At 42.0% G+C, this 239066-nt stretch overlaps 20 protein-coding genes across 27 annotated transcripts; 14 read left to right on the top strand and 6 right to left on the bottom strand.

Annotated features, from left to right (window-relative positions):
• Window positions 1-1604: 1604 nt before the first annotated feature.
• cap2 (cyclase associated actin cytoskeleton regulatory protein 2) lies at window positions 1605-16609 on the top strand. Its single transcript, XM_084031552.1, has 13 exons — window positions 1605-1768; window positions 4263-4384; window positions 4501-4601; window positions 6073-6150; window positions 10464-10607; window positions 10942-11027; window positions 11450-11555; window positions 14799-14970; window positions 15199-15362; window positions 15478-15601; window positions 15684-15766; window positions 15911-16051; window positions 16154-16609. The coding sequence occupies exons 2-13, from the start codon at window positions 4273-4275 to the stop codon at window positions 16235-16237; spliced, it is 1395 nt and encodes a 464-aa protein (XP_083887678.1). The 5' UTR covers window positions 1605-1768; window positions 4263-4272; the 3' UTR covers window positions 16238-16609.
• A 106-nt stretch (window positions 16610-16715) lies between these two features.
• Window positions 16716-19354, bottom strand: aunip (aurora kinase A and ninein interacting protein). Its single transcript, XM_084031555.1, has 4 exons — window positions 19242-19354; window positions 18734-18847; window positions 18462-18618; window positions 16716-18286 (listed from the first exon to the last, which is right to left on the bottom strand). Exons 2-4 carry the CDS (start codon window positions 18824-18826, stop codon window positions 17271-17273), a joined length of 1266 nt encoding a protein of 421 aa, XP_083887681.1. The 5' UTR covers window positions 18827-18847; window positions 19242-19354; the 3' UTR covers window positions 16716-17270.
• Window positions 19355-19597: 243 nt separating this feature from the next.
• vps28 (VPS28 subunit of ESCRT-I) lies at window positions 19598-23608 on the top strand. Its single transcript, XM_084032301.1, has 10 exons — window positions 19598-19621; window positions 20673-20737; window positions 20856-20884; window positions 21055-21092; window positions 21196-21285; window positions 21389-21494; window positions 21629-21730; window positions 22063-22116; window positions 22197-22288; window positions 22504-23608. Exons 2-10 carry the CDS (start codon window positions 20698-20700, stop codon window positions 22622-22624), a joined length of 672 nt encoding a protein of 223 aa, XP_083888427.1. The 5' UTR covers window positions 19598-19621; window positions 20673-20697; the 3' UTR covers window positions 22625-23608.
• Window positions 23609-24666: 1058 nt separating this feature from the next.
• mapk15 (mitogen-activated protein kinase 15) lies at window positions 24667-32938 on the top strand. Its single transcript, XM_084032152.1, has 14 exons — window positions 24667-25184; window positions 26370-26468; window positions 26863-26892; window positions 27726-27816; window positions 28292-28422; window positions 28978-29141; window positions 29331-29470; window positions 29558-29615; window positions 30286-30423; window positions 30666-30771; window positions 30887-31205; window positions 31627-31757; window positions 31933-32085; window positions 32237-32938. Exons 1-14 carry the CDS (start codon window positions 25068-25070, stop codon window positions 32429-32431), a joined length of 1872 nt encoding a protein of 623 aa, XP_083888278.1. The 5' UTR covers window positions 24667-25067; the 3' UTR covers window positions 32432-32938.
• A 748-nt stretch (window positions 32939-33686) lies between these two features.
• On the top strand, window positions 33687-43594 carry grinaa (glutamate receptor, ionotropic, N-methyl D-aspartate-associated protein 1a (glutamate binding)). The gene is made up of 7 exons (XM_084032926.1): window positions 33687-33818; window positions 39297-39636; window positions 40136-40251; window positions 40355-40555; window positions 40955-41083; window positions 41476-41619; window positions 41707-43594. The coding sequence occupies exons 2-7, from the start codon at window positions 39333-39335 to the stop codon at window positions 41854-41856; spliced, it is 1044 nt and encodes a 347-aa protein (XP_083889052.1). The 5' UTR covers window positions 33687-33818; window positions 39297-39332; the 3' UTR covers window positions 41857-43594.
• A 528-nt stretch (window positions 43595-44122) lies between these two features.
• LOC311027426 (synaptonemal complex central element protein 1) lies at window positions 44123-47953 on the top strand (the record flags this gene model as incomplete). The annotated part of the gene is made up of 10 exons (XM_084031453.1): window positions 44123-44138; window positions 44458-44502; window positions 44589-44651; window positions 45763-45837; window positions 45994-46041; window positions 46119-46173; window positions 47026-47115; window positions 47211-47271; window positions 47385-47451; window positions 47560-47953. The coding sequence occupies 10 exons, from the start codon at window positions 44123-44125 to the stop codon at window positions 47661-47663; spliced, it is 624 nt and encodes a 207-aa protein (XP_083887579.1). The 3' UTR covers window positions 47664-47953.
• A 148-nt stretch (window positions 47954-48101) lies between these two features.
• Window positions 48102-62581, bottom strand: fam83hb (family with sequence similarity 83 member Hb). Of its 2 annotated transcripts, XM_084032797.1 has the most exons (8): window positions 62307-62581; window positions 57210-57402; window positions 56786-57118; window positions 55259-55423; window positions 54987-55111; window positions 54318-54860; window positions 51912-54183; window positions 48102-49686 (listed from the first exon to the last, which is right to left on the bottom strand). In XM_084032797.1, the coding sequence occupies exons 2-8, from the start codon at window positions 57330-57332 to the stop codon at window positions 49666-49668; spliced, it is 3582 nt and encodes a 1193-aa protein (XP_083888923.1). In that variant the 5' UTR covers window positions 57333-57402; window positions 62307-62581; the 3' UTR covers window positions 48102-49665. The 2 variants fall into 2 exon arrangements, with proteins under 2 accessions (XP_083888923.1, XP_083888922.1); XM_084032796.1 differs by lacking the exon at window positions 48102-49686 and having other exon boundaries at window positions 51557-54183.
• Window positions 62582-67005: 4424 nt separating this feature from the next.
• Window positions 67006-75251, top strand: LOC311027425 (uncharacterized protein). Its single transcript, XM_084031452.1, has 5 exons — window positions 67006-67160; window positions 67333-67504; window positions 68076-68401; window positions 73730-73901; window positions 74476-75251. The coding sequence occupies exons 1-5, from the start codon at window positions 67145-67147 to the stop codon at window positions 74807-74809; spliced, it is 1020 nt and encodes a 339-aa protein (XP_083887578.1). The 5' UTR covers window positions 67006-67144; the 3' UTR covers window positions 74810-75251.
• A 679-nt stretch (window positions 75252-75930) lies between these two features.
• On the top strand, window positions 75931-93641 carry LOC311028114 (ankyrin repeat and IBR domain-containing protein 1-like). Its single transcript, XM_084032403.1, has 21 exons — window positions 75931-76115; window positions 79074-79411; window positions 82391-82562; window positions 83023-83154; window positions 83823-84014; window positions 84516-84633; window positions 84773-84993; window positions 85743-85831; window positions 85939-86083; window positions 86281-86441; window positions 86684-86772; window positions 87037-87167; window positions 87335-87469; window positions 87725-87811; window positions 87938-88004; window positions 88104-88249; window positions 88389-88567; window positions 88718-88769; window positions 88938-88994; window positions 89164-89287; window positions 89470-93641. The coding sequence occupies exons 2-21, from the start codon at window positions 79224-79226 to the stop codon at window positions 90948-90950; spliced, it is 3966 nt and encodes a 1321-aa protein (XP_083888529.1). The 5' UTR covers window positions 75931-76115; window positions 79074-79223; the 3' UTR covers window positions 90951-93641.
• A 1075-nt stretch (window positions 93642-94716) lies between these two features.
• snrpd1 (small nuclear ribonucleoprotein D1 polypeptide) lies at window positions 94717-97933 on the top strand. Its single transcript, XM_084032023.1, has 4 exons — window positions 94717-94852; window positions 95426-95502; window positions 95686-95877; window positions 97534-97933. The coding sequence occupies exons 1-4, from the start codon at window positions 94839-94841 to the stop codon at window positions 97608-97610; spliced, it is 360 nt and encodes a 119-aa protein (XP_083888149.1). The 5' UTR covers window positions 94717-94838; the 3' UTR covers window positions 97611-97933.
• A 1347-nt stretch (window positions 97934-99280) lies between these two features.
• ggcta (gamma-glutamylcyclotransferase a) lies at window positions 99281-101866 on the top strand. Its single transcript, XM_084031711.1, has 4 exons — window positions 99281-99581; window positions 100775-100920; window positions 101004-101136; window positions 101273-101866. The coding sequence occupies exons 1-4, from the start codon at window positions 99468-99470 to the stop codon at window positions 101396-101398; spliced, it is 519 nt and encodes a 172-aa protein (XP_083887837.1). The 5' UTR covers window positions 99281-99467; the 3' UTR covers window positions 101399-101866.
• A 151-nt stretch (window positions 101867-102017) lies between these two features.
• Window positions 102018-108447, bottom strand: adnp2b (ADNP homeobox 2b). The gene is made up of 4 exons (XM_084031710.1): window positions 108059-108447; window positions 107171-107292; window positions 106028-106132; window positions 102018-105812 (listed from the first exon to the last, which is right to left on the bottom strand). Exons 2-4 carry the CDS (start codon window positions 107276-107278, stop codon window positions 103101-103103), a joined length of 2925 nt encoding a protein of 974 aa, XP_083887836.1. The 5' UTR covers window positions 107279-107292; window positions 108059-108447; the 3' UTR covers window positions 102018-103100.
• A 2437-nt stretch (window positions 108448-110884) lies between these two features.
• azin1b (antizyme inhibitor 1b) lies at window positions 110885-118130 on the bottom strand. Its single transcript, XM_084032250.1, has 11 exons — window positions 117934-118130; window positions 116912-117055; window positions 116323-116521; window positions 115976-116149; window positions 115572-115744; window positions 114397-114610; window positions 114168-114242; window positions 113858-114023; window positions 113594-113703; window positions 112547-112764; window positions 110885-112442 (listed from the first exon to the last, which is right to left on the bottom strand). The coding sequence occupies exons 3-11, from the start codon at window positions 116422-116424 to the stop codon at window positions 112367-112369; spliced, it is 1308 nt and encodes a 435-aa protein (XP_083888376.1). The 5' UTR covers window positions 116425-116521; window positions 116912-117055; window positions 117934-118130; the 3' UTR covers window positions 110885-112366.
• A 2976-nt stretch (window positions 118131-121106) lies between these two features.
• atp6v1c1b (ATPase H+ transporting V1 subunit C1b) lies at window positions 121107-127678 on the top strand. Its single transcript, XM_084032813.1, has 13 exons — window positions 121107-121250; window positions 121952-122132; window positions 122241-122308; window positions 122385-122470; window positions 122610-122704; window positions 123087-123178; window positions 123391-123489; window positions 123784-123852; window positions 125262-125354; window positions 125581-125674; window positions 125904-126001; window positions 126125-126248; window positions 126795-127678. Exons 2-13 carry the CDS (start codon window positions 122001-122003, stop codon window positions 126891-126893), a joined length of 1149 nt encoding a protein of 382 aa, XP_083888939.1. The 5' UTR covers window positions 121107-121250; window positions 121952-122000; the 3' UTR covers window positions 126894-127678.
• An 845-nt stretch (window positions 127679-128523) lies between these two features.
• LOC311028395 (uncharacterized protein) lies at window positions 128524-130612 on the top strand. Its single transcript, XM_084032931.1, has 3 exons — window positions 128524-128838; window positions 129082-129206; window positions 130115-130612. Exons 1-3 carry the CDS (start codon window positions 128700-128702, stop codon window positions 130238-130240), a joined length of 390 nt encoding a protein of 129 aa, XP_083889057.1. The 5' UTR covers window positions 128524-128699; the 3' UTR covers window positions 130241-130612.
• Window positions 130613-133026: 2414 nt separating this feature from the next.
• Window positions 133027-160347, top strand: spire1a (spire-type actin nucleation factor 1a). Of its 3 annotated transcripts, XM_084032506.1 has the most exons (19): window positions 133027-133535; window positions 136643-136674; window positions 146522-146791; window positions 148368-148493; window positions 150598-150672; window positions 150799-150963; window positions 151163-151249; window positions 151734-151863; window positions 153941-153988; window positions 154306-154463; window positions 154634-154715; window positions 154824-154966; window positions 155863-155886; window positions 156611-156640; window positions 157365-157502; window positions 157588-157658; window positions 158084-158111; window positions 158246-158409; window positions 158499-160347. In XM_084032506.1, the coding sequence occupies exons 1-19, from the start codon at window positions 133190-133192 to the stop codon at window positions 158767-158769; spliced, it is 2388 nt and encodes a 795-aa protein (XP_083888632.1). In that variant the 5' UTR covers window positions 133027-133189; the 3' UTR covers window positions 158770-160347. The 3 variants fall into 3 exon arrangements, with proteins under 3 accessions (XP_083888632.1, XP_083888634.1, XP_083888633.1); XM_084032507.1 differs by lacking the exon at window positions 155863-155886 and having other exon boundaries at window positions 133029-133535; XM_084032508.1 differs by lacking the exons at window positions 155863-155886; window positions 156611-156640 and having other exon boundaries at window positions 133028-133535.
• Window positions 160348-162239: 1892 nt separating this feature from the next.
• On the bottom strand, window positions 162240-167456 carry klhl38a (kelch-like family member 38a). 5 transcript variants are annotated; one of them, XM_084031728.1, is made up of 4 exons: window positions 166103-166813; window positions 164514-165864; window positions 164259-164364; window positions 162240-163922 (listed from the first exon to the last, which is right to left on the bottom strand). In XM_084031728.1, exons 2-4 carry the CDS (start codon window positions 165861-165863, stop codon window positions 163633-163635), a joined length of 1746 nt encoding a protein of 581 aa, XP_083887854.1. In that variant the 5' UTR covers window position 165864; window positions 166103-166813; the 3' UTR covers window positions 162240-163632. The 5 variants fall into 5 exon arrangements, with proteins under 5 accessions (XP_083887854.1, XP_083887853.1, XP_083887855.1 ...); XM_084031727.1 differs by lacking the exon at window positions 166103-166813 and adding an exon at window positions 166943-167456 and having other exon boundaries at window positions 162241-163922; XM_084031729.1 differs by lacking the exon at window positions 166103-166813 and adding an exon at window positions 166943-167456 and having other exon boundaries at window positions 162241-163922; window positions 164514-165832.
• A 1732-nt stretch (window positions 167457-169188) lies between these two features.
• Window positions 169189-191769, top strand: fam91a1 (family with sequence similarity 91 member A1). Its single transcript, XM_084032894.1, has 24 exons — window positions 169189-169460; window positions 170435-170519; window positions 171370-171521; window positions 173140-173197; window positions 174962-175029; window positions 175375-175488; window positions 175995-176085; window positions 177525-177587; window positions 177886-177992; window positions 178151-178189; window positions 179661-179773; window positions 181072-181178; window positions 181610-181722; window positions 181833-181919; window positions 182043-182172; window positions 183826-183974; window positions 184903-185037; window positions 185827-185940; window positions 186320-186392; window positions 186898-187044; window positions 187446-187547; window positions 188012-188135; window positions 188221-188290; window positions 189330-191769. The coding sequence occupies exons 1-24, from the start codon at window positions 169389-169391 to the stop codon at window positions 189519-189521; spliced, it is 2505 nt and encodes an 834-aa protein (XP_083889020.1). The 5' UTR covers window positions 169189-169388; the 3' UTR covers window positions 189522-191769.
• Window positions 191770-194410: 2641 nt separating this feature from the next.
• Window positions 194411-196273, top strand: lratd2a (LRAT domain containing 2a). The gene has a single exon (XM_084031866.1). The coding sequence runs from the start codon at window positions 194908-194910 to the stop codon at window positions 195706-195708; it is 801 nt and encodes a 266-aa protein (XP_083887992.1). The 5' UTR covers window positions 194411-194907; the 3' UTR covers window positions 195709-196273.
• An 18125-nt stretch (window positions 196274-214398) lies between these two features.
• On the bottom strand, window positions 214399-221525 carry trib1 (tribbles pseudokinase 1). The gene is made up of 3 exons (XM_084032509.1): window positions 220787-221525; window positions 219713-220005; window positions 214399-216959 (listed from the first exon to the last, which is right to left on the bottom strand). The coding sequence occupies exons 1-3, from the start codon at window positions 221507-221509 to the stop codon at window positions 216485-216487; spliced, it is 1491 nt and encodes a 496-aa protein (XP_083888635.1). The 5' UTR covers window positions 221510-221525; the 3' UTR covers window positions 214399-216484.
• Between the last annotated feature and the right edge of the window lie 17541 nt (window positions 221526-239066).

Genomic DNA, 239066 nt, shown 5'->3' with positions numbered 1-239066 from the left:
GCCCAAATCATAGCATTGCCAGAAACCTTTTAACCCATAAAAACCATTATACAAGCAATAGAAAACACTTCATGAACATCTGTATAATAACCAATAAATACATGTCAATCAAATATTTCTCAAATCAAATTAATCAATAGATTACTGAGTGGACATGACAAAGTTTACTCAATTCTGTATCTGTGTTTTTTGAGCATAAATTACACAATATTTTCAAAACCCTGCAAAATATTGTAGCCCAACTTTCATCTACTAGCCCAACTTAATCAAAAGTAGCCGAATGGGCAGAAACCAGCACAATCTGGTAACACAAATAAAACCAGAGGTAAGTCTGTGTATTGTGTGTGTGTGTGTGTGTGTGTGTGTTTGTGTTACTTCAGGCAACAAACACACATCACACACGCCAGATGCTGCAGCGCTCTTCCACATGATTGGAAACCATCTCTCACATTACACCCACAGTTTACACCGATACATCTGAGATCTGACACATAATCAAGTCTCTCGGGACTCAGTTACTTCAATTATTCATCTGCTCATCAATAAGTCATGTCATGAAGAGTGTGTCGCTCTGTCTCTGCTGCATTACTCAGCTCTAAGGAGTATTTTGGTCCCTGGTCAAGCTTGAAACTTTAGAACATGACACAGCATGGAGGCAGCAAGGCCTTGTGAGTGAAATCAGCCGCTATTATAACAGCTGACCAGAACTCTATTACAGATTGATTAGTTAATAGAGTTTAAAGGGGCACATAAGATCAGTTTATTTGTCACGTAGGCTACTTCTCTTTCAAAGTAAGGCTTAGGTGTAGCCTATAATGTTCTGGCTCAGTACTACTTTCAAATATGGTATTATTCAGAAACATTTTATAAATAACTAGTAGTTTTTGATTACGCACAGTTAATAATCTACTAAAAGTATTACAAATCAGTTTTAAACCAATAAAAACTGCTACTTTTATATGTCTGCAAAGTTTCTAGTGAAGGCAGATGCATATCAACAAACCCCCAATTTAAAAGAAGCTACAGTTAGTTTGAGACTATTTTCATGCGTTAAAGAAAATAATTTAGGGCTACCTGCAGCTGTGGAGTAAATGCACAAAATCACCAAGCAATCCTTTATAAAAAAGCTAATGTTCTCCTCTGTCTACATTTCGTGGATGCAGCATGACAAAAGATGCAATCATGTTGCATTATGGGTAGGCCACAACACCTAAAATCCTATCTCACTTTGCAGGATCTTATGAAAGTGCAATAAGCTAAGTTCATTGACTCAGCATTTGGATGTAGCCTTCTTTGGACCAATAGCTGATTACATCAAATTGCAGTTCAGGTGTTGGGTGGGGGGGCAAGTAAGGGGGTCAAACCTTGTCCTGAGTTCACTCCATGACCATCCCCTGCTCAGGCCCATTCTCCAGACCCGCGCAGACTTCGCCATAGCGTCAACAAGCCGTCTATTTTTAGCGGGGCTGTCTGAAACGGCCACGCTGCCTGAGAGGTAAACGCTTGTCCGCCCCAGACGAGATACTGCAGCACCGAGTCACGGTCCTGCTCTCGGCACGCCGCGTGGCTCTCGGGTTTACCGCGTTGCTTAATTAGGACATCGCGGAAGGGTCGCGCTGCTGTGCGCAGCTGAGTGACGGGCGGGGGAGGCGGGAGGGGTGCGCGCGCGCACGCACGGCCGCAGCACACGGCGACGAATCCGCCTCACTGGGAAACCGACAGTCCCAACAAACACCAGCAGCCGTTTACCGCGGACCATAAGAGGGAGGTAAGTTGCTTCTATACTGGCGAGTTTCTGACTGGGTGTCAAGTGTGGTTGATTTTCGGGGAGGGACGGAGGAGATAATGTGCTGTCCGACTGCGCAGACGTGTCCAAACACACGCATCTTCAACCTGCTCCCTGCGCCATGCTTCTTTAGTACGTAGTGTAAGAACACGCTGTGGTTTTTGTACTATTTGTTTTTTTGGTTTTTTTTTTATCTCGAGGGAAAGTGATGCTGTGGCGTGACGCATCAGATTTAAGGGGCGGTGACAGTCCTGTCAGCTTGCCAGCAGTGTGCCGTGTCATGTTTTATTATGAAGCGTCATCTTTGGCCTTTGACGTTGCCTGCGTGATGGGCATCAGCCCGTTAATGTCGCCGATTATGCATTAGATGTATTTAGTTTCAAAGTTAGTTTTCGACCAGTTGGTTAAACAATCTCTCATCAAGGTCCATTTAGTAGCTGTTGGAGCTTTTGATCACACTTCTTTCAATTTGAATTAAAAGGTTTAAATGTTGTTAAACTCAACCATTAAGTCAAATTATAAGAAGAAAGAAACCTTTGACTTTTTAACTCAGCTTTTTGTCAACGTGAACAGAAAATAAATTAGAGTGAGCATATAAATATGAAAGGAAATAAAAATGAACCCATCTGTTGATGAAGGCCATGAGGTATGATTGAAATGTCCAGAACATCTCTTGACATAATGTTTTGTCATGTATCTCAATTACAAGGCCCATATGATTTAATACAGTTTATATGACCCATAGATTATAGTTGCTGTGTAACTAAAACTCTACAAAGTCATGATGCTACTTTCAGCTACATTCAACAGTCAGGAAAAAAGGTGCCACAGTGGTTTTGAAATGGATACAAACATCAAGACCTTCACAGCTCTGGCTGTATTGTAACACAATACAATTAAAACAATTATTTGCTGAATTTCCTAAAGTTTCCTTGTACAGTGCAGGAGCTTGAGGCCTACATTAGAAGACCTTACAGTAGACCCATTAGCAGCAGGCTGTGGCCTAATATAGCCCCAAAGATCAGATACCGGGCTAGAGGGTTCAGGAGACACACGCAGGTCAGGGTGAAGTCAATAATATCTCCCCACTGCAGGAACATGTGTGCTTTCTCAGCTGTTGGTTGGGGTCTTTATGTGGCAGACACTGTTGCCCACCGGTCTGCAGGAACAGAGGGAGGAATGCATGTTTACTGGCGTCTAATATCTGCTTAATTCAACAGCTGAAAATGATAGATAGTCTGAATAATTTTGTTGTTTGTCTGGTGTTGTACAATCTTTATACCATGAATGATTTGTACCCACTTCCTGTTTCCTAATCAGTTTTCTATGAGGGGCTGAATGTTTGGAGTGTAGGCTATATGAAAAGTTAAAACAGCATCATTGGCCATGTCTTTTTCATTAAATAAAGTCTGATGCTTTAGTGTTGATTTTGTATGTCTCATTGACTACAAGACTAATTATTGTAAAGAGGACCTCAAGGAAACTGGTATCAAAAGTGTGACTACTTATACATTGATAAAAAATCCCTTTATCCCTTCTCAAACTAGCTATCTAAACATGATCGATCCAAGAAAAAGACTTTGTTTGACGTTGTTTCTTCATATCCGACTTGTTGCACATGATCGGCCATCGCCGTGGTGACCCAGAGGGCAGAAATAGCAGCTGAGTCTTGCAGCAGTCATCTGGCACGGCTGAGAGGTTTCTCCACAGAGATGACTCGATGACTCAATGGCGCCCATCAGGACGTGTTCGCTTCGCATAGCGCATAATTACAAGACATAATTTACAAAGATTACAGACAGGGAAAACAATCCAGTATAGCTGCAATATCAATGCGATGCATGGAGCCTCCTGGCGTTATTATAGGTAATTTGTGAAGCAAATAAAATAGGTTATAACTCACGCCTTTGGATTGTGTGTTGGATATGAAGGTAGCAACTGTCAGCTTAGGAAGTGCATGTTACCTAGCAGGTGTTTGGGTAAACACGCAGTGGGTTGCTGGATTGAATTCCACTCCGTTGACTAATTGCTTGCAATCCGTCATGGTGACGCACCTTTCAATTTATCTATATAATGCCTATTTTCATCAGAAAGTCTTTGTCCGTCAGTCAAGATAAACAGGATAAAATTGTTTAGTTAATTGAATAAGAACTGGAATTAAATTACTCGCAATTAATTAACTCTGTTTTAAATGTTTATTGGATTATTCAACACCAGAAAACATGCACTGTATATTTCCATCAGGTAATTTTCCTCCACGTTTTCAAGTCACAGAGGTTAGCTCAAACAGAGACAGTGTTCATAGAAGCCTAGAATTGGCTGCGTTGAGTTTATCTCTGTAATGACGTGTCTTTTTGAAAACCGCGAGCAGCAGTGTGGAAGGGTTGATTACGTATTCAATAGGGTTCCTGGTCTTGATCTCTTACCTCGCCGTTGAGAGGGGGAACAGTTTAAGAATCGGTTGTTTTATCTGCAGGTTTGTCAACATGGACGGTTTAATGGAGAGGCTGGAGCGAGCTGTGACCCGCCTGGAGAAGATCACCATGCAGGCGTCCAACGGCATAGCTAACGGAGACTGTGTCAATGGCATCGACGGAGGCAAGTCTGAGCTTTTAATAACACTCGCCTCCGTTTGGGAGACAGAGAGACACATTAAACAGAGAACTGGGTACATTGAAGTTAAAGCTCAACCTAAGAGCAGTGATTTCTTCCAGGTTGGTCTCAGAGTGTGGAGGCCTTTGACGTCCTGCTGAGCGGTCCGGTGTCGGAGTACCTGAACTACAGCCGAGCCATAGGAAGTGAGGTGGAGAAGCACGTAAGTGAGAGACATGCTGCATCCTCATGGCTAAAATAGATTGAAACCAAAGAATATATATATTATCATCCTCACCATCTCATTATAAACCCATTCTGAAACCAAACCCACACCGTTGATACAGTATTAAGTCTCATGGTTCCACACATATGTTGGGTGACGATGATGAATCAGACAGACACCTGCCCAGCACACACTCATGCATGTTCTGCAGCAGCTGTGGAAGACAAATGTTACCACAGCTGCTGTCCTACCAATCAGTACAGGTTTGTCAGTTTACTGGTGGAAAAAGCAACTGTTATTCATCTTTTAAAGTGGCACTCCACCAGTTCTACATACAAAGTTCAGTTTATTCTTTATTATGAGAACTACTGCATCAATCAAATCACAGCAAATATCTAACAGTCCAACTAAATGGAAGACCAATACTAATTGCAGGAGTACCTATTTAACCCCAGATGTAACTCCAGATGGTGCTCTCATTTGGTCCTCAGTGTGATATTAAATCACTCCTATTGCCATTCTGTTGTAGATGTTTTGCATTTCATTATGGAGGTGGATTGCTCAAAGGAATGAGCGGAGCTCCTCCCTAAAGCAGCACAGATGGATTCCAGAGGAGCAACTAATGCAGTCTGTCTATGCCAACTTCTTTCAGATTTATAAACAAACGTGGGTTGTCCTGCTTCAGATCCCACTTAAATATGTGGAGCACTGGAAAGCTGAAGGATAGCGGTGTTTGTGTTTGTAAGGGCCATAGTTCAAGGTTTCCTGTCCTCTACAATGCCATGGATGGGAGTATTTTTTAACTTTAACGCCACTTTCATTAATCAAACTGCTAGGGGAGCACCTTTTCATATTTGGGAATGGACCCGCACTCCCAATAGGACTGTATGTGTCTGTTTGTGGTAAGCCAGTTGGCAGGAATAGCTGTGTTATGTCTTTTGAACATATCCAGAACTGAAGAGAGGCAGAGGGGGGGAAAAAAAAGAATGCTTGTATTTCTTCCTCTGTACCTTGAAAGAAGATCTCCATCTCCGTGTCCCATCACTGAACTGGGTGAGGAGGAGGGGGAGTATGTGGGAGCCAGAAGTAGTTTCTTTAAGTTTGCAGAGCTCCTTTTATGGACAAAGTCTCCTTGGTGGTTCCCTTGGCCCGCGACTGGAGGTCTCAAACACACAGGACACAGCTGGCTGGGACTAACCCAACTGTGTGTGTGTGTGTGTGTGTGTGTGTGTGTGTGTGTGTGTGTGTGTGTGTGTGTGTGTGTGTGTGTGTGTGTGTGTGTGTGTGTGTGTGTGTGTGTGTGCGTGAGAGAGTGTGTGTGAGTGACTAAACTTTCTTTTTATGTCTTTTATGTAAACTTTTCTTTTTCATTGCACTACAGTTACGTGTTGCTGGTTATATTGCATGTATTGTAATCCTAACCTGAATCTGGCTTTGGTTACTTATGATTATTATTTATGATGGACAGGCGGACATGGTGAACAACTCCCTGCAGACTCAGAGAACTTTCCTCAAGATGGCCGCCACGCACCAGGAGCCCGCACAGGTTTGTTGAAACCTAATGATGGAGTGACAGCCATGTGTGGTCACTGGTATTAAAGGGAGCTGTGATTCCAGTGAGTTCTAGTGCACTTGTATTTATCCTTTGGTGTCCAGCAACAAGCCCACAGAGGTATTGTGGACGTGCACTCACCTACTCTTTCTTACTTATTCTGTCAGGTTTATATTAGATAATTAAATCATAATAAACAAAATTATTTAAACTATTACTCTACAAAATATGCCAATGTGCCAGTTATTCCTGTGATTTTGTGCCAGTTATTCCTGTGATTTTTCAATTTAACTCCCTTTTTCAAACAACTTTTACTGCATTGCAAAAAGCAGTTTAAAAGTTATTCATTATTAGCAACAGATAGTATGTGTGCCAATCATCATCTCATTAACAGTTACTGTAGCAGCACATATTTGTCCCACGGCCATTATTGCTGTTACAGTATGCTCTTTGTCTGTTTTATGAGAACCCAACTGAAAGTAGTAGCATTCCAGCAGGTGATGCATGTTGCAACTCTCATGACATTCAGTGAAAAATTGCATTAAAACATTTCACATTGAACATAGAAATGAACCGCATGTCAGTGTGGTGGTTCGGTCTGTGTCCTCCCCTCTTGTGTTCCCCAGTAGGCCGGACCGTTCACAGAGGGATTACGCTGCTCTTTGACTAAGAAAACGCCAATACAACACATTCCCAGCATGTTCACGTATAGAGGAGGGGGGGTGGGAGAGAAAGCTGTCTGTGTGTGTGTGTGTGTGAGAGAGAGAGAGAATGAGAGAGAGAGAGCTGATATGATATCATCCCATTGGCCTTCTCTTTGTGTGTGTGTGTGTGTGTGTGTGTGTGTGTGTGTGTGTCTCTGTGTGTGTTGCAGGTCCAGTAGAGCCCACCAGGAAGTGATTACTCCCCGTCTGTCAGGTCATTGGTTAAGAGGCGGTGAAAACAGTGTTCAATGATTATCAGAAATGCAAACAAGAAAAGAGTGAGAGTTTTACAGAGAGAGAGAGAGAGAGAGAGAGAGAGAGAGAGAGAGAGAGAGAGAGAGAGATGTATGGGAAGGGGAGATGAAATTCTGCATCACTGTCCGAATAAACCCAAAATAAGACACAGAAAAACGTGTAGAATCACTGCTGATTTTAAAAATAATTTAAAGCAGCTCTGGTATCTGGACCATAATTTACTGAATGAACATCATGCTGCATTGATGAAGACTTAAAACTAGTGATTAAGACCATGAACCTGTGTTAACAATGTTTACTGAGATAACAAATCAAGTGAGAAGTAGGGTTATTTTCTCACAGATGTCCAAGCAATCAGACTTCTTTTTACAACCAGAGGAGTCGCCCCCTGATGGCCAGTAGGGCAAATGCAAGTTTAAGCCCTTTGTGCTTTGGCTTCACTTCTAAGAACTGGAGGTTGCCGCCTGCTCAGGATATGGAAGTCATGTATCAGATTTTCAACAAAAAAAAGCCAGAAACTCCCTATGAGAAAACTCATTGCCAAGCTGAGGCACACTTCTCTCTTCACAGACAACATGACCCACAAACCCTTTAACACGCACACACGCTGGATACCTTCACAAACAAACACAAACATCCGTGGACGACCTCACTCATTCATGTCTATATCTGTAGTCCACTATACAGATAAGGCACAGAAGGAAAAGTGTGTGTGACTCTGACCAGTGCATCACACACACACACACACACACACACACACACACACACACACACACACACACACACACACACACACAGATTACAAACCTCTGGCCTTTCTCTGCAGCGCAGCCCCTGTTGTGCTCTCTGACTTTTTATGGGCATGTTCTATATTTGAGTCTCTTGTCAGTGTGAGTGTGTGAGAGAGTTAGAGAGTTAGAGTGAAAGAAAGTAAGCTTCTCTCATGTGACCTCAAGTTGATCTGTTAGCTTTGTGTGTGCGAGTCTGTGTCTGGCAGCCCAGACACACTGTAGACTTTCACAGTTACAGTTGTTCTCCCATTGTCGCCCTCCACTCTCCACCTTTGATCCGCTGCTTGTATAGGAAGTCAAGGCTTGGACGCTGTGCTATTGTAACACGCTGCCCATAAAATAATGTGAGCCGACGTTTTTGAACCTTTTGTCGCCTCATTCTCTTCCTGTCTGTATCCGCTTGAGTCTCCGCCTCAGTTGACTTCTTATCCATGTAGTCATATGAAGGCATGCATTTGCATTTGGGGGGCTTGAAACATAAAATATGATTCAAGCCATCATGTTGAGTTTAGTTCAGAGGTTATCATTAGGCTAGTTCCAACACACATCAGTGAGCATAACACTATGACATTAAGGAGCTGCTTTAGTTCGGCCCTTTATGCTAATAAAGTGCTCCAGTCTTTGTGCTAAGCTAACTGTGTGCTAGCACTAGCTTCACGAAGCTAGCTCTGCCCAAAGGTTAGCAATTTTGTTTGTTTTTTGTACGGACATGAAATGTAATTTGTTTGTTTAGCAAACTACTGTCTCCTTGTTTCCAGTATTCATGCTAAACTGTCTGCTTGCGTCATATTTAGCTAGTGTACAAACATGTTTGAGGCTATAGCCATGTGATTAGCTTAGCTTAGCATAAAGGCTGGAAGCGGGGGGAAGCAGCTAGCCTGGCTCTGTCCGAATGTTATCTACCAACCAGCACATGGACCTTCTGAGATGAATAATAAAAGTATTTGTGCTAAGGAATGTAGCTGTTTTTGTTCCCACAAAAGGCGTGGTAGAAGATTACTAGAAATCATTGCGTGTCCCGAGCTGGCAAATTGCTGAAGGGACTTACATGGAAAAATTACTCCTATTCTGACTTGATGCCAGCATATCAATTTGCCAGAACATTTTCATGTTACGGTTCACTTGGGAGTACGGCAAAAATATGTCTCTCTTCTCATTGTGCAGCATGATCGAGCAAAGGGAAGTCCTCAAAGAATACAAGTCATAGTTTCAGTGGCCTTGATGATTGTGTGACTAGAAGAGAAAATAGAAGAACATAAACAGAAGAGCTGAAACAATCAGTTGATTTCTTTGTTGTGTATGATAGTAAACTGAATATTTTAGGGTTGTTGTTTGGACATTTGAAGTGAACATTTTACAGACAAAATATTGAATCGATTAATCGAAGAAAGAATTAATCGGTAAGGTAAATACTCATCAGAAATTACTGAAACCTGAAAGAATACATTGAGTAATTGGAGAGAAAGGTGATGGGACAATGCCCAAAAATAGTTTTTGTGGTTTTACACTCATTACTTCAAATTATTCCTGCTCACCAATCATGGTACATCTGTATGGTATCCGTTTTGACCAAGGGATTTATTTTGCTTCAAAGTTGCTCGCACACAGACAAACTTGTTCTTGTGAAATCCTTACTGCACTGATAGTGACATACTGTTGCACTTTCTTCCAACAAATGTAGTTGCCAAGTTGGATAAAAGGGTCTGTGGGGGGAAAAAAAGTGAATGAAAGCAGCCGGGGAGGCAGAGAAAGGAGCATCTATCTCAGCTTATGGAGATCATGTGCATCTCATTCGGGGAGGAATTAGTTGGGGGGGGGGGGACATGTCTACTTCTGTTTTTATTGCTCGTAAGCATGTGAGCTGTATTTTCATACACAGCATCACCTACGTATATATAATGTGTAATAAACTACACACCATTAAGCTAGGAACGGTCAGCTACATCAATAACAGAACAGTATTATGTAAAGAAACACTTTCGTCACAGCCCCTCAGCAGTAAATGTTTTCACATAGCAGCCAGTTCATTGCAGAACAGAACAAGAAAGCTGATGAAACATTGTGTTCCTGAATCTTTGTGTGCGGGTGCATGTGTGATAGGTAAACTGTAAACACTGGAGGAGATGGTATGCCTTAAAAGGCCAGAGGGATCTCCCCATGAACAGAGGAATGCTCGCAGGAACAAAGTGATGGGGAGGGGAGCCGAGGGCTGGGAGACGAGCTATACCATAGCTGAGATCTGGAAGATCCAATGGAAAAAAAGCTCTGGCTAATTAGATTAGTGACTGTCATGTAGCCTAGTTTAGGAATGAGTGACTTGCACAGAGAGCATGCTGGGTATGGGGGGGATGTACGCTGGGGTTGTAAAAACAAAACTATCTGAAATATTTTTGAAGAAGAAAGAAACTTTTTATGATAGAAGTTATCCTCTGTTGTAGTCATAATAGTCTAGTTGTAACATGTTGTTTACAAATCCAAATATCCCACCACGCTCCCTCGCTCTTCATTTTCTCCTGCATCCTTCTGCTGTCCTAATTCCTCTCTTCATCTTCTGCAGACAGAGTTGCACGACCTGCTGAAGCCAATTTCGGATCACATCCAGGAGATCCAGAGTTTCCGCGAACGGAACCGCGGCAGCAGTCTATTCAACCACCTGTCAGCTGTCAGCGAGAGCATCCCCGCTCTAGGCTGGGTGGCCGTGGTAAGCAAGAGTACAAATACACACTCTCATGCACACAAATGTAAACTGGGCAATACATGTAAGAAGATGCATATATGCCTTTACAAACATTAAAAAGCATGCAAATGTGCTTCCTTTTTTTTGATAAAGTAGAATTAAGCTTGTCCACTTGTGTAGTGTCAGTGTTCTTATCCAACATCCCTCTATGTCACTATGAGCTATTCTGCCTTTTACTCTCAAATGAAGACAGATGTTGCTGATAGTCAGATACATTCTAAGATAACATACGACAGTTTGGCCTCACACACACTGACTGTGAGATAAGGGTTTTCTAATAAACTTCCGTGACTCTCAGTGTCAGAAGCCAGGTCCGTATGTGAAGGAGATGAACGATGCTGCCACCTTCTACACCAACAGAGTGCTGAAGGACTACAAGGAAGGGTAAATACTATACAACACGTCTGCAATTTCTTCCACTAATTAATCTAATTCTGTCAAAACCATAACAGTGATTTAGCTCATTTACGACAGATCATAAATACTGACTTTCCGTTGTTTGCTTTCATATCTGTTTCCTTGTGTGATGTTTTGTTTACCAGCACAATATGCAACATTCCAGAAATATGCATGGGAAAAGATTTTACAACTACAATTGTTAAAAATACAAGAGACAGCAAGTTTATCTGTGAAATGCTCATCATTTCTTTCTTGACATCGTCCACGATTTTCTCCAAATTATCCTTGCATCCCCTTATTTTGCATCCGCTTCCTCCCTTTGCTCCTTCCCACCAACTGCTTACCCATCCTCCTCTCTGTTGTCCTCTGACCTTCATATCTCTGACAAATCTCCCCTTTTCTCCCAGTGACAAGCGTCATGTAGACTGGGTGCGTTCTTACCTGTCAATCTGGACTGAGATGCAGTCCTTCATCAAACAACACCACACTACCGGACTGGTGTGGAGCAAGACTGTGAGTTCAGCGACGTCAATGGTTACACAATACACTCGTCTGAAAACAGCAAATCACTCCTGGAACAACTTGTTTGTTATCTTAACTGGGTTTCCATTTGGTTTCCATTCACAGGCCATGATGTTTTTATATCAGCGCTCAAATTAACTCCCGCTTGATGTGTACACTTCCATTTTTAGGTATGGAGCAGCCGGTTACATAAACCACTGCAGAGAGCATGAATGAATGAATGAGCTTCCCTCCAGTAGCTGCACCCTGCGGTGCTCCATAGAGCTCTCAAACCCTCTGTCACTCCCACACACATTTCTGTTTATGGATGTCTGCTCTGGGACTCCTCTTCACTCACACTCACTAGATCCCAGAGATTGTGATGGTCCGAAACCAAATCCTTCGACACACACTTGACCTTTTTTTTTTCTTGTTAGCTAGAAGGGATTCTCATCTTTATTCACCCAGGGAAAGCTGTGGTTGAATTTCCCTCTTAAAGGAACAGTTAATTTGCTATGTGGGAAATAAGAAGCTATAATCAGGAGACAGTTACTTTGACTTAGCCTAGCATGAAGACTAGAAACAGGGGGAAACAGCTAGCATAGCTGTGTCTAAATGTTACAACACATTGTAGCTCATTTATTTAATAAACACAAAAGCTTTTTATACCTGGACCCTATTTTCACATGTTTTTGGGTCTAAGTAACTAATGGGGACATCAATTTTTGAAACTATTGAAGGAGTAGACTACAGACGGCAGCTGCTTATCGGGCTGCAATTTATGGACATCCAATAAAAGATCTTGTTTATACCACTGACAGGCTCAAATTGTTATAATAAATGTCTCCATTGTGGAAATACCCCTGCAGAGAAATGAAACTGTTTTCTTACCCTTCACTTTCTGTTGTGTTTGTTCTGTTCAAGCACAGAAAGCATTAGTGTCATTTCGACAATACATGTATGCGATGCAAGATTTTTGAACAATACTTTAAAAAACGATTATCCCCATGACTCCCTTAGACACAAAAACATGGGAAACAGGGTTCATGTTGAAAAATACCAAACTTTCCAAAAAGTTGAGGCTTTATGAGGGATTATGTGCGGGACTATTTCATGGCCTGCAGCGGTGACCTCCTGAAACACAAGCAGGCGTATTTCAGCTGTTTCCCTCTGTTTCCATTCTTTATGCTAAGCTAAATTATGCTAATTGGCTGCGAGCTGTAGCTTCATATTTACCACACTGGAGAGTGATAGCAGTCTACTCATCTCGGCAGGAAATAAAATAAGAACAATAAGCGTATTTCTTAAAATGTTAAACCGCTCCTTTAACATGAAATGATGAGGTTAAAACCTTAGGTGAAGCTAATGCTCAACAGCTGTGCGAGCATGCGTGTGTGTTTTCTACATGCAGAAACTTGAGAGCCTTCAGTGGCTGTGTGTGTTTCAGCTGTTGTCCCTGCTGTCAGACAACAGAGCTAAAGTGTGTGTGAGGGACACAGTGTGCGTATGCGTACAACGGCGGGAGTGTGTGGTAATAACAGGTGGTCCTCAGGTTTTACTTGAATGGAGGTTTTCTTCACAGAAGAACCCCGACAAAGAGTCTGTGTACACACACAGCCTGCGCCGTAACCTAAACTGCAGGGCTGGTCCCCCTTTAACGCAGCCGTCATCTGCTTCTCAGATAGAGGTTTAGTGACATGCTGGTACTCTGACATGCACAGGTTGACATATGGAGGTGACTTTATATACAAGAACACCCACACATCACACATCACACATCACACATCACATTACTTTCTAGGCTTCAGACCAGGCTAATGGCAAAAAGGATGTTAACATTTCATAAAAACAAGTCAGAAATCAGCATTATTATATATTATTGTTCCACCGAGTTGTTGTTGCTGTCCTCTCTGTGCTCCTGTAGGCGATTTGGGGGTGTCTTTTGATCAAAAAGTAATTAACACAGTCTAACAAATAATTTTACCAAGGTCACTGTGATTAATCTGACAGTTAATTTCTCAATTGATCGATACATGGAATGTCTGAAAACAATGAACATGGCTATCACAACTAGAGAACAAATTCCAATGTTAATTCTTCAGATTGCATGTTTTGTCCAACACTCCAAAACCCAAAAATATTCAGTTAACTGTCAAATTACCCCTAAAAAAGCAGCAAATTCAGAAGCTGTAACCAGTGAATGTTTGGCATTTTTGCTTGAAAAAAAAATTTACATTTCACTTTCTGTCGATTGAATAATTGTGACCAAACACTCCTCAAAATCGTGTTTTCCTCCGCTTCAGACACACGTGTTTGTGTAAACCCATACAACCACAAACACACAAGCAGGAATGAACACAAAGAAGCAGTCAGACTGTTTTATAGCCATGCATTAGCACACACCACACACACACACACACACACACACACACACACACACACACACACACACATACGCTGGTTCTAATCCAGTGGTATGCGCTGAGCTGTTTAGTGTAACAGGTCAGCATTGTTCACCAGTGATATTCACAGCACATGTGCCTCGTGTCAAAGGTCAAGCAGTCTCAGCTGTACTCAGAAGCGCGTAAAGTGACAGTTGAACTGCAATAAGTGTCTATATGTCTGTTTCTGGTAGCTGTGCCAGGTCTTCAGAGTGTGTGTGTGTGTGTGTGTGTGTGTGTGTGTGTGTGTGTGTGTGTGTGTGTGTGTGTGTGTGTGTGTGTGTGTGTGTGTGTGTGTGTCTACTCTTCCTTACTGTAGTTGTCGATACATGGCTGTACACTTTTATATACAATTTTTTGTATACAATAATGCACAGGATGTCAAGAATATTTCCATTTGTTGAATTGGTGCAGACGTATTTTTGTGGGTTTCAATATTTCACCCAGTGTAAATATCATATAGCTTCAATAAAGCGTCAATAACAAGCTGCTACAGAATATGTATGTTTTAGTAACAGTAACAGCCTTAAAGCTGCTAAAAGGTTCCGAAAGTTGCTTCTCCGTCATCAAAGTATCTCCTGGTACTAAAGATGAAACACGTTTTTTCATCTACATGCACTCAGAGCACGATCACCTACACCATGATCTACTGGTGAAAAGACATGAGACATTTCTTGTGTAATACTCCCCCTGCCAGAGAGATATATTACTACAGCTGTTAGCTACAGAACACCTGGCACCGCTGTGTTTTGTCTCATTAAAAGACCACAAAACCAATGCTGCTATCTAACATATGCCTTTCTCCACCCACCAGGGCCCCATCGCTCCTCCTTCCCTGTTTGACCCCCCCAGTGCTCCCTCTTGTCCTCCTCCACCTCCTCCCCCTGGCCCTCCTCCTGTCTTCACTGATGATGACTCCAAGCCTCAGGCGGCCCAACACTCAGCACTGTTTGCCCAGCTCAACCAGGGCATGGACATCACTAAAGGTGGGTTGGAGAAAGGTCATACACTGTGCACAAGGACATGTTGGGTTTTTAAGTAGCTTTTTAACAAGATTTTATAAAGTTAAAGTTTGGTTGGTGGTAAGTCTAAATGTAATCAGGTAGTGTGGAAGGAATTAAGCATGTCTAAAATCCCATCCCTACATTTTTAATGTAATTTCTATTTTATATATATTTTTTAAAATAATTAATTCTCATATTTCACATCTGTAGGTCTGAAGCATGTATCAGATGACAAGAAGACCCATAAGAACCCTAATATGCGTTCGCAAGGAACACCGACCAAAACAAAGTCCCCAGGGACTGTGAACTCGGCCAGGGCAGCTGTCCAGAAAAGACCCCCTCTGCTGGAGCTGGAGGGGAAAAAATGGAGGGTGGTATGTGAGATGTTTGCTTTCTCTTTTTATGGGATTGTACCCAAAGGAAGATGTCATATTTTTATACGGTGGCAAGTCACGTACTATTGACCGAATCTGTCTTGTGGGGTTGCAGGAGAACTTTGAGCAGAAGCACGACCTGATGATCGAGGAGACGGAGCTAAAACAAGTGGCCTACGTCTTCGGCTGTAACAACTCCACCCTGCAGATTAAGGGAAAAATTAACTCCATCATCATAGGTGAGCGGTCTAGAAACAGACTGAAAGTTATAATTAAATTGATGATTTACGATTATGACTATCTTTATACTTCTCTCTCCAGACAACTGCAAGAAGCTGGGTTTGGTTTTTGAGAATGTAGTCGGGATTGTGGAAGTCATCAACTCCAAGTCAGTTAAGTTACAGGTGAGAAAAACAGTTCTTCAGTTGTACATATTTTACTACTGGTGTTTTCACAATGTAGGATTTACCAACTTTCTGACTTGTTGTTTTGTGTGTATCAGTTCAAATTGTGCCAGCCATCAGTAATTGCTAGATGCATTTCTATAGGTGTTGGGAACAGTTCCCACCATTTCCATCAACACGACGGAGGGCTGCCAGGTCTACCTGAGTGAAACCTCCCTCAACTGTGACATCATCAGTGCCAAGAGCTCTGAGATGAACATCCTGATACCACAAGATGATGATTATGTGAGTGTTGGATCCTTAATCCAGTGTGTTCCTGAATCTTTCACGTGTGCGGTTGTTGTTTGTCTCGCCTCTGCACTTAACAGGGATCTTCTTGTTCTACAGAGGGAGTTTCCACTACCGGAGCAGTACAAGACTGTTTGGGACGGCTCCAAACTGGTGACAGAGCCCACTGAGATCGCAGGCTGATTGTTGGTTCAGCATCATCACCACCAGCACAGCAATCATCATCAGCATTGATTTTTTTTTTTTTTCATCAGTCTGAGATATAAAAGGGATTAGAGATTCAGTTTTGGTCCACCTGTTGCTGTATTTGTGACTTGATGTCTCTTTAGCACTTTGAACCTGTTGATTATGATGAACCAGTGAGCAGGTTGATTGTCTCTCTCTACAAAACACATCCCCACAGAATGCATGGACATCTCAGGTTTAAGTCCTAAAACAAACTAATGTATTTACCCTTCCTTACATTTCCGTGCCATAACAATAGGGCACACTTGTTGTAATGTAATCAACATTATTATGACGACTGTACTATATCTACATTCATTGTATAAGGTTTAGACCACAGCAATAATACAATTATTTTACAGATTGGACTCAAGATGACCTAACATGCACATATGACATTCAGTGGCCAAGCAGACAAAAATAACTAAGTTAAGTGTAGGACTTTGGTATGTTCTCTATCTATTGAAGTGTATCTTAGATCTTTAAATGTGTATAGTGCATGGAAGTCCTGTTGCACTTAGTGAGTGAAAGTTATGCAACACTGCTCACAATATTTTGCATTAACGGCAGATGTCAATCTTGTAAGTGCTGCACTTGTACAACTTTAAAACTGACAGTGGTATTTACTTTAAACCTTGAGCACTCCCTAGTCTCTGTATTACTTTGTAATGAGATGTAGCACATGGCACCAGCATAAGATAGAAAAAACAGTGTACTCTACTCATGCTTTTCAAAACTTTTAATTCACATGAAAACAATTATGTAATTGTGTATCATTTTTCAAATAAAATTGAAACCCTCAGTTCTTGCGTGTTAGTGTTTTTACAAAAGAGAGCTAAACCTTGCAAGAAATCAACATCGGAGCAACAATAAAAGATAAATAGAATAGAATATCAGTCCAGTAATTGCGGAAAGCTCTTGCAGCATGAAGACATTTTTTTTCAAAATTATTTAAAATGTAGAGATTAATTATCCACAACCAGATGAGACGTCAGTGTTTGATCACCACATTTCCCTGAGAGTCCTGAGTAAAGAGCATCTCGTCTTCCTCATCGTCCTCCGCAAAATATTTGTAAGTGCTCGTTCTCACCATCCCAGAGCTTATGTTGCTCTGTTCTTTGAGTGGACTCCTAACTTGCGGTCCTCTGTGGGCTATCACCCTGAAGCCTTCAGAGTCCTGGGTGAACAACATGGCCAGACTGTCCTCATCAACCACTCTGCAGGACAACTGTGGTGCTATTTGTTTTAAAGGAGAGCTGGTTGGTTTTGTCCATTTGAACTGGGACTCTAGGCTGTCCTCTTGATCAGCCCCTTTCTGCAGGCACACTGGACTATGTTTTCGAGGTGATGCACTTTTTGGTCCTGTCTGTTTTTGATTTGAAAGTGCTGAGTGCATCCTTGGGGACTTAAAAGACAAAGATCTGCTGTTTTCTTTCTCATCATCCATCTGAAGAGAATTTGAGTGTTTAAAGGATTTTTGGATCGAGGTTCTACCTTCCACATCGATCTGAATACCAACGGTGTCCTCCCTTTGAGACTTTGGCTCAGAGTTGCTTGAGTTGTTTGCTGCTGTGTTTTTCTGGTTGATTGGGTCAAATTCCTCTTCAAAATATTGGCTACAGGTTAGCAGTGGGTCCTGACTCCACGCCTGTTGAAGAAGTTGACTGTCATCTGGTGATGAGAAGGCTGCAATGAGCCTCCTCTTACTCTGCGGTGAATTCATCTCCTCAAACTGCTCTTCTTCAAATTCAGTATACATGTTCTGAGAAGGTGTATGGCTTGCCGCCTGCTCCTGCCACCCTGCTGCTTCAGGCTCAGTCACATTTCTCCACTCATGATCCACAACAAGCTCGGTGTCAAACATGTCAAGATCTATTTCACGTCTTCGCTTTGTCCCAAATTCTGCAGGTGTCGATGTGGTTACGACATGTTGGGACAAGGTAGATGATGAAGAAGGCTGCACTGGATCCATGTTTTGCACTTCAGAAGTAGACATCTTCTTCAGAACTTTGGGTAGAAGTTATATATATAGATACAAAAAGAAACATCATGTTAAATGGTTGTTTCAATGTTTGCATTCAACCAAACAAATGTTCTACTGCAGCTTTACCAGCTTCTGACTGATTTAGCAAAATCATAGTAATCCTAATGTCTTGACAACCTGATGGTTTTTGAAACTTACCTCTCCTCTGAGGTGCAAAGAAGGTTGATATGTTGCTTTGTTTGGTCTGTGGCATCACCATTTTGGTCTGAGTGAAGTTGAGTGCCACAGCCATACTGTATCCTCCGCCTCCCACGAAGGGATTCAGCAGTTTAGAAATGGGACGGGCCAGTCGTTGCTGAAACATAGGACGTGCAGAAGAAAAGGTGATCCGACTGAGACACTGATGTCACTCGTAGTGACATAATGTATGTGGTATTCAGTGAGAATTTAAAGCTAATTTCCACAATTACCCGTTTAGCTTTTCCTTTCAGTTGCACAGTATCCAGCCAAACACCACATTCCTCCTGAGCAGAGCTCTGTGGTGTTGATTTGGAGGTCTTCATGGTGGAGAGTGAAGGACAGATCTGTAGTACATAAAAAAAAATATATATATATATTTGTGCGTAGGATAATATAATATAATTAATATAATAATAATAAAGCTGACCATTGTAAAAATGGAGAAGCTAACGTTAATCCAAGACTGAACAGTTGAATGAATAAATGTGTCCCAACGCCGTATCAACGTTTGTTTGAATATGCAACTTGCTATTAGTGCAATATACTCTCGACTTTCCTCGTCATTAGCTTACACACAGCATTATGTTAACCATAATTGTACATTAATAGACTGGTGTTGACTACCAGTTACTAACTAGTAGTTAGCCCGCTTCGCTAGCAGCTAGGTGGTATTTAACAATCAAAGCCTAACTTAGGTACCTCCATATAACGCAATGGTCGTATGATATTTGAACTGACCTCATAAAGTTGCACAATAATGTGTTCAGCTTTGCTATGCGCTTCCTTTATCTTAGTTAATTGACGTTAGATTTTTTTCTATTCAGAAACTCTTCCGGTTAGTGTTTCTTTTGAGTCTGGCGCCTCCACGACGAGCTGCCGCTGACGTTTGACTGAATAAAAATCATGCGGTCAACCTTGGAATCGGCTCTTTACTACAACATCTCCTTTTAAATGTAAGCCAAAAAAACCCCCAAGATAAAGTAATGTAACCTGCGATTGATAGAATAGATTTAATCTTAAAAATATTATTTTTATTTAGGCACAACGGACACCTAATCTTTTGACGGTCCTCACGGGAAGGTGTGTTTACGTTGACGTCATACCAGCTTGCCGAGAGCGTAAGTAAAGTGTCTTTTAATTTCGTTGAATAAAACCTGATATCTCAACAGACCGCTGGTGTCCTACCCGTTGTCACAATACATGTCACCAATACACACTGTAGTGTTGACAAACAATTAGCTGTATGGCTCAGTTATAATAAATCACGAAGGAAATGCTCGCGAGCTAGCCTCGACAGCTAACTTTGGGCTAGCTTGTTCGGCAAAAACAACATATTGAAGGGTGATTATCAGTGAATCGGCAACTTCTTCGAGCGAAGCAACGTTTTTAAATTAAACGCGGCAGCATTGTTAGTCTTTTTTTATGTATTTAACCTGCTGTAGACAACCTGTACTTATCGGCCCGATGTTATGGACAGCGAACGAAGTCTACCTTTTCAAAGATATGACACAACAATACAATTCATAATACCGATCAGCAGCATCCCGGCCCTAAAGCTGAACCTACAGTAATTTAAAATGAAGTTATTCTTGACGTGTAACTGTTGATCCAAGTGCATTTTATTATGTAGCAGCACACCATTTGTTTTGGTTTTGTATTACACTTGCCTGGGTTTTCATCAGGAAATTGTTTAGCCGAGGTGACAAACCACCTGACTCTTCATGTGTCTTTTATGGCCTAAACAATACCCATACTTATTCTATATTTGGCACTCACTTTGTAAAATTGTGCATATGCTATTCTTTCTTAAATGTTGATGTTTTTCTTTGTGAAGGTGTTGAATGATGCTAGAGAAGTGTATCAGAAAGAAACCATAATACCAAAAAGTAGAGTGGTACCCCATCTTTAACTTGGCAGATAGAAGTTGTTTTATCAGTGAGTGTTTCCATCTGAGTGTGCTCTCTTAAGATCTCATTAATATTAAATTCTAAAAGTGATTATTAAGAAATGTTAATAAGTTAAATGCATAAGCACTGTTTCTGTTGTTACCCTTCACCTAAATGGTGGGAAAATGTTTTGCCATTTGCAGTACAGTTAGATTTGAGCAGGTGTGTTTGGTCACAATTATCAGTCAGTTATTACACACATCATAACTTTAATCTTTTTCAGATCAAGTTTTGGATACATCAGCGTCATGTTCCACGGGATACCAGTTACAGGAGGTGTGGGAGGAGGTAAGCCATTCAAATAAATTTAATGTATAAGGTCAATTTACAAATTGTTCATTTTTCCTCCATTCAGCAGTAAATTACAGTTAATATCATTGACAAGTAATTATTTTTCTTTCCTCAGTTTCGGCCAATAAGCCTGAGTTATATGAGGTAAACAACTTTTTATGCTTGAATTAAGTCTTAGAAACTGGATTTGTAATCTGTATAAACCTTAAAGAACCACAATCAGGGATGGAATTACAATTATCTGTTTATTTCATTCCAATATGTGTGATATTCCACTTTTGTAAAGGTATTCACCACAAATCATGTCTTTTCAGGAGGTGAAATTATACAAGAATGCAAGAGAACGAGAGAAGTAAGTATTATATATATCTGACCAGTTACTAGCCTAATATGAACGCAGAATAATCCAGGAATTCATAATTGTAACCCCCTTATTATTAACCCTGTTTCTGAAGGTATGACAACATGGCAGAGTTGTTTGCCGTTGTCAAGACCCTTCAGGCCCTAGAGAAGGCTTACATCAAGGACTGTGTCACGCCCAATGAGTGAGTTACACTTGAGTTTAGATTTTGTCTTTAAAAAAAAAATGTCACCTGTGACTTTGATTGTATGTTTTTTTTATGAATTTGCATGGGTTGTCTGTTTCAGGTACACGGCTTCCTGTTCTAGGCTGTTGGTTCAGTATAAGGCTGCTTTCAAACAGGTACAGGGCTCTGATGTAGGCTCCATCGACGATTTCTGCAGGAAATACAGAGTGAGTTCTCATTTAGAATGCAGATGATTTTATGACATTTGATTCTGTTTTTAAACATTTTCACAAATGCGCCATAAAGCTGTTCAACCATTGAGAGGTTTTCTTACTGTCGCTCTTATTGTTTTGTTTCCTAGCTCGACTGCCCTCTTGCCATGGAAAGGATTAAGGAGGATCGGCCGATTACCATCAAGGATGACAAGGGGAACCTGAACCGCTGCATTGCAGATATAGTTTCAGTACGTTCTCTCTCCTCTCCATCATATTAAACAGTCAGAGCAAATGGGAGGCTTATTTTGGACGTTTGCCAGAATAAAAATAGTTGCCATCGTATTTTTTATAAAATGATTTAGTGTGTTCTGTTCAAGCACTAAGTGGTTGAGGTGTAATTAGGTTCATCCTGGGGCTTTTGCCAGCTGTATTCACTGCCAACTTTTATCTCAACTCACAACAGACTGTGCCCTGTTTGTGTTGCCTGCAGTAGAAGGAAAAAAAACAAAAACATTTTGTTAATGATTGTGGAAATTGGAAGGTATGTTGAGCATCGTCTCATTGTCACTGTTTCTTTCAGCTCTTCATCACTGTGATGGATAAGCTGAGACTGGAGATCAGGGCCATGGATGAGGTACATTAAAAAAAGTGAGAAACTTGAATAATAGACAGACTTAAAACAACTGCTTAACTGATTATTTTGTGTTGGTCCAGATCCAGCCAGACCTGAGGGAACTGATGGAAACCATGAACAGAATGAGCAACATGCCTCCAGACTCTGAGGCTAAGGACAAAGTCAGTCTCTGGTAAGTTCCACTGGGCCACACAGTTGTTACTGTTCAGCCTCATCCCAGTTTACTTCACAATGCCAAGTGCTTCTTTCGTCAAAGTGACACACGTGTACTTGCTTGAAGATTGGAGTAGTGCACCAGTAGTGCTTAACGTATGCCAGTCTGTGATAAATCTTAGGTTTGCCATAACTGTCTTCTCCCTTTTTTTATTTAAATTTTTTTCTCACCAGGTTGACCACCCTCAGCAGCATGTCAGCCTCAGACGAGTTGGATGATAACCAGGTGCGCCAGATGCTGTTTGATCTGGAGTCCGCCTACAATGCCTTCAACCGCTTTCTCCATTCCTCCTAAAGCATCGGTCCATCATTGATCCATCTGTCTGAAATTCTGACTCTTATATCTATTAAGTTAAAAAAAAAAATCTCCTTTTGGTTATTGTTAAGGAGTGGGTTTATATCTGTACATGTTTTTCTCTGGTGTCTCATATCGACCCAATTCTTTCTTGTCATTTGTTTCCCATGTCCTTTTATTCACGTTCTGTTCTATTCAATTTCACCGCCTTGAATACTCCACTGTGTCTGGTACATCAGGCTGCCCCTGTGCTGTGAGATGCTCCATTGGCCTGTTTTCTAGCCAAACAAATCCTTTGACATTGGCTGTTTATACTATCCTTGACAAAACAGTTTACTTCTAACTTTGTACTGTAATATCAAAAAGGTCTAATTTTATACTTTAGTTTTGCAGTACACAAGGAGAAGCGTGACACAATGATGATACAATATATTGGATAAAATCTGCACACGAAGAAAAAGTTGCAACAGCCAAAGCCTTTGTATTATTGGAATGTTCTTTTTTTTCTTTTCTTTTTGTACCCAAATTGTATCAGCTACCTGCAATTTGGGGTCAGATTAGCATTTTCTGTTCTGTATACAATTAAGTTTTTCTATCTATAGAGTGAAATAAACTGATATAGTCAGTTAATGGAAAAAAAGCAGCTGAAATAATTGTTTGAACTTTAAAATTAAAATGCATTTCTAATTAATGATGTTAAAACTATGGTGGAAGGAATTAGTTGTGCACTTTTTCTTGTCCTGTTTTCTGTTAACAGAACTGATCCCTATTTCCTTTCCAAGTGAGGGTTTCACTACATGAAGTGGGTAACGGTGAGGTGAAACAACCCCTCCTTATTTTGCTTGCTAAATATGTTTCAACCCTCAACAAAAACTTTAGGGGGAACATATGTATTAGGATTTATCATTGTAAATAATAGTTTTGATTTTTAAATAAGAGCATGTAACACCTTTTTAGAAATAAAGATTCAAAATCTACCTCCAACCTCATTTATGTTGTGTGTTTTGTTCAAAGTTGTGTCTTTGTTTAGGACAATACAATTATACTTCTGATGACATGTTTAGAAATATAAGGGGAGCAAGTGACAGGATGATGTTTTTCACAGAGTTATGATTATTATTCCTAATTAATTCATTTTAGTCATAATCATATTGTTTTGATTAACTTCTGTATGCATTTGTGTTATAGTAGTGTTTTTCCAGCTGAATTGTCAGCTTGCTACAGCAGCAGCAGTATCGATTCATGTTCAGATGAACATTTAAGGTCAACTCCCTCTGTGTGTTGTGTGTGTACTCTGGTATCTCCAAATTGAATGAAACTGAATGTTTAATACTAAATGGCTACAGGCTTTGTGCTGTAATTGGCATAGCCATCATTTTCCCTATAGGTAAATTACTTTTGCTGATGTTCATCCTGAATGAAATGAGGAAAAAGGGAGCATTTTTGCATTCTTTGGTTTCCTTGTTTGTGTCCTGCAGTCTGCAGAGTGCCTGTATTCTGCTGGTTGATCATGCTGTATATTGGGTCAGTTAAAGCTCCTCATCTCTCATGTTTGCCTACTTCTCTCGGTAGGTTTGCTTTATTTTTTCACATATTTCATGAGCTTAAATGAGGTGAGGGGTAAATAGACTAACAAATGTTTTTTTTTGTCATGATAACCCAGTGTAACACCAGATATTGTGTTGGAATTGGTAGTAGCCTATTTAATCTATTACAGCGGAACCATTTGCATGTAACAGGGCACATACTACACGATAAAGATTATCAAAAGCTTAGCATGTTTTTAAAAGGTCACTGAGACCATTGACGTGAAACATTTTGATGGCGGCCATGATGAAAATGTGTACAATTATAATAGAGGTTTTTTTTTTAAATAATCCCAGCCCCTCGCCCATCATCTAATCTCATTAGCACCAGATGTCCATCTAATGACGTGCAGCAGGAAGTGGTCGTGCGGCGGCTCCTTTAAGAACCAGGCAGGTTACCAGGACAACAAATAATGGCAAAACTCCACGGCTCTTCTGTTTGCAAGCTGTGTGGGAGTATCCAAACTCGCGGTGGGAAGTCAACTCGCACCTTGACAAGTTACAGTAGGTTATCTACAATGCAGGTTAAACAGTGTATTTTTTTCAGTCACTAAATTGAGTCAAAAACGAACCTGCTGCTTCTGGATCGACATTGGTTGTACAGGTACTACGCGACGTTAGTTAACGCTTTACACAGGGCCGCGTGTGTGTTGCCAGATAAGATACCAAACAGAACGACTTTTGCTGCCAGGATGCGTTTTACTACACTTGTACGTACATGTAATTATCATTAAATTTGAGGCTGTAGCTCTGGCAGAAGTGGCTGTCATTTCTGCCAACAATTTTAACTGTTTCTCGGACATTGAAGACCACTAACCTCCCCAGCAATTATCAAAGAGTATGGTGGTGCTTTGTGCATGAGCAGACGAACGGATTTTTTTTTAGCAAAAATGAGTAAAAAGTCCACAAACCTGCCTGAGGTGGAGGAGCACATTTCTCTGAAGTATGAAATCAAGAAGAGACTTGGAAAAGGGGTGAGTGACTTTTGTGTCTATTAACACACCTTTTGAAATGACGTTTGGTGTGTTATCAAACACCCCTCTTCATATCATATCCTCTGTACATGTACATTGATGTTGACCACATCTTTAAACCTCCTCTGTACTTCAGCCTGAGGAGAAATTCCTGAAATTGTCCAGACTTAAGGTCCTGATTACCAGTGTTATAAGCAAGGGGTTTATTTGCTTTGGCAGGACAAACTCTTTTCTTTCTTCTGCAGATCAGCTAATGTGTGAGGGCACTTGTTCCCTTCAGAGTCTAAACCATTTTGTTTTCCCCTCCACTGGTACCGTTGTGCCACAGGACTAAAAACAGCATGGTTTCTTTCCATGCACTGTCCACAGAGACTCACAATTTGCTGCTCTTGTTTGCAGTGGCCAGGTGGTAACTGCCACGTAGACACGTCATACTGGTTAACTAGACATACCTGAGGGCTGCATGTGACTCGGCCGTTTAACCTGTTTACAGTGGACTGGTGTGATAATGACATGCTGTGGTGCTCCAGGAGGCCAAACTATGGTGAACAGCACTAATTGGCTGACTGTTAATTGGAATTAGAGGGTCACAAAGTGGTTTTAAAGCAGGAAACTGCTCTAAATTCTCTTCTTCTTTGGTGCGAGGGTTCAGATGCAAAAGCCACCAGAATCACACCAGGGCTGTGTGAATCTGATCCTCTGCCTTCAATGACAGTGGTGCTCCTTGTGTCCCCGCAATGACAGTGTGCTCTGATGCCCTGCCTCACTGCTGTGTCTGTTATGCTTGACTTCACCGCCTTCATCAGCACCCTGACTCTGCCTTCACTATGGTTGTGCTGTAACTGCCATTGAGGACACAGAGGTCATGTCCTCACCTGTGATCAGTGATAAGAAGTGCAGTTTGCATTTTCTATTTATTTTTTTGTAATTAAAAAAGTATCACAGTGCATTTTTAAAAGGCACATAGTATGTTGAGAACTTCAGACATTTTAATGCAAAGAATCATGTAGAGAAAGCTTTATTGTAGCAGTTGCTTGGACATAATGACCTCACTCTTTCAAAATTTCTGCTATGGCCCAACAGTGTGTCCCCAATTTAGATTTACCTGGTTGACATCTTGCAGTTATATCAAAGCTTGAAGAGGAAGTGACATGATGTTGTGTTAGCATGTTGTATCTTTTTCAGGCTTATGGCATTGTATGGAAAGCAGTCGACAGACAGACAGGCGAGATTGTGGCCGTGAAGAAGATCTTTGACGCCTTCAGGAACAGGACAGATGCCCAGGTGTGTGCTTGATGTGTCCGCTCTAATTGACAATGAAGGATAGTCGTTATTCTAACTTTAATCATATCATCTTTGTAGTCTAATGGTTCACAACCCTTTTGGCATGTTATCCCTTGTATTTAAGAGGGCCAATTATCCTGCAATTGAAAAGCGGCAATTATGTGAATTATGAAAATGACATAAGTAATTATAGATTAATTATTTTGTGTAGCAAATTACTTTTATTCTTTCCTATTCTGATCATTTAATTAATTTTGGCTCCCTAACTTGTTTCAATAGAAGGACAGCTTTGGCTAATGATTAAGTAGGACAGGAGGCTTTTATGTGCCTGGTTTATGGCTGCATGTTGCTGGTAGAGTTCATGTCCTAACTGTAATGTTCTTTCCTTTTGCAGCGGACATTCAGGGAGATTATGTTCCTCCAGGTAACAATAAACATTGTTTTTTTTTAAATAAGGGTCAACCAACCGTCATGCTATAATTTTCTTCAGTTTAAGACCCAAAGATTGAAAGATTAATAATCTCGCCCCTCTTTTCTACATTTTGCATCCATCATTTCTGTCTTTGTCCAGTTTCTTTGAAAATGTGTTAAATGTACAAAATATGGGGGACATTATATACAGTGATATTTTGAGTCTGAGAATACTGCCCCTTACTCTTTATTCAGCGAGTGAGATCTACACTCATTTTGTACACACATGCCTGCGCAACAACAAAAGAATTCCTCTTATACTCCTTTTGTCAGCACTTGCAGGTAAGCAAGTCTGCTCCGCTGATACTAGTTGGACCATGCCCTACCTACTCTGGCACAGCACTGTTTATTTTTCCATGACTGTTTCGGCATAGTTCATCGCTTTATAGGCCGATTTATAAACCGATTTTGCAGCTGTTCAGTTTACTGTGTGAAAACCACTGAGCAATGCCTTGCACGATTAAAAAATTGAGCATTAGCAGTTTGGCAATGAAAGCCAACGATGTAGTCATCTCACGTTGCTTCATATCAACATATTCCTGTTTCATTCTTTTATCTGCCTGACCTAAATTCATGTCACCTTAAGCTGCGCCTCTGGCCCCTAATCGTCTTCCAGTGAAATTCCAGTGTTATGGGGTTTATAGTGACCATTATGTCACCTCTGTTGAAAACCATGTTTACACAACTTATACACATTACCTGACAGTTATTATGGGTCAAACAGTCGCCAGAGTGCCAGCTTTCTGTGTGGTTTCTGTCACTAACTAATCTCTGTTCTGTGAACAGGAGTTTGGTGATCATTCCAACATCGTCCAACTCCTAAATGTCATCAGAGCTCAGAATGATAAAGACATTTACCTCATCTTTGAATATATGGGTGAGTTTTCATACGCAAACACAGCTTGAACAAATAAGTTATGACACATCAGGATGGGTGAGTACAGACTTGCTGGTTCTCACTTGGCGTGTGTGTGTGTGTGTGTGTGTGTGTGTGTGTGTGTGTGTGTGTGTGTGTGTGTGTGTGTGTGTGTGTGTGTGTGTGTGTGTGTGTGTGTGTGTGTGTGTGTGTGTGTGTGTGTGTGTGTGTGTGTGTCTTATTGCTGAGTCCACAAAGTGACCTCCCCCTCTCTGCAGTTTAATCCGTGACTGTACACTGGCATCCAGCACAGATCTCCATTGTTTCTCTCTGGCATTTCTTAGTTAAAATCATTGTGTACGTGATTATGGAGCAGCATGTGTTTAACATCTCTATGCCAACATCACAAACAACTGATGATTTACAATCCAATCAGTTTTAGATGTTATTGTAACTGTCATATTATCCTAAGTTTTTGCTTTCTACTTTGTACCAGACACCGACCTGCATGCAGTGATAAAAAAAGGCACCCTACTGAAGGACATCCACAAACGTTATGTGATGTACCAGCTCCTCAAAGCCATCAAATACCTGCATTCAGGAAACGTGATCCACAGGGACCAAAAGGTACGCCAGGTGGACAGTATTAAGCATTAGTTGTGATTCCATTTATTAGTATTTCAAGTGTATATATTTTAATTTATTATAAAATGTATCCCAGTAACAAAATGTGCTCTCATTTTGTCTAAGCCCAAGTTGAGGTCTTCAAATTGTTTGTTTTGTTGGACCAACTGTCCAAAACCCAAAGATATTCAAACAATGCTGATATGAAATACAGAAAAGCAAATGCTCACAATGAAGAAAATTTGACTTTAAGGTTAAACATATTATTAAGATAGTTGAAATCTCAGCAATAACGTCCAAAAAACAGTGTTTATGTAATTTCATTCAATAACGCTTGCACAAAACTGCAGGAAATGTACTGACATGGCTACACTAATGGCCTCTGACCCTTGAGACTAGAACTTCATCCCTCCTTTTCTCCTATTTGTCTGCTATTCCACCTCTTCCCACTATTTGGGCATTCTGTTTCCATACTTTGGTCGAGCTGCTCTATTTCACCCCTTTGTACACGATAGATATCGTGAATACTAAACTATCATTGTCCCTGTGACAACACAGCCATCCAATGTGCTGCTGGACACCGACTGTGTAGTCAAGCTGTGTGATTTCGGCTTGGCCAGATCACTCAATCACATCCAGGAGGACAGTGGGAATCCAGCACTGACAGAGTATGTGGCGACGCGGTGGTACCGAGCTCCTGAGATCCTACTGGGATCTACGAGGTATTAACTGTGAGGAAGTTCTGTTTGTCAGTATCTGTACCACATCATCTTCGTCTTGTGCATGTTCTTCACAGCAGTTTATTTAACAGTGATGAAGGAGGTAGCATTTGAATACCACGGACAGTATTCTCCTGTGGAAAATGAGTCATGAGTGTACTAGAGTGTAAGAGGACTACTTCTTGTCCACAGGTACACTAAAGGTGTGGACATGTGGAGCCTCGGCTGTATTCTGGGAGAGATGCTGCTGGGAAAAGCCCTGTTCCCCGGGACATCCACCATCAACCAAATAGAGAAGATCATGAGTGCCATACCACACCCCAGCCCAGAAGGTGATTAAGAACTCCAGATGAAATGTACTTTTAGTAATGGGCAGCATTCATCACCATGAATTAATTAAATGCAATTCAATTTTCCAGATATTCTCGCAATCAAGTCTGAATATGGATCCTCTGTCATTCAGAGAATGTTACTGAAGTAAGAAAATCTTTTGTATTGTTTATGTTGTGAAAACTCTACATGTTGGGGGCTTTGTACATGTAGCTTACATGTAAAGATAAATAACCAACAATGCATATGTTGAATTCCACTCAGTCAGATTAGACTGACTTAGATTTGAGGGTGACAATAACAAATTCCCTTCCACTGGGAAGGGAGGAAGCCTTCAGAGCCTTCAAGTGGAGGTGGGGCTGATTTATAGCACATGCTCAGAGAAAATAGTAGAGATGTAGTGATGCAGCAATGACGAAGCAAAAAAATCACAAACCATAATGAGAGCTTTGATAGATGGCCTTTATTGAAAAGGGTGTTGCAGCGAATAATGAGATATTTGAGTGAGGAAGAAGTAGAATTATCTGCTTGATCTTCCTCCAAAGCTTTGCTTTATTTCTGATGTTTGTTACAAAAAACATGTCCCATTAAATTCAGTTTACAGATATTGGGGGAGTGCAACTGCATATGTGAAACAAGGTTGCATAATGAGTAATGTAAGCACTAGGTTTTGACAAGCAAGACAAGTGCACAGTAAAGACGATATCTCTCTGCTATATTGATTTGTATCCTTTTTTAAAAACCTAACTCGTTAAAGCATTGCAATGCTTAATCTCTGGAGTTCTCTTTAAAACATCTCTCTCCTCTCCTCTACCAGACCACAGGTGCCTTTGGAGGATCTTCTCCAGCCGTCTGTGCCTCCTGATGCTCTGGACCTGCTGAGAGGTTTGCTTGTTTTCAACCCAGACAAGCGGTTGACTTCTGAGCAAGCCCTCCAACACCCATATGTAGCCAGGTATTAAGGATTAAGCATTCAATTTAATTCATAGATTAGCAACTGTGTTTTCCCTCTCCGAAAAATGATTGGATAAATATATTTTCCTCTCTTTTGTGTGCTTAGAACAGGTAGAATCAACCATTTCTTCTTTATGCTTTGCTACCTATCATGTTTATAGAGATTGATATGTGATAAATGACAGCACTTAAATACCATTAAGTGCTTCCATTCATTCTGAACTGTGTTTTCCGTCTCTGGAGGTTTCATAATCCAGCCAAGGAGCCTTCTCTTAACTATGATGTAGTGCTGGCGGTGGATGATGGTGTACAGTTATCTGTGGTTCAATACCGCAACAAACTGTATGAGGTAAAACACTTATCATAAATGTTCTGAAGGCGACATTGGGTTTAATCTTTACACAGTAATCCATATTACATATCTGATTACACAGATTAAACCTAATTGTCCTCTTTACCTGCAGATGATGCTGGAGAGCAGAACTACTCCGGGGAGGCTACGACTGACACAGCCAAAGGATGGATGCTGTGTCAGTAGCACTGAGAAGCCCAATGTGAAGGATAAAGTAGGGACGGGCCCAGTGGCAGCAAACAGGGATGATAACCATGAGGGGGAACCACAGAATGAAAAGACTGAAGAGATAAACCACAGGCCTTTACATCCAGGCGTCACTCAACCTGGGCCTGTGAATGTGTCAACCCCGCCTGCTGTGGAGAAGACAAGTCCTTTATCGAGCCCTTGCTTGGGAAAACTCACATATAACCCCATCACACATGCCCCAAGTATGTCTGAAGTTTATCTTTTACAACAAACCTCATCACTTGGGAGGGAATTTAAAAAATGCTATCGTTTTTACCTTTTTTTAATTGGATGTTTTGTCCCCCTTTTTTAAGCCAATGATACACAGACAAAATAGGGTAGTAAGGAGGTGGAGTGAGTCTGTAATCATGTTTCAAAGGCTCTGGATTGCTTACACGATATTAGCATTTGTGAATTGTTTTTATTTTGTCAGTATTTGATTTTTAAGATTCGCAGTCATTATTAATATTGGTATCAGTACGGAAACTATTGTATCAGCCCTGATTTCCATGCCCTCGCAAAGAAATTTAAACAATACAGCTACATTTATTGTACATACATCTCTCAAACACAGTCTTTATAGACCTCATGTAGAAAACGCACACTCTTCTTTTCTCCATTCAGATGGTTTTGTTCGGAGTCCAGCTGGTCCTCCTCACTACTACCCCTCCCCTGCAGCCAGCAGGAAACCAGTGGGACAGACCAGTATTGGAAGTGCAACAACATCACCAACAGAGGGCACCATTACTACTGTAGTAAGCAACGCACCTCAGTCCAATTCATGTTTAGTTTTGCTTTCTCTTGCTGTGATGTAATCTTGTTTCGTATTGATATCGATGCTATTTTTGGTGTCTTGCATTCTCTCTGACTCATGATCGTTCTCGGGCTCTGTCTGTATGTTGACTGGTCTCTTATCCCTACCCTCACTAGTCCATGGACCAGATTCTCCAGCGTGGTCGCTCAGCCCCTGTAAGCCATAACCACTCCTTTTCCTTAACCATAAACCAACCCCAGAACAACCAGTTGGTTCGCAAGGATGAGCCATCTATGTCGTCTGGGCTATACGTTACATCTGCACGCCTGGTCAGTCTACCACATATAAAATGTTACTCAATGTCAATAAGCAATTTCAGGCTAAACATGGAAGCAGGGAAATATATGGACATTTTAAGGCTTGGTGGCTTTACTTAGATATAGATGGAATGGCACAACTAACTTTGTCTTCCCATTACAGAACCAGCGCTCCAACTCTCAGGTTCGTCAGGCTCGGCCACAAATACGGTTCAGCAAGAAAGTATTCCAGAGTAACTGTAATGTGGCAGCTGCAGGTGACCCCCGAGCCAAACTGGGAAGCTATTCCCAGGCCTATGGTACCATCAACAAGACTGACCTGGACAGTCTGCTTCGAAGTCGCCCTTCCAACCAGTGACTGCTCTCATTACAAAGCAGCTGGGTGCTGCCTGTGTTTGAACACACAAACCCACACGCACACACACGAAAGGCAAACTGAAAGAGAACTTGTCAAAAGAAACTGTGAACTGTGACTATTACACCTCTTGAATACTAATAGATTGTATTCATGGAGACACATATGTCGCTGTCTGTGACATTGAATTCGTATTTGCAAAAATCCAGTGTGACTTTGTTTTACATTTATGAAATTTTACCAGCAATTAATTATATACGAGCAATTATATAGCAAATGTATATACCGTATGTATATATATATATGTATATATATGTATATATGTGTGTATATATATATGTGTGTATGTATGTATGTATGTATGCATGTATGCATGTATGTATGCATGTATGTATGTATGTTCTTCCTGTTCTTCCTTTTAATGTGTACAGAAAAAAAAGATTGGTGTTTTAATTTTTAACGGACATGGATGACAAAGTTTAATAATAAACATTGCATATTTTTGCCTTGTTTGGGCCTCAAACAAGTATTTAAATTCTATTGATAATAATTAGATGTCTATCAAAATTACTCTTCTGTGGAACTGCTAACAACTCATCAACATCTGAACCGCAAGTAGAAACTGTTTTTTGTTTTTTGAGGTCACAAGTCCTCTGTGTGTGTTTATAAGTTTTATAGGCACAATTTTAATAGAAAGTATCTTTCCTACAGATGTCAGATGTACAAAAAGTCATCTTCATAAAGTGAAGTGATACAGACGTGGAAATACTCAGAATGAACCATTTCAGAAAAAAATATATTGTTATTGTTTGGATTATAATTATTGATGTATTCATGTGTAACCATCACTTTTGCAGTTGTAAAAGGTGGGTCTATTTTAACAAATGTACATATACTGCAAAGCTGCTTAATCTATAATTATATATCACAATTCACTTTTGCAAAGTAACCACAGCAGTCAAATAAACGCGGTGGAACAAAACTCCACTACTTCTAACTCCGTCAGAATAGTAGTGGAGTTGAATATATTAACATTAAATGGGTGTACTCAATAAATTACAAGTACCTTTAAAAAATAAATACAGTACTATTGTCATGCACAATGCAGAAACCTCCTCTTATCTAGATATTTTGATCGCAGTATTTTATTTGTAAAGCCAGTCCAGACTTTGTCCCCCTCCGGTCATATGACCCTAGCGAAAAACAGTGCGTCATTATGGTGGGAGCAGAGACGCTTGTTGTAATACGCGGAGGTTCCCACACACCACGTGACGGCGTCGTCCGGCGTCGTCAGTAGCTCTCGACCCAGTTGTTCCCACAGCCCGAGTACACAGAGACGAGGGGAGGAAGAGTTTATGTCGGCAGCTACTCTGAAATAATCACAGTAAAGGTACGTGTTAGAGTTTGCTGATACCACACATCAACGTGTGTTGTATCCTATTATTTTTCTTAAATATGCCGGTTGTAAGGGGGTTAGCGTGCACGGCTGAGGTTAGCAACGGGCAGCGTTATGCCTGTCGCAAACCGTTAGCTGATAGAAAGCGGTGAATCAACAAAACAGATGTTGCTAGCACAACGTTTCGTATCTAGTTAACAATTAGATACCGTGAGTCGGAAATAACGAGTATTTAAACGGAGTAGGAAGGTTAACGTGTGGGGAGGGGGGCGGCGTCTGATATTCATTCTAAAAACATAAAAGCTTAACCGTTATTCAACGAGTTATCTATAACCTCATCAGTCCCCGTTGATCAATGTGTTACTACAATGGCGGCGTTGATAGCTTGGAGCCGTTATTTGTGATTTTGACTAGACCAATAGTCGCGGTGTCGCAGTGTTTGTCTGCGCTGGTTGGGCCTAACGGGAGATGGAGGTGGGCCCGCTGCAGGTGCACCATGAATATCAGGCTCACCGTTTATGATGGATTCATTGCCTTACTCTGGTTTAGCCCCTAAACCGTGCTCTTATCCTTTTATGTTGCAGATTGGTATTTTTACTGTAGTCTCCCTTGCAGTGTTGGTGTTTTCATATATATTAATATACATTCACACAGTTGTGATTACACAACATTCAGTTGTTTCAGCTGAAGTGTGAGGATGTACTGCTCTTCTCTCTTTTATTTAATTGTAAACTTGAATATCTTCTTCAATGTGAGGTATTGCAGCTTTTCTCTGATTTATATTATTTTAGCTGAATATGTTTTGCACTGTTGTGTAGTACACCACAAGACATGTAAAGATGCCACCTTATGAGGGACGTTTTTATAGACCAAATTGGATTAATCGGTTATGAAAATGATCATTAATTGCAAGCTTAAATTTGACAGAAAGTCAACTGAGAAACTATTTGATTAAATAATCTGACCTGTCAGTCGTGGGGCTAAACAAGGAAGTGTAATTCCTGACAAATCAAGGTACTTCAAGTCAAGTAAGATGCAAAATTGCAATAACAATATTAATGCCACTGTAATTCGGATACATCCTGATTATGTGTCGTTGCTATCTCAGCATCCGGCCTCTCCTTGAGTAATCAGAATGTTTATCAGCTCAGACAGAAACAGCCTCTCTGTTCTTTCCTGACCACTTGTTATCAGGACATGCGTGATTCCATGCGGGGAAAATTAGTTTGCTCTCCTTGTGATACAGTTTAACAGTGGAGGTTTTTGAATGAATGGGTTTTTTTCATGGTGTCAGGGGTTATTTAATGTCAGAACAAGATGAGGAGAGGTCTAGTGAGCGGTCTCTCTGATGTAGGTTCACCATCGGGCTGTCAAACCGACTTAAACTAAGTCCTGAATTTATATTGTAGCCACTGATATAATGGCAATTGTAAGCACAAATATTTTTATTGTGTTTCAGATATTTTACTTCCTTTTTAGTGAAAGAATCAATATTAAATAAGATGATTGACCACAAATTATAATATCTCCCTGGATAAATAAGGGATATGTATTTTGGTTTCTTGAATTTTTAAAATCAGTCTCTATTTTTCACTTGTCTAACATGATAGCAAGCTTAACAGCTTTTTCAAGTCGCTTGTGATGACGATTTACGATTATCCTGGCAATAAATCGCAATCAATGTCTATAGTTGCCTGCGACCAGAAAAATGGACTAATAATGAAAATGTTATCCTTATAATAATTATGATATTTTGTTGTGAGAAACTATGAACGTTCATGTTGTTATGAATACATAATTTTGTAACCAAAGTATGCTAACATGCGGTCACAAGGCAAAGTGCGTGCGAGTTTGAGATGGCAAGAGCCACAGACACAGCACGTTACAATGGCAAAATATTGCCAGACTGCTGAATTGGCTGTCAGATAGGCAGACTGCAACTCAATGGGGGATTTATCTACCAGGTGGGCCAAGTGGAAATTTCATAACAGCACTCATCAAATGCCATTATCATTTTGGAGTGCTTTTGAAGAGTAAAATTAAACTGGTTCTGTGGTTGATGCAGTGTGCGAAACAAGCGCATGAGACATTTTATTGCAGAATTAGAAACACATCATATGATTGTGTGACTGGTATTACATTTTATTCAAGTCTTCCTCATTTTTAACCTTCTGTTGCACCACGTATTTTGACACACCAACCTCTGTGTAGGCCCCAATGCCTCTTCCTGTTTTGTTACTGTTTTCCTGGTGCTGCTCAGGCATGCACATACTATGTTGTATATGGGTTTGTCGATGTATTGTGTTAGCCTAATTGTGTTAACGTTGCTCTCTGGCTAGCCCACTGAATCCCCCCAACCCCCCTTCTTTAACCTAATTCCCCTAGCGATAGCTATCAGCAGAAGCCAGGGATAGTGGCACTGTCCATCTAGCATCGGGGCGTCTCTCCTAAGAGGATTTGAAATCAACCACGTAATGCTTGTAAAGCTGTACACAACAGTGCCTCAAACTGACTCACCCCTCTCCAAAAACTGTGACTGTGACTTGACTGTATGCACTTTCACCACAGACATGGAAATGAAACTATTGCGGTTATTGAATGAATATTGTGCACTTGAGTTGAGTAGCTGCAGTGTGGGCACTGGCTTTTAAAGTAATTTACTAAAGAGCCTTAGCCTTTTATTCTTCTAAAAAGGGTTCTTATTCTATGAGAAAGACCAGGGTTGTTTGATTATTTACTTATTTTTGCATTTTTACATCAATAAATCAAGTACTTTTTAAGGGATTACAGCTATCAGTGTCTTATGACACATGTATTGTTGTCAAAATATCTGAGCAGGCCATCACTGCTGAACTAGCTCACCCAGCTCATGCTCGTTTCTGACGTTCTCTTGACTGTGTGGTGTGATACTTTGAAGGTAATCTGTCATACACAGATAAAAGGCTCAAAACGGACCAGTATGGATAATTCAGTGAAAACCTCCACTATAATTTGGAATTGTGGATAAGGACTGGGGGATGATTTGATTATTGTTGATTGAATTTCTACAAAATAATAATTTGATGACATAATCAAAGTTTTTGTTTGTCTGGTATTTAAGTAACATGACAAATATTCCCTTGTGACAGCTTCTCAGTTGCGATGTTTACCAGCAATTATTATTTACTTTGTTGTTCAGCCATGACATTGATGACAGATCATTCCAAGTCCTGAGTTACACACTTAAATGCTTTACACAGACATTCGATAGGGAGGGGATCACATGTTGACTGTGTGTGTCTCTTGTGACGCAAGCAAACCAAACCATGGATGTTTTACAGAATATTAACTATTTGTCATTTTGAGTCAAGAGAATGATACTTTAAGATAAACCAATATTGACTACAGTGCAAACATTTCACTGACAGATTAATGGATTTTTAGGCAAATTGTACTCATTGTAGTATTTGCCCCTCTTACACAACCATCGCTGTCTGGAAAGCCAGGAGGCTATTGTAATCTCTTATGGTCTTAATGGAGACTGTCTCTTTGAAGCACAGCCAGCACTCGCCATGCTTGTCGGCAGCCTCTCACTGTCCCGTTGATGGAAAGACAGGGATCATGAGGATGCACACTGGAGTCTGGTCGCCTTTGCCAGGGCGAAATAGAGCTGTGTTGCATAACGCTTACTTTGCGGCCTGGAAAGAGGGGAGGAGAAAATGGAGGGAGTATGAGAAACAGTGCACATGATGTTTAGCTTTCTAAGCTGCCACTTAAAAGATGTTTTCATACTCATTTTTTAATATAAATGTGCTGGTGTGTGTGAGTAAAATATAACAGGAGGACTGTGAAGAAGAATGTGTTTGCTTGTGTTAATATATGCATTATATACACAACTGTAATGTACAGTAGCTGTAGTTTACAGAGCATAGGCCTATGCACTGCTTTACAGTCTGTCCACTGCAGATTCAAGCTTTTCTTTTAAAGTCAGCAATTAAGGGAATGGCTTTTGGCTCCCATCCGACTTGGCAGACGTTTTCCCGCAGGCCTTTTATATGCAACCTGCACACAGCACACTTGAAAGCAACCATCAACCTTGGAAGTCTGACCTCACTTTGCAGACAGCTTGGTGTTCTCACGTGTACAGCTCTGTGTCATGCATGTAGATGCAGCGTTTTAATGTAGTTTGCGATGTAAGAAACCTGTTGACTGGGTTGTGCAGGTACCTGGTGGAGGGAGGGATACTGCAGTAATGGCCAATATGTCAGGCCTCTTCCTGAAGCAAAGCCAATTAATAATACATTTGGTTACTAAGGCGCCACCTGCGTCCATGGTAACAATGTCTGCACAAACTAACTCCGTCATCTTACTATGTTATGCCTCGTTACAGCTTTTCCACTGTGTGGATGTGCAGCTTTTCTTTATTTTATGTCTAAAATAAGCTGAATGAATTTGTCTTGATCGGACCAAAACAATTTGATTATGTCACTGACAGATTCTGGATAAGTGTTTAGGGTCTATTTACTTTTACTATTTGCTGACAATTAACCAGCTAATTGAAATTAGGGAAAATAACGAGCAGACTAATTGAAACGAACGAAAATGATTAGCAGTTGTAGCCCTAAATACCACAATAGGTGACAAATTGGTAACGCTAATATTAAATACACCCAAGATGAATCATTAGATAGTAGGATCACCCAAGTGCAGCTTGAGCCAGGATGCCATGATGGAGCCAGTTCTCCGTAAAGATGTGCAGGCTGGGCAGTGTTGTAGCCTTGGGTCCTCCTAGCTGGATTAGCATAGCTTGCACCTTCTTTCCCTCCGTTTCAGTGGCGTTTGGTTGGCAGGTCTGGCTGGGTGTTCTGGTTCTAGGTCCATTTAATCAAGTGTCCACCCCTGACTGTAAACCCAGTATGAGGAATATTGGTATCAGAAATCTAATGAATATGTCACACTGTTTTTCTCTTCCTTTTGATTCTTCTCTTTGATGCTCTGGTTGCAGGTCTTTCCTGATCCATTTCAAGGCCTTGATTAACTGCATTTCATCCCCTGTAGCCCTGGTCTTTGATTGAACAATCACTTTGAATGTATCTGATATAGCAGGAACAAAGTGCACATTTAGCACGACCTAAACAATCCAAAAAGGAGGGTAAAAAAAATCATACAGAGATTATGTAGCTTTTATTTTGGGATTCAGAAAGTGCCTCACTACCTCTGTCCGCTCTTCCTGCAACATTGTTTGATTGCAAGTCACAATTTTAATTAAAGATATGCAGTGCTTGTGTCTTTGCCAGTTTGGCCTAGATACTGTAGCGTCATTACTTTTTGTCTGCTTACTTCTGGGACTTTTGAGATGTAATAAAGATGTTGAAAATGTATGAATATCCATACTGTGAGCATTTAGATTTACAGTTTAATGTGTTTGTGCTAGATGCAGATGTTTTTTTTTAAAGCAAACTAATCCTAATTCTTCTAATCCTCTTCTCATAGATTGTTCTAGCTGCAGATTGAGTCTTCCCCCACACCATGTCCCAGGACAAGAGTGGATTCCCTGTTATGGGTGAGAACAACCCACTTCATAACAGTGTCTATGGACCCCCTCAGCCAGGGTTTGGCGTGCCCCCTCCCAACTACAGCCAAGCCCCAGGGGGACCATACCCACCAGCCGCTGGCTACGGACAGCCAGGCTTCGCCCAGGCAGGCCCAGGTTTTGCCCCGGGTGCCTACCCTCAGATGCCTTACCCTCAGATGCCCTACCCACAGGGACCCTACCCTCAGGGGCCTTATCAGCAAGGACATGCACAGCCAGGCTTTCCCGAAGATCCCATGGGTGAGTGGTTTAACCAAAGATGTGAGGCATTTACGAACAGACTTCCCTTTCTAGACCAGCTTTTTAATACCTGAATGTGTCTTTGGGACGATAAACCATGAGATAGCCAAATATTGTGTCTATGAAAGTGAGCGCATCATGTCATTTGACTCTGCTTATTGTCCATCCACAAAAACCAATGCGCTCAGATAGAGTTGTGTTGCTTTATCACATTTTGAAGACCTTTCCTCAGTTCTCCTTTTGAAAGTTAACAGTTTGGATGTTTTCTCTGTAAATGGACACTAAAGTCCCGTGGCTGTTAGAAGAACTGTGTACATGATCCAGGTCAACAAAATAACACACTGCTTGCTCCATGCAATGCAATCATTGAGTAAATCAATACTGCAATCAGTGCACTAACACCACAGACACATGTCCATTTTTTTTGCTTAGCTTTTTCCCCCCAGATGTTTAAAAAAAACCACAAACAAACTGTTATCCTGTTATTGTTGTTCAGCAGCACCTGCCGGCAGCCCTGGTTACCATGGTGATGGGCCCCCATCTTACTACGACAATGAGGAGTTCACCAACTCTGGCTTTGAGGACAAGACGATCCGACAAGCCTTCATCAGAAAAGTGGGTTCTTTGACTTGTGAAATAGATGAAATGGCTCCCATGAGAAATTAAATATAGCATGTAATACTACTACATTAATATCCTCAATCCTCTTTCCCACCAGGTCTTCATGGTTCTCACAGTGCAGCTGCTGGTCACGTTCTCCTTCGTTGCCATCTTCACCTTTGTCGACGAGGCCAAGTACTTTGTGCGACGCAATCCGTGGACGTACTATGTGTCCTATGCAGTTTTCTTTGTGTCTCTAATTGTCCTCAGCTGTTGTGGAGACTTCCGCCGCAAGCACCCCTGGAACTTGGTTGCTCTGGTAAGACCCGGCCTTAATACCAAAACGTAAAAAAAGAATGGAATAGCCATTGTAAAGCATGTTTATAAGACAAATAATCCATGCACAGTGTTAGCACAGATTTAGAACAAGTCCACAACACAAATCTGAGAAGGCAGGAAAAACTAATAGGTCTGGAATAAAATTATTGGTTGGTCGATTTAATGTTTACTTCTGCTGTTTAAGCAATTTACATATATATATGTAAATCAATTCACTTATGTGTTAAGTCAAATAAATTAGTTTCAAATCAGTGTTTTTTTTGTTATATTCTAAACATCTATAATAAAGGCCGTATAATTTGTTGACTTTTTGACTTATCACTGATCATCTCGTCATCACGTGGATTTAATTTGACTTTGTGTTTCCTCTGTCTTACAGTCCATCCTGACCCTCAGCCTCTCCTACATGGTGGGCATGATCGCCAGCTTCTATGACACAGAGACGGTCATTATTGCCGTAGGCATAACCGCAGTGGTCTGCTTCACCGTCGTGCTCTTCTCACTACAGGTCGGCACACACAACAGCCGTTTGAATAAATGTATTTAAAATGTCTACAGATGACCATCATCCTCTGGTTCAAAAGCTGTAAATTATTTTTCTAAATTACTAATTTCCTTTAGTGATTAACAATGACAAGAGTTATACATGTTTATCTGCACATGTGTCATTTTCTTCATGTTTTTTTGGGTTCCTGTAAAAAATAAAGAAGCCAGACTGATAAGTTTGTGCCGATAAAAAGGATCCCATGCATTTGAAGTTGAAAGAGTTTAAAATGTGTTTAAAAAGAGAGAAAGGAACAAAATCAATTTAGACTCAAGAGGTTAAATTCATGAACTGTTCAAACAACTAAGTCTTATCCAATATCTTGTCTTTTGCTTTACCCTCCTTCTTCTCCACAGAGCAAGTATGACTTCACTTCCTGTCGGGGCGTACTGTTTGTCTGCCTGATCGTGCTGTTCCTCTTCTCCCTCCTCTGCATCTTCATCCGCCACAAGATCCTGCACATTGTCTATGCATCACTGGGGGCCCTGCTCTTCACCTGCGTAAGTTTTCTGATAAAATTGTATGTTGGATCCAAACTGTAGAAACCTCTTGAAATGTCTAATTCCAACCTTTTTTCTTCCCTGCAGTTTTTGGCTGTCGACACTCAGCTTCTTCTGGGCAATAAGAAGCTAGCTCTGAGCCCGGAGGAGTACATTTTTGCTGCCCTCAACCTCTACACTGACATCATCAACATTTTCCTCTACATCCTGGCTATTGTGGGCCGCTCCCGTGAATGAGGCTGCACCGTAAAGAGAACAGCAGGGATACACGGAATGCCTCCCTTTATTGTGAAATGTTGCTAACTTGCTTTTTAACTCCGATAACTTTTTCGTAACTTTTTTTCCCCCATGATCCTCTTCCTTTCCTCTCCTATCACACATATACTTTTTTTTAAACAGGCAGTTATGATGTCGAGCAGATGCAGCCTGCCATGAAATCCTGCTGAGAGGGGCACCGTTTATTTAATAAAAATGGTGCCATTAATTAAAAAAAAATATCTGTATTTCCCTCAATTTGCCCACTCTGCTTGCTGTAACTGTCGTCTGCTTCTACACACACAGATGGCTACATTACCTATCCCCCAACTAGTTTGGCTATGTTCATACAGTGTAAAATATGTTATCCTGTGAATGCTTGGCACTCAGCTTGCCTTGCTAGATTAAACATAGATTAAACATAGATTAAACTGAAAAAGAGCGGGGAAGGTATCCATAGAGCCTGATGTTTATGCAAACCAGCTTTGCCTGAAGAGAAGTTAGTGCTACAAATACCCTTCACTTTGAATCTGTCTGTTTTCCCAAACCCGTCTCTTCTTTTGAGCCCGCTGGTATGAAATAACTCTGCATGACCACATTGGCAACACTGCTGAAAATGTGTTATGGTTCTTTAGAGCTACCAGAGGAATACCTCAAGCTTGCTTGACACAGCTGTAAATAGTTAGGTGTATAACTGTATATGCCCCCCCCCTCCCCCCCACTTACCCAGTATAATAACTAAAATCTTTTAATGGCAAAAGAATGATGATGTGACAATTATGAACATAAATTAGTATTTAAAAACGATATATTCTTAACGAATATCTTTTCATGTTTTGGAATGATTGTTTATAGAGGATTCCAAACCTGAGATATCTCCTTCTTGTTTTTTTTATCTTTTTTCTTTACTATCCTCTTCTGCTATCATTTGGTCATTAACGTGAAGTGAAAATTTAGTGCTGTATTTATTTATTCTCATTACAACCAATGTGAACTAAAGTTGAAGTATTGGAATTTCTGATATACCAAGCTGTTGAAGGTTCAGAGCTTCCGACGTTTAGCTATTAGGAAGAAGATGGACGATGGACTTATAATTTATCTATTTATTGAGGTTGATGTAGATAAACGGGTTGCTTTGAGGTTACTATTAAGATGGTGGTACACCAGCATATGTGGTTTGGATATTTACAGACGTATTTACTTAAGATGATTGTGAAACCATAATTTTACTGGTTATGCTCACAAGCTTATGGAAGCCAAATTCCTCACTGCACATAAACACAAAACTTGAATGATATATTTAACATGAACATTTTTTTTATTCTGTAACTTCTGTTTAGATTTTTCTCCTCTTGCATGGCCATCTCCGCTCGTTTGCATGTGCTAATTAATGCACACTGTACAGGTGTTCCTGTTTTGGAGAGACAGTGTTGTTTGGTGGCCCTGTTAGACTTTCTTTTTTTTTAACTCTTGTGTTTGTATCTAACTGATGTGTAGGTGTACATAGAACTCCTTTGTGGTTTGATGTGTATAGATAAAGTAATTTTGGGGCTTTGTAGGTCTGTTTGCATTGTATATTTGCATTAAATCAAAGTGGAACCACTTTCCTCTACACTGCTGTTTGCTTTTCATTAAAAACGGATGCAATGTAAAGGTGTCTAATTTTGTGTGTTCATTTGCCTCCCAAAGGCATTTTCTGATTAAAGGAAAACTGACTGTGTTCTTGATTTTAAGTACTGTGTGACCTATAAATCAGCCTGGCAAATATTATGAACCAATTGAAGCAGATCACTGATATAATATCCCTGTATAAAGTAAGTGAGCCATTTTTCTTAAATACTGAAAGTATACATTTATGAACATTGCTGCTATTACATAATGCATTGCATAAGTTGTCGGCAACAGAGCTTAATATTTCAGTTATAATATGTGCATATTTTAGTATTTCTTTGAGTTTTTGTTATGCCTTCAAAAGTAAATATGACACCATAATTATTATTTTTTCAGATGAGCTTTACTCTGTTGGAGTCCATAGGAAGCCTCGTTTTTCTTTCAAGTCCATGAAACGTAACTTTTCAAACATAACTGTTATCTGTAATTGTATTATGAAATATATATGCGTACAGTCTGCTTCTGTGCACGCGCACTTTTGGCGCCAAACGTGGCGTTCCATCCTTGTGCGCAGGTCCCTTCAGGTATACGTCCGCTATCTGGGTCGTTAAGGAAATTAATCCACGGCTTAATGAACATGGGTGAACCGGCAGGTTAGACGACGAAACTTAAATTTGAGCTAAACGTTAGCATAGTGGCCAATGTATTTCTACATCAAATGATCTAATTGATGATTATATCATAAATTATAGCATCTGTTATCCAGTTATTGTTGGCTCCAGTTGTTGTTAACTGTTAGCTAAAAACTAAGCTAACAGGTAAGGCTATCTCAGTCAGCCAAAACCTGAAAATAGCTGTATTGTTTTTGTAGAAGGCTTGCAAGTTTACTTGAACCCACCTTACTTTTAGATGTGGTGACGCCCATAGGCACAACTTTTCTCTAATTTAATGTTCACATTTATTGCTTAACAGGACTCAACTTTGAGGATTTCATTAAAGCTATACAACTGGAAGAAGGTAATGTTTTACAAAGACCCAATGAAGCTAATCTTGAAAATCCCCAAACAAGGCTGACAATGTATATTTTCATGCCCTGCTGTCAGGTGGAGAAATGCAGGAGCCCAAAGTTGAACAGCTGATCGGCAAATTAAGGAGGCTGCAACAAGGTAGCTGTTCTATAGCTATGGTTTTAACCCAATAGCGACATCTTTCGGATGAGATGAGTTAGGTTTTCTTCTACGTTTGTTTAGAAGTGACACACTTCCACGTCATTTGTAAGTAGGAACTGTTTTCCATAAGATATCGAATTTAATTGGTACAACAAAACAAGGGTCTAACTGCCTCACGTTTTCTTTCTACTGCAAAGCATTTTTCTTTCGGGCAAAAGAATATAAAGTGATGCGAGAGGAGTCACTGTCGCGTTTTTCCGTCTTCGTGTTGAATTGCGCTCATGTCGGCACTTTGACATTATTTAGCTGTCGTATTAAGATATTTTTAATTTGGACAGTATGAGTTCATAATCACAATTATGTTTTTCCTATTCTTTCTAATACCGCATACAGTTCAACTCGAAACCTAGCGAGAGCCATATGTAGCGTGATATCCTGTGCTATTTTTGTTAGAAGCTCCACTTCCGCTTCCGGTGGTAAGTTTACGATATGTTTTTTCTATAATCACATCAAAACCATCAGTTAAAATGAGCGCTAGACCGCGTGTAGCGTGTCATCTGGGGGTAAACTGATCGTACAATGTGAAAAACTCTCAACACGGATCACTGTGCTTGATAAAAAAAGCTTTGTGAATGGGCACCAATGAGAAGGCTGGTTGCGCTCTCCGTATGCTAATGAAGAATCGTTTCCTTTTACGTCTAACGAGAAGAAAAGCATATAAAACAAACATTTTCCAGATGAACATAGAAGAGGGTCAAAGTTTAGGCAACCATATGTAACTACATGTAAAAAGTAAAAGTCGAACGCTACCATTATTTAAAACCATGAGTGAAACAGCTCTACGTAACGGACATAGTCTTTCTGACAACATTAGTTCAGTATCTTCAGTAAGGTACATCCTTACCTGTTACTCCTAAAAGGAGTATCAGATCATGATGAGTGGAGAACCATGAGATATGATTAATATCTCCATCTTGTAGGGAACAGCAACACCCTACAAGACCCATTCTGATCATACTTGTTAATATCAATTATAATTAACCAATTGTTACTTCAAAAAGGGATTATCTCCCTTTTTTTTTTTATCTAATTCACTGTGTTGTTCCAGATAAAAGGGTCCAGGAGGAAGAAATTAAGGAGCTCATATCGGTCAGGGACTCTGTTAAGGGAGAGCTGGCAACTTGTAAGACAAAACCCTAATTAATTATTGTGTTTGATACAAATAGTTATTGTTCCTGTACCTAAAATAAGAAGTTAGTTATCCTCTTGGTAATCATGTATGTCTTATGTACCATGTATTCATGCTACTCTATTACTAGGCTTTTTGTTGTTTTTACAGTACACACTGAAGCTAACCAACTGGAAGCAACCCATAAAGAAAAAGAAGGTACACACAAACAATTGTACATGTTTTTTGTTGACTGTCTGTAAACATATTTGTCATCTGTTGATGTTTTTCTCCAGAGTTGTGCAGGATGCTGCAGCTCCAGTGTGAGGAGTCTGAGCAGGCTTCTGTCAGGTGAGCTCTGCACTAACCAGCTAAAAAAAAAGAATGATTTAATGTCTTCAGCTGCAAAGAGTGGCCATCAACATTTCTGTTCCTCCATATTGAGACTTCAATTGTGTGTTTGTGATTCGTAACACTAGATGGCAGCAGATTAGTAGGATGCAGAATATTTTTTTCCTTTGAGCAATTGTCTGGTGTCAAAGCTTACCTGTATTTTAGATTTTCTGTGACATTGGTTTTCTTCAGGCCTTCTATTTTTTTACGATATTTTTCAATGTCTTGTCTAATGGCTTATTCATTTTTAAATATTTAGAAACTTAAATATTAAGTAAAAATAATCAGTGTTATTCGTCACATGTGTAGCACATACAAAGTGATATATCACTAAGTGAAATAATGTGTTAGTGAAATAATTTGTATTCAGTGGCATGTACAGTATAACCACCAAGATGGATTTTAGAAATCAAAATATTATTTGTGTTAACAATGTGTTAGTGTGTAAGTGTAAGTGTGCTAGTCTCACGTATGCAGTGATAATAGACAACATTAAAATACGGTGTGATTGATTGTACAGCATCCTTAGGTAATCATTGCTGTAACACATTATTGTGTGGCATCACAGGATTGTGTGGTGATATCCAGTTTTACGTACAGCAGGTTTGCATTGTAATAGGCTACATTACCCGTATATTTACTTTATTTTTATGTGGGATCAACTATTTGTATACAAGGAATATGATGCGATGTAATCACTGAACGTGTCAAAGCGATGATTAACATTTTTCAAAGCTTGTGAAATGATGGCATGAATTTTTAGATTTATATTTAATCATTGTACAGAGTGACAAATGGTGTGCTTTGCAGGGAGGTAATGCAGAACAAGAAAAGTGAGGAACTGCTGGAACAGTACCGATGTGAAATCCAAGAATTCAAGCTTAAACACCGGAAGCAGCGGTACCTAATAAAAGCCCTGTGATATACATGTATAACAAAAAACGTAATGTCATTTTGAATACATATTTTTGATATAGTTATCCTTGTTTTTACAGGATGAAGTTTGAAAACCAACTTCATCAACTGATAGAGCTGCATAAGAATCTACATGCCTTTGTAAGTTTGTCCATTTTATATAAAAATGAGTTGGACATTGACAACATAATGATGAAAATATGACGCATTGTTGATAATGTTGATGACTGTTAACCTTCAAATTGTTACTTAAGACTCCAGAAAGGCTTCCATACGAAATAGAGGGTGCTGAGAATACAAAAAGTCAACTGTTATCAGCTGGTAAGTACCCTCACAAAATGTATAGCCATTCTTCTGCAAGCGCAGAAGATATAGTTTCTGATCCATTCCCAACCCTTTTGACCTGATCTTGTTCTACGATTCTTACAGAACAAATTAAGATGGCTCAGCTGCGCCGCCTCGATGAGGAGCTCAAAGAGATGGAGAGGCAGAAACAGCCAGCGACAACAGCTGCTGAGACTCAGGAGGAGTAAAACTGCATGCTTTATGTGGTTTTAAAGAATCAGAGGTAACTGTCCATCGTTTTCTTACCAGTTACATGCATTTGATCATTCTTTTGTCAGCTGAAAACCTGAAATCTCACACGTCAGCCCGAGGTTTGTTGGATCCTGCCGAACCCTGTTCTTGTTTTGATGCGTTTGTGAAATCTGAAATATTTAAAATTCCGTGCGTGGTGAATGGTGTTCAGTTGCCAGTACTAGTATCCTGTATGGTACTATTTTCATCTTATTAAATATTGTGTATTCATATAATATAAAGGTGTTCCTATATTTAAAAATAGAACGTTTTAAACATTGTTGTGACATTGTTGTCAAATGAGATGAGTTTATTTTTGTGCCTAGAATTGAAAACAGTAGAACCATTCACTACATTTTACACGATTACTGTATATATATGTTCACACAGCCATGTTCAGCTTTAAAGAGATTTAATAAAATGTTTTTTGCAGTATTTCCATTACAAAGTAATACTATCTGAGGTTTAAAAAACCAACAACACATAGACCCTGTGCAACTGATTTCCCCTATGTAATGCCAATTCGTTTTTACAGCCAAGACCACATACTTGGATATTAATTAAAAATAAACACTAGGCACTGTGATCGTACAGTGAGGATGATCATTATCTACTTTTTAGATTATCAACAAGCCCTTTTGTATATAAATATGTACAATATAATCCTGTGCATAAAACATTGTAACCCCAAAAGTGAAGTGTCCATACAGCAATCGATCCTCCAATCTTTTTATGTACTGTCAAAAAACAACACATTCATTGGCTTGATGTCCTGTGGAACTCCCAAGCATCCTGGGAATCGTACCATATAACTTATCTTTGGTTTACTGGTGTTTACAGATCAACAAAGGAGTTAATAGTCCTGCATAGGGCGTAGGTCTCAGCAAGTTAAGTGACTTATGTAAGGAGGCTCGGCCCTGCTATACTAGAGGACTGCAAAATGCAGCTATACTTTTTTCTTCCTTTCCTTTAAAGGTATACTCATTTCAAACAAAGCAGCAAAAGAACAAACCAACAGGGGTACATTTTTGAGTCAAGTCTATGTTTTAGTGTTCAGGGAAACTGCAAGTGCTTTACAATTTTATTTACATTACACAAGACAAAAACTAGCACACTTAAGGTGTTTTTTTTTAACACCACTCCTAAAGTCCGAAGGCCCCTCTCTGAATGGTTATTTGACATCTTCAACCCTGAGAAGGAGGTCCACAACTCCACACCTTGATGGAATACCGGTCTTTTGAAAAGTTAAAAGTTCACAACAGGCAACACTTTCTAGCCAAACTCTGCTTCAACATTAGAATTAGACATTTCTGCTTTGGTTTCCCTTACCATTCTCTAAAACTCTCTTTGCTTTCTGGCCTAGGTTAATAATAACCCTTCTAGCATTGTAAATGCCCTTGTTGGGCCATTGGCACATAATGGATCCACAAGGACGCTTTGTCTCATTTAGTTTCAAAGTCTCTGCGACAGTACACAGACACCTGCAGAAACACTGGTACTGTACACATGCAGCCATATACCCCCATGTTTTGTAACTGCCATGGATTTTCTGTCCCTCTGGTGCAAAACGTACCATCTTTCTTTTACCCTTTCCCTCCCTCAGTCACGTTCATACAAGTTCAGTTATAGGTAAATTACCCTACCTTTTTCTGTTAGTGAAACATTAGCCCATGCAGCCAGTATGCATGTCGTCACTTCTTTCGCTCGGTCGCCATATACGGTCAAAGAAGTACCAGGTCTTGGCACACAGGCACATTCCAAACCCAGTGACTTTAGTTTGTTTTCAGCATTTTTATAGATTGTCTTTTCAAGTTTTATTACTTTGTGCGAAAATCCAGGAGAGGCTGCAGTGTTGAGCCACAGAGGTACTTTGAAAGTGGTGTTGGCACATATGGGCAAAGAGTCTTTTTGATCGTCTTGCATAAATAGTTCCATATAAAACGTGTGTCTCCTCCATCTTTATCCCAGGGTATTCCCCATCTGTTAACAGAACAACAGGGATAACAGTGAATGGAACAGTGAATGAACTCCCACCCATTTTGGTCTGAACATTAGCTCGTCCACCAAAATGTATTTTCACAGCTTAAAAGCAAACACTATGTCAAACATAATCTATCATTGTTTTGGAATAAAAGCTACTTTCAATCATTCAAACAACAAAATTATTTTTATATAACCCTAACACATGTCTGTAAAGTTCAAGGTCATGGTAATCCTTGACTGTTTTGCCTACGACTAAGCTTTCAAGAACCCAAACACATGATTCAGACCTGCAAACTCCTCAGAGGAAAAAAGGTGACAGTGTCACGGGGGGATTTTTTTTTTGATGGTACTATGCAAATGACACTAGTCTGAGCGTGACTTAACAAAACTCAGCATACTTTCTCAAAAATCATTGTCATTGAGGGATTTGCGCGGTAGCCAGGAAACCGTCTCATCCAATGGCGAGCTCAGTTGGCGCTGTGTGCTTCAAGATTCCGATTGGCTCAGAGAAATGTCAATTATAAGAAAGATTCTGAAGCAAGTGCTGAGATTCCGATTGGCCCAGAGAAATGTCAATTATTATTGTTCAATAACGAAAAACCATGCAAAAGTGCATTCAACCTTTCTCCGTGAACAAAAACTACAGCTCCCATGATGCCCCGCGGCAAACCAGGAAGTGCAGCCCCCACGTCAAGTGCCGGTCCCTGTGATTCACTTATCAAAACTAAACAAACAAGTAGCCTATGGATAAACACGGATGGAACAACAACGTTATAAATCCAAATATTATCTTTATGTGCCACAGCTTCACCATTTCATTAACTTTTAACTTCTATTGTCAGTAACTTAACTGCTTGGATCTACCGGAGCATAGCGTTATCGCGTTTGCTTTAACGTACAATACATGGGAGCGGACAAAACACAGAGCGACGATACAGCATAGCGTTAGCAGACAACATGAAGCGTACAACATGAAAGCACACAAGAAAACAAGAACTTAATGCGGCGTTCACACCGGACGCGATAGACGCGAATACAATCGCGTGAGACGCGTGTATCGCGCCGCTTGATCATTTTGGACTATTCGCGTCATTCGCTTCATTCGCGTCTTTCGCGTCATTCGCTTCATTCGCGCATGACGCTCATTTTTTAGGGGAGCCGGCGGGTCACGTCGGCGGACCCTCCTCCTCCGCCTCGGGGTACCCGATGCCAGAGTCCGTGAGCCTCCTCCGGGAGCCACGTCCCTCGCACCTCTCCCCAGAGTCGGGGCCACATTCGACCTCAGATCAGACGAGACAACCCGCTGAATTTAAGCATATTACTAAGCGGAGGAAAAGAAACTAACCAGGATTCCCTCAGTAGCGGCGAGCGAAGAGGGAAGAGCCCAGCGCCGTATCCCCGTCCGACGGGCGGACGGACGTGGGAAATGTGGCGTACGGAAGACCGATTGTCCGGTGTCGCGCGGGGGCCTGAGTCCTTCTGATTGAGGCTCAGCCCGTGGACGGTGTGAGGCCGGTACGGCCCCCGTCGCGCCGGGGTCCGGTCTTCCCGAGTCGGGTTTGTAGAGGAACTACACCATTGGGCTGCTGAACCTCGAACGGTTCTCAATGAATATTACTTGCGGGATTTTAGCTCTGGATTAACATACACAAAAATAAAAAATAAACTACACAAATGACATAACTGCACAGAAAACACAACAATAAGAATGATCCAATAATTGTTCGCAATTCTGGACCCCCCCCCCCCCCCCCCCCCCAAAAAGAAAACTCTCCGGTTCTACACGATCCACGTGAATGACCAAATTGACCAAGAAAACGGCGATTGTCGCCGAAAAGCGACAAGTTTGCAGCTCTGATGATTGTTTATGTACATTTCTATCTTACGATGATTGAAACTTTTGTAATGAGTTTAAATATATGTGATCATTTTTATTGCTCTGAAAGCTGCAGAGATTGTTCTTTTACAGTCCAAGGTTTGCAGGAACCTGCCAAACCCTGTTCTGTGAGGCATGGGCTTGTTTTGATGTGTTCATAAAAACTGAGATATTTGACAATATGTGTGTGATGAATGGCAGTAATAGTAATGTTTAATCTAAACCTCTTATTCCAATAATACATGTATTTGCTACTTTAATTGTTTACACCTAAGGCTACTTCTGCTTTTAGTCATATCTCTTTCCCATCCACATTACAAACATCATCCTTGCAGTGATAGACTACCTCAAAGCGGCTGTAGACCTTCTTCTCCTTCCTCATACTCTCTATCCTTTTCAGTAATCCTTCCCGCTCCTGGATATTGCCCTGTGGATGCAGAAATCGACTCTTTTTTACGGAGTTGTGTTGTTCCAGCCCTGTCGCCACAGCGTCACTATCTTTGCCCCCTGCTGTTTCTTCTCGCTCCAGTCGGTTCTTCTGGCTGTTGGCCGAGATCTGCTCTAGAATGACCTTGGTGTCATCTCGTAGGTTGCTACTGTACAGAGCAGAGCTGCCTGGTGGCTGGTACCGAGATGTGATGGTTGATGTCTTGTGATTGACTGTAGTTTGGTCGGTAGTGGTAGATCCTTTATCCTTAGCTGACGAACTTTTGCTTGAATCTCCAGTAACCTCTCTGACCGTACTCATGCCCTTATCATCTCCTGATGATTTCTTTTCTTTATCCTTGGGCCCCAGGAATCCCTTTAGCCTCTGAGTCTGCTTCTTCAAGAATTCAAGTGTCTTACCATCACCCTTTGTCTCACCAACTGTGTTGATGGATGTGTTGGATCCCAGACCTCTTTGCAGTCCTTCCCTGGAGTCATCACGTGGCAGAGTTGAAGAACTATGAGAGCGACTCTTTTTCATTTCGCTCTTCTCGGCATCTGTAGCGTCTGTGGTCAGACCCTCTTCACCACAGGAGATGCGACGAGGATTCAGTACTTTGAGCTTTAACGGATCTCTCCTGAAGATCTTAGGTGAAGGAAGGGGCTTTAAAGACTTGAATATATCCTTCTTTTGACCGTCTGACACATTTTCCTCTTTGTGAGGTTGAGTCTCAGAAGGTTTCAGTTGGCTCGCGGAAGGCCTGGCAGCGATTATGGGTGGTTTTGAGGAACTAAATGAAGTTCTGCGAGTGAGCTCTGCTAGTTTTGCAGAGATATCTGGCTTCTTTGGTTCAGGTTCTGCTGAGCTAACCGAGACAGTTGGGATCTTTGGAGTCACTGTAGGTTTCAGGGGAGGTTTATCAGAAAGGTCTGGCTTTTTTTCAGCAGGCTCCGGGGCGTTTAGTGATACATCTGTCCCCATTTTTGAGGCTTTTCTCTTGGCAGCCAAGTCTTTGAAATACTGCAGTCTATTGGCCGGGTCATTCATGTTCATAGACAATGATGTTGTGACTTCAGATTTCTTGCCAGTTTCTTCGTATGTTTTCTGAGGTTCCTCTTTTGCTTTAATCTCATCTCTGAATCTAATCTCCTTTGCCTCTTGCTGCTGCTCTTTCTCCTTAACTTTTTCCTTTTCGTCCTTTTCCTTCTCTTCTCTTTCTTTCTCCTTGTCTTTTTCCTCAGCCTTCTTTCTCCATTCAGAAGGTTCACGGGACCACGACCTCCTCTTCTCTAGGATCTGGGTCACAATCGAGGAAGTGCGCAGTGAGTCTAATTCCTCGTCTTCCTCTGTGGCTGGTTTTAGGCCCAGGCCACTACTGTGCATCTCTGCCTTGGAAGAGGAGAATATAAGCGAGGAACGCAGGCGAGAGCTACGTTGAAGGAGTGGGTTAACACGTGTACGGAATGATTCGTGTTTAGACAGGAAGAGATCTGGATTCTCTTTCATCTCCACATCCACACCCACCTCCCTTGCTGCACCTCTCTCGAGCTCTCTCTCCCTTTCCTTCTCGGACCTGACTGACGGAAGCAGATCCTTGGTTGTCATTGGGGCAGAGTCTTTACCCTCAGATAAGATGGGCTTTCCATACCGTGGTCTCGCAATATTTGGTGGCTCCTTTGATCCAAAACGGAGAGCTGAATTTTCAGTGGATGGTGGAGGATCTTCAAATGCATCAGGCCCCAAAGGTTGAGTCAGACCTTCTTCGCCACTGTCCTCATAAGTGCTAAGATAAGAGTGAATTCTCCAACTCCTCATTCCTTGCTTAGCATCTGCATCTTCATCCTGCTCTTGATCAGATTGTTTGGCAAACGATTTCTTCTCTGGTGGATGGAGCTGCGTGGGTGAGCTCTGGCAGGCATACGCCTGGCCTATGGTTGGCCTCTTATTGCCGGAATCTCCTCCATACCTACCAGCCAATGGCGGTGCATGGTACCCTTCAGGTCTTTTCAGGTCTTCAGATGAAAGGTAGCCTCGGTTTCCTAGTGGAGGCTCTAGATCTGAGCGATAGCTTGAATCTGAATGCTGGTCAATGGAGAGATGTGGAGGGTGACCTCGAAGTCTGTCGTACTGGTCGTGACCAGAACCCGGCCCAGGTCCTTCACTGTAGTAATGGCTACTTCGGGTCTGCTCCCTGAAAGAGAAATGTGGTGGTTCTTAATTATTTGATGATACATTTATTGTTATGTGTGAAGACGTACTCACATAAGATGCTGATACATGTGACTATTCTAAATAATTCAGTTGTAGTTTTAAAGGGTTTACTACCTCTGGAAATCTGTCTCATCTAGATTATTCATGACTCTGCGCTGCATGTATTGCCTCGAAGACGAGTAGTTTTCCTGGGTTCCCTCTGCATAGCTGTGCCTCTGGAAGGCACTGCTACTCATCTCCATCTGTCTGGAAACGATGGACCTGCCCTGGTCCAGGAATGACTGCTGCATGCGAAACTGTTGCTGGGAATACTTTCCAATTGTAATTCCTGCCCCAGGATCAAGGCTGTGACGATAGGGATCGGTCCTTCGGAAAGGAAGTGCAAGGTTACGCTCAGAGTCTCCGTATAAGGGATTCTCATGCTGCCTGCGGAAACCAATGGTGTTACGCAAAGACTGCGTCCTCTTCAAACCGAACTGGCTGCCTAAGTAACCGCTGGAGGTGTCAGAGAGAGCAAGCTCTCCAATGGATGGGTCAATGACTAGAGGCTCTGACTGAGCAAACAGAATGCGAAACTCTTCATCAAAGGTGGCAACCAGCTCCCCGAGGAAGAGGTGGGCGATGCAGCGGTGGATCTTCTCATAGGACCACATGAAACTGTAAGAAAACAAGAAAGAACAGTGGAGGCCATTAAAGTGCTTACATCTACATAATGAGTGAATGAATGGCAAGAGTCTTTAGGATTTTTAATGAAATCTTGATGAATATAACTCAATGGCTCACCTGTAGTTGCCACTGAGTACAGCTCTGCAGTCAGCCAGTAGGAAACGATCTTTCACCTGCCCCTTAAAGGATTTCCCTGTACGGGAGTAGTAGGTTATTCCTGCCACAGTCCTGACACGCACCAACTGTGAAACCAAATGGCAATCATGTTATGGACACAAGCTTTATTCTGTGTTATAAATACATAAAAAAAAAAAATAACTCTAGACGCCAAAGGATAGTAAATTGTTAGCGCAGTCTTTTGGAAAAATGTAATGAAAATTCTCACTCACAGGATGTAGGTCCAAGTTGACTTTGCAGTTGAGGACCATGGAGACAAAGTGATGGGCTTCCTGCTCATCCAGTAGAATGTAAACAGGAACGTGGCGCGCTGCTGCGTCCAAGAGGTCCGCAAAAAGATCAACATCTGTGAACGTGTCCATCACCACAGCAATCACCTGAGGCAGAAGAGCAAACACGAGAAAACAAATTAGGATTTTGTCAGTCTAATATGGTCTTTATAGTCTAGTTTTATAATATTTTAAGACACCTGAAAATTTACACAATTTGAAGGAACGTCGGCGGAGACAGTTGTTTATTGCGTTCATCAGCAAGGATGATAATATGTTATAATATGGCTGATAGTATGGCTGTAAATAATATGTTCATGGGACTAGTGATGGGATTATGTAAATGCATCTCCTGATAATGTGATAATTAAGTAGGCTGTTAAGATTTATGATGTACTAACGCAATTTAAACTGCTCCATATAAACTATGAAAAATGTATACTGAATTTAAATATTGTGCGCACCTCAGCAAAGTTTGAGAGTTGAAGCTGTCCGTCTTCTAAGTGCGTGTTAAACAATAGCATGTCTGAACACAGGAGAGCCAGGATTTTGTCACAGTAAAAGTGAGACATGGAGAACAGATAATGTCCTAGCCCATGTGGAAGAAATCTCTTCAGGTCCAATTCTGTAGCTGGTTCAAATGAGGTTTAATCACTGACAGTGGAGAAAAGAAATTCACAGTGTGTCTATGAAGATCCAGTCTGTCGAATGGCTTGGCCGAGTTGGATTTATACAGAACATGCCAGAGAACAAAAGGGAAGCCGTCATGAGTGGATTTGCATTGAATCAACACATGTCTCTCTGCAGAGGAAGAGACATCTGTTGATATCTACAAGGTGTGACTGTTCTCGAAAGAGCTAAACGATGTCACTACAGGGGTCACTCATCGGGCCTTGATCAATGTATTTGAGACAGAGACCATTCAGGAAGAGGGAAAGATCAAAGAGTCTTTTCATCAAGACGGCAAGGGTTAACACAATGGAAAACAGCTCAGTAGGACATCTGATGTTTAGACCACAACAACACCACAACAACATGGTTTGACTTGCTTGCAACATTTGGCAACGTTAACTTTATGTAAATTATATTTTAAATTTAGCTGATGACCAGCAGTTAAATGCTCATCTCCCAGAAAGGGAGTGGTCGGAAAGTTGGCAGTGGCAGATAAAAACTAGGAGATAAGGTTTCATTTGTACGGCACATACTGATAAGATGGAGAAAGAGCATATCAGTAGTAAGTAATGGTTTGTTAGTAACTATTACATCATGGTTTCCCACCCATCCACTTTTAGTTTAGCTATGTAGGGTATGTGCACAAAAACAAAAGCATATGTAGCATATTTTTTGTTGTACACTTGAATAAGTTGGCATTTATGACTGGAATGCTCTGATCTCAGATTCAGATACCGAACGAAAAGCAAACCGGATATACAAGTTTAACTTTCCCTGTTTGCCCTCCCTTTTACTTACTTGGCGTGCATTCTTGATGAGTCTCCTGGCCTGCTCCTTGATGCTTGGCATGTCTGGGTCGGAGGGGTTGACTAGAGTGGTGACCTCCGTGGGCCCTATGAAGCCTTGCTGTGGCATTGGCCAGCCCAGGTCCAGCCCCGGGGCAGCCAGGTCCGACTGCATCGGCCAGTAGGTGTCAGAAGACCCATCATCCTCCTGACCTCCCTCGTGGTATGTCAGCTCTGGGACACCGGAGGGCTGGTTGGGGGTCTGGATTGTCGACTTGATAAATTCAATTTCTGACTGTGCCAGAAAACCAACCACCTCTGCGCTCTGGAGGAACTCATAGTAACCCTGTAGTGATGGATACATAACCACACCTTAAAACCAATATGTCTTTTGAAATAAATATTAATTTGAAACAAGTTTAAAAGTGCAGCGTTACCTGTATGTCTTTCTCTATCAGAGCATCAATCGCAAGGCGGTACTCCTCACGGTAATGCGGTGGCAGGTAGTTTGGGTCGAGGGGGTTATCACCAACCGATGAACTCTGAGATCGGTGCGCCATGACTGGAGAGAAGGGTGGGGTCAAAGGTCAGGGCTTGTGTGAGGAGCGGTAAGAGAAGAGGAATTTGAACCTGTGCAGAAAAGACAAAGAAAGAAAGAAAAATTCAGTGAGAGAGAAGTTATATTGGTAAATTCAAAGATGTGACGCACCTATGTTCAGATAGGTAAACTTCTAAGAATCTCAGAGCAGGTACACAAATGTATGAATGTATGCGTTCAGTCATATTGCTTTTGTAGTTGCGACTAGAAAACACACCACTCCTGCATCCGTGATATACAATACTCATAATTCACCGAAATATTCCTCGGGGTGGTGAGAGGAAGAACGCTTCAGAATACACAAGAAGACAGATTACCTATACCTTGTACACAAAGAGTCTATTGTTGCCGAGTGAAAAGCTTGCAGTGTAAGTTCAACGGGAACACCTTTCACATTAACACACCTTAACCGGCACACAAAACCACGTGGTTGAAGTCCGGCAAACGTAACCAGTTGTGACAGATCTCGCCCAACTGAAGGCTAACCTTTCTAAGTTTACATGGCACATGAATACAGCTGAGAGGCAGCTGCAGATTCTTCTATGAATCATTAGTCATTATGTTGAGGTTAATGGTTTGTTTTTATTATTGATATTAATACTATACAAATACAAAATGGCCGTGGCACTTTCACTAAAGTGTTCAAAACTTATGTAACATATTATTTGACTAGATTAACTTGGACATATAGAATAGATAAAACAACAAGCAAAACAAAGACATAGTCCACGACTTCTCCAGACAAAAAACTCCAAAACTCCAACAGTTAAAATAACTTACTTCTCATTTATGGCATCACACACTCTGCTTAATTGTCCGTTAAATGTCACGTTTGAGTCGTATTTACCAACGACAAAAAATCCTGCTTGTCAAAGCAGCAATGATAAACTGAAATTCTATCTAACTTAGGAGAAAACTGTATATAGCGAAGAACAACAACAGGAGAAAGAAGAAAGTCTGGTGAGCGAAAGGGAGGAGTAAGGGAGAGGTGGGAAAGGCATTTAGAGGTGCTTAGACAGGTTCTCACATATCTCTGCTCAGTAAATCTCCATTCAGGTGCGTCACAGTTCAAGTTGCTACTCGGACCTCATCCTGAAAAATCTCCCTCAGTCACAGCACACAAATTAACTTTAGCAAGCATGACGAGTATTCTGTGAGCAATGCAATGACTTCTAATGATTTAATTTGAGGTAGTGAAAGGAACATTGTCAATAACAATTTGTGAATGTGCGATTGCTTCTATTGGAAAGAGAGGTGGAGAGGTTCAGGCTTCACTTCGCAGATGAAATGAAAAGTTCCTTTTTAACCCTTTTAGATTACATATCCAGTCATATTGTGCACCTATTTAATAACATGCTCAAAAAATGTAAAAAAAATAAAATAATTTCTTCGTATTTTTAACTTAATCTCAATCTTTTTTTTTTCTTCCTGGAAAACAAAATATGACACATGCTTACATCAGCTATTACCAGCCAATAATATGATGACATCCATCCATCAATCAATCGGCTCTGCACAGGGCTGGAGAAGCTTGTAATCTGTTCATCAATCAAATCAAATTACATCCCAACATTATGTCTGGCATGTCGATCCTGTTTCACTCAGAAATACATCACGGTATGGAAGATGGATACTTTTGAAATGCAATGACTTTCATTCAGTTATTCATCAGATACAAATTCTCTCTCTCCAAACCCAAAAGCAGCATTTTACTTGGCAAGCGGGCAATCCTTATTGTTGAGCCCTGGATAAATATCATAGATATTTAACGTGATCCTGACAGCTGCACCATCTGATGGTGGAGATCCGGGTTAACAACCACTAAACAGTTTCAGTATTTAGAGTAAACTGTTTAAAAACTTAATCTAAATTTAATCCCAACAATATGCATGTGCTCCTTCTTCCCTTCTTGTGGCATGTGGTCAAAACAGGAAGTGTTTGTGCTTATATCTCCATGGAAACATACAGCCTTAGTAACTATGGTTGATTGACAGCCTGGGTACATGCTCAGTTGTGTAACCTGCGGTCTGAGCAGGAGTAGATGTGTTGTAAGGTTGCACCTGCTTTAGACGTGTGTGTTACGTGTTCTCTGTAAACTTCTACTCTCGCTTCAGAGATCGGTGGTGATAGCAAAGGACCCCGTGTCCTAACCTGCAATCACTGGGTGAATTTGGTTTTCTCAGAAGGCTGATGAGTCACCGGGTAGCCTGGCCCGGCCTCGCCTGGGGAGAACTTGCAACACGCTGCTCTGTGGTGATTCATTTCTGCTGGCAAAATGGCTGACATCCTGTTTCCTTACTCAGTCCGAGCCATGCAAGTTGGGCCTTTGCGGTGGGCTGTTCCCATTTAAAAGTTCCATAGTGGGCAGGGAGGCACGTTAGACACACATACTGCTTTGCATGGAATTATTTTACTCCTGCCAAGTTTCTAACATTGAAGAATCATCACTCCTTGAATGTGTTTTGTTTTGTATTCTAAAGAAATCTAGCAGCCTGGATCTTGATCTGTATACAAGTGAATAGTGCTGAGGCAGCAATAATAACAGCAATAAACGAGGAGATGTGTTCCTGCCCATGCACATCATTAAGAGATAGTTTGTAATGCTGTTATTGCCTTTCAGTTACAAAAACAGCTTAATTGCTTAATTATGTAATTGTTTCCTTAGAAAAAACGGCAACCAAAAAAAAGAGAAAAGACTGCAGCTAAAGCCCCAGAGATGCGCAGTTCATCATCACATAAGACACAACTGAGGAGCTGAACGTTAGCAATGTTCAGCATTTTTACTTGAAATATTGCTGATGATTAATACACTCCACCTGAAGAAAATAGCAACCTGGTGAAAATCGACCCTGAGGTGAATATGACCTGTGGATGACTCAGAGCCCAACAGCACTAAAGAGAACCCAGAGGTTTGTTATTCACCCACGTGAACTCCTGGGTCACTGCAGAATGAAGCAATAGAAGATTAACACCTCACCTGGCTGAGGAAATTCAAACAAATAATGCTGCGTTGTTTGTTGTTATAGCAACTGCACTTGGCATCAAACCATAGATAGTGACGATGATAGGGATCTTTCTCTCTGTTTCTCTCTGTTCCTCCGTTAGCTAAAGCTTTCAGTTAGCCACACAAGGACGAGCCTGCCCTAAATGCACCATTATCAAAGCCTGTATGAAACACTACACTGCCACAGGGTCGGCAGGCAGCAACCGCTTGCAGCTCTTCAAGGCTGATGAACCCAACATTCAGTGTAAATGGCTCATTCTCAGCATTCCGGCGATGAGGAGAGGGAGGAGAAAATGTATCTGTCTTAACATGTAAACCAGAGAAACAAGCCAGAGGAGACACAAACCTACTAAAAAAAGAGTTGTTTTCTCTCGTCACACACAAACATCCCTCTGAACACTCCTTGCTAAAAAAACATTCAGCCATTCCCCTTCGGTTGATTCGTTTTGTGCGATAATTTGGTGTGAATGGAGTGAGAAATGAATACCTGAAAACAGGTTTGGAGGGATGAGCCGCTAATCTACTGACGCTCCTGTCAGGACATTTCAGTGCCACTTTCAGCAGGTTTACGCACACACACACAAACATAGATAAGAGCAAACACAGAGCACACCTTGTCTCTCTCTATATCATCACACCTCAGCGCGACTGTTGAATGTTACACAAAAAGAACAGCTCAAGGTCAGGCGAATGCATACTGTTTGTGAGGACGAATGGCGGCGCCTGTCCTCCCATTTTTTTTTTTTCTAACTTTGTTTTACGTAGCAGCACTGCTAGAAAAACAGGTCCGCTGCAGCCCTCGTCATCTGTTCCAACTGCCTTAATGTCTGCGGTCATCTTGCGTGGAAAAAAACCCTAACAGTAAAACGTAAAAATGCTTCTACTTTGCGGTTTCTCTCCCTCGGAAACACACTCACACATGCTTACGACCACAAACAATGAGCCCTTATAGCACATACAATGCGAACAAAGCTATGAATGGGATGCAGCCTTGGCCATATGGCTTGTGTGACAAGATGAACACTATAATAAGAAGCACACACACAAAAAAAAAAGGCTGGCACTATGAACTTTTGCTCTCAAATTATAAACACATGTTGGATTATTCCTATCCAGTGAGTCACTTTGAATGAGCCAAGGCAAATCCTGTAAAGGTGAAGGTTGAATCCATGCAGACTGTTTCCGTCTGCTGTAAAGATACCATGAGAGCTTATAGAACGTCTATAGGAGACGACGTGTGGAGGGTGTCTTCCTCGCTCCACACGCGAGGCTGTGGGAAAAGCACCTTGTACTATCTCACTTTAAATTAGAGGGAAGTCAAGTTGTCTTAATGACAACCTGCGATCCATTCATAGAATAGTGCGTTAGACATGCTAGTTAAAGAGTCTGCCTTTTCAAGCATGATTTATCCCCTTTCGACAGTGCAGACAAAGCTCACACTGTCCCAACAAAAGAATTTGCTGTTTTTTTTCCTCTTTCTTGACTGCCTTCAAAGGACAGGAGAAAGAGCTGCACAGTTTGTCGGTGCCAGCCAGAGTGGAGCCTTCTGTGTACTTAGACTAGAATAACAACACAGTTTAGGGTTTTGCAATGCACAGCCGCAGCTACCTGGATGATTCATCCTCTATAAACTTCAGGATGCTGGTGGGGAAAGTAACCAGAATTCTGTTTTTTTTTTCTATTCCACCCGCATTAATGGAGTATTGAAAAGAATAGGAGTACAGTACACAATAGAAGAGATTAGAAAAATAAGACATAGTTAGGGAACAGTTAGCGTATAATAAAGATGATCTGTTCCTCCATAGAGAAGATACAAGTCGAATAGAATAAATGCGTAGAGCAGGACACAATGGAATAGAATAGACCCTCTGTAGAGATTGTTCTTGTTTCCCACTTTGCAAACTTCGTCTGTATTTCCACTCGAGTCCGTACCTCCTAATTCCGCTGCAGGATGTGTCTCCTCTTTGTACCGACGGGGATCGCGCTCCGCCGACGTGCGTCTCCTTCGCGTCGGTGCGTCACATTCCTGAGATCCGGGGTACAACTCCACCCGAAAACCCGCCCCGGCGCGCACCCTCCACTGCCAACTAGAGACGTCGGGCGACGCAATACCTCAGGGACTCCAGGCCCGGGCTTAGGTGCCTCAGTCGGCTGGATGCGAACCTCCAGAGCTGCCGCCACATAGGTCACCGAGCAGCGCGCTGAATGAGGAAGGAGCGGCGCAGCTCCTACGGGGCAGGGCTTTCCCACCCGGGGAGACTCCTCCCAAAACCCGTTGATCACTGGGAACACACGATGATTGGAAGTCTCTCCCCGTGGCGTATTTCAAAAGTGTCATGGTTGATCATTATTGTTTTATGTGGCCTTCATGAAACACAAGTTTGTTGCTCAAAACTCTTTAAACAAAGATGTTTTTGTGTGTTAGCACCCATTCTTTACATGTGTTCTGTCTTGCACTTCTGTTCGTGCTGCTGTACTTTATGTTTATAATCTATTATTATCTTGTAATAATGGCCCCAAATTTTAGCAAAAGTTGCATAAACTCACGTTTGTTTCTTTGGAAAACATATTCTCTGCTGGAACATTGTATAAATGAGTCACTTGTAGTTTTTCTCCATGGCAACACACTGAATCAGCAGACTTCAACAGTTCCTCTATATGATTTACTGCTGCAGGAATACACTGCTTCATTTCTACTTCTTTAATGTGGGATGGATTTGGGAAGCTTGTTTTTCTAAAAGCATAAAGTCACAGTGCAGGTAATAGTCATCCAGTGACACTACTGTACATATATAAACCATCAATAGGCGATACTGGGTTTGGCAGATTGTTCTCAAGCTTTTGGCCAATATGTGAATGACTATTTCATATTTTTCTTAATTTTCTGCTTGCCCGAGTTAATTCCACCATTAAATGATTGTGTAATTAGAAGAAAATGACTTCAGTCTCAACCCTTTATCTGTTTAACTCTCTCCCTTTTGGTGTTTCTTTATTTACTGTTAACTACTCATCTTGTAGATTCTCTCTGTGACCCGCTTGCACTCAAGTACACCAGCAACCATGACATTAAAACAAGGCATAATACACGTGTGTGTGTGTGTGTGTGTGTGTGTGTGTGTGTGTGTGTGTGTGTGTGTGTGTGTGTGTGTGTGTGTGTGTGTGTGTGTGTCTGTGTGTGCATGTTGTTGGTGCCTTTTAAATGGGTTGTCCTTTGTCCTTAACCGCGCCTATTAGATATGACACACCTTGTTTCATCGCCCTCTGATAGCAACACACACACACACACACACATACACACACACTTATGAATATGACTGTGTGTTCAGCCATGCTCCCAAGGGTGTGTCTCCTGTTTGAAAGCACCCATGCCCTCCTAACGTCCACAGTTATGCACTCAAACTGCAGGAGCCATGTTTCTGGGCTCTCAATTTGCCTATTTTTTTTTTCAATTCATGCAAATGTGCAACTCTCAGCTTGACAAAGATGTGAAATGAGAGCATTTTGCATATACGGCTGTGTGAGTATTATGAGTAGACTATGATTGTGTGCAATAATATAGACTACTGTGTGTAATTGTATCAGACATATGAACGTCAGTAGAGAGAAGTGTCTGCTTACATGATCACGCTCCGATAACAAACACTAGCAGGTATACAGACGCTGAAACGCAGGGTGCGGCCGCTCCACGGAATGTGCTCAAGGCATCTCACCACACCCATAGTCTCCCTCTCCCTCCCTCTCTCTATTGCCCTTTCACTCTCTCTCTCTTTCGTCCTCCCTCTATCTCCCTGCCCCCCTCCCTCGCTGAGTCACCTGGTAGCCATTGAACAGGTGTACAAGTCCAGGCAGAGGCCAGGCAGCAGCCAAATCCTGGCCTGCATCTCAGGGCGCCTGGCAGAGGAGTGCGTCGCCTGAGACGAGACAAGGTTTATTGACATAGCTGTCAGAGATGACAATGTAGTTTGCAGAATATATGTAGGGCGCGAACAAATAAAGCACTAAATAGGCCATAAACTCATAAACAGGTCCCTTAATAAATGTAAAAACATGGTTTCATCATATTTTTTCAGATGATAACTTTAGGAAGCGGAGTTGCTCGGTGGATCAGGAGTCCCTCAACACAAACAGTTTGCAGGTTTTGTCAGATGCATTTTAAAGTAACTTGAATTTGCTTTATGCACGTCTCCTGAATGTCGCTTTTGTCACAGAGCAGACTCAATCACCATTTACTTGTATCAGCAGGAATTTTCTTTACTACAAAGTAAGTGAGTCAGCTCTTGCCTTGTCATTTGGTGCCTGAATCTCTTGGACCCTGTGCTTTCCCAGCATGCTTTTCTCGGGCTGTAATATCACACCTGAGTATAAGGTGACTCCCCAGAGCCTAGGGCTCTGAGGTCATCTTTACACCACTGTGCCTGGAGGAAAGGTGCACACACACATCCACTTAAACACTAAACAATATATGGACTGCTATGTGTGGGTGTGTGCGGGGGGAGTGTTGTGTGTGTATGGACTCTCATGAGATGACACTACATTCTCATTACCACCAATCATATGATACCCCCCCCCCCCCACACACACACACACACACACACACACACACTTAGATCCTGCAAATAAATTCTTCGAGAGTAAAATAATACTCTTAAAAAGTGTTGGTCTGATTACCTATTCACATTATGTTGTTGCGACAGAAAGCAGCTTCGTCCTTCGTGCCTGACAATCCTGCATGCGTGTGTTTGTTCCTGCTTTGACCAGAGCCCAAAACCTTGTCAGGAGACTCTGACAAGCATTACAATCTGTTTTTAGTACTGGGTGGGGCATCACCACGAACCATAAACAAATCAGGTAGCTTTCTCATTTATCATAAGTATACGTGTGTCTATGTGCGTGCGTGCATGCGGACTGACCCCGTCACATACCTGTGACAGGTGTTTTCATTCTGATGCTATCCCTGCCACGGCTCTCAAACGATAGTAATGATTATTCAGGAAACATGATACAAAGCTCTACAGATAGCACACAAAAGCTGAGTAAACAAGGGTCAAACCAGCTCGACACCATCATGCTTTTACTACAAAGGAAGTAAAAGGATTCGACTTCTTAACTCAAATAAAAGTGAAAAAGGTAGGCTCTGAAATGTACATAAAGTTAAAAGCAACCCTGTGAAGGAGATTTCTACTGGCTGATTTTTTGCAAGACTAACTGAATCTCGCACCATACTACTACTAATAATAATAAAAAACTCAAATGCAAAAAAACTGATGTAACAAGCCTCTTTTTTAAAATGTCGGGAGAGTTCAGATATTTGTTTTAAAATGTAGAGCATTAAAGTTTTCAGAAAAAGTAAATGCTTAAGTAATGTACAGATTTGACAACAAAGTATTTGAACTTAATTGGATAATATTTAAAGCCTTGACTAATGATACTTAGCTAAAAACAACAACTTGCAGTTTTTTTTTTGCATATACACTTATTCTTAGTATTATATTTGAATAAGAAATACATAATTGGGAACAACATACAGGTATTTGAGCTTTAGTTTAAACTTCACCAGACAGGACGGCTGAGTTTGCGGACCTCAGGGAGTAGTCTTGGCTTTTACAGAAAGTTTATGTCAAGAATGTGGTTGAGGCTGAAACCACACATTCAAACAATTAATTATGTCCTAAACAGGTTTAGGTGTGAATAGTAATCTTTCAGAGTAGAAAGGTGACACGGGTAGGTGTTTACATCAATAACTTGACCTTTAGCTTGAATGCCAAACGAGCAGAATACATGTTTTTTTTATGTTTCAGTGGATATTATGAGGTTCTTATTAGTTTAATACATTGGTGAGGTACTAACAAACATACTGGCAAAACTTAAACTTGATTGATAGTTCTTTCTGTTACTTTTCCGGTGTGAAACTGGTTGAACAACAGCTGTTTATAATGACACTATTTTAACCTTCTTCCTGACTTGATCAAATTGGTCCTCTGGACTATGAGGATAAATATAAGATCACATTTCATCAGGTAATCAGGATGACCCTAAAGGTCATGGTAAGTAACGCTCCAGTTTCCAGATATTAAAGGTACTTATTGCAATACCAGTGGAATGCTGATCCAGTAGCCTGCTTCTGAGAAATGGTTAGTGGCTTGTGGGGAATCCCTGGACTCCTAAAAATACTTGTTTCCAATGTGCACCATAACATGCAACCTTTAATGCACTGCAGTTAGTCTACGTCAGCATGTGGTCTGTGTGGAAACAACCAGCTGTCTCATACTGCCCCCTACTGGACTGCCCTGAAATGAACTTGAGTGTAAACTGCAGGTTTGTTAATGCGTGCATTACACTTGCAATGAAACAAAACAAAAAAAAGCTGCAGCAAATAATAAAATACATGGCCACACATGTTCATGCCAAAATCATTCGTCATACAAGCACGTGGTGCACTGGAAATATGATGAGGGAAATAAGGAATGTTGCTTTTTAGACAAAAGGTTAAAATCACAAAAAAAATAAGAAAACCACGTAGCTAAAAAATTATAACGTCTCGCAAATGATTTCGGTTTTATGGTGATGTTATCTTATCCCAGCGTCACAAGAAGCGTCTTCGATGGATAAGAAGGAAAACGAAACTAGAAGCCCTGGACGTTGTTAAGTTTCGTTTCCCTGACTAGAAGCCACCGACGGCTATATATGACGGCGCCGCAGAGCGACATTCACAGGTCAGGCGTCGTTATCGCATCTTACCAGGAGCTCTTCTTACTTGATAAACTGACAACATGGGCACTTCTTCAGGTAACGAACCTTGTTTTACTGTGTTATTCCTTCATTCGACGTATTAGATGCAACGCATCAATGTTTAGAATGTTTTGAAATTAAATTCCCTTTACTTGCTGGGAGTTTTTTTGTTGTTCTATCTATATTATGTCGACTAGAACGCATCTTTATTTTTGTCTCACTCTGGCAGCCTGGGTTCCTGCCTTGTGGACGGAAATCTTTAATAAATTGCTGGACGATGACAACGAGCTGGACTATGAAGACCAGTGGAACCTCAACTTCAACTACAACCAGACAGACAAAGTCACCAAGGAAGAGAAGAAGAGAGGCTGGAAAGTCCATTGCCACAATTCCCTGGGACAGTATGTATTATTTTATAATCTTAAAGTGCCACGATAGATAACTTTAAAACTACAGTAATAGACATTCAGGTCAGGGAGGATTGACATTTGCTGCAAAAAGTGTTGACAGAGTTTCCGTTTTTCTAACAATAGTATGGCTGCTTACTTGTTGTGGTTTCTCAGACTTATCATTCCTGTTGCCATGGTCATATGATGATGTTATTGGGAGGAGCAGGTCACGTGCAGTACTAAAAAAAAATGTGTAATTCTCTGGAAATATCTGGTACTGGGTGAGCGTCACGCCTGGTTCACACCGGACGCGGAAGCACATTTCTGCAAACTACCACTTCTACAAACCGCCCAGCGCTACCATTTTTAACTCACTTATATTGCACATATTCTATAGTATTTTGTCATATTTTGAATGCATTTTTATTCTATTCTTTATTTCTGTTTATTGATTTTTGCAATACTTTCTTTTATTTTTGAAACCTACTTTTACCTGTGTGTCAATAAATCTGATTCTGATAACCTACAGGAAACGCTGCTGATCCAAAAACACCTTATTTATTGTCTCCTCGTTTCCCCACAGTTTCAAGTGTGCATCCTGCAGCAACAGCTGGAGTTCAGCACGGGTGAAAGTGCTGTTTCGTTACCGGCTGCAGGGTAACCGGGGAACAGTGATTATGCGGCCCTTCGGACAGCAGTGTCGCGATTGCCAGAATAATGCGTTTCAACGGTGTGGTTTTACCACGAAAGAGGTGGAAGATGCCTTGCTCAGGCTGTTGTACAGAATCCGGAAGAATTGCTATGGAGAGGAAGAGGAAGATGAAAGCCCAAACCCACGTACCGAAAGACATACCAAACCGCATGAGAAGGAGCTGTGTGAGGCCTGCCATAATGGCATATGCTCTCAGAGTGATTAGGGGTGTGTGTGTGTGTGTGTGTGTGTGTGTGTGTGTGTGTGTGTGTGTGTGTGTGTGTGTGTGTGTGTGTGTGTGAGTGAGAGAGAGAGAGAGAGAGATGCAGAGAGAGACTGAGGTTGTGTGCTGATTGGCAGATGTGTTATTCTGCAGTTTGTATGCCACTATTTCAAAAGTTGGCAAATGTTATTCATTATGTTAATGTGTTAAAATAGCCTTTTGCATCAGAACCAATAATAATAATAAGATTTTCCTGTAATTATATTAAGCATGTATTTCTGTCACTGCTGATACGTCTGAAGTCTGTTTTGTTTAATGTTTACTGATTGTTCCATGAAGTATGCACATACTTGCATTTGCATCGTTTTACTTAGAATTTGACTCCTTTACAGTTAAGATGCAGTTCTTTTGCTCCACTGTATTTAATTGATAGCTGAAGTGACGAGTACGTTTGCAAATTAAAATAAATGACGTTCAGTTTGTTAAATATGTTGGAGTTTATTGATTCATTTACCCGGTATAAATGATCTTCACCTCAAGCTTCAACATTAAGATGCTGGTTAAAAATAGAGTACAGTAGTATTAACCAATATAGTGGTATAATAAAGGGCTAGCTGGACCAAAGGTCACAGACTGAAAAGGTCAAGACAAAATATAATATATATTGATATAACTCGTAGGGGAAATTGACAGATACATACAACAGGTATTGAAGTATTTTTGACATTGTGGTACTGGTATTCTTATTTACTTACTTTTACCCAGTTACAGCATCTGAATGCTCTGCACCACTAGGGCCAGATCAGGCACAGCTACAAGCGCAGAAATAGACAAATTACTTTTGTTTGTGTGGTGTTATGGTTGTTTAAATTACCTTAATCCATACTGTCTGACAGTGGGTAGTGTAGTCTTTCAGTTTTTGACATTTCAGTGGCTGGATGCTGCTTGTTAAGAGGTTAAATATTTTCTGTTTTCTCGTCATTAATTCCCCAAAAGATTAGTTAATGTTCATACACTCAACAAAAATATAAACGCAACACTTTTGTTTTTGCTCCCATTTTTCATGAGATGGACTTAAAGATCTAAAATTCATTCCAGATACACAATATTACCATTTCTCCTTAAAACATTGTTCACAAATCTGTCTAAATGTGTGATAGTGAGCACTTCTGCTTTGCTGAGATAATCCATCCCACCTCACAGGTGTGCCACATCAAGATGCTGATCTGACATCATGATTAGTGCACAGGTGTACCTTATGCCCACAATAAAAGGCCACTCTGAAATGTGCAGTTTTGTCTCACAGCAAAATGCCACAGATGCCACAAGCATTGAGGGAGCGTGCAATCGGCATGCTGACAGCAGGAATGTCAACCAGATCTGTTGCTCGTGCATTGAATGTTCATTTCTCCACCATAAGCCGTCTCCAAAGGCGTTTCAGAGAATATGGCAGTACATCCAACCGGCCTCACAACCGCAGACCACGTGTAACCACACCAGCCCAGGACCTCCACATCCAGCAGGTTCACCTCCAAGATCGTCTGAGACCAGCCACTCAGACAGCTGCTGAAACAATTGGTTTGCATAACCAAACAATTTCTGCACAAACTGTCAGAAACCGTCTCAGGGAAGCTCAACTGCATGCTCGTCGTCCTCATCGGGGTCTTGACCCGACTCCAGCTCGTCGCCGTAACAGACTTGAGTGGGCAAATGCTCACATTCGATGGCGTCTGGCACGTTGGAGAGGTGTTCTCTTCACGGATGAATCTCGGTTTACATTGTTCAGGGCAGATGGCAGACAGCGTGTGTGGTGTCGTGTGGGTGAGCGCTTTGCTGATGTCAATGTTGTGGATCGAGTGGCCCATGGTGGTGGTGGGGTTATGGTATGGGCAGGCATCTGTTATGGACGAAGAACACAGGTGCATTTTATTGATGGCATTTTGAATGCACAGAGATACCGTGATGAGATCCTGAGGCCCATTGTTGTACCATACATCCATGAACATCACCTCATGTTTCAGCAAGATAATGCACGGCCCCATGTTGCAAGGATCTGTACACAATTCTTGGAAGCTGAAAATGTCCCAGTTCTTGCATGGCCAGCATACTCACCGGACATGTCACCCATTGAGCATGTTTGGGATGTGCTTGACCGGCGTATACGACAGCGTGTACCAGTTCCCACTAATATCCAGCAACTTCGCACAGCCATTGAAGAGGAGTGGACCAACATTCCACAGGCCACAATTGACAATCTGATAAACTCTATGCGAAGAAGATGTGTTGCACTGCATGAGGCAAATGGTGGTCACACCAGATACTGACTGGTTCTGAGTCCCCAGACCCCCAATAAAGCAAAAAAATGCACATTTCAGGGTGGCCTTTTATTGTGGACAGTCTAAGGCACACCTGTGCACTAATCATGATGTCAGATCAGCATCTTGATGTGGCACACCTGTGAGGTGGGATGGATTATCTCAGCAAAGCAGAAGTGCTCACTATCACACATTTAGACTGATTTGTGAACAATGTTTGAGAGAAATGGTAATATTGTGTATCTGGAATGAATTTTAGATCTTTAAGTCCATCTCATGAAAAATGGGAGCAAAAACAAAAGTGTTGCGTTTATATTTTTGTTGAGTGTATATACAACTCACCTGTTATAGCAGCTAAAGTACAACTTCACTAAAAGGTTACAATAAAGAAGTAAGGGTACACCGAATGAACCCAGACAACCGACCAATCAGGTCAGAGCCCTCCGTGTGACAGTTGGTCCTGAGCATGCGCAGTACGCTTTTCTCTTTGGCAGCCACAATAACGCACTGAGGCGATCCAGTCAGTCTCGCCCCTCTGCTCTCAGCAGCATCATCAGCATCCAGCGAAAAAGCAGCCGGGAACGCGAATGACAGTGACAAAATAATGTCCCTCGAGTTACGCGAGTCCCGAATGTGCGACGAGTGACCAAGTGAAACGACCGTGTGAGTAAAACGGCGAGAGATTTGCTGTTGTTCCGCTGGAGGTAGTTGAGGCTAACCGATTGAAGGAGAATTCTACTGGCTGATTTTTTGCAAGACTAACTGAATCTCGCACCATACTACTACTAATAAAAAAAAACACACACACAAATGCAAAAAAAAACTAAAGTCACAAGCCTGTTTTTTAAAATGTTCAGATATTTGTTTTAAAATGTAGAGCATAAAAGTCAAAAGTTTTCAGAAAAAATAAATGCTTAAGTAATGTACAGATATGGCAACAAAGTATTTGTACTTTGTTACTTGCCACCTTTGCTGGCATGGATAATATTTAATACTTAATACTTACTTAATACTTAGCTAAAAACAACAACTTGCAGTTTTTTTTTGCATATACACTGATTCTTAGTAAGATATTTGAATAAGAAATACATCATTGGGAACAACATACAGGTATTTGAGCTTTAGTTTAAACTTCACCAGACAGGACGGCTGAGTTTGCGGACCTCAGGGAGTAGTCTTTGCTTTTACAGAAAGTTTATGTCAAGAATGTGGTTGAGGCTGAAACCACACATTCAAACAATTAATTATGTCCTTAACAGGTTTAGGTGTGAATAGTAATCTTTCAGAGTAGAAAGGTGACACGGGTAGGTGTTTACATCAATAACTTGACCTTTAGCTTGAATGGCAAACGAGCAGAATACATGTTTTTTTATGTTTCAGTGGATATTATGAGGTTCTTATTAGTTTAATACATTGGTGAGGTACTAACAAACATACTGGCCAAACTTGATTGATAGTTCTTTCGGTTTCTTTTCCGGTGTGAAACTGGTTGAACAACAGCTGTTCTTAATGACACTATTTTAACCTTCTTCCTGACTTGATCAAATTGGTCCTCTGGACTATGAGGATAAATATAAGATCACATTTCATCAGGTAATCAGGATGACCATAAAGGTCATGGTAAGTAACGCTCCAGTTTCCAGATATTAAAGGTACTTATTGCAATAACAGTGGAATGCTGATCCAGTAGCCTGCTTCTGAGAAATGGTTAGTGGCTTGTGGGGAATCCCTGGACTCCTAAAAATACTTGTTTCCAATGTGCACCATAACATGCAACCTTTAAAGGAAAACACCACCGCATTTCCATACTGAACTATGTTCTGCTCTGATCTTAGACGAGGTGATACATACCTCCCTCTCCTCTGTGCGTGCACTCAATGGCTCTTGCACGCACTCCGCGCAGCGCTAATTTGCTAGCATGTAGCTTGTCCCAGTATATTCCTTAGGATCCAAAGGGGGGTGAAGTTAGAAGCGACCAAGCACTTCCACGTTGTCCCTATTTAAATACGGTTACGTGAGTAGTTACGCGACCCAAGTTTAGTTACACAAAATGAAACATGCCAATTTTTCTAAGCGGATAACAAGGATAACTATATAGTATGGCGGAATAACAACTGGAAGCACTTCGACGTCGGCGCAGTAATATCATCACTCAAAACATGACGGGACTATATACCTTCTGCTTGTTTTCACAACCCTGTACGATGCACGTTATAACCATGATGTTTGATTGTTCACAAACTATCTTACTACAACCTGATGCTTCCTCAACTGTGCACAAACTACTACAGGTAGTGCAGGCGACGGCGTGCAGGTCACGTAGGTTCTATTGACGGAAGTAAGAGGGGGAGCGGAGTGATGATATTACTCCGCTCCCCCTCTGTACATTGTATCCATTTAGACAAACAATATTTTCCTGTACAAAAATATGAACAAAATCAATTTGAAGATATGGATTGAAGTTTTTTTTTAATTTTTATTTTATTTTTTTTACAGAGAAATATATAGGGTTTATCTAGGTAAACCAGGCAAAAACACATGGTATCCATGAGAGCCACAAGCGCTCGTGCTGTGCAGTTGCTGATTTAGAGTACTGGCACCTTTTTTATTCCAATTCAAGCACTGATCCCAGCGTCACAAGAAGCGTCTTCGATCGATAAGAAGGAAAACGAAACTAGAAGCCCTGGACGTTGTTAAGTTTCGTTTCCCTGACTAGAAGCCACCGACGGCTATATATGAGCGCGCCGCAGAGCGACATTCACAGGTTAGGCGTCGCTTCTTCGCATCTTACCAGGAGCTCTTCTTACCTGATACACTGACAACATGGGCACTTCTTCAGGTAACGAACCTTGTTTTACTGTGTTATTCCTTCATTCGACGTATTAGATGCAACACATCAATGTTTAGAATGTTTTGAAATTGAATTCCCTTTACTTGCTGGGAGTTTTTTGTTGTTCTATCTATTATGTCGACTAGAACGCATCTTTATTTTTGTCTCCCTCTGGCAGCCTGGCTTCCTACCTTGTGGAGGGAAATCTTTGATAAATTGCTGGACGATGACAACGAGCTGGACTATGAAGACCAGTGGAACCTCAACTTCAGCTACAGCCAGACAGACGAAGTCAGCGAGGAAGAGAAGAGGAGAGGCTGGAAAGTCCATTGCCACAATTACCTGGGACAGTATGTATTGTTTTATATTCTTAAAGTGCCACGATGGATAACTTTAAAACTACAGTAATAGACATTCAGGTCAAGGAGGATTGACATTTGCTGCGAAAAGTGTCAACAGAGTTTCCGTTTTTCTAACAATAGTATGGCTGCTTACTTGTTGTGGTTTCTCAGACCTGTCATTCCGGTTGCCATGCCATGTCATATGATGATGTTATTGGGAGGAGCAGGTCACGTGCAGTACTAAAAAAAAATTGTAATTCTCTGGAAATATCTGGTACTGGGTGAGCGTCACGCCTGGTTCACACCGGACGCGGAAGCACATTTCTGCAAACTACCACTTCTACAAACCGCCCAGCGCTACCATGTTTAACTCACTTATATTGCACATATTCTATAGTATTTCCTCATATTTTGAATGCATTTTTATTCTATTCTTTATTTCTGTTTATTGATTTTTGCAATACTTTCTTTTATTTTTGAAACCTACTATTACCTGTGTGTCAATAAATCTGATTCTGATAACCTACAGGAAACGCTGCTGATCCAAAAACACCTTATTTATTGTCTCCTCATTTCCCCACAGTTTCGAGTGTGCATCCTGCAGCAACAGGTGGAATTCAGCACGGGTGAAAGTGCTGTTTCATTACCGGCTGCGGGGTAACCGGGGAACAGTGATTATGCGGCCCTTCGGACAGCAGTGTCGCGATTGCCAGAGTAATGAGTTTCAACGGTGTGGTTTTACCACGGCAGAGGTGGAAGATGCCTTGCTCAGGCTGTTGTCCAGAATCCGGAAGAATTGCTATGGAGAGGAAGAGGAAGATGAAAGCCCAAACACACATACCGAAAGACGTACCAAACCGCATGAGAAGGAGCTGTGTGAGGCCTGCCATAATGGCATCTGCTGTCAGAATGATTAGGGGTGGGAGTGTGTGTGTGTGTGTGTGTGTGTGTGTGAGTGAGAGAGAGAGAGAGAGAGATGCAGAGAGAGACTGAGGTTGTGTGCTGATTGGCAGATGTGTTATTCTGCAGTTTGTATGCCACTTTTTCAAAAGTTGGCAAATGTAATTCATTGTGTTAATGTGTTAAAATAGCCTTTTGCATCAGAACCAATAATAATATTTTCCTGTATTTATATTAAGCATGTATTTCTGTCACTGCTGATACTTCTACAGTCTGTTTTGTTTAATGTTTACTGATTGTTCCATGAAGTATGAACATACTTGCATTTGCATTGTTTTACTTAGAATTTGACTCCTTTACAGTTAAGATGCAGTTCTTTTGCTCCACTGTATTTAATTAATAGCTGAAGTGACGAGTACGTTTGCAGATTAAAATAAATGACGTTCAGTTTGTTAAATATTTTGGAGTTTATTGATTCATTTACCCAGTATAAATGATCTTCACCTCAAGCTTCAACATTAAGCAATTAACCAATATAGTGGTATAATAAAGGGCTAGCTGGACCAAAGGTCACAGACTGAAAAGGTCAAGACACAATATAATATATATTGATATAACTCGTAGGGGAAACTGACAGATACATACAACAGGTATTGAAGTATTTTTGACATTGTGGTACTGGTATTCTTATTTACTTACTTTTACCCAGTTACAGCATCTGAATGCTCTCCCACCACTAGGGCCAGATCAGGCACAGCTACAAGTGCAGAAATAGACAAATTACTTTTGTTTGTGTGGTGTTATGGTTGTTTAAATTACCTTAATCCATACTGTCTGACAGTGGGTAGTGTAGTCTTTCAGTTTTTGACATTTCAGTGGCTGGATGCTGCTTGTTAAGAGGTTAAATATTTTCTGTTTTCTCGTCATTAATTCCCCAAAAGATTAGTTAATGTTCATATATACAACTCACCTGTTATAGCAGCTAAAGTACAACTTCACTAAAAGGTTACAACAAAGAAGTAAGGGTACACCGAATGAACCCAGACAACCGACCAATCAGGTCAGAGCCCTCCGTGTGACAGTTGGTCCTGAGCATGCGCAGTACGCTTTTCTCTTTGGCAGCCACAATAACACACTGAGGCGATCCAGTCAGTCTCGCCCCTCTGCTCTCAGCAGCATCATCATCGTCTCCGCCGGGTCCGGTGGCAGAGAGGATGGTCCAGCGGAAAAGCAGCCGGGAACGCGAATGACAGTGACAAAATGATGGCCCTCGAGTTACGCGAGTCCCCGAATGCGCGACGAGTGACCAAGTGAAACGACCGTGTGAGTAAAACGGCGAGAGATTTGCTGTTGTTCCGCTGGAGGTAGTTGAGGCTAACGTAACGCGCTAACCTGAGAGAGACGCTTTGCTAGCTTCGGTAACGGCAGGAAGGTAGGGTTCCTTTGGGTGTTAACGGCTACCCACCGCGCCGTCACGGCCGCGGAGGGGAACGTTAACACCCAAGGTAAAAGCTTTTTTTTTTTTTTTTCCTCGGCAGGGTTTCGGACAGCCTACACCTAACATTCACTTTCCTGTTGTGTTAGTGATTCATAAAGACTGTCAGTGTGTTGAACAAAGGAGCTTTAACCAGAGGGGCCGCATGGACAGAAACATGCACAGAGACAAGTAGGCTGCTGTTTGTTTTGTGCTACATTTCATGCTGACACACTTCTTCGGGGATAACCACACGAGGTCTGACCTGAATATGTAGCTCATTGACGGCGACCTAGCTAATTTTGGTAAATGGCGAAGTGCTGTTGAAGTAACTTACACTGTGTCTCACTGCTCGACTTTAGCTCCCCCGTAGAAGTTTGATGTCTCTTTTGACAACATGTTTTTTTGTCCGTTTATACCGTTACAGCAGCCCGTCACGGTCCAGCCGTGCTTTGACTGAGGTGTTGATGTCTATACATGACAGCCTGTAAAGGACCACAGTTGGTAGTTTGGTTTTAAAGGCATGTATCCTGATAGTAACAGAGTAGTAGCTGTATATTTGACTATTAAGGTGCCAGCAGGTAGGACGGAAATGTAATCTAATCTATAGTTAGTCATAGCTGTAGTTTATAGTTGGACTGTTAACACGTACTTATCGGTATAATATTTACATCTTGATAGGATCAGTGTTGATTGGTAGAAGTTAATTGGCAACCATTTTTTTTTGTAATGACTCAATCATTTAAGTAATTAATCAAGCATAACTGCCAAACACCCAATTTCCATCTTCTTAAGATGGTTTTCTATTCCTAGAACTAAATGTCTTTCACTGCTGACATTTTCCACCAGTTCCCCGCACTTTATTGACCAAATAATCAAGCATTTAGTTGAGAAAATAATAGTCAACTTTTAATACAATGGAAATAATGGATATGTATAGCATTTCTCTGACCTAATCTATTTTCTTGATGAATCAATTAATAGTTTAGTCCAGGGCTGTATGGTGCTTCCTTCTGTGTGGATTTGCATTCAAATTCATTTAAATAAAAAGATATAAAAGCAGCAAGTTATTGGTATTATTTTGTTTTGTCTGGAAAAATCACAAAGACAATCGCTTCCAAAATAGCCTAAATTGCGACATTTCTGAAACATTGTGATTGCTGGCTGTGTTGTCGGGAAACCATCTGACACTCATGTGTTTGGGATTTTCAGTTCATGAGTCATTAAGTCTTGATTATCACATTTCCTAAAAATGAGGCCTGTTCTGTCTAGACCTGTGGTATGAGTGTAACTTACAAATAGAACATATTCAAGCATAATTCATAAACATACCTTTGTTCCTGGCTGGACTTATGTCTTATATGATGAGAGTCCATTTAACGAGGAGTGAAACAATTCCTCAACCTCATTGGCTGAGTTACACAGAGAGGAGTGAAGTGAACTGGAAGTAAACCAGTGTGCACAAAACAGAGAGCCAAGCAGACATACTGACCTAATAACTATAGTACCCCCCCCTCACACACACACACACACACACACACACACACACACACACACACACACTCACACACACTCACCCACCGCCACTCCTTCAGATATAAACACACATGGTTGGGTCTACTGCATGTGTCACAGGAGCAGAACTTCAAAGATGTTTGGTTATTATTCACTTGTGGTCGTTTCTTCTCCGCGCCCCATATGCCTCCGTCTGTCAGTGTGTGTTTTCCCTGTCTGTGTCCCTGTCTGTCACTGCATAGAAATGGGAGGCAGAGGAGGGGAGGCAGCCAGCCACGTTATTCAAATGTTCCAGAGCTCAGCCAGCCAGCGGCCAACTGTAGCCGGGCTAAAAGAGGCTCTTTGTGAGGGCCAGACAGATGGCCATAGAATGAAGACTGTAATGATACCCTCAATGGCCCAATACACACATACACTCACGTACAGACTCCACTCATTATAGGATGTAATGGTCAGGACAAGACAAGCCGTGTGTGTGCGTGTTTGTGAGAGAGAGAGAGAGCGAAAAAAACAAAAAGAGGGAGAGGTACGAAAGACGAGGAAGGAAATGAAGCAGAACACACTGATAAAGACAGTGATTATGTACAATATGTGACAAGAAAGAGCCTGTGTTTGTTTGTTTCACCACATGTATGACATTTGTACATTTAACTATTGTATTGCATGTTTTATTATTTTTTTGTGACATTACATTTTTTTGTGATGCCAGTAAAGACAATTTAGAATTGGTGGGAAGATAATTGAAATATCCTGATAACTGGTGAATCTACAGGTTTAAAAGCTGTTAGGAGAGTAAACTCCAGCAGCCATAGCTGGGATTTTGTTAGTTTAGTGCCTGATATAGGATACCAGGATGTTTGTGCTGCACGGTTTAACACACCTAAACTCTCATATCTCCAGTAGCAGACAAACATGTAAACAGGCTAAGGTGCAAATTCTTATCAAAGACTCATTGTGGCCAGCTGTGGTAATATTGGCTTTGCCTTACATCAACTAACTAACAAATCAATGGCTTGGATATCATTAATCTTCTCCTTTCGTCTCCCCACTCTAGAATTACCTCACCTTTCTTACTTTTTTCTTCTGTCTCACCGTTTCCGATACCATAACACCATTGCCACAGCACATCAGCTGATTGATACTTCACTTCACTTCACTTCTGTCTTGTTTTTTCATCTCAACTTCGCCAACCTTTCCCCCCACTCATTCTAATTCTTTCCTCTCCTCAAGTTCCCTCTTTCCACCACCATTTTCCTCTAATCAATCTTCCCCTCCCTCTCTTTTACTTGCAGGGCAGGAAAACACTGAACCATGTTGCTCTAACTTGTGACCTGTTGTGAACGGGGGAGGAGGAAGAGGAGGAGGAGGAGGAGGGAGACGCAGGCAGGCATACGGGCACCTGCCACAGGTCCCTTTCGGTGGCCCTTTGCAAGCTTGAAGCCATGGGCAACACGGCCACAAAGTTCCGCAAGGCCTTGGTGGGTGGTGACGAGGCCCTGGCCTGGCAGCTGTATGAGGGCAACCCCCAGTTCAGGGACGGCCTGGATCCGAATGCATCGTATGGAGAGCAGTACCAGCACAACACGCCCCTGCACTATGTCTGCCGCCACGCTATGACACGTCTGCTCAGGTAAAAAAAACAACATGTTTTTGAGCTTGGTTTTTGTTGAGAATATCGGAGGTGTTGATTGAATTCAATCATTTTGAGGTTGTGGCTTGCAAGGTTATTAAGCTGTTGTTGAATACAGTAACAAAGGGGAGTGAGTCATATGAAACTGTATAACAATTATGATGACTCTCGGTTTCTGAGAGTCATTATTGTGTTTTTAAGGCAAGAAAGAGGACATCTTGTACAGAGGAGACCAGTCACACATACTGTAAAACTATGGTCTACAGGGTAAAAATCTCAATAGTCATGTTGACATATGCCAGACAAGGAAAACGTGCATTAGCCATGAGGAACACTGGCAATCAGACACAATTAGACCCACACAGACACTGATTAACAAAACTGCAAACTACAGCCACAGAAAGGAGCAATTACTAGAATGGGCATCTGTCGCAAAGTCTCAAAGCAAACATGAAAGGGGCTCTCCACCAAATTCTCTCTCTCTAGCTGTATAATAGTGTTCTTTGTTCTGGGGAAAGTTTTATTATGTATGGGGGAAATAACTGGTGATGTCAGTTATCTCTAGCTCTTGATTTAGACTTCAAATGTATCAGTATTAATCAGAAAGCGTGCATTACAAATCTGGGTTATAGTGTGAAAGACTTGGCAATTGAAGAGGCAGAGAGAGTCTACCAGTAAACACGATTGAGTTGCATTGAAGCTTGACTAGAGGCTAAAAGATAGGATGTCTCTGCTTCTGCTGTGCAGATTTCTTCCATCTGTTGTGAGTCCCACAACTTAATGAAAGTGCGATTCTAAATCGCTGCCTTAGAAGTGCTAATGAATTTACTGCCTGGTTATTGGGCTTTAAAGAGTTGCATTGCATGTATGTTTCTTGAAGCAGGTGTAAACACACACCAGCACCCCGTCCCTTGAATGTCTTTAAGTCTAACAACCAAAAAGAATGGGTCAAACTTGGAAAAACATACAGAGAGCAAGACACCAGTGTCTCTTTTTACCCCCTGCAGGGATAATCAGGCTACTGGCCATGACCAAGACAGCTGATTCTGTGACTCAATAGCCGTCTCTTGCCCTTTCTTTCCATGATTACAGGGGGGGGCGTAAGAAGCTGTTTGAAAGGGCCAGTCAATTATCTGTGCATCTGCATGTGTGCACACGTGCAAGTGTGTTTTTTGGAGGCTGTGACTCCACTACTGATGTTAATGTGTCCGAGTCTGTGAATATAACGCAGTGAATCAGTTGGTGTGCTATTTGTGTCCCCTTCCTACTAACCTATAATGGGCCAGAGAGGCGTGCTGAACGCAGCGCTCTGCTCCTGATAAGTATCAGAGGAAATGCTTCTTTGTTCCAACAGCTCGATTGGACAGAGGCAAGCAGATAGACGACTGAGAAATCTCAGACAAAATAAAGACTCCTAGAGGACAAGCGTGGGCTGGCAGATGCAGTCTGTTTTTCAGATTATTTTTAACATATGCTTCGTGTACATATTGGAGCGCTTCGGGTTGTCTCCTTGGGTCGGATTGGATAATAATCCCATGAGATGTGCAGATTGGGAACTCACAAGTAGACCTATTACTGGAAGAATGGGCGTAGTTCAGGAAGTGTAACCCTTCCTTCACGACAGCTGAGAACACAATCTTAGAAATATGTAAATACCAGACTTGGAATATTCATTATGAACAATTGATGTCCTGTTGTTTAAAGAAGACCAATACATAAATCATGTGTATTTGTCAAAATACAGCAACTTCCCTTTTTTATTTTTGTGTGCATCTTCAAGCTTACAGGACAGGTTTGGTCACACATTACAAACAAGTTCATCATTTCACAGTTTTAATTTTTCCTGCCCTTGTCAATTACTGTACGGTCGACAATTGCAAAGAAAATGTGATGTCCCCTAGCCTGTTTCTAGTAGTGATATTACGCCCATTCATCCTGAACGTGGGGCTTTGTGCGTGTATGTGTGTGTAGAGGTGTGGGGTGATGGGTTGTGTTTGAGAGGGGAATAATTAGTGATTATTGCTATGTGGATGAATTGGCAGAGAACTGTCATTAAGGGGAGGCTTCGGGGGCTTGTGGCTGACAGGATAAGAAGGTCAAAAGTGGAAGAGCAGGACAGCAGTGGAAGAAAAGTCTGCACAATAAGGAAACATTCAAACACTAATTCAATAGTGGCAACTGCAGAGGGAGAAGTGATGGAGATGTTTTACTGCATTTTTTTTATTTGTATTCAACCAGTGGAAATCCAGACAACCTATTGTTTTCTTTTTTCTTTTGTTGAACTTGCATTTGTAAGAAGGTCTTTTCAACTACTTGCGTTATAGCAGTAACACAAGTATTTTTCTCTAAAGTTTTCCATGCAGCTGCATTGAGATCATGTAGAAAAGAATGTCAAGTGGAAAAAAAGGCATAAGGCAATGTGAAAGGGACATTGTAGAGGAGGAAGGAAAAGCATAGGATAGAAAAGGAAAGACGGAAGTGGAAATGTGAAAGAAACTTGAAGAGGAATTGAAAAAGTAATAGGTGGAGCCAAATAAAAGAGTGGAAAGCTAATCAGTTAATGGAGGTTTTGACAGACAAAGAGCAGAGAAAACTATTTACTAAACAGAACTGAAACCACAGCCAGGCTCTCAGTGCGACAGACACATCCATCAACATCCGTGCGTGTGTGTGTGCGCGCGCCCATCTGCCAGCCAAGCATGTCCATTTACTCAGAGATGTTAAACAGAAATGGTCAATACTCTGCCCACTTTCTTCTCCTCCCTCGCTCTACTGCTCTTACCCACCAATACTCACCTCACAATCCATCTCACTATCATGCTGCATCCTGATGTCATCTCCACTCATCCCTCCATGTACTTCATATCTGTCTCTCTTAAGTATGCTTCACTTTTCTCTTTTCTTCTGTTGCCGTCAGATCTTTTCTTTCCACCTCTCTTCTGAACTCTGTTTTGTCCTTATTTCTTCTTTGTCGTATAGGGCCTTCCTGTTCAGTAAAGAGGGAAACCCGAACAAGCGCAATGTGCACAATGAGACGTGCCTCCACGTGTTGTGTCAAGGCCCGCAGATCCTGCTGCTGCCAGAGGGAGCACTGTCGCCGAGACTCGCCCGACCCAACAGGGACGAGCAGCGCCGGGCCGACTGCCTGCAGGTACAAACCAGGCTCTGAAGAGTGAAGCCAGTGCAGAAACACCCTAAACTTATATTCTCTCTACTGACCATCAGGGTCAAAGTGTCTCTTCTCACTTAATTTATTATCTCCGTAAACATTGTAAAACTGTGTTTATTTTCTCAATTGCTAGTTTCAAGGATAACAGTTTAATTTGGTAAATAATGGTTCAATTAAGTGTAAAATAGACGATAAAGCAGTTTACGTCAATCACAAGGCGGGGCTACCTTGTGATTGACAGGCCGTTACCATGGCGTTGCTACCGCTGGCTTGCTAACGTTATACCAATCTCGAGGCTTCAAAACGACTTCTCATTTACAGTTCAAACACGAAAACACGTAGATAAACATACAGGTTGGTGTGGGAAAAAAGTGTATCAAATAAATTGACATGAAAATAATGTTGAATGTGTTTTTTTGTGGGTTCCCCCTCCTGCTGCCAGATGATCCTGAGCTGGATCGGGGCCAGGCTGGAGGGAGGCCAATACGAGAAGGCCAATGTCAACGCTACCGATAATCACCACAGCACCTGTCTGCACTACGCTGCCGCTGCAGGAATGAAGAGCTGTGTGGAGGTGAGAGAAATGTGTGGACCACTCTGGATCTCAAACTTGCATGAGGAGGAGGTTTCTCTTCTCTGAGGCGGAGCCATCCATATGATTAGATTTGATTTTGCAGCCAGGAAAATCTAAGATAGCGTTTTGCCCGTCCTTGCATCAGGAGCATCTGCTCTGTGTTTCATTACTGTCAGATCTAAGTAGTGCTTCCTCCCTTGTTTTTGAGATTTTACAGCTTTTGAATTAGGAAGGAAATCCACTTCTGGATTGAAAGATTGATCTCAAGTCTGATATGGGCTGGCTGGGGAAATGCAACCAAGTTATTATCTGTAAAAAAAATCGTTTCTCTTCATTCCCTTTCCACTTTCCTCTTTTATTCATCTCTTTCATTAACTGTCTGCCCACGCCTGATTCTTGTTGTTCTTGTTTGCTCCCCATTCCTCTTTTCCCTCATCTTTGATGTCACTGTCTACTTCCCTTTCTTGTATCTTCTGTATTCCGCCATCACATCTTTCTCTCTTGTGCCCTTCCTCCTGTTTTCTCTTTGTCTGCTCCACTTGTTCCTGCCTCTCACCTCCTTTGTTCTCTTTTGTTGCAAGTTTCTTCAATTCCTTGTTCCTCTCCATTATCCCTTTTTCTCCCATTCCTTTTGTTCTCTTTTCGTTCACCTTTCCCCCCCTCAATAGCTGCTAATCCAGAGTGATGCAGACCTTTTTGTGGAGGATGAGGACAAGTTGACACCATGTGACCATGCCGAGCGACATCACCACACCGAGCTGGCCCTCAGCCTGGAGTCACAGATGGTTTTCTCTTCCTCTTCAGCTCAGCAGTCGAACACAAACGCACATGGTGAAACCAACCTGCTGCAATACAAGGAGGTGAGGCCACAGTTACGAGGTCTGGGGTGTTTCCTGCTGGTTGGACATTTAAAATAAATGTGTAATTTGTATGCATTTCCCCTTAAAATAGATTTTTTTGTAAATCAATTACTCACTTTGTGTTGCAAAAGGCAAATTAAATAGGTGCACATGTACACACCTCATCACATGTTTCTTCAGGAGCCTAGTTGAACAGAGGGCACCAGCAGATACTTCCAGCAGTGGGTGCTGCCAACTGACGGCAGTATGATCTTCCTTGCTGCAGCCAAGTCTATGCTAATACCTATCTCTCTTCCCCACCACCACCATCCCCACCGCCAACCCTGACCTTTTCATTTTTCTCGAATGACCCACATCTCAATCTCGTACCTTTCCTGTTCTTGTTTTCTCTTTCTGTCTGAACATTTCTTGCCCTCACTTTCACTTCACTTCTCACTTCTGCATTCTCTTTTATGTCTCCGCCCCCATCCTTTATTATTCTCTGTCACCTGAACATCTCAGCCTTATGAGGGACTGAAGCTTCAGGACCTGCGCAGGCTGAAGGATATGCTGATCGTAGAGACCGCAGACATGCTGCAAGCGCCCCTCTTCACCGCTGAGGCACTGCTCCGAGCACATGGTGTGTAGAAGTCGACATTCGTCAGAACTTCACAAACCCTCACAGTGCTGTCATTGTGATTGCAATATTTACAAAAAATTGCATGCATATCCCCTGCCTCTAAGTGTGTGTGTGTGTGTGCACAACCTCTCTCCTCCAGACTGGGATAGAGAAAAGCTTCTGGAAGCCTGGATGTCCGATGCTGAGGGCTGCTGCCAGCGCTCAGGTGTGACCATGCCCACCCCACCACCCAGTGGGTACAATGCCTGGGACACCCTCCCCTCACCTCGCACCCCCAGGACCCCACGCTCACCCCTCACACTCACCCTCACCTCCCCCACCGACAGCTGCCTCACACCTGGAGAAGAGGGCCTGGCTTCGGTGAGACACACCAAGTGATGACTTTATGACTTAACGTTTTTAACTGGCATCAGTTGTTTAAATTAATGCTAAAGATTCAGCAAATGTATGTTTATAGAATTATTTTATTGATTACTATGGTATTACTGGGTAGGTTGTGATGACAGGATTACTGAAAATCATAGAAATACTTTTTTTAAACATTACAGTTATCAATTTTAGTCTCAATCTAAATATAAAACCTGTGTTAACACCCTGTATTTAAATGAGAGCCATGTGTTGACGGCATTAATGAATGGACTGAAGTTTTGTAAAGACACTGAAAACTTGTCTTTTCAGTTTAACTGTCTCAATGTTTTGATTATATAAGGTTAATGTCTTATTGAACCTGATCAAAGGAGTTAATAGAGCATATTTATAGTAATGCATGTTGTCTTTCTACTCTTTGTTGTTGCACATAAGCATTAGCCTCTTATCCACGGTTGCTGTGGAGGCAGGGAAGGTGTAATTACACATCCAGTGCTTGTCTGTCTGCAGATCCTTGATGAGGTTTAACTTTCAGGCAGTCACAGTGTTCAGACCTAAAGTTTTGAGACTCCTTAAACATGAAGAGCATCTTCGATTGCATTTTGGGATACGCATGGGATTTGATATAATATGCAAAATATGATTGAGCTGTGTGAGCTTTTGGAAAAATAGGGATAATAAGAGCCTGTTGAGAATGTGTATATATATTTTACATCATGTATTTATCTTCTGTCTCCCTGCAGTGTGGAATCTGTCTCTGTTCTATCTCAGTGTTTGAGGATCCAGTGGACATGTCCTGTGGACACGAGTTCTGCAGAGCATGCTGGGAAGGGTAGGGACCTGTGTTTGTTTGTGTAAATGTTCCTGCACACTTCAATATGTTTGAGCATATATATATATATCGGTTGTCCTGACTATGTATTTGTGTGTGTCTCTCAGTTTCCTCAATGTAAAGATTCAAGAGGGTGATGCACACAATATCTTCTGCCCAGCCTATGAGTGCTACCAGTTGGTGCCGGTGCATGTGATAGAAAGTGTAGTTTCCAGGGAGATGGACCAGCGATATCTACAGTTTGACATCAAGGTAAAAAAAACCCCCATCCATACAGATATTGATGTTCATAATTCTGGTTGCATATTTGTACAAAATTGTCTTTGTTACTTCCTGTTTTTTGGCATTTCCTAATTTTTCTCTCTGTGTCCCCTTGTTCCTCCTTTACCGCTTAATCATCTATCATCCACTTGAGTCTTACCTCCTTATCTCCTCTCTCCCTATTTCAGGCATTTGTGGAGAATAACCCTGCCATCCGATGGTGTCCTGCTGCACGTTGTGAGCGGGCTGTGCGGCTGACTCGACCAGGCCCCGGGGACAGTGATCCACACAGTTTCCCCCTGCTGCCCTCCCCAGCTGTCGATTGTGGCAAGGGTCACCTCTTCTGCTGGTACGCCTCATGATTTATTGGCTGTATACACATACTTGCACACTCAACACAGCTGAAACAAGAGGCCTCCATGTTGTTGAACTAAAAACTTAAGTTGGCATCTATCAGAAACTTCATCTGCTGTGTTTCCCCTTCTCTTTCTGCTTACCTTTCTAGAAATACAAGTTGTCATGCTGCTTTATTCTTAAATCATGGTAATTTATAGCGCCTTATTCTGTGTTTTTCACCCTCCTTGTCTGCAGGGAGTGCCTTGGCGAGGCCCATGAGCCATGTGACTGTCATATGTGGAGGAACTGGCTCCAGAAGGTCACAGAGATGAAGCCTGAAGAGTGTAAGTCTGTATCTGTCTGTTTGTGTTTTCCTGAGTGTTACTGGGGATCGTTTTAGCTGCACCTCAGTAAGCTGGCACCACGACAAGACAAGGCAGTTAGCAGCAGCTGTCAGACAGCCCACATGTACCAGGATGTTTCTCATATATTTTTATGACGTAGTAGCAGGTGTGCGGGTCATGGATATTTGTGTGTGCTGGAGGGTGTATCTGCAGGGCAGGTGTTGGACAATTGAGATGTTACTAATGTGTGTTTGTTTTCCACAGTAGCAGGTGTGAGTGATGCCTATGAGGATGCTGCTAACTGCTTGTGGCTGTTAACCAACTCAAAGCCATGTGCCAACTGTAAGTCGCCCATTCAGAAGAATGAGGGCTGCAACCATATGCAGTGTGCCAAGGTATACATATTTATTTGACGGCTGTGTGTCATCATTTGTGAACATACTGGTCACAGACTATTAATATATGTATACTTCTATTTCTTTTTTGACTGTAGTTTGATTAGAATTATGAAACAACTCTGCTCTCTCTCGCTCCATCTCTCAATGTCTCTCTTTCTCTGCAGTGTAAGTATGACTTCTGTTGGATTTGTCTGGAGGAGTGGAAGAAGCACAGCTCATCAACAGGAGGCTACTATCGCTGTACTCGCTATGAGGTCATCCAGCAGCTAGAGGAGCAGTCCAAGGAGATGACTGTGGAGGTATTAACACACATATACGCACTCTCAAAGAAATCACACACAAGCTTTCATCAACATACACATGCACACAAAATATATTCACACAAACGTCCATTTATCTGTTTACTTTTCCACTTGCAAGAACTGACCCATGGGTTGGATGATACATTAATAAAGTTCATGTTCATGTGCCAGGCAGCATTTATTATCCTCCTATAAGCCAAAACATACACTGCTGTTTCAGTAAAATTGAGTTGCTTTTTTTTTTTTTAACAGGCAGAAAAGAAGCACAAAAGTTTTCAGGAGCTGGATCGTTTCATGCATTATTATACGCGCTTCAAGAACCATGAACACAGCTATAAGGTAATACACCAGCCACACACACATTTATAGCAATGTAAAGCTGAATTTCTGAAATGTTCTTGAGATATTTATTACAATCTGATGATCATTCAATCTTGGATGTGTGCATCTCCTCTGGTCTGTTAGTTAGAGCAGAAACTACTAAAAACAGCTAAAGAGAAGATGGAGCAGCTGAGCAGAGCCTTTATTTGCCGTAAGTCTCTTATGTGATCCAAAGTGATTTCTTTTAGTTTAGATTTGATCATAACACATTAATCCTATCTGCATTATAATACTGGCTTGTTTGTTTCAGGTGAAGGCACTCCTCCAGACACACAGTTCATCGAGGACGGTGTGTGTGAGCTGCTGAAGACGCGACGCGTCCTGAAGTGCTCTTACCCACACGGCTTCTTCCTGCAGCAAGGCAGCACCCAGAAAGAGATATTTGAGCTCATGCAGGTAATCAAATCTGTGACATGAACAAGACTTAAGTTAACAAATTAAATCCATAATTATTCGTACATCATTTTGACATTGCAGTGATTGATATTGAAAAATAATGCAGAACAGAACGGAAGTTAACATTCTTTCTTCCCAGACGGACCTGGAGATGGTAGTGGAGGATCTGGCCCAGAAGGTCAACCGGCCGTACCTGAGGACTCCCTGCCACAAGATAATAAGCGCAGCCCGTCTAGTGCAGCAGAAGAGGCAAGAATTTCTGGCATCCGTGGCCCGAGGAGTCGCTCCCAACGATTCTCCGGATCCTCCCCGCAGGAAGTAATGACAAGCACACACATACGTACATACTCTAACAGTATATCGTTGCTTCGTCATCCCTAACTAGAATGAAGAAGACACTCTTGATTGAATTTAAGGTATCAGATTTATGAGTGTCACTGTAAGAAAACATTCTTGTGTTTGTTTCAGTTACCCTGGAGGATCATGGGACTGGGAGTACCTCGGCTTTGCCTCCCCTGAGGTAAACTGTGACACCATAAACTGAAACACTTTTATTCCACTAACCATTTGGTTGTTTCCCAGTTACAGATGTTCCCCTAAACCTGCACTTAGTGGCCTACCTTAGTATGAGGTCATGTAAATGCATGACTACGGCTGCAGCTAACTCAGTTTGCTTATGTGTGTTAAGATGGGAAGTCGTCATTCTGTACTAGGAGCGGGAGATCAAAGAGAGAGACAGGCGCAGGTAATGCACCACAGTTCCTGGCATTGTGTTCACTTGCATGGGCTGATTTCTGTTTTCTGTGCTGAAGATTGTAAATATTTATCGGATTATTTCTCAATGCTGAATAGACTTCACCACACGGCTTTGAGAGTTGGTTTGGTAGTAACCCAGCTTGAATCACTCTTTGCAGGATTATGCAGATGTCCAGTACCGTCGCAGACACAGACCACGACGCAGAGGAGATATGCTGAGTCTGCACAACCTCAGAAGCAGCAGCAATACACCGGAGACCAGCAGGAGGAGTGACAACACAGGTCTAGCAAAGGCTTTACTTCACTATATTATAGCCTCAAATAAAGCCCTTTATTACAAAAATAATTATCCAAAAGTATGGGGCAGTCTGTTTGATGCACACAGAGGCGTTGATCACTGGTGTAAATGTGTTATCAAGCTTTACAAAGCAGTCCTTGTTTTATTGTGATATTTTGTGTTCCAGAAGGTCCAGAGAGAAGTGAGGGTCGCAGAAGAGCACTGGGCTCGCTGGATGAAGATGATCCCAACATCCTGCTGGCCATCCAGCTGTCCCTTCAGGAGTCTCGCAGAGAGCGGGGCCTCGAGGGAGGCCTCGAGGGAGGGATGGAGGGGAGAATCGAGCTGGATCGTGGACTGGACAGAGGACAGGAGAGAAGGCCGGGTCCCTCGGGAGACCTGGGCGACGTTGCTTTGCACTCTCTCAACACAGACGGTCCTCCAGGAGCCAGAGGCTCCTCCTTTCCCACTTCTCTCCTGGATCCTCCTCGCCCCCCTAACAGGACAGACTCCACCTCCAAGCCTCCCATGTCAAACTCCCTCCCCCTCCCTCCCCCTCCTCCCTCCCTCAGTGCAGAGCTGCTGGAGCTGGGGGACAGCCTTATGAAACTGGGAAACATAACCACTCCTTACGACCTAGATACACACACACAGGAGCAGCTCTGCTCTCACCACACATACAACCACAGTGCACTCACTGCTCCCTACACCAGTGAACCTGCTCCCAGCGACTGTAGCCATAGACCAGACCCGAGTGCACTGACCACTCCGTATGCGCTTGACCATATCACAATTACAGATGCCACTTACTGCCGCTCCAGTGGTTATTTGGCTGAGGCTGAACACACTGCCTCCCGCGCACTTGAACGCCACCAAAACCCTGCCCATCCTAGTTCATGTAACCGGGAACACGCGGTCACATATGACAGTACCCCAAAAACAGACAGCTCTTACAGCCCCTGCCCTGAACACAGCAGTTCTTACACCCAGGAGCGTCCTGCCACATACGCTCTCGAACGGCCACCCAAATCAGACATCCAGCCCCCTGCCCAGTTGTGCCTCCCATCTCCAGAGCTTGAGCCGGAGCTGCTGCTTTCACCAGTGATCCCCCCAGGGGGACCTTTCACTCCGAGTGACCCTCAGAGTTTGGAGCCCCTGGACCCCACAGCCAGTGCCCAGCTGCTGGACAACATCATGGCCTGGTTCAACAACAACATCAACCCCCAGAACAACCCCCAGAGCCTGGCCCTCATCCCCTCCCCGCCCACCACGGAAACGGATTCGTCCCCTGACACACACACTGAGACTGGGTCAGAGAGCCAGAGCTCCAGGGACATGACCCCTGCCCCTAACTGGCAGCCCCTGGAGGGTGAGCCAGAAACCAACAGGGGGTCGGCGAGTCCCCGTGTGGCTGCGGAGGGCCCGAAGGCTTCAAGGCCCAGCACTCTGGAGCTAGAAAGCAGAGAGGCTGGCGTCGAGGGTGTGGACGCAGGGTGTGTAGCTGACCTGTCGCTGGACGAAGCGCACACACACCCGTGCTCACACTCCCAACGTGGAAACAGTCCTGCACACACTGCCCCGGCCATAGAGAGAGACTTAGACCTCATCCTTCAGTTAGAGGGGGACCAATCGCCTGAGGAGTGGGAGGAGCAAGTACACTTGGTGTGACAGCGACGGAACAATGTGGGGAGAGAAAGTTGAGCCAAGTACGGGAGGAGAGAGGTGAAAGTCGAAAATCAAAGACTGGGGAAACTAGAGAGAGGAAAAATACACGATATAACGGTAATGCCTCAATGAAAGATGTAGGTCTTTGCAGTGTTTACTGTATGTATTATACTGTATCTAGAGAGGACATAAACTCCTGCGGACTTTGTCCAGTAAAGATGATGTCATAATCAGTTAGATTTTTTTTTAAGTGCTTTTGTCTGCTCTAAAAAAACAGATAACTATTCTTTGAAACAAATGAGTGTTGAAAGCAAAGTTCAATGGAAAAGCTACTGATATCATAACGCAAAATGCTGCACACGTTTATGTTTCCTTAGTTTATTTATTCCCTGTATTTGTCTTCTCAGTTTGTTCAGGATGAAGTTTTGGTGCTGATCACGCTGAAATCCAAACTCGCTTCACTTTAATTAACACACTGACCCAACCACAAGCCTCCTGGAGCCAAATATGACAAAAACTGTAATCTGGGAGCTTGTTTAGCGTACTGTACAATCAGAGGGCCTAATTCTGATTGTTGGACCTTCATGCACACTGTGCCTGCTTTGTGAGAGAGCCAACACACTACTGAGGTTTCCTTCCTGGTAGGCTGCAAAGAATGAGGATACACTTATCTGCTCAGTAAACGCCAGGCTGGTAGAACATGCTTATCTGGATTTAATGAGAGTAATTATAGTCTGTAGGAATTTCAGTCTTGCTCAAAGGCACTTCAGTTTTAGTGGCTTGTTGTTAGGGGGCAATTGGACCCTCTATTTCCCCTGCTCACTGCACCACCCAGCTACCTTTTCCGTAAAATAGTTTATCGGAGAAGAGCTTCATGTTCGTATTGCTGTATTTTACACCTGATTTGGCTCAGTTTTCACAAGTGTGTCGAAACCTTTAACACAAAATGCCATAATAATGATTATAGTTTTGGCCTCCGAACTGACAGGGAATACACTATGAAAACATCTGTGTCAAGTTGGGTATCACAACATAATAATAATAATAATGTGTATTATTTTAATCGCTTTTGTATTTCAAAATAAAATGCCTCTTATCAAATAATGCCATCACACACAAATTCATCATTAAAACAAAGTATTGAATGGATGAAACGGAAGAAATAAAAATAAGGTATGTTGTTATGGTAACTATACAGAAATATAGAGTGTACCTTTTTGTGTTAAAAGGTATGAATTTATGAAGTCAGTTGTCTCTTACTTTGAAAACTGAGCCAAAACAATCAGGCAATTCTTAACATGGAAATACTTGTTTATTATGTTTTTTTATCATATCTATTCCACTACTGATGACTAGTACAGTGTGCTGTTGATAGACGAGAGATGGGTTGGTTATTTACTGTAATTTATCTTTTTTAAATTTCTTTATATACATTTTCTTTTCCAGTTGAGACCACAGTTGTTGGGTCCGTGTGCCTTTTTTGTTTCAATCGTATTTGTTTATTTGTTGGTATTTATTAAAGTCATTACTTTGTAAACGTATGAAACAAAGTTGCTTATGAAAGGTAATGGAAACACACCACTGGCAGTTGCCATACACTGAGGTTTTTGATGCACATTACTATCGTTTGTCCTCACACCCAAGGTTTACTTTAATTTACTGCATCCCCAGAGAAAAAAAAAGCTTTTGTCACTTATTTACACTTCCATGTCTCCATTATAATTAACTAATATTATCTTAAAGGCGTTCAAATGTGGCTTTTTTTTTTCGTGAAATGCGATGTAGCACTCTGAATCCTGGGTTTTCAGTCAGCCTTTATTTTTAAACTTTATTGCCCTAGTGGAATGTTTACAAGAGAATTAAACACTGCCTGTTGGACTGAGGTATTATCTGGTATGTTGGGACTGAATTTATAAGAATGGAGTGTTTTTAAATCAAACTTTGATGGCAGTCCAAACAAATGTTAAGATCTCCCGATTTTGTTGAAACATCTCCCTCAATTTCAAATGGTGCCAGTTATGTAGAATGTGACATGCAATCAAAAATGCATCACTTATAATTGATTGAGTTTTAAGCTTTGATTGTGAGGACTGGCGTGTTCCACTGAAGTGACAACCCCCCCCTAAAATAACACCTTTTCCTCTCTGTATTGAACATTAAACTGTGAAGTTCTTGGTGAAGACATTTCCTAAAGCCTGCTGGGATGTAAGGGCAACTGCTGTCCCCCATAACATTTCAGACATTGTCCCTGAGGAATGGTTTGGTTCATTTTTATTTTAAGGTTGCATTGTTGTAACACAATGAAAGAGTTGGGGGGGGGGGGGGTTCTTTTTTTTTTGCACAAGCATGTTGTTAATGTGTTGCACTAATCCAGTGATCAGGCCAGATGTGGAGGAATGATGAATGCAGCTTCTTTATTTTTTATTATTTACTTTCTTTCTTGATTTAAGATTTGGATTCATGGTGTCATGGGAATTGTCCTGTTCCATTTTTGTATTCCATATATAATGTTTATATTTCAATGATCCCTCAAACAACCACTTTAGGATAAAAAAAGAAACAATTAAATTGCACTCACATAGATTATACTTGATACATTCCCAGTCAGTCCATAAGAGAGGTTTGATGTTTGGCCAAAACTGTAAATGAAAGTGTCAGTGCAAAGTTTACTCTCAATAAAAACAAATGAAAGTGTGTCGCAATTAGATTTTTTATTTTTTTTTCTAAGTGTGCTGTGACCGAGATTTCCAAAACCATCTGAGAGAATATTTGCAAAAGAATGATCTGATCACGAGAGCATCGTATACTCTACATGCAGGACTGTTCGAGCTGCTGGGCTTCGGCACATAAACATCAAGTAATATAACGTTTATTTTTTAATCAATGAATAATCTGTCAAAATATACTGGAACAGTTGATTGCAAATATTGTTTTCAAGTAAGCTAAAAAGTGATGTTCATTGATAATTTTACTCCAAACATAAGGGCATAGCTGCAGGACCGCCTTGCATCCAGAGAACATGGTACTGCAATAATACCATGAAAGTAAAATAATAAAATTAGATGACTCTTTGGGAAATCTCAACACTAAAGCAAATCACGCATTGGGATTTCAGAAATGTCAGACCATCTGAACTCATATAATACTTGAGAGAATGAAGGTTTTTGGTATACCTGCAAAGCGTTATAGTGCATATTAAAATGGGAAACATTGACATCTCTGACATCTATAAAATGGTAGTGTGTTTTATTTCCAAATAAACAAACAAACAGATAAAGCACAGGTGTAGATGAAATAAATAATGATGCCTACTGGGACACCATTAATGTTATTTGTTACACCTGTGCTTTTCCTAATGTGACCAGTCAAAATGGCTGCTGAGGAAAAGGTATGTGTTGCTCTTGTTTTTAGTTGCTTGCTACGTTGTTGTCATATCCATAAATCATTTGACTTCCATTGGGCATTAAAAACATCTCCTATGCCATCTAAAACAATCTCACTAACAGAAACTGCTGCTTTCTTTCCTTCAAAAAAATCTTTAGCTGGTAACAAATCTGAAGCTGTTGTATATTTATTAAGCAAACACGTGCTTTCTGATATTACTCTGCTCTGAAATGCAATGAAGGTTTTTTCATACGAGTCGAAACCATAGACTTAACTGTCTGTGAAGTTAGGTTGAGTTTATAAAGAGTTTGGCTTCGCCCCTCGCTGTACATTACTCCGCCGGTAGGCGGCGATACAGTATCAGTTCCTTCTTCGCGGTCGCTCATTCGATGACGTCGTATCAGTGCGACTGAAACGTAAATCGTACAACAGCGGCCTGTGTTTTTTCACTCGAGCGCTGTAATTTTTGTCTCTGTGGAGGATTTTTCTCTACAGTCTGTCACCATCATGAAACTAGTCAGGTAAGTGTTTTTTAAAAGTCACCATTTAACAGATGATATGTCTGTATGTGATAAAAACGAGGCCGTGTTGATGGATGGATTTAGATGTAAACGGAGAGACGGTGTCGATGAGGCGGGAAGCGTTCAACGGAATGAATGGAAACTATCTGGCGTTACAATGGCCGCGCTCAAGGCTCTGAAATAACATTATAATGAACAAATGCATAAACACACGTAGGTCGTGTTCTTAATTATTGTTGGACTTTAGACATAGCAGTGAAAGCTCGCACATATTATAGCCGTAATGTTAGCTAACTAGCTTTTAACAAACATACCGACATGAATGTTAGCTAGTTAACTCGCAGGCCTCGCTTGTTTTCTCTCTGTTAAGTTCAGTTAGCAACGTGATTTTGAAGTCCTAGTCGCATCCCGAAGTAACGTTTCTTTTGTTTTGGTGCTGAAAGCTAAACAGTCGGTAGCTAACTGGTTAGCTTCAGACTAATCGTTGTGTGTGTATAATCATGAGGAAATGGGAACCGTTGAGCTCGCAGGACGAAGTGTTCAAGCTGTAATCTTGTCCAATGATACTTGCAGGTTTTTGATGAAACTGAGCCATGAGACGGTTACCATTGAACTGAAGAATGGCACCCAGGTCCATGGCACAATCACAGGTAAGAGCCGGCCGATGCATTATTAAATGTTGAATGTCCTCCTATGCAGGTAAACTACACAGACGGATGTTTTAAGATGTAGACGACTTAGTATGTATCACTTACTCTTCAGTTCTGTGTGTTGGAGTAATGTTTTGTATTGTCTGTGTGCAAATTCCAATGTCCTTTCTGTTACCCATTTAGGTGTTGACGTGAGCATGAACACCCACCTGAAGGCAGTGAAAATGACCCTGAAGAACAGGGAGCCCACTCAGCTGGAATCACTGAGTATCCGTGGCAACAACATTCGCTACTTCATCCTTCCCGACAGCCTCCCACTGGACACCCTGCTGGTTGACATCGAGCCAAAGATAAAGTCCAAGAAGAGAGAAGCAGGTGAGGACTGTCAAAACATAGTCAAGGTGTACAACACAGACAGAACTATAGAGTGCACTGGTCACCAATTATTTATTGCAAACGCTGGATAGTTTGGTGGCGAAATGGATCATTCTCTCAATATAGCAGTGATGGGACCACTTGAGATAAATTAAGGAATACTGGAGCGTGCATATTAGCTCTACATTTTCTATGTCAGCCTGGTTGTCTTTAATTTCAGAATCAGATGAGAATTGAACATTTTAAATACAAGGCTAAATGTAATTTCTATTGAAGCAACAGTCATGTTTACAACAACGCGGTCACTATATAAACTCATTAATATCTAATAGGAAAAACAGAAAATAAATCAAATTCCTGACTAAGAGGCAACTGAACAAAGTAGCGTACTTGTTTATAGCTCTAGCAGCAGTGGTGGATAAGATGCTGCCGGACAGAGTCTGTTAATACATCCCACTTTTACATGTTTATATGAGGTTTATGCTTGTTGAACAAGCATATTGATAGATGATTGGCTTTATAATGGCAATGTTTCTATTACTGCTCTGGAGCTGCTTAGGTTTGAGATAAGTGATCAACAAGTAGAAAAGCCTACTGGCCAAGTAAAGCTTGGTGTGTGGATTGCTGTGAGATATTACACAAATGTGAAGTTTCTCATGATCCAGACTCAGTTTTAACAGGCAGTGGGCAAAAAAATCCGCAAATGAATAGGTATATAATATCACTGGCATATACCAGTAATGTATGCTGTGGAAGATAATGTGAAAAAGTATTCTTATTGCCTTTTCATATTCATTCTGTTTTCTATTTGCTCAAAGTCTGTTTCACAGCACTGGAGTTGCAGCTGAAAAAATGAGTCTAAAATTGTTCTGCTTGCCATTCTTTCCCGAAGGGAATGCATCAACTCTCTTCTATTCTTTAAAAAATACATCTAAGCAACACATTAATTTAATGAAACCCACCAATGTAATTATAGTCGGTGCTCTAGATGGGTCAGGGATATTATTATTCTATTAATTTATGCATTAACACATTTATTGACGGCTGTCGTCCTTGTTAGTTCAGACTCTATTGCTTTTAGCCAAGATTGTGTGAACTTCTTTATATGTTCATAATATTATTTAATATGCTGCTCTGCTGACTTTAGACCTGTCCATGTTTGTGGTTAGTCATATGCTGTAAACACCACCACTTTTTTATGTGAATGCACTTGAAGCCAGATTGAGAACCCCTTATGCAACTTCTTGAGTTGATGACTGCCACCATTGTAGCACTGCTTAGTGGGATCTTGGTTATTTGGGTTGGTTAAACCCTAAACAGGTCTTGGTTGTATGTGTGTGGAGAGCTCATCAACACAGTTGAGGCTGTTTGAATTCTCTGTAGGAAAGTTTCTGCCTTGTTTTTATTGGAACCGGTCTGCTGGTTTAAATTATGATTGCCTGTCTTTTACTAATTGTTTGCTTGCCTTCATGTCTACCGGGATTTTTTTAATACTTTTTAGAAAATTACCTGATATTTGGTCTTGAGTTGATATTCACAGGAGGGTTAAACTATTCTAAATGTTGAGTAGCCCATGTCACAACGTAGTCAATATTGTGACTGAACATTGGTCAATGTTTGCCACATGATGCTGACTGTCGTACTGTTCCTTCTCAGTGGCTGGGCGGGGACGAGGCAGAGGACGAGGCCGTGGCAGAGGAAGGGGACGAGGCCGGGGTGGCCCAAGGAGATGATCACCAGGCCAAGCATTTGTCGGCCAACATCCCACTGTTTGTACAGGATTTTTTTCTTTTCGCAGAGGAAACAATTTTTGAATTTCCATGTTTTTTTCCGTTTTGTTTTTTTCCCCACGTATTTTGTACATTAAAGTCCTTATTAAAAGGATGGAGTGACTCTTTGGATTATTTTGCATTGGTAACAGTTTGTTTTGTTCCCGTCACTCTCTTGGTTTAACATTATGTTTTCATTACATGGCTGAATAAAGAACCTTTGCATGCAAACTATTCCCCAAGTGCTAATTTAGAAAGAAATTCAACATAAACTGGAATCTACACGATGATGCATATGAAGTTTTTTTTTTTTTAAATAACTTTTTTTGACACATAAAACTGAACTATTTTCAAATGTCTGCATTTGAAACAAGGTAAAGGTTGAATTACATTCAGGAATAGTGTAACAGTACTCTTCCCCACTTTTAAACTGTGGTACAGTATTGCGTGTAGCTAGTTTCTGTGATAGTTTGGTAAAACGTTAAACGTTGGTAAAACTGCACCCGCCCCCAACCCCTGACGTAGGTTTGCGAACGGTTCAAAACCGTCGATTGTGCCGCTCGGGAACCTGTTTTCCTGGCCGAGAGCCGGTTCTTTGGTCCTTTAGCTGTGGAAACAGGAATAACTGGTTCACGATAGGCACTTCCGAACTGGCCCTCAAAATGCATCGGTGGAAAAGGAGTAAAGCTTTTGAATGGGGAAAAGTCATTATCAATAGAGCTCTGATATCATGGGTCAATAAAAGGCAGTATCCATTTTATTCCACTGGACGTAGAGCTGTTAATGCATGTAATTCACATCTGGACTGTGCACGTTTATATTTTAAAAGAGCCAGTCAGAGTGAGGAAAAAGTGTCACGAACTAAATATTTATTCAGTGCCACTAATTCATCATTTACGAGACTTGCAATTCCTTAATGGATGATATCGGACAGTGTTAATTAGGCTGTAGCCTACATTGCATTCTAAATATATGTCCAGTTTTAATCTGATTTGGTCAAAACGTAGGAGTCAGCAACTGAAGATGAAAAATATAGTTGAGGAAGAAATACATTAATAAAAGACATGGAGACGTGATTGTAAACTCCTAATCTGATCCAGTAGTAATGTTTTTTTTTTTTTTACCCAGCAGTAAATCATTTTATTTATTAAACCAGGAAGTCCATTAATATAAAATGCCTTTTTCAAGGGACACCTAGCACACCCGTACAAAATTATTTTTAAAAGGCATTTAATAACAGATGTGCAATTAAAGATGGAGTCAAACAAACTTTATTTAAAAAAAAATATATATATATATTTTCCACTCAAGGAGTAGCAAACTTTCATGTATTTCCTGATCATGGGTATAATAAGCGATGATTTATCTGACTCCATTTACATCACCTTGCACCAGATCTGCCTAATGGCAAAATTCAATTGCCGAGGTTCCACCAGTAGAGGGCAGTCGCTACGCACATTTATAGAGGTATAATTCAAATACTGTTCAAGTAAACATTAAGATTTGGAACTGGAGCATTTAACAACACCGCTTAATATTCACTAGTATTCAGCTTAAAACGTGGTTTGGGGCTTGAGTTCCTCTTAAAGTCTGACATCTGTGGTTTCGGGAGCTGCGACATCTTCGACGGTGGCTCACGAGTGTCCGCATCAAATCGAGTGAATGCCGCGCTGCCAGATGGTCACTGTCGCCTTTGACGGGACAGGAAGACGCAGCTTTTGAAGCATTTGGACACTTGTCGGGCGCCGGTAGTCCTCCTGCTTTGGCTGAACACCAAGAGGAAGCTGAGCTCCGTGTCGTCCAGTCGGAGGGAACCGGCGGATGTCGAAAATGAACGGTCGCTTTATGTACTTCGCGTTTGGAAGCAACCTGTTAAAGGAAAGATTGCAACTGGGAAACCCGTCTGCCACGTTTTACACCACCGGCCGAGTTAAGGTAAATATAAAATGGCTTTATTTTTGCTTTGTCACTATTACCAATTTAGTATTCAGTTGATTTGGGAGCAAACATACCTCCTAGTGGTAACGAGCTGCTTTAGAGTACCTTCTATCGTGGCTGTGTGTGTTTGTATGACATAAAGTTATTGGTTGATTAGCATACGCCGATGTGTTATGACGACATGGACGTGGACAGTCGGGACACAACACGTCGTCTTTTATTACCGGTATTTAATTAATAATGTAATTGTTGCTCGCAGTAAACCACCGGTAAGACGCTTGAATGGTAACGCTCGTCTACTCCTGGAGTTACGGTACGGGTGATTGGAGTGGCTTGGAGTTCAAAACGAAAGAAAATACAGTTAAAATAACCATCATTCAACTGTATTGTTTTTATCAAAAGGAAGAAAGATAAGACGTCATCAAGTAATCATATTTGACCTGTCATTAAAATATCTCCCTCGCTGGTTAACTGATCTTTCAATTGGTTTCATGTTTATGTGTTCAATTCATGTGTTTCAAATGTCACATGAATTTACTGCACATTTTCTGATCAAATTTAAAGGGAAAGTCAGCTCAAATTACATTGATATTTCTATTTCCATTATCCTCTTAAGGCGTGTTTCAAGTTATGAATATCAAAATGTAATTTAAGTGACATTTCCGTTGGAATTCTGGATCAACCTAAACAGGAATTTCAGCTTACCAACTAGGAAAGGTTTTTATGAATGGTCAAATATGTTTATTTGATGGTATTTTAACATTGGAGCTCCATTTTTTAAAACAAAAACGGTACAATACAATAACTAAATTTAATTACAACTGGAATATAATGTAGTTTTTAACTTTTTATTAGGAGGAAATGATTGTTAAACCATGGGGCCTTCTTGGTCCACGACTTAAAGCATTAAAGTTCAAGCAGAGGCTGAGAGGAGGATGACATGACGGGGTTTTTGCATGCCGGCTCACTTGAACACAGGTCAACAACAGGCCCCGGCCATGTTGTGATAACCAACAGCAAACGGGCACACTGGGGATACTGCTGAAAACACAAACATGGCACCCCTCTTTACATTAGGGTGACATAAAAAGCATGTTGTCTAAAATGCACAATGCATCATCACAATTCACAGCCTTTTGTCCTTAACGTCCTACCCCCATCTCCACCCCCCTCCCCCCGTTTGTGTGCAGGACTATGAATTGATCTTTGGCCTGTACGGGACACATGTGGTCACTAGTTGGCATGGTGGAGCGGCCACCATTTCGTCCCGTCCCGGGGCAGAAGTGTGGGGGGTGATCTGGACTTTGAGCAAGGAGGACCTCTCAAACCTAGACAAGTGAGACACAAACATGAATGTTTAACCGTGAATATGTGACATTTTAACAAACTGCATTGTGGTTCCTCCATCTGTGTCCTCAGACAGGAAGGGGTGAAAGAGGGAAAATACTCCCCACTTGAGATTTCAGTGGAGACCAACGAAGGACTCATCCTCTGCAGGACCTATCAGATGAACAACTACCACGCCTGCCTTCCCTCTCCTCAGTACAAACAGGTGTGTGTGTGCACATAAACACAAACACACGTCTAAAGACAACACACTTGTTCTAAATGAAGATTCCATTCTGCTCATTCAAATGTTGTGATTAAAATACCATAATTTGAATCTCTCTGTTTCCGTTTCATCTAAGGTGTTGTGTCTGGGTGCAGAGCAGAATGGACTCCCGGCGGAGTACCAGAAGAGACTGGAGGCCATTCAAACAAACAACTATAGCGGCCCCTCGATCCTTGATCAAATCAGAATAGACACAAAGTAGAGATTGAGTTCACATAAGAGAAGCTATTAAGTTCAGTCTAGCAGTTTCTGGAGCTTTCAACAGCATTTCACAGCCTCAGTCATTATGTCAATTATGCAAGTAAAAGTATAATTATGCCAATAACATTATGATGTGATATGTAATGGTGATGACGACTGTGGGATTGTGTTAACAGACCTTGTGGGAAGCTAGTAACGGGACCTTGAGTTAAGCTTTTGTAAACTTCCAAGGTCTAAAAGTAAAGACTCTACTACAACGTTGAGTTGGCACCACCTTGTGGCCACAAGTTGGTAGTGCATGCACGTAATAATAAGACGTTTGGCCGGGCTCGAATCATACCTCACACCTTGTCTTTTATTTTGAGCTAATTGATGCACATTATTTTAGAGCCACCACAATGGAAGACTAAATGTGACAGGCATTAAATTGTTATATTTCAGGGGAATATTAAACACTGATGACCCTCAAGACACTCTTGTCAGCATTCATTCCGACTTTAACCCATATCTTCTTTTGCTGCTGATTAAGGAATAAGACCGGCCTGAAGTATTCACTCTTTTTTCATGTTATTCAGATACACATGAAGGAAAAAACACCTTGGGGTGCTTTAACACAATGATTTAAAATAATAGGTTTTTATTACAAACTGAAAAATAAAAATGAATGTATCATTAACGTAAAAGGAAACCAATCTTTTGTTACAACACAGTGGCCTTGGACAGCATGATCATTTGTACCTCTCCCAACATTTTTATCCTTATAGCATTATAGAAAATACACGTGTAGTACAAAAAAAAAAAAAAAAAAACAACCGTCAGGAGAACAGAGGATGAGATACCAATAACTTGTTTTATATGTTGTTGAAACTCTAGGTAAATTTCCACTATTCAATCTTCACAACAGCACAGATCATAATTTCATCTGACAATACAACAAAGGCTCACGTAAGCAACATGGCCAGAGAACCAAGAGTTGACAACCTGACAACTCAAACGTACATTCTTAAGAATTTGGCTTCAAAACTGCAAGATGGACATTCACCTCCTGCAGGAGTTGGCTGAGCAAGAACCATTTCCCCCATGAACAGTTTAAATGTAGGGGTGGTGGGGTGAACAACAAAAAGAAACACACACACACACAAACAGGTCCAAATATGATTTTTAAAAAAAAGCACCAAAAAAAAAACCCATTTATGAAAGAAAAGTATAATAATGATTAACTAAGTCTATGTTGATGTGTGCACTTAATCCTGATATAAACAGACTAGCAGTGATGTAGGAATCAGAATTACAAATGGGCTTAAATAAAGGGTGCAAAAAAGCAGCTACCAGGAACAAATCAGTGCTCGAGTTGAAGTCAGTAGCCATAGTTGAATAAGGGTTCGTAAACCAGCTAAATAATGTTGCAGCTCAACAGTCCGACACCATTTATATCTCACCCAAGATACATCTGTATCTTCATTTCTCTGCGTTTGTGGAAATTAGGCCACTGACATACTGAAGTCAGACTAAAGCACTATTAATGTGAGCTACATTACGATACTGTCCTCACAGGCAATCTGTTAAGTAATACTTTGTATGCACTGCATGATGAACGTCTCGAGTGACCATCAACACAGAGGACCGTCATTATTTGGGGTGTATTCCATTCATTATAAGAGACATCTGTATGTGCTGCCGTTCCATTTAAGCAAATTGATGATTTATTCCATCTGCTCCACCGGTTCCCCCTCTGGTACTTTCTCATTTCCACTTTGATCCATTGGTTCTGGTTCGTCCTCCCCATTTCCCGTCTGCCCTGTTGCATTGGTGGGCTGCTGGTCTGTTGATTCGATGGGCTGCTGTTCGGGGATAATGAGATTGTGCTTGACTTTGCTCAGTTCCGTCATGTTGAAGCCCATGAACACGGCCGCCGTGCTCCTCTTAAGACTCTTCATGCACTTGCTGCGCCTCTTGTTGAAGTGACCCGCCAACTCTGATTTGGGGAGGGACAGCCTCTTTGTCAGCTCGTCGATCTCCGTTTTGTTCGCATAGGGGTTACGGTTGAAGTATTTGGATATGAAGTCTATGCGGTCTTCGCCGCAGAACCGCTCGACAGGGGTGGGCTGCAACACCAGCTTCACTGTGGGATCAGGCACAGGTTCTGGTGCGGGCAACGACTTCTCCTGCTCTCGCTTCTTGCGTATGGCTGCCTTTTGTTCCCTCTCTCGTTTGTTGGTTTCCAAGACCTCCCTCCATGCGGCCTCCAGCCTCTTCTTGGACTGCACCTCTGCTTCCGTCTCAGGTCGCTGTGCAGCGGGTGCAGCCGCGATCACACGAGCTGGAGCTAAAGTCGGTTTTATTGTCATGCCTTGTGGCATCTGGATAAAGTAGAGTGGCTGACTGAGCTGCTGAAGTGGTTTTGGTGCCTGCAGAGCTGGTGGTGGTGGTGGTGGTGGTAGAGGAGGAGGTGGTGGCGCTGTAGTTTTGGGCGGTTGTTGTTTCGGTGAACACCGGCATCGCTGAATGTGGAGCATCACCGCCTGCTGGGTGACCTTTCCCGTGTACACGCCATTGCAGTATATGCACTTGAAAGCCTCCGTCTTGAGGATAGCATGAATGGTGGGCGCTACCAAGTGTTTTTGTTTCAGGTGCTGAAGGTGTTTGGCTTCATTCTGAAACTTCTCGTCACAGAACGGACAATATGCGCTGTTGATTTTTGCAGGTGTCATGCAGATATCTGGCTGGCTGCTGGGCTGCAACTTAAAGAAGATCAGGTCGAGTGAATTTGTGACCAGAGCCAGATTCACCTCGGTGTCTCCTAGGACCTCTTTTGGTGCAGTGGTGTGGACATCGAAGTAAGGGAACAGGATTCCTCCCACACCTTTCGAGTAGACCCTGTACTTCTGCCGCAGGAAATCACAGTATGTCTTGCTTGTGGGATTGTGCTGCTTTACGTGTTCAACAAGCTGTTTGATTGAAAAGAACAGAGCTGAGCAGTACAAACAATTCAGGCCATGCAGCAGGTGTTGGAAGACGCTTTTTTCTGATAGAAGAATTTTGCATGTTAGACATTTGACCGTTTTGTCGGGCATTTTCTTCAAGAACGCTGCCCGTGCCGCCACACTTTCTGACTTGGATGTGACGGACTTTGTCTGATGAGCGACCTCTGTGTGCACGTCAAAGACGTTAGAAGGGAAAAGTTCATTGCAGAGGGGACAGGTAATCCATTTCTTAGTTTGCGGTGTGGAGTTCTTTGTTTGCTCAACAGTCTTGGGAGGGGTACTTGTGCTCTGAGGGACGGGCATTGCTACTTGCAGAGGAGCAAACGTGTACGTGGGCATGCCGTTCATCTTGTTGCCCGTCGGGATCAGGTGACTCAACAGGGACTGTGAAGTCAGCATGGTACCCTGTAGGGTGATGGGGTTCGGCGCATTTTGTGAATCAGGCTTAGATGCAGCTCCAGGTCCAGCTGCCACGTTGGCCTGCAGTCCTGATGGGAGAAGGACTTTCTGCACTTGAGTCTGCTGCGGTTGAGCAGGCGTTAGAGCCATAGGTGCCTGTTTCAGAGACACGTTGGGAAGATGGACCACAGATGCAGGCGCTTGGGGCAAAGCACCTCGGAGGGCTATTGTGGCGCCAGGCTGGAGCAAACCTTTAGCCTCAGCGCTAGCTAGCTGCACTAGCGCTGACGCCTGAGGGGGCAGAAAAGCTTGATTTGTTCCAGGGGCACAAAATAGAGTAGTACTGTTTGTAGTTCCTTGATATTGCTGCAATGCCAGCAGAGTCCCAGGAGGTTGGCCATTACTTGGTAAAACCAAGGACTTACTGTTAAACATTTGAGGTTGCTGTGGTTTAGGAGCAATGTTTGGGAATGTGACAAACACACCGTTCCCGTTAGGCGTTGCTTTAATGGTGAAGTTCTTGTTCTCATAAATCAAATTCTGCACTTGTGTGCTGACTGAATAGTGCGAAGGCTCAACCAGCATGTGATGCAACATTTGGTCGAGGTTTCCAGTGTTCACCTTGCATACCTTGCAGCAGTAGACCTTTATGGATGTAGTCCCTTGAAGGACTCGTCTGTAACCAATATACTGTTCCGCCAAAATGTCCAAGTGCCTGAGAATAATGTGTTTCTTCATCGAGAAGATAGAAGACGCGGGATATCCACATCTCCGACACTGGTACCGCTCGTTACCACGGTGGGAGGGTAGAGCGACTTCCCTCTGTGGCTGTATAAAGGTGGCGTGGAAGAACAGCATGTGCTTCTTGAGAAACTTGGGGTGTGCGATGAAAACGCACTTGGAACAGGGTGCCAGCGCACAGAAGGACTGCACATATCCATGGCAGCGAGAGACGTGGCTCCTGAAGTTGTAGATGTTTTGTGACGAGTACTTGCACATGCTGCAGCACAGAGATCGAGACCGATACGGCCACTGAAAGAGAGAAATGAACAAATTAACATTTAGTGTATACTAGGATTATAACATTCATACCAAGCTACTCATTTTAAGCGATACCACTCTCTTCTAATTAGGAATTTGAATGAGACCGGTACAAGTTAACAAACGGGTCATTAACATTTTTCAACAACTTACGGTAACCAATACGCAAACAACTTAAGCAAAACATCCAAAAGTGTCATATTCACCTTTTTCTGTTGTTTGACATTGTATCCGTCTGTGATATCGACCCACTCAGTTTCTTGGAAGACCTCCTCTTCCTCAGAGTTTTTCTCAGACTTTTCATTGAGATCCTGCACAGTAAACAACACAAGAACATAACCGTTTAAATGGCAACAGACAACTTGCTAGAAGAATCCCATCTTTAACCCGAGACACCAATCTCAGTTCTCTGATTAAGGCAGTGTGAAACAGAAGAAGCAGAATTTTCATGACATGAAATCAAATAAAGGATTAGCAAAAAAAAAAAACAACAAAAAAAAAAAAACACAAAAAACATGGCCGCCACTCTGACCAACCTACATTAATTTGATTGGGAATTCCACTCCTTTGTCTATAGTTGATGCAGATAGAATTGCATTGTGAAAGCAAGGCTTATATGGATCTAATCTAAAACGCAGCTGGGGTCATTAATCTGTAGCCATTACATTGTGCAATCAACACTTAACTTCATGAGTTAAAACAAAACGGTCCAAAAAGCCATACATTCTTATTTCATGAGTTAGTTTTAGGTGAGAGTTCCTAAAAACTGACAACTGAGTGCATGTTGTTTGTAGAGGCAGTGTAATTGGTAGTTCATAAATAGTAGTAGTAGTAGTAGAAATAGTATGAGTGTGTCATCCAAGATTTGAGTTTTAATGCCACAAGGTAATCGGGTGTAAAATCTCTGCAATCCTGATAAAAATAGTATAAATTCAATATTGCCATAAATCAGCCCTGCTCACCAACATTATTTCAACACCACAGAGAATATGACTCTAGACATGATGATATCATATCCCCCCAACACCACTAGTTGCCATAACAACCAAAGACCGAAACCGTCTGAATGGCTCTCTCAATATGACCATAACCATCACCACTGCATGAAATCTTTTCATGTCAGGCTGACAGCTTTAATAATTATTAATCGTAACTAACATGAAATGCATTTCTCCTGAATTACAAGATTAGGTGGCAGACTGTATGTCTGTTGTTCTTTACCCATGTGTTATTGCAAAACATGGGTAAGATATGATTTAAGACAAACTGTTAATTACAATTTTATATTGGCTTTACATGATCAGAATCTGAGACCCCCCCCACAAAAAAAACAACAAAAAAACACGTACCTTCAACAGGTTTTGGCAGTCTTCCAGGCCTATCTGACCTAAGATGCTTTTCACAGCCTTGCGTGCCTTTCGGATCTTGTCAATATTTCCAACTGGATACTGATACATTATTCCAGACGAGCCTTGTGGAGGGAAACATACATTAATGCATGAAAATATATTATTATTATTATAAAGCCACGAGAAAACCACTGAAATTTCACTAAATCGTTTTTTTCGGTGTACTTACATCTACATTCACAGTCGCAATATATTCCAGTTAAGGCCTAGAAAGTACACTAATGTAATTTCCACTTATTTTCCCTCTGCAGCCCAATATACAGTTGTTTGGTGAATGTAGACTGCACAAATGAAGAATAACAAACAGAAATATGGCAAAGGCAAAACAATCAAATCAACTAGCTGTGGCCAGTTAATGTTTCGTATGTATATCATCTTACTATGTTATTAAAAAAAAGTTATTACACACCGATGGTGTTCCAATGTATAACGTCATACTGTTAACATGAGAAAACCTGCGTAAAAATGGAATGATAAACATCCATCATTAAGTCACATTAGCATTGTGGTAATACAAATAACTTACTGTGCAACAGCTGATTACACTCTTCCACACAGTCAGTCTCTAACGTTATGTGAATAATATATATGTCGCTGGCCGTGACTAGTGGCAATAGAAGAAAAACTTATTTTAGCGCATTTAAAAAAACGTTTCCCTTAACGTCAGATCCCCTACTCACTAAAAGCTTGTCATACATGCTAACACTGAGTATATGCTGCCCACACTGGAGCCGTTAAAAGCCCCCCGGTAGCACACTGGCAGCAACAAGCCGGCCACGCCGCTTCTTCCTTCTCGAGGATGCCCGCAGCCTCCTCGCAGATATTTACCTCGTCCAGCTTTCGGCGTGGATTGACGTTAGTTGTCGCTGTGCCACCTCCGACGGGGCTAACGTTTTTCCACTTCCACCGGCCCTCAACTGTGTGTATGTGTGTGTGTGTCGGTGAGCTGCGTCTGCTACCAACCGACGCTGCACACAGATACTCCTCCGAGCAGCATCCTCCGTCCACACACGCCGCCGCACGGACAATGGAGTCAAACACGAAGGACGATGTTGGCGAACCTCCTCTACAGAGAAGTTATTTTTTGGTCAGCTTTTGTCCCTTTCTTCCCCTATTGAGGAAAAAAATGGCGCTCAAGTTCAGGATCTGACGTAGATGTCCTCATTTGCATACTGCACAAACTGACCAATGGGAGGCTTCCCATCATAAAAACGGAATAACTTTTTATTCTTTCCCCAAGACTGTCCGCCATTCTCCCAGAGTGTCAGGGTGATACCTTTTATACTCCTGTTGCTGATTGTCATGTAATACATGACTTGTTAATTGAACTTTTCTATTCTACAACAGATAGCTAGGCCGGGAGGCGTGGCCAATGCGACCCCCCATTGGAAGTCACGTGGTACAAGTCTAAGACCAACCAATGAGCTGTCGAGAAAATGTGCTAAATGGGCGGGTCCTTGTCGTATGACGTCATATCATGCTACTTTTTCCAGCCAATTAAATTGAACCACCATTTTGATAGGAGAGGAAGTGAAATTCATAGCTAACATGTATTTTAGCTAGCATAGCATAACGGATTTTAACTTTTTTTTGTGTTTACGGTTATTAAAAAAATGGCTAGCTACCATCGCATAGTAATGTAGATTTTCATGCTTAGTCATACAGTCTTGTAAAAGTTGATACTTTCACATCAACAATCTTGTGTTCAACCTTTTTACCTACTAATTTCTGAAGATATCGCATGCATTGAGTAAAACCCAAGCTACCTGTCTGAATTACAGCCTACCAGGAAATCTTTACGAAGAAAGATTAGTTTGCGTGGAAACAAATCGCCTATTAATCAAAGCAATAGCATGATGTCTTCAGCTTCTTTGTGGTGGATTCGTAACTTAGAATTTCTTATGTTATCAATCTTCCGTACGATTTTTTTTCAACTGAATCAATTTAGCTATTACACAGTATTGCACGTCCAGATGTTAATACAGCCCTTAATGCACACCAATATGCCGTATTTGTCTGTAAACTGTCAAATCATAACTTGGCCACTGGGAATGATTTGTGAAGTTCTGTGGCATGAAGCAGTCGGCCCCGGGTTCCTTCTGTGTGGAGTTTGCATGTTCTCCCCGTGTACGCGTGGGTTCTCTCCGGGTTCTCCGGCTTCCTCCCACAGTCCAAAGACATGCAGGATGGGGATAGGTTAATTGATGACTCTAAATTGCCTGTAGGTGTGAATGTGAGCGTGCATGGTTGTTTGTCTCTACATGTTAGCCCTTCGATGGACTGGCGTCCTGTCCAGGGTGTACCCTGCCTTCGCCCAATGACAGCTGGGATCGGCTCCAGCCCCCCCACGACCCTGAATACAGGATAAGCAGTAGACAATGGATGTGGCATGAAGCAGTGTTGTGTTAAAATTTGACTAACGGGATCACATCTACCATTGTCTCCTCTAGGATAACAAGGATGATTTAATTTTCTGCAAACAGAGGGACAACGTGAGAGTAAAGCGTTAATATTCACAATCCCTGTGCTGCAGCCGATTGCGCTGCAGAATTTCCCAAAATGTAAGACTGCTGAAGTACAATTGAGTTTGATGACATCTTTGCTGAACCCAAAGTGGAGAAGGAAGTGAAAAGAGATTTTTTTCATGTCAGGTTCCCTCTTGTCAAACCATTACAAGGTTACACCACCAACCGGAATCAACCACTTATAATTCATTCATGCTTGTGTGAATAGTGAACAGGTTGTGAATCAAGTTGTCCCTCGAGTAATTCCAAATCTATCAAGTCTGTCTTGTAACCTTGTAATTGTAAAGTCTATTTGTTATTCTATTGGTGTTTATGCCACTCTACAGGGCCACATTGTGTGTGCAGTGTTCTTGGCAGGCTGAAGTCGTCTTCTGTTTTATTTTCATCCTTGCCACTACCACTAACAATAATGAACCCTGGCCACTTCTTCTATATAAGCTATAAACCACTGATCATGGTGACATGCAGTGAGTAGCAAAATATGTCTCCATTCATCTATTAATCTTATTTGTAATCTAATTAACATTCATCTCGTAAAAAGTTAAACATGAGATAATTGATTAGTCTCAGCTATAATGGCTCCTCTTAGAACAATCTTCTCACATACAACACCAAACAAATGTTTCAGTGGCTGTAATTCATTTTAGAAAGAGGAAATCAATGGCATCAGATTAGACATGTATAATCTGCCCTTGCTATTTGAATGATGACGACATTCAATGTCAGCAACGGCTAAAGCCACCTACTGTAATACATGGCATCGGTAATATATATTTCAGCACTACATTGTGCTTTATGAACAACCAAGCAAGGATCTAATCGAAGCTGCACACACAGGTGAGAGCCGACCGTGTTTTTCAGGGACGGAGAGAACATACTCTACCAGTTAGGATGAATTGGCCATTAAGGAGGTCTCATTCCTGGCTGCAAATACTTAGCCATTGCAGCCCTTAATTTGGATTTCGATTGTTTGCAGGATATTGAACTACTGTTCAATCAGAATACACACAGACCTATAGCAGATCAGAGACATAGGATTCTGAATTACGTGAGCCAACCATAAATATTTTATGTGAAGGAATCTACAGCGGCTCCATGCCAGTGCCAAAAATGACAAATACACAAGATAAATGATTTCAGTCAGAAATGTATTAAATTAATCACTTTCATTACTTTAACAAGCACAATTTACAGTCAAAACAGGCTATGGTCCATTAGTGCCTTAGACAAGCAAGTTATTAATACATTAGTCATTTATAACACACAAGGGCAGGATTCTTTAAAAACTTCAGTTAAGTAACAACACCTTTAATATTATCCGACATGGCATATTTAGCTGTAAGAGACATGTGCATTATGTCCCTCATATCTTCAGAGAGGCATGAGGAAAAGTCTGGCATTTTATTTGTCATCTGCACTGCCTCAGAAGTCTGTACAGCTAGCATGTCTTCTATGTGGGAGATATAGACAAGCAAGTCCACATCTACCACATATAGATCATTTATGTTTGAGAAATAGCTCCTTTTGCTGGTTTTTCAGATTCTGTGAAAACAAGGCCCATCCCTTGACAAGAGACACTAATATTAAGATCTGAAAAATCGGTGCTGTGTTGTCAAATGTCACAGTACATATTTAACCTACAAAAGATTTTGTGCATTTTAAAACCAGATTAAAGTCTCTCCATCAGAGGCAAGGAGTGCGTAAGGGTGTCTGCAGCTTCTCTGCATTCAAGCTTTAGCTCAGCGTAGAGAGACTCTCCCGCAGCATTTCCTTCATGCCTTTCGAGTAAAGGGAAACCACTGAGGTCACGAATGGCAATCACAGCACACTTAATCCATGTAGCGTTAAAAAAACACATCAATATCTTATCAGGGAAACACTGTTAGATGGGCCACAGCATAATAAAACACACTTAAAGGTGGAGCTTTAAATTGACCCCATTAATATCTGAATCCAATAAATAAAAATGCATTGAGGTGAGCTGCAATAAAGAAATAGGTTACATCATTGTCATAATTTCATTTAAACTATGCAAAGTGAGGGGTCCAGAAGTACAGAATCACACGAGTCATCGATTCTTTTAAACACTTCAAAAATCATCTACAGACAAAATGTAATGGTGTTGAACAGACACAGGATTTACACGACTGTCAACAGGTAATCAATAGAGAACATGATTTAAATCAATTGTACATTTTGTAAACTGGATTGGATTAAGGAAACAAACCACCCCAAACGTGTTGGGGGAGTCCCATCTCCAAAGAGTCGTCCATTTTGTTGCATAATGTCATTTGAGCAGGAGTTCTTTTAGCTGACAGATTTTTGGAGTCCATTAGAGGGAGGAGCGAGAATGAAAAGATTATCTTCCAGATCAAATTTTAGACATTTGAGGTATCAAACAACCAATTGTTTCCCATTTTGAGAGGTAAAAAAAAGGTCAAATTCCTGGAAGAAATGATAGGACACTGCTTTTTTTCCCCAAGGTGGCTGGAATGTTGACCACATTTAGCTCCTTGTCCCAAATACCTCACTGACCCCTCTTCTCACATGGTGAAAGCAGAGGCAAAAGGAGGATCTGTGCAATATAATGTGGGACAGGTGCAGAGGGTAGTTACGCACTGTACTGGACCATGGAGAAATTCTTCATGGCACTGTCCAGTGCCACACCGGCCTCCTGCATCCCGTACCTGTGGGCAACACCAAGCATCAGAATCAGTTCTCTATAAATGTAAACATTCTTACGACATTTGTGTTAGTAGTCGACCGTAACATGCTAACTCTCCATACTCACCAGTCGCAGGTGGAGACCGTGTAGTACACTGGCAACTGGGGGGAGTTGGAGAGGCAACTGAACTCCTCCAGGCCACAGACACCCATGTTGGAGAAGCAAAGCCAGTCTCCCACACTGAGCTCCGGCAGCAGGCAGCGCTCCACCACCTGGTCCAGCTGGTCCAGTGACGGGCCCCACAGGCTGCTGGGATACACTCCCTCCTCAGCACACAGGACATGCTTGAGAGAGAAAATCATCAAAATAGGTAATTCTGTCACAGTTAATGACATATCTATTGCACATATACTATGCATGTGAAATGCAAAAGGGGAGAGGAGAATATACGACTTCAGTCTGCAACTGAACAAATGATTTGCAATAAATTACCAATGATGATGCAATAATTGTTTCATCATCATTTGCAAACTGTATCCCTGTGGTGGATAAAAGATTGTATTATTGATAGCCCAACCACTGCTTATTGGCCAACAAGCAACCTAAAATGGATAGCCATCATCAACATGCCAATACAACCGGCTTCAACTGTTCATTAGCATCAGGGGTCTGAGGTGTATGAAATCCATTAAAACTGCCCTGAAGCACCAGAACACAAGGCCTCTTTGTCAGATTATTTTTTCGACATAATTAGTTCATCACAGCTCCAGTTTTATGCCGTGAAGTTTGTATCACTTAGTTATTTTATGACTGTGAGGTAAACCGAAAGTAAAAGACTAAATGCTTCATTCATGTCATTGATGGTCCTGATCTTGTAGGAAGTCGAGTAGCAAACAGCTGTTTGTGGGTCGTCATTAAACCCCTTTCACACACTTTGAGAGATCACAGTATGTTGTAAAACCTCAGCTTTGTAGGACAACTACAGAACCATCATAGGATATTTTATATAAACGAAATATAGGATAAATGAATAATTCTGATCTAAAGCAATTCTGATCCTGCTTCCTTAAATTCCCAATGCATGACCCCCTTTCCCTGTTTAAATAGCACTGCTATTAGATTCTTCATTCAGTCCTGAATGGGGTCGACTCTCTTGGGTGGAGGCCTACTAACCTTGTGGACTGAGGGGGCAGCGATTGAGTTTCCCAGCAGCTTGCGACTGAATGAGCCATAAACACCCTCATTCATGTAGTACAGGAACTCTGTATCTTCATTGTTGACACCTGTGTAAATAAAATGGGTGAGCGTGTAAGAAAGATGGAACAAAGTGCATTATGTACAAACTAAGAGCTTGACCTCTGATGGTTTTGTCATGATGATGCAACTGAACTGGACTACACAGGACTAAAGACAAACATGGAGAATTAAGTTACTCACCTTGAGTGAGGCTGTCCCAGTGACGGTTCACCACCTTTTTGCCTATCACGTTGACAGCCAGGCTGAAAGCTGAGGCCACGTAGAAGCTGCCTGGCTGGGCCAACACTTGCACACCGGACAGTGGTGGGAAGTAAGCATGCAGCAGCGGCCTGACTGCAGACTCAACCTGCACACACAAGTTACAGCAAATGGTGTAGAGATATCCATTTTAAACAACATTGTGTTCTTTAGCTAGGTTTTGTGCCTTGGGTCTCGTCTTGCAGAAAATGTGCATTGCAATTTGACAGTCTGATTAATGCATTCAACTCACTTGTTTGAGCTGAAACTCTGAGCCAGTGAAACCACCACCAATGTCCAGGATGTTCATGTTAAAGCCCAGATCCACCTGATGAGAAACAGCAAACAGTCAGTTTATACGCTTAAAGTACAAGGGATAAAAATGTATTGAGGATATTTGAAGTCTTGAGTCAATTCATATCTACTTAATTCCCGCGGATTAATAATTTTATAATGTTTAATATTTTTCAGCAGGTACTAACCCCCATGTCAAACACACAGCGGGCATCTGACAGTGCATGGTTGTAGGCCTGTTGCAGGTCTTGGCAGGAGCTGGGGACATGGAAGGTCACCCCCACCACCTGGACTCCGAGCTCCTTGGCTGCTTCCAGCAGGTGCCGGCAGCTCTTCAGAGAAAAGCCGAAGGCCATGCTGGTCTCAGCTGCATGGGCCTCGGTGCTCAACTGCAGCAACAGCCTAGATGAGACACAAAAAAGGCAACAAAAATCAGCCAGAGATCAAAAAATGAATGTGATTCATCTAAGCAAGATAAGTATGTTTTCCCAATCTTCTGTTTATTTTCACACTTACATTAGACCAACACACCCATGAATAAAATGAATGACCCTATCTTTTTATTTGTGCAAGATATATATTTTAATTCAAGAGAAAAAAATGCAAAAGCCTAATATCTTTGAGATTCTCATCCTGAATCAGAAATAGAGACAAAACATATCGTAGTGGTCTCCCAGAGCTCTATGATAGGACCTCACATTTGTACAGGGACTGAATGAAACTATGTGTATAAACCAGACATGGTCTATGATACAAACAAGGTCGCTGCTGAATTTATGTCTTGATGACATTATTTTAAGTGCTGATGGAGCAGCTACAGTTTTAGCATAGCCTAGCTCTGATCGATCTAAACTCCAGTCCGAAAATAGTCCAGACAAACCATGACTGTAGACTATGATTATGTAGTATTTATGGCATCCTTTCTCTCCATTTATCGCAATAAAATCACAACAATATTGTTTATTTTGGGCTCACGCCACTGTAGTAAACCAGCTGACACGTGGCTTTCTATTCACAGTGAATACAATTACATTCACAGCGCACCTCTGGGTGATGTTATGAACTCAGACAGGACAGCGTTTTAATACCTGCTGTATCTGGGACTTCCATAACATATACAAAGAAGCAATAGTAGTTATTTCAGCCATAATTAATGAAACCTGGTTGGCGTCTACATGGTGGTATGCCCCTCTTCCTCCCTGCAGCTTCTTGATGCGAGTTAACACAAACAGACCCGCAAATAAACACAACTGATCCTGTCGTTAAACTGGAAAATTCATTTTGCGTTTGCTGTGAACACACATTTATACAAGGATTCAAATAAGCCAAGGAAAAAGGTTTGTGGCTGGACTTAATCACTTACTTTGCACTGGGGTGCAGGCGGGAAATCTTGGACAGCTCTGCCTCATTTTCGCACACAAGATACTGGATGTTGTTCTTGGCAGCGTGCTTGATGTGTGCCAGCTGCTTGCAAAGGCCTGACAGAATGATGTGATCTGGTGGCACGCCATGCTCCAGCACTAAGCTTACTTCAGTCTGCAGGAAAGAGGACACCCATAAGAAAAGTGCACACAACAAAAGTCTAAATGCTCCATCAAAACAATCAAAAGGGTACATAGTATGTTACATAACTTAAAAGGATAACAGTTGTCAGCTGACTCGTAATCAATTGAAAGCTTGTAATGTTATTGCCACAACTTGCCAAGTGCTCTCGTAAGGCTGACAGTTCAAACACTTGAATGTGATACTTTGAAGTTTAAAGCTAACCTTGTTGGCACAAATGAAGCCCAGGCCCAAGGAGGCCAGCACCTCAATGACTGCAGGGCTGCTGTTGCACTTGACTGGGTAGTAGGGCTGCAGCTGTGGCACTACACTCTGCCAGCAAACATGCTGCTGCATCAGGGCACCGAGGTCACCCACCAAAAACGCACTCTTCTCTTCCTGGGATAGTCAGAGAAGGTGACGGTACAAAAAACAACAGTCAAATCACCAAATCACAGCAACGTGGAAGAAAACATGAAAAGTGTAAAAGACACCGTAACGCTATTTGATAATCTTTGGAATTTCTTCCATTGCAGCCTAAAGCCATTACAAGGCCTGCAAGCTGAACTGACCAGAGCCTGCTCGCAGATGTGTCCGTCAATGACATCTTCATGGGTCACTCCTCCCTCCAGGAGTTCAATGATGTAGCTGGGTTTGTCAGCAAGTCCTTTCATCTCAACCGTATTCCACTAAGGCGACTATCATAAAGAACAGATAAGCAAGTCAAGGGGTCACAACTGAGCCAATGGGGTCCTGCCGGTATGCAACAAGCTGGAGAAGGAGAGGGAGACAAAAAAAAAAACATGACTATTAATATCACCACAATAAGCTTCTTTTTTTTAACACCCATTAACCAAGCAAATTAAATACACAGACTGATTAACTACCAATTGGATGCCTTTCTACTGTTTAAAATCAACAGCTACAATATGACAGTAGTCCACACCTCATTGAACTGTTGTCTACATCTATTGATTTAGATTTAAAAAGAAAAAAACAACTGAAACTTCAACCCCCAACTCAAACACGTTTACTCATGCCACAGTTTGTATGCCAAGTTCCACCCAGAGCACAAGGCTTCTGGACTTTGTTACAGGTGTATGAGTGTGTAAGTGAGCATGCGTCTTTTGTTGTGCACAAGAGACACAGTGAGTCACTCACATGGACAAGTCAGGAGATGGACCTGTCCCGCTATCAGCTAGGATCCCAAGGTGGCTCAGCGTTGAAGTCAAAGTGCTCCCGGTAAAGAGCCGCCCCTAGGCCCCCTGGGTAGCGCTCATACACCTGTGCAGAGAATGGGGAGCCCTGTGGGAAGAACACACATAACATTAGACATAATTACATAAGCAAGACATTGACCATGTTTAGTGTTTTAATCATAAGCCAACTCACATTAATTGCAGTGTACTTGGTTAGTCTTATTAGTCATGTTGCTTCATCATTAACGACAGTTATCGTCTATGGATTCACAATTGTTGTCACTAAACTCAACATTTCATTGGTACAGTCCATAGGCTAGGTGAATAAACTCTCGCTCCGGGTTACGTGGCTTGTTTATTTTAACGCAATAAACAAAGTATGTTATTCGTGACTTATGTATTTACCTCAGCCGACTTTTTAAATCACTATTACTCCACAGTACGCGGTAATTATCTATACATAAAGCATGCGAGTGTGTTGTGATAGTTCAAACGGAGTCAACACTCGATATTAAACTAGCTATGGTAGAAATGCATGACCAAACCAAAACACGAAACCCCATACCACACATGAACATGTAAAGCTACATTTAGCACCTAAAAGTGCAGCTGTATTGAACATGGGAAACCTAACCGCAGGGAGACACGCTGCTGAGATATTATTGGCAACGAGAGAGCTGCTAACGTTGAGCCGACTGCCGAGTGCACGTCGAAGGAAGAAGCATATGTTAGCACAGCATTTTGTTAATAATCCACAAAAAAACCTCGAGACTGACCCAATACAAGCATACACAACAGACACAAGTGCTACGGTCGCTTGCTAATTTACCAATAGCTTCAAAATGAACATTAAGACAGTTGAAAAACAGAAAACCCAATGAATCGGTCTGTCATGTGTGACTATGAGGCAGAAAGACCAGCCCGCCATGTTACGTCCGCCTGCTGAATCCAAGGAACTCAAGCGAAGTATTACGCTTTACTTACGTGAGATAACGGCCTGAATGTTTTGGAAAATCGTCTTCTCTTTTTCGGCGGAATTTTTAAAGAGTAGTGGGCACATCGATATAAGAAAGAAAGAGGGCGTTTTTTGCCATAGGTTTAGATGAGGCGCGAGCGTCGGTTGTAGCGGTGTCTTCTCTATCGGTAGATGGGTGGAGGACGACTGAAGCCGAGCGGAGGAAATGGAAAAAGTAATCAACGGTCGTGGGCGGGGCCAAACCTTCCGTTCAACCAATGAGATTTGAGAATCTGTTATAGCGTACCAAATATGTATTTCCGAATATCTTACAGGCCGCCGTAGACCCCCTGTTTGTTCAGGTTACATAACCATAAACTTTCCGTGGATTGCCACTCGTTTCAGTCAATCAGTTCAAGACCTCGGTTGCTGTTGTTGTTTTTTTTACTATTCAGACACAGGTGTTACTCGTACATTACCAAATACGATTTATTTATACGAAATGGACTCGTTGAAAAAACACTAAAGCAGTCCATTTACTATACTCACTTACTATAGGCTATAAGAACAACATTTACACGTACTGGTAAACGAGATGTTCCACAATATTGTTGTTTTCTTTTACTCACAGTGACACTGCAAAGTCATAGGACTGTAGAAGGAGGAGTACTAGTAGAAATATTGCTCAATGTAAAAGGAGAAAGTGGAACTAAATTTAACTGCTTTATACACCACTGGATACTTTGTTCTTTAACCCTGCATCACATTTTATAACTCGATCATATATTTTGTATGTGAAATTGAAAGTTAACATGCACACATTTCATTAATTGCATTCATAGATGTGTTGAGGACATTTGTATTTGCAAAAATCTAGTCTTGTTTTAAGCCTTGCTGTCAACAATCGTTTCCTCTGTGAGAATATGGCCCTTTGCCCACCATGATGTTGATTCTATGCGTTCCAAAGCCCTTTTCATAGACATCTCTATATTGAGTGAATACAAAGACATGTTTTCATTTTCATCCCTGAATTTTTTATTTTTTTTTGCAGACAGGCTGGGAAAGTCTGTGGTTCAAAATCCTTTAAATTAAAATAATCTTAGTCAATACGTGTTATTATTGTTTTTGCAACCTTGATGTACTCAGCTACACCTTTCATCATAAATGAATCAATCAATTTCAAAGACAATAATGTGGCACTGACGAACTTTATCGACCCCAGAAAGACAAAAATATGCCCCTGTCTACTGGCTATTTCGTTCATGCCTCATGGAATGTGGGGAATTATTAAGATTCAAGAGTTTATTGAATATTTTGTTGACTTTGTCAACTGTGATAATTTAATGTTTTGCACAATTCAGTTTAATGGGACAAAACTGATTTTGATAAATTCATCTCCTAAAGCGTGGTGGTCAGGAGTTCAGTACAACAGTGAATGACTGGCACGAAAACTCAGCCTGCAGCCACCATAGTCGTATGACTTGCATCTCTATGACACTGGAGTAACACGCTGCATGGCTTCATCTGTCTCTCTCTAACTGGCTGTCCTATAGCTCTTATCTTTGTTTTATGACTGTTCTCCGAGGAACTCTGTGTTCACCGAACAATGTGGCCTAGAAAAGCTTAAAGTCTAAACACCAAGAAAGGTCCTATATGAAAGCACCCTAACACAGATGTTTCAAAGTCTCTGAGCCGGCTGACCTTCTTTAATATGTTTAGACACCAAGTGACTGGATTAAATGTATGAATTCATACAGTCATGCCAATGGCCCTGAGGTACACATTATAGGAATGGCCAATTCATTTAGACCTACAGTTCACATTCCTCAGAAAGAAGATCTTAGTAAGATCTGACTTTATTTGACATCTATTTGGAACTTGTGGGACAATCAAGTCGAGCTTTTTTTGTAAAGTAATTGTTTGCAGTGTGTGTCAGAGCAAGGGAGCTGCCTGACAGGATGGTGCCCCCAGATGGGGATTGGGGAACCTTGGCAGTGCCCAGGAGGCTAACTGATATCTTTCTAACTCCCGTCCACACTCTGTACTACGGTCCTTGTTGAGATAAATCATAAACAGTAAATGATAGAGAGATGACAATTAAAACAAGGTGTGCAGAAAAGCAAGCAAATTATGTTTTATCATAAATTATATTTAAAGGTTTCTTTTCAGAGGAATATTTGCATTCTTTATGGTTTTAGTTAACAGATAACAGAGTTTATGATTATGACTGCATAATTTCCTTTAATACATTGAACAATGCAACAAAATATAAAGTAAAATACAACAAAAATAGTAATAGTAAAAGTAAAAGTATAAAAGTAAAGTATGGTATCAAGGTTCATGGTTCATGAGGACAGGAGGAAATTTGATTTTGTGCTTCAGTTCCGCTGGATTCAGTTAAATGCCTAATTTCAAAACTCCCTGAATACAAACAACTCCAAAATAAAAACTTTTGAACTTGGGAAATAATCTTTTTGTATCATTTAGCCACATGGTTTGGGTGTTCTAATTTTGACATGCCAAAAATGTTTTCCATGAAAAAGGGGCTATTCTTCCAAAAAATAAAGGACCTTAACCAAAGGAGTTGCACTCGCCACTTTAAGAACAAACACTTCTCTATTGTTTACATATCTGTCTACTGTTTAATATTTATAAAATTTTGTATCCTTTACAATATATGCCCTTGATTGTAATGTTATGTTATTTACTCTTGAATCTATTTACATTGACGTCAGCCTACAAATCCAGCATTGTATAAAAACATAAGAGTTCTCACTCTAACTCTAAAACACTTTTGAACATATTGACAGTCAGAGCAGACGAACACAGCAGCGACTGTGAATTGATGTAGTTGTTACACCTTACCAGTAGAGGTCAACATTGAGAGGTTACTGACTGCGCTGTCAAAACCAAAACAAACACGCATGCTGCTTTGAAAGACTATCGGAAATATTATAAAACCTAGTTAATAAAAAAGAATTGAATAAAAAACACGCTAGAATGTGAGATCATCATACCAAGGGGTGCGCATGTTATCAAACAACATCTGAACAATATAAAGCATCACGCTTAAGCCTTCCAAGCCCGAATAACCGCTACTTCCGACTTTATAGTCAGACCCAGAACCTCGCGAGGACTTGTCGGTCACGTGAAGGCAGTATAGCGCACAGCGGCCTCTGCGCAGACGCACAACCACTGCGCCGATCAGCTGACTGTGACTGAGATGCTGTGTTGAAGCACCTTTGGGTCGAAAGACTTGTTATTATCTGCGCTATGTGTTGGAAGCTGCGACTCTGAAACTGATTTACACCGCGCGGACCGAACACCGAAGCCGTTAGACACGCCGGTGAGTACGGGAAACACGTCGATTACCGACGTCGTGACAGCGTTACACAGCGATGCAAACAAGCTCGTGTCAGCAACGAGCTAACGCTGGGCTTAACCACGTATGAACCAGGGCTATTTTGCCAATATAATCAGGGACTTTTTTCGTTGTTGTTGATGGAAACAAATCTAGAAAACAGCCGTCGCCAGTCACGTGCTGTCTTTAATTAAGTGGAGGATCAGTATGTAGCACGTCCTCTGCAGCACAGAAACTGGTCATATGACAGTCAATCAGCAGACATGGACACCAGTCTGCCTCACTGAAGTAATCGACCAGTGTGTGCGTGCGTGCGCGCAGTGTCCATTCTGCAGTCATGGGAAAATGTGAGGAAGTTCATGAACAAGAAGCAAAAGAGGAACATCTGTCTTCTGTAAAGTAATGGAAAAGTACTAATGCCCTTTACTTTATAGCAAAGGAAAATACTCTGTTACAAAGTCATGCATTACAGTAAGCACTTAAGAAAAGGTACTCAAGTATTATCAGCAGCAGTATATCTCCATGTACAAATTTGGACTTTGTTAAAATTCTTAAGCCACCACTGTCAGTTTTCTGGGTATCAATCATTCTGATTATAGCAACAATTCTGATGGCTATAACAGCAGACCAGCAGCCCTGGTACAAGTAACAGAAGAACTCTATTCATACTCTCTCTTCACCCTCAGTGACTTCCTTAAATCAAAGGCCCGCTGGACAAACCTCTTACGAGCAGCCATGACAGAATTCTGGTTGATCTCTGCTCCGGGGGAGAAGACATGTCAGCAGACCTGGGACAAGCTGATGGTGGCCACCACACGCACCAACAACCTCTCCGTCAACAACAAGTTCAACATCCCCGATCTCAAGGTAAAAAAAAAAAAAAAACGACAGTCAGGTGTATTCCTCCCCAGAAGGAATTCGAGTGGCCGAGCTGCGTTTTCTGTTAATATTTCTGTGTGTTTTGTCTCCCAACAGGTCGGAACACTAGATGTCTTAGTTGGTCTGTCGGATGAACTGGCTAAACTAGACACTTTTGTGGAAAGGTACATTTTGTCACCTGTTGCTGTTCTCTTGTGTTTATTTGTAATTCCACCATCATCACCCTATGTTGTGTTGCAGCGTGGTGAAGAAAGTTGCTCAGTACATGGCCGATGTCCTGGAGGACAGCCGAGACAAAGTCCAGGAGAACCTACTTGCCAATGGAGGTAGTCGCCGTTCTTCAGTAGTTGACAGACATAAGTAAAAGCCAGTGTGATGAACGACACGCTATGGGACTTTGTGTTAAGATATACAATGACACACAGCCTATACAAATTAATTATCATTTTTTTCAACGATCTACAGTTGACTTGGTCACCTACATCACCAGATTTCAGTGGGACATGGCAAAGTATCCCATCAAACAGTCCCTGAAAAACATCTCCGAGATCATTTCCAAGGTAAAAATCTGGCCTGATGTTTGATTATTATACTAATTGTTGTGCTTTTGTATTGTCATTAATATTGCAATGAAGCAATATCATGAAGGCATTAAGATCACTTTGACAAGAAAGACCTGAGTGCAACGGAACAAACAACTATAGAGAACAACTATAGCCAGAAACACAAGCAGCATCATAAACGATCATATAAAGACGGGATAGCTTGATTTTGCCCAGCAATTATTATCTATTATATGTTTGGTGCAGGAATGATCCTCACTGAACTAATCTATAGTGTTTTATCTACTAATCTCAAGTGTTTATCTTTATAAATGATTAAAGGCATAGCTTATTTTAGGGAATACAGATCATGCTTATTCCTCTTCTTCTTGTTCTCTAGCAAGCGTCTCAGATAGACAATGACCTGAAGGCCAGAGCTTCAGCCTACAACAACCTGAAGGGAAACCTGCAAAACCTGGAGAGGAAGAATGCGTGAGTTATATAATAATAATAATAATAACACTATCTATTCTACATGTCACTCTTAGCCTGCCATGTTTACCTGCTGGAGTTTGAATGTATACAACGCTTATCAAAATGTGGATGTATAACATTTAACATTTTGCCCCCCCCTGTGTATCATCTATAAAGAAGATGGGATTGAAATATTTCAAATTGTGTGGGTAAATGTGGTCATCCCTCAGGGGGAGCTTGTTGACCAGGAGTTTGGCTGACATAGTGAAGAAAGAGGACTTCGTACTGGACTCAGAGTACCTGATTACCATGCTGGTGGTTGTCCCAAAGTAAGTGCACTAACATCAATATCTATACATTCAATATGCAGTGACTTCTCATGTGATTTGTAAACATGGTGTATGTGAGGGAGGTTCCCTTCTGACTACAGCTGCACTAAAAACGGCAGAAAAACTGATTTTTACTTTGCAAAATGTGCACTGATTGTAAGTGCAAACGTTAAAGGTATAATGTGATAAATACATATTGGACATGGAAATAATACAATTTTTAATTTTAAATTAAATTTCATTTTTATATGCAAAATAAATTGGTGTTACCTTTTGCCTTTCCACCCTCACCAGGACAAGCTATGTTGACTGGCAGAAGACGTATGAAACCCTGGCAGAGATGGTTGTACCACGATCCACAAAGTAAGCATAACTAGATGATTCACTTCCTTTTTTTGGGACACATTTATGAATGCTCAACTGTAGAGGGAAGAACCTTTAGCTATGAGACATTTGATTGAAGACACAATGAGTAAATGTGAAAGCAGCTTTATTTTTGCTGAATGGAGAGCCAATGGAGGTTTTGAAAGACTGGGGTGATTTAACCTCTGGTGCAGGAGTGGGTGAACAGACAGGCAGCTGATTTTTTGGATGTATTCTAGTGTGTTGTGGATTTTGGAGGAGACGGAAACTGCTTCTGTAATGTAGTTAATATTGACTTTGAAGGAGTGTGTTTGATCTAATATGATAATGAGGTCATGGATGTGCACAGAAGCAGGAACAGTGGATCTATTGATGAAGGGGCAATGTCATGGCAGGATTTATTGAGTGATTTTCAGGCCAAAGATGAAGATTTCAGATTAGTTGCAGTTGAGTTTGAGGAAGTTATCTTGCTTCAGGATGTTTTTGAGGATGGCGTGAGATTTAGTAGAAATGTAGAGCTGTGTGTCGTCTGCTCAACAATAGAAATGGAGACTATTGTGGCGTCTGTATGATCAGGGTGAAGTGTGTAGAGGATGAAGAAGAGGGGGTCGAGCACCTTGGGGGATGCCTTGAGATACACCTTGAGAGAATGGGGTTGTGTTAGAGTTGGATTAATTGATACCAATGAACTGGTGGCAGTCAGAAAGGCATGATTTAAACCAGGAGAGGGCAGTGATAAATGTTTTTTATTTGCATTTTCAGATTTTCTGTATGACAATATAAATGCATATGGCAAATACAATTATGAATTAAAATATTTGTATCCATATTGCCCATCTCATAATAAATATTTCACTTCATATTAGCAGTAGTATTTCTTAGCATAATTTCAATAAATTATGCTAAGAAATACGGTTTGCTTGCGGTGGAATAAGTATTCAGATATTTTTCATAGAATTAGGAATACCATAATGAAGAAATACTGTTACAATAAAAGTCACATTAGCCTCCAAATACACGTAATAGTACCAAAATTGCAAAATGGTCCAATAATATACATTGGTTTAATGAAGCAGAAATGCTTAAGCAATACTACTGTTACTGCTGGTAAAGTAAATTTATGCTGTAATATAAATGTTGTGTGTGTTGAGTGTAAAACTTAATACATTTACCTCCAAATTGCTGTGAAGTAGAACCATAAAGTACAAAGTTCAAAATTGTACTTTAGTAGAGTATTTGAGTAAATGTTCTCGCTTATGTTACAAACTATTTTATACCAAGCAGAGATGAACAGTTTGGAGTCTGAAGGTGATGTACTGTAAAAGGATGTCCTTTTAACCTGTTGACATGTGTGAAATATACTGCGTGTATCCGACTCTCATGTTGACGTGTCATCTCCTCTCCTCCAGGCTGCTGTTTGAAGACCACGACAGCGGCCTGTTCAGTGTCACTCTCTTCAGGAAGGCTATAGATGATTTCAAGCACCAGGCCAGGGAAAACAAGTAAATCGATTTTACTTCCACTTGAGCTGTGTACAACAAATAATTGGCACTAATGATACCTCATTATTGAAGCAGGCATCTATTCCTAAACGCAGGAACTTGCTTGTTATGTTCTTTAAAATAAGGGCCAATTTCCAGGTGTGCACTTGAGTGTGTGTGTGTGTGTGTGTGTGTGTGTGTGTGCTGAAAGCTGATTGCAAGCTCTCTGCTCTGTGTCCTGACCAAGGTTCACAGTGCGTGATTTCCAGTACAATGAGGAGGAGATGAAGGCGGACAAAGAAGAAATGACACGTTTGTCCACTGACAAGAAGAAACAGTTTGTAAGACTGCTGTATTATTGTCACTGCTATCGGCTAATTGGGGAAGGAGGATGTTAATGGCTGAACCAGTGTTCATTTTGTGTAATTCTCTCATTGTGTTTTAATGGTCATTCACATGAATGATTTAATTAAAAATATCTAAAAGGAGTATGTTCTATTTCAGCCAGTTGACCGGTGTTATATCTTTTAATTAGAACATGTTGTTAAAATGTGGTTTCTATCCACTCAGGGGCCCTTGGTACGGTGGCTGAAAGTGAATTTCAGCGAAGCCTTCATCGCATGGATTCACATAAAAGCGCTGCGTGTGTTTGTGGAGTCAGTGTTGAGGTAAGCGAGTGAAGACTTTCCATGAAACCCACCTCAGTGAAGTTAATCAATCTGCTACTCCTTTCTTCTGGTTCTCTGTGAAAGATGTAGTAAAGCCTCACAGACTTCTTGTGTTTTTCATAGATATGGGCTGCCGGTGAACTTCCAAGCCATGCTGCTGCAGCCCAACAAGAAGAACATGAAGAAACTGAGAGAGGTGCTCTACGACCTGTACAAACACCTGGACAGCAGTGCTGCGATCATTGATGTGAGTCTGTTTCTATTGGCCTGGTACACATATGTTTTCTTTACTGGACTAGCTGCAAATATATTCCCCTAATAAAATCACTGTAAAAAAACATTTTGATTGTTTTTCTCCACCACTGCAATGTATTATGTTCCAGTCATGGAAAATGCTCATTGTAAAGACGAGAAGAAAACCTGACTCATTTACCATGATATTTGGGGAACTTTGCAGTGTATTTTATAGGCCCAGAAACAAAGAGGCTCTGGGAAGCTCGTGGATGGTTTTCTGTCTAATGTTCACCATGTTGAACAAATGGGACAGCCTTGTCGGCTTGTAAATCTACTCCTGATTTGATTCACCCAAACCCTCCCTCATGTTTGGAATGACAGATATGGCCTCAGTTGCCATAAATCTTTAAGACTTAGTAGAAAGAAAAAAAAAACGCACAATGTTATCATCAAACTTGCATGAGAACTCATTGTGATGAAGGAAAATATATTGAAATATGGATGCAAACAGGAATAATGTGTGTGTTTATGATTCTCTCTTCCTCTGTTGTTCCCGCAGGCCTCGATGGACATCCCAGGGCTGAACTTGAGCCAGCAGGAGTACTACCCATATGTTTACTACAAGATCGACTGCAACCTGCTGGACTTCAAAGTCTAGATACATCGCCATCATCATCATCATCATCTCAATCTCAGTATGCAGTAGTATTCTGATGTGACATGTTCACATCCCTAAGCCTTCGTTTGTTTGCACCCTGTTCTTCCTGTTTTCATTCCCAACCGCGTTTCCTCTCTCATGCTCCGGTACATTCCTGGCTCCGTATTGGACTAGTTGTTGAACTTATGTTGTAATATACTTGACAAATATGGGCTGTCTTTTTTGTTGTTGTTGTTTGTCACCGCTCCTCCTCTATGTAACATGCTGTAAAAGTGAATAGCTCCCCAGTAGACCCACCAAAATGGTTGACGTTCCGTATCAAAGGACATATAAAATGCTGCATTTTTTTTTCCTTCTCCTGTGCCCTACTTTATTCAAAGCAACAGAAACGGTACACATGTGGAGAAAATGGGGAGAAAAATCTGTGTGTTAAATATAGTATTTATTTAAAAGCCTCTTAAATCAGTGGATATGTTTTTTGTTTGTCCAGTTTTTGATGGTGATGTGTTTTTAGCTCCATGTTAGGAACGTCTGTTTACAAGTAGATGTTGACCATTGTTCCCCCCACTGAAGCTATAATCCTGTGAAATACTGAGACGGATCATTTTACAGTGTAAAGAAGCAATATGTTTGCTGATTGTATGCTCCTATAATTTCTGTATATTAAGCAGTTTGAGAAAAAAAATGATAGGTCTATGTGCAAATATACTGTATTGTCAGTATAACTGAAATTTCACCACATATTTAAAATAAATGTGAAAAATAAATATTCTATGTGAAATATAGTTGACTTTGGCTCGCTGTCCTTTTCAGCTGCAGAATGAAGTTTATAAATCTTTTCGGGCTGATACAAATCAGAAACACTGTTGAAATCTAGACTTAAGTTATGATTCAAACTTGTTGGGAGCAAATTGTTCCCCGGAACTGATTCATTTTTTTTTTTTTTTTTTTTGAGTCATGCTTGTACATTTGTCCATTTATCCAGTATAATATTTCAGAAACAAGTCCACACAAGAATTCCAGTCCACAAAGAAGGAAGCCGTTAATAAGGTTTAACAAGGGAAATAATTTCATTTTTAAATGAATACCTTGGGGTGCTATAGACCCCCTTTCATACGTTGTATATATCTAAGTATTTTTTCACTTTGATACTCCTTTCTAATAAAGCTCACTTTGATAAAGCTGTTACAAGTTGTAACCAGTGGCTGTATCAATGGTTAATACATAATTTATAGATGGACCAAGTTATTAATAAGAGCAACTTTGGGAGTGTCAAATAATTAAAAAGAAATCCCATGCTTGGTGTTTATCATCCATACTTTATTAATGTTATGTTTTAGCTTTTAAATGACACAGGAAGGCTGCTTCTTTATTAAAACCGTATTTAATGTAATGTATTATAGTATTATTAATATGAATAGTTTACTACGTATTGAATGTATGTACAAACTACTGAGTTTACATCCTAAATAAGGGCGGGCCTACTTGTAAAGAAAACCCGATTCTGATTGGTACAAGCGCATATTTGCGTGACGATGCTGGTGATGAAGGTGATACCCAACAGCCAATCAGCGGTCAGATTGGATGCAGCTGGATGACGCAGATAGCTCCGGTGTGTTAACGCTGGTGGTCAGCTGCTGTTAGTGCAGAGCAAGCGGCAGCAGCAGCAGCTGATGATGATGATGATATGATGATGATGGTGACGATGATGGAGACGGAAACACCGATGGAGCTGCAGTAGAGGAGCCGTGAGGATGCTGCGGCTGCTGTGACCCGTTCGGCCCGTGTCAGCCGCACCTGCCGCGGATGATCTTCCCGATGGGTTGCGGAGGGAGTCGGGCGGATGCGATCATCGAGCCGAGGTACCACGAGAGCTGGACCCGAGAGACGGAATCGACGTGGCTCACCAACACGGACGTGGAGACCTCCCTGCCAGTAGCAAACAGTGAGCCTCCGTTTCCATCTATTTGAACTACAACATCCATCACGTAGGCTTCCATAGGCCGCGTTTACACACACACGAGAAAATAATTCAAATAGCAAAGCTGAATAAACGACTCAGAACTGCCAGCTAGCAACTCCCTGGTATTGTAGTTTCGCATTGATGCTAGCATATTGTCTTAATGTTGAAAGAAGCCAGAGGAAGGTGTATCACGTGACGATCTAAACCCCTTAACTGTCGTTTAAGGTAAAGCTCTGGAGGCCAGTCTGAGGGAGAAGAGGATGGTGAACACAGGCACCCAGTGTGGGAAGCAGGCCCTCACTTCTGCTGGCTCCAACCACCAGAGGAGACCCAGACGCTCCTTGACTGATGTAGGTGTCACTGGTATAGCAGGTATTCTCCCCTCTGACTGCTAAACAGGAAGTGTCACTGTATAATTTATGCAGGGTTGAGGTACAAGTTAAATACATGGATGGATAAACTCCACAGAGGTGTAGAGGTGAACAAAGGAGGAAAACAGACAGTAAACTGAAAATTAACAAAAGAAGCCATTCAAAGATTTTGCCGTGGGGATAGTGATGGCTATTTGTCACTATTTTATAAACGATTAAATGCTAAAATGAACACTAGATTGATCAATAATGAAGAAGTTATTAGTTGAGCTGTCCCTTCTGTGTCAATTGGTGAACTAAAGAGAAATACTTGTGTGTTTTGGGCTGATGATAAAACTATTTCTTAGAAGATTTTTTTTGACATTTTAGAGTTACAATAAGTGATTTAGACAATGCTATCCATCAACTAAGTATATGTTGCAGACCTGCAGGGGTTTTCTGAGCATTTATTGATGTACGGAGTATGTTTACCCTATATTTTTCTCAATATGTTTGAGTGTCTTCTGGCTATAGTTAGCTGTAAGTACAAAAAGTGAATATTGAGAATGATATTTTGTGTAAATGTGAATATGGCCCCTACCATGAGAGCTTATAGCTAACTCACAAAGAAACTGATGCTGTTACCTGCTCTAAATGCAAATTTATGGGCTTTGATACTCATGAACAGCAGATAAAGAGACAAAAAGATAACTTTTATTTTGCATGTTCTAAATTCCTAATTCAAATTCAACAACACAGAGACATAGATTTGAATGCTTTTATGTATTTAACCTTCCGGTTATTGGCAGAGCTTCAGTGACTCAGGTCTCTCTCTGCCATCGTTGCCCACTCGGTGTGGTGGCATTTAAATGATGTGGCATTCAAAACGTATACGTCTTTTTTCGCAGCAAAACACTCGTGAGTCCAAAAGGAGGGCATCAAAAGAGGCCAGTGCGTTGTCAAAGGACGGGCAGCCCGTCAACATCAACAGCAGTGGAGACGCCGAACCTGGGAACGTGTGCGATGAGAGATGAAGAACAGCCGAGGCTCTGCGGAGGGAGAAGGTGGCTGCTGGAGCTCGGAAAAGTTCACCGTGAGACGGGACGAGGATTTCCAGAAGATGTTTGCTAGTGACTTCGCAAGACCTTAGCTGTCGGTCTTTCAACACGAGCGCCTGCATAACGTCTCCATCCAAAGATGTTCGGTCTTCGTCGTGCCATTGCATATGCATGCGTGACTTGAAGCAGAGAGTGGATCTCAAACAGTCCACCACCATGCTTTTCTCCCATGCTTGTGGTGCCGGTCAGGGAATGAGTCACTGTGTTTAAAGCCAATTGTTTTTATAGAAAACAAGAACAAACCGTCTTGTATGCACATGATAATCACAGCCTGCACATCCAATGATTTCTGTGATTTTCTTCAGTTCTTTGTGCAAGTATGTTCCTTTTATTGTAAATGGGAAAAAACAACAACGATGCTGTTTGACCTCAGTCGATGCTGTAAATGATTTTCATTTAAAAGACCCTGAAGTGCTGTTTGGAAAAGAAGATTTGGAGGTTTGACACTTGAAGGCTGAAGACTGCCTTTTCCAGCCTTTGCAAAATAAAGAGACAAACATACCCGCATGTGCCTACAACTCATCTTGATCTGAGCTCTTGTTCTAACTTTGAGACTTTGTTTTGTTCCGTATGATGTATTCTCTTACATCTTCTTTCACGTCATGTGATGTTACACTTTATTAGTTACTATTATTATGTATTTTAATTATGATTCATTAGTGTGGCTTTTGATCTGCATGTTTAAATCAATCTCAAATGTATTCAGTATTGGTGGCAAAATGTCTATGAAAATGAACTGCACTGAGAAGTACATTCAGGAGGTGATCCAGTTGTGGCCAGCAGATGGCGGTGTTGAGCAGTCTGAACTAACATTTGCTGCTGGTGGTAACTGTCACTTGTCCAGAGTTCTTGATGATTCACTGAGATTGATAATGTTGAAATGTGTACAGGACGACTTTTATGATGGAGCACAACATTTAAATACTGGATCTACCACATTTTTCTTCTTTTAATTAAAATTGTTGTCAGTTTCCTAAGTTGTGAAACTCAGAAAGAGGTGAGATGTGCGGCCATTTCTAGTGAGCATAAGGCCTCAGCGGAATGAATTAGCTTATCTTCGACCAGTGTCTTGCTTTATGTTATTTTCTATTAATTCATTGTTTCTTTAGCTACATTTTGTTTATATACAGATCTCTCATTGTCCTTTACTAAGCCCACGATCACAAGTTGACAGTCATTTTATTTGCAATCACCATTACTGGACTATCACAAAACAGTTTGTATTTATCTATATATGTATTTATTTATTTATTTATTCTATGTTTGTCCAAAATCCCTACAGAAAATATCAGATTGAGAAAAAAATACACCATTATTTTCCCCCTATGAAATAAAATACATCATCTAACATCACGGTGGCCTCTAAGTTCTGACTAATAATGTAACATAGTTATACAAATCTAAAACTCAGATAATGTGAGCTAGATCTCCGTCAACAGGAGATGCAGCTTTGATAAAGAAAATGTGTGTAGCTAGATGAGAAGTAAAGGAGACTTGTACTGTTATTCTGCTGTTTAAAGTAATACGAATATAACTAATGGGCCTAAATAGATATTTATAATCGGTAATGATGAAAAAAGTAAAGTAAAATGACATTTAAAACATTACTTTAGGACTTAACATATATTTTTAGTATTAACAGTTAAAGTGTTCAGTGTTATATTATTTTATTTATTGTATTATAGTAAATTATATTATTTTACTGATGCATAAGCATCATTTTAATGTTGTAGTAGTTTAAAAACAGCCTATACTTATAAAAGTCTGTATTCTGTCAGTATATGCAAATCGTTCACAATGCACTATTTAATAGCACAATTTCATGTTTGGTAGGCCTAAAATCTGAATCTGTATATGTAATATGAATGTCAATACCTTATACTTTATGAGTGAATTGTAAATATTTAATGCAAAACATAACAATCCAGATATCAACTACAGCTGTCAAAGATGAGTAGCCTAGAAGTTTTAAAAGGCCAATTTTCATTGCAGCCATTTTGACATGCCATAGCAGGGTAAACACAGGCCTAATTGAAGATTAATTATGGTGCTGTATTTAGTGTCAGGGCTGTTCCCGTGAGTCAGCATGCACAATAGGCTATGAGGGCCCTGGCCCGCCTAAATGGAACAGGGCCATAATCACTGTAATTAATTACACCTGTGTTAAACCTGCACTGACGTGTCCAAGTGAGTGATAGTGAAAAGAGTCAACTTCTCTACTCAAGTAAAAGTGAAAAGTACCAGCTCTGAAATGTACTGGACTGAATCTTGTGACATATTAATAAGAAAAAAAAAAAATGTATAAGCCCAACTCAAATGCATTAAAATTAAAGTAACAAGCCTGAAAATGTAAGGAGTAGAAAAACACTTGTTTTAAAATGTAAAAGTCAAAGGTTGTCAGAAAAATAAATACTCAAGTAAAGTACAGATACCTGAAAATTTGACTTAAGTACAGCAACAAAGTTTTTGTACTTTGTAACTTCCCACCTCTGGGTATATCAGTCAAACTGGTGTGTTTTTTGTGTGGTTGTGTGTGTGTGTGTTTTAATGATGGATTTTTGACTACGCATCTGATGGCAGAAGCTCTGAGGCCTTCAAAATGACGACTTCCGCCGTTAGTTTTTTTAAATTGAAGGGCCAGCGACTGGCCCCAGTTAACCGGCGGGCACTGAGACCACGCGGACGGAAGGTGCCGCGCTGTCAGCTAGCTGTCGCTCACACAGTGAACCGTTCATGCTCTTCATTCACACACCTCCGAGCTAACAGCACACTGTGGAGCGGAGCGGCTCTGAAACACGAATTTATAATTAACTCTAGGTGTGTTTACCTCTCCTCTTTAAGTTATGTGGGCACCATGAGGTGAGGATGGCAAAGCGACCGGGAACCGACGACGGGATGTTGATTTCGCCGACCGTTCCCCGGGACTTCGGAGGCGATTTGAACGCCGCGGACGTGAATATGGACTGCGGCGATGGAGCCGCGGAGGTCTCCCTGGAGGACATCCTGAAACTGTACAACCAGCCGATAAACGAGGAGCAGGCGTGGGCCGTGTGTTATCAGTGCTGTCGGACTTTGGCGCAGAAACACAGGAGGAAAAGCTCCAAGAGTGCCGGCGGCTCGGCCGTCGACTATCCGAGGAGAATCGAGGGACCCGGGGATGTGAGAATCGGGAGCGACGGGACAGTGAAGCTGCACTTTGGAGACGGCACAGGTAAACCGGGATGTCGGGGTTTTACTCAACCGCCTGTCTGGGTTTGAGTAACTGCGCAGCTAAAACGACAGACTGCCGTATTATCAACAGGCTACCACGAAGCATTCTCCCCTTTCTCATCCTTCTCAGGCCACACGGAGCATCCCTTTAGAGAGGCCATGTTGTTGTGGCTGCCTGCTCCAGCCATGTGGGGAATTTGTTTACAGACGCGGTTTTATTAAAAAAATACACCACAGCTCATCGTATAGCGGCAGGGAAATAAAACAAGGAGAGCTTTATATTGGTTACACACTGCCGAAGTCTGTTCTCACAGCATTGGATACTATTTACATGTTATTGCCTCATTTAAACGGGTATGTTAGCAGGGTTAGCAGAATGGCTGCTTTGCGTCCGTGTGTTTTTTTGAATTATGCTCCTGCAGCGGTCAGTTACCTACAGTAAACAATGAACCATGTGATGCATTCAAACCGCAGACCTGCACATTGGGCCCAGTCCAGAGGAAAGCGATACATAATGAGCATCGAGGCTAACAGATTAATGCTAAACACAGATGAGTCATTTTGCTTTATTTGTGACGTTTAGGTGAAGGCACAGTTTAATGAGGGGATCAGAGCAGGTACTTGGTGTGGGCTGCATGCACCTGAGGGCGGGTTTATCAACATGTTTTAATATGGTTTGATTAAAAAAAATAAAAATAAAATAAAATAGTAAGGTGAAAACATGCACGCATATAGTGGATCGACTCAATTGTGGGAGGTCAAGGTCCAATTCCCTGCTGGTTTATGTTCCACCTTGACTATTTGCCTCCAAGAGGAAACGATTTATAGACAGATAAATAATCCTTGAAGCAAAAATGCCAAAATGTCACTCTTACCAACTTCTAACAACTCACACATTTGATTGCTTTGGTAGTGAGATGAATTTGGGCTTTCGGGCTGTTTGGGCAAAAGGAGCAAAATATGGAGATTATATTCTGACGTTTTACAGACCAAATTATTAATCATTCATGGAAAAATCTGTTTCAGCCATAATGTACCTAACCGCAGGCTTTCCATCAGGCAGGAGCAGGCAGAACATATCAAATAAATCTAACTACCATCACTCTGGGTCTCGAAGACCACCAGGTAACTAATTCAAAGGGAAAGGCCTCTTCCAGTACACGCATGCTGAGCGACATACAGAGTGCCTGTAGCCTTTTATCTGCATTCCATTAATATGTGAGCGATTAAAGTTGGGTGTGGCAGGAGGGGGTGTGACCATCAGTTCACCCTCAGGCACCAAGATTATACCCTGTCTCCCCTGGGAACTTATTAGCCAGCAGTTCTTCTTATTTTTTCCCCTATATTCCTCTGTATAAATGGATTCAGCTGGACCTGCTGTAAGGTTTGACCCAGCTAAAAATAGAATACATGTGACGATTAGATGCAAAGACTTTAGAGGAGTCCGCTTGCCGCTCATCTGGCTAGTGGCTGAGGTATTTTGGGACAGCTCAGCCCTGTCATGATTCTTGTAAGGTCTAGTGATGAGAGAGACGTGACACCTATTATGCTTTCGGTAGTTCGGAAGCTTGTTTCTGCGGTTGCTAGCAGAAAATCGCAGCTTATGCAATTAACATATGGCCTGTACACGAGTCGCTGACATGGTGGCATTATTTGGCACGGCACCCAGACCACCAACACTGAGGCCTTCAAGGCAATCTTCCTATCTTGTACCAAAAGATGTCGTCTGGAGCCGCACGCTGCAGGAAGCGGTTATCTTCGTGATGCGTGGCAAACAGAATCGGACTAATAAGCAGCACTGAGTCCACTTCAGGTGTCTATATTTGGTTCACTTGATGTGAGATATATGCTCACACTGCTGCACTCGGATCAATTAACATGGAGCATGCCGGGCGAGGATACGTTCACTCCCAGTCCCGGGTGCAGAGAGGAGGAACTGAAAGACGCCTCAGGAACGCTGCATCAAAATGAGACTCATGTTTACCCCGATGAGTTTCAATGATTTATACCAGCACAGAGGAAATGGTATTGTTGTTGATTTGGTGCATGCAGCATTTTAACTGGGATTGTTGATCTGGTTAATTGTGTTATTGAAGGGGTTTGATAAGGATGTATCATCTCGTAGGTATTTATTAGCTTTTTAAATCTGGTAGAAAAGTCTTGCATCCCCCCCATCTGTATCCTCTCTGTGAATCCCACTTTTTTTAGCAGCACAGAGGTGGATATTTCACTGAATAGGATAGTCTGGGTGACGCTGCACACTGCTCCAAATATGCCCACTGTGAGTTACTCACTCTCGGAGGGACAAGGGCCCGGGCCAAGCCATCTCTCCTTGACTGGGACAAACAGAGGACCTAGTGTTTCTCAAATGAGCGTTGGTGGATGACTGTTTATTCCCCCCCCCCCCCTTTTCAAACTGAAAATATTTTTTTCATTCAGGAAGTGACACACCAGGCCAAAGTGTCTGATTTATACGCATGACCTAATGCTACAGATCTTTTTGCATTTTGTACTTTCACCCTTCCCTTTCACTCTTACTGGCAGTTACTCTGCGTTCCAATCAGAGCTCAAAGTGTAGGTAATTAATCAGCGTGGGAAAGATACTCTGCTTATTTCTGAACTCTTGTAAATCAAGTACAGTTTTTACAGAAAAGTCATCTACCGAACAAGAGACAACATTGTCAAAGCTTTCATTTTGGCTTATAGTGAACTTTAAAGTCTTTATTTTGACTTTCCATTTTGAGAGGGGCTTTCATGGAAATGAATAGATCAGTCAGTGAAAAGTCATATTATTAAAACCAGCTCCTATTGGCTGATTTTGACACCATAGTTTGGCTGAGGCAGCGTGCAGTGACTCTAGAGAAAATAAAATAATTAATTCACAGTGAGCACCATCGATCACGCTTTTCATCAAGTCAATTTGAATGTTTTATGTTCTGTAAACGTGTTTTGTGTTCTGTAAACGTGTTTCAGCCTTGTGTTTTCTGCCATTAAAGATGTTACATAATTGTACAGAACTTGTGTACAATGAATTCGGGGGTGTGTTTGCACAGTTGTTAAGTATCCAAACTGTTTGCGTGAATAACTCTCAATGTTCTTTCATTACAGATAAATACCAACCAGCCCCAACGTCATTCGAGGTGAGTTTTGCATCACTGTCTCCATAGTCACAGGTCCAGTTTTAGAAAATGAGTTTTCAACAAGTGCTGGCAGAGACGTTTGCTATTAAAACTCAAATTTTAATTCAGCTGTGAGATTTTTCTTCCCCTCCACAACCGTCATGTATTATTTAGGAATGACAACGATTACCACAGGTTGCCCACCACTGAATCTACTAGTGAGAATTAGCGTGGCCAATGTGTTACAATGTTGTTGACAATTGCCTTGAGGTAAAACACTTCCTCTCTAACAAGGCAGTGATAAAATACATTTAAAAGAACATTAACTGATTTGACAATGTTGGTAAAAAGTGGTCGGTTTAAGGTTTATTCTCTTTAGCAACCGGTAGAAATCGTCTCCTTGTTTCAGTTCAGTCAAAACATAGATTAAAAAATGAATTGTTCCCTATCAAAACGAAGTAACAGGCACGCATGACAATCCTTGGAGCAATTGAACTCTGGCCCGTGATGCACCAAACACGAGTGAGTTGTGTGCACATGGCACGCTCTACTTTGTCCTGTATTCAATGACTTCACCGCACTCTGGTGCAGAAGAGCACTTAAATGAGAGCTGTGCTCCTATTTTTTTGTTCATAAAATGATTACTTTCTGTACTGTTATGCGCTCATCGTCAAAACCACGTCACGTGGACGTGTGTGTGTTTGACCAAGCAAGGTACACTGAGTAATCCTGGGAGGAGTCTCTCTCCAAGCTTCATCGTGTGTACAGAGACTAATTACACAGTTCTCTGACAACTCCCAGCAGTCCGATCGTCCCTCATGTTTGCCTTGTAGTTCATGTGATCACAGACATGCACAGTTTGTGTGTGTTTAACATACCTACACTATATTTTGCTAGGATACCGAGTTGCTCCTTGCATCATTAGATTTGCTTTTATTATTATACTAGGAATTAACAGGGTGCGAGTGATTTTGCGCAATGGCTATTTGTGCAGCAGCCTGACAATTCCACAGAATGGACACACATGGTTACACTTAAGGACACACCTGCTTTAAAGATAAATATTATTATTATTTACTTTTTTTAGTCTCATGGATTTAAAGCTTAAGCACAGACATAATCACTCCTGACTTGTGTGCGATCAATTTTAGACTCAGTGGCTTGTTTTTCCAATCTTATTTCCAATTACGAGGTATTTGGTGAAAATAAGGACTGCCCTCGTGAGAAACTTCAATAAGTACAGTTGTTTTGAAGATGTTTTCCAGCAATATAAACTAGATATTGGAGGGAATCATGATCTATTTAACTCACTAGCATTAATGTTAAAATATATTATGTAAAAGATATAATTAAAGCTACTAATCAAAGCAGATAGTTAAATAAAATGCAGCAATTTATTTTGTTAGAATTTTGTCTTTTTATGCAACTAACCAACACCATATATGACAATAACTAAGTTGTGATTCTAAACATTTAGAATTTGACTTTACACTGACTTCTTGACGGTTAAAACCTTGGTGGTGGAAAAAACATTGCCTTTCCCTTGATGTTGACGAAAGTTCTTAGAAAATAGAAAATTGACAGGTCAGAATCGGCAGGTCAGACTTAAAAAAATATCTTGAATTGGCCAAGAAAATTTCAGTGGCGTAGACATTACACCGGCCTAACGTATGCATGTTCGTTATGAACACGTTAGCATGAGAAAGTTTAAATATTTTTAAGTGCACGATGTAATTTAATATTCCCAACTGGAACTTTAAATTCACTCGGGTGCTTTTTCCGTGACCTAAAAACATTCAGGACATTTGGGGAAAATTGGATTAGTGAACGCAACAACTCGCATGAACAGTTTCCCCCTTATTTTTCTCTTTTTTTATCGATACTACACAGCAGGGCTGTCACAGGCGGTCACATTTTGGCCATCATCCAGTGACCCTCATAGTTTTGACATTGTGAGTGTGTGAGTCAGTCAGTGCCACTCTCTGCTTCTGCACACTTTAATTACTATCTTGTGTTTAGTTGACCCATTTACCCTCACTAACGCCAAGGAACCCGTGTTGATGACCTCATGTCAAACAAGGTACCGTCTTGTTCCTTGCATTAAATGGGTCATGAGTAAATATTTCTGTTGTTGTCGTCTTCACAGCTGGTAGTAAATACTTAATTGAGAGGAAAGTACTTTTGCAGAGACTCGCACCTCCTTTTGTCGCCTTCAGGAAAAGCTTAACCCAGTTTGTCCTCAATTGAAGATTAAGGTGAGATTAGTTGCAGTATCCTATTACAGGTTCTCCAGTCTGCAAAGGTCTGCTTGGGTCCCTGGAGCTCAATTTTTGGCCAAGTCCAATTACTTTACAAGCATCACGAAGAAGCTAAAGTCTTGGATTTTGAAATGTATCCTAGTAGTTTCAGTCTTCAGTGAGTTGCCCGCAAATAGCAGTAAATGAGTAGTCGGGAGTTGTTGTTGTTTTTTTTTTAAATAGTATTTTGTCATTCCCCAAATTGTCATTATTTTTTTTTTTTGCTTTAATTTTTTTTATTGGCAACCAAGAAGTCAAAAATAATGAATCACAATCAAATTAATCATAATTTACCAATACATTTTTTCAATTTATATAGATTAAAAAGTGTGAGAAAAAAAAAAAGAAAAACAAACAAACAAAAACAAAACACAACACAATAAAAAACAAACAAAGTGGTGGTGTACAGATGTCGTAAATCTCAATAGTCCAGAAGGAGGGAAAGGGGGAAACAGATTGTAGGCAGTTGAGGACCAGGCGTATACAGTCTGTATGAGCTCAAACTCACCCTTAAGACACTTAAGTTCTCTTGAAAGAGGGTATCCTGCGTATCTTATTAATTATCTCTCTCCATAAGAGCTGTTCCTCATTACACTTTTCCAGAAGATTAGAAGCAGCTCCCTCCAAAGAGATTGTCTCGAGGAAAGTTTGCAACCATCTTCCCATTACCAGATGGTCAGCATTTTTCCAATTGGTAGCGATGAGTCTTTTGGCCGTCATACATCCCGTTATTATAATTTGTTTGTGATCTTTGGGCCAAGATCCAGAGGCCGTATAATTCAATAAACAAAGTACTGGGTCACAAACAACATATTGACCAATCATTCCACCCAGGGATTGTGTTACACTTTCCCAAAAGGATTTTATTTTTGGGCAGGCCCATACCATATGAAAAAATGTACCTTTTTCTAGTTGACAGTGCCAACATCGGTCAGAAACAGAGGGGTTCATTCTATGAAGTCGAACAGGGGTAAAATATGTTCTATGCATAAAATTAAAGTTTATCATTTTGTTCTTAACTGATTTTGATACTTTGTGTAATTCTTTCCAAATCTGTCCCCATTCTTCAATTCCTAATGAACTGCCCAAGTCAGTTTCCCAATTTCTTTGAACCATATTCCATTCATTTCCTGTTGGGCTGTTCAACATTTTATAAAGTTTAGAAGCAATCTTATGTTTCTGTTTGACCATAGATTCAAGTAAAGTTTCAGACTCTGTCACTGTGGGTATTCTAACCACTTCACCTAAGTAAGAAGCCAAGTGAGATCGTATTTGCATATAAAATAAGTAATCCTTGTTGTCAATTCGATATGAATTTAAAAGTTCAGCAAACGATTTCAGTTTTCTGTCCCTGGGATTTATCAAGTCACCAATAGTTCTTATACCCTTACTTTCCCAAAGTTCATTTTTGAGAGGTTTGCCATTCAAGGTAAATTTATAGTTGTTCCATAAGGGGTTCTTTGGAGAGTTATTGACTTTAAAGTTAATCATCTCTTGGATTTTTTCACCATAGAGCAAGAAAAGTTAATCAGAGGGTTGTCGATTTTATTGCATATCGGAGCATACCACAACCCTTGTAATGAAAGCTTATCTTTTTGTATATCCAATACTTCCTGTTCAATGCTTTCCCAGCTAGTATCTCTAAATTCAGCTCCGTAACCCCACTTCAAAGGATATCTAGCATTAAATGCTATATAGTATTTGTATACATTTGGGAGGCCAAGGCCCCCTGATCCCCTGTCCACGTACAGGTTTTTTATACTGACCCGAGGGGACTTATTATTCCAGATAAAGTTTCTGAAAAGAACTTCAACTTCTTTGAAAATTTTTTTATCTAGAGGAAGTGGGATGGCAGCCATAAGAAAATGTATCCTCGGTAGGACATTCATTTTTATAGTATCTATTCGGCCCCAGATAGTTAATGGGAGGCTTTTCCACCTTTCAATATCTACCTTGATGTCATTAATAAGGTTTTTCAAATTAAATGAGGCGATATCTTGAGGGTTCGATTTCAAAATTAAACCCAGATAACGCATTCCCTCAGGAGACCATTTGAATGGCAAACCAGTAATATGTGACTTAAGACAGTAAGGATTTAAAGGTAAAGCTTCAGATTTCTCCCAATTCACCTTATAACCCGAGATGGAGCCAAAATCTTCCACTATCTCCAGAATATGTTTAAGGGAGGTGGATGGGTCAGATACTGTCAATAATATGTCATCCGCAAAAAGACTTAGTTTTATTTCTGTTACAGGAGCTGGGACACCTTTAATATTCTGATTATTTCTAATTGAAATGGCCAAGGGTTCCCCAAATTGTCATTATTTTTGTAGTTTGGCTTAGATTCAGCAGAGCGGTGCATATCTTTGCATCCAACCAGTGTACAGTACTGGTTTCCACGCTGCAGCTGGTTGAACTGGGCCTGCATGTGAAGCTTCTGTGTTGAGTGTGTGTCACCCACCCAGCTTACACCAGTCACTGCTGGCAGTGAGCTCCGTCTCCACAAAGACTTTTCTTTTTTCCTCTGAGAATGCAATTTACAGGGAGAGACATCATTTTCTTCTGTAATTATTAATGATGGCTGTAGAGTTTGAGTGAATATTCTTTTGAATGAGTGTTTGAATTTGATAAATAATCTGTATCAGGCAACTTAACTTAAGTTATTTTTTTTTGTGTCAGTTGTCTGACTTTTTTGAGTGCAAATATTGTCCCATAGAGTGGCTGGCCACCCAGTTTGACCCCTCTATGCCTGACTTTTAACATTTATCCACCTTATTGCTTTATACTGCTTTTATCCCATTCAGCAAATTGATGTTTGTGATTGTGAGCTTCACTTTAAAGCACCTCTGCTGCTCACGTTGCAGCCCCCTATGGTTACATTTCTGCCTATACAAAGATAAACAGCACAGCACAAAACCACAGGAATGCAGTTTATTGAGCAGTCTGAGCTATTTGAGTCAGGGTATTCTATTTCTATCCACCACAGAAATAATCTACTTTTTTATGATTCAGTCAACTCTGAGAGATGAATTGATTTCCTCTTCAGTCTTTCAAGTTTACAGTGTTATTAGACATTTTTTCACAAATATTTTCCAGTAGCTGCTACAAAAGTCCTGTGTGTGGTTTTGTGTGGAAAGAGCCATTTCCCTTCGGTGACCGAGGCTGCCTATATCAGATTTGTGTGGCATCTAAGAGCCACTGTGATGAAATTCGTTTTATCTAGGTATTCTTTTTGTTTGAAAGAATTTTCTCTTATTTTGCCATAGCAGAAAATTATCATAATGTCAATAATTGTTGTTTGATCCAGAGGGACATTTAAGTCGTCTCAATTTCCTCAGCATTTTCCAGCTGATTCATAAATATTTGCAAACTGGACCGTTTTTGACCAGGATATATGAAAGGGCAGCATCGTATTCTGTCCCACAATGAACAGTGATGCTTCAGACTGGAGGAGGCCGAGCAGCCAATTCCTGCAGTCGAAGATCTCTAGATTTAGCTTTGGTTATGTAAGTGTCTGAGTTGTTATGGTGTTTCTCTACTACTGCAGAAAAGGCTGCTTAGCTGACTCGTTTGTGAACTCAGACACTCACAGTGTTGCCTTGGGCTGCAAGAATGTGTTCAAGTTGCCTCCGACTCCAAGAATTATGCCCTTCAGCCCTGTGTCTGAAGTCTGAAGACTTGTTTTGGTGTCGCAGCTCACAGTTTTTATGAAGTCCATATTGTTGCTAGTGACACTTTACTTCTCTTGAAGTCGAGCTGAAATGGAAAATGCCCTTTTTGTGGTCATTTGTGCACCTAATTTTGTATTTTTTTTATCTGAAAATCGAATCTTTCTCTTCCTGGAAAACTGGTAGCTTTAGCTCAGCGGTAGAGTGAGTTGTTCTCCAATCGGAAGATTGGTGGTTCGATTCCATTACTCCAGTCCACATGCCGAAGTGTCCTTGGGCAAGATAAAAACTGGACCCCAAATTGCCCCTGAAGGCTGTGCTATCAGCGTGTGAATGTATATAAATGAGTTGGATTAGATTAGACCCCGTCAATGTAGACTGAATGTAGTGTAAAGCACCTTGAGTGGTCGGAAAGACTAGAAAAGTGCTATGGAAATGCAGGTTTACCCAAATGTGATGCATACATAGATCAGCTAGTACCAATTTCAACCAAAAATAATAATATAACATGCATCAATCAATCAATCAGCAATTTTGGCTCTACACAGAGGTCATGTGCTAACCATCAAAATAAATTCCTCCCAACATTCCTCCTGCCTGCCCATCCTGTTTCACTCAGAAATACGTCGCATATGTCAGTTGGCATATTCATAGACCTCAATGTGAAAAGTAATATACATTTACAATTCATTAATGGTAAAACTAGAAGTAGTGTATATATATTCCTGTATAAACTGATCTGTGTGCTGAAAGACTCGGCAACACATTACCCTGACTTCCTTCTCTCGCCTGTGTTTGGATTTAAGAGCATCATTAACTTGAGTGACCTACCTTGCCTGTCTGAGCTGTTTGGCCCAACAGTAGACGGAGCGGATGTTTGTAATTATGCGCCCTTCTTTATTTATATTTTTGGTCCTCAAAAGGCCAGTGTTTGCAGTGCGACGTGTACAGCTTGATCCATTTCAAGTTGAAAAACTGCTCCTAATTACGTGGCCACAAATAATTAGGTCATGTTTGGAGAAAAAGGTCCACTTTGTTTCCATATTAATTGTATAATTGTACCCGTCATTTGAAATCTAACTTGCGCGTCGTTTTTTTTAGCCATTTTTTATATTATTTGTGGTTATTGGGAGCTGAGATTGTCCTCTTCTTCGTCATCGATTCTCATGACGATGCCCCTGACGCTCATTTGTTTATGGTGCATTAGAAAAATTGCTTCTGAGGGAGAGGGACTTTATGCTGAATGGATTTTTTTTTGTCTCACACACACAAACACAATACAATTTATTTTCATCCAGATGACTCGTGACATTTCCTAAGAAGCATTCTAACGTGTTACCAGTGGCTGACCAAGACCAGGCTCCACCTGTCCAGGGTGGAGTCTGGTTTCAATTTGTGGTTTGCTTAAAAACATTTCTGCCCATGTCTGAAACGCAGCAGTGGATTTTCTGGCTGGCTGTCCTGACGGTTTATCCGCATACTTGTTTCCCCTCCTTCCTCCTCCCACCTCTTCTTTGGCGCCTTGCCTCCTTGCCTCGTTCTTCTGAGTCACAAGGCTTCAAATGAGATTGTAAGTTGTATTTAGAAGACCTAGCTGTGATTTTTTTCCTCTTTTTCTGGGCTCTGGCAATAGATACTTTTAAGATGCCTCTTCCCCATTTTACCCGACATAAACTCATTGGGGACTTGGGTGTCATTCCTTGATGTGAAATCATGAAGGTGTTGGTGGAGTGACGGGTGGAGTTATCCAGCCTTGTTTTTTTTGTTTAAAGCCAATCATATTTGGACTTAGCTGTGTATTTGTTTTTCTTTAGCTCTGGAGCACCTAAACATTGGCCAGCATGGCATAAATCCCATTATTGTACCCTGTGCTTGAATTTCTTATGCATTTAGCAGTGAGCCATTCTGTTCTGGCCATTGTTAAACCACAGTCAGTTAATTATTTTCAAGTCATTTTGTGTTGGCGTGGAAATTGGATTTAAGCTAACTGGTGGCTAAATATACCCATGCCTTGCCAGTAGAGCAGATATTCTTTAAATTGAAATGTAATATAATGCAACTGCTTAAATTCCACATGGATACAAGAGCATTTTCCACACTTGATTATTGATGTTTGTTTACTCGACATGGTCCAATGTAAATCTTTGCATCCCCCCGGCCCATGAATGAGACCCTTGTGCTGTCCGCCACTCCAGAAATCCCTAGTATCTCCGCCCACTGCAGCGCATGTTGTCCTACAGATGGATTATAAGGTTACATAATGCGACACTAAGGAATAGGATATTTATTTTAGCCCTGGAACAGGATTATCGCCTCCACACAGAGACGGTTGATAAATGATACAAGACCATGAAACCGATCTTTCCCCAGTAAAATAATCGGCTCAATAGGTTAGTGTTGGAAAATTCAGAATAAAGGCTGTTGAATTGGTATTTTTATTCAGAGATGGACGATGAATAGGGAGCTGTGTTAAACCGACTGCTCAGCGATTTGATCCATAAAGAAGAACCACAATCCCATTGTGTCTAATGGTGATGTAAGCTGTGTTGTCTATACCTTTTTTTTTTAATACAGAGAAAAGAGAGGGAGTCATCTAATGATTATATGCAATTATTGGCGAACACATAAGTGGATTCCAATTTGGCTTTGAATGGAATGTCCTAACATTTTCACTGTTTTGGAGAAAACAATGTAAGTGGGTGTGTGTGTGTTTAGTCCAAACGTGAAGGCGGCACAACGACTCCATATGACACGTTGGTCATGATCCCGAACATGCTCAGTCAACACCCTTCCCTTCTGTGCGCTACACTCCCAGACACCGCAGACAGGTGCTGTTCTCTGGCACCTCACCCAAGCGTAGTCAGCCATGCCCAACAACACCAGCTTCACCCACACGAACACTGTGTTTTATGTGGACACCACCCTTTTTCAACAATGTGCCTCCATTCCTCCCTGAACAGGAAAACACAGTACAGTAGTGACAAGTGTGTAACACATTCTGCCCACCATTTTATAACGTTCACAAATTCAAAATAGCGTTGAGGTGTCACTAATAAACAAACAAACTCCTTTAGTGTACAACTGTCGTGGCTGTGTGATTTTCACAACTTTGGATGTGGATAAGAGCTGTTGGCTTCGACCACTATGATGCACCACTGGAATCTAGGAAAATTAATAAATGTAACGTGATATTTTAATGCTCTGTGGAACTTGTCGGGCTGCAGTGAAATCCCAGGGGGCATTTGAGACTCTTTGGAACAAGCTTCCAAAAAAAAAACCAAAAATAAAAACCAGGATGGGTCATACCCTGCTTGTTAATGAGAGGAAGCAGTGATGAAATGAAATCATCCCCAGATTATGGTAATAATCACGCTGTTTGGAGGAACACTGTGGCCTCGTTTCACATCTGGTTTATAAACATGAACCGTCTTCTTGTCTGTTAAGGTCAATTACATTTTTTTTTTTTGTAGACTATTTATCTCGATGCTGATCTAACCAAGTCAGGAGTGCTAGGCAATTGGGTCTGTCCATGAGGATGTGCTGCTGTGCCATGAATTACAGAGCAGCAGGGGTAACATAAAATTGAGAATAATAATGACAACAAACTTGTAAGGCACCATTCATTGAAGAAATGCATTACAAAGAAAGAACAGATAGAAAATGGTGTGGTCTATCAGCTGGAAGCAACATAACGGCACGTAAACACACGTGGATAGAAAAATAGTTTTTTATTACCCTTGCGAAATAAGAAATGTTCTCCATTTCTCTACTTGAGTTAATTTTGTTTGTAACTGAATGTTCATATTCTGTTATTTTTGGTTTTCTAGCTTGGAAATCTTAAAACTTATTTATTTTCCAATACACTAATAATCTACACCATCCCATTTGTTCATTGTCCCACAGGTTATAGACTCACTGGGTGTCATGATTTACAAAGCGCTGGACTTTGGCCTCAAAGAAAATGAGGAGCGTGAACTCAGCCCACCGCTGGAGCGCCTGATCGACATGATGACCAACGCCGAAAAGAACGAGAGCGACCCCTGTCCCGACGAGGGCTACGAAGCCACAGAGGAAGAGGAGGAGGATGAGTGTGAGGAGGAAGAAGAAGAGCCCGTCTCCGCAACCCCCACCAGCCCAGTCAGCGGCATCCACAGCTACAGGGACCTCATCACGGTAGGTTGTTGGGTTGCGGAGCATTTCATGACAGCTTTATCACGTTTTTGGTGAAAGATACACACAGTGCTCCGCTACAGGTGGTAAAATGTCACGAAGATGCATATTAAATGTGCAGATTCTTCTTTTGCTCCGAATATTTCCTCCTTCCCCCATTTTTACATCAGGTCTGTTAACCAAGCAATACATTCACACATCGTCATCACTCAAACTCCCCTGATGGGGGGGCCGTCATGCTGTGAATTACCTAAGTAGCGCGTGAATCCGAGACTGGCAGTTGTGTAAACAGGCTGGTATTTGGGGAATAGGCTTAAGAACGGTTCCTTATATAATAAGCAACATAATCCTGGCACCATTATATATTGGTGCCAGGATGTATCTTGTCTTGTCTGGCTCCTAATTCCCCCAACAATCCATTCTCTTGACTGAGTGTAAACTGCATGTTGGCATGACGTCGATTACTGCCCAATCCTGACTGACCACCTTTCTTCACTTGTACTCTGATGTTCTGTCAGGCGGAGGTAGGTTGGGTCCATGAGGGTTAAGCCAGACGTGACGTTGACAAAAGATGACAGGAATAGTTAGATGTTGATGATGTGCCGTTTCCTCATTGCTTTGGTAAACTAAGGAGTGGCTCCACGCGTTGGCATCTTCTTACCAAAGCTGGAATTTATGAACAAATACTTAAATACAAAAAAAAAATGACATACACATTACATACGTATTATACACATTGTTACAGGCTTTTTGTAGAAAGGAAATCCTAGTTAACCTTCAGTTGTTTTGGTAATACATCGTGTTTGCTTGATACGGATCATTGTTTGGAGCATCAACAATGGAAACCACAGATACAGCGGTATTTTAAGCATGCTGTTTATTCCCCTTCAATGGAGGAAGAAGACACGTCGTGCTGAGTCATAGATTCCTGTGGCTGGCCAAGCCTATCGTGAGAATATAAGAAAATGTCACTAGTCCGGTTTCCTCCTTCATATCACTGGAGATCATTTGACGGCTTGTCCATTACTCTGGCAGGCAGCCTGTATTTTCTTTACAAACACTGGGAAATACCTTTAAGGTCAAAGCTTTAAACGGTGCTAGTCAGGCAATGTTGCTCCGACTGGGCGGTCGGGTTCTTGCTGTTTCATGCGTTTAGTCTCAAAGCATCGCTTTGGTCCGGACTAAAATAACTCAGAATTGTTGGATGGATTGACATAAAAAAATTGTAATAATGTGCATTATTTATTTCCACTTTCCATCTATCAGGCCAAAATTTCACCAATACTTTGCCCAAATACATAAAATGGTAAATTATATTCTTAGTGAACGCATGCTTCAAAATGTAATAAACAATTGGTCACAAAAAGATGAACCTCCATTTAACGATATAAGAGATCTATTTATGCATCAGTTATGCTGGAAACTAATATGTACGTTACATTGGCCATGTTTAATTAATGGTATTTACACAAACCCAATATCACAAATCCTAAATCTCCTCACAGGGCTTCACTGTGGTTTAAAGTAGTACGGCTATATATAAAACCTAATTCCTTCCCTTCCTTTCTCTCCTCTACAGTTATGTTCCTCCCACCTGCCCAGCTCATCAGACGCCCCCAGCCATTACCAGGCTGTGTGTCGGGCTCTCTATACCGAGACCAGGGAACTACACACCTTTCTGGAGAAGATAAAGAGTGCCAAGGAGGTAAGAAACTCTGGGATGTGATGTCAGCCTGTTCTAAATAAATCTGGTGAGGATAAGTCGCAGTCAAGCGGAAACACAGGCGATGCCATCTGCTCCCCTTTTTTTTGTTTGGTTTTTACCATAACAAATTAGTAATACACTTATATATGGAGTGAGTCATCTAATCCATGAGATCATTTGCATGTCAGAAATCTGAAAGGAAATGAAAGTGATGGAAAACTGGGAAACGGTTACCGCTCTGCATCTCTGGTATGTAAATGTACTGTTTAGAATTAAATTGGGTGAATGAGGATCAGTACGGCCAACACAATGTCTAGCACTGGGAAAAGAAAAGTGGTGCCCAGAAACTACACAACAACATCAACAACAGCAACAAAACAAAACGCCCACAGAGCGGTAATGGACTAGAAGGATTGGGACACTGGCTGTCCCTGCGTGACCTCCTCTTCTTGCCAGCTGAGAACTCGTCATCTCGTACACTCCTTGGCATGACTCGACTCTTAATGAACATGATGTGGCATCCTGTTCCTCATTCATTTCTGATTATCTTCTGTACTTAGAGTATTGATATTGGAGGAACTTTGTCTGATCAGTGAGGGATTCCACATATAGAGACACTGTGTTTTAGACTATTATCTAAATGTTCATCAAGCTGGAATCCATTCTTTTTAATTAAGATACTATAGGTACTAAGGATTTAAAAACATACACACATACTGTATATAGAAAAGAAATGCACCATTGAAAATGTCATAAGCAGCTTGAGCAGACCCCGATATTACAGAGCATCGTGTCTTTTTCCAGAAAATACAACATAATTATCACAATTTATTTTAGCAATAACTTAACAAAATACAAACCATAAGAAATTCTGGATGATTTGCACATTTTCTGTGTGTAAAAGTGTAATGTGTTGTGTGTGGGCTATACATAAAATGTTAAATGATAAGAGAGGCCCTGTTTAACTTGCATCCTTTCTGAAGTCTTGAAGAGTATACAGCTGGTGGGGTAAACATTTTCCCTAACCCACTCAAGCATAACTAGAATGAAATGAAAGTCTTGGACACTAACGAGTACAACTTTGTGTTCCCTGATTATGTCGAGGTTTTAAAAAAAGCTGTAACCACATGACTTATTCTATAGCCGAGACAGTGAAGCTTTGCTGCACAGTGTGTGTGTGTGTGTGTGTGTGTGTGTGTGTGTGCTGGCTGTGTGTGTGTGCTGGCTGTGTCTGCTGGCTGTGTCTGCTGGCTGTGTCTGCTGCAGCAGACGTGAGTCATGCAAAAACAACCTTATGTAAAGTATAGTTATAGAATTACATTTAACCTTGTTACAGCAATCTAAGGAGCTTACAGGAGGGGACCTCCAGGCTATAGGGGCTGCTTTGGATTCCCTGCAGCACTTAATGTCAGTGGATAGTTTCTAATAAGTAACCATACAGTATCACACATGCTTACGAATTAGGAGGCTAGTCAGTGAGACTCTGTTTTCTCACACTGTTGTTGGTTTGCTCTGTCGGTGTTTACCAGCAGCTTCTTGTTGGGTTGGATTCCCCTTTCTGTTTTACCAGGCGACAGGTTAAATGTCATCATGTTTTTAAAAAGGAAGGAAGGCTTCAGTAATGAAGATGGAAGGTTAATTGACAGGAGGAATCCATTGGATATGAGAGGAAAGAAAAAAGATGAGGCTTCTGAAGTGTGTGTGCATCTGCAGGACGCTTTAGACTTTTCTTTCTTTGATCTGAGATGATATGGTAATGAGTTAAGCCACTTTTGATGAAACACAGCTTAATTTTGATTTATATGAGTGTTTGACTGCGTCTATGATGGAGGAACATTACGTTTCTTTATTCTTTTGGTGATCACCATCAAATCTGGGCACTGGTTACTCAGAACTTTGAACCCCCCGGTACACTGTCACTATTGGATGAGACCGATATTGACACATCAATTAACCAACCAGACTGCTTTGATGATATGGCAGTTTGGCAGTGACCTCAACTTCATTTCAGCAAGTCCTCTGAATGTGGTGGTACATCTTCTGAATATCATCGCATCAGAAAACAATATCTTCTTACGTATTTCCTGTCCCTTTTCTTGACTAGAACCTTCGGAAAATGGAAGGCGGTTCTCGGGAGGACCCTGTTAAAGACCTCGATGAGCTGCAAAATTCAGATTGGGTAGGACTATTTTTTTTCAGCACCAAGCGCCAACAAATGTAACTTTTTGACCACGTGTTGATACTTCCATAACTTAATTCCTGCAGTTTTATCATAGCTCATCTTTTTTTTTTTTGTCTCCACCAGGCACGATTCTGGGTGCAGGTGATGCGAGATCTACGAGATGGTGTTAAACTGAAGAAGGTCCAGGAGCGCCAGTATAACCCTTTACCCATCGAATACCAGCTCACACCGTACGAAATGCTGATGGACGATATCCGCTCCAAACGCTACAAGCTGCGAAAAGTCATGGTAAAGGAAAAGTCAAGTTATTTTTAGTTGGCCTATTTCTCTTTATTTGCAATAACTGAGAGCTACATGTTAGAATATGTTTTTTTTTGTTAATAATTGTCATATTTCTTAATGTTCTAATGTTTCTAGAACCTCTTCACTGCAGGTATTGTGAAAATGAAATTCATGATCCTCATCAAACTGATGAATGTAATTTCAGCTGAATGGAGACATCCCTCCACGGTTAAAGAAAAGTGCACATGAGATCATTCTTGATTTCATCAGGTCACGGCCACCTCTCAACCCTGTGAGTACTACGCAACATGGTGTCTATCAATACTGTGTTGATAGCTGTTTTACTAACATACTGGCACTGACAGGAGATGCCAAATGTCTGTGTGGGAAAGATGGGGATAATTTTGTCACATGCACATCAATCATCACACAGTGGTATTGTTAACAAAGTCCAAATTTGGAGTGCTAGTACCCCTAGGGCTACTTTGGAGTACTGCAGGGGTTAAATTAGATTTTTGTTAATGTTAATTAAAAAAAATATTAGTCATGCATATTTCCTCAAATGTTTATACTATAATAAGTTAAATACAAATGTTATAGTTTGATAAACCATGTTTTTTATTCAATATCTCTGCTACTGTCTAAAACAAGCATTTTTTTTAGTTAGTGGATACTAAAAAAATGTATTTCAGATGGGGTACATTATTAATTCATGTGGTTGCAAGACATGCGTTCTTTTGTCAAGTACTCACTCGATGTGGCGTTTGTCATGACAGGTCGCAGCCCGTAAACTGAAACCCCACCCGGCACGCCCCCGGAGCCTCCACGAGCGACTGCTGGAGGGCATCAAATCTGAAAGGAAGCTCCGACCAGTCTCACCGGACATGATCCGCAGGAACCGCCTCGGTAAGCCGCCAAACATAACACCCATTTGACATGCTCCCGTGTGTATGCATACATGCACAAATGGCTGTTAAACAAAATTACCTTGCAGCACTCAAACTGTTCAAACTGTCAAACTAAAGCGTGATCGTTTCGAATCAGTCAGAGTATGTCTGTTAAAGCGCTGCTCTAGGACAAAAATCATTAACCATGACATAACCACATCCATCACGATTACTCGAACAGCCTTCTTCCTGCATTGATCTGTTCACTTAATCACAAGTGTTTAAACAAGGATCACTTTGACTGCAGCTGTGAGCCTCCAGTTGTTTGCCTGACCTGAACTGCTGAAGTTACTGTTGTGCTTTCTGACAAATATGCTTTTGAGCCGATAACTTCTTTGGTTTGAACTTAAATGACTCCGGGAGGTAACGCTTCTCTTTGTGGTTTCTCTTCTAAAAGCACAGGAGTTGAGTAATCGGTTTATTGGGTATTCGCCGTAATTGGCCAATTGAATATAATGTTCAAACCATTTAAAGCTTTAATCAGATAAAAACGGCAAATATGTTGTCAGTCGGCTTACATAACGTGCCTTTTCGTAAGGGGAATTAGGATGGGGATTATGGAGCGGTGGTTACATCATAATACATATGGAAGGCAGGTTGTTCCTAAACATAAAACTTGGTCGTTATAATGTTTAATAAACTTTGATGATTCATTGACTTCACCATCCATTTCTCATCTAACTCTCATGGATTTCTTCTTCTCCTATTTGCTCCCATTTCCTTTCTTTTAAACATGGACATATCTGTCAGTCATGCGACCTCTTAGCATGTCTTACAGCTTTGACTCATCAGGTAAAGTTTCACATCACCTAGTGTGTTGTACCTTGTGTTTCATTCCAAGCTATTTTAAGGGTTAGCTCTTACTTCTCCCTGATGTAAACACACACCCCCACTCCTTTTTTTTAATTTCATACTTGTTTTGCACAAGTGTGTGTGTGTGTGTGTATGACACACTGCTGTCCCTTCCTGGATGTTGTGATGCAGACACCTACTGAACCTGAGAAAAGCATGAGTCAACACAGTGCAACCGAATCTCTATAAACAGATTCTGCATACGTGGAATCTTTAGGCGACGGGATAAGATTTTGGCATCGGAAGCGATGGTTTCCATTTGTAGTCAGAGTGGTATTGACCAATCATGTTGGAGTGGGTGTGAACGCAGGTAAACAGTCTGTGTGGAGAGCAAAAGAGGTGGAACGTATTGGCCGGAATGCAATCTCTGACGATGAGTAATCTTTTTATTGATTTAAAATGAACTTGTAAACTGGCTACTTGTAAAACAACCCGGCGCAAAAACCTCGTCTCCCAACTTCAGTCTTGCATCTCAAGTTGCTAATCGGACTGTTATCATTGAGCGGTGCACAGAAGAGGTCTTGGCACGGATACCCGCTGGCTACACGGGAACACCAGAAATATAGCCTCTTGCCCCCAGAGGCTAATCCGTTGTCCGAACCGACAGCCAGCGAGTTCAGACTGTGGTCACCTTGGTCTTTGCTGGGAGGGTGAATAAAACCTCATCGCAGGAATCCTTTATTTTTAGTCATGTTCTGAATGATCTATCCGACAGTGTGCCCTGTATACAGTAATTACTCACAGGGGACCATCTGGTCTAGGTGATGAGGGATAGCCATCGAGGCCAGCAGGGGTGAGATTACAGATCACTCTGCTCCTACAGCCAGTGTGTCCTGCATGTCGCCCTAATCCGCTCTCACTGAGGAATATGACAAATTACATAACACTAGCGTCGGCAGCCAAGCTCGGATGAAATAGTTGAATGGCAGATCTGGATGTAGGCTACGGGATGACCACAATCCAGATGGATGTATGGGAATAACCTTTTTGTGCTGTGGCTGCACTCATTGTCTTTCTTCCCTTTCACTTACCTCTCCCTATGTGCTTTTCAGCCATACACAATAAATATGTGAGCAATGTAGCCCACAAATATACCGTATCACCTCACTTCACACCTTGTCTGGCAGATGAATGTTCTGGTGTATGGTCCAACTAAAGGTTATATTGTCTTAATTCCTTTACAGGCGCAGGGAAAAGTATCAGCACTCCTCAGGACTTGTTTCGCAGCTCAGGTAAAGATGTGATGTCTCATGCGTACAATCCAGTATCGGTGGTGTGATCTGTTGGCCTCTTTATCTGTAACGAAATACATTTCAGGGTCCTTTCATTTAGATGACATGGTTGAGGAGGGAAAACTGTAATCGAACCATATGGTTGGGGCTTATCTTGGTAACCATGTGGTCTGTGTCTAGTCACTCTGTGGTATCATGTATTAACAATACAAAGACACCCATAGTTTACACATGAGGCATGATTGCCGGCTGTTTGGATAAGGAGTTGTTTCATGATCATTTCCGGTTATGAGTTGAATCGTATCTTTCACCTGCAGACACTCCCGATGCACCAAGGAAATTGGCTGTCAGCACCCAGTCTCTGGCTAGTGGCACGCTGCTGGGACCCAATCAGGGTGGAGCACAGCCCCTCAGCCAGAGGAAGAGGCTGCTCAGAGCGCCCACGCTGGCTGAACTGGACAGCTCCGAATCTGATGTAAGATGTCTGCCTCTCCCGATATGATCATCATCAACCCACTGAGTCCGGTTCCAATTAAGCAGCTTGGATAAATGTTGACGATAGTTTCCATGTTTACCACAAGAAAAAAACCTTAATTGGATTTCCGTATCATGTGAGATAAATAAGTGCCATCTTCCGGTTGACAGGAGGAGCCCACACGGAGCAGCTCCAGTATGTCCCCGTCTTTGTTGGAGGACACGTCACCCGAGTCTGCCATAGGGAAAAAAAGTATGAGCTTAACTGGATTATGTTGTTATATTATATGTATATTGTGCTTTTTGACCCATAGCTAAGATGTCATCACAATGTTCACTTTTTTTTGTCCCTTATGTCCAGTTCCTCCAAAGTTCCTGCCCGTCTCTGCGACGCCACAGCCAGACAAGCGTCAGTCTCCACAGAGGCGGCACTCCATCGAGAAGGAAGCCCCAACAAGTGTCTGCCCCTTTGTACCTCCATCCAGACAAAACTCCAAGTCTTTGGTAAGTGTGGCAGTTATCATGTGTTTATTAACCATCCTGGATTGATGGATTAATGAACAAATTAATGAAACGTCTACAGTTGATGACAAAATTGATGCAAATCCATTGAATTTGGTTGTTAAACTAAAATGGTTAGTTATAATCTTTATTGGTAGGGCTAAGATTATTCCCCTTAAATGTCACTGCTATCAGCATGTCTTATCAGTAAAATGTAAATCAATCCATTAATAAAATAGAATTAAATGAGAATATGTTGTAGAATAACAGACAGAACTCTAACTCTACCAACAGCACTGGGTGTAATATATCTGTTGAATTTACTCCCGTCCTGTGACCGGCCATTTGTTTGCCATGAGGTTCTGTGAGTAACACTGCATCGGTTGTATGGTTCTAGTGACATTGATAGATATAATTGAAACCACATGATGGGCTGCTGTATTCCCACGACTTTCTAGTTTAATGGCAGACCTCTGGTGCTAAACCAGAGGCCCTAGTTTCAATCATCATCCAATCGTCAGAAATAACACTTAAAACACTTTCCTTGGGGATAGTTGTCACACCATTTTTGCATAACTTTAAGCCTTTCATGTTAATAATTACAGCCCGCCTTGCCTCTTAAAAGAGGATAATTAAACTTCTTTGAGACAGATTTAGGCAATCAGAAGCCACACATTCAGTTTCTAGTCACCCTTTAATTTCCATGACATGAAGCCATGTTTTTTCCAAGCAAATACATGCTTTACCTTTCACATAGATATTCAGAGGTTTTCTCTCGTAGAAAACCGTAAGATCATTTTTGCGGTTCTTAATTTCTGGTACTCATATTATATCTCATGTATGTTTTTATCCTAAAGACTTACTTACAATCATTTCCTATTGTGTATATAATGCTGCAGCTGATGGCGGATCACAGCGCCAAGGTAACCTGGTCAACCTTCTGCCAATCACCATCAACCCATTTTAAAATGTTGCTTCCTAATAGCATCATCTGTCCCTTCCTTGTGAATGAGATGTCTTAAACTTCCCTTACTAATCCCGGGGAGCAACTAGAGGTTCAGGGTCTCTATCAAAGATGCATGCAGACAGTAGGAGCTGTGGATGGAACCACCTGTTTTGTGGTGGCTCTACCCACTGAGCTACAGCTGCCCTGTACTCCCCTCCTCGTCTTCAAATTTCGGCACAAACGTCCACCTTGACTCAAGGATGAGCGATGACTAGATTTTGGTGGTCAAAGGTCATCGTGAACTCACGTCTGTCCCGTTCTCGTGATAAGATGCACCATCAGAGCCGCGATCCGGCAGTCATGAGATATGAAGGCTGAACTCTTCTCCTTTTCAGAAGGTTGCTGTCAGATGATGTTTTCTGTCATGGGACTCGCTGTTATGAAGTTCTGCCGTTTAAAATTAAATTTCATGCCACACGAGATCGTATGTTAACGGTACGAGCTCATGCGGGGAGGGAGTCTGTGAAATGACGTATGGAAGTTTGGGGAAAGTTTGCTTTAAGTAGTGATGTAACTCAAAATATCCTGAAATAAATGAATCTTGTATTTAATGTTATTAAGCATACTATATGTGACTAGCTTGTGGGAATATACGGTCCTGCTTCTGTTTGAACGTCCTGTCCCCTCTGTCTGCTGGTCAGGTGGAAGCAGCCAGTGGTGCTCATGGCACGGTATGTCACTGCATATCATCAAAGGGTATTTTAACAGACTTGTTATAGATGAGCGGGATCCTGAGTTATGAGCCTTTTGTGTGAATGGGAGATCTGCGGCATACTGAACATAGCTCAAGGAAGATTTGAGAAATGTTTACAGCACAAGTGTCATTTTCTAATCCAAGCCCACTGAAGGACAGTGAGAGTAAATGATTGGTGGAGTTTTAACTTTGGGCGCATTAAGCTGTACATTTCAGAACAGAGAATCTTAAATAGGCTCCCAGCTATGTCACAAATCTCCTGGCGACCTCGGCTCGCACCATGATGGGGGTCCACTTGCTAATTGGTTGTGTGTAAATGACCGTAGCCGTTGTATATTCCACTTCTCAATTTAGAAGGTGGATACATTTAGAGTAATTGATAAAGTACATTAATAACAGAAAGCTGTGGACCACCAACATGAATCGAGTCTCATCACCGCTAGTATGCTTTGTATTTTCTGGTCATTGTGACATCTTTCATGTCAGTGAAAGCATCATTTGCGCTTCACAGAGAGCATCGGTGAACGTTGGTGTTTTTACCTTCACCATCTCATGGCATGCTTGGTCTTTTGGTTATGTGGTGTGCATTGGGTATCATTGTCATTGGTAGCAGATCCATCACGTCTTGGTGTCGCACCCTTTTTCCTAATGTGTTTTTTTTTTTTACTGTAGTTTGCTGATTGTGATGTTTTTTCCTCCAGGAGGAGTTCTGCTACCCGGTGGAGTGTCTGGCTCTGACGGTGGAGGAGGTGATGCACATCAGACAGGTTCTGGTCAAGGCCGAGCTGGAGAAGTTCCAGCAGTATAAAGACATCTACACCGCCCTCAAGAAAGGAAAGGTAGATTGCATTGTTTTCATCCTCAAAGTGATAATTTTCATCAGTCGTCACCTTCTCCAGCTCACCTCGTGCTTTCCTCCTCTAGGTTTGCTTTTCATGTCGGACCAAGAGGTTCTCTCTCTTCACCTGGTCCTACACCTGCCAGTTCTGTAAAAGGTAAACTGATTCACCACTACTAGAACTACTCAGCTTATAGGGGAACCTCGCCAAATGTACACATGAGTCTATGTTGGGAGTACTACTGAAGACTGAAGGTGGCAAGCTTGGAAATAAATACAATTTGTGGAGTTAGAAAGATGTGACTAGATCTCTGTAGTCTGCCTCTAGTCTCTGCTTTAGGCTCGTGGCTTGAAGCTACACTAGCTGCTGTTGGAACACATGAATCTCTTACCCAACTGTCTCTGGTTAAGTTGCATTGTGGGTAACGAAGATGACTATAAAATAATTTAAAAAAAGTTATCCTTTTGTCCTGAACTGTCATGAGTCTAAAATGTTGTAGGAGTAAATTGATGCAGTGCTGTTTTAACGAAAGCATCTGTTCTGTAATGTTCACAGTAACAGCTTATTTTTATCTTCTCCAGGCCTGTGTGTTCCCAGTGCTGTAAAAAGGTGGGTGGCTTTTGATTAATATTCAACACACTTTTGAACACTCACTTAAGAATTTGACACTTTTGAAACCTGTTGGCACCAACAGGTCCTCCATAAACTGCATTAAAAAACAATACTTTTTGATGTATCCTCAGATGCGGCTGCCATCAAAGCCCTACTCCACCTTGCCCATTTACACGTTAGGCCCCAGTTCTGCAGCTAAAGAAGAGGCAAGTGGAGCGCCTGCTCTCGGTGAGCCAGACAAGCACCCATTTGGGTCCGGACACAACCGACAAAGCCTACGCAGAAGTGTCTACAAGTAAGTTAATGTAGAACTCTCATTTCCTTTTTATACTGAAAATGTCAAGCTTTTTTGGAATAGTTAATTCTTCTTCTTTCTGTCTTCAGGTTGTCTAAGCACAGCAGCGGTAGTAGCAGCAAAGATGGCCAGTCACAGGATGAGCCAGAGCTGCCCAAGGAGCTTACGGAGGACTGGGCCACCATGGAGATCTGCGTAGACTGCAAAAAGTTCATTACAGAGATCATCTCCTCCAGCAAGCGCAGCCTGTGCGTGGCCAGCAAACGGGCGCGTCTCAATCGCAAAACGCAATCCTTCTACATGTCGTCTTCAAGCTCGGTCAACTTCAGGCCCTCGGAGCGCGCCATCAATGAGGTGTAGAACGCGGGACTGGCTTGTGCACTTTTCTTCCCACCTCTACCCAGAGCTAAGTTGTTCAATGTAAAAAAAAGAAAAAGAAAACAACCTTCAGTGAAACCAGTCCATGCCACCCCAAAGTTAGTAAAGGTTCTCATACCTTACCCCGTCTCAGGAAAAGTTGGCACGCTGTGATTGGTCACGACTGGTACAGGACTGTACGGCAGCTGCCAGATAACAAGTGAGAGCCATGTTTCTATAATAATCAGGACACAGTGGGGGGAAATGGATAAATGAAGTTGCTGATGTCGCTGTTGAGAACCAGGTAAGAGAGTATTTGTCAAAAGAGCGGGATCGGATGCAGAAAGCCAGATTTCTAACATTTAAATACTACTAAGGCCCGTCCCTAATCCAGGCTATGGATACGTTTTCCAGTTCCTGTTTACTTCTAGCGCTCAGGATGAATAACAGATTGTCTTCAGACAGAAATGCACTGTAGCTCCTCCTGTCAGGTCCGTTGGGGTAGACCTCTGCATCTCCCCTGCCCTCCCTCCATTCTTCCAGCAACAATTATGCCAAATGTCATTCATTTTTTTTTTGCCAGTTTAAATGCATAATGTACTCTTCTCTCATGTTGTAGGGACGACACATTGTAGGGTGAGAATAGATGAGATTATTTTTTTGGATGGGTTTTAAGCGATTAGTTTTAATGTATATTCAGTTCTGTGCCTGGTGCCAAAATGTAATACCTTTCTTTGAATGCCTTTGTAGTTATGGAGCTATTGTACATATGTGTTATAAACCCATTCTTGGGTAATTCAAGGTTCGGTTTCTCGCCCTTTCCATGTTCCAAGCGGGGTAACGGAAGCACAGAAGTGTAGGGTTATGATCTGTACATGCTGTATATGTTAATTGTTCCAAATTTAACTTTAATATAAAAGACATGAACTAAATAGAAGTATAATTTTACCATGTTTTAAGATTTCTGCCTCTTGAGTTTTCTTTATTTGAAATTGTTCTTTGAAAACCTTTATTATTGTTATATTATTGTTTGTGTCAATGTGATATTAAGATTTTATTTCTATTGTATAGTTTATGAAGTCCTCAGTGTTAAAATGCCCCTCTAAATCACAAATTGCACTTTTATTGGACCAATATATTGTTTGTTTGGTTTTTGTCTTAATTAATTAATGATAATAATAATAATAATAATTAAAATCTTGTTTTTTCATCTCTTGGGGGGGTCTTTAGTGCCATTTCCCGAACTCTTCATGGACGAAAACGTGTGAATGTGCTGCAGGTTATTTGTGAGCTGGACTAATGGCTTAAATAAAACACTCCATTGAAATGAATGTAGGCACGTTTAGCACTGTTATTGAATATGCTTTATGGACGTGTTATCCCTTTCAAATAATTTTTACTCACACACGTTCATATAGTGCGTTTTGTGACAGTTGTTACCAAATGAACATCCAGCTTGTTCATTAACGATGCCATGTTCCTCTGACCAGTTTTACTTTAGGCCTCTGTAAGGAATGTATGCATGCTGTACTATGGTTTGTTTTTATCAAAGAAATTATAATAAAATCATCATGATTCTTATTTTTGACTGTATGACAGAATTTGGTAGCTTGGTGTTACATTGTGTTTCACAAATGTGCAGTATTACAGATCACATGTCAGATAGTAGAGAGATGGAGCTACAATGAAGGGAAGTCTTCCTTCACATCACCCTGTGATGTTAGGGACATCTGCTGGTGGAAGGTGTGTATTGCAGGAATTTTAAATTACTGTTAATCAGCATAATCAGATAGATTAATTGTGAATTAAGTGTTGCCACACAGATGATAGTAATTTTTTACTTGATCCCTTTACAAATTAATAAAAAAATATTAGTTTCAGAATGCACATTAAATTGATTCTGATCCTCATTTTCCCTTGAATGCTACAGTTTGTATACACTTTGTAGCTTTCACTACTAAAAGTTTTAAGTGTACATTTGGTAGACATTTTTGAATGAACTAAAACATATAAAACAAAACATTCAGTTGTGGCTTACACATTTAATTTAAAAATAAAAGTCATACAGTATCTGAATAGGATGACGTGTTTGATCTAATGGGTCTTGAGTGAAAGAAGAAGACTTTCTCTTAGCATTTCTCCTCCACCTGGCTGTATAGGTTTAAACACTAATCTCCCAGGCCATCACATTAACAGAGGGGAAACGCCAGAAAGCAAGAAAATAAACTCATATTATTGTAGTTATTGGGATCTGGGTCTAAAATCAAAATTTTAAGGGTCTTGAAAAGCTTATATTTTTCAATACATGCCTTCACACTGTAAGACCTGGCTGAATAATCAGATTTAGCTCAAATGAAAGTGTATGTAAATACTGTCACTGCCTCTGGGCTTGTTAACCCACACAGCTTCATGTTGGTTTATGCTGATAGACATTAATGGCTAGCATGCATGCCGCTCCTATATATGCATTTCCTGCTTCTGACCACACTTGCTGTATGTGTGTGTGTGCGCACACATGCACATACAGCACACACAGAATGTGCTAGCATTGAAATGCTATCCCTTGATGGGTTAGTAACGGACTGAAAATAACCTGGCAGGCCACAGCCTCATTGAAGGGTGACCCTCACACACTGGTTTCTATGGAAAGACGGCAAGTAAACACACAGTCAAACAGTGTGAATAGGCTGTGTATTTAGCAGCGGCTCAATACAAATTTCCACAGGGTGTTGTTCTGTAATGCTGATCTGGCTAACTGAGTAAAGCACACGACATCCGACTCAATCTGTCCCAGTGGATTTACATTTTAAGGGTTAAGGTTCACTGTTTGGGTTTAGACTGCGGGGTGTTTTGTGTGGTTCTGTACATCTTGCGTTACTTAGTAATCCACATACACAGAGGGTTATTGTGAGGCGTTCAGAGTGACCGGGCTAACAAGGAGCCGTTTAACTCAATGACGGTCTGGGCTTGCCAGTGTTGGAGTGTAATTAAATTCCCTTATGGTTACTGCTCCTGGGCAAGTTTCAATCTTTCCCCACAAATGTGCCGAGATTAAAATGTAAGACCAGAGTCTGATCCTGGAGCTTTTCCCCTGAGGTCTGCTTCACCCGCGGGACTGCATACAGGGGTGGGAATTAAACAGTTAGTAGCTTTCCATCGTAGTTGTTGCAGTGATACTTAATGATGTATAGAGAACAAATGTGTCACCTGATAGCTGGGGAACATGTTTCTGTATCTGTGTCAACAATGCTCCCTTGAGTATGAAGGCGAAATGACTCCGCTGGTGGAGAAGCGTTTTAGTCTGCACCGAAGACAGTCCAGTAAAAAAACAACAACAACAAAATAATAACACAACATTTTGTACCGCTGTTCAAAACAGATTATATTATCTGTTCTAATTGTGTGCAGGGAAATTCAAAGAAATAAATTAGAAATGGTCTTTGCAGTATCACCACATACATAAACATAAATAACAGAAATGCATATCTAAAGTGTTAGCACGTTGGATAGCATAATAAAACATTTTAAAGAAAGAAAAGTGTCAGTTGTGTGAGCAATGGTGATGCAATCTTAAATAGCCTTCACTACGGGGATGCATGCCATGGATGATCCAGTGGGGTGATAACAGGGTTGCCACGGCAACTGTTACCAAGTGCAGGAACTGGAGCACAACAGCAAATGCATCCTCCGTGAGGGTCAAGAGGGTTACAGGGCCAAGGCAGAAGTACCGATAGTGACCTGTAGAGAGGCTCCACAGTCTCTTTGTCTTTTGTTCTCAGGTGAATAGATTGCAGGTTACATGTGAACATGAGTACAGTTGCAAACCTTGAACATATCCCCCCCCCCCCCACACCATATCCAGTCATAGTTGCCCTTAGCATCCCTACCATGCACTTACATCAAAGGCAGCGTTGTCACATGTACTCACATCAACATAGCTGCCCGAGAAGCCTTTTTCTTTATCCAGCAATGGAGATATTAAAAGTAAACCACCACTGAACTACACACGTCTGTGTTTACAGTGCTTCAACTAATATAAAACATTTTTTTTTTCATCTAACATACACTTCATATGTTGTAAGCAAAAACATGAGACAGTCAAGAGCATGCTTTGCTGGGGTTTGAGGAAACAATTGGGTTCCTTTCAAAAAAATCAAGCCAGCTAAACTGGAATAAAGTTGGCCCAGAAAATGTGTTTAAGTAAAATTGTGCTTCTCATCGACATTTCAGGAAACATGATAACCTACTGTACTTTGCAGGGGGAGCTTGTTGACGCTCTGTCGCAATTCATCATCTCGTCAGCAAATGCACTCTGATAGAAGCATGTGGAATGTATTTTTTTCTATAAAGTGCAAATCACATTAGCTGTCTCATCTGTTGCTTTCAATTTAACATGAGAAGCAGAGCTCGTGGAGTAAACAAGCACATATCATTCCTTATGTGCAACAGGGGAAACCAGCTGCAGCTGCCAGGCAGTGATATTCTGTGTAGAAATGTCAGGGAAATTAAAGCATTAACACTTTTAGGTACCAACAAAACGATCGCAGCCATCTGTGGAAAAGGAGCTTTTTGGATTATATATGTGTCTGAACAGCTGCTTGTTATGTAAGTCGTAAAACGTCTGTTGTTTTCTCAGTTGGGTTCGACCCCCAGGTGCCTTAGAATTAACACCTCTGCTCCTCAGCTGAGTTCCCCCTTTGATTCAGATTATAGTCGGCCTGGCCCTAATGTGCTGCTAAGTTGTGGCAGAGACGTGAAGGAATGCAGTCATTTATTAAATGGTTTCCCATTTGTGCAGTCAGGCCAGTAAATCATGGCAAAGGTGAGGTGAAGAACATGTAGCCAAGAGGCTGGTTGGATGGTGGGTCATGGTGGGTTGGGTCTGTTGGAAACGCAGACTAGCGGCAAGGAGCCGTGGTCGAAGAGCTTGTATGGCAAAGAACCTTTCGAGGTCCAAACGTCCGTCTTGGGGTCGTAACACTCGAAGCAGTCCGAGTCCTCGATGACGTCGTGGCCGTTGAGGATGCGTCCGCCGGTGACAAAGAGTTTGTTGTTGATCACTGTGGCGCTGTGATGCATCCGCCGCTCCTTTAGGTTCTCACACTTGACGAATTTGTTGGCTTTGGTGTCATAGGCGATCATTCGCCTGGAGTATCCTGGAAACGTGATCGTCACAGAGCACACGTTAAAGATCTGGTGATGTTTCATTATTTTACAGAACCAATGGAAAAACCAACTGAACTGAAGTTTTTCTGTTTGTATTGTAAGACTGATTTAGTTTATTCATCTGTGCTGTAGAGTTCCATTGAAATGTGTATTAATGTGCAACTAAAACTAGTCCCAAACAAATGCACTGTACCTCCTGTTTGAGTATTGTTCGTTATAAAATAAATATCCTGGAAAGGATTACCGCAATCTTTAAAAAATTAAACTATATTTTGTGTTTTTGACTATTGGACCGTCCAGCTATGGCAGCCATTCTTTAAGCTCACCTCCTATGATGTAGATCTTGTCTTCAATGACAGCAGCAGGAGCACAGACGTTTTTCACCGTCCTTGTTTCGAGCCTGGACCACAAGTTACGAGAGATGTGATACACCTGTTGACACACCACAAACGTTGACAGTCAACCTCTTAGTACAGCATCAAATACTGATTTTCAACTGTCTGTAGGCTATTTGGGTGGCAACTATGTAGGAGACTCGAATGCTAATTAAGTGCTTCTAGCATTTAGAAGTCTGACTCTACCTGAATCAGCCTGACTGGATTCTGCATTGCGTCCTCTCCTCCGAAAACGTAGATCCGCTGATCACATGCTGCAACGGCGGGATGCAGCGCCGCTGTGGGCATCGGAGCCATGGCCTCCCATTGGTTAAACATACTGTTGTATCTCTCCACAGACTGGGAGATCTTCTTGTCCACGCCGATGCCTCCCAACACAAAAATAAAGTGCAGATAGGAGACACTTTGGTGGGCATACCTCGGCTCCAACATGGGCTCAGCAGTCCGCCACTGGTTGGTCTTCAGGGAGAGTGTGTAAACTGTGGCGCTGACTGAGCTGTCACCTGATGTCATGCAGAGGCTGAGCCCGCCGAGCACGTAGAGGATGCTATGAATACACACATATGCAGCTTTGTAGAGGCGCAGAGGCAGCTTGGCCAACCACTGCCAACGATGGGTCCTTTCATCGTACAGCAGGGCTTCTCGTGAGGTCTGCTCATTGTTTTTGCGTCCTCCGACCACGACCAGTGTCTCTCTGCAGGTGTAACGCCGCGGCGTGGTCCAGAGAGGCTTGAGCTCCCGGCTACACTTTGTGCTGACCGTAAGCATGAGGCGGCGCACTGACTCGATGATCTCGGTGCAGAGGGTGGAGGACTGCACCAGTGGGTCGTTGGCGATGAACTGGAAGAGGTACGTTGGATGGATGTAGCGAAGACGGACCTTCTTGAAGAGGTCGTGGATGGCGCCGCGTCGTGAGAACGGGTCGTGGTGGATCCACGCCAGGAGGGTCTCAAACACTTGCTCCTCCTCGGCACAGAGTCGGTCGTCCTCGAGGTAACACATGAGCTCAGGGAGAGACAGCTCACAGAAGTCCTCTGTGGCAGCCACGTCAGAGAAACACCTCACGGCCATCTCCTTTGCCCTCTCCCTCAGACTCTCACAGTGAAGGATCTCCGAGAGTCGGATCATGCTCAGGCAGTTCTCCGGACTCAGCTGCCCCTGGAGGAACATGGAACAGGCCTCAAAGAGGCTTCCATAGTGAAGCATGGAGGCGGCCTGCATGAGCGGGAGGACAAGGTCCATGGTGATGGTGATGCAGCCGGTGTAGACGTAGTCCACGATGCCACTGAGGACATTTGGAGAGATCCCCTTCAGGTTCACCCGGGCCTGACTGCTCTCCAGAAAGTTGCTGCAGAACATGGCGTGGAAGTAGGGGCTGCTGGACACCAGCACGTTCCTGTGGCAGGGGATCTCCTGGTGCTCCGTACAGAGCAGGACGTCGGTCAGGATCCGTCCCTGGCGGAGGATGTTGAGCTGGACAAGCAGGTGGCAGGGAAGTTCTGAGTCTTTGAAAGAGAAAATATCTCTTAAGGCCATTCTGTGGAGAGAATCCATGATTTTTCTATTGTCCATTGGAAAAAGATAGTTGACATTACACTGACACATTTCAAAGTAGGGATGCCTCTACAAACAGGTTTGAATCGATCAATAATCCAGCAAATTGAAATGATGAAACTGGTGCGACACACCTTGTCCTGTTAGTCATTTTAAATAATGTATTATACATTATGCTCGCAAGGGATCACAGTGTTATTTGACATGATTAATTCACTTACATGATTATTTATCTGGCTTTCCCCTTTGCCCTCAGAGTAACCATGCCGATGATTACAAACCGTTAGCCCACTCTCAAACTCCTGCAGTGCAGCTGTCCTTAATACTGATGGATACGGACTCCCAGATTTCTATTTTTGCCCCCTCTGAATTATCTTGATATCTTGTATCCATGTACCATTAGGCGACATCTCCCTTATCAAACAGCCCATCATTAAACATTAACAGAACTGTGTTTGTCTCTCCATCCCCCTCTGAATTCATCTCTCTCTCTCTCTAGTGCCATCGCCGTTGCTGTTATGTTGTGTTTTTCCTCCATCATATTCCTCCACACTCATTCTCTGTCTCTCCCTGACTGGAGGTTTCGTGATAATCCCACTGTTTAAAGAACGGGAACGTCATCGGGCTATTAGCAACACTAAGTCTTATAATCACACCCAGCTACTGATTTACTCCCACTTACGGGGCCAGGCCTGTTTGATATATTTGGACCCCTGATCATTATTGTATATTATAAAATGACTGCGAGTCATTTCACAACTCATGGTTTCCCCTCGGATCCTGATTAATGAACCTGCTGGAAGAGACCAAGAACCTCTTGAGTGAATTGCATCAGAAATGAAAACTTAAACTATATTCAATCACTTGGGCTACATCATCAATAAAGTGAATTTATCTATCGTGTAATTAACATAGCTTTGTGAGCATGTGTGTCTCCCTTTCAAGCAAAATGTCCAATTTTACAAAGTAACAAAAGCACTCAAATATTTAAATATCCTATTTTTGTCAAACATATGAGTTTGAGAGAAACGTGTTGCTGAGGAACCTGAGTGAATCCTTACCTCCTGCCCTCAGAAAATCAAGAATCGGCTTTCCAAAAATGTCTGGATGATCTGGTAAAACATATCAGTCCCGATCAAAAGACGACCGACACGTTGTCCAGAGTGGAAGTGGGTAGTGTAGTCAGGGAGCATGACACAGAGAAACGACGAGGCTTTTCAGTTAGGCGCTGTGGAGCTCGCCATGAGGCCACTGTGTACATTCCTGCAGCTAAGAATAGTATCCCGGGCCACCGTGACTCCGGCCAGGCCTCTCATGTGACGCAGAGCTGTTTGGTACCCATTTGCCGGCTTAACAGCTCTTGCAGAGTCCAGTGGAGAGAGTGTTTACAATAGCCAGGGGAGAGGGAATCATCACAGGGTCCTGACTCAGCCATCAAGCCCCCCGAGTTGGTGTTTAATCAAAGCATCCCCAAGCTGCTAACCCTTGTCCATCTTCGTGTGCTGTTTAAGTCCTCCTCCTCCTCCTCCTCCTCATGTGTGTAACCCAGGATGAAGGTAAATATAGAGCAGTGCTGATGGGCCGGTTTGATCAGGACAAACAGCTGTAAGAATTGGGCTCAAAGATGTGGTGCTGTTTCTGTGTACAACTGGAGACGACGTTACTACTGTTACTCACCTGTTCATGGTGTCGGTTACCTTGTAGCAACAATGTGTGTGTCACATTGCCGACATAGCAACCATTACCTCATGAAAATAGAATATTGTAGCCTTTTGACTAAAATCTCAAATTTAGTCCTAACAGATTTGATGTGGTTACTAGTGGCAACACTGTGTTTCACCAGTTGGACACTTTTAATGCCATGAAATTCAGTTTTCATTATTAGTTGCTCAGCACACTTCTGATAAGGTGTTAGATGAGTGAACATTAAACAGTGAGGCTGAGATTAAGAGTAATAAGTAATGAATAACCCCATGTGCGCATTAAAATGCAGGGTGGATGGTGGAAAATATCGACTAAAAATGACTATTTTTTATGAAAATCTTAAGGATTAAACTCTTCTTTTCTTCAAACAAGTGAACACAAGAGAAGAAACAAGAAATCATCATTGAAACTAGTTGATTTCTATTGGAATTAGAATAAAATGCCTTGATATTATGGAGATGTTATGTTGTTATTTTTTACGCAGACCTATTTTTCCAATTTCGTTTTTTTGTTGTTGTCTAATACTTAAGGCCACGAAACATCCTTCAAATTAAAACATTTGAGAAGGAAAACTACTTGCAGCTCAGATCCGCATTGAAACCAGAACCACCTGACAAGAGGTCACAGGTTGATTTCAAGGAGTTCAGTTGCCAAAGAGACTGGAAACGAGTGATATGGAGGAACAAGCACTACACTCTCATACATTGCTGGAAGACTCAAATTAATCTAAATAGAATCCCTTGTAAGATTATTTGAAATCACTGATGGGCAAGATTAAAGGAGCAATTAATTATATTCTCTGCTTATGTCATAACCTCAAGTTTCCACTCATAATTGCCGGGGAAAGACAAAGCTCCTTTTCCTCACAGTTCATATGTCTAATTTGTTATTTCTTTATCATACAAAGTGCCGTATCTTTCTCCCCGCTGGTATTTGTAGGCTGCTACGTGCAGGTCTTGAGGCAGTGAGATGAAATATTGTCGTGTTTGTTTAGCGGTACATGACAAGGAACTGGAGTTACATGTGGACAGATTGAATGACAAAGCTGCAAGAAAATCTGCAAGTCGGACTTCATGGCATGTGAGCACAGGCAACTTAGGTGCGCAGTGAAATCTTACACTCTGTTACCGGTTACCAAGTGACAGCTTTAATGCTTACAGGCCACGGTGTGTACTACAGACTCCCTCAGGGGTGAAGCTCAAAACCAGAACAGCTTTTCTTATTAAATGCAGGTTGAGGTGCCAGATGAGCATTATAATGGTCCACCATTCCTGAGCAAATCTAATGGCTTTTTAAAAAACTGACTAATCACTGATAAATGTGAATTATTATTATTATTATTGTGTAACAATAACCAAATTCTGCAGAAACATTTATTTAAAATTGTATTTACATGTGCATCAGACAGTTTATATATATATATATATATATATATATATATATGTTTACAATATATAAACATATATTGTACATGCCATTAGCCAGGTTTGATAATAATCCCATCGCCTCTCATTTGTCACCTCGCTACCTCGCTCTCGTGCTCCATTCACACGCGCGGTCACGCCTCGGCCGGAAGTGACGAATGTAGCCACGAGCGTGACGAACGGCTTGTTCGAAAATACAACAAGGAAGTGGCCGTTTATTGCAAAGGAAAATAATCACCGGATAACCTCTCCTCTCTTTGGGGGCCGCTTCGCACGCTTGCTGGGTGCCGGGTGGGGGTACAGTCACCGTGGACTTGCCCAAGAGCCCGTTTCCGATCGTCTCGAGGGATTCTGCTTTTAGCCAGCTAGCTAGCTAGCGATGAACACGGACGTGGAATTTCACATCAGGCAGAATTACCCGTGGACCAAGCTCCCAGCTAATGTCAAACAGGTACCGTGTTTTAACGTTTCCGCGGGGACAATGTGAGAGGGAGGGAGGGAGGGGGGGCACCGCTGTGTCATGAGCGATGAACCTGTCAATGTCACCACTCCAGCGCCTGTCAGTGCCGCACGACTCGCCAGCCTCCTCTGCAGGGGTTTCACCGTTCAGCCGGAGCCACAACTGGCCATCTTTACATTACATCCATTGACTGCACGGGCATCACATGACGACACGAGTGTTTGATAGGTGGCGCGTGGATGTCAGTTGCAAATATTCAGTTCGCATATTGCGCTCAACTATAGACGTACAATGTCGAAAATTACGTTTTTCTGTACTATTAATAATTCTGTAACAATGTTACGTTGTGCCATTACGCCAGCGGGTTTAATGTGCGTACAGTAGCTTTGTGCCGCTGTTTGAACTAGGCTACCAAGCAGAAAAAGAGAGGGTCCATACCTCCAAGGGCTCCAAAACAGAAGGCTTATTCTGAATCAACTGGTTTGTACTAATATAAAATTGCATTTCTTTTTATGGATGCACCAGTTTACATGTTCTTCACATTGCAGATTTCAACATGTCAATTCCGTATGCTTTCTCTTAAAAATGCCCCTCATTTTGTGAATAGAAGTTCCAGAAACCAGAGATCAAACTTAGTACAATCCATTATTATACATGTGGAGCTGATCAACAGCTGACATTGGGCAAAGGTAGGGTTCATCCTGGAGACAGGTCGCCAGACTATCACGGGGCTGACATTTAGAGACAACCATTCACACCTACGGGCAACAATAATACAGTGACACTGAAAAAGAAACAGAATTGTATGTGGATGGTTAAATTGGGGCCAGGAGGCATTCCGGCATGTTTACATTATAAATATGGGCAACAAAAGTGTGGTGAAAAGAGGCATACCGTCGTAGCTCTTATGACAGGTTATTCCAGCCATGATCATCACCTGTGTCCTGTGTGTTTTTGCTCTGCAGAGTTTGGGGAACTCTCAGCGTGAGTATGAGAAGCATGTGCTGCTGTACAGCATCCGCAACCAGCTGCGATTCCGCAATAACCTAGGTGAGTTACGTTTTGTCCTTCACACCACTGATAAACATACCTGTCAGCTTTCAAACAAAACATTTTATATCACAAGTACTTTACCTTGTACATCCACACACACAGTGATAGTGTTTCCTCTCTTGGTACACTTGTATGCGTCTGAATAGGTAATGCAGATTGAGTGAATTGTTAATAGTTGTTAATATGTCTCTGACAATAACGATAAACATGTAATAGTCTCTTAATAGCTGTATAATAATACACATTTACATGTTATTAACAGTCTTACTTTATTTGTGCCTTTCTGGACCTTTTTCAACACTTTGTCAGTACTCCTTTGGTGCCTCCACTACAGTGTTTTTGGCTTGTCCGTCCTTGAGGGAATTACTTCAAATTGGACACAAACATCCACTCTGGGATTAACTGATTAGATTTTGGAAATCGAAGGTTGAGGACCTCAAGTGTCCCATTCTCATGAGTGCGATATCTCAGGAGCACCTTGAGTGAATTTCTTTAAATTTGGCACAAATTACCTCCTGGTCTCAAGGATGAACTGATTAGAATTCAACGGCCAAAGGTGAATCTGACCTCACAAAAACATGTTCTCGGCCTTTTAACAAGAATTCATGCACTAATTGTGATAATTTAACACAAATTAAATAGTATGAAATGCTGAAGGGATGACATTTCGACAGACATGGATGTAAACTACAAGCTGACTGGTTGGTGAAGGCATACAAAAGTGAGGCGATCATTTTACTTTAACCTGGGTTGATCCGGTTTAGATTGAGCGGAAGAATGGGAGGAAGTGTTTAATGTATGAACACTCCCCCCTGGCTGTGACCTGACTGCTGTGTTTTATGAGCAGTGCGCCACGTGAGGAAGGATGAGCGCAAGTATTACGAGGAGCTCCTGAAGTACAGCCGGGACCACCTGATGTTGTACCCCTACCACCTGTCTGACATCATGGTCAAAGGGCTGCGAGTCACTCCGTTCTCATATTACATAGGAATCATGGAGGTAAGCCACTTCTGCTGCATTGCACAACAGAAAAGGGAAGATGGGTGTTTGATGCAGAAGGGCTAAACTTCAACCATATTTTCTGTTAAGCTGCTTCTCATACACCTGGACATCTGTCTTTGAACACACAGTATGTGAAAGCTCTGGCTGATTGAGCCATCTAGCATTGCTTTCTTTTCCGAATCCCAAGACAATAACATGTTGATTTCACATTGTCATCTGTTCAGAACAATGAGCTGGGTAAACGCAAAGGCGACGAGCTCAAATTCTTATTGTGCAGCAGCAAAGATTCTCTAATTGGGTTGGAAACATCCAGTGTCTGCTCATTTGAATTGATCAATTTCTTCAATTTTGGCATCCCTGGAAACCACCGGCGTAGTGACGGTTTCAGACAAAACAATGAAGCCCAAGAACCCATTTTAATAAGAAGGATCTGAGCTTTTTACTACCCCCTGCTGCCACGTGAAATGTGTTCTTTGTTACATGGACATAAGACATTATGGGACACCTGAATAGATCTACTAAAATAGGTATAGATTAGTGCAGCTTCAGCTTTGTTGTATAGTCAGTATCTAAAGGAGAAACCTCATGTAATTGACGTGCATTAGTGAGTCATGCACTTAGAATTACATGGCAATTGCATGTAACATGGCATATATCATCACCATTATCGGATTGATCTATTCAGTTAGTTTTAGAGGAGCATGTGGTGAAATATCCTTCCTATGCTGATAGGCTTGGCATCAGTCAGGCACTAGGTGTCAGTCAGCGTCTAGTGAAGCCCTCATGTTCCAGCTCAGGGACACAGAGGACTGATTCCAGGACAAACACACCGTTACGGTTGCTCTGCAGTCATTTGAGGCTGTGCCTGTGTGACGGCTCACTCTCACTGATAAAGCCGAGTCTGTTGTTTGACGCCGACACGGTCGGCCCCAACAGAGCTCCCGTCCTCTCGGGAGACTTTGACCAGCCGGCTTCTCTTTGTCTTCAAACATTATCAATTAGATTACGAAGATGGAGCCCATGTGTTCACACATCAGAGAGTGTTACTTTTATAAAATAATCCATATAACATGTCACAATTAGGATTTTGTAATGAAAGAAATGCACCTGTAATTTAGTTGCCTCTGTTTTGTTATACTTGAAGCTTATTACAGTTGTATATAACTTCTTTGCATAATTACCTCGGGTGTATTTGCATCACGTGTGTGTTTACACAGAGGGTGTGTGCACACTCCATTTTTCTAAATTCAGCATACTTCCCATTTCATCCTGACTAATATGCCCGGTGCTCTTTTGTCGTGACTCATAAACATGAATAAAGACGAGCCATTTAGTTTTCAGCTTGTACTTAAAAGGGCTTCACCCAATTTCCTGTGCACACTAAACTCAACTTTTTTTCTATTGTGGCCACCAAATTGCCGAAGGTTATGTCATATTCCTATAATCCGTCTTAAGCACGGAATGAAAATGGGGTGTAAAAATTAACATGGTCGCCCAGATCTGCTAATCCTGTCATTAATCAGAGGCAGAGGGACTTAGAAAGGGGAAGAGGAAAATTAGTTTAATTCTTATTTTTCTCCTGTCTCTTTTCTCCTTTCTCTATTTGCACCTCCAGGATATTATGAACAGTGAGAAGAGTTATGACTCCTTGCCCAACTTCACTGCTGCTGACTGTGAGTTTTCCCCCCCTCCTTTTTTTTCTCAGTTTCCCAACTTCTCTCAGACACTGTTGAAATGACTTTACTGAGGTTCTGTGTACCTCCATTCCTGCCCTCTCTGTCTCTGGTCTTTTTTTTTCTATACCTCTCTCCCAGTGCTTGTTTTTGAAGGGCTGTCAGTGTATGAGGTGCAGTCACAGAACCATCACGGTGAAAAGATGCAGAGATTTCAGGAAGCGTAGGAATTGAAATTAGGGTAATTAGGTCATTGGATGGGCACATGAAACGGCGTTTACTTTAAAATGATGATCCTCAATAGTTATCTGACATTGTTGCATTGTTGTGGAAATTAGATATTATTTTTGTAATTGTATTGGTTTAAGCTTCTCAAATGTGAGAATGTGAGACAGCATATCTGAAGTAAATTAAGACAAACTTAATGTTTTTTTATTAGAAATTTGGGTATTCTTTTTGTTTGTTGATAAAGATGAAAATTGGCAGCTGGATGTCAGCCTTTTGGCAGGAAATAGCTTATAGCTATTACTCAGTTTTCTTGACAGATGCATCTGTTTTTTTCCAAGTGCGTTCCAAATTTGCTTCTGTAATGTGGAGGCATATGTTTTCTTAGGAAGCCGACTTACTTCACTTGAATAACAAACAATTCCCACACTGATTTTAATGGTTTATGAGAAAAGGGTTTTCAAAACCCACTGACTGCCATCACTAATCAAACCAAACTATTTCTTTGTATTTCCATCACCAAACCAGAGCACCGGCCAAGTGGTTTTTGGATGGATGGACTAATTTAAGTCCCATTTCATGGTGAATCATAATTTCTGCTCAAAACACTAAACAGTTGTTTTCCCACTGCATCACAGAGGATGCATGTTCCTCAGAAGTGATTGGAAAATCAGATTAAGATTGCATCAAAGCTGAAAGTCAAGTGTACGGGCAGTTGTAGCATTGTTTGTCTTTCTGCTGTCAAACGGGAATTGCCATTGGCCCATGAGTGAGTGACTCCTGGCTGTACAGGACCTTCATGCTGTTGGAGCCATGCTTGCAGGGGTTTCTCTCTTCTAATCTCTCTGGAGGAGCTTTGGAAGTGTGTCATGCAGAAGTGGGTGGGAGGAGAGGCAGTGAGTTTTCCGTGGGCGGATGTTTGATTGTTGTGTCTGTGTCTTGGGGAAACAGCAGGATAAGCATGTAGGATTCTGCTGCATTAGGAGGCAGAAATATGAACATCCCTGATTGCACCCTATTTGCACTGGCAACTGTTACAGCGCATTCTGCTCTGCCCCTTTAAGGTCTGTGCATCATAGCCTGGAGGAGGGGACTAAGAGCCGTAATTTGCCTACATCTACCACTATATAGGCTGTAGAACTTTTGTCTTTTTGGCCACGTATTCTCTCAGACATGGACTGTATCTGTTAATTTAATTCCAGATAAAATATCCTACTCTTATTATCTCCCTCTGTACATGTTGGTGGGTGTGTGTCGGGATTGTCTCAGAAACGGTGTGTGGGTATTTGTGGATGAGTCACTGTTGCCACTAGTCTAATATGAAGTTGGAAATAGTAGTAATTTTCAAACTTCTTGCTTCTTGTAATTCTCTCCAAACCCTCAGAGCCTTAAATTGAAAAATGCCAAAACATTTTTGCAGCTGCACTGCAGCCAGATTTATTTGCCTTATTGTTAATGTACAGTGAATACAAGTTCATGGCCAGTTACTGACGCATGGTTGAGTTTTATTGGCTTACTCATTTTCTCATGATCCCACAGGTCTACGGCTGCTTGGCATTGGGAGAAACCAGTACATTGACCTAATGAACCAATGCAGGTCTTCCAAAGTAAGACATGTTTCTAACATAGCCTTTAACTCAGATTTATTCATTTTAAGCACATGAGTATTTAATCCAGCAATATTCTCCTCTGGGTGGTCAACAACAAATTGCAAAGCAATTCTCAATATGTGGAAATAGCCTCAGAGATGTAAATATAACACATAGAATATGTAGCACATTCAAGCTTAAATAACTTCAATTAAACATTTTCTGCATATTTTGGATTTTTTTCATACCATTCTCTTAAAACAATATAATACATATAAAAAATATATACAAGATAGCCATTTTAATTAGATTTTAGTGACTTAATCTCACCTCACCTGCCTCCCCGTTTGTTTCCTTTTTCAGAAATTCTTTCGCAGGAAATCAGCACGGGACCTGCTACCGGCCAAACCAGTGGAAATCTCTGTGGAGCCGTGGTGGACTGCACAAACAGGCTACATCACTGAAGACGATATCAGGGTGAGATATCAGGAGCATTGCTTCTTCCCCCCCCCCTTCTTTCAGTTTAATATTTAATATGTAGGTGTTTATCATTTTTAGTCAGCTGGGATGGATAAGGTGGGGAGAAGGGAGGACAACATTCAGATTTATTGATGTTGTGGTATTTAATTTCGTATATAGCAAATACAGTAGGGAAGGTTAAGTTAATTCTTTTTATCCTTCTTCACTTTTATGTAAATTACTTTCATCATTGATCTGCCAAATAAGTGTGAGAAGACTGACGTGTGTTGGCAGCATTTTCACCCTGAGCTTTCATTGAAATTCATACAAGTTACCCACCAAGCTACAATTGTTCATCCCATGAGCCCCTGTGCTGCATGTGGAGATCTCACCTGCCAAGTTCTCAACAGCACTTCTAAACTCCACAAGGAAAAAAAAGAAACTCTGGGGGCGATTTTGGGCAAATAAAACCACATGTACAGGTATGCTCTTATTTTGTGTGTGTTTGTTGTGTGTAATTACAGATCTGTTCTCCGGCAGAGAAGAAAGCCATTGATAAGATGATTGATGCTGGTCCTCAGCTGGCTGGATCAATGGAGTTCAATGTGGTCTTAAGTGAGTACCTGTCACATGTTATGTTCCCACAACAAGATATAGTGGAGAAATGTCTACCTGTCGCTCTCCCTCTGTGTGTTGTATGAGCTTCTCCTTGCTTTGTTAACATTATGGGCTGTCTCCGTGGGCTTTTAGTGGATGTTCCTGCATGGGAGTGTGGCCCACTAGTTAGCTCAAGGCCACACCATTCAGCGCTGTTTCATATGGCGGTTACAGCAGATAACGCTGTCCCAACCGAGAGCGACATTGAGGAAGCTAACACTGTGAGCTCTGTCAGCACATTTGCAATAATTTGTACTGTTAGTGCTGTTGGCACCATTAGCTAGGAGCTGCCGGCTGAGGTGTCGCCATTTTGAAAGCTGGGGAGAGGCAATAGAAATGTCCCCAATCTTATATTTGCACCTTTTTAAAATCATCTGAAAGTGTAATTAAACTTCCTCTCATTCCCACAATTTTAGTTTCAAAACATATGGGACTTTGTGCTCTTTCATTGACACTGTCTTTACTCATGGTAATAACATCATTGGCAATTGGACTCTTGTTTTTTGAGTGAGGAGCAGGGTTGGAGAGCCGCACCTCAGTTTATATTCTATGAAATTAACTGTTCATAGAAATTCAGGAGTCACACACTTGGACACTGTCACAGTTTTTCAAGCTTTTTACAAGTCTTCTCCACTTTCAGTTAGAACTGTTCCACTTCTTTTATACATTAGGGGCATTACTCAACTTTTCAACATCCAGAAATCACACCACAATTTCTAATATTCTGTCCCCATTATCTACGGTAATTGAGGTGGACTCTGTCTCTTTCTTTGTCCAATTCTTACATTCTGTTTTTAACAGGAATTATGGAAGAAATAGTTCCCTCCAAAGGACCGTATTCTTTTTATTTATTTACAATCCTTTTGCAACAACATCTTGAAATGTATTATTATTGAAAACATATGTGCAGGCTCATTCTAAAGTACAGCATGCACTTACCCTAATAGTTTCTCATGAAAATTACAATAATGGAAATTTTATATAAAATTAAAAAAATATACATTTGTTGGCATTCATCAATACATGGGTTTGCGTCTTTGAAATTCAGCTAGTAAGACAATTATTTTTCTGCCAAACTGTGAACACAGTGGCTAATACTAATGTTGCAGTTTATGGTCTTTCATCAGTATGCTGGTGTGAAGTTCAGAGCTGAAGCACAGGGACTGAGGTTGTGTCCATGCAGTTTAAATGTCAATTAGAGAACAGTTAGAACCTCGGCCACTGGAGTGCTGGTTACTGAGTGGGAACAAACACAATTAAATACATGAGACTCTGGGCAATTTGTCTACAAGTCACTGTTCAATGAGATTTGATTGGTAGTTTATATAATAAGAAACATTTTTCTGCAGACTATTACAGACTAACAGACTATTACTATGTTTGTTTGTTTACTCCAGGCTTGTACAACCGAGGCTTCATCTACGTGGATGTTCCCATATCTGATGACAGCTGCATCTCCGGTACGTGTGTGTGTGTGTGTGTGTGTGTGCGCGTGTGTGTGTGTGTGTGCACATTTAAACATCCTGCCATTATTCTCCCCTGAGGAATTACCTGGACAAAACACTGTATATACCTAAATTACAAATCTGCAGAGCATTAAAGGTAATAGATTGATCTGAAATGATGCAGAACAGTGTCATTACAGATACATACCATTTTTTAAATGAACAATTTAATCAAGCAAAATAAAACAATGTAAAAAAATAGATATTTGAGGAAATGTTTATATAGTGGGTCATCACTGTTGGTGTCTTTCAGTGCCCCCGCTGGAAGGCTTCGTCATGAACCGCCTCCAAGGCGATTACTTTGAAACGCTTCTCTACAAAATCTTTGTGTCCATTGATGAACAGACAAACGTAGCAGAGGTAGGCTATAGAAATGTGTTTTATTGTTCTTGCCTGCTGTGCTCATTCAATGTATTATAGCTGTGTGTGTGTGTTTATCGATCGACTTTCAACCGAGACCAATTTATATTTTTTTTCCTCCCTCTCTCTCTCTCTCCTGATCCTTCCTCCCCTCTCAGCTGGCGAATGTGTTGGAGATCGACTTGGACTTAGTGAAGGTGGGTATCCACTTACTGCCAGTTGAGAGAGATTTTGAGACGTGCGTTTTGCTTCTGTTGAAGGCACGCCGTATAGCAGTAGAAAAAAAAGAAAGTGAACACACTTTTGACTCTAATGTTGTGGAGCTAAATATTAGGGTTTAAGTTTAGCATCCATACTGTGATTTGTTTTCTGTTCATTTCAATTTTCTTTCCAAAGCTTTGTTATTATAAAGATTGTTTTAAGTTAGATCCATCATGCCCCATTATTCTACCAGAGGGCTGCAGAGCAACATTCCAGTTGAATCGTTGCTTGTGTTTGACCCAGTTTTCCCCACTTTCCTATTCACTCTCTCGCCAAACTCCCTCTCAGTATTGTGACTTCCGGTTTGAAGAGCTGAACTCCCTCGTTCCTCGGTGTCATTTATTCCTTTTTGCTGAAAAGCCGCACCGAATTCTCCAGGAGAAAGCTGATATCTATTAATATCTACTCCAGTTTAAAGGGGGCACCGCCTGCTGGTCATACAGGAACTTATAGAGTTCAGTTTAATGACTCTAATGACCACTATTAGTTAACCATCAATCAATAAAACTCTGATTAATCAATCTCACTTCCTTAGATCATAAGCTCTTGAAATAGGGATCTCTGTATTCTGCTCAGAAGAAATATCCCCAGACAACGACTTTATGATTTAGGGGTATTTATTGATTAACTAAGGATTAAACAAAGGGAATAAAAGAGTATAAGTGGAATTAACACAAAGCGAGGACGAGTGTGTTTTCTCTTACGAATTCAGACACTCTTATAAATTTAAGATAGTGAAACCCCCCTTCACTTTGTTTCCACAGACCTAGGTGTTAACTAATGACTCCAAGAGGGGAGGAAGGGGTCTTCACCCTGACTAGGGACATCATAATACACACTTATATATGTAAGCCATAACCTGGGAACAAATAGGGAGGACAAGGTTTTATCTTTTCAGTCCAGTTCTTGTCTAGAAGCAGAGTTAATCCAAAACCTGAACAGTGTTTGATGAGGTCTTAACGTCTTCTTGCAATAAAGGTTTTCCTCCTCCTTCCTCCGCATTATGAGGGAGCCTATTTGTTCGTTGTTAAAGTCCAATGGTCCAGAGCGCTTGGTCAGCAGGAGTTTAAAGTCATCAGGAGATCTGTTTAATTCCACCCTTAGGCGGTCTGATGACCCTGTCCTGCACGGTCCCATCCAGCGAGGAGAAAAAAGGCCTGTTGAGTTTCTTCCTGTGGGGGTTTAATTGACTCTGTTTTACAAAGTCTTCTCCCGAGAGGAAGGTGACAAGCACAACTCTTATTCATGAGTTTGATTCTTTTCATCGTTGGTTTTTATTTTCATTGTCCCCACCTAAACTATAACTCCAGTGACTGACAGGTCACTGGTTAATGGTATGTGAGGTGAAAGAGTATGCAATTTCTGTGGCTTTCTTCTGACTTCTTTTTTTTTACTGTGTTTTATCAGAATGCAGTTTCCATGTACTGTCGCCTGGGTTTTGCTGTAAAGAAAGGCCAGGTGATCAGCTCAGAACAACTCCACCCCTCCTGGAAGAATGCCCCGTCCCTCAACAGACTCAAGTACGTACAAGCAACCAATGTAAACCATGTTAGCCTATTAATTAGCATTATTAATACACATCGTTAGCCTAATAGCATAATTGCCTAAGTCATATTTGAACGTTTTCGGAAAAAGAGAAAAAACACAATTTCTAGCAAGCAGATTGGTATTTTTTATTGATAATGTAACAGCAAGTTCAACCAGACCTGTGAACAAGTTTGAAAAAAAAAAAAGACACAACATCAACTCCATAACAAATAAAAGTGACTTAGGCAGAATATGTCATGACTTAGGCATTTTTTTCTCTTACAGTATATGTATATAATGATAACATAACCAAGTCTAACCTTATCTAAGGTGTTTTAAAGTATAATCTTAACAAAGTTGTTTTAAAGTTTAACCTTGCCTAAGTTGTTTTAACCTTACCTAAGTTGTTTTCACCTTAACTAAGTTGTTTTAACCTTAACTAAGTTGTTTTAACCTCAACTAGGTTTTTTTTACAAGGCATTTTGAATTATGTGCACTATTTTGCAGATCATGAGAATGAAAATGCAAATATGATGATTGATGATTAAATCAAATAATGCAGCCACATTCTTAAAGTGAAAAAGACTTAGACTTGAAAAAGACCATATTACCAAGAATACTTCTTGTATTTCTTGTCAAAACACTTAAAATCAACACTTCAAATTAAGCTTTGCTAGCATAAGCTAGCTCTTACACTACATCATATCTTGTTGCAGAATTGTGATTAAAAGTTTAAACACACAGTTCCTAATCTCCTTGATTGACTGAGAGTACATTTACTGTCTAGAAAGTTGAAGGAATAAACCAGCTTACCAAATGAATTGAAGAGAAGATCTAATGCTTCACTTCTGTTAAACTTTCTTATGCGATCAGCCATGTTTGTTTATACCGGCAAACATGCCTAAGTCAAAAAGATGACTTGGGCAGATAGTGATTTTGGACTCTAAAAAGTGTTCTGATAGGTTGAGGACATAGCCAATAAGGCAAGGTGATGCAGCAGTGGTAGGAGAGGAAGGTTAGGCAGATATCTCAATTTGGCCAAAAAATGACTTAGGCAATTATGCTATTAGGCTAACGACATGTTTGTTCCCCCTAAATTTACTTAATGTTTAAATGTTGCCTGTTTTTGTTGTTGTTTTTTTAATAAATCAGTGAATAGGTTAACATACTGGTGTTGGGATACTTATTTTCTTGTGGTTAGAAAAGTTAAATTGGGGTCTCCAGAATCTATTCGCCCACCTACATCCACCTAGTACCATCAGGAGGAATCATTTTATCTCAATGTTGTTAGGAGCACCATGGACCCTCAGAAGATGCTGCTGTCCTGGGAGCAGGGCAGTCCTGTCATGGAGGGAGGCTCCTCAGCCACCGACACCGACACCACCAGTCTGGAAGAAGGTCTGTGTGGCCACACACACACACACACACACACACACACACACACACACACACACACACACACACACACACCAAGCACTTCCTCAATGATTCCTGAAGTTTTTAAGCAGAAGTTCTAATTAAAGCTCCGCCATGCTTCTGAAAGTTGTCTCAAAAGGTTTCATTTGCAGTCTAATTTCAACTTTAATATGCATGTTAAGGTGGCACTGTTGGGTAACAAATTGTATGTTATTAAAGTGACTGATCTTCAACCACATGTAAATTCAAATTATTTCAGAATGAGACATGGTTTGGGTTGGTTCGTGTAGTCCTCAAATTATGTATACAACCAAGCACTTGTGCGATTACATGCATTAATGTTCTGCACAGGGTTATTGCTATTTGCCCTTATATTGCTCTTGTTATACATCTTTTTTTCTGTGTCTCTGTAGGAGACACAGGCAGCGTAAGCAGCCTGAGCATCCCGTCTGCACCCACAAAGAGGATTGCCTTCCTCTTCGACTCCACTCTCACAGCCTTCCTCATGATGGGCAACCTGTCTCCGGTTAGTGACTGGCTGAAGACATGAGAAAACACACAAAAGGAGTGATTTTAATCAACACTGCTACACGGACTGTATATCTTGATTCCTACGTGTGTTTGTCCTTCTGTCAGAACCTGAAGAGTCATGCAGTGACCATGTTTGAGGTGGGAAAGCTGTCTGATGAGACTCTGGACAGCTTCCTGGCTGAGTTGGAGAAGGTGAGACCAGCAATGGCAACAAAGAAAGAATAAAGACCGTCATTAAAAACCAGATGATCAATGTAGAAAATAAATTATAGCTTGATGTCCACATGCTTGAATGCCTGGTTTCTCTGTCTCCAGGTGGAGAGCACAGCAGAGGGTGAGGCCCAGCGTTACTTCGACCATGCTCTGACCCTGAAAAACACCATCCTTTTCTTGCGCTACAACAAAGAACTCACTCAGGACCAGGGACCTGATATCCCAAATATAGGTAATTATTCAGTTACACCCTCTTTGTAATCCCCTTTATGGCGAACAGTCAAGATTCAGGTGTCATACATGTCTATACATGTGGTAAATAGGCAGCTTGAGGGCCAGAATTGTTTTTGTATATTATTATTATTAATATTAACAGCATGCTGGTTTTATTTTTTAAGTTCTCACAGTTCTCATATTCTCTCAGTTCCTTCTTTGCTTATTAGTTCATTTGTTGCTAATATGTGATATGAATACAGCTAACATTTTGTAAAAGTTGTTTCAATATAATTTCAAAATCAATCATTGGAAATATCAATGAGACGGACATTTAAGCTGGGAGCTGGGAGGTGCAGGGTGAACTTGGTTCAAGGTGTTTGTGTTAATGTGTGCATTACTCAAAAAGACAAATGGCTTGGCTTGTTATTTTTCTAGTATTAATTATATTCAAGTATTAAAAACCATGTGAAAGTCACGATTTAAAAACATCAATCATGCAAAAATCCATTTTCATCTTGGCTTTCTATTATTTAAAGATATTCTGAGCTATCATTCCCACAATGAATGTCTCCTATTCAATACTTTAACTTCTTGTGGTCGTCAATGATAAATAAATAATGAATGAATCATTTACATGTTGTGTTTGTGAAAGTTCTAGAAGTGGATCTTCTGTTTGTGCTGCTTATGACAAATGTGTCACTCTCATTGTCTGCTTCCTTGTGTCTGAATAGTTTCCCTTGACTAATATCATATATTCCTGTCAGAGTTGAGCTGTATTGTACTGGTGTTCCGAGGGGGAGCAGGACAGAGTTATCGTCCCCCAACGACCACAAAGCAAACCCCCGAGTTTCCATGCAGCAACCATTGTGCCAGAAACTGTTTGTTTGGTTTGGCAGCGTGCCTCACTTTTGATTGTCTCATCTCTCAGTCGTCCTCAGCTGTTGCTCCAGCGCCGAGGGCCGAGCACACTGAGAGCCCGCTGGCTGAAGCTAAACTTAGCTCGGGATGATGCTACTACTACTACTTTTTCTAAAAAAGCTCATTTAGACAATATATGAAGCAGCATTATCATTGTGTTTTGAAATTGGCTTTTCTAAGGGTTTGTTCTACTCTATTCATCAATTATCACCATTAGCATCGTAGACACCTCTTGCCTCTTAGTTTTATCTCTAGGAGGCAAGATGTGATTATTAAATCTGAGAATGCCAAGTTGGACATGGTGTCCTTTTTGATAGGCTGTTCTTTAGAAGACACCTCAGAGAGAAACCATCACTGCTACAAAGAAAGTTTAGTTGAGATCCTCTGCTTCAACCCAGTAACTTGGGTTTGATGCAGCCACATTTGGCAGATTAATTTCCAGAATCTTTATTTGCTCCCTTTTGTTGTTGTTGTTGTTGCTTCTTTTTATTCAAAGGAATAGCTGTCTTATGTCTGTCCAGTTATATGAGGCCACAGTCAGCAGCTAGTTTCGCATCAGGACTGGGAAAGTGGGAAACAGCTTGCCAAAGTATTCAACTATGTGTGATTTCTATTCTTCTACTATCCATGCAGTTATCTCAGCCACCTCACAGAAGACAAAAGAATGCAAACTATATGCACACCGCTAATGACTTGGTTCCCAGCCTATGTTTAATAGACATTGCAACTGTCCCTGGTCTTCCCCCACTAGGTTTCCCCTTGGACATGTTGCGCTGTGAGAGCCTGCTGGGTCTAGACCAGGCCACCTGCAGCCGTGTCCTCAACAAGAACTACAAGCTGCTGGTCTCAATGGCGCCGCTCAGCAACGAGATCAGGCCCATCAGCAGCTGCACTCCTCAGGTATGACGTATGGAGGGAAGGAAAGGGGGGTACTGTGCTGTGTGTCTTAAAATGGTGTGTCTGTGTTTTAGTCGACAGTTCATGCGTTTGTGTGTATGCTCCGTTGGGTTGTTTGTCCTCTCGCTGTGTGTACACACTTGCCCGGAGTGATTTGTGCCTGTGTGTGTGTGTGTGTATGCTTTGTGGGCACTCAGCCACAGTTGCCCCCAACAACAAGGCTGTACAAAGAGAGAGGGAGGAAGGGAGGCAAGACTCATGAGTAATTCCTCTGCCTGGCCAAACTCCAGCTTTCTCGCTGGGCTCAGAGACACCGAGGGAAAGAAGTTAAACTCTTGTTGTGCCATTCAAGCTGCTGTTTATTCTCACACTGCTGGGACTCAGTGAAGTGGAAATCAGTGAATTTTGTTAGTTTTCTGCTCACATCTTTAATATGGGCTTCAATTTCTGCTTCTCAGACAGAAGAACAACACAGATACAAGTAGAGAGGTACTCTCAGTATAGTGCAGGTGTATCTGCAAAGAGTACTGCTGTTTTGTGTGATTGAATGATTACAATCCACAATTGGCTAACCGAATGGGCTGTAAGACTTTGTAAAACACACTTCATTCAAACCCCAAAACACACACTGATGTATGCAGGCAATCAGCTCAAAGTCATCATATAAGACACGTCAAAAAGTCTTGCCAAAAACAAAATGAAACTCACCAAGCTGTCTGCTCGCTTAGCAGCAGCTGAGCGGTGGTGATGTACTCAGCATCGTGTGTACTGGTAGTTCCGCTGTTAGCAAATAGACTGTGTGTCGCCATCTTGGCTTTTGCAACCAGAAGTGAAAAAATATTGAAAAACCACCTGAGGACGTTGACACGTGTACGCATTATTTCTGCTCCTGTACACTTATGTATGTGTACATGTTTGTTTTTCTTGGCAGCACATTGGCCCAGCCATCCCCGAGGTGAGCTCCATCTGGTTCAAGCTCTACCTGTACCATGTGACTGGCCAGGGCCCGCCATCTCTGCTGCTTTCCAAAGGCTCCAGGCTCCGCAAACTGCCAGACATATTCCAGGTAAGTTCAAACTGATAATTAATCAGATAGGAGGGTTAAATAACTGTAGGCGTGCAGTTAATTAAATGCTGATATGGGTACTGTAAAGGCTAAAGACATCTCTTTGAAGTCTGATAAGAAAAGCTCCACATGTGATAAGAAACATTTTGAGCCCGATCAAAGATGTGATTGCAAACTTATTCGTCCTTTCTTTTTATTTATGCATTTTGAGACATGAGACAAAAGATTGAAGTAGCTCAAAAAACACACCTTAACGATATTTGCATTCTAACAAAATATAAGAATATCATTGAGTCATATCATACCAGTCATCAAGAAGCACAAAGTAAATTTGTCTTTGACTCATGCCCTTTTAAATTTGGACCTTGTCCTTCCAGTTGGTAATCAGAGCATTGAAGGTCAAATTCAGCCTTCATTTCTTAACAAAGAACCTGGCACATCACTATCGCAGTCATACCACACCGTGCACCTGCATCTCCCCCCTCCGAGGCTTGCTGGTGGTCTTGGAATTTTCCAACTATCATGGGAATGTGAGACGGGGAACAAACGAGAACTTGATGAAGTAAATTCTCAGGGGAGGACAAGTAATATCATGCAAATGGGTCACTGTATTGGAACATAGTAGCATGTATTTTGTCATTTGATTCAATTGAACTAGTTTTCTTCACTGGGAACTCCTTCACCTCTTTCACTACTTCACTCATTGTTTATCATTACTCAGTGTGGTGAGTTATGAGCTGTTGTACTACCATGATGCCATACACCATTGACCTGTTTCTCTACGTCCAGGTCTATGACAGGTTGTTGATCACCTCCTGGGGTCACGACCCTGGAGTCGTGCCTACATCCAACGTGCTGACCATGCTCAACGATGCCCTCACACACTCTGCTGTATTAATCCAGGTAAACGCACACATATGAGGTCCAGTTTTACAATGAGTTTTTTTGTGTGTTTTTGGCATAATCACTTGAATCTAATGTTCAAGTCAAGTCAAGTTTATTTTTATCGTACAATTAAAAATCAAATGAAGTCATGCAAAAACTATTAAACAGCGACTATGAAAGGCCAGGTTGTAGTGGTAATTTTATTACATTCTGGAGCCGAAGTCAAGAGGCGGCACTTGAGCTGTGCTTTGTGCGACTCGTGGAGGAGGCCGATCTGAAGAGGTGGGGTAGTTTGTTTCACAGACTGTAATGTTATGTATCTACTCTTCATGTGTTTTCAGTAATAACATAATAATCTGGTGTGTGTCTGTCTGGTGCGTGTGTGTGTGACCCTCAGGGTCATGGTATGCAGGGCCATGGAGAAATGGTTCACATCCCATTCCCTTTTGATGCAGAAGATCTGAAAGGAGGTGAGTATTTTACTGTATTTGGATAAAGATATAAAATAACTTGAAAAAAGAGGCTAGATTTATCTTCTGTGTGTAAAGTAGATACATATTATTTCACCACTGAATGCACATGGGCTGTTACGTAACACTACTAATTCATTGCATTTGTTTTAAGTTGTGTTTTGTGAAAAAAAATTTATGTTGCTGACCTGTAAAAGATATTCTGAATCTCATCGGGAATATTTCTGGTATTATAATATTCCTTGTTAAAAGATATTGTCATACTGTCACTGTCGTTTGTAAATGATTAACATAACCTCAGTCAAGCTGTGCTCCTGGGGAACTTGTCAAACATAAAAAAAGGATTTGTATCCTCTGAAATCCTATGAATATGTGAAGCCTAAACGCTAATACGCTAGCTTATCCCTCTGATACATTTGCTGTCATAATATTAAACCCTCCGATTTTATATGAATGCCACACAAATATTAATCTGCATCTCCTGTTGTCCCTCGTTCCTGTGCAGAGTTCTCCTACTCCAACATGTGTGTGCACAAGGCGCTGAAGACGCTGAAGGAGAACGTGGACCTGGAGCACCAATGTGGCTACATCACCATGCTCAACTCCAACAACAGGCACCGCCGCAGGGCCAGCGACAGTGCCGAGTGTCGAGGTAGCTTTTTTGCAGCGTGTGCACATGAACACGCCTGCATGTGGAGACGAGGCATAGAGTTGAATTAGTAACAATGTCCTCTCCTCTCATGGCCGTTGACACTGATGGTGCAAATTAGATAAAGATTGCTCACAGTCCAGTTTAATTATTCTGTGTGTCTGCATGATTGTTTCCCTTATTGTGATAGCCTTTGCTAATGGATGCGGATCGAACAGCATTAGCTTTTACCTTGAGATTTAACGATTGAATGTTGCCGGCGTAACGGTTATGCACAGGTCCTTTTTTTTTTTTACCTCTGATATTTATTCTGCAAAAAGGAATGATTTCCAAAGTGCATTTAATGAAGCTGTGAAACAACCATTACGTGACTTAATGCTGATGGAGATTTGCTTTTCTTCAAGGGGACACCCATCTAGGTGGAGGCTTGGACACCAACGGCAGCACTGAGTCCTTTGAGCTTGTGACCGAAGAAAACAACGGGGAAAGCAAAGGAAAGACAGACGGTGAGTCTACCGTTTTGGTACTTCATCCACAAAAAGGCACTTTGTCACCCCGTAGTGCCTTGAATTGTTGAACAAAACCTGTTTTTCTCGAATGCCTCCAGGGAGAAAATCTTGATGAATTGAAGGAAATGGAGACTGCTTTCAACAACAGCAAAATTATATTAAAAAAAAACCCATCAGTTCAAAAACTGTCTTGCAACTCGTGTTGTATAATCCAAGTCTCATTTATCCAATCTATGCTATACTTCCCAAACACATGCATCTTCACTAAAACCTTACATTTAAAACACTTTTATGTATATATTTATTTATTTTCTATTATAATATCTTCAAGTTCAGATGTTTAAGAGATGGTAAAGGCCAGAAAGGGAGACTAGCGAGTGCCTTTGTTAATGAAACGTGTCTCACGTTGTGATATGTGTCTATCTCATCCCTCCTCTCCTTTGCCAATCCCTTTCTTTCAGCCCTTTCATCTGAAGACGAGTGGGTCCCTCTTGAACTGTGCTTCGGCATGCCCCTCTTCAGCTCCGAGCTAAACCGCAAAGTGTGTCGAAAAATCGCCTCGCACAAACTGTGCTGCACAGAAAGGTACAAGAAAACGCCAGCGTCCTTAAACATTTCACTTTAGTTTAAAACGCTGAGAGAAGTGTGAAGAGCTTTATTGTTGTTTCAGCCTTCAAGAGCTACTTCACTCGAGCCGGAAGCTGTCGCTGAAGGTGTTGAGCTTCGTTCAGTCATTCCAGGTAAAACTCTCTGGTTGCCACTTGAGAATACTTGCAGAAAAGAAAAGAAAATTGTCCAGTGAAACTATCAGAAGTCAGGAATTTAATTTTACAAATTCAGTCTGTTAGAATTAATCAAGAATATAGACGTATATGCTATTATCTTTCGTTCATTAAATAAATATGGGCCGCACTAAAGCATATTTTATAATCTTGAGATAATTATGCTGTTAAGTTATGTGATTTTGATATATAAAGGCTGAAAGCAATTAGCAATTATAACCTTGTTTTGTTTTGAATCAGTATAATCTTATACAGTACACCATTTCTGCGCCAATTAGTTCATCTTTATGTTGATACTGTATATTTGCCAAACTCATAAAGGACGTCATGGTTGATCCACAGGCAGTTTGAGAATAGACTTTCAATTCTAGGTAAATATAGAGACTAAAGTGTTTGTTTTTATTTATTTTATTGAAAGATAAAGATGGACCATTAACTCCCCCAGCATTAAGTGTATTGTAGTAGTTCTGAGAGTTGTAGAAGAAATAAAAGAAGGACGTGGAAGAAAACAAACAAACAAAACAAAAATACAAGACAATTACCAAAGTTCAAATTGAGTGCAGGAAGTTGGGGGATATGTGAGAGCTGGGCTGAGATAGATGAGGTTTTCTGTTGGTTTGCAAATGTTTTGCTTGTTTCAGTCTGGGAGGATGTGTATAAGGGTGAGGAGAGAAAAAGACAAGATAAAACATAAAGGAAAATGTAATTTGAAAAACAATTTAATAGAAAGTGGAAGGACATCGCAAATATGTAGTCTGTAAATCAGACAGAAGCCACTTAACATTTTGAGTGAATTTCTTCAAATTTGCACAAATATCCACTGAGACTGATGGACAAGGAACTCAACTGATAAGATCTGTTGGTCAAAGGTCACTGCGATCTCACAAAACAAGTTCTTGCCCATAACTCAAGAATGAAATTGCTGGGAAGTGTCTGTCCCAAATAACATCCCCTCTGCCTGGAGTTCTGACCTGTGATATTTACCCGGTGTTGGCAGGACGGCATCCAGTCCCAGTCCTCTGAACTGGACAGCGGCGTGTCAAACCCTCTCAGTCAGCCCCCAGCGGAGTGCGGTGTCCCCCTGCCGGCCCTCAACCTCCTCTTCGAGGACGGGCAGCTGAGGGAGTGGAGCGGGCGGGCCCCTCCTCCTCTGGACATCTCAGCGCTGCAGAAGGACCAACCCACATAAACCAACCCCCTTCAAAAACGTCCAGATTTGGTCACAAGTAGATAAAAAAACAAAAAAAAAACACAATCATCTCATTGAAAATGATCATCTTTTCACTGAGGAAATTGTTAATCGAGGTCCAATCCTTCATCTTGTCTATCAGCATCTGGTCATGGGAAAATGAACAGTTTGTTCACCTACTGTATGAGGAATAATCCTTCTGACAGTGTTGCCAACACTACTCCAAACCTCCCCTCTTTGCTATCTCCCCTGTGATTCCTCATATCCGTAGCGAGGCAGTGTTATTTGTTGGAGTGGTGCTATTATCACAGTATATAACAGTGATGCAGGTAAACAGCATATAACCTGGACCAGAAGACCTTTTAACTGGGAAAACGTGCTGTTCTCCACTGTCCCCCCCCCCCCCCTTCAATCAGTGGATGTTCTGTGAGAGCCGAGTGTAAAGTGGTTACTAATTGTATAGATGTTCTAAAAAAATGACCCACAAAATAAAAGGAAGTGTTGAACAGACATCTTCAGGAATCATTTGACAATATGCATATTCTAGTCCCAAGTTTTTGGACTTACCAGACAGTCCAGAGCCGGTCCCTGCTGCATCCCTGTGTTGTCTCACAATAAGTGATCTCATGCATGATACTGCTGCAAAACTCGTACCATAAAAGAATACTTTCTTCTTTACTTGATATCAATATTGGGGGCATTTATTATTTGCACTGTTCAGGATTTGTGCAAGCCTGTGGATGAAGTAATGTCATGTATTTTTTTCTTCTTCTTTTTTTTTTTTTTTAAACGTCGGATCCCTTGTAGTGCGCACATGGTTTTAGAGCTCATGTTTACCACAAGAAAGTATTTCCTCTTGGGAATTAACTGGGCATCACAGAAACTGCAGGTTTTTAAAAAATATATATACTTTATGATTTCTCAGTAGAAGAGAGAACACCAAAGACCATTTTCTTTTTCATATAATGATTTCTTTTTAAATCTTCTGTTTTACTGTCCTGCCTTTCTTCTGCTGCCTTATCACTGTCACTGTCAGCCAATCAAAAACAGTTTTATGATCAAATATGTAGATTTGAGTTATGTTAGGTTGATTTTTTTTAATTCTTTTTTTTAGATTTCACAAATGATTTATGTGCATTTAAATGAGCGTCAATAACTAATAAAATCAACAATATTGAGCCACAAACTACCGGCCATGTTGTAGAATTCTACAAGATTAACCGAGTGTAAATAATTGCATGGAACGGGAACAGTCAGGTCTGTGTTTGACCCAGGCCTGGTGCCACCGTTGGCTGCCAGTATCTCTCCCTGGATCAACTCCAGGTTGTGTGCAGTGCAGTGCACTCTTGGTCAGCCCACCACACTCTCCGAAGGATTCTGTTTACACCATGTTTTGAAAAAAAAAATGAGGTTTGTAGTGTAGAGAGAAGAAGGCAACTTCGCTGTGAAGGCTGTCACGGACCCATGGGATGGGAATGCTAATGCAATGCCCAGCGTTTCGGAGATGCGATGGCCCAAAAAAGCGTCTGAAGTCTGTCGTGATTTTTCAGTGTGGCTCCAGAGTACTTTTTATTGCATTTGGAATAACCTATTTTGTTGAGTATTTCCTTTTTTTTTTTTTCCTCCTTTTCTTTTTTGTTGTTGAAGGAATCTGTCCCCTGCAGTTTTTGACCCACTTGTGGTTGTTGTTTCTAATAACGTGATGCTGAAATAGAAAAAAAGACTTAACACGAGGTCCTGTTGAAGCATGATGACTGTTTAGAAACTGTTGTGTGTATGTTGTGTATGCGCGCATATTGTACACTTCCCTCTTTGGTGTGTTTCAATACACGCCTACCTTTCACAATAAGAGCCCCCCCCCCAACACACTCGCACGCACACACCTCAAAACCTGCCTGTCTGTTATTTAGTCGCAGTGCTCAGTCATCCCAAATATCCCCCATCCTCCGCCAGGTATACATTCACCACAGTGTTAAAAAAAAATGCTAGTTTTATATGTCAGCCTATATTTTAGAGAAATCTTTGTTGTAGCTTGTTTAATGGGACTGTGAATATCAATGACTGAGTTAATAATGATGATGCTCTTTTAATTAAATGGGTAAAAAAAAAATGAAGAAAGTGACATTCCTTCAACATGCCCTTCCTCCATCTTTGCTCCATCTTTCCTCTGCTCCAGATTCATGTTATTATTACAAATAAATATGTAAAAAGTATATGAAAATATAAATAAATACCTAATAAGAACAAACTTTTCCTGCCTGAAAATGCGCGTTGTTATTCCCGATCTATTCTTTGAGGGTTTTGTATCGCTGATTTCAACATCGACTGGCTGTGAGTTGTAGCCAACCGCCTTGCACGATAGTAAGCCGTGCTCAGTAGATGTTTTCCTAGCCAGGTGGAACAGATGGTGCACAAGGCGCGGCGATCCCGATGAAAACATGCTGTCCATCTGCCTCAAAGACACTTGTTCACCCGTCCTTGTAGATTTAAATGAACGCAGTTGAAAAAACAATGTCTGACACGTGGATGTGTAACCTTTTTGAAAAGCTAGGCCCACATTTATTGGAGCAAGATTAAGGTGGTTGGCTGTGCCCTCAGTGGACAGGTGGGGCCCTATGTCTCCCAGGCCTCCCCTGCTCCAGTAATTTCCCAGCACTGCAAATTACAGCGTGTCACCAGGGGGCGTAAACTGGGCCATGCCACCTGAGGATAAGATGCTCCAAGAAGTGGTCAATTGGGCTGCATGTCACCGCTCTAACGGTTCTTCTCTTTCCTAACACCCACACTGATGCTCGCCGCCGGGTTTCTGCGCGTTTGTTATTTTTGTCTTCCATCATATGCATTGTCAAACTGGGACTTCTGCAAGGCTTCAGGCTGAAATGGGAAAAAAGAAAAAGAAGAGGTTGGTACTGTACACAGTGCATAGATAGACTCTGATGACGGGTCAGTGAAAGTGATGGTGAAATCACACCAGCCTCTCTCTTGATCTTGTTTTCACGTAATGCTGGAATTTCATAACGTTCCTGTAAAGTGTGTTGCGTCATTATGACCTCAGTTTATGGTGCTATGGTTTATCGCTCGCATCCCATCACATTTGACCCAATCACAAAGCTGATCGGGATGCCATTCATTTAAGCAGATGCTGGCGCTGCTTAAAAAATCGGCATAACCAACGTTATTTCAATGCATCCTCAGGGGAAAATATACCATGTAAACGCCATAACAATCCAACCACTTGAAATCTCACTCAGGACTGCAAATGCCGACCTTCTGGTGGCGCCAGAGGTAAAGTTGGGGATCACAAAAGCAGTAAAGGATACATCATCCGGGGATCATGAATGTGTCTAAATATATAGCAATCTTGTAGATTAGATGTTTGAGCAGAGAAGTTCAAACTGTGGTGGTGGTCCTACAGGAAAAGGCAGGGTATAAACAAAGTGATTAGGGTTCATCCTCTGTGGACCGTGAATGTCTGCATAAAATCCATCCGATAGCTGTGGACCGACAGACGGACCTTGAGACAGTGTCACGCTGCCTGTGTGGCTGTTAAAGGTTCTGTTCTGGAAACCTGATATTTAATATGAACTCTGTGACCCCAGGTTGAATTACTAACCAGGGAAAACATTCAATCTGGATTAGTTAGAAGTTGGAAATCACACAGCATGATCCTGCTCAGCTCTAAGAAAGCCCAGTCTCTTAATTAACACGATAGTCTTAAGGAGTGCTGCCCAAAAAGCCTCCGTGCTAATCTGCAGAGTCCTCTGTGGCCATCGAGGCCATTCTGCCTGTTTCAACCAGATGAATGGATCAGAAGGATTTTTGTTTCGTCCCGTCATATCTCCTGTGCTGGATGACTTTGCAGTCAGTCAGTAATTGGGCCCCTCCGTCGGACGCTCGGCTCAGTGTCAAACTCGGGATCATCTGCTCTGTTAAAACGTGTGCATCTCTGTCTCTCGTTCATTTCTATTTCCAGCCCGTCAAACATGCTCACACCCTTTAGCATCTCTCCCAGTCTCTCACTCACAGCTGTACTATTTCCAGGACAGGTGTTTTCACACAGAGGCTGCTGCAGCATGTGCCATTTTTTGGGGCATATTCTCCTCGCCTGTGGGATACAGTGGTGAGAAAATAGCCCATAACGGAGTGCGAGTCGAGGCAGGCCACAAGTCACTACACATGTAATGGAGACATTATGATCCCAGCAGGAGATGGAGAAGGAACACATCACTGCACAGCTTCAGTTCATTCAAGGACAGACAGGTGGTCAAAACAGTAAAATATCACAGATGCTGGACCCCACCTCCTCACTGTCTTGGGTTGTAATCTGTAATATGGCCACATTCAGCAAGTAAACCCAGGATGGAGGTAACAAAAAAATATGATCACAAAAAAACAACAAAAGGGGAAAAAAATGATGAAAATTAAATAAAAAATAAATTAATACATAAAAACAATCAAACTAAATAAAATGCCTATATAATAAATTAAATAATCAACTTATTTAAATAAAATACAATCAAAATTGTAATAGAATATAATTGAAATTATATTAAACATTTGTAAAATAAACTAATTTACAAAGTAAATAAAATATAAAACAGATAACGAATTACATAAATGACTGAAATTGAATAAAAAAACCTTTAATGATTTATATGTATAATTCAAAAATGCAATTAGAACATTCTAAAAACAAATAACATTATTTCACCCAAGATCTCAATCTCGTATTTAATTTGGATTAAAGCCAAATATGCTCAAAACTCTTTAGACAAAGGCACAACACTTGCAACAACATTCAAGTCTTCCGTGAAAACGCGTAGAAGGAAATAAAACGTGCGGTGAAGAAAATTACGCGCACTTCCGCTTTAAAAGCAGCGCTGTGTAGCTGGAGAGAGTCGTTGTGGCGATGCTGAGCACCAGATCTGCCTTCCGCTCACCGCCGACCGGATCTCCGCTGAGCAGCGCGCACTCTACGAGTTTACCTGCGGCGAAGAAGACGAAAACACGAGTATTTGGATTTTAACTCTCATTGTTTCCTAATGCGACGGCCGGCGGACGGAACTTTACGCAGCGAGACAGCAGGTGAGTCTACGGGGCTGCACCTGAAGGATTATTCCCCTCGCTGAATTTGAAAACCACTTTGTATTCTCCTCCCAACTCCACTTGTTGATGGGGGTGCTACCAGGCCGCCCCAGCCGCCGCGCCACGGAGCTGTACTTATGCGTAATTTGGATAAAAGCCCGTCCGACGGCAGGACGAAGGAAGTTTTAACCTGCGAGCTTTCTCGGCAGACGGCGGTGATGTTTGGCGACCGGTAACAGCTCAGATCATCAGATCGTGTTACAGAGGCTTGCTCGCCGGGTTAGGGTGGGGGGGGGGCGGCATGGGGAACCAGATGGACAAGCTGTCACATTTAAGTTACGCAGAAGTTCCCACGGTGGACCCGAACGGCGTGGACGCGGAGGACGGCCCGCGCATCGGCGTCTCCTACATCTTCTCCAACGACGACGACGAGCTGGAGGATGGCTGCGGCGTCGACGGCACAGACAAGGACCCGAACCAGGAAGAGAAGCAGTACGACCAGCGCGACGAGGTGGAGTGCGCGGTCTACAACAGGGACGAGTGCATCTACGAGAAGAGCGTCCGCCTCGAGGCGTACTCCCCGGAGAACTTGCTCAACAAATGTGCGCCGGGCGACCTCGTGGAGTTCGTGGCCACGGGTCAGTTCCCGCACTGGGCCGTGTACGTGGGCGACTTCCAGGTGGTGCACTTGCACCGAGCCGAGGTGAAGAACAGCTTCCTGACGGACGCGAGTCAGGGGAGGAGGTGCCGGATCGTGAACGAGCTGTACAAATTCAAAGCGCTGGGCGCGGACGTGGTGGTGCAGAACGCGATGGAGCAGGTGGGCTCCAAGGACCGGGAGCTGAGCTGGAGGAACTCCGAGTGCTTCGCCGCCTGGTGCAGGTACGGCAAGCGGGAGTTCAAGATGGGTGGGGAGATACGGATAGGCAAGCAGCCGTACCGGTTGAAAATCCTCATGTCCGACAAGCACTCGCACATGCTGGAGTTTCAGAGTTTGGAGGACATGATCATGGAGAAGAGGAGGAACGACCACCTGGGCCGGACAGCCGTGTTGCAAGAGCTGGCCACTCACTTCAGCAGCGTGGAGGAGGTCAAAAAGTGACAGCTGATGACCCCCAACTCCTTTTTTTGAATCATTCATAATGATTGCTTTCCAAGTTAGAATAGCCTTTACCAAACAAACTGTTACACCCCTGCTTGAATCTATAGCAACACGTCATTTCTACAGGGACATTGTCGTTTTGAATTCTGTTATAAGTCTAAAACAATGTTAATGCCTTAAAGCCACAATCATCAACATCCTGAGATGTTTAATTGCCTTAGCAATTATTATTATTATTATTATTATTATTATTATTATTATTATTATTATTATTATTATTAGTTGATTTGCCCTGCCACACAGAATGTATAGTTTTTTATAAAAGCTTTACACGTTAAACCGTCATGATCTTGTATGTAGAGTGAATGTTTGTCCTGTTACTTGATCTTTGTGTGGTTTAAATGCAAATGTATCCAAGCTGCTGGCTGAATACAAGAAGGATTCGTTCAGCCGGTTTTTATGGGTAATTCATCGCACCAGTACACGATGGAGAAACTGGTCTCTTAAACTGATGAAAGTCTGTCTTCACTGTACCCAAAGTTCAAGTAAACCATGACCCCCCTTGTCTCCCTTTTCCAAATGACTCTGTATTCTATGTAGTATGTGCCGTGTGTTCGGTCATCCTCATTAGATCCCAGAGCGTTTCTTAGAAATAAGTGTTATTTGCTGCGTTTGGAAGGTCAATCGTTTTCTTAAATTGGCAAAATGAAGAAAATTAGAGTTTTCCTTTTTTTTCATCTAGAAAACTAGATCAGAGTTACAGCTAATGGTAAAAAGCTTATATGTTAAGTAATACATGAGCAGTTATGACCCTGCAGGATTCAGAAATGGGCAAAATGACTCCAGTCAACTGAAAGCGATGAGCAATAAAGTGGAAAAACAGGATTATTTGGATAAAAACTTTTTGCAGAATGACAGAATATTCTATATTCCTGTTGGCAGCCTTTTTAAACCGCCTGCCCCCTTACTATTAAACTAGGACCTGCCATAATGTCAATAAAGAGAATTTATTGTTACATATAAATTCCCCTGCATAGGATTCCAGTTAAAATGTCTTTTTTAGTCCAGAAGAACATGAGGGAACATTGTTAGTGTTTTTACATCCTCACTTTGACGAAACAACATAGCATTCATGCAAAGAGTGCTCACTGGGCCCCGATGATGGCGGTTATAAGCTTGTAAACCATCATCATCGGCAGTTTACCACCAGAGATTTTTACCTTTTTTTTGTTGTTCTCATATACATTTATTGTAATAGTTTATTCCTATTGTGACAACTGACATATTACATTTATTTCCAACTCGGTGTCATAAACAGTTTCAAAGTCAGACAACTTAACTTGACATCACGCGGGACGGTCTGTCAAACCCGTGAACAGACTTTCACGATGACCACAGCGGAGAATCCGACGTGATCGCCATGCTACGTGCAGGACGGTATGCTGGGAGCTAACTGGCTGCTTTGGCCCCCATGCGGTGCGTTTTTCCCAGCAGCCACTTTGATGTTCCTTGCAGCGCTGTAATCAAATTAAGAAGGTAAACTCTCCTTGGGGTCTTGTCAAGTTCAGCCTTTTCTTAAGTCTATTAGACGATTTTATATAGAACAAAGAGTCGTTTAACGAGACAGGAGTGCAGCTGTGCACTTATTACTGCTGTAGCTGCAAAGTGCTTTTCATCCTATTGTGGAAAGCGGGCCATCCTCTGCGTGGTGAGGGGCCGTGTGCAAAAAGCTGAGCCGTGAGTTGCAGGTCCAGGTTCTTGGGATGTTTGGTTTTAATATGAACTTCACGATGGATGAACTGGAGTGCGGAGAGGCAAGGTTAGCGCCTGCTGTCTGTGTTGGTCTCTAGTGTGCGGATACATCGATGCGGTGCCACCTGCCCTTTTTGTGCCTGCGACCCCTTTTTTTTAAAAATGAAAAGTGTCGACTCGTGACTCCTCATCACAAGTTCTGTCCTCGAGCCGTCTTCTTTCTCCGGCTACCTCAAAGGCCCCTGGAGGTGGATGTGTTGAGTGTTTGACGAGCACAAAAGCAAACAGAAATTTGAGTTTGAAAGGAAAATGGAAATTAACATGAGTTAGCTATGGAAATGAAATGGATTTAGGCTCATTTATCTTGGTGAAAATTTTTAAAAATCTCCATATTATTGAGGCATTTCTGTCTATAGTGACGTTCTGAACATCTTGCTGTCCTAAAACGTGAAAAAAAAAGATAAGTAGAAGATTTATTTTTCTTTTTTTTTTTTAAATGGGACAATAAATATGAATTTACATGTAAATACATGAGAGTATAGCCAGGTAGCTCATTTCCATTTCTAGTCCTAGAAACATTCTAACTGCACCGGTAGATTCCTTTTCACTTTATATGAGAATATTATGAGAAGATTTTCTCGTTTTAAGTGGCTTCAATGACACTAAAGTTCAAAGTAAAACTCACTTGGTAACAAGGATGTTTTATTTTGGGAAGCCCTTTGCGGGGTCCTGACCTCCAGAACCACTAATGAACTCAAGCAGAACTAAGAACTAAGATCCAGTTGGAGTCCTTACTAGGAACTGAGAACATGAGTGAGGATAGATATCCTGGGGGTTTTCCTGCCTCCTGCTACTTGCTTGAATTGGGACGCATAACCCCTAAATTAATATCACAATGTGCATTTTCTTTTCATACATCCCTCCTGTAGTACCGTGGGAGGAGGCGCTGTGCTCCTCCAGCTCTTCCAGTGAAGCAGCATTAACTGTCTCAGGCCATTCCTCTTGATGGGATGTGAAAGCTTGGACGTGGCAGAGACAACCCAATTATAATCAACTGTCAGCCTGCAGGTACCTCCGCCTGCTGCTGCTGCGTTGACTTCCACGGGACGCCGATGAACCGATGAGATTTGTTGCATTATAAGAGCGAGAAATCTCCCACTGTGGCTGAAAGATAATCTGCTGTACATGTAAGAGGTCGCTGAGGGACGGAAAGTAGCATATAAACAAGCTTTGTTTGCTCACTCTAAATAACAATTTGCGTCCTGCCTCCACACACTCGCTATTGTACATTCAGATAAGTGGATGCTTGACTGCCAAAAACCTCCAACCTTAATCTTGAGGTGGTCCGTTTCTTGCTGGTTATTTAGCTTCGAAAAAAAAAACATTAAATGCTCCGATTTCTCTTCTATCCAATCATGAACAAAACACGTTGGTCCATTAGAGACCAAAACAATACTTGAGATGTTTTTCACTTCAAATAAGCCCCAAAAGCTTTTCGGTACTAGAGCCTAGAGACTGCATGTTAGGTTTGTTTTGCCGGAGGGTGTCAATTCAGTTAATGGAGGCAATGATGTTGCTTTTTTATGACGTAGTTTCTCTGCAGATTAAACAAATGTTAGGTAGTGATCTTCAAATGGGCTGGGAAGTAGATTGGAATTTGCCAGGCTAGCTGTTTCCCCCTGTTTCAAGTATTTATGCTAAGCTAATTTAACCATAGCTGCCTGTAGCTTTATATTTAAGAGCTAAAAATCCACGTTCATTTCATAATGCAGCTGCAAGAACAGAAATGTCAGAAGAAGAGACAAATTATGGCAGTAAACACACATAACACAACTTCACCCTCCTGTAACGAAATCAACAAAAGAGCCAATTTAGGGGCAGAACACGGAGGCCCAGCTGGGTCTTCTTTGTTTCAACGAGAGATCGAGTGTGAATGAGGTCATTCAAATGTTCAAACTGCATACGCACACTTAAATGTCCCGTCAGGACAAACAAGAGCGGGATGCTGGGAAACGTTATGCAAGTATACACCTGTGGTTCTGGGAGAGAGAGGAACGCCCACTCCCGACAGCCTCTTTGTGTGTTGGAGTCATGCCAGGAAATCTCCCCTCATACCTCCAGGACAATAACTCTGACGTCACACGTGTCCTGGTGGGAGGGATGGCTCAACTGTTTTATTTGCATTACCCAAAGCAACAGAAGGAATCATTACCATGGTGAACAATGAGGAAATTGTGCTTTCCCCCCCCCAATGAGCGTTTAGTCTCTGATCCATTTGCACTTCCTCGGAGTCAATTTGTCTAAACTTTACCGTTTCACATAGCTGGGACGGCTGCCAGAGGATTTTTTTTTGCCAGAAAGTCGCCCCCGAAGCTGCGCTCTTTCATTTCGTTTGTCTGCGCTTGAGTGGCACAGCTGAGTGGCTTGAGATGGCGGAGAGGCAGGTGGCTTCAGTGTCTGCTTTGTTTATCCCTGCTGTTGTCCCGCTCTTTCCCATGGCGGCGCTCTCTTCTTTGAACCGATGGTTTTTTGAGATGACGGGGCTCGGTTTTGCCCAGAGGCGCCTGAGTTCCATTAATTGAGTTGTTTTTTTTTGTTTTTTTTAATGACCCCACTCGGCCTCCAGGAAATTTGCATCAGCTAAGCAAGCAATCTAAGCTTTTAGAGAACCGGCGGGTTAAAATCTGTATGCTTTTTTCTTCGTTCATGTTGTGGATCTCTTGAGCAGGAAGTCACTTAGCTTCGTGACGTAAGGCTGGAAACAAATTTACATACTGTAAACCAGTAAACCAGTGCAACAGAACAGGGCTGACGCACCATTAAGCTGCCCGATGGGAGAACACAAGAGCAGAGTGTGTGTGAGTCGAAGCACACAGTATCCCAACAGTTTCTCCTTATCGCTCCCTGATCTGTTGACACAGCTTTATATGCAGGCCGACATCAGCGTCGAAAGGGCAGATCGCCACAACAAATAAGTCTTTAGTGCCGATTAATCTCATTATGTTTTGTGTTTCTGTTTTTACAAGGACAAGACTTTTCCCTCCATCAATTCAATTAGCAGCTCCTATCCAAACATCTGGACAATCACATCATTTAATTTGGCCATTATTTCCCATTTCTGGTTTTAACGACTTTGCAGTTGTTCCAAGTTATCGAGCACTCATGTCTTCACCTTTTTTTTTTTTTGTAATCCCCGTTTGCAAAGACTCCTGCCACACAAAGATTAGTCAATAACTCTCCGACTAACATGTAAGTATGAGCTCATCCAACGTAAGCTTAAACCGAATCACTGACGTGCTGCTGTTGCTGAATGGTACTTAAGATGAATGAGCCATTAACTAATATTTTGCATAAATCCCAGACTGTCTGTCCTGCTTCCACATAAAACACCTCTGGGAGCAGTACAAAGGGGTCTCGATGTATTTCTTTCCTGATGTGTGAATTATGTATAAATATGCGATATGTTATTGTGTCTGCCAGAACATCAAATCTACATCCTCATCACGCCGTCTAAATGAATCAGTCTTTATTAAGAGCCTCCGGAGGCTTTTTAAAGTAGAAAGAAAGTTTGCAAGAAAGGGTAAAGAGCAGGAAGGAGGTACTCCAAAAACCCATTTGCATTCCGCCTCTCCTCCTCCTCCAGCTTTTCCCCCTTAACAAACAAATTAACGGCAACGTTCATCAGGCTGGTTCGGTTAATTACTTCGAGCTCAAAAGCGCGATGCTCTTTGAATGCGGCAGAAAATTGTGCTCCACCGTGTTGCCAATTTTCATATTAGTCACGAATGCGAGTGAGACTTTTTTTAATGAATGTCATCCGCTCGCTCACAGATATTTTCAAACAAAAAAAGGAGTTTTCAGAGTTCAATTGAGTGTGTCGCATCTTTCTGGTGATGTCCTCTGAGCCATTTGGGGAAGTGATAATGGATATGCGTCTATACTGATTAAATTATTGATAAAAGGCAAAAATGCACTCTCATAAAAGCATAAAGGAGAAATTGTTCCTCTATAAATACGGAGTGTTTTTCGAGGTTATTACCCAAATATTGCCCTTCTCTTTTTATTGGATTGGAAGAGTGCATGATGCAGGCCATAATGGTGTATTCTCCTGATCTGAAACACAGCATATTGGTCATATAATTTTAGTAGACTGGTAGATTGTCGTCTCTGCCGACAGCTGAGGGCACGCTCTGAGTGGCACATACCATCTGTACCATCTGTACCATCTGGAGATGTGGGGACCACGATGTTGCTCCAAAACTCGAGTCTGCGTTGTGCAATCTGAGCGGGCAATCAATCAAGCTGATCTCGGGTTATTTTTCATTTCTTCCTCCCGCGGCTGAGGTCAAAGTTCAGGGAGACTGAGATGATTAAACTAAATTGACTAAAGACTGAATTTTTTAAGCATGATAATCAGGTTTCCCCAGTGACTTAATCAGCTCTGGGAGCTCACATTCCGGACTCTTCGCGGAGTTAAGGGCTTTGACTTACCTGTCTCTTCAGAGAAGCCATTTGCTCCGATTGAGTGTCAGTATGCTGAGCTTCCTCTGCTAATGATTCCACCGGGCGGTCGAGGTGCTGTCACTAACGGCTCAGCCAAAAGAGAATCGACTCCTCTGGTGTGGAACATAATCCTGCAGAGTGTTGAATCGGAGGGCAGCCGGCGTCTTACATGACATATAGTACTGACATTTTACCCGCTACTGTTTAAACCCCTCGGTGCTCTCCTGCTTGATGTGGTCACATCTGGGGGGGAGCGCGTTAAGCCAGATGAGCATCAGGTACTAATTGCTGCTCATTTAGATACTTGTGTGGCTTCCAGATTGCCAGGAGTGTGGCAAGTTAGGGGTAACAGCTGGCTGGGTCAGCTCTCTGGCACATGTGGGTGAACTCTGAACTCTATTATAACTCTGAGTCAGAGAAAACCCTTCATTTAAAGCAGCTAAAATCAATAGTTTCATAAAAAGAATAATATAATATTTAATACAAAATTGAATTAGTCTACTCTTTCCCTCTCAAGTGTTATTTTCAACCGCCCTCTGTTTTTAGCAACAACAAAAAACCCTCTAAAGCATGACGGTAAACAACCTGTCCAGCACTGAACAGAAGAAAAGCTATTGGCTATAGCTGGCGAACATAGTGGAGCATTTGACGGCTAAAGAGCCTGATATTTCCCTCGGGAGCTCGTATAGACCCGAGCTGAAAGAGAGAGACGTTCGACGGGTCTCTCTTTTCAACGGCGATTCTGAATGAATGCTAATGTTGCTCTGTCACCGCTGGATGTAGCATTCAAACTAGAAACGTGTGCTCAAAAAGGTGATAATATAATATGTCGTGTTCACAACTTGCTTCCACTGCTCCAAAGTAGCCAAAAAAAAAAACACCTTTCTATTGCAACTTTAAATATCTTTCAAACATCACTGGGTGACATGAGAGGGGTGAACCTCATTATTTCCTACTCCAAACTGTGTTAAGAGAGAGTGTAAAGGATAAAACTGACAAAGACAGAGCCTCTGGTGCTCACCATGCGGCCCCGGCTCCGGCGCCGCGGCTGCTGCCAGGCCTTTTGAAATCCTAACCTTGAAATGTAGTAATCACCCAAGGCTGGTGTGGTGGAGAAAATGAGTTTGACTATCAGACTTCACCTAGAGAAAATGTGTGAATGCCTGCAAGTCACTGCTGAAAAACAATGTATTTGATGAAAGTCACTTGTGAGCGAAAAAATAACTTTTCTCTCTAATCAGAGCTTTAATATAACAGCTTGACTATTTTGTAATTAAAGCGGAGTAATATCAACCTGAGCCGAGAACAAAGCCGTTCTCCCTCTGTGTGTGTTGTTATCCCATCTCCACCCCCCCATGCATTAAGTGCATGTTAATGTATAACATATGAAAAAGAAAATCTTGTCAGGCAACTTTCAATTCAATTTAAAAACTCTACGTTTGCATTTAAGCCGGCTCCAGCCGTGCCGTTTAAGACGAGGATTATAAAATAACGGGTGGAATGCGGTCGCCCAGCAAATCAATCATAATTCACTGCGGTATTTACCAGAGGTGAGGGACTCACCTCACTCACTCACTCTGTATTTGTATTCAAACTGTGTGTAAAGCCGAGAATAATGAGCTCACACTCATGAGGTGCGTTTTCCAGCACTGCCTGGTGGGTCAACCCAAACAGAGGAAATTCCAGTGCGTCGAGAGGCTTGACAACGGTAATAACATCTGCACAGAAAACAAAGGACCAACGTCGGATGCTTGGGTGTGTTCATGTTAGAGAGCCTTCTGATTAAGGGCGTGTTAGGCAGCATTTTATATCGGAGTAAATGTTAATAACATTAGTGTGAGGAGTCACAGAGCCACAGTTTGAAATATACCGCTCATATGAGTTTGTTTAGATGTTTGGTCTGACTGTACATTCTTGTCGATATGAAGCTGATTTACTGAGGCTATTGTTGCTCAGGAGGGTAAAAATGTAACAGCTTTTCACATTCTCCATCTCACGGAAACATTAGCAGAGTCGTATCTGCTTCATCAGAAAACACAAGGGAGTCTGCAAGGTTCCCGGGTCGGATGCTCAGTCGTCTTCATTGTGTCGAAAAGCTAAAAAAAATGTCCTGTTATTGTTCGCTTTGCTGATATTGCTGGTTTTATTCCTGTTTATTTTTTTTTATCTCTGTTTTACGAGAGGCAGTTTGAAAATATTTCCTTTCATAACTAGCTCCCATATAAATAAACATCATTATTGTATTATTGTCCTCACACGCCAACATATCTGCCACAAATCAGTCTTCACGTTCGAAGCCTCGTATCGCAGGAAGCTGCGTTCATTCACGGCTCAGTACGATTACGGTGGAGCTCTCAGGCCCAGCAGGAAGCTGGTTATGAACCCTATTATTGGGGAGTGGGGGGGGGGGGTCCTATGTGTATGTATAAGGAAAGGGGGTCGTACATAACGGCATCACTTACCTGTCCTCGCCTGCCCGAGGCTTGCACCGTGTAGGATCCAGTCAAAGCATGAGGCTCGCATCCCCCACTCCCACTCCTCCACCCATCAGCCTCCACCTCCAGCAGTAGCTGTATGTGTCAACCAAGAGAAGGTCCTCATGCTTGCTGAGGTCAAAGTCATCTGTCAGACCGGCGAGCCGGCTGGCTGGCTCCACCGAGGTAATTGGTAGCATTGTTGCCTTCTAGGAGAAACTTGACAAAAAAAATCAGGTGTCAGGTAAAGTTTGTTGGGGGAGAACAGGCTCTCCTGCTCCTCTGATGCCGAAAAGCAAAGACACGCACAGTCGCCGGCAGTCGAAAGGTAGATATAATCACTCGGCTTTTATCTGCTAAGGATGCGCTGAGAGGTCGACGGCATGCGATGCGATCTAGGCATAATGACGAGTGTTTAACGGAGGGCCAGGCCTGGAGTTTTATTGCCACTAACAGTGGATATGTGTGACTGAAGAGGTGGTTAGAAATGTGACATATTTATGTCTTAGAAATCTGCCTCGGAGATGCTTTAGCTGCGGGCCAGGGATAACTTAACTTAATTCTATGGTTGCCTGGATACAGGCTTTCATAGCTCCAGTCAGGTTTTATGAATAGACGGCTGAGCCAAGTGGTGAAAATCGGGGGGGCTAACCACCATGTTTTAACTCAAGGAGGTTATGTTTCTAAAAGGAATGCGGTGACTGACCTTTACAAAGACTCTCCCCAAATAGTACAAAACCTTGAACCCCATTAACGAAAAGACAACCTCATCGTTGTCTTGTAGCGGGGGACTTCTGGCTGCTTTAAAGTACCAGTTACTGAGTCAGCACAATCTCACACAAGAACACCATGTGCAGGGCGGAAACTTGAATGCTCGTCGGAAACGTTTTTCCTTGCAAGCTGAACTTGAAGCATTCTGATACAGCACGTCGGCTTCCTTTTCAGACGCGGCGCCGTCAATATGTCATGTAACTCCGGTGATTATGTATACTCCCTCAGTCCTCTCTCTCTGCAGGACTCCGGCGTATTCCACTTTTCTTTGCCATTCATCGCTCTCCTCATTATATTCTCTTTGCTATGACTTTACTTGACATATATCGGGTGAAAGAGAACACACACAAAAAAAAAAAGGCAAACATCACAGACACAATCTCAGATTGGTCTGTTCCCTGCAGAGACGTTCCCTCGCTCTGCTCTTGACGGATGAATAACAAGCTGAGAATCTTTTGACGCCTGGTGCGATTGGCGGTCTGTCCCGGGTTCTTTTTTGATTTCGCACAGCAGGCAGGTGCCGGACCGCCGGGGCCTCTGAGGCCCCCGATGCGTCTGCGCGCGGAGCCTCGGAAAGGTGCAACCTTCAGAAAAGTGTGGGTGATGGCGGGCTAGTGGGATGTGGCCTCTCTGAGGTGGGCTGCCTGGTCGGTCGACACTTCAATAGACACCTGCGGTTCTCCCTTCGTGCCATCTCATTCCCTCTTTTTTTGGTCCAGTGGAGAGAGATTGCGGGGGAGAGAGAGGGAGAGATAATGGCAAGGATGGGGAGGAAAGGGGAGTAGTAAAGATCAGAGACACAAGGGATGTAGGGAGGGGCTGGAGAGATGGACAAAATACTACAATGAAAGGTTAGACAGGACAGGACAAACACAGATTGCATTGAATGCAAATAGAATAGTTCCTATGGATGGGAACTCCACAAAGAGAAAGTGGTTTTCTAAAAGGGGGGATGAGAGTACAGGAGTCACAGTTCAGCACCTCATGTACATGTGACCGAGTCATGGTGACCATGCGGACATCTGGGTTTGAACCGCTCTATTCCTGCTTTCAAGGTTATGGTGTTGCCGCCATGTTGTTTACACAGTTAGACGATGAAGTTGCTGGTGCGAGGAAGTGCTTCCCTTTTGTTAGACGAAGTCTTACGCAATGACCGGATGTTTCAGTGCTTTATTGCCCCGTCTCATTATGAATCATCACATTTGTTTTCGCAATCAGGTTCCTGTTCCTTTTTTTTTTTTTTAAGAAATGCCCTTGTGTTTGCAAGTCAGCCTTGATATTGGCTTGCTCTTGACCTCATCACACATTAAAATCCCCTGGTTTATCACAATACGTGTATGCACCTGCCTGACTGTTTGATTTCCTCGCCGGTTGAAGCCCATAGAGGAGGGCGAGCATGGATGACGGCCTCCTGACGGGCCGAGGTGCTCTCCAGCGTAAACGTAATTACAGCCTGACAGCGGGCAGAGGCCTCTCACAAAGGGCCGATAATCAGAAGCTGGTGATCGGAGCATGCAGCTCATGACCAGGAGAGGCAGTGACGCTGAAAAGTAATTAAAGGCACCCGCCGAGTGGAGCCATGCAAACTGAACTCCCACTCTGCTGCAACACCCCTTATTGACTTCTCACTGCTCTATTATTCTCCCTGTTCTGCTTTTCTCTCCTCCTTCTTGTTTCGTTTTCACTCACGTCCTGCAGCATTTTGTTCTGCCCCCCCCCTAGAAAACCCTCAGCCGCTGTCCCCTAAACTCCTGTCTTGCTCTTCTCCATCATTCCTCCAGCTGGTGAGTGTTTTTCTCCTCCCCATCATCAGCCGCTGACTCATGAACGCAGCAGCTACCTGTTAAGTGGCAAAGCATTGAATAAATGGATGTTAGAATCGCTCAACCGTGTCTCTCTCTCTCTCTCTCTCTCACACACACACACACACACACAGTATCAGTATGTTAGACATTACGCTACTTTTTTGTGCATGTAGCACATAAAAGTATGTATGTTTTATGTGCCTCTTCTCAGATCTCTCAGATGTGTGACCAACTTGTGTCCGTCTAATATTACTTTCCGTGCGTGCTGCAGAGTGTGAGCTTATCTCCAGCTAAGCCTTTGTGCTATGCAAAGGAGTGAAAGATTACCCCCTTTCACTGCTTCCCCTGTTCATAACCCCCCTAGCTCACCCGTGGGGAGCTCAGAGTAAATGGAGAGAAAGGGGGGGGGGGGGGGGGGGGCATTGTGCAACTATGTTGATTGGTGATTTAATCCCTTTTCATGTTTGACACAGTTCGAGTGCTGTACCCGGACCAGTGTCTATGCAACTAATGGAAAGATGTTTAAGAAGACGGGCAGCGCTCACAAATTCCCCCACCAAGCAGCCAATGAGGAGTGACGTGACATTGTGATGAGCCAATAGAATAAATGAGAGCGAAAGACAGCATGTCAGGGGAACGTGTGTTTGATTCCTCCCCCGAGGATCAATGAAGCTCAGTTTAATTACACGCAGCATGACTGTATCCAGAGTCTTTGACACAGTGGAGCATTTGGCAACAAGATAGCAAGCTTTGGTTGAAGCCTAAATGAGTGAACGATGAATTACATACATAACGTTTAAAAAGATAAACTTACTTATCATTATGCAGAATGGTCCCTATCAAAGTCTTACTAACTTTCAGATTAATAAAGCTACTCTAGCTACGGTAATAAAGTTTTTTTTTTTTTCCGTCTAGGCCTACTTGGGTATGTTGTTGTTGTTGTTGTTGTTGTTGTTGTTGTTGTTGTTGTTGTTGTTGTTGTTGTTGTTGTTGTGTAGTAAAATATTCATATTGTACCTTAATTTGTGCACTCAAATTTATTACTTGACTAAAGGGAACGCAAAAAAGTGTGACAGGATGCCCCGTTCTCCCCCATTAATTAGGCTACTATGACACCCGCCCCTGCGGACGCCTCGGTGAAACGAATCCATCGTCCTGTGAGTGACCCTTTAGCAAGTGCACCCCAGATTTTACAGGTAGCGAACAGAACAGAAATGCTCACAATTCCAATTAACGTGAAGGCGTCATCATAAGGTGTGGTTAGCATTATTGTAACAGCCCAGTTAAAAAAAAGGCGAGGTGCCTCAAATCGAACACACCTACGTTGTTGCGTCATCAACAGGTGCACGCTGCGTCGAGGTTGCTAGCATGCTAACATGCGCAGGATGGATTCTCCATGCGACTTCTGCTCTTCACTGAGTCATTTTTAAGGCTGAGTGGACTGGTGATACTGGTGATACTGGGAGAGAGACGACTGGTTATTGAACACTATGAAGCTGACCCTGGAGCAGATTGTGGAGGACTACGAGGCCCCCAGAATGACGTTCAGACAGGTGAGTCGAACATGACTACCGGCTCAATATCTTACTGTGGGCTACAGATGAGAGCGCCGCGTTGCCTAGGCAACCATGCCTAGCGTGTATGTACCACGCAATGAACAACAACTGTGCTGCAGCTCTCTTTTCGCTTAGTTGTGTGTGTTCGTGGCTGCAGGCGCTGAGAAGTTTGTGTTTGTTTGTTTGTTTACACACCGTGTTGTTGTTGCACCTGCTGTGTTGTTGTTGCCCATGAAGACTTATTGGAAATGTTTTGCCTGGGTGTAGATATTCAACAAATCCTCTTCAGAAGGTGATGAAGTGTCAGAGTTGTGTTTGCAGCTGGTTGGTTGTCCAGAAAAAACATAAAGTAGTAGCTAAATATCACTTGTTGAAACCATCAAAATGCAGAATGCTCCCTGTCAGAGGGTTATATTATTTTCTAATGTATTGTTATCATTATGGATCCATCAAGGAATATTTTAATGCATGACTGGGACCTTCAATTTCTTATTATTTTAATGTATATACTTACATTTTTTGTACATACGATACTAAATATAAGTCAAATTTTTTAGTATAGTAGATGTAGTAGTTGCAATTTGAAATAAATGTAATGTAGGCCTTCATGGTCCACCACTGAGTTTCCTGTTGAATGGATGGGCACATAGTGTTCCAGCTGTTTTGCCCTCGAACATGTATTCTTGGCGGAACAAGGGTTAACGCCTCTGAACTGACCTGTGTATTTCCGTACAATGAGACCTATGTTTTCAACATCTTATCCGGTGGCTTAAAGTGAGCGGCAAGTTGGCTAATGGGCATTTTTTAGAGAATCCGAATCATTGCAAAGCTCAGTGGCATGAAAGACCAGAAAGGCTGCAGCCACGGCCACTGTATACTCATTTAGTGGACGTGGCCTTGTGTTGCGGAGCAAATCCCTTCACACTGTGCTCTTTGTTTAATTTTGAGCTAATCTCTTGCACCATTTTCTCCCTACCATCGGCAAGGAAAAGTGCTGATTTTTCATTTTCGAGGGGGGTTAGGAATTAAGCAGCTTATCACCCCCACGTAACAAAACAAATGCTTCACTATTTACACACTTTTCATATTTTCAAATATCTTTTAACCCTTCGACAAGAGATAATCAGCTCCTGGCTGGGCCAAATTTCACTTCCGCGCCGTGGATGATGAAAAACACAAAGTTGCCTGATTTGTATTCTCCTCACAGATACGGTCTGTCACACAGAGATTGGCGGTGATTGTGTTCAAGCACTCGGGGTCTGTAGGATAAAACAAAAAAAAGGCAGCTCGTCGCAGGTTGACACTGCGTTTTGAACAAGGCGAGCCCCGAGAGCACAAGATGGCGTGCACCATTGAAGCGTGAGTGACATGCAGGCGAGCTTTTGGAGTGAAAACACTCCACAGGATGACAGCAGAGTACTGCTTTATTTCAATATTTCCCAGAGAAGAAAAATTGTACAGAATGTCCTGAATTACACATTCAAATTATACAGAACCGTCCGTCAGTATGACTTTATGAATGACAAAAAGCTTTCAGAGAACACTCCGGTACCCTCCATTGGCCCCATTAGCAGCAGTCAGTGTTACCGGTGCAGAGCTGGTGGCGCATTAATGCATTTTTCTCAGAAACTGCAGGGAAAACATACAGTAGAACAGGAGAACGTACAGATGAAATGACAGGCAGCCCGTCTCCTGTTGTATTCCAGCTATTAGAGCTAAATGGCTGTAATGATGAGCTCATGCGGGACGTCGAACACATGCTGTATTTTTGGCACCGTGAATTGATTATTCTCTTTGTTTGCTCTCTCTTACCTGCAGGAGAGACATTTATTTCGATCAAACAAGCTCGGTAACCGATGTCCTTTGATATCCCGGGAAGAAACGGAATAATACAGACACGTGAGGAGCTTTATTAGAGATGGCCCATAATACAGTGTGTGCAAACTGCTCCGGAACAATAACCATGAATTCCCGGGGCTCAACACTGACTTTCAAAGGTGGTTGTCAGGCTGGTAACCAGGCATCGTCTTTTGGTTGCTGTAACTGTAAATACGGTTATTTGTGCCAGTTACCCGTCCCCGTGTTACCTTTAAGTGCCGTCTGAAGTGTTTTTACTTGTGTGGTTATAGTGGAAAAAGCGTTTGTTTGGGAATGGCGAGAATACGACTGGATAAATGAGACTGACATGAAAGTGTAAAGTAAAATTGTACCGCCAGTGTACTATAATCATCCTCAACTGTCTCTTTCTGTTTCTGTGCAGTAGCTGAATGCTTTTAGGCTCCACTGAGAATACTTCTTCTTCTACTACTGTGTGTGTGTGTGTGTGTGTGTGTGTGTGTGTGTGTGTGTGTTAAAAGGCCTATACGAGTTTCTGATTGGTTAATCTGACGTTATATTTGTCCATAAGGCCAGGAGAGGCAGTTCGGTCCCACAGACAGATGGCTAATTTTACAGCCTTACTATTAAACAGCTGCCGTTTAAAACCCCATAAAGCCCAAATCTGAGGTTGTATTATGTTGTTCGCCTCACATAAAAATATGGGTGGGAACGCATAAGTAGGGGACTGTGTATTGTCTGGGTAACAATGACAGCCAAATGGTCTGTTATGATGAAAACCTCAGTGATCAGATGTTCTTTAGTTATGCAGATTTCCCCAGGAGCATCGTTCAGATAACACGTGGATCTTCTTCGTTTATTAATCCAATACCATCATATCTAAGTCATCTGGTCCACCTGTTCCTTGTGTGAAAGATGGTAGTTTATTTGCAAAGATGAAGAATAAGCTGGACTGGTGCATGAAAACGCTGCCCTCTCCTGGACTTTTGTTGCCATGGCGTGGTCAGCGTGTAGAAGTCAGACGTGAAGCTGAAGCATTTATGTGAGCCCTTCCAAACGAAGGAACAAGTTTGTTCTATTATGTTTCTTGTATTTCCAGATAGGAATGAGAGCTCAGAAACAGCTTCCCCCCAGGGTCACATCATCGGCATGTTTTAATGTCTTAACGATCTTTTTCTGTTTTCTTTTATTTGTCTCGATAGAAAACAATCAAAATGATAACGCAGAACCCTCAAGGGCCATTTTGCTTGAAATAATCGTATCAGAGAAATGCTCATTCCACTCCTGTCTGAGCGTAAGAGCCTGTTAACCTAGGCAACACTCACGTCTCCCATTTACCACCAATGGGGACTCATGCTGTCAAAGAAAGATGAAAGATGAACCATGTTTTTTGTTTTCATCGCTGATTAAATTGCTGATTATTTTCTTGTTGAGAGGAACCCTGGGGAGTTTTTGACTTTAGTCGTCTACAAAGACATGTTTTAATTTGTTTTGGGCAGACACACATGAACACGTGGGCGACAACAAACAGTGGTTTGACAGGTGGTGGTTATATGCCAAGAAAAACAGTTGTTGTTCTGTTAAACATCTTAAGGAAAGCCAGAAAAAGTTGGACAGCTTCAGATGTGTTGTTTTATCATCGCACAATCCATAGCTGAAAGATAGATATTACTTTATTACTATTAAAAGCTTGAGTTCAGCACATAGAATTGTCTCAAACCCTTTTTAACTGTGAAAAACACTGAAGAAATCACAGGAAGAACAAGCTGCCACAAAGCTGCAGTTTCCCTTACCTCCACAAGATGGCAACAGAGTTCATATGTTTCCATATAATTCCAGGTAACCCTTTAAGACGAGTCGAAAATACCAACCTTATGACAAGCGGGTCAAACTCCTCACTGTGCTGCCATCGACACAACAGCTCACATTCCTTCATTGATTTGTATTATGTAATCCAGAGGCATTTAAACAGAGGAGGCTCTTTCCATTGCACCAGTAGACGGTCGCCTGTGCCAAAGAGTTCCAGGAAGAAGCACAATACCCCAGACTGAAGCAGGTGTTTTACTGGCATATCTCAGATCTGCTTCTTCACTTCTTATGTGGCTGAACCGGGCACGTTGTATTATCCGCATGGAAAGTCCCAAACTACCCACCTAGTTTTCACCTGGAAGATACGCCTTCCTCTATGATATATTGTGATGTAATGTGACTTAAACAGCGGCGTCTTACATCACAAACATCCCCTGAAATATCCAGTGAAATAGTTCACTCTGTTAGTATTACAGCTCATGAGGTCATGGAGGATCAAGGAAATATCTGATGACGCTCCGGTGTGTGTGTTCATCCAACAAGGAAGTTTGTAAAGTGGACTATTTAAAGGCTTATGTGGCTGGGAGACTTTAATGAACCCGGATCACAAGCACGGATGAACTTTATACTTTACAAGGGACTGGATAAGGGCACACAGTCACATTCCTTACTCTGTTTTACTCCTCACCACAACATAACATAACCTTAAGTTTGGCATTGTGGAGTATTTAGAGTTAATCTTCTCATCTAACTGCTGGCAACGTGTACAACCAATCTTTCTTGATCTTTTTAAATATAATTTAATAAATATTTAACAAACAATCAGTTGCACATTACCACATTGTATCCATTCTATATCGCTATTTGTACACTTTTTTAAAAGTTCCCTTTAACTCCAACTCACACACAGGAAAAATGACCCTCTTTCTGTCTCAAATGCAACGTTAAAGAAACGTGTCATATAGTCTGATACACACAGAGAGGAAACACAACGAAAGAAAATAGAAAGAAAAATCAACAAAATACAAATACTGAGACCCAACAAAACAAAACCCAAAAAGACAAGTGTTTCGTATAACATCCATCGTTGTACCCAGTGCTGTAAAATGATAGTTATACTTCTTTTTTAATGTTAAGAAATCCTCAAACCCTGACCTATGCCATCTTGAAATATGGTTCCGCCCATTAGAGGTAATGACGTTGATTAGTTTCCAGTGTCGTAAAGTAATTTGTTTATTGAGGCCAAAGCCGTAGTCTCTCATGTTTAGTCGGTGTTTTGGGCTCTGGTATGAAATCAAGTATGCATAAATATGTCTTATCTTTAAACCGTGTAAAGCATGAGATGACAAACCACTTTGTGTTCACAACAATAAAATTCCCTCACACACCTTCCCACATCCACCTCCTTCATCAAACACACCCTTTCCACACACACACACACACACACACACACACACGTTTCTTCAGGTCTTCATTACTTGACCTATTACTAACCTACTTTTTGGGGCCCCTGTTGTCATCCCTGGAGGAGCCCGGCTCTGACGTGTTACGCAATCGCTGATTTGGCAGCTTCCCAGCAGCTGAGACACACCAGTTACCCAGTTGATACCTAATCTGACTCTCTCTCTCTCTCTCTCTCTGACTAACACACACACACACAGACATGCAGGCAGGTATGCGCATGAACACACACACACACACACACACACACGCAGGGCTTACGCAAGCAGCCAGCCATGCCTAGGGCAGTCATAACACACAGGCGGTGGAGACATGCCAAGCTGTTATAGGTCAAACAATGATTCATAAGCAAAAGTGGATTAAATACAGCCGTATTATATGCGTTTGAGTTTTAAGTAGTGCTGGTGTTTGATGAGTTCCATGGGTCTACGGCGAGCGGGTGACGTGTGTGCGTTCCCCGTTGTGTGTTCCAGGAAAAAACACTGACCCACTATTGACATTTGTGTGTTTGAGGAGTTAAATGTTACATTACGCAAAGGTCAGGGAAGAGTAAACGGTTCAAGGCAGAGATGGAGAGAGAGGGAGAGCTTTTTTTATTTTTTTATTTTTCCCTTTCAAGGAGGAAATTGAAAGTGCTGAGGAAAATGAGAAAACGGACCGAGAAGCAGGAAGGCCCTTCTAGGCACACATGGTTGTAAGTAATGGAAAAAAAAACAAGCCGTGTGAATATGAAAAAAATGTGATCTTTATTCAACATCTCCACACATATTTCAAATATACATATTTACATCTTTTGTACAACGACTACATCTCGCGTGTGTAACCTGTCTGGACCAGTAATAGCCTCCAGGTTGTGTCACAAATACATAATTCACAGTGCAATATGAAGTTTTGTGCACCCGTGTCAGTTTACTCTACGCGTCACATGAATGTGTGACTCTGCTCTGTTATTAACCAGGAACAAAAATCCTCAATCTCTTAAATTACTTTCCTGGGAAGGATTCTCCAGGAACAATTCAGATTGTCAAACGTATGTCCCCATCTGGTAGCTCAAGCAGACGAGAGAGTGGAAAAAAAATAATTAAAGAACTGCAGCAGACGTTTTATTAGCCTCCCGGTCGACCCCAAAAAAATTGAATGCGTGGCGCTTCTCTGATATGCCAGATTTAGTACCGTTGTCAAAAATGATTGTGCCAGGATGAAGTAGCTGCAGATCTACAGCAGCCTGGAAGGATAAAACGTCACCGAAGTGCTGCATCCGCCTGTCACAACCTTAACATAAAACGTCTCTCAGAACGCGGCGCATCATTTCACTAACTTATGATGACTCGTCTCTGTGGATCCACAGCTTTTAACGGCAAGAAGGAGGGGGGAAATAGTACCATTTAAAGAGGTGAAACAGTCGGAACAGATTCCTTGCAGCCAAGGTCAGGAGCATTCTCTACAGACACGCTCGAGTGTTGAGTCATCATCAGACAACCAACATCAAATAGCGCCTGACTGCGACTGATTCAGAGGCGTACAGTTTATGAAACACAGTGATACGGGCACAACACTCCGCTCCGCTTTGTCGAATCGACAGAAATGAACCAAAACGGGGTCAACCGATCGAAGGAGAAAGTCTTCATTTTTCTGAAATGTGTTCCTTTTTTTCGACTTAATGGACATTTGACACATTTCATAAAAGAAAAAAACAATACAAACATTGTTGGATTGAGATATTCAAAGTGAAACTCTCTGTTTTTACTCCAGTATGCCTTCGGGTGTGTGATTGATCTGTTGCTGCAAAAGCATGTGACGGAAGTCTTTTTAAAACCAGAGCATTCTTTTCATTCTAAACCAGAAATATTAGTGTTAGTGTTTTTTGCTGCGAGTGATTGATCACAGTCAAATTTGCATGGCCTACAACCTGTTGATAGACGCTTCCTGTTCTGGTGTGATGTGTGTAAATGCAGGTCTGACCGTGTTTTTAAAATGCTCTAGTTTTAAAATGAGATTTCATTCCATTTAGATATGGATATGTGTGAGCCTAGTGCTTTATTGTCGTGTGTGTGTGTGTGTGTGAGACTATTCTGTGAGTTTAACACCAGTAACATCCTTTCCCAACCTTCTGCGCGTGGTGTGAGATTTGTAAATGCTCTCGGTTTGCTGAGACATCGCCAGATTGGCAGTGAGACACCTTTTTGGTAGCGTCCCTGCTGAGTGTGACACATCAGTCCTCTGCTAAGCATCTTTCCCACTCTATGACACCGCCTGCTGCGAGACGTCAAGCTTGTGCGAAGGCCTTCCTCGAGCCGGTCAGTGAGTCAGCCGGCGGAGCCTCCGGCCCGGTCAGAGACCGGAGCGGGAGGGAAGAGCGTCACGGCTCCTCGCCTCCCGCTCGTCTAATGCTTTCTGAAGCCTTGCGAGTCCGGGGCTGAGAGCAAGCGTTGGTGACTACTGTTTGCCATAGGTTAACCTCCTGTGATACACTCATAGTAGCCTGCAGAGATTATTTTGTCAAAGTAATCTGGTTCAAGTCCTGGTTATTTCTTTTAGCACCAAATCATTTCAAAAACATACATATAGAAACACAATGACTGATCATTGTGGACAATGCCCTTAGCGAGTAACACACATACGAGACGAAATACAGTACAGTAAGTTTGTAGAAAGCTTGAGGGTGTATGTACACTCAACAGTACACAAATGGGTTTTCTAAAAAGTGCCAATGTAAAAAAAACAACAACAACGACGACGACGACAATGGATCCCTCATCGCAATTTTTCTGCTTTGGTCCCTCAGACGGACTCGGCTGAATCGAGTCCGTCAGCAGAACAGATCCTCATCCTCTTCCACGTCAAAGGATGGCACCATCTGTTCCGCCGAGCTCACTTCCTGTTCCCCCGGCGCCACTTCCTGCGACGACGGCGGCTGGTGGAACCACGGGTGAACGAGCAGCTCATTGGCCGTGAGTCTCTCCCAGGGTTCTTTCCTCAGCAGGCTCTGGAGCAGACACTTGGCCCGGGGCGACAGGCCCTCTGGCAAACAGCACTGGCCTCGGCGGATCTTGGAGAACAGCGTGGCCGGGTCGGGGTCGTGGAAGGGGTAGCGGCCGACCAGCATGGTGTACAACATGACCCCCAGGCTCCACATGTCGGCCATCTTGCCGGAGTAAGGCGCGGAGCCGCTGAGGATCTCCGGGCTGACGTACGCCGGGCAGCCGTGGGTGTCCGACATGGAGTCGTCGCTCGGGTCTTCTAGGACGCGGCAGTCTTCGAGGCTTTCTAGTCTCACCTGTGTTCTGTGGAGAAAAAGTCAAAAGGAGGTCAGGGCATTTCAAAGGACCTTTAAAATCTAGTTGCCCTATAACATGGCAATTATATCATCTGTTTTCACACTCTGTGGTGAACCCTAAGCAGAACAATGTGTGTGTGTTTGTATGAGTGTGTGAGAGAGTCTATTTGTAACAGTGGCTTTGTTTAACACTGCCAAACATTTCAGAGATCTCTTAAATGTAAGACACTTGATTGCATCATGGAAAAACAAGCATCCTCTCCTGAGGCTTAAGTTGCAGAGCAGATGGACACACACACACACACACACACACACACACACACACACACACACACACACACACACACACACACACACACACAACCACTGAACTCACTGTGACCTAAGTGCACAGTGAGTCCCGTTTGAGAATCAGAGCTGCCGAAGCAAATTTCCAATGACTTCCTGGCACACATGGTCACATAAACACGCACGCACGCAGATAAATATACAACTCCAGCACCTTCCTCCTCCCCTCCTCGCACACACTGCTATATTTAGCCATGTTAATGATGGAACATGTTGTTTAGTCCGGCACTAGAGGAACTAAGATTGTTGGACAACTTAGAAAATGGTTGATGGGGATTGGGGGGAACAAAAGTAATACATTCTCTACAGCAACAGTGCCCTGTTTTAAATTCAAATTTACACAGCGATTTGAGTTTTTTTTTATCAAGCTAAATGCACACAAGAAGCGTGCTGCTTTATCTCGCATTCAGAGGGCCGACTCTGCGAGACACTTCGGTTGTCAGACGGAGCGGCTGGAGAGAGAAAATAGCCGGCCGGGGAGAGGGGGATGAAAAGAGTGACAGCCACAAGGACCGAGATAGAGAGCGACTGATATTCAAACGGCGAGATAGTGGAGGAGATAAGTCAGGAGAGGCAAACGGGAGATGGAGACAGAAAAGGAAACGGAACGGAGAGAGTTAGAGGGGTGGAGAGAGTGACTCATCCTTCTGTTGAGAGTACATTTCTCTCTCTCTCTCTCTCTCTCTCTCTCTCTCTCTGCGGCTATCTGCACCTGGGTCCCACACTCGCGGCGCCAGCCATCCCATAATTACCCTCAAATGGATGTTGCCACATCAGTGACGCACGAGAAGGCTGGCCCAGCAGTGAAGCTCTGCATGCTTCACAGTGCTAGTCACCTTCCCTAAACTGGCTTTTCCAACTGCACACTGTGTGTGTGTGTGTGTGTGTGTGTGTGTGTGTGTGTGTGTGTGTGTGTGTGTGTGTGTGTGTGTGTGTGTGTGTGTGTGTGTGTGTGAGATAGCATTTGTCAAATTGTTGTGACTTTCTCTCTGGCTCTGGCTCGAGTGCTGCATTGTTGGCCGGGACATTGCATCACAGTGTGATTGTTGGGGTCTGAAAGATGCCTGATTGTGGATTTGCGAGCCCGCATGACGGGATAAAATGAGCTCATGGGGAATCGAGCCATTTCAAGGAGACTTAGGTCGATGCGCCCCGAAAAGGCCGCCTGCGATCCGGATGGAGAGGCAGCAATCTCGGTGTGCGCAAATGTTGAATTCCACGCTATCGGCCGCGATCTGCAGCTTTTCGTGCGGTCACGTCGCAGTTTGATCATCGGAAAGGGGCGCTGCAACATGGCGCCAGCTGAAGCGTGAAGAGAAGTTTAAAAAAAAATCATTGCATCATTGGGGTCAAGTGGATCTTGTCTACCGGAGTGCTGCAATGCTGTCACTCAGCTCAGACAATACTGAACTACGGGCCCAAAAGAAGAAGAGGCATTCGCTCTGAATGTGCAATCAGCACTCATACAAACTCGCATGTATGGACACACACACACACACACACACACACACACACACACACACACACACACACACAATGAAAGAAAACGAGCTATGCGCTCCCCCCTCCCTACTCTTCCCTTCTGCACATATACACTGTGACTCATCGCTCTGCAGCCGTATAGCTATCAGAGGGACACGACTGACTTCAACTTCTCTCACTGGCTGTCTGCTCTCATTTGTCCAGTCTGACCCTGCAAACCCAGAGGTCAAGGCTGGGGAATGTTACTGTAGAAAAGTCTCCATGGAAAAAAAGCCTTTGGAAAGCTGAAAAAGAAGGGGGGGGGGTGGTTGTGCGACATCAGCGGGTGCTTACAGGAAAGAGTGTGACGCAAGGGCAAAGAGGCGACAAATAGTTTTGTAAGCAGGGGTTTTGTGTGTGTCTCCGAGAGGCAGACATTAAGGCGTGTGTGTGGGAGCCGGGTCCAGGCCAAGCACTTTGAACCACTCAATCATGCATGCACGAAAGAAAGTGTGTTTGAAAGAATCCTTGTTGGAAGCGGTTGGTTATTCCGCAGCATAGTTGTGATGTCACGTCTTCATAAATAACGTGGAATTAATACATTCGGAGATATGGACCACAGAAGGGGGTGATAAATCGTCTCATTCACCAGCCTTCGTCTGGCGGCGGTGCCAAACCGCCGCCCACCGCATTCGCACATGCATGAGCAAACACAAAGAGACACGTCGAGAAGTGAGAAAAAAGGGGAGACAGACAGAGAGGACGACAATCTGGGAAGCCGTGCAGTCTGCCTCCACAAGTACAGAGCCTCCTACTCTCTGTCTGTGCCCGCATCCATGTCGGCACACATTGGCTGCCGCCGTGTTCGAGTCTGAGAGCATCCGCGTAAAAGTGAACCGATACCACTGGAGCTGAAGGAAACCTATGCTGCAAGGGTGGACGGTTTCTCACCTCTTCTCGTCGGCGAAGACGAACTTGCGCAGTTTGAGGTCGCCCAGCACGATGCCCGTCTGGTGGCAGTGTGCCACGGCCAGGGCCACCTGACGGAAGAGCCTGCAGGCGTGCTCCTCGCTCAGCCTCCGGCAGCTCTTCACCAGGGTGTGCATGTCCCCGAAGTCCTTGTCCAGGAACACGTAGGCCCTGCGCTCGCCGATGATGATGTCCCGGACCCCGGCCACGTTCTTGTGGGCCGGTAGGATCCCGTAGGCCCTGATCTTTTCCTGGTACACTCCCATATCAAAGACCTGAGAGAGAGAACAGGAGGCAGAGAGATGCAGGGTGGAAATGAGGAGAGAGGAAAGGGAGGAGGAGATGGGTCAGTGTGTTTTTAATGATCATCTGAGGGAACAGGCATGCAAATTTGCCCCCCCCTTCACACACACACACAAAAAAGGGGCAAAGGATGCGCTTTGATTTCGGCTCAATAAGCTGCTTTTGCAAGAGCATGACAAAATGAATCACCAACGCATGAAGCGATTAACTTTATTAATCAACAAAGCCAAACGCCTGCAGGTCTGTCGTTCAGAATGAGCGCGTGGATGTCGGAGCGGTGGAGGGCAATCTGTCCTTTCCTCCCCCCCCCTCCCTCTTCGCTCTTTGCATTTCGTGCGTGTCACTGCGTGGCGTATTGCGGTGACGTGGATGTAAATGAGACGAGTTGACAGACACGCTGTGAAAGCCACACCGCCAAGGGATAGGTGGGCTCCAGTAGCCAGGATGTGTTTCCACAACACAGCACAGGATGTGGGGCTGGCTGGAATGTGTTTATTTATTTATTTGTTTATTGACGTGCATTTTTGTAAACAGATTCGGAATAATCGAGATGCACAATAATCATTGAGCAACGATGTTATTACGTAAAAAAAAAGAAAAACACCAATGTGACACATTTCACGTGAGGGTGACATTCGGTGAGCGAGTCGGCTAAATGCTGATGACATGTCAGACAGGCGATTGGGCAACGCGTTGTCTCGAAACACCATTCATTCAGAGAAAATTGCACAACGGCGCGGATTGCGCATATACCTTGCACAGCAGCTCGTCGCCAGTGTCGGTGTTCATCGCGCTGTGCACGCTCTCCCGGTCCGCCAGGGGCACGAGCAGGAAGGGTCCTATCCTGGACGGCCCCTGGTGGGTCGCCGGGACGGGGCTCGAGACGGGGCTGACCGGGGACCCGGGAGAGGTGCCCAGGAGTCCCTGCGTGTCCCCCGCCTCGGCGCTCAGCCTGGCGCATTTGGCCGGCGGCTGGTCGTCGGAGTCCAGCCGCTTGTGCGCGACTCTCCCGGTGCGGAGGCAGGGTGCCGGGCTGCTCCACTGCAAGTTCATCCTGATAGACCGATTCACCATCAAAGCAACAGAAAAAAAAATTAAAAATAATAAAAAAGAAAGAGAGACCCCGACTGGTTTAGTCCTTTTTAAAATAAACCACAGAAGGTGCGCTCCATTTCTCCGCGCCGGGTTGATTCTGGTGGAGATATTAATGAAAGTGGCGCAATAATCCAAAAAAAACCCCAACGTCCTTTTATGGAGAGCGAATGTCCGTGGCTCTGAGGTCCGTGTGCTAAATCCCGATCCCTCAGAGTCCAGGCTGAGAGAGACAGATAGAGAGAGATAGAGAGGGAGAGAGGGAGAGGGAGAGACCGCCTCACGCTCGGAGAGAGAGGCAGAGAGTGAGTGAGCTCCGGTGATGTTGAGCTCAGAGCTCAAACACTCCGCCCGACCAGTCCAGCCTCCTGGTGACACAACCATTGAGCAATCCTGTAACGGCACCGACTCCAGCTCGGCTCTGATGAAACCTCCTGCTGTATCACCTTTCACAGAAGACTGCGCCTGAGCTTATGGCGCAAACATTCGTTGTATTTTCTCTCTGCGTTTTTGTTTTGGTGTCATGATTCTCCGAATTCCACTTCTGAGATTTAGCTGATACTGAAAAAAAAACACACCATAAACCACGTGAGAGGAATGAAGAAAAAAAAAAAAATCATCTGCTACTTATCATGGCTGCCCCATCAAGCGTGCACATGTTTTTAGATAATAATTAACAATCTTTAAAACTCTTGAGAGTCTCCTCTTGCAACCATCTCCCCGCAGACCCGCTGACTGTTTGCTCTGGAAATGTTAGGCCTGGAGTGCGAACCGGCCCGCACAAAGCTCCAGTGTGTGAGCCTTAACTCTGGCTTTAACATCACCGTGATATTTTCCCATGCTGGGCTTGTTTGTTATGTGGATATGACTCACCCTCATAAAGCCTCGGTGGTGCCGGGCTATAAGCGTTCACATAAAATATGGCTCCGTAAACAACATCATAGCAGCTGGGCTCCCAGAGACACCGGGCCCAACTTGGAACTACTGTACTCGGTGGTGCGAAAACGAAGTCCTGGGAAATCTCTAATCAGTAAACTTTGACATTGAAAGGGTGATTGAGAAACATTCCTTTCATGATGAGCATTGAGGTAATTATAAATGTGCATGCCTGTCAGGGTGTGTACACACAGCGTGGCCATGTGCGTGTTACGCAGGAGTTCTCGTTTTCCACCGCTTTTTATGTCGCGCAGGCACAGCGGCGGCTCACTGAGCGCTCACTATAACACGGAGCACCAGCTGGCCTGTGTGTGTGTGTGTGTCTGTGTGTGTGTGTGTGTGTGTGTGTGTGTGTCACCCCTCCTTTTGCACAACCCCTCCTGCCAAACAGAAGCGTGCCGTTTCCAAACCGTTTGTTTCCACGGTTCCTTCCCACGAGAGGTCACACACTTAACCCCGGTGACGGGAGCCTCGGCTCGGCTTGACTCCAAATAAAAAAAAAAAAGGGGTCATGTGAACCTGTCTTTGCGGGACGTCCAAGCACGGGGCGAGCTGCAGATTCCATAGGAATGACGGCTGTTATTTTTAGGCCTTGCATTCTTGCTTTGTGCAGTGGTCTTCCTATGAAAGAGGTGACTCACCGCCTGATTGATGTGTGCGTGCATCTCTGTGAGTAAGTGTGTTTGTCATGCCGTCGAGCAGGCACAGGAACAGGTTTCCTCTTTCTCTCCCTCTGTCTGTCTCGCTGCGGTCTCTCGCTCTTTTTTTTTTTTTTTCTTTTGAAGGAGTTCAAAAAAGCAGGATGAACAGTCAGTGTGGGAATGGGCGGGCAGCGTGGAAGGCCCAAAGGTTCATTGTTATCTGACGAAAGTCCGGACCCGGTGCGTCAGTGCATCAAAAGTGGAGATGCGTGTGTGTTGCCGGTTTGTGTGTGTGAAACGCCGTTTGGGTGTTTGGGTGTTTGCATGTGTGCGACGTGACAATTTGTTCCGGCGTAATAGACTCTGTGTCAGGATCATTACACAAGGTCACACCACACTGCATGTGTCATGCTGTACATTACTCTTACGCAACGTGGTTTTATGTCGCTGGGGCTGCAGGTTGTAGCATTGCATTAGCTGGTCAGCCTGTGTGTGTGTGTGTGTGTGTGTGTGTGTGTGTGTGTGTGTGTGTGTGTGTGTGTGTGTGTGTGTGTGTGTGTGTGTGTGTGTGTGTGTGTGTGTGTGTGTGTGTGTGTGTGTGTGTGTGTGTCCATGCCAGTGAGGCTGGAAGAGAAAACAGTATTCAGGGCATGCTCTCCCTTGTTATAATTAGCCGAGTCACTCACCACCAGCAGCGGTAAAGAGAGGCTGGGAATTGATCGGCTCTGAGAATAGTTCAATCTGATCTGGCTGACAGCCAAGCCATCGCTGTGAATTATTCCTCATCAGTAGACTCGGAGTTAGAATTTAAAGTCAGACCTACAGCTTAGGTTGCGAAATGTAGGATTTACCTCAAGACCTGAACGTAAAGAAATACTGGATACAGACCCTTTTGATGCCGTTGATGTCATCGAAAAATATGTGCGATGCATTTTGGCAAAAGGAAGTTGCTTTTTGCCCGAGCCTTCCAGATGAATATGCAAGCCTTAAACGTGGAATTAAAACCGCTACCGGCATCGAAATGCGCGGTTGTTGAATGTTTGGTTGTCGGGAGCGATACTCAAACGAGTTTCAACTGGATCACGACCATTTTAGAATAACGAGTTTGATCAGTTTAACCAGTGGCCATGTTAACCGCTGCCAAATGTAAATGGGAGATAATGAACTAAAGATGAGTATGTATTTTAAATGTAATGTTTTAATGTTACATGCTAGGTTTCTCTATGTCTCTGAATATACGCTCACTGATGTATTCTACCAGCCAGATCTGGAATGTCACTTTGTGTTGCATTGGTGATCTTCGGAGGTTAAATGTCCTTGCAGAGCTTGATAAGCTCCGTCCTTCTGGTGTTGAACTGCGTGAGCAGACGTACGTGCATCATCATTGTTTACAAACTGTGACCAGTTTATTGGATAATGGAGATAGACGGATAGATGCCTTATGATGAACATTCAACAAAGATAAACTGTCCTTTTGGATTACTTTATTTTTGCCCACCAACTCATATTATAGTGATCCGAAATTCCCAATTTCTGACTAGGAATTAGAACCACGAGGCAACACAGAAACAACATTCATTTCAGTATTTACACCCATGCTTTTCCTACTGGGACATTTCATAAAAAGGCCCATTGTTTATTCTCACAGGGGCCAAAGCCTACGAGACGACGCTGTATAAATATGCTAACCAGTGTTAGCATTGCCAACATTTGTTTTTAACTAGATGTTCATTTCACGGCTGTCATTCTTATGAAATCATACGTAATTGTCCTGAAGATGTGTACATGAAGAAATAGATCTTGGCACATAGCACCACAGATGTTATCGTCTCTGCGAGGTCACGAGATCCGCGTTTCTGCAACTGGCATGCAGAACTATGGCAATTATTATACGCCATATCTGAGCATCTGAAAAAGGTCACTCGGTGAAAGAAGGAAGTGAGGATCCTGTACGCAACAGTAGTCTTTTTACAGGCCACCATCTTCCTCTCTTGGTATTACGCTGACACTTTTTTAATGATTGTTTTTGTGAAGAAGAAGTTGTTTTCTGCAGATGTCTGCTTGTCTACTATTGTACATTTCGCTATGATTGTAGAATTTGAGTGGGAGATAGAAGTGGGCCACTCCAATATTCAACTATATGCCAGCAATAAAAGAAAGAGAAGGTCTTCTAAGACTGCGATCCTCCCCCAGGTCTCCTGTATATCTTAACATCAGCTCCTAGACACGGTGAACTGTGTGAACTCACGTGTGGAGGTCTCATCCAAAATTAGTCGTCAGTCTGCTATAACCATCTCTACTGAATATGCTCTGTATTTCCACAACCTTGGCTGACCTCGAGGATAATCCATCAAACCAGGAGCTGAGATTGGCAGGGGGTTGTTTCATGTGGATGGACTCCAGACTCTTGTCTGGCCAAAAAATGTCTGCCTTCCTTTTCTAGTTATCCCAACCTGTCCATCAACCGTTTCTTTGATCCGGCGAGTTGGGCTGTTAGATTGGAGACTCTGGATGTTGTGCAACGCAAATGATTTGTGCTATTTCAAAACCCCGTCTTAATGCATACTTTCACTTTTCATAATATGCTGTGCTCAGATTTAACAGCACATGACCGCTGATTTTTCTTTTTTAAATACGGGAACATGCACCTTGACACGGTTCCTGATTGATCGAACACATTTGTTCTCACACGGGGGGAGGTATCGAGTTTGAACACTCAGCACAAGGACTTCCCCAAAGGTCTTCTCAGAAGTTTAATGCTTCAGCTGAAAATACGATTCTTTTGTAATGATTAATACGGAATGTGGTGACACACTCATACATATTCATTAAACCATACCGTACGGAAGCATCTGTATATTCATTGTGTTTTTCCACTTTTTGTCGACCTTGTTATAAAAAATGCATGATTTCATAAAAATGGCAAGTTTGACCAGCTGGATGATTGAAATGATTCTGTCCTGTAACTGTGCCCTGCAGTATTTACAAGCATCACAGATAAAAAACACAATTAATTCATTTCCATTGTTGCCCTCCCGCTTGTAGACCGTGAGACTGGAAAGGTCGACCCGTCGAGCCTTCATCAGCAGAATGCCACTTGAAAAGATCAGCTCACTTCCCTTCATGTCCCAAGAACACTGTTTCACAACTCTGTCTTCATCAGTCAGTCTTCAACACATGATTTCACTGAAATAGTTTGCTTTACACTCAGAGCTCCGGGATGACTCAAGGGGTTTCCTGTTGCTAATGGGAAGTGGATAACAATTGTGTATGAACGTGTGTGTGTGTGTGTGTGTGTGGCCGGCCACAACAACACACACACACGTCACCACCATACTGTCACCAGCCCATCACTGTTACACAAGCTGTCTTCCCTCAGCTGGGTTGAGCCCATGATGTCATCTTCAGCGGAATGACAAAAATACAGATTGAGAAAAGGAAACAAGAAGTCTTTTATTGCTGCGCTTTGAAAAAAAGAGGGAGATTGTTGGTGATTATTCACCTTATTTGGAAAATAAGGTGTTGGAGTTAAATAAAAGTGTTACGACACTTGGGATGAGCTGAGTAATTTAATACCAAGGAAGTCAATCAACTTTGATGGGAATGGACGAGGTCCCGCCTCCCACGCTGTATCCACTTCCCTTCCAATCCTCTTGGGACTGATGCACAGTTGCTAAACTAAATGCTGAGGTCAGCATGCTGACATGCTTACTGTTTCAATGCTAACATTGCAAACGTGTATGTAAAGGTTGACCATGGTCACCGCTATATTTTAGCACGTTAGCATTCTAACATTCGCAAATTAGCACAAAGAACAGCTGGTTGTCAAGGAGATTTACGTAAAACCCCACATTGTGGCGCTAGAGTAGAAGTCACATCTTCAGGGAACCATGAACATCTGGACAAAGTTATGGTACAAATGTTGAGATATTTAAGTCTTAACTATACTGTCGCCCCTAAAGTTGGAATGTTTTGTTTTCTTTTCAGACACAATCGTCTGTTTATTTCTATTCAGCATCAGTAATCACGTTTGCATTGATTACATTATGTGTCACAGGTGAAAATATATTCATGCATAACATTTGTTTGGTGCCATAAAAGACAAGACATTTGCAAACTATTCCAACTTTATGGGCGACCCTCCACTTAGCTTACATTTCCATCCATAGGGCCAAAAATGCATGAACAGGTTTTTTATTTATTTTTATTCAGCTGCCTGTTTTCTCTCATCCAATTTCCCCCTGGTTGTCAGTCGCTTTGATTTACTTTACTGGCGCCGTTTAAAAATATTCTTTTACCCAAAAGTGCCTTAGAAGATGGCACATGAAAGTGTCATCCGACATTAATCTCCGCCGTGCCGTTCTGATGAAAGATAAGCTGCAGCAGCTGTTCAAAAGGTCCGTCCGCTTCCAACATACCAACACTAAATGACAGTCTGAAGTGAGCAGGATCCTCCGTCTCTCTCTCTCTCCGTGTCGATACAAAGTACATCCTCCAGCCAAAAATTAGGAGAGGTGGGGCCATCGTTAATGAGAGGTTGAGACAGATCCACAGGGAGAGAGAGAGAGAGAAAAAAAACCTTATTTGTTACCAATCCCCCTCTACAAGTCCCACAACCCCCAACCTCTTTCTGGAGCGAGTCAACCGGTAGTTAATTTATCAAAGTGTGTGAACACGAGAGGGAGAGAAGAGCTTAGCGTTTGGAAAAAGCAATTAATTGCAGGATAATACCCCATGTAACAGGATTTCGATGACTGTTAGCGCTTCCCTGCTCCAAAAGGAGATTTATTCTCATAATCCTGTGATGAAAGGGATGACCAATTATTTCCCATGCATCGGAACACACTGCCTGCGCCGGGGCTAAGCCGGCGGGAGAAAGGAGGAAGCGAGGAGCGCGAGGAGAAGAAAGTGTTTGCGTGTGTGTGTACACATACACACTTACCATTCAAGTCAGCAACAACAAGCTGTCACTCTTCACAAATTACCTAACGTGGAGCTTTTAATGATATGATTGCGCTACAACTCACGGGAGGAAAGATGAAAGCCGAGCGTCGCTCCATTAACTGCAGACTCCGTGGCTGCCTGGAAATTAGGGCCCCGGCGTTTCTTGGCATTTCATCAGTTTTTTGAAGGATGTAGGAAAAAATGTGGGGTAACATTCATGAAGTTTGTGTTTGAGTTTCAACACGCGGAGTGTCATCATAAAGGAGTACACATGATGTTATTGGAACGGGCACTCAACGGCTTTCAAAGGAATTAATTCATAGACATTCGTCCCTGGTGAATCCTGATGGTACAACTTCCTAATTAATAGTGGAGCAGAATGTGGCAAATTATTTCTCAGAGATATCGTGAAATGTTGAAAAGCTGTTGATCCGGAACGCTTTCAAATATCTGAAGACTTTTTGCAAGACGCTGCGGTCTGTTGAGCAGTTGAAAAATAAAACTTCTGTGTAAAAGAGTTCTGTTTTGACTGTTTCTGCAAAGAAAACGAACATTTGAAAAACTCAACAGTAGTGGAAATAGATAAACTGGGCGCATGTCAAACTGCCATCTCATCCCTACATGGTCCTTAACTGACCTCCAGGTCAGAAGTCCCCGATTCATCGCACCAAATTGAACACAGACCTGCAGGAAACGGGTTTCGTCTTCAGTGCTGCACATTTCAGCGAGCGCTGAGTCACAGCCTGTATTCTGGCTCAGACAGCTGCAGTTACAACAAGCACCTCATCCAGTGTAATGGTGCCGTTGATGTGTCCTCTCCACAGGGAGAGAAGAGCGTGTGTGTGTGTGTGTGTGTTGATGTGACTGAGCTGGTGCTGACTGAAGGTCTGTGTGTGTGTACAGGGTGTGGGCGGAGGTAATTAAGGTGTCAGGAAACATGCATTATTAATCGTAACACGACGTAATAATGGAGAGACGGCGTGATCTGTCATGCCCGGCTGCTTTAACACCCCTGGGCTGTGTGCGTGTGTGTGTGTGTGTGTGTGTGTGTGTGTGTGTGTGTGTGTGTGTGTGTGTGCGCGTTTCTCTGTTTTTGTGCAAGTTGCTGGCATCACACGAGAGGAACATGTTCTGCGGATGTGTTTGTTTTTGTGCTTTTGTGTTACTGAGAATGCAAAACCAAACAAATTCATGCGCGGCTTATTTCAGCACGAGTGCCCTGAGTGGTATGTTTCCTTTTTTCCCCCCTTTCTTTTAACCACAACACAAACATGCTTGAAGGGACACTTGGCGAGCGTAGTCGTGACGGGGGCCATCCCGATCACACAAACGAGGACAGAGATCTTCTATTCTGAAGAGGAGCCGTGCTTCTTTGTGCTGCGGCGTTGAGGCAGGGCTAGGTGTTAGGCAAGTTACCAGGCGGTGACTCAGTGTTTAGTGTTGATTTCCCCCCCAGTGTTTGGTGTTATGTCATTTTCCCACAGGGTATATTCTGAAGGTTTTTTTTTTTTTTTGGGTTTCAATCCTGGGCTTAGGGAAAGTCGTTTTCACAGATGATAGACCAAGCCAAAAGTTAGAGAGGAAAAAAAGGTGCGAGAATCAGTCTTTAACTTAATTGCAAATAAAAGTGGAACAGAAACAGTGGTCTTTTTACTAACTGGACTATATTTACACAAACACACTCTTTCCTTGAGCCACTGCATTGATAACTCCCCCCTTGTCACAACAACTTGACAGAGTTCTCCTCCTCCGGTTCACCTGTGAGCACAAAAACAATACAATAAAATAAATGCAGTTCACTTCTTACTTTTTATGTTCTGAGGCTGTAACAAAATATTCTTTTGTGCAAAATCTATCAAAAGGCAAAGTAATGATTCTGGTAATATAATAGAACTCTTTCTGGTAACACAGAATAATAATGCAGTGAACTTCTAGCATGAAAGTGGTGCCTCTGTCCCTCATCCTGAGCAGTAGGCAAAAGGGTTTACCACTTAATAAATTCAAGAGCACTGCGAGAAAATCTTGAAGTGTTTTTCCACCCTCCGGCGTGTTCCATTTTCGGTGGTCTGTGCTGTTGTGAGTTTTTTTTTTTTTTTTGACGTTTTATTATTCTTTACCGCGCTTGGCTGTGCATCTGAGAGAACAGCTAAAACCTGCGTGGAGACTTGCCTGGAAAGATGGGCAGAGAATTCACATTGTTTGGAGAAGAGGAGGAAGAGGAGGAGGAGGAGGAGAACCCGCTTTCTTTTTGTGATTTTCTGCAGCCCATGAGGAGCTGCTCAGGTTCTGAAGACCATTAATACCGTTTAATCTAACAACCTCTATACCTCAGGAAAGTCCAATCAACACGAGAGAATAAACAGCTGCATCTCCAAAGCAGAAACCACAGAAAACTAATTTCCAGTTGTTTTTCCGCTAACTGTAGTTTGCAGAGACCAGAGAGAAATGGTGACTTAAGCAGCAATCTTTAGTTTTGATCTCAAGAAATCCTAACATTAGCATTTTTTTGAGCTAGATTAAAAAAAAATGTGGTGCTTTTATTCAATGATGCATCACTGGCAGTGGCGTCAAGTTCCAGATTAATGCTACCACAAAAAAAACAAAGGAAGGAAGTGAAATTATTATATAAACAAGGTCTGATGAGCAAATGGAGGAGTACATTTTAATACATGCTCATCCTGTTCTTTGGAAGCTTGTGAGTATTTACTGTAGGCCGAGGAACACTTTGTCTTCTCTTCTTGGGAAATGGGCTTTTTATGAGTTTGGGGAGAAGATCGATACCACACTCATGTCTGGTGAATATAAAGCTACAGCCAATAGTTTAGGATTCATGGTGTGGTAAAAGTTCACGGCGGTAAAAAACCCCCCAAAGTTGTGGTTTGAATGGGGAGTTGAGGTAAATACTGTTTCTTGGCCCGGGCGCGATGACCTCGTGGATCTCTGTTGTGATTGTGAGGCTGCCAGGTGATCGGCAGACGTTCGACAATTTGAGAAATACATTTATTCACCTTCTTGCCGAGATGAGATAAATGTATGTACGGTAATTATGAAGCTACTTCCAGCAGCCGGTTAGCCTAGCTTAGCATAAAGACGGGAAACAGATGGAAATCAGTCAATCTGACACACGACTGGAAAATGTCTTGGCGAGGACCGGACCAGTGAACTTCCTGCCTCGGCTATCGAACCTTTGTTTTTACACCTCGATGTTCTTGTTTGGATTACACAGATGAGAAATATCGTGTTAATGAGTGAGCTTTAGAAATGCTGGTTGGTTGGGTTTTTGTTACCTTTGGACAGGCGAGCCGCTTCCCCGCGTTCCCAGTTAATATGCTGTGTATCGTAGCTCACATCTCGCTCTCATTGAACATTCCCCTTACACGCCGAACTAATTCTCCAAGTCATTTTAAGGATTTGTGGGGCTGTGAGGTCAGCGAGAGGTGCCAGCGATTTCATTTGATCACTTCACGGAAGCCAAATATTTTCTTGACTCCTGATATATGTGCACTCGCGAGCCAAGCTGGACCTGCTCAGGACTCTGCTGCTGGCAGGTGGCTGCAAGGCATCATGGTCTATGTAAAACTAAATAGCCTCATAAAACCCTGGCGGACTCTTGACAGTCATCTTTCATCGTCTTTCGCAACAAAGTCTCTGTGGAGCGATTCCTAAACCCCCCCGGCTCTGAATTGTGACAGAGAAATGTTTACAATCATGGCTTTGAAAAATCTGCAGCGTTTATTATCTTAACAATTATCCGCCAACGGAGGGGGATTGGCCGTCTGTGTCTGGAGAAGACGATCAGATCATTAACGGCGCTGGGCTTTCTGTTTATTTGAAAGCCGTCAACGCCGAGACTTACTCAAACGTGTGGTTTATAGTGTGAGTGGTTCACGGTCCGAAGGTTGGGTTTAGTGTGTGCGAGGCTCGCTCGGGAGACGAGGGGAAGGATCAGAGCCAGTTCCCCCCAGTGCAAGTAGGACGGAGGCTGTATTTACATCATATATGACCTCGGAGCTCAGCGGTGTGTATATATATATGTATATATATATGAATGGGGGAAGCTTTCCACCAGTGGATCTTCCCCACATTCATAAGAGAGGAGGAAGTTTGACAAGATCCTCCCTCCTACACATACATCTGTCTGTGTGTGTCTGTGTGTGTGTGTGTGTGTGTGTGTGTGTGTCTGCTGTTTGTCGGGATGCTTTGTGGCTTGTCTGCGTGTACAATTCACTGCAGCTTACTTCCCCCTGTGGGAGAGCACAGACAGTGAAACAATACACTTCTCTTCTCAATATCATTCTCCACAACACACACACACACACACACACACACACCGGCGATGCTCTAACACAAGCCAGATGTCTCCTGGAACAGTGTCGGAGATGGAAAAGTTATCCTCTTCATTTTCAGGAGTGAAAATGTTTCACCGGTTGAAAGGTAACTGGAAACAGCCGGATAGAGGAGAAGGAGGGAATGTCAGGGAGAGAAAACAACATTCTCCCGGTGGCTCTTCAGGAGCCGGGCTTCATAAGAACACCAGAAAATAAATGCAACACTTTCTTGCCCGGCTAAAAAACAACGAGCCCGATAGCATGAGCGAGACCCCCGTGATCGCTCGTCCCACCTCCACGGGCTTCGCTCACGTAACACGCCACTTCTTTCCACGGGGTTTTACGCGCATCGTGACACGTCCAGTCCTGCGCCAGTCGACTCGACCTCAGATTTATGTGAAAAGTCCTTTGAGCAACATAGTTGCTGAGCATTTAATGCACACAGTAAATTACATTAAAAAAGACTACAGTACTGTATGGGGTTTTTTTTAAAGGAAATGTTGCAACTGTTTCCATTTCATATTGGAAACATTTACACTCATTGAGATCACAGAATTTGCCTGATGAGGTTGTGATAAACTAGATAAACTGATCCGGAAGTGAAACAGGAAGTAAGCTCACCTGATCGTGAAATCAAACAAAGATGTTTGGGGGCTTTATGTGGATCAATAAAAACCCAGACAACGTTATGATGAGCTGCGGCGGTTTGCAGCAGCCATAATGCAGTTCGATATGCGTGTCGGTGAGCAGTTTTTGCTGATTTTGGGCGACAAAATGCAGCTTTGGACTTTATTCTCTGAGTCATTGTATGCTCGCCTCCGTGATGACTGTTCAGTCTCTTTTTAGGGAAGTCACCGCATTCTCAGATCTCAGCAGCTGATTTAGCGACTACAATGGTGTTATTGATGACAGGCAAATAGTGGCAACAATGTAACGTGCATATAAATAGCTCATGCACCAACTCTGGTGTCTGGAGGAAAGGACCTGTCCCACGCGGCACAGCAAGAAGGATATTGTAAACTGTATTTGGGATTAATCTGTCCAGATGTACCCCGTGTATCCTGTCCAGCCCAAACAAATTCTCTCCCACTGGGAGAACAGGATACTGGCAGAACCTCCATCTACATCTCTCTCTCTGCTTATCATCTATCTTCTCTCTTCCTCCTGCAGTTATTCTCCCTTTCCTCCCGTCTCTCTTCCTTCCGTTCGCTCGCTCTGTAGAGGGCATTTGGCAAAAACGTTACACTCAGGGGATGTTTACATCACGGGATGATTGATGGCGTGTAATGAAACAATCTCGCGTTGAGTAGATGGACTCGTTTTCCAAGCAGCCGTAGATCAAACGCACCCCCACCCCCCCTCTCCCCCACGGCACGTGTTACATTATTGACGAGACAACACGGGCAAGTAAATGAACTGAACTCGTCCAAAGTCAAGTGCGTAAAGACGTCACCTGCATAAAATCCAGGAAGCTTTAACCTGAATGGGTTAACTGCCTGTGGAGAGGAGGCTTTACTGTAGAGCTGAAGGTTTAACACAAAAATAATCAGAATCCTGACTTTGACGCTGTCTTGATTTCATCATATGCAACCACACAGCAGGCTTGCTGGAGAAACAGGAACAGTTACCAAACCGCTGCCTGTGCTTCCCGGCCTTATAATATTCTTGGGGAAATATTGGTAAAAAGTTATATTGGTATTGGTAATTTTTAGCAAAATATTTGAATGTTTGAATCAGTTTGTATTTTTAGAAGTGGAAATGTTGGGCCATGAAAACAAATTAGGGAAGCAGATAAGTGAAATAAACAGGAACATACAATATCAACTTTCAAACTGCAGCAAACATGATGGGACATTTTAAAAAAATACATATATATTGTTTTTGGTGTGCAATGAAAACATTAACGCGAGCTAATGAGCTAAATAGACTGTATTTGGCTCTACTTTTCCTTCTCCGGTCTGCTACAAACAATAGAGGGGAAGGTTTTGACATGAGCAAACTGTTATTAATAGACTGTAGATTAAATAAATACAGCAGAGATACGGATAGGGAAACTGTAAAGGAAACCTTTGTGTTGACCCAGTAGCTTGCAGCCGGAGCAAGGCGGCCATCGGTGAGCTGAAACAATCTATTGTTTAATGTGGCGCTCCTCTGTCCGTCTCCTCTGTTGTATACAGGACAGCATTCCATGCCTAGTATAGGCCCGAGCTGTCCGAAATATTTAGTTTGTAGTGACACATCTGTCAAGATAAGATATCTGAACGTGAGGATGTGTAATTCAGGGGATGAGCATACTTTACTGTTAATATTTACTTCGTGGCACGAGTGTTTGTGTTTGAGCCGGAGAAAGAAAAGTCCGTCTGCTGCTTAGCCGATGCTTTTATTGTTGAAAATTATGTATTTATGACTAGAAAGTGCTCATTTAGCTTCGTGGAAAAGGATGTGAAATGTTTTGAGCCACAGGTTTTGTTTGAACTGCAACTAAAACTCCAAATGAATGATTTCACACGTCAGTTTAACGAAAAGGCTGCGGGAACCGAATGCTCCTCGGAGTCGGATAACGAGATATAATTTCCAGCGATTTTTGATGTCGGGGAAGTAAATGAACTTTGGAAGTATAACCATTCACACACAGTCGCCTTGTGATGTGCGAAGATGATTCAGACTGGTCTGTTTTCACAAACACTGCAACATGAATATGGATGAAAGGAAAAACAGCCTGTTTCGACCTGAAACATGCTTATTAAGGAGGGAAAATTCCACCCCCCCACACACACACAGTGTGTGGTCTAGGGGAATTAATCAAACAGAGAAAAAAAAGACGAAGGAACATTTTTACATTTCAAATTTGCAGCATTTCAAAAGCTCCACTGTCTGTGGGTTGTGCCTCGTCGAGGACTGGCAGACAAAGGACTGCACAGGGCGAGATGACTCCAGTGACAAACGGGTGGTGAGGAATTTGCTCAGCTTGGAAACCCGTCATTACTGGGAATACGAGAGTATCACAAGCAATTAAAATGTGACCTTGGTTACATAGAGACATTATTTGCATCCTGTGTTGAATATTCGATAAAAACCTCAAAAACAAATTAGCATACCAGAAGGGAGTTCGTGAAAGTAAAAGAAAAGTGTAAACAATCACAAACCAACACGTGTAAACACGCAAACTTCCCACAACCACCCACCTCTTCATCGCCGTGGTAACACCAGGTTGAAATTAGTTTCACTTTACACAATGCTTATAAATGACTTAAAGGGCCAGCGCTGTGTACAAATGAGAAGGAATTCCTCAGTTTACAAGTATTACAAAAACCGACATAAAAAGTTGTGTTCTCCCTCGTAACGAACATCGGCGTTCATGTCGTGCCAAAAGGGCAGAACACACAGCGGCGCCGCTTTCAAAGCCAGATTCCATAATTACGAATCAAAACCACCATTGTTTAATTCCTGCGCTTCGTTCTCTCTCTCGGTTTTTTTGCCACTGGACGGTAATTATGGAAACGGGACGATCGAATGGGACTCTCCTGCAGCATCAGGCCGGGGCAGAGGGGAACCGCCGAGCAGATGACCGACTTACATCCTGATTACAAGTACGTCAGCGCACGGGGGAAGTGCACTGACTCACAGGCTGACATGTGTGTGCTTAGTGACTGTAAGCGATGTTGGTACCAGGCACTGGCCCGGCGTTTGTGTGGTCAGTAAACACAGGATTCCCATTGGCAAAGGTAATAACAGTTACGGTAGCTCGGGGGGGCCAAAATGTCACAAATGTGAAGTCAGCCCGCCCTCACTAAGTTTTAACAACATGAGTGGAAAAAAAAAAAAAAAAAAGAAAGAAGTGAAATCAGAATTTGGTTGGTGTTCCCCCAACACTCCCACATAGACTCCGCCTGCCTTTAGCCTCCTGGCTGTAGCCCTTTCAGTAAACACACATTTACCAGGAAGAGAGAGGATATTACCCCTTCATGAGCACCCACACACACACACACACACACACACACACACACACACACTGCACCGTTCATTGTTGACTTCTGTGCCGACAGGGTTACCTTGTTACCGAAACATCTGTTTCATCATCCTCGGTGTTTGTCTTTCGACACAGGTGTTACGCTTTCCTGTGTGCCGCGGTCGGGTCGGGCTTTTACTGCAGGTTCAAATAAATACGGCGATAAACAATGTCATGCAGGTTGATTGCTTTTTAATGAATTCGTTTTTGTATTCAGATGTAGTCCCTTCCTGCTTCCGAGCGATAAGCCAAATCTCTATAACCTTTTTAGGGTTTTCATCCTTCCAGTTTAGTGGAACGTTTTATTTTTGATCATTTTAAAGCAATTTATAACTGTATTTTTTTTTCCCGTACTGCTGCAAATTTCGCCCCGGTGTGGATTATTTTTTGTCGGACATCGTTTTGTTTACATCTTTACCTCTTCAGACGTGTGTGCCGACTCGAGCTCAAGGCTTTCAGCCGGCAACCTGTGGCTTCCAGAGGTTATAGTTATGCAGGAATGCCAGCAGACTTACAGGCTCTTACAAGTTGGGCCAACACCTTTTTAGCGAGGCATTTGTGCAAACCAGATGACCTTTTGAAATATCACAAGACCCAGCGGTAGCCTGTCATTTCACACTATGATTAAAACGCTATTAAGGCGCAGGATTTGTATCCGTGCCCCAGTGCATTTCGGTGAGGTGTTTTTGAAAGGAGTGCCACGACTGTTTGTGACCTTTATCAATGTGTTGCTCAACATCAATGCAACAGAAAAAAAAAAATTGTGCAAGCCCTGCAGATTAAATGCGAATGACATTGGTGGAAAATAGAAAGGGGAAAAAACATGCGAAAAACCTTTGCTAACGCACAACCCCCCCTTTCCTCTTTCTTAGAATGTTGCTATTTGCTTTGGGCAAATGGACTGCAGTTGCACAACCCTGCAGCCACCAGCGCTTCAAAAAACTTCACACAAACACTTGGGGACGCGCACACAAACACACACGCATGTACGCACGCACACACACACACACACACACACACACACACACACACACACACACACACACACACACACACACACACACACACACACAAACTGCAGTAAATACCGTTTGGGAAAAGCTAGCTGGGGCAGTTTGCTGCATTACAGGATTGTTTTTTTCCCCATTCAGTTCAATTTAACAGACCCTCAAATTAGAAACACCTTGTTTTACTACTTTAATCTCACACACCTACTCCCATGCTTTTATTGAATTACAGCACAGGGAGACCTGTTTCATAAGACGTCCCTGCTCACTGACCCCCAAAAAGCTTGTGAAACTGTATTATGGCTTATGCGTCTTAACTTTGTTTGTATCTTACATCGCAGGAATCTCCTCCGACGGTTAAGATCTTGTTTTTAATCCTGAAATATGCATTTGTGGAAGTCTGGTCCAGATTAGCTGGACTAGACCCCCCCCCTCATATCCAGTAGCTTAAAGATGGGTGGTCCTCTGTTCCATATTTAATGCCCAGTCCTCAGATTCATGGAGCTGATCTAAATTGTTGCTTCAGGGTATACACTCCTCCTAATCCACTTTGGATTACTAAAGAAATGAAAAAAAAAAAAGAAGTGAAGTTGCCTTTGCGGCGGCTCTGGGAAAGTCCAGACTCAAGTCATGCGGCCTACTGTGTCTAGATTCCATATAATGGCTTTAATCACTGTTATGATATAAATAGCTGAAGGGTTATTGCAACATATTACAAGCAGGTTCAAAGAACAGCCCCCAACACAGTAGATATCAAGTTCACTGGAAATCCCTTGCAGATATTTTGTCATATTAGGTCATATGTTCACACTCGTATCAGATAAATTAATCATAATAAAGTGAACACTATAGCACACTATAACACTGTATGAGCTTAGCTTTTATTTAATTTCAACAATGAATCATTGGGAAATAATATCTGTCTTTTATAAAAATATGTGTGTTTTCTCCAGAGATCATACACCCTCATAGCCATCCCTCCACCCATCACACACAGCCCCGTCCTTGGACGGAGTAGGCGGTTTCCCCACCCCAGGGCCTGGCCATATGTGAGTGTTGAGTGAAGGTCAGCCTTGAAGGGTCATGTGAGCCCCAGATTGTCACCCCTGGGGGTGAGAAGTGGGGCTAATTGACTTTAAAGCAGGCTGCGTGACACGCATCAGGACACAGTGACTAGACTAGGGATGAAGGACACACTGACGGAGGGATGTGGTCACCATTAGAAATTCCTTAGTACAAAAAGTGACTGGATTGAGGAAGAATGTGGCTACAACATGTCAAAAATATAACGGTTAATCCCCAGGAAATCCCCTCGATATGCGATATGAAGGGAAAGTTAGCGAGTTTTGGGGAATATTCTTGTTCACTTTTTTTGGGGAGAGGGAACAATAATAATCTGCCTGTCTGTTGATATGAAGCCACAGCAAGGAGATGGTTAGCTTAGCATAAAGCGAGGAGGCAAGGGGAAACAGCCTCATGTCTCAAACATATTTTTAGGCATTTTCTAACCAACTATTGCTGTTTAAAGCTGCTTTTAGGCTGCTTTTCTTTTCTTTTTTTCTGCTACTAAACAGGCTCAGGCTAGCAGTTACCCCATGTTTAAGGTGTTTATGCTAAGCTAAGCTAAGCTAATTGAGCTTGTTGACTTTTTAACTTCATATTTTTCACACAAATATGAGTGTAAAATAAAATGACAAATATGACACTTGTTATCCACACACACACACACACACACACACACACACACACACACACACACACACACACACACACACACACACACACACACCACTTGACACTTATCCTTTCTCTTCAGCTCAGAAACCCATTTGAAACAGTAAACCTCAGCTTTGTTTAATACTCCAATGATCCTTATTGGCCTGCCTTCCCCCTGCTGCTTTGATCCCCGTTGGGCCATGTAAGGACAGATCATGGTGGGGAGGCGACTGCATCAACGGCGGTTTAACGTGGTGTTTGATTAGACGTCCAGTGAGGGCTGCCCCCGCTGATGGAGACCAGCCAGGGGGAAGCGTTGTGCAATCAGTGGGCTCGGTTAATTACAATAGATCAAACACA

Source organism: Eutrigla gurnardus, assembly GCF_963514095.1.
Source record: "Eutrigla gurnardus genome assembly, chromosome: 17".
NCBI lineage: Eukaryota > Metazoa > Chordata > Actinopteri > Perciformes > Triglidae > Eutrigla > Eutrigla gurnardus.
Note: the sequence above shows the minus strand (reverse complement) of the source record. Positions and strands in the feature narration are given on the sequence as shown.

Bases quoted from the DNA above. Each gene is read 5' to 3' on its own strand.
- atp6v1c1b (XM_084032813.1), top strand. From the start codon at position 122,001: ATGACAGAATTCTGGTTGATCTCTGCTCCGGGGGAGAAGACATGTCAG. The intron at 122,133-122,240 runs GTAAAAAAAAAA...GTCTCCCAACAG, and splicing joins TCAACATCCCCGATCTCAAG to GTCGGAACACTAGATGTCTT. The intron at 122,471-122,609 runs GTAGTCGCCGTT...AACGATCTACAG, and splicing joins GAACCTACTTGCCAATGGAG to TTGACTTGGTCACCTACATC.
- adnp2b (XM_084031710.1), bottom strand. From the start codon at position 107,278: ATGTATCAGTATCCAGTTGGAAATATTGACAAGATCCGAAAGGCACGC. The intron at 106,133-107,170 runs GTACGTGTTTTT...TTTACTGTGCAG, and splicing joins ACTGCCAAAACCTGTTGAAG to GATCTCAATGAAAAGTCTGA. The intron at 105,813-106,027 runs GTGAATATGACA...TCTCTCTTTCAG, and splicing joins ATGTCAAACAACAGAAAAAG to TGGCCGTATCGGTCTCGATC.
- grinaa (XM_084032926.1), top strand. From the start codon at position 39,333: ATGTCCCAGGACAAGAGTGGATTCCCTGTTATGGGTGAGAACAACCCA. The intron at 41,084-41,475 runs GTCGGCACACAC...TCTTCTCCACAG, and splicing joins TCGTGCTCTTCTCACTACAG to AGCAAGTATGACTTCACTTC. The intron at 41,620-41,706 runs GTAAGTTTTCTG...TCTTCCCTGCAG, and splicing joins GGGCCCTGCTCTTCACCTGC to TTTTTGGCTGTCGACACTCA.
- vps28 (XM_084032301.1), top strand. From the start codon at position 20,698: ATGTTCCACGGGATACCAGTTACAGGAGGTGTGGGAGGAG. The intron at 21,495-21,628 runs GTGAGTTCTCAT...TTTGTTTCCTAG, and splicing joins ATTTCTGCAGGAAATACAGA to CTCGACTGCCCTCTTGCCAT. The intron at 22,117-22,196 runs GTACATTAAAAA...GTGTTGGTCCAG, and splicing joins AGATCAGGGCCATGGATGAG to ATCCAGCCAGACCTGAGGGA.
- aunip (XM_084031555.1), bottom strand. From the start codon at position 18,826: ATGAAGACCTCCAAATCAACACCACAGAGCTCTGCTCAGGAGGAATGT. The intron at 18,619-18,733 runs GTAATTGTGGAA...CCTATGTTTCAG, and splicing joins TGAAAGGAAAAGCTAAACGG to CAACGACTGGCCCGTCCCAT. The intron at 18,287-18,461 runs GTAAGTTTCAAA...TTCTACCCAAAG, and splicing joins CTTTGCACCTCAGAGGAGAG to TTCTGAAGAAGATGTCTACT.
- azin1b (XM_084032250.1), bottom strand. From the start codon at position 116,424: ATGAAAGGACTTGCTGACAAACCCAGCTACATCATTGAACTCCTGGAG. The intron at 116,150-116,322 runs GTCAGTTCAGCT...TGACTATCCCAG, and splicing joins ACATCTGCGAGCAGGCTCTG to GAAGAGAAGAGTGCGTTTTT. The intron at 112,765-113,593 runs GTTAGTAGGCCT...TTCTCTCTCAAG, and splicing joins CTGCCCCCTCAGTCCACAAG to CATGTCCTGTGTGCTGAGGA.
- LOC311028114 (XM_084032403.1), top strand. From the start codon at position 79,224: ATGGGCAACACGGCCACAAAGTTCCGCAAGGCCTTGGTGGGTGGTGAC. The intron at 79,412-82,390 runs GTAAAAAAAACA...TTTGTCGTATAG, and splicing joins GCTATGACACGTCTGCTCAG to GGCCTTCCTGTTCAGTAAAG. The intron at 87,470-87,724 runs GTATTAACACAC...TTTTTTTAACAG, and splicing joins CCAAGGAGATGACTGTGGAG to GCAGAAAAGAAGCACAAAAG.
- LOC311027425 (XM_084031452.1), top strand. The intron at 67,505-68,075 runs GTATGTATTATT...GTTTCCCCACAG, and splicing joins TGCCACAATTCCCTGGGACA to TTTCAAGTGTGCATCCTGCA. The intron at 73,902-74,475 runs GTATGTATTGTT...ATTTCCCCACAG, and splicing joins TGCCACAATTACCTGGGACA to TTTCGAGTGTGCATCCTGCA.
- snrpd1 (XM_084032023.1), top strand. The intron at 95,503-95,685 runs GTAAGAGCCGGC...TTACCCATTTAG, and splicing joins GGTCCATGGCACAATCACAG to GTGTTGACGTGAGCATGAAC. The intron at 95,878-97,533 runs GTGAGGACTGTC...GTTCCTTCTCAG, and splicing joins GTCCAAGAAGAGAGAAGCAG to TGGCTGGGCGGGGACGAGGC.
- fam83hb (XM_084032796.1), bottom strand. From the start codon at position 57,332: ATGGCGCACCGATCTCAGAGTTCATCGGTTGGTGATAACCCCCTCGAC. The intron at 57,119-57,209 runs GTAACGCTGCAC...CCATCACTACAG, and splicing joins TGATAGAGAAAGACATACAG to GGTTACTATGAGTTCCTCCA. The intron at 54,184-54,317 runs GTAGTAAACCCT...TTTCTCTTTCAG, and splicing joins GATGAGACAGATTTCCAGAG to GGAGCAGACCCGAAGTAGCC.
- LOC311028395 (XM_084032931.1), top strand. From the start codon at position 128,700: ATGATCTTCCCGATGGGTTGCGGAGGGAGTCGGGCGGATGCGATCATC. The intron at 128,839-129,081 runs GTGAGCCTCCGT...CTGTCGTTTAAG, and splicing joins CTCCCTGCCAGTAGCAAACA to GTAAAGCTCTGGAGGCCAGT. The intron at 129,207-130,114 runs GTAGGTGTCACT...CTTTTTTCGCAG, and splicing joins CCAGACGCTCCTTGACTGAT to CAAAACACTCGTGAGTCCAA.
- ggcta (XM_084031711.1), top strand. From the start codon at position 99,468: ATGTCGAAAATGAACGGTCGCTTTATGTACTTCGCGTTTGGAAGCAAC. The intron at 99,582-100,774 runs GTAAATATAAAA...GTTTGTGTGCAG, and splicing joins ACACCACCGGCCGAGTTAAG to GACTATGAATTGATCTTTGG. The intron at 101,137-101,272 runs GTGTGTGTGTGC...GTTTCATCTAAG, and splicing joins CCTCTCCTCAGTACAAACAG to GTGTTGTGTCTGGGTGCAGA.
- trib1 (XM_084032509.1), bottom strand. From the start codon at position 221,509: ATGGTTGTGTCACCAGGAGGCTGGACTGGTCGGGCGGAGTGTTTGAGC. The intron at 220,006-220,786 runs GTATATGCGCAA...TCTCTCTCTCAG, and splicing joins GCGACGAGCTGCTGTGCAAG to GTCTTTGATATGGGAGTGTA. The intron at 216,960-219,712 runs GTGAGAAACCGT...TTTTCTCCACAG, and splicing joins GTCTTCGCCGACGAGAAGAG to AACACAGGTGAGACTAGAAA.
- fam91a1 (XM_084032894.1), top strand. From the start codon at position 169,389: ATGAACACGGACGTGGAATTTCACATCAGGCAGAATTACCCGTGGACC. The intron at 182,173-183,825 runs GTAATTATTCAG...TTCCCCCACTAG, and splicing joins ACCTGATATCCCAAATATAG to GTTTCCCCTTGGACATGTTG. The intron at 183,975-184,902 runs GTATGACGTATG...TTTTCTTGGCAG, and splicing joins TCAGCAGCTGCACTCCTCAG to CACATTGGCCCAGCCATCCC.
- mapk15 (XM_084032152.1), top strand. From the start codon at position 25,068: ATGAGCAGACGAACGGATTTTTTTTTAGCAAAAATGAGTAAAAAGTCC. The intron at 29,616-30,285 runs GTAAGAAAATCT...CTCCTCTACCAG, and splicing joins ATTCAGAGAATGTTACTGAA to ACCACAGGTGCCTTTGGAGG. The intron at 30,772-30,886 runs GTAAAACACTTA...CTTTACCTGCAG, and splicing joins ACCGCAACAAACTGTATGAG to ATGATGCTGGAGAGCAGAAC.
- lratd2a (XM_084031866.1), top strand. From the start codon at position 194,908: ATGGGGAACCAGATGGACAAGCTGTCACATTTAAGTTACGCAGAAGTT.
- klhl38a (XM_084031726.1), bottom strand. From the start codon at position 165,932: ATGTGTCAGTGTAATGTCAACTATCTTTTTCCAATGGACAATAGAAAA. The intron at 164,365-164,513 runs GTAGAGTCAGAC...GTGTGTCAACAG, and splicing joins ATCCAGTCAGGCTGATTCAG to GTGTATCACATCTCTCGTAA. The intron at 163,923-164,258 runs GTGAGCTTAAAG...TCACGTTTCCAG, and splicing joins CAAGATCTACATCATAGGAG to GATACTCCAGGCGAATGATC.
- cap2 (XM_084031552.1), top strand. From the start codon at position 4,273: ATGGACGGTTTAATGGAGAGGCTGGAGCGAGCTGTGACCCGCCTGGAG. The intron at 15,363-15,477 runs GTATGTGAGATG...GTGGGGTTGCAG, and splicing joins AGGGGAAAAAATGGAGGGTG to GAGAACTTTGAGCAGAAGCA. The intron at 15,602-15,683 runs GTGAGCGGTCTA...TTCTCTCTCCAG, and splicing joins AATTAACTCCATCATCATAG to ACAACTGCAAGAAGCTGGGT.
- spire1a (XM_084032506.1), top strand. From the start codon at position 133,190: ATGGCAAAGCGACCGGGAACCGACGACGGGATGTTGATTTCGCCGACC. The intron at 150,673-150,798 runs GTAGGACTATTT...TGTCTCCACCAG, and splicing joins AGCTGCAAAATTCAGATTGG to GCACGATTCTGGGTGCAGGT. The intron at 158,410-158,498 runs GTAAGTTAATGT...TTCTGTCTTCAG, and splicing joins CTACGCAGAAGTGTCTACAA to GTTGTCTAAGCACAGCAGCG.